This window comes from Gobio gobio (genome assembly GCF_949357685.1).
Source record: "Gobio gobio genome assembly, chromosome: 20".
Taxonomy (NCBI): Eukaryota; Metazoa; Chordata; class Actinopteri; order Cypriniformes; family Gobionidae; genus Gobio; species Gobio gobio.
In genome coordinates, this window is record NC_137113.1 from 35,862,855 (window position 1) to 36,151,212 (window position 288,358).

The following is a 288,358-nucleotide window of genomic DNA, read 5'->3' on the forward strand; positions in this document are numbered from 1 at the left end:
AAAATTATTACACTGCAGAATAGCACAACTGACCAGTCACATTTAATTGATCATGCTTGGGTACTTGTGAGGATTATTGCAGGTTGTCACGTTGGTTATGTTGTTGGAAGTTAGCCTATTTTCAGGCGCAGTGTAATATCATTGCGCTGCTGCACCCTTAGTACGGCAGCAATGTTCCTTGATTATTACACAGGAAAGAGAGTAAAGTTCCTAGCCATATCGGTCTAGAAAATCACAACTTTCCATTTTCCATCGGACTTAGTACACAATGTAACTTACAAAAAAAAGAGTCCCGCTTTAAATAGGAAAAATATCGAAACTCTTTGGTCATTTTTTGAGCAAGATGCTAATGGTCTAATCAGATTCAATGACCCATGCTAAAAGTGCTACCGCCAGACCCGGAGATCGGCTGAATGGATTAGAAAACGGTAAAACTCAACAGTTTAAAGCTACACTATGTAACTTTTCCGTCCACTAGAGGTCGCCTGTTCAAAACAAAGGCGTAGTTTGATGACGCCACGTTTGAGCGCAGAATCTCGGGACATGTGGTCTTCACCTCACAGCCGGTGGGAAACAGTGAGGATAGGACTCGGGCAGAAATCATGTTCATGGATGCGATTATTAACATTACTGTAGTCTGAAGCAGAGCAGGAGCGAGTGTTGTGGAGCTGAGCAAGGCCGCAGGAGCGATTGAAGAGCGGGACTGTTATTATGGCATAGTCGCTGGCGGGACTTTTATTATGACACGGTTGCCGGCGGCACTTCCTCTTCTCCAGTGCTGAGTATATGAGGTAACGCAGCTCTGTTTATCGTATTAGATATATCTGAGTGTGTTGAAAAGGAAGTTATGACGTTCGCTCGGCGGCTGCTATGACACTTGTTCACAATGCAGTGAGAGTAAAGTGTTTCACTGAATAAAACCGGAGACCGAGGGTGACGCAGATATGACGCAATCGACAGGCGACTCCCTCGCACGCATAGCTCACACGTCCCGGCTCCTTGGTTAAAATAGCAATTTTCTCACGATTTACAAATAGTTGAAAACATTTGGGATATTCTAAGTACTCAACTGAACAAAATATATAACACTGGCCTAGTGGTTTCTGGATATTTTGCTGCAAAAATCCTACATAGTTCACCTTTAACTCTAGGGGAGTTGGAAAATTAGCCTATTTTCAAAAAAAAGTGGAATGTTCCTTTAATGCAATACAGTGAATGACAGCCCTTTGCGGTCTCCCAGTGGCTTACATTATTGTCAGTTTAGTATTAGTTATTTACAACAAAACCAAATCTCTTTGCTCTCATGTCCAAAAATTTTTGGCCTTACATTTCATAAACTCAGTACCAACTAATTTTCCATCAGTTTATTTTCATAAATTGGAATGTGCAAAGGACTGTGGGTGATTTAAGGCCACAAATGATACATCCCATGCATCCTACAAAACAGGCCAAACGAAGGACGGCTGCCTATCAAGGATTCTTTAAATTCAGATGGCCTTCTGCAACGTTTGCTGACGGGGCAGCCGAGATGTGCAGCCTTCCGGGTTTTTTTGCAGTCGTGAAGTAATTACTTTCATTTTAAATAAGTACCTACTCAAGAGAGTGTGATTTCAGATGCACCCTTACTCTAGCAATAAAAAAAAATAAAAATGCGATGTTTATGTAGTCATTTGATTATTAGAATGGTTAATGGATTAAAGTTCAGCAGCAAAGATATTGGTTCATAAAGTGAGACTAAAGTATAATTAAAAAAATTGAGCAATATTCAAATTGCATTTCACCGTTTTTATTTATTTTGCGAAATGCTGAATTGTTTTTCTGCTGCTGAGAAGACAAACGCATGCTCACCTTTAGTCTAGAACCAACCAACATGTTCACACAGCGAGCACACACACCTCATCTCTGCACTTGCTCCCATTTCTCTCAACATGGGGATAGTCAAATAGAAAGGCAAAGTATTACTTACTTGTAAAAGGAACTGGTTTTGTAGTAAACTTAAATGTAAGGCATTACGTTAATTACTTGAAAAAAGTAATCGATTGAGTTATCCTCAACACTGGTTGCAGGAAACGGGGGAAAGAGTCAATAGCCTTCTCAAAAACCAGTCAAACAAATCTCAATTGAAACATTTATTACAAGCTTTGAAAAGAGAACATATAAAATATTTACAAGACAAGACAACATGTATAAAAAGCAACAATGAACAAGGTGAGAAACTAAGACACCAGCTCAAATACGTGTGGCTAGTTAGTCTGTCAAAAAAGAACCAATATAAATTTGGCTTTCTGCACTGAAGTTAAAACTAACTTATTTTAAGGATCATTTTCTTTTCTTTTTTAAAAAACGTTTTTCTCATTAATACAGGCTTATTTCGTAACATTTACTCATCATCAGATTCAGAATCAAGAGTGTAGGTGACCGGTTTGGTAGTGCGTGCAGCTCGGCTCCTGGGAGCTGCAGATGTCACCAACTTCTCTTCCAGATGAAAGCTGTCATCATCATCATCCCAGCTCTTCGCTTTCTGAAATGGGAAATTAAATCATGATTAAACTTGCAAGCTTACCAATAAATCCTTAGCTACCAAATCATGTATATTGGTTTTAATGCTATTACTTCATTACTAACAGTTTATTTGCATTGAACAATTTTTTGTAAAAGCACCATTTAACTCTTTGAATGCTGGATGCAATTGTTATAGCTTGTCAAATTTAAACCAGAATATTTGTTTTCACTGTGATTAAGAATTATGAGATTTGGTATGTACAACTGAAATGTAATTTAATCCTGTCAAATCTGACATGAAATCAGTTTTTTTTATTTTTTATTATTTAATAGAACAGTATATGGAACCTTTAGACAACATCTGGGGGGTGGGGGGGGTGTAGAGGGCTGCATTGGGATTGAGTCCCGCGGGACCCAGCGCAAATCTCGCGGGAGCGGGCGGTGTGAATTTTGCTGCGGGCGGGGAATGGGCGGCTAAAAAAAAACACAGCGGGAATCGGCGGGATAGGGAGGTTGCCTAACGACATGATGGAGAAGATGTCAATAGATGATGTAGAAATACAGCACAAAAGCTAAGCAAGGAAAGTCTGACATTTGGAGAAGTTTCTCAATTGTTTTGGTAGGCAAAATCATGCGGTATGTATAACGTTATATGTAGGCTATCCATATTGCGCAGCTGGCAAATACATAGCTAACTTACTTGATCATACCTCACCAAAAACGCTCAGCACTCCCTGCAGGTCAAGTTGACTGTTTGGTGTTTTTGACAAACAATACATAGAAGTTTAGTGAGTGGAAATGGATTGTTTCTAAAGGTCCGTTTGCTATTTTGTGTTCACATTACGTTCTGTTGAAGAATGTTTTCTCAGGACTGACCGACGAATTGGGATCTGTTTGTTGTTTCTCAATCTGTTTTTCTGTTTTGCAAAGCAGTCTATTTTTATGTGCAAAGTTTTTGATAAAAACGAAATTATATTTGAATGTATTTGTCTTTTTTTTTTTTTTTACATGCAGGCCAGGGAAACGAAACAACCCCATGAATCTCTTTAATAATATCAATACAAATACGTGTTTTTTTTCCCCTGCGGGACGGGAGAAGACAAAATCAATGCATCTCTATTATTGTGCGGGAATAAATTCTCAGAGTTTTGCGGGTGCGGGCGGGAGTGGACATACAAATTGCGGGAGCGGGCGGGAGTGTAACATACGTTGCGGGAGGTAATGGTCAGAAATTCGGCGGGTGCGGGCGGGAGCGGGATGAAGAAAACAGTCCCGCGCAGGGCTCTAGGGGGGTGCATTGTTTTTTGTGTCAGAAGTAGCGCAAGCATTGGGAACACATCAGAAATGGAACAGGGCATCAGTTTTTAAAAAAAATTCTAAAAAATGATGCATGGATAATCAAGTAAACTTAAGTTGCCTTAAGCCAGGTGCACACTGTGCCATTTATAAATAGTCCTTCACGATTGTTCCTTGTCAGACTGTACGAATATGATCCCCGCTGTAAGCCGTCACACTGTAAGACCTCAGCTGTCATTAATGTCAGACTGTACGTTAGTCAAGGTGCGTTAAAAACGGACACGCAAGAAAATCTCGACCCGAGTTTTATCATCAATCAATGACGCGTTCAGGTGACAGTGAGCTGCATCCACACGGGATTGAAATGGTGGCTACAAAGAAATCTCAAGCGCTCATTTTGGTCATAGTTTGTCTTGAAAAACGACGATAATTTGATGGTCTTCATAGGAGAAGTCACATTGCAGGACTGAGTCAAATCTTCTGACACTGCCAGAATTTCATCTGAGGTAAAATTTGATCGCACCGGTCATTAATCGGCTGCCGGTGAACATGTCAAACTAACGATCAAATACTTCAGATTTTAGCCTAGGATCAGAGGAATCTTTTAGGATTTGCAAAATTTGTCTCAGACGGCAAAATCGTGGCTAAAAATCGCACAAGTGTGCACTAGGGCTGCACGATTAATCGAAAAGCAATTTGGGTTGTGCGATTATGAAAGTGCAAAGGCTGCGATTTTTCTCAAATAAATAAATGCCCAGCGTGTCAGTGAAGAGCGGCTCTGTGATCAGGAGTAAAAGCTGCTCCGTCTGAAAGCACTGAGTTTGAGTCGCTTATAAAGTGCGTTTGAAAAAGCAACACGCGTCAAACATCTTCACAAACTAGCAGTGTGAAGCGTTCATAAACCTGTTGTCCAACAAAATACGTTTAATAACAGGTTTTAACTCACTTCATACCGTCAGTCGAGCTGATGTGGCTTCTTATCACAGAATGTCAATCAGCACGGCATACTTTATTATTATGAAAACACCAGAGAAGGCTTGAAGAACACCATATCTTGTCGCAGAAGTATTATCTTCATGTTTATTATTAATCAGTCAAAGCGTTTCTATCTTTGTTTTATTCAGCATACAGCCAGCTTAACTTTAGGGATTTCCCATAGGGAAGGGATTTCCTGAAAAATGAAGATTACTTCTTCTGAGGCAAATGTGGAGTTTCTGCTCGAGGGCACCCTCTGGCTTCCAGTATGAATTATACATTTATTTAGAAGTACTTCTACTTATTTTCTACCCAAAAGTTTGACAATCCATACGTTTTTCTTCAATGTACAGGAGTTTTAATCCCCACAGTGGATGCATAAGAGGCTCATATTTCATATTAAAGACAGACTTTAAGAAATCACAGATAAAAAGCAGATTTTTATAATATATATATATTTTTTACAATAAATCCTTAGACCTTTCTAATGATTTTTAGTCATAGGCTGTCTGCATACTAACAGGTAACCCATAATTTTTTGGGGTAAAATAAGTTTTCTAGTAAAATATAATTATTATACTGTTATATTTATTCTTAAATGCTATTTTGTATTTTTAATAATGCAAATGTAATTGTAATAGTAATATTTCTTATTTTTATTAAGCAATAATAATAATAATTATTATTATTAGTCATATTAATATATAAACAATGTTATATACACACTTTTAATTTGTAAAAAAAAAAAAAATCGAATTTTAAAGCCTTAGTGTGCACCCAACTTTAGTCCAGTAAGTGTTCATCTTCAAAAATTGCTAACAAAATAAAATCACAGCTGGCTTTATAGAGTTAAAATGCTAATTTTGCTCAACAGTAAAGTGCTAAACTACCTTTCCAGCAGTGCATTTGCCCTTGAGGCGAGCCATGAGATTGCCACTGTCAGAGTCCGAGCTGTCTGATTGGTCACTGCTCAGAGCGGTCTTCCTCTTCTTGGCTGGTTTCTTAACTACAACAGGGGCTGCGCCTTCAGAGTCAGTGGAAGATGGTTTGACAGCAGTAGGCTTCTTGGTGGCTTTGGGTTGTTTAGGACTTGTCTTGGAGAGCACGTCAAAGATAGAGGGCTGTTTTGTGTCTAAAAAGATGAAACAATTAGTGATGTTAGAAAATTATCTATACTGATATTCAGTATGACCAAGTACATGCCATTTTATTACTGAAACAAAGTATTTAACTTTAAAAGAACAATCGTTCCCCGAAAAATTACAACATTCTAGTACCTGTTGCTTTCTTCTTCGAAGCAGCACTTGTCTTTTTTGCAGCAGGTTTCTTGGCGGCTCCTTCAGCTGATTTTTTCACAGGTTTAGGAGCTGGCTCTTGGCTGGTCTCAGAAAGAGCTAATTTAATGAGAACAGTGAAGAAAATAAACCAACTGCCAGATGATGTTACAGACAAAGCTAAAGAAGCCATCAGTGATGGGCAGAGAATTGTGCGGTACTCACAGCTGGACTTGCTGCTGGTTTCTGGTTTCTCTGCCTTTGGTTTGCTGGCTTTCGCTGGTGCTTTTTTCCTGAAAGGATCAAGGAGAGTTTTAAGAGATGTAATGGAGAACAGACAAGATGTGTGAAGTAAAAAGCAAGTTATGACAGTCTTACACAACAGGTGAGGGAGGAGGGGAGTCTATGTCACTGTCAGGTGCGGCGCTGGGTTCAGGCATGAAGGACTCGTCATCAATGACCGCACGCTTCTGTTTACGGCTCTTCGTCCAATCATCAAACTCATCCTCACTGCTTGACAGACTGTATTTCTTTTCAGCCGCAGCTGCAAGGACACGCAAAACTTATTAGCTTTGAGTTCTCCAATTCACTTAATCGGTTTACCATTTACTTTTTCTGGAACCCACACCTTTTGACATGGATTTCAATGATTTGCATACTAGAAGCTCTATATCACTGGATAACTTATAACCTTATTTTCACTTTTCTCTTATATTTGGTTAAACATGCTTTCCCCCCCTTGTGTGCACATAGAAATTCTATATCTCCTAATCATGTCTAATACTTCGTTTTAGGATAAAAGCTGCTTTACCTTTTAGAATTATACTAAAAGGCCTTGGTTAAATACATAAAAAAATCAAGTTGATAATTTAGAGGCCTTAAAATAAAAAGGTATTATGGCAACATTAAACATGCACATTTTGATCTTATATCTATAATGTGTGTGTAAAAAGGCACTCACCCTTGCGACCTTTTTTCTCTCTTGGAGCCACTTCCTCAGGGATGCACTCTGTGTCAGACTTGGACTCTTCCTCCTCAGAAGACCAGGGGTTCTTCTTCTGGACCGGTTTAAAGGTGAGGGTGGTCTGCTTGCCTGTCTTGGAGTCTGACATGGATTAAAGATGAAACATTAGGATCAGAATTTCATGATTCTACACCAGGGCTCCAGACTGCAACCTTTTTTCTTGCCGGTGTGACAATTTTGTTAGAGGTCGCACTGGTGCCAACACCACAGTACCAAATGACAAGAGATAACATTTCTGTTGCATATGGAGGAGAGAGAGAGAGAAAAAAAAAAAAGGAAAACGAAATGAAACCATGCTTCTCATTTGAGCTGTGAAGTGCGGACCATTTATCAGCTAGGACCAATTTTAGCTGATCTTTGATCATGCAACACCAAACACTTTCTCACTGGATCTCCCAGCGTGGTGCAAATTTAGCGCACAGTTTATATACCATCAGATCAAAAAGCACTGATGTGGAGACCAGAAGAAACATTGTGCCATGGAGGTTTCAGTCTACAAATCACCAAGTCACCACGGATTTAATGTAGTAATGCTAACTGTAACAATGGTATAGAGTGGCAGAATTAGTCAAATGTTTTTACATTCATTACAGGGTTCGTACAACTTTTTGAGAGTGAAATTAGAGATGAAAACGAGAATGCAAGCATTGGCGATGATGCATAGACTGATGTGTGAAAATGTGGAGTGTTAAAACAAATGTGCCTCTTAAATATATAAATAGCCTTTACAGGTATCAATTTTTAACGCGGTGCATCGATACATCGTATCATTAGGCATTAGATTGATGTATCAATCTAAATCGAAGTAGTTGCCCCCTAGAAATAATCATGTAATATGATCAGTAACTGGCCTTAATGCAAAATACTAATATTTTAAAATTTCCTTTATGATTAAAAATCCCCCAAAGCTACCAGAACAGGAGCTGGTGCCACCTTCTGTAGAACTTACTCTCAAATGATAGTCTGGAGCCCTGCACTACGAGCAAATACCTCGTAAGTCCCTTCATGGTAAATTCATATGAATTTGTATGATCTGCTTACACTGCCATTATAGTGTCTTCTAAATAAATATGAAAAACTGGGCTTCTGCTTTATGTTTGCAGATGCTTACAATGCATGTGCTACGAAAGAAAAAGAAAACTAGAAGCAGAAGGAGTGGCAATGACCAGCCCAGCATGGACAGCCACTGTTGCGGCACACAAATGTGAGTAGAAGCTAGTGTTTCATACTGTTAGTTGAGCTAAACCAGTCGGTTGCAGGACAGATCAGAGTTCTAGAGACCTGAAAAGTACTATATGAAACTGGAGGAAGATGGCTGCATGTTCTTACTTTTGTCTTTGGCTGGCTCTTTCTTGATCTTCTTAGTGAGTCTAGCAGTCAGTCCAATCTCAGAGCCATCAGCTGCTGCGTTTGCCTCATCATCAAACTCCATCTTCATCACCACACCAGTCTCTTTCTAAAAATACACACAAGTATTCCCTCAGGATCAGCTAAACTTATAAAATGTCTGGTTATGAAAACCACTGACAATGTGGCAGTCCCACACCAGTGAGCATTAGAATGATTTTTGAAGGATCATGTGACTAGAGTAATGCTGCTGAAAATTAACCTTTGCCATCACAGGAATAAAGTGACTTTCCCCCCTTATTAAACACTAAAAAAAGATTAATTGTAATATTTCACAATAATCACAGCATTCTTGATAATGTATTTTTTAGTGAGTGACCATTCTAACAAAAACATGCAAATCGAAACGCATGCAAATCTAATTCTGTACACGTACCTTCGCAGCTTTGCCTCGTTTGGCTCCCTCCTTCTTAACGGCCTGGACCTTCATAGTGCTGGTGATGCGGGGGATGACACGGCGGCCTTGCGGGGTGGGCCTAGTCTCATTCTTTACCTTCACCACTTTTGATTTGCTTGCTTTACCTTTCACTGGAGGCATAGTCTGTGACTCTTTCTCCTTCTGTTCTACATGCTATATACATAAACACAGAGAACACCATTGATGTTTGATGTTGAGAAAACCATGTTTTCAAAATGATTGATTTAGTGATTTGTGAAGGCGTGAATTTTTTTTTTGCTTTGTGCGAAGAAAAGCCTAAATTAAGTCGTCAATTCATAAGTGTAATTTTAAATAAAGGATTCACCAAATGCAAAAATCTTAAATGGATATGATCGTCTCAATTACCTCCAGCTCCTCACTAAAAGCTGCCAGATCTTCTTTCCACAGATCAGTGGGCACCTTCATCTTGAGTGTGTTCAACTCAGTCATCTGCAGAACAAAAGCGTTAACCTTTTTAAACTCCACTGCAACACTAAATCACCAGCTCAGTTTCCATCCATCACAGACTCCTAGTCACCTTAGCATCTCTCTGTTTGCACAGCTCATCTTTCTTTTCTTTGGTCAGGTACCACATGGGCATGTTGAGAAGATAGTTATAATCAGGGCCAGACGTCTCCTCTTCTTTCTCCTCATCATCACCCCCAGCGTCCTCCTCAGCATCCTACCAAACAATGAAAATTATACTTATGCAGGTAAAGTCAAAGGAAGCAAACAAAAGCACTCCATTTGATACGAGGCTAGTGCGGTATATACCTTCTCCTGAGCGTCTTTCCATGCCTTAACAGGGTCGGAGTCATAGCCCATCTGCTGAAGCATGCGGATCAGCTCCTTCTTAGGTTTGTTTTCTAAAAAAATATTAGATGAGAAGCATTAATGGTGGAGAGGAGGAAAAAAACAACATGAAATTGCGATTCTTCTAGGGATATCACCACGACATGGTGGCGCGCCATCGTGTTGTCGGTCAGCCACGCCCCCCGTTGCGAGTCTGACACACACACACTAATCCTAGTCTCTTCTATAGTTAACCTAAAAACTTTGCAGGGATTGCTTTGTAAATTAAATTGAGAATATAACTAATAGGGATGCTCCGATCAGCATTTTTGCAGCAGATACAGAGTACCGATTTCTTGTCATGGTGATCGGCCGATACCGATTCCAATGCTTCACTGATTTGTAAGCTCAGATCACGGATAACCTTTTTTCAGATAAACACTTTCTCACTGGATCTCCCAGCGTGGTGCAAATTTAGCGCACAATTTATATACCATCAGATCAAAAAGCACTGATGTGGAGACCAGAAGAAACATTGTGCCATGGAGGTTTCAGTCTACAAATCACCAAGTCACCACGGATTTAATGTAGTAATGCTAACTGTAACAATGGTATAGAGTGGCAGAATTAGTCAAATGTTTTTACAGAGTACCGATTTCTTGTCATGGTGATCGGCCGATACCGATTCCAATGCTTCACTGATTTGTAAGCTCAGATCACGGATAACCTTTTTTCAGATAAAAAATAAAAATAAAAAATAGATGTTGCCTTTGTTATATTTTTGTAAAATCTTTATGGTAATTATGTAATGTAATGTAACGTAACTATTGTTTTAACAGGGTACTAAATAATCAAATTATTCATTATACAGAGAACATTTTAATATGCCTTTAAAATGGGGTTTCTGCATAACACTATGTATATCAGGATACTTAATAGGCCTGGGCGATATGGTCCCAAAAAAATAATCTCAGTATTTTTTGGTTGAATGGCAATACACGGTATATATCCCGGTATTTTCAACGTTATTCTATTTGGATTAAAAAAAAAATCTATTCATTTTAATAATTTTATTTCACATCCTGCCCAATGATGTCCTAAAAACAGTGTTGATATCGAAGGCTATAAACAAATACAGTGAATGGGATGTAGGCATATATTAATACGTTTGTTTTTTAATTCACTAAACTAAAAATTAAAATAAAAAAAGCATATTCGTCTATAGGCTATTTGATTACCCAATTATAATGGTCTCTTTCATAAAAATATACATACTTGTAGGTTTAAAGTTCCAAGTTTCACTTTTTGAATGGAATTAGTGAAATAAATAAACTTTTTGATGATATTCTAATTATATGACCAGCACCTGTTTAATTAACAATTAAGCTTTTGAAAACCGCAGAGTCCTTAAAGCTTCTCTTTTGTTGTCTAGTCGGTTTATAAGTGCCGGTTGTATAAAGAGTTTTACCCCGAAACATGCAGCACATTAAAGGGATAGTCCACACAAAAATGAAAATACCCCATGATTTACTCACCCTCAAGCCTTCCTGGGTATATATGACATTCTTCTTCTCATTCAAGGGTGAGTAAATTATGGGATCATTTTCATTTTTGGTGAACTATCCCTTAAAATTAAAGAGCAGCCTTATCACAATATAGTTTATTTCTATGAATCATGTAGCCCTATAAGATTGCTCAATTCTGGACATTTATCAGCCACAACATGCACAGAGTTTCTGTATTAGGCAAAATGTGTTAACTGGTGCACCCCCAATAACACCAGTAAAAAGGTTATTGGGTGTAGGCCATGAGGACTATTACACTTGATTGTCACTTAACTTAGTAGGTCAGTCTATTTTCTTGTAAATAACACAAAGCAAAATGTGCTAATGAATAGGTTTATAGTGCACTTTCAACTGAACATTTTCAGTTCAGTGTATGGAACAAAGCAAAAATAGGCTCAGCACAAAACAAATGACCAATTTCTGCATCTATGACTCGGGAACCACACAGCCTGTTAATACGTGCTGCTTTAGCATGTGGTGCGAAAGCAATGGCAAAAAAAGTCAAACAAAGCATGTCTCACCAATGACCAGTGTGCCCTGAATCTTCTCCAGAATGAATCGGGCCTGGTTGGAGAGTCTGGCACTTTCAGCTCCCAGCATTCCTAGCAGCCAGTCTTTCCTGAGGACGTAATACTTCATTCGGAGCTCAAAGAAATCCTTCAAGATGTCCTGAACAGACTCATACTTCTTCAGACTGCCCACATGATCAAATAACACCTGCATGAGGAGGAGATGGACAACAGATGAGGATTTCAGGATTAGGCGAAAAACTAACACATGTTGTGAGGTGTGAAATGTGGTGTGTGTTGTTCACCATAGAGTTACAGGTGAGCAGGTTCTGTAGCTTGAAGACTTTGTGTAGTCCAGCTGCCTCCGCCTCTCTCAGGCGCTCTTCTGTCATCTTGATGACAAAACGCACTGTGGTGTCTGTATGATACTCCTTATAGTCTGTGATCAGAGGAGGAACCTTCTCTGAGCCGTTCAGCATCACCTCCAACACATTCTCCTTATAGGTCTGAGAGATGTGTTTTTCAAAAGAAAAAGTTGTCCATTTTAGTCGCTAAACTGACTGGAATCATTTTCATGGAATCATGGAAGCTTTGTTACATTTCAGAGGTTAAACACATTTCTAATTTGTTTTATAAACAGCATGAAACATGAATTTGCAGTGGATGGAAGATTAGAATATTGAATACATTTTTAACCCTAGCAGACACAGCTAAAGGCTTAAAGGGATAGTTTATTTATTTGAGTGTTGTCATGTCGTTCCAAACCAACAAGACTCGTTCATCTTAGAAACACAAATCAATATATTTTTAATAATACCTGAAAGAGTAATGTCCCTCCACTGTATTTCGAAAATAAACTAAAGTCTTGTTTTTGGAAAGGCGCAAGGTTGAGTAAATGACAATTTAAGTTGTCCAACTTGTCCTAGTTATACATTACATGTAGTTACTGTGGTAATAACTATAAAGTATGCATAATTAGGGCTGGGCTAGCCATATCATTTCTCTTGATAAAGCGATAAAGAGTTCAATAAATGTTTGATAACGTTTATGTAGCAAAAAAGCGGAATGAATCTCATTTGAACCGCACACCACATGGGCCATTTATCCGGTCAGCTCAATTCAAACAGCGACGCAGCATGAGCTTAGAGCAGATGCGTTTACTCGCTGATCGGTCTCGGTCGTGTGACCACTAAACAGAACTGTAAGTCGAGAGAGAAGCACTCAAATTCAGTGAAGAACACAAATGTCTCAGTGATTTAAAGCAACACTAAGTAAGTTTTGGCGCTCTAGCGGTTAATAAACTGCATGCGTCTTGCAGAAGAACATTGTGGCCAGAGCTAATTCTCTCTGTTTATGTCTATGACGAGTCACGCAGGTACTGTGCTACTCCGCAGTGGTGGCAATCCGACAGGTTTAAAATAGTCTGAATATAAACACTTATAAGTGTACCACAGCGATTCAGGATAAGACAAAAACACTGTTTGGAAAATGGATTCATGTAGCACTCACTCATTAGGGATGCGCGGTATACCGGTACTGGGAAAATACCGGTATACATTTTATTTAAAATGGTACACTATCATGATTTTGCACTAATTTGTCCAGCACAAACAAACAAACAGACACGGGCTTTTAATTTTTTCAGTTTAACACATTAAAAATATTTAATGCAATTAACACAGCGTCCATTTTTATATCCATTTTTGCTAAGCGTTACATTATATGATCACACTCTTATTCATGTACATGCTTTTAAACAATCCAAGCATGACAAGACAAGACAAAAGAGAATGCGCTGTATGTCAATGCCCTATCTGTGTGGTTGCGTCTCAATCGGCTCCCTAGTTCAGTAGTCAGGGCACTGATCAGGGAGTAGTCCACATTCATGTACACAATATACTGCTTCACCCGCGCGCCAGTCTCTGTATGTGGTAGGGCTGCACGATTAACCTTTATCGCATCGATATTGAGGTTTTAACTCCCGCAATAACCTAACCTCAGGAGTCTAAGGTTTTTTCCCCCGCCTCTGACATTTGAGGGACAAACCTATTAGCCAATCAAAATGGTTGAATCTCGCGTTCCTGGCTTGCTGGCCAATTAGAAATGGCAATGTAAACAAGGTTGTATGATGCAATGCACCGGGCGCGGCGGGCAGCTTTCTGTCAGCAGCAAAGCAGCTAACACACAAAGTGTCGTGTACCTCGAATTGTGCCAATAGAAAAAGCTTGTAACTGCGCAGAAATGGCCGAAGGCTCTTCTTCGGTGACGGGAGAGGAAGCGGAGCACTTGGTTAACAAGAAGGGTGGTACTTCAGCTGTTTGGATTATTTTGGATTCGCGAAGAACGACGTGGAGCAAAAGAGTGCTAAATGTAAAATATGCAATATAACAGTTTCATGTTCAGTAAATGGCAGTGTACTACAGAATTATTTTGTTTTTCTAATTGTAAATCTAAATCTAATAAGAATTCATTTTCTATTTTTCAGTGTTTAAGATTGTTAAATTTAAAAACAAAATAAAAGACCAAGTGGTTAAGTTAATTTCCATTATGTCGTCTTATTCTTTGGTATTTAGGTTCAGGTATTTAATAATCACGAAGCATCAAACAATCTCATTACCTCAATCACTATGTATGTAGTTTATTTAACCCTCTGTGTCATAAAAGTAACAACATATTTTATTCATAATTTTAGGTTTTATGCACTTAAAAGTATCGAACGCAAAAATCGAAAATCGCACCGCAATCGCAATATTTGTCAGAAAAACCGCAATTAGGTTTTTTCTCAAAATCGTGCAGCCCTAGTATGTGGCAATGCGACACAATAACCTGGCGTATGTAAAAGTCGATCATTCTTTACAGATGATGGTGTGTTTGGAAAGAAGACGAGTTCTTTATTAAACTCGTAAAAAAACAATAAAATGCCACAATTTATCATAACACCTCATATGTGCCGCTCAAGTATAAGGTGCTTTCCTTGCCATCAGTGCTTAGATAACACGTCTCTTACCATTAAAAATAATGGCGTGCGGTGGCTGGGACATAAACCTAACAACATACGTAGCATGATTTTTGGAATGATTTATCACGAGAGGGAAAAAATTGTTTTAGTCGCATAACATCAGTTAATGGAAACGCTGTCATTTCGCAATTTTTTTTATCGACTTTTAGAAAATATTGCAAAAGTTTTGCGCAAATCTGTAATGGAAACGTGGCTAGTGATGGCCTTCATTCATAAAAAGATGCCATTACAACAAACATTTAAAATATGCTGTCTTTAAATCGTTTGTTCATTAATTTGGAGAGTAACTGGAATTACTACAATATCAAAAACTCCAATGTTTTTTTAATCGCGATTAATTACAGAAAAAAAAAAGATTAATTAGTGAAAAAAAAAGAATCGATTCACAGCACACATAATATATATTATATATACATAACGTTATATTGGTTGTCAAATTTCTGCTAGTTTGCCTACTAGTTAACCTATATTGCCCACCCCTACTTGCCACATACCAAATGAGGGTAAATACCAACATTTGAGTCCTGTGAGGAAGCATGTATAAGATTTGATACAGCTTAATGCATACAGTCATAGTCCTAAAGCAAGTAATAGAACAAACTTCACACACCTGTGTCCAGGTTTTGATTGGCAGCTCAGTGATCTCAATGGTGGTGGAGTCAATGATGGCCACCTCTCCATTGTTAACATACTGATTCTTCGCCAGTTCTTCGATGGAGCCCTTGAACCCCTTATAGCTGGGCAGCTATATGTAATAGGAGTGGGCATAAGAAGGAGTATAAAGTTAATCAATGCTGGTTTGGAACAAAAATATGCATTATGAAAAATAAATAAAACCACAGAACATTTATGGTAATAATAATACAAAAAAAAAAAAAATACCATGGGAAGTGGCTCTTCTCCATTGAGCAGGCGGTGAATATTGTTGATGATCTCTCGCAGATCATAATTGGGGATGCGGCTGGCCCATCCTGTGCCGATGCCCTCACCTCCATTAGCCAGCACCAGAGGAATGATGGGAATGTACCACTCTGGCTCCACTCGCAAATTGTCATCGTAGTTATACTTCAACAGGTTATCATCCACAGCAGGGAACAGAAGACGAGCAAGTGGACTGAGAAAAGATATTTACTTTACTAATAATGCAATTTTAATTGGTTAGCAATAGCATTACCAATATATCATATTCAATACCACATTTTACTAAATAAATTGGGCATGTTAAAAAAGGGCTCTACTAGATTCCACAAGTGTTGCGGCTCAAGATAGCAGCTACCCATTTAGTCAATTGACAGCACACTGGGTTCTGATATAGAGCCATAATCACTGGCTGTGTGTCTTTGTACCTGAGCATGGTAAAGATGTATCTGGGGCTGGCAGAGTCTTTGCCTCCGTGCAGACGTGTGCCAAACTGGCCCTGTGGCTGGAGCAGGTTCAAATTATTACTGCCCACAAAGTTCTGAGCAAGTCCCACAATGGTCATCATCAGAGAGATCTGAGGAAGAGAGAAAGGAAAATAACTTGGTTATGATAACTTAAATCACTTAATATTTTTCTAGGCAAATTAACTTCTGGTTGTGTACTGATATCATTCCTATGGACTGTTGGCTCATATGATAACATGATTACCAGGTTAATTGGCTTCACATCGACATGACATCAGTTTGATAGAACATGGTGTTGTTTCAGTAATCTAACATGATTATCTTTGAGTCAAAGCACAGTTCTTCTGAACGTGTATTTTCAGATTTATTATGGTTTAGTGTCTTGCTCAAAAACAAAAACCAACGCGAAAAGTTCATATACAGATTGCACAATGAAATCTTGTGAGCTGAACAAAACAAGTCCTCACCTCTCCATGGTGGTACGCGGACATCTCAGCCACTGATCCAGCCAACTGAGCCACTTTCACCTCTCTCTTATCATTCCTCTTAAAACAGCAGAACATCACTTTCCTCTGACCTGGTTTCAGCCCTGAAACAAACACATTACATTACTTCTCTGCATTTATTCAATAGTAACTATATTTACTCAATCCTATACAGTGTATCTGCAGCTATCAGCACTTTCAATTTAAAACTTTAATACAGTTTTAAAGACCTTTACAAAAATAGACCTGCACATCTCTTCCATCTAAAATCTAGTCCAGTAGTTTAGTAGACTGGAATTATTGAAAAAAAAAAAATATTATATATATATATATATATAAGTTTAGTTTAATGTTTGTGCTACCTTCATTTTAAGTTTAGTCAACTCAGAGTTAAGAACAATTGTTTTTGCAAAAGAAAAAAAAAGTTTATGGTATTGTGACAACTCTGTTGTAAATGCTATTCCAACGGACAACGGTGATGAATATTGAAATGACTGTAATAGTGCTACACACCATCCACCAAGCAGGGGATAGATCTCTCATTGTCAGAGTTGGAAAAGAGCACAAGCTCTTTATTAATGAAGTCGTGGTAGGAGAGGGACGTAGTTTCCTGTCCGTACAGATACTCCTGCAGAAACACAAAAGAAATAAGCTCAGGCTTCCTGGTGGCACAGACATCAACTATTAAGAGATTAAAAAGCACATCTCTATATTGATTTTCAGGTTTGTGGCACCTCAGGCAGATTGTGTTCTCTGCGTTGACGTCTGTTGATCATGAAGCTGGTCAACCACTCCTTCCTCTCATCTACCATCTTCTTACTAAAGGCCTGCAAATAGACAAAGCCACAAACATCTTCAGGAAGCTTCATTTTAAAGCCCCTTTTAAGAGGTAATTGTGGCACCGTGTTTTGACTAAATTCACAAAAAGCAGCATGTACTATAAAGGAAAAATGGTTACCAGGGTGATAGCCTCATCATCGGCTGGCCCGGAGTACTTAAAGGGGATTCGATGTCTCGTCATATCCGAAAAATACTCTTTGGCCTCCTTAGATGTGCTGGTACCCAAACCTGGAGAGAGGCAGATAGAAAACTACATGAGATATTTACAAACAACCATGTACACATGAATATTTTAGAACCACCGTGTTATAGTAAACATTAGGGGTGGCTGATACGACCAAACTTATTTCACAATAAGACATTTTTATATTGTTTCACTAACAATATAATCAAGATAGTTATTTGTTATTTTGAGTTATTAAAAGTAACAACAAAGCAAACTAAAAATACACCACAAATACAATAGAACAAAGGAACAAATTAAATTATTTCTCAGAAGATTTATCAAAAAAATAAATACTAAATTGATACAGTCAAATGTAAAACAAATAGTCTCACTGTATGAACTGAAGTTATTCAGTCAAAGCAGCATTTCATTTTCTTTGTCATTAATGTTAAATAAACAAAAGATAAAGACAGCAGCAGGTATATTTTATCTTTAAAGTGCCTCTATTATGCTTTTTCAGATATTATCTTTCATGCAGTGTGTAATATAGCTTTTTGTGAATGTAAAAGGTCTGCAAAGTTCTAAAGTGCACAACAAAAAGTTTCTCCCAAAAGAAACGAGTCGTCAGGAATTCCAGTCTTACTTCTGTAACATTCATATGTAACAAACTTGAAGAGTCAGTGGTTCAAATTATCACAACATAACTTTTTTGGTCTGGTTCTCAAGGGAGCACCTGGAGATGCTGCTTGGTACTCACTTTACTTGAAGCTCACTTCAAGTACTTCGATACCACAGAAAAAAAACTACTAGCCTAAATAATAAAGTTCAAACATTATTAAAGGGTTAGTTCCCCCAAATGTCATTCCAAACCCGTAAGACCGTTGTTCATCTTCAGAACACAAATTAAGATATTTGATGAAATTGGAGAGCTCTCCGACCCCTCTATAGACAGCAATTTAATTACCACTTTCAAGGCCCAGAAAGGTAGTACATTTTTTTTTTTATAAATAGTCCATGTGACTCCTCTCGTGGTTCAACCTTAATTTTATGAAGCGACGAGAATTTATTATTATTTTTTTAAACAAAAAGTAAAGACTTTATTCATCAATTTCTTCTTGTCTGTGTCAGTCTCCTATGCAGTTTACGTTGGCCAGCTCCCACATCAGCACCACACGCATGTGCCGTGGTGCTCACGTGAACAGCACCGGCCAATTTAAATAGCTGTCTATGGAGGGGCCAGAAAACTCAGATTTCATAAATATCTTGCTTTTTGTTCCCGTAGGCGTAGATGAACTAAAGTCTTACAGTTTTGGAACAACTTGAGGGTGAGTAATTACTTACAAATGTAATTTTTGGTTGAACTAACCGTTTAAAAGACAAGTGAACAGTCAGTAATAAAATAAGAACAAATACAAAAATTACAAGCAGAGATTAAGTCTAACAGTAGTATTCAGATCTCCAAAACAAAAATAGGAACATTTAAAGTGGCATAATAGAGGCACTTTAAGACCTAATGCACAGGTTTTCAAACTACTGTTTACATTAAATTAAGACAAAACCAACTGAGTTTTTGTGAATGATCTACACGATAGGCATTGGCATAATTGTGTTGACCATTCAAGCACAAAAAGCTGTGAGAACTGAATTTGTCAGAGGCAGCTTTCTGTGCGCATGCTTCAGGTGTGTATCACTCAGCGCGAGCAGCGCATTGTTATTGTGCTAAACATTCAGTTTCTCATTCACAATCTTCCTTTAAAATCACAGCAGTTCTTAACCCATCTGACTTATAAGGGGGTCTCAAGATAATAAATATTATTAATAAATAATTGAAAATATATTTTTTTTTAGTTTAGTTAGGGTTGGCCTTTAAATATTTTTTCTTCAACCATGGGAGGCCTTGGAGCGATAAAGGTTGAGAACCACTGCTCTAGGTGTCAATTTTAAGCAGTTCTGTGGTACACAGATATATTTGCATACAGCAATATAAACTATATATCGCAAGATCTCTAACAACAGGCACTTTATATTGTCGCCACAATATATAGTCATACCACCCAGCCCTAGTAAACACCCAGTGTGTCCTGGTGACCCAGACTGTGACCCCTTCACTTGTGCAGATAAGCACTGAGTAAAAACATTGCTTACGTTTGCCAGTGGACTACCACAGGTGTTTGAGACAAACCTTTGTAGTATTTGATCTTCCAGGATTTGATGTTACTTTGCTTCTCCTTCCATTCTGTGAACTCTGGGATACTGTAGAAAGAAAGCTCCTGCTTCTTATTGGTCGCCTAGAAAACGAAAAATCTGACAGTCAAAAAGATGTTACGACAAAAAACACTATGCAGTGAGGACAGAGGAGTTGGCATCTACCTTGATGATAGGGGTGATGAACTCTTCGAGGAAGTTGTGGCGCAGCAGTGACGGCCAGTTATGATGGATGAAGTTGATGAGAAGACCTTTAATGTGAGATCCATCTTGATCCTGCAGAAATAACCCGACATTACAGACAACAAACTACAATTGTCCCATATTCCTGCAACAGACACACTAGTCGAGTCTGACCTGATCTGTCATGATCATGAGCTTGCCGTAGCGCAGGCTTTTAAGTGATTCGGAGTCACTGTAGTTCTTCTTGTACTGCAGACCCAGGATCTTTATGATGTTGTTGATCTCCGCATTCTCCATGATCTACAAAAAAAGAAAACATGTCTCAATGAATGAAACATAGAATGTAAAACTACTGTTCCTATACTTCACCTGAATAGAAAAAATTCCAAACCCATTTGACTCTTGCGTGGAGAATTTGGGCCCCAATTAAATGATCTGAGCGCATGTACTAAGTGCACTTGTGCTGTGCGCTTCAGACCATGTCCGAATCCAATTTTGCTAGTTTAACGACAGAAAAAAAAAGTTTGGCGCGCCAGGCACATGGTCCAAAAGGGTTGTGCCAGGTCTCTTAATGAGTCATGGGTGTGTTTTGGGTATAACGCAGGGTTTTTCCTGCATCCGGCCGCCAAAAAACATTTGTCCCGCCAAAGCCTTATTTGATCAGTTATTGTGATTTATGATAGGGGAGGGCGCATGTTAACTGTGACAGAGAGAACGAGCAGAGAGCCCTCCTCCGCGCGCACACTCTGTCTTAAAAATAAGCACTGTCTTAGCGTTTTTAATATTTCACATATTACGTTAATCAAAATCAAAAGGTCGGAAGACCGAATCCATATTGCACGCGACGCATTCGGACATTTTTTTCCCCCTTGAATTACCGTTGGGTGTGAATTGCGCTAAAAAAAAACGCTGACTCTTCTCTGACCAGCTGACATAAACCATACTTTCAATAAACGGGAAACAAATTATATCCGGTTATGAAGTGTTTTCTGTGTGTTGACATCTTTCGCAATGTTCTAACAGACGGGATTCGCACACAACGCGTCTGCTAATGTCCGATTCGCGACCTAATGACTCCTTTGAACCGAGTCGTTTTAACGACTGGTTAGAACAACTGATCTGTCCAACACTGACCTCACGAATCAGTTTAATCATTTACTCAGAACATCTGAAATGAGAACGCAAGTGCTCACCCAATTTAGCAAGAGTGGATAGTAAGAATTAGTTTTAGTCTTTCAGTTTATTTATGTTGACAATGTGTAGTAAAATAAATAGCCTAAAATAATTTAGTTTAGACTGGAATGAGGTGAAACCAGTTGTTGTTAGCTAGCTGATCATTTTACTAAATTGTATATGGCAGAAAATTATTTGTTAATTTTTTTAATACTACTTTAATATTGATATGATTATATACCAAAACAATTATCTGTAAATAGTGTAAAAAATTTTGGAACAAAAAACATCAAGGTATCAAAATAAGATAAGCAAAAATTATAAACTGTTTCTTTGAATTTATTTTAAATGTATTGTCAGTATTGCGCTTGCAGATCACGTGGGTAGGGTACTTTTTACTGTACGTGTGTGTGTGTGTGTGTGGATGACCATGTCTGTCAGCCACCACCGAAGACCATTTTTGACCCAGGAAAAACCCTGTAACGTGCAATAAAGTCTCATCTCCCATTCCCTTTAAAAAGCCAGTTGCACTTACACCATGGTGGATTCACTATTAACATGGTGGAATTTGCGAGCGGAAAGACTGAACGTTTCTCCAGAAAGGAATCCTTTTATTTTAAATATTTAAAAATGTTTGTGTGCTGCTGCGCATCCCTCTGTGTAATAAGCAGAGTGTACACGCGTTGTGCATCCACCTATAGGCGCATTTAACTAAGGGGTAGGGCTGTACGATTAATCGAAAAATAATCGATACCGAAATTCAGAATCTCTCACCGACGTATTTTTCCCCATTTCGGTTATTTCGGTTTTAGTCACGTGACTCCACCCCGTCACTCACATCAAGTGCAGTTTGCAGGCACACAGAGATGTAAGAGCAGTTATCTATGTTTTTAGATGCCCAGAATCACTATAGTAACTGCATGTTTTACACAGTTTATACAGGTAAGTTAATTGCCGTTCTTATAGCCTACGCTCTACTATCACTCTCTCATTAATGCATTCAAATAAATGTATTGTAGGCCTACTGTGTTAATTTATCTGTATCTGATGTACAACAAGCAGAAATCTGGCCCATAGACAATAACTGCTAAAAGTGAACCGTTTCCTTCAAGTATTTTAAAATCACAAAGAAATGCACTTTCATTAGAAAAAAAAATTCCACATTTTAATAGTATAAAATATTTACAGTAAAACCTTATAAGGAACTTACTCAAAAACCTTATGAGGGCAAAAAAAATAAAAAATAAAAAAATCGTTCATTAATCGTAATCGAGGTAAAATGTTAAATTAATCAGGGTTTTTATTTTTGGTCAAATCTTTACAGAAAAATATGCAAAAAATACTGCCATATTGACTTTAGACCAGGTTTTTGTTGGTCAATGGCGCACTCGTTTTCAGTTGCCTCAAAATAGCAATGCACCAACAATGTGCCTAAACACACCTCGTTTTCAGACCAGCACGCCCACGGGCGAACAGATGGGCGCGAGTGCATTTGCTATTTAAACAACGTGGCTCTAGACGCATGAATGATAACTGCGTCAGCCTGAAACTAGCACAAAAAAAAAAAAACACTTGCGTTATGCCTGGCGGGGTCTGTCATTGAAGTCATCCAAGCGGTTAATAAAAGCCTTGTTTTATTTTAATTATATTTATTTATCTACCTGTTTGTGTGACGCCTCTCGCACGTTGAGGATTTTACCACGCAGAGGGAAGACACCATAACGATCACGCCCCACCACACCCAGACCTGACACGGCCAGAGTTTTGGCCGAGTCTCCTTCAGTCAGGATCAGAGTGCAGCAAGTAGAGTTCTTTCCACCTGAAACAAACAAACCATCGTGAAATTAACATTCAGGCAGAACAAAGTGTCCTAACATTTTAAAACCACAAAAAACCTTGTTACCTGCATCATTGGCGTCATCCAGCTTGGGTACTCCTTTAATCTTCGTGTGTTTGACAGCAGAGCATTTCTTATTGAGCTGAGCCTGGGCTTTAAACTTCACCCAATTCATAATGCTCTCCACAATTCCACAGCTATTAGCCTACAGATAAGACACAGAGAGGTGAATTCACTCAGGGGTTTTACAGCCAGCGTTCATACACATTTTAACCAATACATTTCCATGACTTAAAATTCTTGACCTAATGTTCCATGATTGTCTACCCAGTCTACATAGTATATCTTAAGTAAAATGACTATTAATGCGATTTGTTTGCTTGGTTTTTGTTTTAATAAGTACTAGCTACGACTGCCAGAGTTTACTCCACAAAGAAACCATAATGGTCACATGACTGAATGTTAAATGCTAAGTAGTGTAATTTTTTTAATTAAATCAGGGCCTAATTTTTTTTGTCCGCAATAGCTTAAACAGCACTAGTAAGATTGATTTAAAATTATTATTGAATTTACAAACAGGAATTTAAAATTATAAACAGTAGCACAAATAAGTACAAAATTAAGATACAAATGGAAGTTTAACAGTAGTATTCCGGTACAGAAATACTATAGAAATTAAATAAAGTAATCCAATGTAAAACACTGGATGGTCTCCATTGTAAATGAATAACTTTTTAATGATTAATCCGTTTTAAGTCAACAGCAGTGAGTGCTGTCTTTAGTTGTTTGATTAACAAATGACAGACAGCAACAGGCTTATTAGACTGCTGTCACTTTAAGGGCAAACACACATGCAACAAACTGATATTTCAGTATTCTTTCATCCACTTAAGACATAACCGACTGTTTACGAGGATACTAGCCAAGGCAGGGATTTTTACAATTTGTGTGAATTTGACCATTTAAGCTGTGAAAAATAATTGGGTCAGCGCTGGGTGAGCTGGCCAATCAGAGCACTCCAAGCTTTTCAGGAGGGGCTTTGTAGAAATCAGCAGGTTTCAGAAAAACTGGAAGAGGAGCTGCAATAATGTACAGTATGTGAAAAGTAATGTTTTTCAACATTAATTTCATTAATTTTTAAAAGCATTCCATTACACTCAATAAACAAACAAAAAAAATGCATTTTTAAAATGGCATCATGATTCCTTTCCAGGAACTCACACAAATTTGCGTGGAAATGTTTAAAAGCTGCCGCCTCTCTGCGGGGACAGAATTGAGATAGTACTCAGTACCACGGAAAAGCTGGTATGGTACATTTTTTAATTTCAGCACTGACTTTGTACCAAAGATTCGTTACTTTAGACAACGCCATTACCTGCAAACCAGTTTAACCTGGAAACGGGTTCTGGTATAGCACTATGGCATGCCATAAATTCGATAGGAAATTAATATCTCTATTGATCATTGTAGCAATAATTGTTGGAGCATTATATGCAGACTGCAAGCAATTCAATTACCTCATGATTATAATTATCATGGTACAGGCTAGGGCTGCTCGATTATGGAAAAAAATCATAATCACGATTATTTTGGTCAATATTGAAATCACGATTATGTAACACGATTATTTCACATGACTTTGGGAATGTGTTGTATTTATTAAAAATACACCTTTCAACAATTCAATTGAAATTGTAACATTTGTTGTACTTTTCGAACTATTAAAATAAACAATATAACATATTCAAATTAAAGTATAAAAGTATTCACGTAAAAATGATAACCACAAATAAATAAGATAAACAATTTGGTTCGGCTAGATATGCTTTTCAGGTACGTCTAACATTAGTTTTCAGGTACAGAAATGTATCAAATGTAAAATAACATTGCATATTTGAGTGCATAAATTAAAGATTAATCCTATTAAACTTACAAAAGCTATTCAATCAAGTGCAGTGAATGATGTCCTTGTCTGTTGTTGTTTGACATTAAAGAGACAGCAGTAAAGGCTACTGCCTCTTTAAGACCTAATGATCGGATATGCGTCGTCTTTATCGACTGTATAAAGTTCACTTAAGGCATATACAGACTATGTCTGCTAGGATACTCATCAAGTTGGACATGTTGACATACGTTTTGTGTGAGTTTGTCCATTCAAGAGCAAGACTTGAAAGAGAACTCAATATTTGCGCGCTGTGATCCGCGTGTGCCTCTCTCTCAAATCTTGCACGTAGCATGTTTCTGCTCGTCGTCTGATTCCTCGAAGCCAAACTGTTCCCAGACAACGGAGTTGGTTTTGCCTTTTTTGCTCACCAAACGCTGCTGTAACTGCCCCCCTTCTGCCATCTTTACTCGCGCCGAGTTTTTAAATTCTAGCGGATGATATGACACGAGACTCACGACCTGAGAGATTTGTGGCTTCGGGAGGGGCGGATGAGCGCGTGCGCGTTTCATTCAGAACGCAAGACAAAATAAGAGTGTTCTTGCAAAACTGAACATGGCAAAATAATCGTTTTTTCTCGATTGTACTATTTTGGTGATCATTGGGAGGCAAAAATCGAAATTCGATTAATTGCACAGCCCTAGTACAGGCTTGATTCGAAATGAAAAATTTAAGTGTCACATTTCTCACCTGTTTAATGAACTTGTCACTCAGAGAGCAGGTGGAACCGAAACTCTTCTGCTGTAAGGTCATGTTCTCTTTGGTCTGAGAGTCAAAGCTGGGGTTCTCAATCAGACAGTTCACAAACAACCACATATGATTCTTCACCTGCACACAAAGTTCAACCACAGTTCAACCAGAGAGCCATAATCTTTGAGTTTTATAAGTTTCTCTGATAATCTGGACATACCTGGAAAGGTTTGACAGCCACTCCAGCCTTGTTCTTCTTTTTCACCACTTCAATCAGTTTGGAAACAATCTGGTCTGAAACATAGTCTGCGTGTCTGCCACCCTGAAACACAATGCTGAATTGAAAGCACTTTCCTCTGTCAATTTACAGTATCAGAGACCGATTAAAGAGGCATATGTCCACGTGTTTACAGATCAAACAACGGATAACATTCTAACTTTAACTGCATTGCCGGTTTAAAATAAGTAGGATTTTAGGGCAGGGAAAAAGCACAATATCTTTCCTCTGTGCCTTTACAGTTATGCGTGTCGTGAACTCTGCTAGAGCTGCCCCCTAATAGTCGACTAAAATTTAAATCGATGAGAAGAGGCTTAGTCAACCAAATATGAATTAGTCAGTTAGACAATTTGATATATGAAAATGCTTTGAAACAATCTGTATTGTATAAAGCACTATAAATGTGACTTGACATTGTTCTCATATAGGGGTGTGCGATATTGACAAATTATCAATATTTTCTGGGATTTTATTGATAACGATAATTTGACAATATTTTGCCAATAAACCTTGGCAGGTTTAGGACTGCCGTGGTCAGCTGACTCCTAAAGTTTTTGGAATTCTTCATATTCTGTGTGGTGGTCAGTTCACAGCAGTAACAAATAATCTTTTCCAACAAGTTTAAGTTGATTTTTACCTTATGTGCATTTTATAAATGTATTTTTTAAACATAATTAAATTTGATTACATTTATGAAATTGGCTCAAAAGATAATGCATGCAAATAATTAGAAGACACAAAAGGGCTGTTATCAATGAAATTAAAGCTAGTATCAACAAAATTCATCTTTGCAATGGAGAGGAATCAGAAGCTGCATCTGAAGTGGATTTAGATCATTTACACAGACTGTCTAATGCAGCTCAGACAAATGACCCCACAGTTACAAATGCACAAATAATATTTTGATGTTTTAAACAAAACATTGAATATTGATATTTGAAATAATTTAAAACACGAAGATACTTCAAATGTGAAATTAAAACCACCAGTAGGTTGCAGCAAGTTCACCGTTAATGAGAGAGTCATTGAGATTCAACCGATTAATTCAAAAATGAGGCATTTGACTATCTTAAATCAATCTTAATCATTGATTCAACTGATTCGTTCAAAAAGCTTATTCATTCAGTAAGGAAACATCTCCGTGTGTTGTTCAGATACGCAATTACAGTGCTGTTTTTTTGTTTTGAACAATTATTTTCGTTGGCAATATGGTGTCTAAAACACAAGTCACTTATTAACTTCTTCAATATCACATTTATCATGCTGATACCTGGAGAAAAGCTGAACTCTGTGTATATTTAACTACATTAAATGGTATATAGACTAAATAATGTAGTGAAAGCTTTATACCATTGTTTGAAGCAACTGCATGTTATATTTTTATATGAAAATTCGCTGAAAACATTTGTCCTGAAAAACATATTCTACGTTAAAACTATGGGGGGAAAAAACCTTAACCCGTAGAAGAAAAAAAAAACCCAACAACTTAAGCATGCAGAATAATGTAAGTGGACTTTTTTGTAATTGCGCCCTTGAATGATTACGTAATTGTGGCATCTGTAATTGTAATCACAATTAGAAATTTGATCAATTGTGCAGCCCTAATTTAAAGCAATCATGTCTCTTCAGCAGACTTCAGATTAAACGGCTAGATTCACATGGATCACTATTACTACCATTTATGAACCTTAAGCATCAAAGCTTTATGTGAACAGACTTTTAATGGAGGGACAGAAATTAGGTTTAATTAAAAAAATGCTCAAAATCAAACAGTTTGGCAAAAAAATATTATGCTCGAACATCAATGCCATGTTGAAAACCTGAAGATGTTTACCTTAGTTGTGGCGATGCCGTTAACAAAGCTGACTTGCTGGAACCCTTTGTCACTAAGGGTAAGACACACCTCCCAGCGTTCATTCACACTCTCATGGACTATCGTCAGAGGAGAACCAGTCTCATCCACCCTATCCTTTAGATACAGGTCCACGTAGCTACGGAAACTATTCACCTGAAAAATAAAAGGAAATTAAACTTAGGCTTTAAACTCAGTGATATAAACTAACAGAAAAAAAATCATGAGGTCAAGTGCAAAACCCAATCATCTACTCACTGGCAGTTTCTTTCCGTTGAGAAAGACACGGACACCCTTAGTGGCCCCAGCGATGTCATATGCTCGTCGAGTTAGCAGCGCGACAGTGTCTTTATCCAAAACCTGCATCTTAAACTTTGCCAGGTCCGGCTGGAACGTGATGCAGGTATAGTCGTCGCCATCGAAGGGTTTGATCTTAGAATCGCCTGCTCGGCCCATGTTATCAAACCATGTCTTTGGGGAAAGGATTGAAACACTTTTACCACTTTTGTTCCAAGATAAAGCACATCACATTCTGATTGATGGTTGACACCATTAAGTCACATTTGGCTTTTTATGATGGTATGTATGGCAGTCACTGATCTACAAATATGACTGGATTGCCAGCAGGAAGTGAAGCAACTACAAGTGTTTCAAGCGGCTATATTGATATTCCCAACAACCAGAGGGTATCAACTAGGGATGCACCAATCCGATACTCAGTATCAGCTCCAATACTGCCATTAATTGCCGGATTGGTATCGATCAGACAGATCCAAATCCGATACTGTGCGTAAAATATTCTGTGTTATAATTAAGCCCCAGTGCCCCACAAAAGGCACAATAACATTAGGAGGTGCACCATATTATAAGTGTTCTGAAGCCATTCCATGGTTTAATGTGAGGTACAGATGAATATTTAAGTCATTAAATTAAAGTTCACGTAAATGGTTCCCTCCGCTGCGGCTGTCAGTCATTCTTCATTCAGCTTTCAAACCGTACGGTTACGACAGTCAACACGACGAAACTCTTTCCAAGATGATTTAATGCTACGGTTATTGTTCTTGATCTGTAGATAACGCTCTATGGTTTCGCATAAAATTACTTTATCTTGCTGGAGTTCATTGCTGTAAATCGTGTTACTTTCTACCGGGTGTCTGTTAGATCACAACACTGGACAAGAGATTGTATTATTCTTCACACACGGTAACTGAAATGTTAAACTGTAAAAAAAAACCCCCGGCTAAATAAGATATTGCATACTAAAGATGGAACACTACGCATCGATTTCTCTTCCCATTGTGTTTTGAACTTTTCAATGCGGACAGAGTGACTCCATGTTGCTTCAAGCTCATCATCCGGCGCACGGGATGCATATACGTGCTTTGTGTTGCTCTGATTGGAGCCTTTAATAAAAATTATTAATAGCCTTTCTTGTTCTGCCATATCTATTATATGTTGCTGCCTCATTAAAATGCTGCGCTATACATTTAAAATAAGTGTCTTTTAATTTCTTAGTAGGTATATAGGTCCTATTTCTATAAATATATTTCTTGTTTTTTCATGGATATATTTTACAACAATGTGTAACATTTTACCGGATTTAGTGCTACACTTATTCACTTTTATTTTATTCACTATATCATTTTATCCCCACTAAATGTTTAGATTTTATACAATTATTGTGCACTCATGATTTTTCTAGAGTAACTTTTGCTGCATTGCATTTTATATTTTAATCTGGACTAAATGACATGCCCTAGATATTGTTTGAATATGTTCTGACTGTTGTTCAATCACACACTTTACAAGGCTCCAGTATTTAACATTAGTTCCTTCATTAACAAGCTGACTAGGGCTGCAACGACGCGTCGACGTCGTCGATGACGTCGACTACGAAAATACGTCGGCGCGTCGGCGGCACATTATTTACATTCTAGAATGGAACAGAAGATCTAGAATAATGGCAGCTTCTGCTCCCGGGCATAGTGAAAATGATCATTTATCATATAAAGCCAGACCGCGACATTCAAAAGTGTAGGAGTACTTTAAACAGAAGCCGAATAAAACTGTGCTTTGTTCGCTCTGTAATGCCGGTTTCACACTGCACGTGGTGGCAGAGCAGAAGCTGTGCGCGTGGAGAGCGGGAGCTTTCACACTGCAGTCAGTGTTGCCAAGTCCGCTTTTTTCCGGCTACTTCTACACTGTTGCCGCGGGCTGTGTCTCATGTCCGCGGGTTGAAGCAAAAAAACACACATTTAACCCCCCGAACGCGATGTTTACCAGAGAACCTCCCCGAAACGCGATTGGGCTTGTTTTGGGCTAGTTTTGAGTAACGAATGGGTGGGGTTTGTTGTGTAAACCTGGCTACCCTGCTGCCAGTGTTCTCTCGCGCAGCTGAACCGTGGCGCGTGTATTGCAACAGACGGTCACATTTTCCTGGGTTCTTCTCCGACCCCAGTACGTCTCATGCTTTTATTTATTATGGGCTGCATATATCTGCTGTTAATGCGACCTGGTTCCGCTCTGTCCCAAACACATATGCATAATAACTTGTTGTATATAGGTAGTTTACATGATTAAAGTAACATTAAAGTTAAGATATGCCTCTAGCTTTAATAATTTAAATGTGTCTTTGAAGTTTGGGCAAAAACTTCTGGCAGCTTTAGTCGTTGTTTATGCACATGTATCTTCAAAATAGACGACTAGTTATACTATATTAAAACTATGCTGAAAGCTCCTGTATGTGAACCTTTTGCAGATAAATACAAGTGCATTTTCGTTTACTATTGACACAAATCAATAAGTAAATCATACTCAACTACTATAGTAAACAACTTTTCCTAATTAGGCCTACTCTGTATACATTTTATGATGAATAGTATCATTATATATTATGTTTAAAAAGCTTCTTTTGTTCATATATTTAATTATAAAATGGCATACTATGTACAGTACCCTTCCTGAAATACAATTAATATTGTCATCATTCATTGATTTCATGTTAAAATAATATACAAATTCACTACCCTCTTTTAAATACAATAATCAGTAAAAAAGAATAAGATTAATCTGGAAAAATAATCGTTAGATTAGTCGACTAATCGAAAAAATAATCGTTAGATTAGTCGACAGAAAAAATAATCGTTAGTTGCAGCTCTAAAGCTGACAATGAAAAATATTTCTAAAGCATGTATTAATCTTAGTTAAATGTACATTTCAGCATACCTATTGTTCTTTATAATTCTTTTGCACTTTAATCGGTTTTAAATATTTGTTTACTTTATACATTTTTGTGTATTGCTTTATTGTATTTAAAGGGGGGGTGAAATGCTGTTTCATGCATACTGATCTTTTTGCACTGTTAAAGACTTGGATTCCCATGCTAAACATGGACACAGTTTCAAAAGCTAAGGTGGACGTTTGATGGGAGTATTTCTTTGCCAAAATTAGTACTTCCTGTTAGTCATAAGTTTCGGAAAGTTTTTTTCGATCATGGGTCCGCTTGACGTCAACAGGGCGGAATTTCCTTGTATGGGCCGTACGGACAATTCTACCGGAAGAGCGAGAGAGAGAGAGAGAGAGAGAGAGAGAGAGAGAGAGAGAGAGAGACCGCGTGAAAGCAATAGGCTACGCCCATCAAAGCGCTGGCTCGTAGCCAAATAACCCCACGTTAAGGCAAAAGTGGATGGAATTTGCTTTTCCGGATCAGCAACTGAGTTGCGCAAATATTTATGTCTGTTCCCTGCATTTCGGTGCCGATTGTTTTATAAACAAGGCCCAGTTCAACGCCGGATTTTCAAATCTTCTAATACTGAAGGATGGAGCGGTCCCAACGATAAAGGTCCCAACGTTGGAACCGCAGGCAGTGAGTAAGACTGCTTCAAATGTCTGTTTTTGCCTATGCCCATCAAGTAGCCCAAACATGATCACGTATTGATCAATGGAGCATGCGATGTATAGTGTGTACATTTGTTTAGCTGACCACTATATGTGTATGTTTGTGTATTGTAAAAGCACTCCAAACAACAATACACAAAGAGTGGGGAAATATGTTGAACTAAATAAGCGCGCTTCTTCATTCAAATGCGCTACTATTCCATGTCTTTCTATGTAAACACTAGCCTGACGCGCAAAACCAGTCCGCTTACTACAAATCATGTCTACACAAACCACGCGTAAACACACACGATATAATTAAAGTATAAATGTGTAAATAACACAAGCTGCTAAGCATATTATATAGTTAGTGTAACTTATACCACATAGAGATGTCCTGCTCTAGTCGTTTTTGCTGCTGCTCCTGTTCAACTTCAGCCTCTGGGTCTGATTCCGGATCATAGATGTATGGCTGTATCTGATTAAAAGCCATTTTTTATGTTGAATAAAGTTTTCCCGCTTTTAGGGATGACGCAGCTTTCAGACGCACTCACAGTAACAGCGGCGCGCGCTCGACATTCTTTAGCTCCGCCCACACGATACACCCCCAGCCGCACGGCTTTTTTCGGAAAGATTTGGAACAGCGCATCTTCCTTTTATAATTATAATAAAAATAAAGACTTTTCGGAGATATGCAGGATGCAATGCTACACTATAGGTACTCAAGATTGACGTGAGACTGACTGAAACTGAGTGCCCCCCCCCCCCTTTAAATGTTTGGTTCTTTTGTTATAAGAAAGTGATTTAACCTGTTATAGTATGACAACACTTTTTTTGCAATTTATTTCAATATCGTGATAATACCGTATACCGTGATAAAAGCTACAGCAATTAATCGTAACATGAAAATTTGATACCGGCACATGCCTAAGCCTAATATACCTGCTGCCAAATTATAAGAGAATATAAAAAATATCTATATGGCAGTTTTCCCCCATGGTCTCGATGTCAAAATTGTGGCCAGTAAAAATGCTGAGTAGCTAGTAACTTAGGAAAACCACTAGCCACTGTGGCTGGTGAAGGTATCAGGCTTACCTGTTTGAAACATTGTCTTGACTCTCGGCAGGCGGTCTCTACAGTGAACTTAGTGCTGAAGATATTACATAGCTTTGCACCATATCCGTTACGGCCACCTGATGACAACACACATGATTACACATCCCCATTAAGTCTAGTGCTTTCAAATGAATCCATTCACTTCCAACATATCCTCACCTGTGACCTTCTTCTCGTCATCGTCATAGTTGCTGGAGGTCAGGAGCTGGCCGAAGATCAGGGCAGGAACGTACACCTTTTCCACTTTGTGCTCGACCACAGGAATACCCTTTCCGTTGTTCCACACACTGATGGTGTTATTTTCTCTGCACACAAACACGCACCACTTAGACAACTCTCTAAGTCCTCACTGTCTACAACACTGACCATCCAGAGTATGAGAAATACTTACGAGTCAACATTGATTTTGATGCAGTTCATAGCCTTGTCCCTCTGTTTGTTATCAGCAGCATTCACTATGAATCAGAGAATGAATATTACACTCAACAATAGTCGAAGCATCTTTTTTATATGGTCAATATTCAAACGTGCTTGCTTCCTTTTACTATATTTGATGCAATATGGATGAGCGTTGATTTTAACGTTTATATGAATAAAAGCCTTGGTTAAATCTGTTTATTATGTAAAGCAATTGTCTCTCTTCAGAAGACTTGGATTGAAACGCTTGATTTTTATGGATTAATTTTACCATGTTTTTATGATTAAAGTTTTGTTTGCAGGAACTTTCAAATGGAAGGACCATTATGTGTGTCAGGTCCAAACAAAATGTCATGTGTGTTTGTGACACAAAAGTCTTCAAATTACATGAGGGCAAGTAAATGACAATTTTCATTTTTGGGTGAACGATCCCTTTAAAAACAATAATTTAAAACTGTAATAATGCATGTTTTAGATCAAAAGGGAAGCCTATGTACTAAATAACAGCAACCACAGATACAAAAATGTATACTAAAAATGCGGTCTGAATCACAACTTGCATGTAATTGTCTTTTGTGTGATATATATATATATATATATTGTATATAATTAAAATAAAATATGTACTTGAGAGCACATTAACAAATTAAATTTTTAAAAAGATATTTATTCTTAGCATATGCCTCAGGGCTCTACATAGCTTAGACATTTGCGCCTGAAAATTACTGCGTGCGACTGTGAAAAAATATTTAGGCGCACCGGTGCGAGTGACCCGATCGATTCTCATGAATAGATGTATAATACAATCGGAATAAAAACTACAACTGCCAAAGTGCATCAACACTGACTGACTGAGCAACTGTTACGTTTCGTGCTGCAATCAACTGCTTTTCATGCCTTTTGTCAGCAGAGCATGTGCAAAAAACATGTGCGACGGACTACACTTCACAGATTGTTTACCAGGTGAAACGTGTGTGACGCAGCCATGCGCACTTACCAGACCAAAATTAACCAAAATTAACTAGAAATACAACATTTGGATTATTATAAACAAGGTCGGAAATTAACAGGGGCTTGGGGCAAAAATGCCACCAAAAATTAATTAATAAAAAATCATTTTAAAACGCCCCTGTATGAGTTCTTGATTTAATCTGTATCAGCTGCAGTCCATACAAATGACTAGATGCATATGAGTGAGTACATCATGAATCCATTTACCAAACCATGTTTTTATCTTACCCTGAATCACTACGGTACACATATAATAAGTGTTTATATTCTGACTATTCAATTCCAGTTCGGGTCGCAGCGCTGCGGAGGAGCACCGTACCTAGAGAAGTAGCTCCGGCTGCAATGTTCTTCCGCGAGACGCCTGCAGTTATGTTTATTAAGCGCCAGAGCGCATAAAGTTACAGACAGCTATTGCTCCGAGTATTGGCATGATATTGTACAAAAGTCCAATAGACAAGTTGATATTAAGTAACAACGTTTTAGGCGGTACAATACAAGCGGTTTGATTCGAATGAATCTGCGTTTGAACGATTGAATGAACGACTCGCACATAAGACTTGACGCCACCTACTGGCGGTTTTATTTTCATTTATACTTTGCATGGACTTTTTATTTAAAATATAAATCTTTTAACTAAGTTTAAGTTTAACTTGTACATAGCCTATTTCTAAATTCAAAAACTTATATTTAAAACATTCATACAACATTATTCACCCATGAGCTGCATTAAATCTATGTAAATGTGTCTAAACAGCACTTCAGATAGAGCGGCTGTTGCACTTTCTACAGTGCAAAGATTGATCTTTTGATGCTGATTTAATTAGATTGGTAACAGTCTGGTTGTGTCTTATTGCTCTAACAGAATTTATTGTTTAAATTAACATTTTAAAAACAATTTCTATTTTAATTGAAGAAATTGCCAAAAGATGATGCATACATTTAATAAGATTAGAAAACATTGCTCTTATAATGGTAAAAATGCCCCTGGACATTAATTTAAAGGGACAAAGATCATCCTGGGAAAGTTATAATTGGAATGCGTGTTATTGATCAGAAAGTGCTCCTAAATTTTTGACTGTGCTCCTAATTTTTTAAAATTAGGAGCACAAGTGCTCCTCAAGAAAAATGTTAGCGTAGAGCCCTGTGCCTAATACTAGTGTTGTAGTCAACACCACCTAAACCGAGGCCAAGTCGAGACCAAGACCAGCGTGTCCCGAGAGCAAGTTAAGACCAAGACAGGGCGAGACCGAATCAAGACCAAGACCAGACCAGCACTCCTTAAATTAGATCTAATCTAAATTCTTAGAAAAGATCTAAAAGATCTAAAAGAATTAGCAAAGACACAATATTAAGTTACATTTTAAACAAACTTGTTTATTGAACGTTTGTATAAATCAATATAATTTGCAATCACACTTATATTCATGAAAACAGCACTCTTGCTCTTGCAATATTGCTTAAGTAAATTCCAGTAGTTTCCCCTACTATTGTTTTGGGGGGCACCCCGCCCTCCCAAAACGACCTCCCGCCCCCCCTGAATGAATGACAAAAAATATTTGTCATTACGGTCGGCAATAAGAATTGCCCGATGGTTCAGTGCCAGCGTGAAAGACACTCGGGCCAATGCTGCATCTTCACGGAAACTGATCATTTGAGCATTTTTAAGCCTTGCCAATTTAAATATTCAAGCGCTCCTAGACGAGAAAGTGTGTCTCTCAGTTTGCTCGTCGCGAAGGGCAGCAACACACCACACACACACACACACACACACACGCGTCTCACAGCGCGTGAATATTCACACAAAATTATATCAAAATGACTGTCTTGTTGAGTATCATTGTAAACATAGTCGGTTAGGTCTTTTAAATGAACGTAAACATGAAATTTGCCAGTCACCGCCAGAATTTATGGTCATTTTCACAAGTTTTAATGGTCCACAGAATATCTAAACATGCAATATATCAAAAGAAAGAACAGACCCACTGTTTTATTCCAGCTTCATATATTATTTTTTTAATCAACACTTGAATGTTGCAAGTTTCATGAAAAAGCAACATTTTGAGCATTAAAGGGTTAGTTCACCCAAAAATGAAAATTCTGTCATTAATTACTCACCCTCATGTCGTTGGACACCCGTAAGACCTCCGTTCATATTCGGAACACAAATGAAGATATTTTAGTTGAAATCTGATGGCTGAGAAAGGCTTCACACAGGCCTCCATTGGCATTCAGTACATTGACACTTCCAAGATCCATGAAAGGCACTTAAAACGTCGTTACAAAGTCTCTCACCACAGTGGCTCTACAATAATCATACAATGCGACGACAATAGTTTGTGCGCAAAAAAAAATCAAAAGAACACCTTTATCCAGCTTGTTATTGCCTTCCGCGTGTGTCTCCACGACGCATGCGCGAGAATATGACGTAGCGCCGGGGCTCGGGATTCCATGAAATGCACACTCTAACCCCATTTTGAGCACTACGCCGAGACCTAAAGCACGATCAATGTAGAATCCAACAGCTTAGACACGCGCGTCTTCCTCTGCTCGTAAACAAATCGCTTCTGGGTCATCTGTCCGAACGCCGGATCTGCGTCATTCTCGCGCATGCGTCGTGGAGGCATACACGGAAGTCGAGAACAAGTTGGATAAAGGTGTTATTTTGATTTTTTTTTGCGCACAAAAACTATTGTCGTCGCATTGTATGATTATTGTAGAGCCACTGTGGTGAGATAGACTTTGTAACGACGTTTTAAGTGCCTTTCATGGATCTTGGAAGTGTCAATGTACTGAATGCCAATGGAGGCCTGTGTGAAGCCTTTCTCAGCCATCAGCTTTCAACTAAAATATCTTCATTTGTGTTCCGAATATGAACGGAGGTCTTACGGGTGTCCAACGACATGAGGGTGAGTAATTAATGACAGAATTTTCATTTTTGGGTGAACTAACCCTTTAAGCTGAAAAAATCACGTTTTTGTAAAAGACTACGTTACGTCCGAACGATGAACAAACACAGATGTTGTAGATCGAGTCCATCAACACCCCAAAGCTTCACAGTCCTCTAACTCGTCCTGGGTTGACATTTCATTCAATAACATTAGGCAGTTGTGATTTATATGCTGTTTAATGGTGATGATCGCGGTATTTTACATATGCATCTGCTTACACATGATATCGCACGTTGCTGCTTCTTCGGCAGTGTTTTGATCAGGAGATTCTGTTCTCGTGCAGGAAATGCGCTACAGCGCCCCCTACCGTATAACAGTGAAAACATGGAAAGACGGAAAATATCGTCATTGGCTATATAAATATTGAGATAACAAAAGACAAAAAAAAAAAAAATCACTCACTGCTCTTGACTGAATAACTTTTAATAAGGGTTCATCTATATTTATATGCAGTGGCATATCATTTTATGCAGACTATGCAGTTATATTTTACATTTGATTACCATTTTTGTAGGCTACCTGACAATCTAGTTTTGACCTACATGAAAAGAACTGTTTATTTCATTTGTATATGTTTGTTCTGCTTTATTTATTTGTGCTTTTGCTCATAATTTGATTATGTGTTCTTATTTTATTACTGACGGTCTTTAACAATATTATTACTCTTTAATAAAGAGTTAGGATATTAGTTTTTAGAGTCATAACCTTATTTATTAAGCTTATATGGCTCAAAAACAATACTAGGCCCATTTTATTTTATTTGTCTTTTTTTTGTGGTGGGGTCAGTGAAAATTCTGACAGGGCAAGTAAAAATTTGAACCCCTGAAAAAAATCCTTAGCATTGAGCCCTGAAATATAGTATATATATTGTTTATATTTATTTACCAAATTAATTAATTTATTGTCTATGGCAACACCACGTATCCGTAACACTCCCGCTCCGCGACACTAGTAGCCTAGTTTCGTGAGCCCCCCCCCAAAGCTGTAAACCTAGGGGAAACACTGAATTCTGTTATAAAAAAAAAACTAAATCTAAATCTAGAATTTTGTGGGCATTTATATAAATTTTGGGCATTTTTGAGACAATGCTGCATTGATTCTGAACCCGGCAGCACAGTAACAAAAGAAATCACATTACAAAGAAGTTATTGATTGCATTTTAAGCCTTAAGTTTTACATCAAATCACATTAACGATGTTAAATCAAACAATGCACTGGCAATTTAGTAATATCCTTGTAGTTGTGGTCTTGACTGGTCTTGAGATAAAATCCAGAGTCCTCCAAGTCTGAGACCAAGACAAGACCGAGGAGAAATGCAGCCAAGACAAGACCATCAAAAAATGGTCTCAAGACCAGTCTCGAGTACTACAACACTACCGAATACAATAAAAGCTAAATAGTTCAATTTAAATTATAACATTATTAGCTACAGACTGCTTGAGATTCACTGTACCACATGACAAAACTCACCCAGAATCTCGTCAAAGATCTTGTAGAGTCCTGGCACATATGTGATGTCTCTGGAGTTCATCCCCACATCCTCATCAAACACCCACATTTGCTAAACAGGAAAGAGAAATTGAAGAAATGTTGGGTTGTTCTATGTCATTGCTATGGGTCATTGGGATGGCATTTCAAAAAGTCAAAACACCTTAGCATTGCAAGATTATTGTATGATTTAACCTTTATTGTATGATGAAACCTTAAAATGAAATTTAATTAACTGTTCTACTGAAAGTCTGTTTTTAGGAAATATGAGCTAATCTTCTCCACAGATTAAGGAGATTCAGAATTGTAATTACTTGTACAAATTACTTTTACAGAACAGCTTAGCAAGATTAAGTAAAGTGAGTGACCACAATAGAAGAACAATAATTCTTTAGTATTAATGAAACGTGTAATGAGGCAGTACATGTTATTATTAATAAACAATGGGCGTGGGTGGCCCTGATAATCAATATGACTTCTCAGCACACATGGATGATCTCTACCTGAGTGACGGGCTCCACAGAGCCGATGTAGGTGTCGGGCCGGAGCAGGATATGCTCCAGCTGCGTCTTCTTCTGATAGATCCGCTCCACAGACATCCGCTTATCTTTGTTGGCCTTACTGAGAGCCTTATTCTCAAACAAACTCTAAAAGACACAACAAAAATGGTACAGCAATGCACAGTAAGATTCATAAAACAATGTTTTTTTTTTTTTAATTTATTTAATTTGAGATATAGAAGATATTGGCGCAAAGGACAATAGGTCACGGCACAGCAAGCAGGCCAGGGATGAGATTGGCACTTTTGTTCACGTGCCTGGAGCTGCTTAAGTTACAGTAAAACACGGCTGAATGTTACCAAGCACACATTGATACCTAAGAAGAGGAAGCAAGTAGACGAAGATGATGCAACGAGGCAAGATGAATGTAGCTGCTGGTCTCTTTGGTGTCTGAACACAAAGAACGTTATGGAAAACGCCACAGCAACTACAAAAATCTCAATAAGAGAGAGTTGTTATGGAGAGGAATTGCAGATCAAATAGTATTCGATGGTGAGTTTATCAAATCCTATTTGATCTGCAATCAAATCAAAAGCACCATCTACTGTCAGAGAGTGAATGTGCACGTTCACTCCACACATCAGCAGCGAAAATAGCTTGGGTATGAACACAGACGCATCGAAAAACGCTGCCGATATGAGTGTGCGATAACCGCCCCAGTGTGTACAAAGCTTTAACCTATGGCAGGGATATCCAAAGTCTGGCCCAAGGGCCAAATGCTGCCCGGGGATGAATTTCAAACGGCCCGCAGCTTATCTATTAAAATATATTATATGTGGCCCACCATGCATACTATACAAATCGTGCAGTTTCACAATGTCAACACAAGGTGACAGTTCTAAATTTTAGGTCAGAGAAAGCGCCAAAAGCAGAACGAAACAGCGCTACTTGTGCGCAGCGCAATGAGTCTGAACAAATATGTTTACTTGCTGTCTGAAGGCTGATTTATACTGCTGTGTCAGACCTACGCCACATCCTCTAGTTATGCGTCGGTTTTCATTTATACTTCTGCGTTGTTGTCCGCGACAATGTGCAATTACACATGCAGACCGCTAGTAGGCAGTGTCCACAGGCATGTTGATGGTGTAACCCACAGTATTAAGAAAAGCCGAAGAAGCAGCTTGTTGTGTACATTGTCGGAGTAGCAGCAGCGGTGATGGCGGCAAATAGATAGCGACTGTTCTTGCAGCTTGAGATGTAGTATATAATACAAATTAAGCATCTCTAATTGATTAGTAGAGTTAAATAAGAGGCGACCTGGCACTGGAATGCGTTTTTGAAATCACGCAGTGTGCTCGTGGCCACTGTTTTCAGTATCGGTGGCTCGTGCGCTAGGGCTGTAACGATTTGACCAAAAATAAAAACCTCGATTAATTGAACATCTGACCTCGATTACGATTAATGAACGATTATTTTGCCTTTTTTTGCCCTCATAAGGTTTTTGAGTAAGTTCCTGATAAGGTTTGTACTGTAAATATTTTCTACTATTAAAAGGTTGTATACTTGAAGGAAACGGTTCACTTTCAGCAGTTATTGTCTATAGGGCAGATTTCTGTTTATTGTACATCAGATACAGATAAATGAACACATAGGCCTACATTGCATTTATCTGAATGCATCAATGAGAGAGTGATGGTGTGTGAATTACTCATACCGTCTCTATTCATTATTAAGCTGTGGTGTGTACTTACTGCAAAGGTATTAAAATGTATGCCTATAACGGTTGAGTTTCTAAGCTACTTTAGTGACTTTACTTTAGTCACAGGACAGCGTTTACACTGAGTTTCTGCTGCTCCTCTGCGCGCGATCTTCACGTGACGCAGGTGAAAGATCTGCCTTCAGGGCGCGCGCGTGCGTGTTGTCAGAGACATGGCTCGGCTCTCTGTGTCACAGAAAGAAGTTGAGCACTGAACGGATACGTATTGTTGTTTTTGACTAGTGCACAATCGCTTTAAATGTTGAAACGGGCAAGCCTTAAACGCATACTTGACAAACTTTATGAGCACGAAAGTGAAAGCGGATTCGGGGCTTGCGCGCCATCTGTGTGTGTGTGTGTCGGTGGCAGCACGTATAGGCTATAAGAACAGCAATTAACTGACCTGTATAAACTGTGTAAAACATGCAGCTACTATAGTGATTCTGCGCATCTATAAACACAGATAACTGCTCCTGCATCTCTGTGTGCCTGCAAACTGCACTTGATGTGACTGACGGGGCGGAGTCACGTGAAAACCGAAATAACCGGCATGGGAAAAATACGTCGGTTAGAGGTTCTGTATGTCGGTTTCGGTTATTTTTCGATTAATCGTACAGCCCTATCGTGCGCAGACAATCGCTTCAATCGATTGCAGTTGCGGAGACTTTATTCATTCAGTTGGATTCACAAAACGAAATGCACCCAAATATGTCCCTGCTCTTGATATACAATCACTGATTAACATATTTGGCTTTAATGAGAAAATAAATAAACTATACAATGGTGAATTAGAACCCAGAACCTCTGGCACGTTTAACAAACATTCTACCACTAGACCATCAAGAGCTCACACACACACACACACACACACTCACACACTCACAGCAGATGCATGTATTCACTAACAAAGAATGTCTGGACTACAAAATGTGTTACATAGAGGATGTAAGGAAGGATGAAACCATCATCCCATTTCTGGACACACACACCTAATCGCAGATTTGTTTTATTTATTGACCTGTCCTGAGGGAGGGGTTCTGGCAGACAATCACAGCGCTTGTGGTCTGCGTAGAATTGACGCGTTGTTACATTTTTGGAGAGGTGCACGTCAGGGTACGTCGTAGGCATGACATAGCTACGGCGTACACTCGATGCAGAAGTATAAATTGGCCTTGAGTTTCTCGATCACACGACCACTAAACAGCCTGTGAGAAGTGTTCGAGTTCGCCGTAGAGGTCTCCGGTAAACTTGCGTGCAAATCAGGAGAAACATTGAGCCGATCCAGTTTCAACCAACGTTTATAATGGATTTAGTGAGGTAACACTAACTGTAACCGTGGTATTGTGTCAGAAATGTAGGTTAATATATAATTAACTAAATACCATAAAGCCACTCTAGATATAGAAATATTTTACTTTTTTCAAGATGCATTTAGTAGATAAATAAAATGACAAGATATTTTCTCTTGTTTTCTGGAAAAGACAATTAAAATGAAGTGAGTTTTTGCTTAAAACAAGCAAAATAATCTGCCAATGGGTTAAGAAAAGTGATCTTGTTTCTGTCCCAAACAGAAACAAGATTTTCTTACTCCATTGGCAGATCATTTAGCTTGTTTTAAGCAAAAACTCACTTCATTTAGATTTTTTCCCCCCAGAAATCAAGACAAAATATTGCATGTCATTTTACTTAAGCATCCCTTGATTTAAGGATTTTTTTTTAGATATTTGGACTGGAAAAACAACAAAAATACTAAGTAAGAAAAGCAGTTTTTGCAGTGCTGTTTTACCTGTGGTGACCCAAGTAGAGTATTCGTTCGTTTAAATAAGAATAGAGATCTAACTCAGTAATAATTTTTAAATTTCACCCTTTAAAACCGAGGTTGTTGAAAGTTTTACAGATATTGTTGTATTAAATTTACATCTGTGTCTTATCTCAAGCTAGTCTACTGTCAGCTCAAGCTTTTGTCAAATATGCCATGCTTTCAAGAAACAAAACAAAGGAACCCTGCCCCCAGGTGTGTCTACAACATCGAATCAGGCCCCCCTTTAAAAAAAAAAAAAAAGTTTGGACACCCCTGACCTATGGTATTCTTGAACTTGTGCTCTCATTTAGGGTCACGAAAATGCCTGCAAAATGTTGAAACTGAGCATCACAAATTTCATAATTAAAAGGTAAACACTATCTATCTAGTGTCACTATCTGGGTCAACAAAGAAAAACACAATCTTAAGATTTTTCCCCCTTTCTTTTTGCAACATGAGTGTGTCAATATGACATAATATTGAAGTCAAATTCTGAACATAATACAGGTTAAAAAGGTTAAGAGGTATTATTAGGGTGAGGGACAGTCCCATTTCAGAAAGTATTTTGGACAAAAGTTTGGATGGAATGACGACTAAAGTTTACCATGCATCTAAAATCTCCAAAAAGTTTCTGGTCAACATTTAAGAGCACACAGTTAGCTTCAAAGCGGGGAAAAGCAAATCCTGATTTTATCTGAGGTGGGGGAATCTAGTAAAACTGGGGAATGAATAAAGGAAGCTTTTAGAATCGGTGCCATTTTCTTTTTCCTCTGTGTGGTGACCAAGGCAACGTTAGCCAATACCACGTTACCAGTTTATTGTAACAACAGTATGGTAACGTTCTGGTAAGGGTCTAACGTTACTCATAACACGGCATCCATTTTATTGAACTCGTTCCTAACATAAAAAGACTCAATATAACTTACAAAGCACTGCAAAAAATTAGCATACAACAGAGAACAAGGCAATATGCCCAACGCCGTACACAACGCAAAATACTAGCGGAACGTTCGTTAGCGTCCCAAGAGAAAAATCAGCTAAACAGTAACGTACTGAAGTAAAAAACTATACACATCTCAATGCTAAAGTAACGTAGCTACTTTTATGAGTAAGTTACTTAAACAATATGAATAAAAAATTATACGCTATTCTATCACGGAAGATTTACAGCTCATGGTTAGGACACATGTAATCTTTCATCTTATGTCGTTAATAAAATACATATCAATACGAGTCTGATGCTTATGATAATGATAGTAACTTATACATTAATTTACCTTGAGTGGTCCTTCTGTTCCTGCCATTTTAACAGTTTACCTCTAGCACGAAACGATATAAATTCAAATTTAAGCTCTACGGACTTGTCTTTAACTGCTATCAAATCACTAGCCCTGATCACTAACCGATTCCACAAACTATCTGAATAAAAGCTGCGAGTCGCGACTGAGCGCCTGAACTAACCCACTAACACACGCGCGAATAACGATGAAGAGCCTCGCAAACCGCTTTCAAATTTCAAATTACACATGTATCCTCCTCCCGCCAAAGTCACTGGCCAATCACTGTGAGGTGTGAGTTGGGTTTTTGCATTCTTAACCAATGGCGTTACAGTTTTCTGAGCAGGAACCCGCCTGCTTTCGTAGGTCCAATAACAAAAGAGATAACACCCGTTTATCCAATGAGATTTTGGTTCCGGTCTCTCTCCCTTTCTCCCTCTCACAGAAACGGTGACGTTATTGTCAACCGTTAACGCATAGGAAGGAAAATATTCGCACTGTGAATGGCATACAAATACATAGAGAAAAAGTGGATTTCGAGGATGAAATATATTATCACATTTAGATGTTTAAAACGTTTAGTCTAAGATATTAAAACGATATTATAATATTTTATTCCCATCATTATAGAGATGTATATATTATCCAATGAAATATGAAACGGCTTTTAGAACAAGAAAAACATATAGGGCGGGACTTTGTACATCGGGCATTGATATTGGATCATTGGATTGTTGATGCCATGTGAGTGACAGATTGTCCCGCCTTCGCGCCAGTAAACACGTCTTCAGAGAGAGTTATTTTGATTAACTATTACATGGGCACATTAATTAATAATAATTATAATAATGATGATACGATAAATGATTAATAATTTGTAATAAACGCTGCAATATTCAATTAAAATGTTTTGTGCTTAATGCACGACGCAAATATGTTTGCACACTGTTGTTAGGTATGTATTTATTGTGAAAACACATTTTTACGTTCTTCATACTTATATTATAATAATTATATAATAATATAATATATACTTAATATGTTTTTGAGTGTGATTGCATTTTTAAAGATAATTTGATGATAATTAATCCACATACATAGGCAGTTTTACCATACATAACCTGTACATAAGTACCTTTTTTATTTAAATGTATTTTTGTAAGTTAAATGGAAGCAGAGATACACAGATATATTTCCTCTGTGATGGGTATAAAATCTGATTGGTTGTTGGAGTGGTAATAACATTGATTCATGATGCACATGTGTCTCTGCCTCCCTCCCCTCTCTCTCTCTCTCTCTCTCTCTCTCTCTCTCTCTCCCTCTCTCTCTCTCTCTCTCTCTCTCTCTCCATCTCAGCCTCCTTCATTTCATCACTGTCCTTGGGTGTGTATAGCAGTGTCTGACATTCTGTTGCTGTTGGGTGCCCTCTCTCTCTGTGTGTGTGTGTGTGTGTGTGTGTGTGTCTGAGTGTGTGTATCTGCGTACATGCAGAGTAGCCCAATGACGTTGTAAATTTGTGCTCATCCAGGAACAGAAGTCCTCCAGCAGCATCCCGTGAGCAGAGCAGAGGAGCAGTATGACAGCCCATCCCAGCAGCTGAGCTTTGCTGTGGGATACGCAACTATAACATAGAGGTGAGTCTGTTTATCCATCTTTCTCTTCCATCCTGTCCCCTTTCCATTCATGTGTCATAATGAAATATTCATGATTTACAGCCTCTGTTTGTCCTGACTGTCATCTGCAGCTCTTATAGCAGAGGTGAGCTAAATTAATGCTTTCTATAACGATTGCAAGTACTTCTTTCACACGTTTGTATCGATCAGGCTTTGTATTGCATACAAGGTTATACATCTCTACGTAGCCACTGAAATGTTGATGAGCATGTACCATTTTTTTTGTTGTTGTTTTTTTTTAGCCCTGCAGTAAAAGTAAGCTTTATTTGCTGATATGTGCACACAGGTCAGATTCGTCCCCTCCCATCTCCATATCGATTTGTTTGCTATTGCCATTCCCTGCCTGTCAGCTACTTAGCAGCCCTACCCCCCTAATTCTTATAGATGGGATAATGTGTGAGGGGGGCAGTTTTATGGCCATTAGCTTTATATCTCCATCACAGTGAGATGACTTGTGAAAGTGAGGCCCTTATACAGACAGTCAGCCTACACTGATTAACACGAACTAAAAGTTAGATGTTTGAGATCAAACTGTTGTCCCGTCTTGTTTATTTTGTATTTAGTAATTGTTTAGCCCTAGAAGAAGCCCTGGTTAATGGATCATGCATTTGAACTTAACCACAGGGGAGGTGAACCTTTCTTCATCATAAACCATCTCTACTCGCTATCCCATGATGATTCAATCTGTAAAAAATAACACAGTAAATACCTGTTACCTGTTACTTTACTCTTATACGGTTAAAAACTGTAATATATCTGAAAAATAAAACGATCTAATGGGACATTTCATATAATTTTACAGTAAAATAGGCTACTGCAGTTAAATATAGTTTTTGGAAGTGAAAAAGAACATGGCATCTTATAATTTACCATGAAAACTGTAAATTGACATTCCCAGGATTCTTAGTGTGACGGTTCGCTCTTGATGCTTATCAGTGATATAACAGTTTGTTCTCAGTTTTTTTCTTCTTATCTTTCATGTACATTAGGGTTTTATCTTACATCTTATGTTGTCTACTGAATGTTTATTGCATTATTTTAGTGCCATGTGTGTTACCATAATGGTGTTGTGTATTTGTGTGTATGACGCTGTGCACCATATTTGTATTTACTTAAACTTCTGGAAAAATCTACTTATGATGAACATAATTAATGAAGTGACCATATGCTTTTTTTTAAGTGGTTGTCAATATAAGTAAAAAAAGGTTTAAGTAATTTGGTCTACATTTCAACCTGAAATATATATATATTTATCTTTATTGTATTTTTTTTACTGTGAATTTAAGTTGCAAAAAAATAGACTATGGGCATATGGATGGACGGATGGATGGATGGATGGATGGATGGATGGAAGGATGGAATTTGTTATATTATATATTTGGTATATTAATGAATTATGTTTTTTTTTACTGTGAATTTAAGTTACAAACAAAATAGATAGACTGTGGGCATATGATAGATAGATAGATAGATAGATAGATAGATAGATAGATAGATAGATAGATAGATAGATAGATAGATAGATAGATAGATAGATAGATAGATAGATAGATAGATAGATAGATAGATAGATAGATAGATAGATAGATAGATAGATAGATAGATAGATAGATAGATAGATAGATAGATAGATAGATAGATAGATATTTGGTATATTAATGAAATATTTTTACTGTGAATTTAAGTAACAAACAAATAGATAGACTGTGGGCATATGGATGGATGGATGGACAGACAATAGATAGATAGATAGATAGATAGATAGATAGATAGATAGATAGATAGATAGATAGATAGATAGATAGATAGATAGATAGATAGATAGATAGATAGATAGATAGATAGATAGATAGATAGATAGATAGATAGATAGATAGATAGATGTAAATTGGTATTATATATTTGGTATATTAATGAAATATTTTTACTGTGAATTTAAGTTACAAACAAATAGATAGACTGTGGGCATGTGGATGGATGGATGGATGGATGGATGGATGGATGGACAGACGATAGATAGATAGATATATTGTTTATTTTATTAACAAAAGTGATTTTGCGCTTGTGCCTCCGCTATCGCCCTGTCTATCATCTCGCTCGCGGCTATGATTGCAGTTACAGTAAAATTTTAATTCACCATCATCGGTTCCCATCCTCAGCCGATCTGCATGACAGTTTTTGCAATGACTAACAATACTAGATAAATGGGCAATGAAAAGGCACGCCATGTTACAATTTAGTAGAAACTAAAGAGCGCTCTAGAATGTTTGGTTGCAACATTGTTACTAGTATTGGGCATCGAGAACCGGTTCCTACTTGGAATCGTTATAAAAATTCAGATTATTTTCTTTCTTTTCATCTCTTTATTGGAATTCGATCATAACGTTAATGTTTGTCAATTTGTGACTGTTTTTTTATTTGTTTACATTGTTAATAATAATATAATAATAATAATAATAATATATATATATATATATATATATATATATATATATATATATATATATATATATATATATATATATATATATATATATATATATATATATATATATATATATATATATATATATATATATATATATATATATATATATAATGTATGTATGAACGTACCTGTATAATATACTACATGTATAATTATGGTAGGCCTACAGTGGCTGATATACTTTAAAATAAACCTTTATTATTTACTGCCCATACATAACGATGTCCGGCTCACTTATTTATTTTGTTATTTGGGGGGCGCCAAAATTGTTGCTGCATACCCCTCTGGCACTGGGTAGTTGCGCCCATAGATAGATAGATAGATAGATAGATAGATAGATAGATAGATAGATAGATAGATAGATAGATAGATAGATAGATAGATAGATAGATAGATAGATAGATAGATAGATAGATAGATAGATAGATAGATAGATAGATAGATAGATAGATAGATAGATAGATAGATAGATAGATAGATAGATAGATAGATAGATAGATAGATAGATAGATAGATAGATAGATAGATAGATAGATAGATAGATAGATAGATAGATGTTATGAATGTTATGGCAGGGGCACTGCCCGTTCTGAAGGTGCTGGGCAGCAGATGGCACAGCGGCCTGTTGCCTGGACACTGTGTATGTGGCAGCCAAATTTAACCTGGCCAACTGGTCAGTGCTGTATGTGTGTATGTGTGTGTGCCGTACCTACTAATAGACTTTGTGCTTTTGTGAATTGAACAATTTATATAAAACATGTAGGATACACAAACAAGAATGAAACAAGGGATAGTGCACCCAAAAATCAAAAGTCGTCATTCACTCACCCACGTCGTTCCAAACCATTATGAAATTTTTTCTTCAGCTGAACATAAAATGTTTTTTAGTTTTTTCTTTTCGTTCTCTTTTGTGCATATAATGGAAGAAATCAATGGTAATCAAAATTATTTGGTTACTAACATTCTTCAAAATATATTATTTTGTGGTCCAAAGAAAGAAAGAAAAGTGAACTTAAACTGCACAGGGAAACCTGGCTTCCTTTAAAAGTCATTTAGGCATTTAGTTTAACATTCATAATATTGGTAACTGCCATATTGTATCTACATATAGTTCTGAGCCTGATCAATTATTTTCAATTAATTTCAGTTGAGAAGTAGATTTTAGAATCAACATTACAGAAGCAAAAATTGATTAATGGTATTCGTGCTTCCCCACTTAAAAGCCCTTTCCACCACCACTCTGTATGTGGTCAGGATAGAAATGTCCTCTTGTCCATGCAGTTACATTTGAAAGTTTCTCTTTTTCAGATTGAAGATGTCCTCCACTCCACTGGCCGAGGCAGAAGAGGATGTGTTTGGTGAGTGACCTCTCCTGTCTGCCCAACCCTTCCCCCCTCCATTAATGTCCAGATCTTCATTTCCACACTCCCAATACACTGAGCGCATTACAGGAGAGAGCAGCTACAGTCTTCCCTCTAAAAGCACCAGGGGCTACGGGTCTCTCTGTGGATGCGCGTTGGTTTGTTTTAGAGTTGTGAATATTTAATATTTTTTAGATGCCATCTACAGTATCATTGTTGAGGAATTAATGGTAGATGTAATGGGCACATTTTAAGAGGCTGACTTCATGGGATTTTAGTACAGGCTTTGAAGATGCAGCCTTTGCTGAGTCAGTGTCTACGTCACCTCAGGAATTAGTGCTGAGATCTGGAAACAAGTTTGGAGAATGGAATGGAGTAGAACCGTTTGGCAGGGTTGTTCCTAAAAAATATGAAATATTTATGTGCATGCCCCAACTCCCCCAGACTCAATAAGCAGCCTACAACATAGCATGCATTAGTGCTGGCCACTTTTTCAGCAGCATTGGGTCCGGAAGTATTTTTTCCGTTCATTCCCAAAGGGATTTGTTAAAGTGTGTGCGTATATCTGACAGCATAGCTAGATCAACACAAATGCACCATTTGTGGTGCTTCATGCAAACTGGTTTCTCGTGGTTTCCCGGCAAATTTTCTCGCTGGGACTCACTGATTGGTGAAATTTTCTCTACAACATCATGTCATTTTTCACCACAAATTCAGCTGCTAAACATGATTATTTTGAAATAATGCAAACAGATTTCACAAAAGTACTTGATTAACAACATCGTTACTCACAGTAGGTCTGTCATTAAAGGTTTAAGTTATCATTAAAAATCAATTTACCTTTGAAGAAAATGAATGATGAATTGAACGGTGAATTTACTTCAACACTCTATAGAAGATTCCTCACTGCAAAATGTTCCTGGTTATCCCTCTTGATGAGGCTCTTCCGTATAGTAAAAATTAATTTAGGAGCGTCTCACAAATCCTCACAAATATTTGTGGGTCTTTAGCTCAAACCCTACAAAACTTTAATGGAAGCATACACTCTAAAAAAAAAGGCTCGTAATCATAGGGGAACCTTTTTTAGTGCTATATAGCACCAATTTTGGTGCTTCAGTGGTTCTTCAGCGGTTCTTCAGAGGTGCTATATAGCACCTTAGTCAAAGAACCGGTGAAGAACCTCTGAAGAACCGCTGAAGAACCACTGAAGCACCAAAATTGGTGCTATATAGCACTGAAGAACCGCTGAAGAACCACTGAAGCACCAAAATTGGTGCTATATAGCACTAAAAAAGGTTCCCCTATGATTACGAGCCAAGAACCATTTTTGGTGCAATATAGAACCTTTTTTTTTTTAGAGTGTATATATATATATATATATATAGTGCCCCTGATGTTTTCAATTTCTGCCCAATTCCCATTTTTGGAACTCCTCCTACAACTTTTACTTGAACTTAAAACATGTGAGTTAGTCATAAACACTCTCCTGGTTAAAAGCTCAAAGCTTTAGATTAGAGCTCCATGATAATTAATGGATCATTGTAACATATAACTTTGAATAGGTTAATTTTTTTAAAGGGTGACAACAGCAATATAATGAAGTTTGTGTTGCCAAGCAAAAAAAACAACAACAACTTAAGCATTAAGTTTAAGCTTAAGGCTTCAAAATTTTGAAAAAGAAAGGTCATGATACAGTATATCATGCCAGTCTGCAATTTGCTCACATACTGGAGCAAATATATATATTTTTTGGGCTCCAGGACCCAACAGTTGCCCTCCTACGTCTTCGTCAAGGCCATCGCAATATTGAGGACTATGTGGAGGAGTTTTGTGGACTATGCCATGAGGTCAAGTTTAATGAGGTTGCCCTCAAGGGCATTTTGCAATGGGTACATTGAGGCCACGAAGGTCACGCCTCTGTGGCCCCCTGAACTGCTGTTACCGCCATGGCCCCTTGAACTGCCGTTACTGGCATGGCCGTCCACGGCTCCAGATCCGCCAGCCACGCCTGAGGGTCCAGGTCCTCCCACACCTGAGGGTCCAGGTCCTCCCACACCTGAGGGTCCAGGTCCTCCCACGCCTGAGGGTCCAGGTCCTCCCACGCCACAGGGCCCTGGTCTGCCTACGCCAAAGGGTCCAGGTCCGCCCATGCCACAGGGTCCGCCCACGCCACAGGGTCCAGGTCCGCCCACGCCACAGGGTCCAGGTCCGCCCACGCCACAGGGTCCAGGTCCACCCACGCCACAGGGTCCAGGTCCGCCTAAGCTCCCAGGCCCGTCCATGTCACGCCTGGGTCTGTGTCCGGTGCCTCTGCACGGGCCTGGCCCACCATCCCTCCCCCAAGACCGCCCCCAAGACTTTGGTTAATACTGTTGGGATTTTGGTTATGTTTGGGCGTCAGGGGCCACCCATAGAGGGGGGGATCTGTCACAGGGTGTTTTGGTGACGGTTCATGTTCATGTTTCATGTTTTCAGTTTGTCATGTTCACAGTAATGTTATGTCTTGTCATGCACTTCCTGGTTTTTGTCATGTGATTCCCTGGCCCTCATGTGATCCTGCCATGTGTTCTTGTCATGTCATTGGTTCATTGTTTAATAATTGTTCACAGGTGTCCCTTGTCCTGTCATTAGCCCATGTGTATTTATGCTGCCTTCACGTGCTATCGGAAATTTCCTAATTCCCACTTTAGAAGTCGTGATTACGAGCTTGTTGCATTCAAGTGCTTTGTTGTCGGAATGAACAGGAATCATGGTGGACACCAGGTTATTCTTGCCTATTTATTTGGAAAATCTTATTAAAACCATCATCATTTGTAGTCTCGCATGCACCAACAACCATATAAACATTCCACATAGTCCGCTTTCTGCTGATTCTGTAATTTCAGTCAAATGCAGGCTATTTTCGCCGTGTACCAAACATACATACACTTCATATGATTACTCTTACATGTAAATATGTACTACATTAATGTCAAGACAAGACGACCTAGCTGTTTTGGAAAAAAACAATAAAATCACACCTGGAGTCCAGTTCTCCCAGCCACCATGTTTAAAGTTTATGGCACGCCCATCTCGGGAATTGGGGTATCAAAATTATTTCCGAACTTCCCAGTGTAAACACGACATCAGAAGGCGTTCATGTGCAATTTTTACCTCGGAAACTCGTATTTACGATAATTCCGATAGCACGTGAAGGCAGCATTAGCCCTCATGTTTGCCATGTGTCTTCGTCTGTTATTGTATGTTGTAACCCTCTGTTGGCAAGTTTTATGTCAAGTCAGGTCCAGTTCTTGTTTTTGTATTGCATTGCCAAGTCTTTTGTTTTTGTATTGCATTGCCAAGTCTTTTGTTTTTGTATTGCATTGCCAAGTCTTTTGTTTTATGTTTTGGATTTTGGTTTATGTTAAGATTTAAGTTAATAATAAACTGCACTTGGGTTCTCAACTTGCCTCTTCAGTGGACTTTCATTACACAAAGTCTCGTCTCCCATTCCTTTTAAAAGCCAATTGCGCTTGCACCATGGCGGATTCATTATTTTCATGGCGGAATTTGCGAGCGGAAAGACTGAACGCTTCTCCAGAGAGGAATCCTTTTATTTTTAATATTTAAAGGGGTCATGAACTAGCTTTTTAAAAAACGTTATACTGTTGTCTGGGGTCAACTTATGACGTTTGCATGGTTTTTACATTCAAAAACGGCAACCAGAATGATTTGTCCACCGGGCTCACAAAATGTCTTTATCAAACAAACACAATGATTTATCTCTGATCACCCGCAATTAATTGGAATGTCATTTTTTATTACTTGGCCAACCCAATCAGTGGATATAACCGGGAACCGTGCATAACACACACACACACACATGCGCGCTTATTTCACTATTTAAGAGCCCTGGCCCATACATGTTTGAGTTTGATCACGAATCGGAGGACAATGAACCAACAACACCTCAAATAGGTGGGCCTGTTATTTATCTAACATGCCTGGCATGAATCAGTGGGCGGGGCTACAGAATTAGGCGTTCGTCTTCTTCGGTTAAGGCGGCATTTCACTGCTCTGTGACGTCATGGGGACTAACATTCGCAAAACGATCGTTTGCTGAGCCAGCTGTCAATAAAAGCTTTTCTTTGACTAACAAGAACGTTTTCAGCTCTGAAACTTACAGGATATTCTTATATTACCATTACCTTTTATTTATCAAAAGCTCAAGGAAAAGTTGATTTCTCAATTCACGACCCCTTTAAAATTGTTTGTGTGCTGCTGCATGTCCCTGTGTGTGTAATAAGCAGAGTGTACGCGTGTTGTGTACCCGTCTATAGGCTCATATTACTAACGCGCCCTTTAACCTCCTGAGCTCTGGGATCTTTTTGGGGGATTTTTCTTTTTTACAGTGTTTTCTGACATATGCTGTAAACAGCCAAAATTGTGTGCAGGGTGCTAGAGGAAACAGGGCCTGAGATATACACTTTCAAAAATGAATTCATAACCAAACAATCAAAAAGCGCCTCTTTTTTGGGGGGGTTTATTACAGCTCAGAAAACATATACTTAACTATGTATCACTTTTAGCAGTGTTTTATGTAACTTCAAAGGGTGTCCTGTAAAATGAAACCAAAGTTGTGTACTTAGACCACTGTATGTGGTAATGGGAAGCTTTTAAATTTGGATAGGGAAATGGTCCTAGAGTAATTTAGTGTAAATAAGTTACTTTGTGTAAAACAAATGCCAAAGTGATGCACATCTTAAGAAAGTAGACATTCTAAGCTTTTAAATGGTACCATATATGAGGTCAGAGCTCCTCCACAGACATTTAAAATTTAAAGTATATACTTGATGATGTCATTCTAATCAAGGTCTTCAGGATTACTAGAAAGCAGGGCCGGCCCTGACCAATTTGCTGCCCTAGGCAAGATTTTACTTGGTGCCCCTTGTAAGGTTTAGCACTACATGTTATCACTCTAAGTTGTGGAATTACTACTGTTTTATTTTTGTAATGCATTGATGTTTTTATTTTTATTTTCATTGTTGTTGTTTTATATGATGTCCAGTCCATTCTACCCCGTCATTATGTTCACGATATTATTATCATTATTTTATTTTTTAAAAGGCTGATGATAGTTAAACTATACAAAAATAGCACCTACGCCACATTACAGCTTAAACACAAATAGCAAGAGTAATAGCATCCAGCATTCATGCACAAACTATTCATTGAGAACTAGCAAAAGTGTTTGTTTTCCAGTAGATGGCAGCAATCTTCCACTAAACTATGCACATTCATGTTTTCACCATGAATTAAACTGAGAAATTTTGATATTTAATGTGAATTTTAAATAAAATGTTGCTAGTTTCAATAAACCTGTATATGAATATCATTACTAATTTTGGCAAATACATTTTAAAATTGCCATATGTCCCCTTAAAACTGCACAACTGTAGAGTAAAAACATTAGGCTATTAAAAAAAGTGATATTGCATTCGTTTTTATTTACAAAATCACACTGGCTGTGGCCTCTCGAGAACCCAGAACAGCTGTTTGCATAAAGTTTAAGGTAAAACTGGAATAAATTAGCGAACATAGTATTTTACTACGCAATTAAATAAACTGTACATTCATTCATCAATAAGCCTACATCACGCTACCTCTGTCTTTACACTGCAAAAAATGCTTTTCTTATTTAGTATTTTTTTCTTGTTTCCAGTCCAAATATCTAAAAAATCTTAAATCAAGATGTATTTACTAGTAAAATGACATTAGATATTTTTTCTTGTTTTCTGGGGGGAAAACACACTCAAATGAAGTGAGTTTTTGCTTAAAACAAGCAAAATTATCTGCCAAATGGGGTGAGAAAAATTATCTTATTTCTGTTTGGGGCGGAAACAAGAAACAAGATTCAATCAGAAACTAGATTATTTTTCTCACCCCAGATAATTTAGCTTGTTTTAAGCATAAACTCACTTAATTTTGATTTTATTTTCAAGAAAACAAGAACATATATCTTATGTCATTTTACTTATCTAGTAGGCTAAATGCATCTTAATTTAAGAAGTTTTAGATATTTAGACTAGAAACAAGACAAACATACTAAGTAAGAAGAGCATTTTTGCAGTGTATCCCTTATCTTCCCTGCATCAGAGGGCTTCTGTCTTTTTTGACACTACAATTCGGCCATCCATCATATCAGGCAACTTTCACCGTGTCTACACTTGGCGCGAGCGGCCAAGCACCGTAAAAAATGAAAGCAATCCTGTCTACATTAGATGCGGCGAGAGGCGACGCGACACAACAAATTCCCAACGTTAAACTGATCGCGCGTTATATTTCTGACGTACTTCAAGTAGCTCGGCGGTGGGAGATTGATGAGGCGGACCGGGAAGAGGTGGGGCACTTAGTTAAGTTAATATTTCGAATTAATTTTAATAAAATAGTATCAGTAATACATTTTGGCGCCCCTATGGATGAGTGGCGCCCCTAGCATTTGCCTATTCCGCCTATGCCACGGGCCGGCCCTGCTAGAAAGCTACAGTCAGGTGAGTTTGATCAAGGTTGGAGCTAAACTCTGTAGGAAAGTGGAGTATAGTGCAGAACCTTATTTACAGTAGTGCAGTATCTTATTTACCCCTAAAGGGTGCATATTAGTACCTCAAAGGCACATATTATTACCAAGTGTGCCGCACAAGTCCTGAAAAGTGAAGCCAAAGCATTTCGATCGCCCCCCTGGTGGCTGGCTGCAGTATAGGTGTTAAACCCCTCCCTCTCCATGTAATCAAATGATACGTGAGCCAAACTAAAAAATCCAATTACACTTCAAATATCTTTTTTACAAAGATGCTTTCTGTCATTTTAGGTAGTTCTTATCCCGCAGACTTATGTTCAAGTGTTCATTTTCCCAATAAGTTAGGATTTAGTTATTTAATGCTATAAATAAAAATGTGGTGTAACGTCATGATTGACAGCTGTGCTTGCGATAGAGTCTGCGGGAACGGTTGCGTGGGCTGGAGCTTGATGCCGCAGCTCCACCTCAGGATCATTACTGCGTAGACTCGGGCTCCGAACAACTTAAATGGCAACAACTGTTACTGGGATATTTTGGCTTCATTTTTCTACAGTGGATGAAAGTGGAAGCTGTCCATCTTTTTTTACAGTCTAGCATTACTGCCTAAAGTTTAAAGTACCTAAATAGTGTACATCAGCTGGCTACCTTTTGAAGGTGTATCACCCCAGTGACAGATTTTGTACACTTATGTTCTTGTGCCATTTTATTTTTTCAGAGACAAGCAAATCTGTATATCCCACTATGCAATGCTCTTTACTTGACCTTGGTTTTATGATGATAACTGGATGTAACTGGCCACTCATAATAAAAAATTAATTGTGATGAGGTCATGTCACAAACATAGTATCATATTACTGTCCAATTTCAAAATGTGTTGCACGTAATACTTAAAAAATTATATTAGGCAGTATAAAATATAAAGAATTCAAATAAATGTGCAAAATCCTTGGTAAAAAAAAAAACTGCTGAATTTAATCACATTATAGTACCAATTATTAAATCACAGCAAATTTATATTTATGAATATAATTGTGTGAAGTTGTGCAGTTTGGTGAACTAACACATTCATTTTCTAAACACAAAATACTATACAGTATTAATAATATGAAATCTGTAGCTTTGTTTGTATTTTGCACATTGCCCAGTGTCATTCTCTCACTTTCGTGTATTTGTCAGTGTGTGTTTGTGTACTTCCTGTTTTACTGACCCTCACACGCCCCTAAGGTGCGCATGAGGAATGACCACCCATCATTCATATAAGTAATCTAGGCTGTTGGCAGCTTAATAGCGCTTCAGGCCTGCTTCACGGTGTCACTGCATTTTATGGATTGTAATGAGAACACTAATATGTGCACGAGTGTGTATTGAGACCAGCTCAGCAGTCTTTTATCAAGATTTTCATCATATTTGCAATGTTAGTTTGTATGTCTTTGTCTACATGTAGTATTACATATGTCTACTGTATGTGCTTTATACCATATCAGATCTGACGGAGGTGGTTCCTGAGACAGAAAGACTTGACAGCAGCCTACAAAAAGCCAAAGCACAACTGTCAATCAAAACCAGGAGGCATCGGCCCTCCCGAACCCGCCTGAGAGACAGTGTGAGCTCAATAGATGGGGATGACAGCATTGATAGAATGGTGTGTATACACTGTTCATGCATCTGACTGAAGTAGTTCACCCAAAAATGAACAATTCTCTTATGTGTCATGTTATTTACTCACCCATGTTATTCCAAACTTGATTGCTGTTAAAAGGGCCATCATAATACAACTATTTTTTGAGATAACACCAGTCCTGATTCAATTTATGCCCCATCCACCTTATTTTGCAACTGGAAGTATAAGCTATTTTCTGTGAATGTGCGAGACCTCTGATTCATTAGCTACTATAGGTAAATAACTAGAATAATTATTTATTTGGTCGAAAATACAGTAAAAACAACAATATTGTGAAATATTATTACAATTTAAAAGAACAGCCAAATGTCAGTGTCAAATGATCCTTCAGAAATCATTCTAAAATGCTGATTTGGTGCTCAAGAAACATCTCTTTTTTAATTTTTATTATTATCAATGTTGAAAACAGCCTCTTTTTTTTTTAGGATACTTTGAGTTCAAAATCAATTTATTGTCCCCAGCTAACAGTAAATGTTCTCAGAACTTTGGCTAATGTTCTGGCAAGGTTCTCTCATAGTTATGAAGAACATTCTTCCAGTAACATTAATATACTGTTTGTTCAAAGTTATTTGTTCTCAAACCGTTAGTTCTAAAATGTTTTAGCTGGATGTTTTTTTTAAATGTTATTACTTGTTTCAGAATGTTCAGAGAACATTTGAAATTAATGTTTCCATAATGTTTGCAAAAAGATAACATTGAATATTTCCTTAACATTTGTATGACTAAGAAAAAAACATTAAAATGATTAAAAACAAAAAACTATAAAAAAAAATTATAAATACTGAACATTTTGGACGTTCAGAGAACATCCTGAAATAACGTTTTCATAACTTCATATGAATATTAGCCAAATGTTCTTAAAGTATATTTTTGTAAAAAAAAAAAAACACTACTAAATCTCCCACTTAACGTTAATCTTGCACAAAAATATATAACATATAACACTTTATTTAGGCATATACCGTCCATTTTGAGTGTCATTGCAAAGCATGCTGGGAAATAGAAATCCCAGCCCAGTTTCGGGTTAAATTTAAGTTAGTCTAAATTAAAAGAAACAAGTTCATAAAACCGAAACAATGAAACGATTCAGATTACTCAAAATGTGTCAGTTTTGAGAACTCAAAAGAAAAATAAGGTTCTAAATGTTCATAAAAGTTAATTTGTTTGAACTAATTTGTTGGCTCTACTCAAACCAATACATTATTTTGAGCGTTGGGGTTTACAGTGTGTGTGTCTTTGTGTGTTTCTGCGGTTTAGAGTTATGGCGGCTCCGTGCAGACCTCCTCTTCTCCACTCCACCCTTCCTTTCACTGCTCCTCCCCCTCCTCTGACCTGCTTCTCTCCTCCCCTTCCTCACGGAGAGACCAATCCTTCACCTTTGACCCCTACACTGTGGTTGGCGAAAAGGAGGTACAAGATGAAAGACGAAGCTACAGACACCTCCTGAACACCTCCTCTCAGGAGGATTTGCCCCTCACCCGTTCTAAATCCCCCTGCAGACCTTGTGTCCATTCAGAGACATCTTCCCCAGCCCATCTTTGCCAGACGGACCACCTAAAGTCACGGGAGAGCAGCCAACCCCTCCTACACTATGGAGAATACTCACAAAGCGAAGGTTTGAACTGCATAAGTACATCTCATCTCATATGTATACACTCACCGGCCACTTTACAAGGTACACCTGTTCAACTGCTCGTTAATGCAAATATCTAATCAGCCAATCACATGGGATCAACTCATTGCATTTAGGCATGTAGACATGGTCAAGACGATCTGCTGAAGCTCAAACTGAACATTAGGAATGGGGAAAGAAAGGTGATTTAAGTGACTTTGAATGTGACATGGTTGTTGGTGCCAGACGGGCTGGTCTGAGTATTTCTGAAACTGCTGATCTACTGGGATTTTCATGCACAACCAATCTCTAGGGTTTACAGAGAATGGTCAGAAAAAGAGAAAATATCCAGTGAGCAGTTTGTTGATGCCTTGTTGATGCCAGAGGTCTGAGGAGAATAACCAGGGCTGTGTTTCCCAAAAGCATCGTAAGCCTAAGTTGGTCGTACACTGTAAAAAATAAATCCGTAAAATAATGGAAAATGTACTGGCAGCTTATTATCTGGACATTAACCAGTCATTTTACTGACATTTCCGTTAACCCTAAAACACAACGCAATTAAAGGGTATATAACACACAGTTTCTGCCAATCGCATGTTAATCTTGAGTACCTATAGAGTAGTACTGCATCCTTCATATCTCTGAAGAGTCTTTAGTTTTATCATATTTATAAAAGACAGATACACTGTACCGATTCTTTCCGAAAATAGCTGAAATTGTGGAGGAGTGCAGTGGGCGGAGCTAAAGAGTCACAAGCCCACACACACACACACACATAACTTTTGATTCGTTCGTGCTGTTTACATTATATGCACTTATGCGCCGATTGCCAACAAAACACAGAAATTTGATGCAGTTTCAATCACCGGCTGCATTTCGACTCGTGACCAGGAACAAACAAACACACTTGCAGAACTCTGTTGCTGCTCCGGAAAAAACAAACTGCATCCACTGTTTCCTTAACGCTGGATTCTTTGGGAAGCCGAACAAGGTTATCTTTCCATCACAATCGGAAACACACTTCTTTAATGACATTGTTGATTTTGTGGTCTAAAAACAAAATGCCAGCGCTGCCGATGGCTTCCGTAACCTGAACGAAGCTCGTTGATGGACACGCTCTTGCTTTCGCTCTGGTTGATGTGTGCATGCGCTCATCCGGGAGAAGTGCCCATACAAGGAATTCCACCTTTCATACAGGGCCATACTCACCCCAAAAAAACTTTCCGAAATTTGTTAGAATCCTGATTGGCCGAATTTGCCACAGAAATACTCCGTCATACTATTATTATTCTTTTTTATTTTTTTATTTAGGCCATGTTTAACTTTTTAACAGTGTAAATAAATTAGAATGCATGAAATAGCATTAGAACCCCCCCCCCCCCCCCCCCCCCCCCCCCAATTCTAAATACAGGTAAAACACCTGTAAAAAATAAAAATGTTAAATAATGTTAAAGGGGTGGTTCCGTGTTTTTTTTCTAGGCTTGGTTGTGTTTATGGGGCACAGTATAACATGTCTTAATACTTCTTCTTTTTTTTTGACGCCGTATTTTTCTTATATTTTACCTTTATTCCACACCGCTGTCTCCACTGTCCTTTGAACGGCTCGTTTGCTTCCTGCTTCTATGAAGCCCATCCCTCCGAAAAACGCAATGGTCTTAGATTGGTTAGATGGCCAAATGTAGTTTGTAGTTCTGCAACAGCTCTCTCTCTTTAGTAATGACTGCGACGTGGCCTCGCCCACTTTGTTGCGTGTTCGCGGGGGCAGTGTTTATGTTAATAGCAAGGGTTTATGATGTCACCAACCCGGGAAGAAGCTTGTTGTAGTCCAAACCGGCCGTTTTTGTAGGCAATAAACTACCATAACTTTAAAAGACAATATCTCCGTTTGCATTGAACTTTCAGCGCTGTAACTTTGCAGATCATGTTTATGCTCAAGCAGCAACATTACACCCTAACTAAAGTTTAAAAAGTGAAATCGCATGCAACCACCCCTTTAAATTAATACCGTAAATTGGGCCCTATTTTTATGGATTTCTTTTTTAGTGTAGGACAATTGCTTAGTTACAGTGTTTTTGGGAAACGCAGCCCAGACTGGTTCAAGCTGATAGAAAGGCAACAGTAACTCAAATAAGCACTCATTACAACCGAGGTATGCAGAAGAGCGTCTCTGAACGCTCAACACGTCGACTCTTGAAGCAGATGGACTACAGCAGCAGAAGACACACTGGTGCCACTCCTGTCAGATAAGAACAGGAAACTGAGACTACAATTCACACATGCTTACCAAAATTAGACAATAGAAGGTTAGAAAAACGTCTGATGAGTCACTATTTCTGCTGCAACTCTCAGATGATAGGGTCAGAATTTGGCGTAAACAACATAAAAGCATGAATCCATCCTGCTTTGTATCAGCCGTCCAGGCTGCTGCTGGTGTAATAGTGTGGTGGATATTTTATTGGCACGTTTTGAGCCCCTTGGTACCAATTGAGCATCATTTAAACAACAAATCCTCTCTTAGTCTTTTTGCCAACCATTTCAATCTCTTTATGACTACCCATCTTCTGATGACTACTTAGTTCCAGCAGGATTATGAGCCTTGCGCCTGATTCTGTTCTGGATTCTGATACTCAATTTGATGATCTGTTTTCAGATGACAGTCATGACACAGGCCCTGATGAACCAGATAGTCCAACGGTGCTGCTGGACAAGAAAACCAGGAGACGTTTTCTCGATTTGGGGTTAGTTTTCTACAAGTCCTAATTAACTGTATTTAGGTTGATTTTTGACTTGAGTAAAACCAGTTAATGTAGATGTTAACATGCTTAGGTTACAGTTTTAATCTAACCATAGTGTTCATCGTACCAGGAGTTTGTTTGCTACATTTCTTTTGTAAAAATATTGGCAGAGGTTAAATGTTTTTTAAAATGTTAAACAATCAGACAACTATAATTAGGCAATTTGTTGCTTTACTTCCACTAACATCATACAAATGTCGTAGTATTGGCCAGAGTTGGGCTCTAAAGGTTATCTGCTTGTTTTTCTGCGGGGCAGGGTCACTTTACGTCGCACATATGGAAAGGTCAGGAAAGACAGATCCAACAGACTATCAGCAGGAAATCGGTATGTGTGTGAGTCTGTCCTGTGTTTACTCAGCTAATGTCAGTCATCTGAGACCACCAATATGTTTCCATGCGTACCTGTAAAGACGCAAGTGTGTGAGGTATTTTGTGTGTTTGTGTGCAGGGATTCAGAGAGAACAGAGAACCGGTCCTCACGTTCCTCTGGTCCACCGTTTGTGCCTTTCTCCTGGTTCAGTGAAAGATTAAGAGGCTCTGGCTCCCCCAAGAACATTCAATCCCCATCCAAACCTTTTACCCAGGTAACCTAACCTTAACTAGATTCCACATTTCCTATTATTGTTGTATTTTCAGGAACAATAAAGTGCTGCAGTAATGACATATCTTTGTAGGCCAACCCAGAAGTCAGCATTATATTATTTCCCTTGACAAAACCCCAATTGGATTTTTCCATTGGCTTTTCGATTATTGCAGAAAATAAGCTTTGTGAACAACAAATGTTTATGATTCTTAATAGGTTTTGTTTATCATAATCTTCACAAAGCTAAACGTAGACTACAAAACAAACTACACTACACCGACAACTCTTTCAGGCTTTATTGAAAAAATAATAATAATTTTCCATGAAAGTTTGAGTTCAAATATTTTGTAAAATCTAAAGCCCATTAAAAAAAAAACATTGACTTCAGGACGATTGAACGAGTGCTACAAATGCTAAATTGTTTCCAGGTTTGGCCTACAATGTCTGTTTTTTTTTTTTCAAATTATGAAGCCAATTATGGGATGGTACAGCACTATAAGCACTCATTCCTCTTTCTTCAAGGGCTCCAGTACTGATGAGGACTTTGATTCTTCAGTGGGTTTACTGGAAGACGTCAGACCCTGCAAGACTGAGTCATCACAACCATATCAGACCCTCCCCGAGCATTCAGATGGGGTGAGATAACTACAAATCACCCACTCACATGCCTAAATTTGGCCTGTCCAACTGGCTGGTTTGTGCCTTTAATAGAATAGTTCATCCAAATATACCAGTCCAAAATTTAAATTTTTTTCATGAGTTTCTTTGTTCTGCTGAACACAAAAGAAGATATTTTGTAGAATGTTTGTAACCAAACAGATAGAGCAACCATTGACTACCATAGTAGGGAAAAAAATACTATGGTAGTCAATGGTTGCTCTATCTGCTTTGTTACAAACATTCCTCAAATCTTCTTTTGTGTTCAGCAGAACAAAGAAACTCATACAGGTTTGGAACAACTTGAGGGTGAGTAAAGGGTGGGTAAAGGGTGACAGAATTTTAATTTTTTGGGTGAACTATGCCTTTAAGGCTGCAATTATTTGACCAGAAAACAGTAATATTGTAGCTTAGTAATATTGTAAAACTTTATTACAATTTAAAACAACTGTTTTATATTTGAATATATTTTAAAATGTAATTGTAAAAATGTAACAGTGCAGATGAGTCGAATGCAAGGAAGAGGTGATATGGATATAATACCAGTCATATAGCTTAACAAAAAAACAAGGTGGCAAAATGTTGAAAATGCTGCCTTTGGAGGATGCATTCCAAGGTAGGAAGGCATCAAAACACGTCCAAATCCAATGCTAGCCTCACTTCCTGTCTCGTGAGATACCTTCAGCATGGATGTATACTTTGCTGCCTTTGCCTGTGCTTTCCTTTCTGTAACAGTTAAAAAGTTGTGGTTGGTGGTCAGTTTGTGTGAAAATGCAAATTTTTGACCTACGTTTTCCACTTTTGATGTCATTTGTAGACATTACTTTTGTAGGGATTAAAGGGATAGTTCACCCAAAAATGAAAATTCTGTCATCATTTACACACCCTCAAATTGTTCCAAACCTGTATGAGTTTTTTTGTTCTGCTGAACACAAAATATGATATTTTAAAGAATGTTTGTAACAAAGCAGATAGAGTAACCATTGAATAGTATTTTTTTCCCTACTATGGTAGTCAATGGTTGCTCTATCTGCTTGGTTACAAACATTCGTCTAAATATCTTCTTTTGTGTTCAGCAGAACAAAGAAACTCATACAGGTTTGGAACAACTTGAGGGTAAGTAAATGATGACAGAATTTTCATTTTTGGGTGACTATCCCTTTAAATATTTGCTTAGTTTTCTCCAAAGCTCTCTCTGTTTTGCTGTAGATTATTAAACTGTTATGCTGCCTCAGAAGTCAAAAATCAGTTTTGGTAGGTACCTTCGTGTGTAAAACCTGCCTGCAAAGTCACTGCCTGATTAGGCAACATGTCAGCTTCCTTAGCTTTCAGACACAGCCAATGAGTAAAACTAACCTGATGGCTTAAATACACAGGAGAAAACAAACTGATCAAGAAACAGGTGCACAAAGCAATCAGTAACCATAGAAACAAATGAGGAAACGAACACAGGGGCTGCGTCGAAAATTTAGGCCCTGTCCACACGAACATGGGTATTTTCAAAACCGCATCTTTTTCTATGCGGTTTGGCCGTTCGTCCACACGCAAAATGCAGTATCCGGACACTGAAACCGAACTTTTTTGAAAACTCCTGCCAGGGTGAACATTTTTAGAAACTCCGGTTGCAGTGGTGTTGTGTGGACAGTGAAACCGGAGATTTTGGCTTATGTCAGAACGGGAATGGCAATAACCTTTTTTCCAGGCTTTACAAAATTGGCATGCCAAGTTTACCTCCTTTCCCTAGCCATGACCATGTCCATATTCTCCTTTTTCGCTTCCTCCTTTTTTTCAGTGCTCATATAAACCACATCTATTTGTTTACCACTAGCACATGCTGATGTTTTATTCTTCTAAACTATCTTGCAACATAGACCATGATTCAGGTGTCATCATTGTACAGTCTACATACATGTCATACCCAAGATTATTAGATCCATGTCGTACTGTGTGATTTGTAATGATCTTATAGGACTGCCGAAATCGCAGTCCGTAGCAGGCATTATAGGCAATGACTTTGCAGGCAGTGTGTACTCATGAAGGTATCTTTCGGACAGACTTCTGAGTCAGCGTAACGGTTTAATGATCAACAGCAAAATAGAGAGAGCTTTGGTGATAACTAAGCAAATATTTAATTACTATAATTTTAATTTCTCACTAGAAATGATATAAGAAGTAGTCTTGCATAGCCAGACCTTCAGAGTGATGGTAGATGGTCTGGACTCTATCGCAGCTTTCATTTGTTGAGGACCGCCCAAGTTTGACTGACATGTAATGCAACCAATCACAGTTAATTTTGTTCCTCGTCATGTTTATGGGCATGAAAATGAAAAGTCAATGTCCCTACAATAACAGACTGGCATGCATCTATAAATCAAGAACGATGGAGCCGTGAACATCACATACTTTTGAAAATCCAGCATTTAGTTGATCCTGGTAAGCGCTCATTGTCACAGTTGTCAACATGGCGGCTTTCTTCTTCCACGAGGGAGTTTGGCGTCACATCATTTGTTTCCAGGTGGACCGTTAAAGAACGAAACACACACGTCTCGCAGACATCCTGTAGAATTCAACAACTCAGATGACGACTTCGAAACTCCTGAAGTGTTTCCAGATAAGTGTGCCGTATGCATCAGACATTCAGCCAACAGTCCGTGGGCGTGGCATCTGAAGCTGAGACTGCATCAGAAGTGGAAAAAGTTGGTCAAAGACATACATTTACACACAAACCGACCACCAACCACAAGTTTCAGACGCCATCTTTATTTTTGTAGCTCAACTGTTATAGAATGGAAAGCACGGGAAAAAGCTGACAGAAAGTGAAGCTTACATTGGATTCGGACGTGCTTCGATGCTTTTCTACCTTGGAATGCGTCCTCCAAAGGCAGCATTTTTACGTTTTTTTTGTGCTCAGCCAGGGAACTGAAATGAACAGTTGCATCCCAATTCAGAGGCTGCATTCTTCGAAGGACGTGAAGGTTGATGGTGTAGCCTACGAAGGAATGTTCTTGTCGCCTAGCAATTCTGACAGCTGGCGTTGACGAGAGGGCAGTAACATTTGTACTGGACTTTTTATGTTCAACTGCCTAAAAACAAAACAGGATTCAAAACCTGTCTAAATATGTTCACCTTGAAGCAGCATTTATGTAGGCTACATAATACATTTATTCTAATTCTAAAATCATTCTAATATGCCTGTTTGGTGGCATTATCAGTGTTGAAAACAGTGCTGCTTAATATTTTTGTGGAAACCGTGATACACTTCTATTTAAAAATTTGAAAGGTTTAAAAAATATATTAATTATACATTTATTTATGCTGCAAAGATTAAATTAATCAAAAGTGACAGTAAAGATATTGATAATGTTACAAAATATTTCCATTTCAAATAAATGCTATTAACTCTGCTGCTGGAAATTCAGCTTTGCCATCACAGGAATAAATTACATTTAAATTGTAATATTAGTTCACAAATGTACAGTTTTTACTGTATTTTTGATCACATAAATGCAGTCTTGCTGGGCAAAGAGACTTTTCAAAAGTGTAAAAAGTGTGAAACAGATTTTTACACTTTTGAAAAGTCTCTTTGCTCAGCAGGACTGCATTTATGTGATCAAAAATACAGGAATAAATCACATAAATGCAGTCTTGCTGAGCAAAGAGACTTTTCAAAAGTGTAAAAAAAAAAAAAAGAACATCTTGATTATTCCAAACTTTTGAATGGTAGTGTATAAAAGTTATGCATGCGAGTGCAGCAATTTAATGCTAAATGCAAAAGGGACAGAAAGGTTGCAGAACTTCTTGCAGGAACATTTAAATATAAAGAGAGAACATTAATATAGATTTTTCGTTTCAGTCTTCTCTAATGCAAAGAGGAACATTTGGAGATCGATGGCGCTGGCACACTGCTATACAGCATACATCTGTCTTTCACTATGAAGGACAATCATATTATATTGAAGTGAAACAGATTCACACTAGCTTAATCATATTAAAGGTGGTTTGTGCTGCATATTCAATTTGTGCTCAATAAATAAACTGCTGTGCTGTTTGAATATGCTAGATTAAAGCATTTGGTACATTTGCCTGTTGTTTTGCTTAAAGGGATAGTTCACCCAAAAATGAAAATTCTGTCATTAATCACTCACCCTCATGTCGTTTCCCGTAAGACTTTAGTTCATCTTCGGAACACAAATGAAGATCTCTTTGATGAAATCTGAGACCTTTCTGTCCTGCCATAGATAGCTACGCAACTACCATTTTTTGACGCTTCAAAAAGTTCATAAAGAGATCGTAAAACTAATGCATATGAATTGAGCGATTTAGTCCAAATTTTCTGAAGAGATTTGATCGCTTTATATTATGAACACATTGAATTTAGGCTTTTATTCACATTTAAACATTGATCAGCGAACATAAACAAAAGCTCAACTGAACCTGCTTGGCGCGTGAGAACAAACTGCTGCGTAACACACGAGAATGAACCTCATTGGTTCTTGTGGAGGCTCAAATGTACTGCATAACACACAAGAATTAACCTCATTGGTTCTTGCGGATGCTCAAACTTGCTGCGTAACACACGAGAATGAACCTCATTGGTTCTTGCGGATGGTCAAACTTGCTGCGTAACATGAGAATGAACCTCGTTGGTTCTCGCACGTCAAGCAAACATGCTTGAGCTTCCGTTTACCACAACTGATGTGTGAGTTGATGAAGGTTGATATGTGAATAAAAGCCTAAATTCAATCTGTCAATCTTATAAAGTGATTGTGTCTCTTCAGAAAAACTAAGACTAAAGCGCTCAATTCATATGGATTCGTTTTAGGATCTCTTTATGAACTTTTTACGCGTCAAAGTGCCAATTGCTGTCTATGGAGAGACAGAAATCACTCAAATTTCATCAAAAAGATCTTCATTTGTGTTCCGAAGATGAGCGAAAGTCTTATGGGTTTGGAACGACATGAGGGTGAGTGATTAATGAAAGAATTTTCATTTTTGGATGATTAAGCCGTCATTCTTCAATCATTACACCTGTTACCAATTTTGCATAACATTAAAGGTATAGTTTGCTCCTTTTTTTCAGAATGACTGTGACAACAGTCGAAGCACAGATTTCAGTTTTAAAAAGAAGATGCTTTCTGCTGCTGGTAAAGATAGGACAGAGCGACAGAACGCCGTTAATGGAAAACGGGACAGCGGGAAAAATGGACACAGTGAAGATGGACAAAAATTACTGACCACTTGATGGCATTTCTGAAAGACTGAAAACAATTATGCTGCAGGTGCCATTATTAATGTCAAACGTTGCTTTGGCTTTCACAATGTATTACCGATTGATATAGTAATAAAGATAAGTTGCAAAATTGTTCACTTAGTTATTTTACTGAAAAAGTTATTCTGGAAAAGTGCAAGATGTCTAAAGGTGAAGTGTGACATTTTTATTAAGTTATTAAGTTCATTATTTGAACTTTGATGACACTATGGGGCACAGAAATAGTTGTTTAATGTACATTCATTGTTGTATATTTGTAACTTATTGTACAATAATTAGACATTCCCAACATATTTGTGGACTTTAAAGCATCCACAAATGACCAATTTTGACATCTCATTTAAAAAATAATAATTAAAAAAAATTAGTTCAAGAACCGCTTGAATGGCAGCCAGATTAATGACAGACTTACACTTGACAAAATAAATGATAAATATGCCACCTGCCACCATCATATCTGTCATCATTACAGAGAAATATTTGTGTTCAAGGGTGTTCTGGGATCATGTAAGCTGCGATGAAGAATAGGATGCTGTGAAACTGTTATGTAGATAAAAATCAATGTCATTAATATGATTTTGCAGCTTTTGGCAAAACCTGGATGAGCAACAGGAGCTGGCCTACCACCCAATGTGCCTCGACTTCTAAATCTACTGTCCGATACAAGGAGACCTGAAAGAACGAACGACTCTTTATGAGCCCAAAAATAATATTCGACATCCTGCAGTGATCTCATACCTCCTGGCCTGATGGAGATATCTCGCATCTGACACCGAGTTCTGCTCTAACAAGCAAGTATAGGTCTCTGCAGGATAGTAATAGGAGTTACTAGATCAGTGGGCGAGGTAGGGCATTTTTCACTGTGTTACCTGATTTGCCCACGTCATATTGTGGGTAGCGTTTAGGGGTGGGGTCGGGTGAAGGGGATCATTTTCATTGCATGGTTTATAAACACCCATCTGTTTGAAAACACCCACAAATTTAGAAGCGGACACTTTTGTTCCGCAGAGACCTCATACTCCTAACAAGACCTGATAGCAATGTGAACTAACCATTAAACCGGTTCACAAAACGCACTGAATGACGCATGCCGTTGTGAATTTGAATGAGCAATTACAGTTTTTCTCAATCAGTTTGACACATTTCTCCAAACTCACTGCTTTCAAATCAATTAACACAGTTATCTTGTCTTAAACACATTGTCTGTTTTCATTACAAATTACAGATCATATGCATAATTGTCTCAAAACATTGTGTACAAAGTTCTCAAATGGCTCAAAACAGTTAACATATCCAACCAAAATGTTAATATATCGGGGGGGGGGGGGGGTAAAATCTGTAATTTGTTATATTATCATTATATTGTTATATTCTCATTTGCACACTGGATGATTTCAGTTGGCCCCAAATTGGTATCTCCTGGGTTAATACACACGCCACAGGCCATTTTTGTAATTGCTTACACTTATCACAATTGCATGAACTATAATATTTTCATAAGTAACAAACATTGTTATACAAAAAAGGAAAAAAAATAAGAATAAGCATGAGAAGGGGAAGGGGAAAAGAAAGAGGTGTAAGAGTGGAAGGTGATGGAGAGAGTTGAGGAATGGGTCTAATGAGAGGGAGAGGAAGAGTGGAGCAGGCAGAAAGAGATAAGGGGAGATGAGGAGAGAGTTTTAAGGAATAGTTCTCCCAAAAATGAAAATTCTGTCATTATTTACATTTACCCTTTATATCTTCTTTTGTGTTCTGCAGTAGAAAGAAATTCATGGCTGAGGGGTGAGTAAATGACTGAATTTTCATTTTTGGGTGAACTATCCCTTTAATAAAAGGAGAGGGTAGAAATAAGAGTAGAAAGGAGAAAGGAAGAGGGAGAAGAGATGTGTAACGTGGAGGGTATTGGTATAGTGGAAAGAATAAGATGATAAATTGAAATGAGACATGAACAGAAAGGAGAGGACAGCAGGATGGAAGAGGAGTGAAGAGACGTACAGATTTTCAAAAGAAATGGGAGTCACCCTAATTGACAATGTAGTAAATCATGGCTTCTTCTTGAGAGAAGCAAACAGATCCAAAGTTTTACTATGAAATTCCACTTCTATATCTATTAGTATTATATGATTGCTGGTAGAGTACATTTGTAGTTTAAGTTTGAGTGGCAAGTTCTGTAAACAGTTCTGTGTCCAAACATTTTTCAGAATCAAAAGTTGAATGGAAAAAGAACATGTCACACAATACCAACCACAATGAGGCATGTGGAGATGTTGAGGCAGAAGGAATTTTTTTCCCCATAATTTATGATAAGAATATTATCATATATATATACACACACACCGATCAGGCATAACATTATGACCACTGACAGGTGAAGTGAATAACACTGATTATCTCTTCATCACAACACCTGTTAGTGAGTGGGATATATTATGCAGCAAGTTAACATTTTGTCCTCAAAGTTGATGTGTTAGAAGCAGGAAAAATGGGCAAGCGTAAAGATTTGAGCAAGTTTGACATGGGCCAAATTGTGATGGCTAGATGACAAAGCATCTCCAAAACTGCAGCTCTTGTGGGGTGTTCCCGGTCTGCAGGGGTCAGTATCTATCAAAAGTGGTCCAAGGAAGGAATAGTGGTGAACCGGTGACAGGGTCATGGGCGGCCAAGGCTCATTGATGCACCTGTGGAGTGAAGGCTGGCCCATGTGGTCTGATCAAACAGATGAGCTACTGTAGCTCAAATTGCTCAAGAAGTTGATGCTGGTTCTGATAGAAAGGTGTCAGAATACACAGTTTGTTGCGTATAGGGCTGCATAGCCGCAGACCAGTCAGGGTACCCATGCTGACCCCTGTCCACCGCCGAACGCGCCAACAGTGGGCACGTGAGCATCAGCCTGGTCTAATGAATCACTTTTTTTTTTACATCACGTGGATGGCCGGGTGCGTGTGCTTCACTTACCTGGGAAACACATGGCACCAGGATGCAGTATGCGAAGAAGGCAAGCCGGTGGAGGCAGTGTGATGTTCTACTGGGAAACCTTGGGTCCTGCCATCCATGTGGACGTAGGACGTTACTTTGACACATACCACCTACCATTGTTGCAGACCATGTACACCCTTTCATGGAAACAGTATTCCCTGGTGGCTGTGGCCTCTTTCAACAGGATAATGCGCCCTGCCACAAAGCAAAAATGGTTCAGGAATGGTTTGAGGAGCACAAGTTTGAGGAGTTGACTTGCCCTCCAAATTCCCCAGGTCTCAATCAAATCGAGCATCTGTGGGATGTGCTGAACAAACAAGTCTGATCTACAGAGTCCCCACCTTGCAACTTACAGGACTTAAAGGTTATGCTGCTAACATCTTGGTACCAGATACTACAGCACATCTCCAGGGGTCTAGTGTCCAAAATTATTAGGACACTTGGCATCTGGGAGTCATTTATTTTCCAAGAGGATAATGACCCGAAACATTTGTCTAACTATAGCCAGAAACAACGGAAGGAATCTGCTGGAACATTGAAAATGATGGACTGGCCCCCTCAAAGTCCGGACCTCAACCCCATCGAGCACATCTGGGGCAATTTTGAAAAAAAAACTGGACAGATTCAATATTGTATTGATATGGTACATTCAAAGAAAAGCCTTTGGCTTCAGTTGCAGAAGGCATAACATTAGTTTTTAAGTTATAAGAGGAAATATATTGACACTATGCCAGAGAGATGTGCTGCTGTAATTGCAGCAAAAGGTGGACATACACTGTAAAAAATTAAACTGGAAAATGTATTGGTAATTTTCTGTCAGGACATTATCCAGTAATTGTACAGAAATTTCCGTTAACCCTTAAAACAGAAAACTAATGCAATGTGTAATTCAAAATACAGGTAAAACACCTGTAAAAAAAAACAATACGCAAAATTCCTTCATATTATACAGTACATTGTACCCTATTTTTAAGGACTTTTTTTTTTTTTTTACAATGTTCCAAAATTAAAGTTAAAAGTGGATAATATTTGATGGTCAGAGCAACCATCTGCATGAATCATGTTTTGGAGGCAAAAAATTTTCAATATTTTCAGATCTGTCAGTGTTCTAATAATTTTGGTCACCACTGTATATTGTGATGAAATTCACAAATGTAAATTATAGGCGTGATCTATAAAGGTCATTGCATTATTTTTGTGTTATGTAATTTTTGGGGGTAGGGGAAAAAAGTGTAACAAAACTTCTCATTAAAGAACTTCACGAATATGTTTATTTAGTGTATTGTGTGTCTATAGCTAAATATGTTATCAATCAATAGAGAACACACCTGCAGTTTTAATATTCATTAATGATAGTTTACTAGTTACATTACAAGAAAAAAATACACCACTTCATTATGCAGTAAAGTTGAACTGTTTGGTAAAGTTAAGGGTGTGTTTAGTTGGCTGTGTTAATTGTTTTGAGAGCAGTGACCTGAGTTTGGAGAAATGTATGAAATTGACTGAGAAAAACTGTAACAAAATCAGTGAGTTGATATAGTAGAACAAGTTAATATTTCAATATTTCCATTGGAGTAAATTAAGTATTAAGTGAATTTCCATATTGATGAAGAGCGTGTTTATAATTTTAAAAAGTGATCTAGGGTTGTAATATTTTTAAAGCTATATCGTCATATTTTCAGAATAGCATTATGGTCATGGTATAGCCTATACAATGATGTAATGATGATGGTGATATCGTTTCATGTTTTAGGCTAATTAATCTGAATGACTACAATATTCACGTATCATGTATTTATTTACATCAGAAAAAAACATTACCATGGTATCATGTCAAGATATTATATCACTTAGTTTATTGTTATTGTGAAAACTCTTAAATGTATATTTTCAGCGTTTCTCCTCCTAAATCATAAGTTAAATACAATCCCCCGACCAATAAGAGGACCCGATATCACACCATCCTATCTGATTGAGCTATACTACAGCAAACAGACATTCTCGGCCAATCAGAGGACGTGATCTTAAAGGCCAAAATGGCAGCGCTGAGGTGTTGAGAATTGGACATGAACAAAACCCCGATTCATTTATTACATAAACTGGAATATTTGTGGTAAGCAGGATTTTAAAAGCAAGAAATCATAACTTTGCATTTTAGCCCATTTGTACATTTGATTTATGCAGCTTATACGAGAACAGCTTAACTTATATGCTATTTTTTGTGGTACGTTTGATAACTGACGTTCTTCTGCCATACACATATGAACTCCATATTGTTGATGAGTTAATGTTTTGATCCATAGTTTATAAAACAGACAGAATGAAGGTGGTGAATCTGAAGCAGGCTATTCTGCAGGCGTGGAAGGAGCGCTGGAGTGATTATCAATGGGCCATTAACATCAAGAAGAACTGTCCTAAAGGAGCCACATGGGATTACCTCAATCTAGCAGGTCATATCTAACTATATCACCTCATATTAAGTAGAGAAATTACTGTATGACACTATACTCAACCCAGTTTTGTGAGCAATTCATTTTGCCCACTGTTGTGCTGAGGACACATGATATAGATATCTCTTATGCTATCCAAAGCAGCCTCTATTTGATCAAAACATATAGTAAAAGAGTAGCGTTGTGTACGTATTGTAAGTATTATTACAATTTAAAATAACCTTTTTTTCCCCCCAATTTTATATTATTTTCAATTTTAGCAGCTATTACTCCAGTCTTAAGAGTTTCATACAATCCTTCAGAAATCATTCAATTATGCTGAATGATATAATACTTAGTTACATAATACTTTATAATGAATAAAACTAGACAATTTTTTATAAATGATTTTATATTATTATTTTATATATTAGGTATATCAGTAATATCCAATATTATTACATGGTAATACAAAGTTCTAAGCTAGTTCTATAGAAAAAAAACTGACAATTTTATAAATGGACATGCACAATATGGTTAGCTGCATTTTATTAATTGTTTTCCCCTTGCTGTCCACAACCTTGTCAGAGCAGACCTTGCAACCCTCTAGTTGACAGTCGCTGTGTTAGATAACACTCTGTGATGCATGTCACCTGTCGTGTAGTTGTTAAGGTGTAATTATTGTTTCTCCTGATACAGAAGCTCTTCTGGAGCAGGCTATGATTGGCCCATCACCCAACCCTCTCATCTTGTCCTACCTGAAGTATGCTATAAGTTCACAGGTAATACACACTGCTTGATTTATCATAGCCTGTTATTTGCCACTTTTCTCACAGAATTAATGAATCATGGCTAGCTGTTAATAGCGCATTTCTACAACAACAACAGGAACTGTAAATTTTACTTTTGTGTGATACTGCATCTACACCATTAGGTGTCGGTATAAGATTAAGATGACTGTCATAGGCCCAGCACAGCATAAACAGAACTATACCGAGTGCTGCTTTACATGATATTCTCTCTCCCACCTCTAGATGGTGTCATATTCTAGTGTGCTGACAGCAATTAGCAAGGTTGGTGTTATTTATTTATTTTTTTAAGCGCATTATTTTTTTAACTCCATTTAAATAACCAAATTTTCATTTCTCCATCCACAGTTTGATGATTTTTCACGGGAGCTGTGTATCAAATCATTGCTTGAGATTATGGACATGTTCTCCAACCGACTCAGGTAGCCATCCATCAGTCAGTGGCATCAGGCCATCCAACGGTCAGTGAGATGCAGTTTTCCTAGGGTAGAAGTAATGTTTTTCTCTTTTGTGTTTCTCCCATGTAGCTGCCATGGAAAGACAGAGGAGTGTATCGGGCTGTGCCGCGCAATGCTCTGTACCGTGGTTTGGCTCCTGCAGGGATGTGCGTGGTACTGTGAGAGACTGCGGGAGTCCAGCGCTCTGCCTGCAGTAGAAAACAGTCTGAGAGCCTGCCTGGAGCGCATGACCAATCTGTTACACAGCACCAAGAACAGAGCCCTGGTGCACATTGCACGCCTGGAGGAACAAGGTGTGTATTTACTAAGAATGAATTATAATCTCTTTATGATATACTTACAAAGATTATGTTGCTTTTATAAAATTAAGCAACAGTGTAAATAGTGTTAATGCACTCTATTTGGTGCTCATTTTGTAAAAATAATTATACATTTTAGACAGTAATTAGGTGTTTTCATTACAACCATATAACATAAAAAATAACATTAACAATATAAACAATGATAAAAAAAAGTCTTAACGTACAAATACAGTAATAGCTGACAAATCTATCTTTTGATTCTTTTTAAAGAATCATCCAATATAATATAACAGCATAGGCTATGGCAGGGGTTCCCAAACTTTTTTTGTCAGCCGAACCCCTTAGACATAAAATATTTACTTGATGGCAGGGGTTCCCAAACTTTTTTTGTCAGCCGAACCCCTTAGACATAAAATATTTACTTGAAGCACCCCGTGAGATTTATGTTTTTTTTATTTATAAAGATTTTTAAAAAGTAAATATTTTAATAATTTAAAGGTGCATTGTGTACATTTTAGCGGCATCTAGCAGTGAGGTTGTCAATTGCAAACGCCCACCGCTCACCCCTCCCTTTCGATGCACATAGAGAAGCTACGGTTGCCGACACAGGACAAAGATGGCGTCGTATGAGACAGCAGAGAGTAGCTAGTACTCTGTAGAGCAGTTTGACTGTTTGGGGCTACTGTAGAAACATGGTGGCGCAAAATGGTGACTTCACTGTAAGGGGACCTGCGGTGTATATAGATAGAAATGGTTCATTCTATGGTAATAAAAACATAAAGGTTCATTATGTAAGGTTTTTATACACCACTGAAAACATAGTTCTGTATATTCTATTGCATTTCTGTGAATAGGTCACATGACATGCAAGTAAATAGAAATATCTGATTTTATTTTAGTAAATGTTTATTTTGACGTTGTAACTGGACTTTAAAGTGGACACAAACTTCTTTTTTAGTTGTGATAGTAGTAATTACAGTTGTACTGTAAAAGAGAAATTAATCTGATAACAATTATAATAATAGCATTATTTTACACTAAGTTACTATACCAATATTTATCTCTTCAATTCTTCACTTTCAAATATTTAAACCCTTAAGTTTTTAACATTTTCAAATCCTCAAGTTTTTATTTTGGTGAAATGCTATAAACTTCTGCCTACAAAAATGTTGGAAATTTTGCAAACGTGTAAATAAATTAAACGTAGCACAATCTGTGTTTCCAAATGCACATGAGACTCGTAGCACATGCAGATGAGTTTGCTATATTTACTGTGAAACCAGAAGCTCTCAGAGGCTGAATACACCAGATCAGGAGCTGCTCGCATGAACACTGCACGTCAAACTATACAGTTATTTAATTAAATCACAGCCTTTGATTTGATAGTTGCACTAACCTATATCACAAATATTGTACAGTCACATTTTTTAATTTTTTAATTTTACATTTGATATAATGAATTATTACCTTGTATCAACAAACGATAGTATATATGCACAGTCATGGAACACCCAGATGCACACTGCATGCTATATACTTTATTCCTTAAAGGGTTAGTTCACCCAAAAATGAAAATTCTGTCATTAATTACTTACCCTCATGTCGTTCGACACCCGTAAGACCTCCGTTCATCTTCGGAACAGAAATGAAGATATTTTAGTTGAAATCTGATGGCTCTGAAAGGCCTCCATTGGCACAATGGCACGGTTCACTCTCAAGACCCCTAAAAGGTACTAAAGACGTCGTTACAAAGTCCATCTCACTACAGTGGTTCTACAATAACTTTATAAATCGGCGAGAATAGTTTTTGTGCGCAAAAAAACCCTAAATAACGACTTGCATAGTGATGACGATTTCAAAACAAGGCATCATGAAGCTTCGAAGCGTTATGAATCAGTGAGCCGAATCATGATTCAGATCACGTGTCAAACCGCCAAACTGCTGAAATTTGGCGATTCAAACCACTGATTCGGCTCACTGATTCATAACGCTTCGAAGCTTCATGATGCCTTGTTTTGAAATCGTCATCACTATGTAAGTCGTTATTTAGGGGTTTTTTGCGCACAAAAACTATTCTGGCCGATTTATAAAGTTATTTTAGAACCACAGTAGTGAGATGGACTTTGTAACGACGTCTTTAGTACCTTTTAAGGGTCTTGAGAGTGTAAAGTGCCATTGTGCCAATGGAGGCCTTTCAGAGCCATCAGATTTCAACTAAAATATCTTCATTTCTGTTCCGAAGATGAACGGAGGTCTGACGGGTGTCGAACGACATGAGGGTAAGGAATTAATGACAGAATTTTCATTTTTGGGTGAACTAACCCTTTAATTTATGCACTCAAGTTGACCTTCCACTTTCTAGTGTGTTAAATTAACTTCACCTAGTATCAGCCTTGGTTTATAACATTCACGGCTCGTTGCTCAACTGGAAGGTAGTTTCATATGACATTGGGTCCCACTTTTATATTAATTGAAATTATTGATTTGATACAGTGCACTTATTGTGTACATATTGGTTTTTACATATACCAAAATATACTTGTATATAATTGCATCTATAATTACTTGTTGACCCTTTCCTTACATTAGTAGCGCACCCCCTGAGGCATTTAACATCCTTCTGCGTACCCCCTCTCTAATAATAATAATAATAATAATAATAATAATATATAATAATATGGTTTAAAATAAACTATATTATGTAATATATTGTCAACATTGAATACAACTCACAAGGTGTTTCTGTTTTGAGGACGGTTTGAGTCTTAAATCAATCTCTATGCACTCTACCATTTTCCTGTTTTTAGGCATTTTGCCTGTTAGAAATACATGCTCAGTTTTAATGTTATTTTAAGGTGGGTGGGTGGGGTAGAATGTAATGAACCGGCACCTCACGTACCCCAGTTTGGGAGCCACTGCCTTACACCTTTACCCACCCACCCTTAAAGGGGTTATGATATGGATTTTTTTTAATTATTTAAATATGTTAATTGAGGTTCACTTGTGATGTTAAAGTTTTTCGCACAAAAAACAAAAACAAAAATACAGTTGTGGTCAAAAGTTTACACACAGCTTGCAAAATCTGCAAAAAGTTAATTATTTGAACAAAATTAGAGTGATCATACAAAAAAAATGTTATTTATTTGTATTTAGTACTGTCCTGAATAAGATATTTTACATAAAAGATGTTTACATGTAGTAGTCCACAAGACAAAAAATACCTGAATTTATTCAAATTACTCCATTCAAAAGTTTATGTAAACTGTAAATGTGTCATTAACTGGATGATCCATGGAACTGCAGGGCGTTTGTTAGGTTAATGAAAAGCTATTAAGTAATTAAATCATATATATTTTTTAAATTAAAACAAACAATTTTAAAATAAAAACAATAACAAACTTACTAAAAAATTACAAAATATATTTTATTTGTTTACCTGCATGTCATGTGACTATTAACCGACAGAACTGAGAACTTAATTTTATAGTTATTATTGTTGCAATGTTGAGAAAATGCTTCTCAAAAGTTAAATGATTTCTGTAAATGCAGTGATGAAATGCTATGTCTCTCAGTTTTCAGTGATAGTCACATGACTAGTGGCTAGTCTTTGTGTGAAATTTCACAAACCTGGAAGACCTTCTGAACGTATGCAAGCAGTAGGCGTTTTCAGAAAGGAAAATTTAAAAGATAAAAAAGTAGTTGGGAGAATCAGTGAATTATGAATATTTGACTGCCATTGTGAGAACATGTCATCATATAATCAATAAAAAAGCAACTGTAGTCTGAATATGAGAATTCTAAAGCATAATATAATCTAAATACAAGTACTTAATTTTTTTTTATCTGATTACGTAATCAGTAACTACCCAGCACTGCTCATACGCAGCTAATACTAAAGGTTCAGACATGCACTGATGCTCAGGAAGGAAACACGATGCATTAAGAGCCAGGGGTGTGAACTTTTGAACAGGATGAAGATGTGCACATTTTTCTTATTTTGTTCAAATATCATATTTTTTTCATTTAGATGGCTCTTTTAATCTTGTCAGTAAATGGCCACTCTTATGATTGGCTAACGTCATTGCATAGGAAACAGTATCATCATTGCCCACTCGCTTTTCCACGCGAGTAAGCGTTTTGAAAACATCCTAATAAAACCGTCATTTACAAAGAGTGATTTAAAATGTGTTTCATTTGCTTTTGAGGGGACGATCTCATAAAAGTTATAAAAGTAATCCACACCGCTCCAGGGGGTTAATAAAGGCCTTTTAAATTTAAGTTTTAAATATGGATATTTTTCTTACACAAACCCATTGATTCACTTCAGAAGGCCTTTATTAACCCCCAGGAGCCGTAAATGGATGCACTTTTTTGGGGCTTCAAATTTTGGGCTGCCATTATAATGCATGGATTAGCCAGGACATTTTTAATATACTGTAACTGATTGTATTTGTCTAAAAGAAGAATGTCATATAGACCTAGGATGGCTAGGAACAACACCTGTTCCTAACCTTACCTGTATTCCACCTCCAATAGAAGCAAAAATGTTTTGCAATACAACATGAACACAATAAGTACATTGTACCTAACAATTATTTATTTATTTTTATTTTAGTGTTATAAGTAAGTACATAGTAGTTAAAGACACGTAATATAAAGTGTGACTCAATATTGAATTGAAAGTGCAAATTAGTAGTACTAATCGCCATGGTGATAACTGGACTGCATCCAGTTGTACAGTGGTGTTCTGAATGTATTAATTTTTTTTCCATTTTTTAATGTGATATTTATTAAAACCAAGTATAAATCTTACCACGTTAAAGCATTTTTAAATTTATTGAAAAATGTAAACGGTAACACTTTACAATAAGGTTCATTAGTTAACGTGAACTAATAATGAACTGCACTTATAAAGCATTTATTTATCTTTTGTTAATGTTAATTTCAACATTTACTAATGCATTATTAAAATCTTGTTAACATTAGTTAATGCACTGTGAACTAACATGAACAAACCATGAACAGCTGTATTTTTATTAGCTAACGTTAATAAAGATTAACTAATGCTGAACAGAGGTGTTTTTCATGGTTAGTTCATGTTAACTAATGTTAACTAATACAACCTTATTGTAAAGTGTTACCATTTTAACTATAAGAAATTAACACAGCAGAAGCAATTCAATGTAAATTATATTTGTGAACTGATATTCAGCCATTTTTTTTAATAGTGACTTCCTTTTCAAATCATCAGTCATCAGTGCCTGGTAAACCACAGATGTCATTATAGTCACAGACGCGTTGGTGTACCTTTTAATTTCTGTTTATGTAAAACTTGAACTGCTGGTGTCACTGTTGGACATGAGTCATGACTTATTTATTCACTGTTAATCTCATATTTTGCTATATTTGCGCTGGTTGATTGTCTCCCATTTTTTAAGGCACTCTTGCCTACTCTGTCACAACATGATGAGGCCATGTGACACTGCAGCATACCGCTGGATATTGCATAATACCTGCAGTTTTACTTGCTATAAAAATAAATGGTGTATACTGCACAAGTAGTCATCTAGTGTTCCATTACCAATATAACCCTTGCTGTGGTGTGAATCAGCTTATTAATCAGCATGACTATGTGTGATTCATTTTTACAAATAATTTCTTTTAAATTCCCCCTTTCAGAGAACCACAATACCAATTTGTTTGCATCACCAATCAGAATTTTTTTTTTATATAAAAAAAGTGAGTTATGTGAGTTAATGTTTATTGATTTAAAGCATGATGATCATTATCTTAAATCCCATTTAATTTTCCATGTCTTCTCTTGTCTCATAAGCATCCTGGACCAATGTAGAGCAAGCTTTGCTCAGGCTGTCAGAAAATCTCAATGCTGTGACCAGCCAAACGCTGAAGGAAAATCTTGAGGAGTGTGTCACATTGGTCAAGAGGTGAGAATCCAAAAAGATCTCAGACTCACTGTTCAGAGTGCAGCAATGATAGAGCTGGACGATACACTGATTATTCATTATGCATTTGCAAATATGTTGCTGGCCATTTTAAAATTAAAGGGATAGTTCACCCAAAAACACATTTTTTATGTTTATCTGCTTACCCCCAGGGCATCCAAGATGTAGGTGTCTTTGTTTCTTCAGTAGAACACAAATTAAGATTTTTAACTCCAACCGTTGCAGTGTGATAGTCGTATAATGCATGTCAATGATGATATTTGAGTATGAGAGCAATGAGAGTAAAAACACAGACATACGATGATACGAATCCTTATTAAACTATGCGGCATGTGGCGACACATTGATGTCTTAAGACACGAAACGATCGGTTTCTTCGAGAAACCGAACAGTATTTGTTATTTTTTTACCTCTTATCAGACGAATGTCATCTAGTTTTCCCAGCACCATAACTTCCGACGAATAAGGTCAAAATACTAGCGTGATCAAAGATATATATACGTAGATGCCTCATTCGACCGATCCTCACAGGCACTAATGAGGATTCTATGTATATGTCTATGATTTTGCATGTATTTTGACCTTATTCGCCAGAAGTGATTGCGCAGGGACAGCTGATGCAGAGCCATAGAAAAAAATTAAATGCATTTTTAAATATGGATATTTTTCTTACACAAACGCATCGATTCGCTTCAGAAGGCCTTTATTAACACCCCGGAGCCACGTGTATGTATGTATTTGTATTGTATTGTACGTATTTGACGGACAGATGCATTTTTTATGGACTTTAAAAACAGAGCAACTATTACTGCTATTATAATGCTTGGATTAGTCAGAACATTTTTAATATAACTCAGATGTTATTCGTCTGAAAGAAGAATGTCATATACACCTCGGATGACTTGAGGTTGAGTAAATCTTGGGCTAATTTTCATTTTTGGGTGAACTATCCCTTTATGCAAGCTTGTGATTTATTGTATCAAAGGCCCTGTTTACACCTGGTATTAAGATGCGTTTTGGTCGATCGGGTCATAAGTGGATGAGGGAGACACATACCCGTTTACACCTGGTATTTTAATCTCTTTTGTCCACTTTCAACCACTTCTGTCCTGATTTCTTTAAGGGAGGGTCTATGGGCGGGTAAATGTATGTGTTTTTTCAGATCTTTCGATCTAATGGACAAACTAAGCTTGCACTATTTACATATGAAAGCGACCAGTAGTGTTGTAGTACTCGAGATCGGTCTCACTTTTTAAAGGTCTTGGTTTCGTCTCGGAATCGACAGCATTTTTACTCTGCCTCGGACAAAGAGGTCTCGGTATTTTATTTCAAGACCGATCAAGACCACAACTGATGGCATATCACAACATTTTTTGTTAACATCATTACTGTGATTAGACATTAAACTTAAACACACACACACACACACACACACTCCACACGTGAATGCTGGAGACAGGAGAGCAAGCTGTGCCATCACCGTGATTGACCGTGGCTGTCGGGAAGATGTCAGCCAAATCTTATGTTATACAATTTGGCTACCTAAACAAACATACAACAGTGTGTTCTGCAACGCGTTCCAGGAGTGCGTCTGCAGCAATGCTGCGATCGTTTCCGCACCAAGTCTACTTTTTGCTATTCTGCACGCGCTGAATCAAAGTGACACCACAGATGCATACAACTTAAAGTCTACTCAAAGTCAACACATGGCTTTTTGGAGAGCACTCGTCCTTTCATGAAGTTCTTTACGACCTGCAGGATTTATTGTAAAAAGATTTTAAAATGAAAGAAAAGACTAGTTTTTTTTGTCTATTGTAAATTTTAATGTAAAATGTTTTTGATTTTAACATAGGTCTATGTTTAAATGTTTTGCCACTTGCGTGAGCAATGTAATATATAGTATAAATCTAAAGTGCTAGGTTATAAATATAAAGTAATGAATTTAATAAAACGTTGTTTAAATGTTATAGTATATTTAAACGTGCCATCTATGAAAGAGTGTATTGCAATGCTGAAAAGCCATGTTCAGTAATAAAAAATAATGGATTCGTTTGTGGTAAACAAACGCGGCATTTGTGAAAGCACAAAAGCTCCTGCTGCTTCTGCATTGCATAACTACGCACCGCAATACTACGCATAAACACCACAGACGGAGTATGTGTGAAACGGGCGTGAGACGGCTGGGACCACGTCAAACTTTTATCAACATTTAGAAAGGAAGCATAAAGAAAGGTAAACTAAGTGCAAGTGATGTTAGCAAATTTTGCTGTACCAAAACTCATATTCACCCCTCCCCACAGTACTGCTGGCAATATTAACCAAACACGTACGTCAAACCACATGTGAAATATTTGTAAAAACATACTGTAGTTAATAAAAATAAAATGCAAAAACAGGATTTCCTTCCCCGTTGCACAGTAAAGCTGCACAATAACATTACCAAAATGTAAATTAGAAATATACCTATATAAAAAAAAAATTGCCTACTAAGCATACTAATCCATCGATCTGTATGATACATATTCCACTTCCTGTAACTCACATTCATTTAGACATAATAGACTGTGTCTAGATTAATACCTCATTGATTATTTTATCAAACTTCTCTCATGGTACATTTACACACCCACACAAACACGAGAGAAGTGCCAGTTATCTGCATATTCCACATTTTATCATAAGTGTGGGGTCTTGCACTATAGTCTTGGTCTTGACTCTGTCTCGGCCTGTCTTGGTCTTGACTTGGTCTCGACCTTTCAAAGTCTTGGTCTCAGTTTAGGTGGTCTTGACTACAACACTAGCGACCAGAGACGACGGAGAAACATACAGAGAACATCAGCTTTCGTTCTTGCTCTGAGAGCTGCAAGACCATGTCGAACGCGATGAGTGTGTGTTAGAAATTAGGAATGGTGAGACAAAGTCCGTCCGCGCTGCTTCCCATAATGTTTATGCGTTAAGTCTGTAGGTGGAGAGTAGGTATCTTTTGCGGCTGTTCAAACACATTCGACCACATGAGTGTTTGCATTTTCGCAAAAATGCGTTTTCGACTACCTCTGGAAGTGGTCGAACTTTTTAGACCCTGTTTACACCTGTATTTAACATTGCGTACTTGTGATCCAATCAACCAAAACGTATTTTAATACCAGGTGTAAACGCCTAAATGATTCATTGAAATGTTTGTACATAGTAGAATTTAACAGGTTAAAGACACCTAATATCCAGAAGCATTATGACTTAAAGGTGGTAATTTTAATTAATATCCATGATTCAGTCTTTTATTTTTTTAAATTATTTATTTGTGTTTTCATAGTATTCCTCAGATGTTGTGTCTTCAGTGTGATCCACCGGTCCACACCTCATTTCCTTCAGTCCATGCCTTCATCATGCTGGAGGGAACCATGAATCTCACTGGAGAGACGCAGCCCTTAGTTGAGCAGCTCATGATGATCAAGAGGATGCAGGTGGCTACAGACCGCAGTGTTTGTGCTTGAGATGAAGTGGTGTATGTGTGGGTTTTCTGATGTGTTTTTGTGATCTGTGTCTGTAGCGTATACCAGCTCCACTGTTTGTGCTGGAGATCTGGAAGGCCTGTTTCACTGGACTCATCGAGTCTCCAGAGGGGAACGAGGAACTCAAATGGACGGCCTTCACCTTCCTAAAGGTGTGGTTGAGTCACCAATCACTGGTCTCTCTTTAACTTTCAGTTTTAATATTGGCAATGTCAAAAAAGGAAATGAAAATTCTGTCATCATTTACTCACCCGCATCTGGTTGCCGGATTGAAAAAAAAAATTCTTAAGAAGAAAATTATTACTACATCTTATAAAATGTGTTACGTGCTTAGAAGATGTTAAAGGGATGATGACACAACACTTCTGCGAGATGCAACTGTTGAGGTGTGCAGGCAGTAAAAACAACCAACAAACTGAATTTATAACATTGAAATTTCCATAAAGTAAGAGGCCACCAAAACAGATAATAGATATACACTCACCTAAAGGATTATTAGGAACACCTGTTCAATTTCTCATTAATGAAATTATCTAATCAACCAATCACATGGCCGTTGCTTCAATGCATTTAGGGGTGTGGTCCTTGTCAAGACAATCTCCTGAACTCCAAACTGAATGTCAGAATGGGAAAGAAAGGTGATTTAAGCAATTTTGAGCGTGGCATGGTTGTTGGTGCCAGACGGGCCGGTCTGAGTATTTTACAATCTGCTCAGTTACTGGGATTTTCACGCACAACCATTTCTAGGGTTTACAAAGAATGGTGTGAAAAGGGAAAAACATCCAGTATGCGGCAGTCCTGTGGGCGAAAATGCCTTGTTGATGTTAGAGGTCAGAGGAGAATGGGCCGACTGATTCAAGCTGATAGAAGAGCAACTTTGACTGAAATAACCACTCGTTACAACCGAGGTATGCAGCAAAGCATTTGTGAAGCCACAACACGCACAACCTTGAGGCGGATGGGCTACAACAGCAGAAGACCCCACCGGGTACCACTCATCTCCACTACAAATAGGAAAAAGAGGCTACAATTTGCACAAGCTCACCAAAATTGGACAGTTGAAGACTGGAAAAATGTCTGGTCTGATGAGTCTTGATTTCTGTTGAGACATTCAGATGGTAGAGTCAGAATTTGGCGTTAGCAGAATGAGAACATGGATCCATCATGTCTTGTTACCACTGTGCAGGCTGGTGGTGGTGGTGTAATGGTGTGGGGGAAAATCCCAAAGATGCTCAATCCAATAGAGCATATTTGGGATGTGGTGGAACGGGAGCTTCGTGCCCTGGATGTGCATCCCACAAATCTCCATCAACTGCATGATGCTATCTTATCAATATGGGCCATCATTTCTAAAGAATGCTTTCAACACCTTGTTGAATCAATGCCACGTAGAATTAAGGCAGTTCTGAAGGCGAAAGGGGGTCAAACAAAGTATTAGTATGGTGTTCCTAATAATCCTTTAGGTGAGTGTATAAGAAAAGGTAGAAAAACTGAAAACAATAATAGCAAGAGAGTCGCCCAAATCAATAAAATAATCAAAACAAAACCCCAATCATTACTAACCCAAACCTCTAATACTAACTAACGAAAGAAAAATGTAGAAACAAAACCGAGATCTTCAGCGTATACGACGCTTGAAATAAACTACGCTGACTACAAAACAAGATTACAACTAAGGGCGATCTCCCTTTCTAACTAAATAACAATAAGAAAACTATCTACCTAAATAGAACAAAATAGACAGGCAACTAAAGCTAAAAAAGGAATCAAAACTCTACTGAATGGTTAACACGCCGCGTGTCTCATACGTGTATAACGCGTTGATCTCAAACACCTGCGAGCAATACAACTATCGCAAACACTCTCAGACGGAACTAGTGTGTCACGGACAACAGGGTACTTGACAGTCACAGATAAGACAAAGACAGAGATGAGTCAGAGTTCGCATGAATCCCCTCACTGCCCATCAGAAATGGGGCCTTTTATCATGCCGGCACGTCTGCGGATTGGTCGACGTCACTCTTTACGTCGAACGTCCCTCCTCATTGCGTAGTGATAACAGTATAGTGTTCGTCCGTGGTGATGATTCCCTAAATAACTAACAAAACAAGAAGAATGGAAGAGAAACAACGCTTTTTGTGTTTCACTGAAGAAAATAAATCATATGGGTTTGAGAAAACATGAGGGTGAGCAAATTATGAGTTTTGGTAAACAATCCCTTTATTGAAAGAACAAGACTCTTTATCGATGTTACATGACTTTGTTTCAGACATAATTATTTTCTTTTTGGAGATCACAGAGTCAAGCTGTTCAACTTTTTCACATTCCATTTCCAGATTCCTCAGGTTTTACTAAGGCTGAAGAAGTACCCACAAGGAGAGAAGACACAGGTACAATTATTTGACTGTTTATATGTTTGCCATCAAAATATGTCAGTCCAGATTACTGAAATGTTAATCTCTCCATCTGACCTGTCCACGTGTGTGTTTGTCAGGATTTTACGGAGGATGTGAACGTGGCATTTGAATATCTTCTGAATCTCACTCCGCTGCTGGATAAAGCCGACCAGAGATGCAAGTATGTCGCCACTACCAACACCTGTGTTAGTTATGTGCTGAACCACAGGAAGCTGGAATAATGATTTGTATGGACTGAAACATCATGTTGCCTTTAATCAAAATGACTGACATATTTATCAATTCCATGTTAGCTCAACTGGTAGAGGATGGCGCTTGCACAAATATATACACACTGATTTGTTTACCCTAATTATGTACAATGATGTGTATATGATTCTTCAAGAATACCATTAAATCTCCATGTGTGTTTTGGACTTTTTGTTCAGTTATAAGGCTGTTCTTCACTGTGTTGTTTGTTTGTGTGTGTGTGTGTGTGTGTGTGTGTGTGTGTGTGTAGCTGTGACTGCTTGAGTCTGTTACTGCAGGAGTGTAATAAACTGGGGTTGCTGTCGGAGTCGAACACCACCAATCTTACTGCAAAACGGTATGGTCAGAACATTTTATCTTTTTCTTTTATCATTAAAATGTAGCAACATGCACATTCTTGATCGATGTTCCTTGTTAATTTTTCTCTGTCATGTTTTTTTTCTTTTTCCCCAGGACTGAGGACAGAGAACATGCTCCCAGACTGAAGACAGCAGAGAATGCCAATATTCAGCCCAACCCAGGCCTCATCCTGAGAGCAGAACCAACAGTCACCAACATCCTTAAGGTCCTCAGCTGGTTTTATATGATTTTATGTTTGTTGTCTTGGGATGAAACTCACCAAATCTGTTAACTTGTGCAAGTTATATTTTACCCCAATATCAAAAAAGAAAGAAATTTGCCTGTATATAGTCATGATGAAACCGAAGTAATAACAGAGGTTTGTTTTTTTTCCACATTTTGATGTACAGTGTGTAGTGTGTTGGGGACTTGCTTGTGTGCACCAGTTTTTGACTGGTTTTTGAAATGTGGGCATGGCACTCAAAAGATGAGACTGATGAACACAAGATTGTAGAGGCGGAGTTTAAGCAAACATCAGGCTTGGTCGACTTCACCCAGCGATAAATGGTTTTATGCTCTCTGTGATATTTATTTGACTAGTAAAAAATAAAATCACTTCACAATAAGGTCTTAGTTAATGTAAGTTAATACAGATAATCTAACAATGAACAATACATTTGTTACAGTATTTATTAATCTTTGACTAATAAAAATACAACTGCTCCTTGTTAGTTAATATTAGCTCAGGTTAAATATTAACATACAGCTTTTTATCTTAATAATAAATTAGTAAATGTTGAAATTAACGTTAACTAAGATTAATAAATGCTTTTGAATTATTTTTTACATTGTTAGTTAATGGTAACTAATATAGTTAACTAATATTAACAAATGGAACCTTTTAGCAAAGTGTTACTGTTAGCTGACAGATATTCTCTTTCTGGTTGTCTAGACAGTGGATGCAGATCATTCTAAGTCTCCTGAGGGGCTGCTGGGAGTTTTGGGTCACATGCTCTCGGGGAAAAGTCTTGATTTGCTACTGGCTGCTGCCGCAGCAACTGGAAAACTCAAGTCTTTCGCTCGCAAATTCATCAAGTAAGAAAATATGACAGAAACGGCATACATTGCATCAGGATCATCTTATATTTACCCAAAGAAATGCATAAACAAAGTGTCTAGGAGATTGATATATATTTGTGATATTATCTTTCAGGCTGAATGAGTTTCCAAAACACATCAGTGGAGAAGGATGTAAGTCATGTGCTTTATTTTGCTACAATTAGTTATTTTTCAGATGGGCATTAGGCTAATATGTTTTTTATGCAGGATAACATTTTTATATTTGTTGTCTTCATGTATTTTTCTAAATTATAACGTAAAGTGAAGGTCACTCTTTTGCATCTGCAGTCAGTGTGTGTGACAATGTGTATTTATTTACACATTTTTAACATAACGCCTGTGGATGTTCTTTCTAGCGAAGTCTGCGTCAGTGCGAGCTCTGCTGTTTGACATTTCCTTCCTCATGCTGTGTCATGTCGTGCAGACCTATGGGTCAGAGGTCAGTCCCCACACACACATATTTACTATACAGAGCAAGTGTTTGAGGTAAAGAGCAGATGGATGTAGAGTATGTACCACATACTGCCATAACAAAACACTTCTTTTTCAGACGTCATTGACATCCTTTTCCTTGACTGTCCAGGTGATTCTTTCGGACCCTAGCCCATCGAGCGAGACGCCCTTTTTTGAGACATGGTTGCAGACTTGCATGCCCGAGGAAGGGAAGACTCTGAATCCAGACCACCCCTGCTTCAGGCCTGAGTCTGGGAAGGTGGAGAGTTTGGTGGCCCTGCTCAATTCTTCCTCTGAGATGAAGCTTGTGTAAGTGCTTCTTCAATCTACCAGTCACTTTTGTCACATTAACATATTCATAAAACATTGATTTATATAGCGTCCACTTCAGTAGCTGTTTTAGAGTTGAGTTTAATTTATTTCTGTGAATCGGTTCAAACTGTTTGTGAATTTATTTGTCATCACTCAAAAATGTTCATCTCAAAAACGTCCCTGCATTCCATTTTTGGCTATATATATTTGTGCTTATAAATGAAAATGTTAAAAAAAATCCTCACTGTATAGATAATATTCATCATATACTTGTGTATATACATCAATCAGGCATAACACTGACAGTTGAAGTGAATAACACTGATTATCTTTTCATCTCTGCACCTGTTAGTGGGTGGGATATATTAGGCAGGAAGTTAACATTTTGTCCTCAAAGTTGATGTGTTAGAAGCAGGAAAAATGGGCAAGCGTAAGGATTTGAGCACGTTTGCAAGGGCCAAATTGTGACGGCTAAACGACTGGGTAAGAGCATCTCCAAAACTGCAGCTCTTGTGGGGTGTTCCCAGTCTGCAGTGGTCATTATCTATCAAAAGTGAACAGTGGTGAACCGGCGACAGGGTCATCATGGGCGGCCAAGGCTCATTGATGCACTTGGGGAGCGAAGGCTGGCCCGTGTTGTCCGATCAAACAGACTTGCTACTGTAGCTCAAATTGCTTAAAGGGTAACTAAACCCTAAACCAACTTTTTTTAGTTAATGATCTGTAATACTGGGGCTTTATTAATGCTGTTCATTGATTCGAGTCAATGTTTTGACATTTGATTATAAAGTGTTTTAATTCTATAAAATATGGTGTAAAACCGCCAAAGTGCTGCCCTCTTAAGGTTGAACGGTGGCTACTGCAGTTGAATTTTCCTATTTGACGTTGTGGTACATCGTGACGTAGGATGGCACCTCCAACGGCTCACTATCCGCGCCCCTGGCACGAGCTCACCACGCCCTCAGAAATGTTTCCCCCAATCACACGATGAGAACGGCTTCACTCCAGTATGAACTGTCATGTTACATGAAGTAAACATTATGAATGAAACTCACTTGAGACTTGCTTTAACATTGTATTGAAGAAAATACGGTTAAATAATGCAGTTGTCAGTACACGTCAGGCTTTTCTTGCGATACTATTGCCGCCCGTCATGTGTACAGATAATTTTCATACATGAGACGCACTTTCAAACCCTGACACGCAAGTGGTTGCCGCGGACGCAGATAGATTAGGTCAGTTCTCTTGCGCGGCTGCTTCACTAGCATCGTCTGCATCGGGAGTTAACGCAGTTTGAGCAGCGGCTCGCATTGATAAGGCTCCGGGTTTGTGTCTGTTACAGACAATCCACCCTCCTCCACTTCAGGTGAAGGTAGGAGAAATGACCGCTCTGTTGCAAAGCTGGCGTCACTCCAGTCATTCTCCATCTTTGCGACTCGCGAGTCTGACAGCTGTCAATCAATCCGTCACTGCGGGTCTCAGGTGCACGCCCTCCGCTCAGCCCCGCCCTCGGTTTGTACCCTCTGTGTCCGCCGGGCTCTGCCCACTTTTCCAGCATTTTTTGAAAATTGCCAGTGGGTGGAGTTAAGCTCTGAGCAGGGGTTTAGTTACCCTTTAAGAAGTTAATGCTGGTTAGAAAAGTGTCAAACTACACAGTGCATCACTGTTTGTTGCGTATGGGGCTGCATAGCCGCAGACCAGTCAGGGTGTCCATGGTGGTCATAATGTTATGCCTGATCAGTGTATATGCAACTTTTATATAGAGTTGTGCGATTTAATATTGTTTAAATTTTTTGACAATATAGACAATCAAGCAGTTGAGATGTGCTATATACAGTGTTTGACATTTTTTGCTCACCAGCCACTGTGGTTAGTGGTTTTCCAAAGTTACCACTCAGCATTTTCACTAGCCACAATTCTGACATCGATACCATGGAGGAAAACTGCGATATAGATATTTTTATTATCTCATAATTTGGCAGCAGGTATATTACAGATCCATTATACTGTTACACATGTGTTTTCTCTCTCAACTGTTAATGTAAACTGACTGTGTTTACATGAATACTCGCCAAGAGCAGCATTTTTACATCATTTTGTGTGTATTTGACTGTTTAAGGCCAATAAGCAGTACTGAGTTTAGTACTGAGAGGCGGCTTTATGTGCATGCACTTTGGGTGTGAGCACAAAATCTGCATGAATGAGTAAAATTATGCGCAGTCCCACGCTGAAATTTAAGCCCTGTAACACCAACCATTTTCATCTGGAGCAAATGAAACGAGTGAGTGAGGGGAGGCGGGTTTGTGTCAACTTGCTGTGGGAGAGATGAGAAAGCGAGGTTGGCGGGTGTTAATGTCAAGCCCTGGCTTTATAATATATATTGTTTTACATGTGTATGCAAATAAAGTTGAATATAGTTATCTATCAAAGTTTATATAGAGAGCTGGGTCCGTATTCTAAAAGCTTCCAAGAATCCTCTTAGAAAGCTACTTATTAACCTTAAAAACTTCTACATAGGAGTCTTAGCTTAAGAGTGATTCAGGACCGATCTGAGAGCAACTCTGAGCGAGAAAAATACAAAAACTTGTATCTTCGTTAGGAGGCAGGGCTGACCCTGTTGCTTCGTATGACACAGTCTTTTGAAGACTGTGATTGGTTGGTTGTCCAACAAGGAAAAAAAGAGCGCTTTTAACTTAAGTACAGAGTCTATATAAACCTTCACTTTTAAATGACAGGCGTAATTTTTCCTGTTTTACCGAACTCTCTCTCTCTCACACATAATATATGTATACATGTATGTGCATATATATTCTTAATTTTTTATTTGCCATGCTGTTATTGTTGTACTTTATGTATTTGATAGGAAACGAACAGCGACACGCACAATAAGGTTCCGAAATTGCTATAAATTTGTGATCACTTTGCTTTATAGACGGTTGTGACAGACCCAAATCATCACTGCTGCATGGTTGCATTTTTCCAGTTGCCAAACATGTTAATGTAGTGATTACTTTTGTGATTCATTTCTGCCGCTATGACATTTCTTTGCTATGTGGGAGATGTTAGTGTGTCTCTAATAAGATCGGTCACACAAACATGATCCCTGTGCGATCTAATGTGTAGTGTCTTATTAACTCACTCATGCATTGTGTGCAACACATTTCTTCTCCCTCTTCACATTTCATCCATTTTCTCTGCTTCTAAAGAAACTCTTAAGCCTCTTAAAAGTCCTTGTCCGTACTCCTAACACTTTGGGACCTTAAGACCTCTTTTAAGGGTTAAGATGCTTTCTGAATTACTCTTTTCTTTACTAGGATTTTTTCTTTGATTTTAAGAGGAAACGCCCACCTTTCTGAGAATTTTCTTAGAAATTTGACGCTTGGAGCTACTCTTTGCATTAAGATTTTTCATGAATACGGGCCCTGGTCTATAATGTGTGGAATCCATGTGGAAAACTTGCCTTCATTATTTTAATTGGTTGTCTTTACTGTATTTTACAATTTTTTAAATATTCATTTCTACACTTTAAAATGATAGTTCCTCTGATTGGAGAGAAACAATAACAACCCTTTTAAGACATTTTAGAGCAAATGCATAAAATATGATGTATATTTACTGAATATTATCAAAAGATTAAAATGTCACATTTTTAAGCTATATCGCCCAACTCTATTGCTGTTTAAGTGCTGATATTTGACATCCAGACTCAAACTCTCTCAAAAAAAGTTCTCAGGTTTTATTTTGAGTGTGCTATTAACGTTATTCAATGTTCTTAAATGTTTTACACCTGCATCCATTTACATGAGGTAAATCATTTCAGTGTAGCATCAGATAAGGTTGACTCATAATTTTGAGTGATGCATCCTGGATAAGAAATTCAGACTCTTACAGTCACAGCAAATTTTATTAATATGGAAATGTTGATGAGTTTTTGTGTGCAGACTGCCACTGTTCCTAGAAAAGATGGTTGGGGGTTGGGTGTATTTGTAGTTCCTCAACTTCCGCTCATAAATCAAAAGCTATTGAGCAGTTTAAGCGACATCATGTTTTCCATGCCCCTTCAATGAAAGAAAATAATAATATAAGCACATCAGCAATTTTATGATGAAGACTAATGTGCATTTTATTTTTATGACTTCCTTAATATACATTTAAATGGCACATATTACTTTATTTACATTTTAAAATAATAATAATAATAATGCAAATACAGGCGCAGGGCAGGGCAGGGTCTCTGTAGACACAAACACCACCACACACTTCTTGTGGACCATAAATAATGATTGAGAGGCATTGTTTTTGTACGTGTCAATAGTATATACAGTATATAATTTTTATTTTTTATAAAATCCTACAAAGTGCTCCTTTTACAATGTTCTTTTAAAAAGCATAATTAACTAAATACCAAATAACATGGTAGTTCATTTAAAATGAAATAGTTTCCTTGAATAAAATAACACATATTTTCCGTGTATGTACTGCATTTGATTTAAGAATTGGTTTATTCATACAGTACATGGGACAGGTCAATCTTGTGAGGAATGTTTTAATAAATGAAAACAACTCCAGTAAACAATTTTTACTTCAAATTAATTGTTGGTTTAGGTTTTGTGGGCAATCATATGTTACACTTTCTAAATTCATATTTTTGCAGTTTACTTTCTATAAATGGAGGAAGTTTTTGGTTGTGGTCGTTTCGCTTCTTTTTCTTAACGATCTATTAGTAAAACATTTTCTATCTCTCTTCAGTCAGATGAAATGGCATGAAATATGTCTCAGTACTCCAGCAGCTATACTGGAGGTTCTCAATGCCTGGGAGAATGGAGTTTTGTCGGTAGAGGCTGTTCAGGTGAGGAGATTCATGGGGTCCTAACCAGGCTCAAAGTTTCTAAAAGCAATAAGAGTCATGACATTTTGAAAATATTTTTTTCTGATCTGTGCCATATTGTCAGAACACAGTACTTTCATCTTTATGGCTGTAACTGAAGAAGTCCCTTTCTCTTTCTGTGAGTGTAGAAGATCACAGATAACATCAAAGGAAAGGTGTGCAGTATGGCCATCTGTGCAGTGGCGTGGCTGGTGGCTCATGTTCGGATGCTGGGATTGGATGAGAGGGAAAAACCTCAGACTATGATTCGTCAGCTCATGACTCCTATGTCAGGAGAAAACACTTTGCAGTTCTACCATGAGCGGTAGGGATCTCTATACACACACACACACACACACACACACACCAGACTACATAACCACATGAAGTAAACTGCACACATACCAACGTCACAAAATCAGAGGGAGTCATGAATTGTGATATACTTATTAGTGATGTCCATTGTGTGAACTGATCATTCTTTTTAACCAGATTTTAACTTTTTAGCAACCTGGATTGAATCATCTGAAACAGTACGCAGCACTAGTCAGCACTGACCCACAAGTTACTCATTTACAACTAAGTTTTGAATGTGAAAGAAGTCCTTTTTAAAGATATAAAGTATCTATAGATTTTGGCTTGAATAAAGGGTAAAATGTTCTAAAGTTTCTTTATGGTTAATACTACTTTGTTTATTCACTTTATTCTACAGGTCTTGAGATGTGAAAACATTTTATACTAAGATTATATAACTTAATTGAAGTGCAAAAAAAAAAATTAAGATGAGATGGTATCGTGAGACAATTTGTGAAATTTCCTCACTACTAAATATTCCACAGTCAACTGTTAGTGGTATTATAACAGTGGAAGCAATTGGGAACAACAGCAACTCAGCAACGAAGTGGTAGGCCATGTAAAATCACAGAGCGGGGTCAGCGCATGCTGAGGCGCACAGTGCGCAGAAGTCGGCAACTTCCTGCAGAGTCAATAGCTACAGACCTCAAAACTTCATGTGGCCTTCAGATTAGCTCAAGAATAGTGCTTAGAGATCTTCATGGAATGGCTTTCCATAGTCGAGCAGCTGCATCCACGCCTTACATCACCAAGTGCAATGCAAAGCGTCGGATGCAGTGGTGTAAAGCACGCCGCCACTGGACTCTAGAGCAGTGGAGGCATGTTTTCTGGAATGACGCATCACGCTTCTCTGTCTGGCAATGAGTCTGGGTTTGGCGGTTGCCTGGAGAACGGTACTTGCCTCACTGCATTGTGCCAAGTGTAAAGTTTGGTGGAGGGGGGATTATGGTGTGGGGGTTGTTTTTCAGGGGTTGGGTTTGGCCCCTTAGTTCCTGTGAAAGGATCTATTAATGCTTCAGCATACCAAGACAATTTGGACAATTTCATGCTCCCAACTCTGTTGAGCATTTTGAGGATGGTCCCTTCCTGTTCCAACATGACTGCGCACCAGTGCACAAAGCAAGGTCCATAAAGACAAAAAGCTATTATAGCTGCAAAGGCTGGGCCAACTCTATATTAAACCCTACGGACTAAGAATGTGATGTCATTAAATTTCATGTGCATGTAAAGGCAGGCGTCCCAAAACTTGCCAATATAGTGTTAATTGTTTTTTTTTGTATTTCAATTATCTTAGTATAAACTTTTTTTATGTATGTGTGATATCTATCTAGTTGTCTAGTTTTTTTTATTGTATTCAAACGTTGCACTGAACGTTTGTGGGTAAACGTGATTATAAGCAAAACTTTAGAAATTTATGAAAATTGTGTGCCATGAACTGCAGTTTTTAGTTCCAGGTCTTCAAGATTAGGCAGGTGTTTGATTTGGGTTGGAACTAAACTCTGCTCCAGGTACAGAATTTAATAGCCCTGAAAGACTGTTATTTGTCTCCCTCTCTTTCACACCTTGTCCAGTGTGGTGATCATGAGCTCTATCTTGGAGCACATGTGTGCTGATGTATTTCAGCAGACAGGACTGTCCCTGCGGCCGGCGGTCGAGGGTCAGGAGATTATTCCCTACCGTAACCTTCTCCCAGCACGCCAGCCCATCCGCCAGGCTCTGCAAACCCAGTTCAGGGAGGTTCTGGAGAAGGGCTGGGTGGACTCCCATGCATTCCATCTCTTTGAGAACCTACTACATATGGGAGGGGTGTTCTGGTTTACTAACAACCTGGTTAAGGTAAATGTGTTTCAGATTGTACTATTAAAGATTATGGGAAATTAATTGTACCTGTAATCAGACTTTGTGCATGTGTTTGTGTTGTAGGAGCTCCTGAAGGAGACCCGTAAAGAGTGGGCATCTCGTGTGGTGGAGTTGCTATACAGTATTTTCTGCCTGGACACACAACAGATCACCCTCACCCTGCTGGGTCACATTCTGCCACGTCTCCTCACTGACCCTGCCCATTGGCACAGCCTGGTAGATCCGCCTGGAAGAGCACTTGCAAAGTATGACATGCATTTTTTTTAAATAGCATGATAGAATTCTTTCATCATTTACTCACCTTCACATTGTTCCAAACCTGTATGAATTTATTTTTTCTGTTGAACACAAAAGAAGATATTCTGAAGAATATGGGTAAACACATAGTTGATGGACCCTATTTACTTTCGTAGTATGGGAAAAAAATACTATGGAAGTCAGTGGGGCCCATCAACTGTTTGGTTACCCATATTCTTCAAAATATCATCTTTTGTGTTCAGAAAAAGAAATAAATGAATCCCTTTATTGCTCTAAAATGGTACATAATCATAAACATAATTTGCAATGTTGTTATTTTATATGTTGTGTTTGATTGTAAATATTTGTGCAGCCAGATTTGAATGTAACCAAATTGTAAGCAAAATCCTAAATTGGGTTTAATTTGGTTTTATTTTTTTGTGTACAGTTCTTATTTTTAAGATAAAGTATAATATGATTATTTTCATACTGAAAGCATAAATATAGCTGGTGGACTAATCAAAATAAGCACTTTTTGATTAATCGAAACAGAACACCCTTCCAAGGGGGCCACAGGATTCAAATGATTTAAATTAATGTATTATTATAAATACAATTTAATATATAAATATTATTATTATTAATATATTAACATTTAATTTAATTGAAATACTTAAAAAACATACAATTAAAATGTAATCTTTTTTTAAAATGTAAAAAACCTGATTATTAACTATTAAAACAATTCCAAAAGAGACACAAAATAGCTTAAAATTCAAATTTTTATAATTATAAATATTAATTACATTATACATTATCTAACTGTATTTATTTGTGCTTTTTTGAACATGAAGTTCTTGAAATGTCTGTAATCACAAAATGAATTGCAGTTAAGTAATATATCAACACTCCCATTTACTTTTAATTAAAAAAAAATAAAAAACTAACAGCATAATTACAGTAGGAATACCGGAGGACATATTTTGCTTTATATTGGTGGTCCTTTGAATATTTTGTTCAGCTTTGGTTCAGAAAGGTTGAGAACCACTGCTGTGACATCATGAGAAATGTTGAGAACCACCGCTGTGACATCATTTCCTCAGAAGTTGTAAAATTCTACTTGATTACCACCATGATGCAATGATGCTTATTTAGACCCTTATTTTGTGCCAATGTGGTCATTAGTGTCCCATTTTTCACAATATCCTCTATAAATACCATATTCTTCCATAGTTCACCCCATTATTGAGGCCAGCCAAAAAGTCCACATTATCATGTACTTGTGTTAATATGGAAAAACAGGTGGAGCCCTCACCAAATAACTCTTTACTTACTTTCATTGTTTAATACTTTTTTATTCATTCACTTGCAGGTCAGAAGTTTTTGATTGTTTCATAATAAGAATGATGAATTTATGTATGAATGAACTCTGAAGTTCTGTACTCTCCTTTCCTCTTTTTGCTTGCTGTCTTTCATCTCCTTCCTCTTTTTTCTGTCTGAGATTCAAAACGGACATCCGTTGTGATGATATGGAGTTGTCAGGCTTTTTCCTTGCTTTCTCTTTTTTAAATTTAGTTATAGTAAGTTAAAGGAACACTCCACTCTTTTTTGAAAATAGGCTCATTTTCCAACTCCCTTAGAGTTAAACTATTTTACCGTTTTCGAATCCATTCAGCCGATCCCCGGATCTGGCGGTAGCACTTTTAGCATAGCTTCGCATAGATCATTGAATCTGATTAGACAGTTAGCATCTTGCTCAAAAAGGACCAAAGAGTTTCGATATTTTTCCTATTTAAAACTTGACACTTCTGTAGTTACATTGTGTACTAAGACTGACGGAAAATTAAAAGTTTTCTATATTTTCTAGACCGATATGGCTAGGAACTATACTCTAATGCCTGCGTAATAATCAAGGATCTTTCCTGCCGTACCATGGGTGTAGCAGGCGCAATGATATTACACAGCGCCTGAAAATAGGCTAACTTCCGTCAACATAACCAACGTGACAACCTGCTTGCACAGAGAGCGTGCTGGGGACTATTTTCAGGCGCCGCGTAATATCATTGCGCCTGCTGCACCCATGGTATGGCAGCAAAGTTAGGAGTATAGTTCCTAGCCATATCGGCCTAGAAAATCGCAACTTTTCATTTTCCGTCGGTCTTAGTACACGATGTAACTTCAGAAGTGTCAAGTTTTAAATAGGAAAAATATCGAAACTCTTTGGTCCTTTTTGAGCGAGATGCTAACGGTCTAATTAGATTCAATGATCTATGCGAAGCTATGCAAAAAGTTATACTGCCAGATTCGGAGATCGGCTGAATGGATTCGAAAACGGTAAAACTCAACTGTTTAACTCTAGGGGAGTTGGAAAATGAGCCTATTTTCAAAAAAGTGGAGTGTTCCTTTAAATGAACATTTACAGTAGATGATATCAAACACCCTTATAGTGGTAAACCTTCTTTTATCTGACAGAATTTGCGTGGGGGAACACCTGCTTTAATCTAGAGGAAAGACTACATTTTAAATGTCTATTCTGTCAACCTTTCAAAGTATATTAGCATGTAGATGTTAACTTCAAAGCTAACATGAAAAAAATCATAATGTGTGTGTGTGTGTTATAGGTTGTCAGTGTGGTGTGCTCTCAGTTCTTACTCGTCTCATCATAAGGGTCAAGCATCAGCACGACAGCGCAAGAGACAACGTGAGGATATAGAGGTCGGTCACACCGTTTCTAAAACAGCCTATGTTAAAGTCTCTATTATGCTGTTTTAAAGATTCCTAATTTTGTGTTGGCGGTCTCCTACAGTAAGGTTACATGCATCCAAATCCTTAGCACTTGATACACGTGATACGAACAGTAACTATTTTAGCAAATCATTTCGAGTCCGAGTGCATGTAAAGTGTATTTGCTTTCACAGCACAAAAAACATTGTCTTCTCGACATGTTGACAACACAAACCAAACTCTTCCAGGCCTCCGATACAACTACAGTGTTTGACAACGAGGCAAAGTAGACGTTGTTCACGTGCAGCCAATGAAGACCATTGGTTGGCATTATGCAAATTTGTTACAAACCTTTGTCGGTTCATGCAGGAAGTAAGACTGGAATTACTGACGACTTGTTTCAGGTAGTTCAGAATAGTTCTTTCTTTTGGGAGACTGATAATAACTCCATTAATTTGCACTGATGTTTGAAATTTTGCATAATGAGGCACTTTAACTGAACTCAGTCATGCTGTGTATGCTTAAATCTCTTAAACTTAAATCTCACTCTTTCTTCTCTCATTGGTTGTAGGACTACACCAACCTGTTCCCTTTGGATGATACGCAGCCATCTAAACTGATGCGTCTGCTCAGCTCCAATGAGGACGAGACTGTCATGCTGTCCAGTCCAGGTCATTTCCTGCCTGCCTCACCTACCACAAGCTGCATAAAAAACGACAACTACTGCATTAAAATGACTTAAACTTTAGTTCTCCACCTGAACGTCCCTCTGGGGATTAATACACCATTTTTATCTATTAGTCAATCTAGAAACTTGCTTTTTTAGTGTGCTGTTAACCAAACCTGCCTATGCTGCAATAATTGTAAGATTTCAATTTTGCAGAAAAATCCCCACAAAAATGCAACACAGCTTGTGATAGTTTTGAACTTCCTGTGGCATTATCACTCAATATGCCCATGACACAGTGGATGAAAATAATTTTCCAAAAATAATGTACTGAAGACAGACCAGAATTTTTTTTGTTAAGTTAATTTCCTTTATGTAGATTAATATTCTTTGCTGAATTCATAAAAATCACTTAAATGCCTTTAAGCTTACTGCTACTTCACTAAAAATATTGACTTTATTGAGCTTGTACTAATCTGGCCAATAACATCAAGGATTGAAACTTTGAATTGGTAGCACTTCTCACATCATTGTCTTTTTAGGGGGTTGTATTCCTCATTTGTAAGTCACTTTGGATAAAAGCATCTGCTAAATGAATAAATGTAAATGGATAGTTGGAAAATAGAAATGGAGAAATATCGAGAGAACTGAATTGTTTTAAGTAGTTTCTGGAAGCCATGACACTTTTCTCACTTTCACTAAAAGTGAGGGAGGAAGAGCTGTTAATGAAAGTTGATTGTATTAAACCGAGATAGGGAAGTATAATGAAATCTGCTTTGATACTATGACATAGTACAAATGTTCCACTTTCTACTTTCTTATGTTACAACATTTAGGTCAATAAAATTTGACACAAAGTAAAATGCTGTTATCTTTCTAGGTGACCGTTCCATGAGCAGTTCACTGTCTGCCTCTCAGCTTCACACCGTCAATATGAGAGACCCTCTCAACAGAGTGTTAGGTTTGTGCTGCATCTCTGCTGAAAATGTAGTCCCACTAGATAGATTAAATAATGTTGTATTACCATCTCTGTTCTGTAGTACCACCACCGCACTACCTCTTACAAGCCGTGCTTACAAGCAGATTCTTGTCTTTTGTTCCCCCCTTTCTTTCTAGCAAATCTGTTCCTGTTGATTTCTTCTCTAATGGGGTCTAAGACGGCGGGCCCTCACACGCAGTTTGTTCAGAGCTTTATCGAGGAGTGTGTAGAGTGCTCAGAGCAGGGCAGCCGGGGCAGTATTCTGCAATTTATGCCTTTTACCATGGTAAGGGAATCATCTACAATACACGCACAACACATACACTGATATACAAGCAGCATTCTGGTAAAGCTGCACAATGAATCGTATTTGAATCATGATTAAACATCTGCGATATTGGCCTGCTGGTTATCATGTTTTTTTTCTTTCTCATGTTTCATTGCTTTGGTCAGCAGTTGTCAAAATTTTAAAATCCCCCAATCAGAGCATTTCTAAGGATACATTTTCTGCCCAGTGTTTACTTAATCTTCCCAACCTGGCAACCATGTGCACATGCTCTCTCTGCACTGCAAAAAAAAGTGCTGATGCTGACACTGACAAACATGTTTGTTGAAGTTTAGCGATCTCTATTGAGATATTCTGGTCAAATGAAAGCGTAATACAGCCACTCTGCGTTCCTTCATGAGGCCGCTTGTGCTATTTGCTACGACAAAATCTGCGAGCAAACATTCTCAGTGACTGACTATGATAAATCCAAACATAAACTTGATTTGTGGATGCACTTGCGTGCAACCTCTGTGCTACAATAATAAAGTTTTTAATAGAAAAACATTAACAATTTGGAATATCTGGAATTAATATTAAGAATTTTTTCTTTAGCTTTTGAAAGAAACGTCTTAATGTTTTGCCATTTTTCATAATGTTGAGAGTGTGTTAATGTAAATAACACGTATAATAATTCAGGAAACTAGATGAGATAAACCCTGCGAATGAGTTGGCATTCTCTTGATTTGTGCTTGTATGAAAGTGCAAAAATTCTGATACATATACTTATATGGTATTAACATTAAGTTGTACATATTTACATGCAATTAACCCTAAACCAAAGGCAAACTCAATATTAAGTACATGATGTTAATTAATATTACTCAGTACCGCAACAAGGACAACGTAAAATAAAGTGTAACCAAAGAAATCTTTCAAATGAGAAATTTTGATCAAGAAACAAAATCGCTTACACTTCATTTTAAGGTGTCGTTACAGTGTAATTATACATTTAAAGGGATTCCCTGGTGTTGGCTTAATATAACATAAATGATGTCTCTTACTGAAATATGTAGTAGAAAACCCATGAAAGATCTACGTTATTTAAAAAATCCATTATATTTGGACAATGAGCGGCCATTTTGTTTGCGTTCTAGGTCGATGACGTAGAATGGTTGCACTCGGCAATCAACTGCCGCTACCCATATTTTTTTTTACCATAACACAACTCAAAAAATGTTTCAGAGTTAAACAAAACCCATCAATTGCTTTGTAATTGCATTTAAAACACACTCAAACACACGTGCACACAAACTCACACACACCAATAGATCGGCACACACACACACATCCACGCTCAATCAGCTGTAATTTTACATGAGGGTTGACTTGCCTAATTTGTCACCTGGTTCCGACTCAGCAGGCCAGCACTACCTGACTGAATCCGAAATCGCCCCCTAAACCCTCATTCACTATTCCCTACTTTAGTAATACAGTTCACTTGAAAGAGAGGATGAAAACGAGTGCGTGAAGAAGTTGGACAGCCGTTGTGTGTCCGGCTGTACACTCGTTATTGCGGTGCAATGTGGGATAGAATGAATGCACTCGAACATGTCCACTATGTTTTCAGACACCACTACAAATGGCTGTCCCCTCAAATAGTGCCCTATTTAAGGGTATAGGGGACGATTTCGGATTCAGCCCCTGTCGTGGAGACTGACGAGGGCAGCCCATAACGCATCTCGATTGAGACAGAGCAGTCTGTCAGATGTGTGTGTGTGTGTGCGTGCGCGCCGATCTGTTTGTGTGCACGTGTGTTTGCAATTGAATGGTTTTGTTTAACTCTGAAACATTTTTCGAGTTGTGTTGTGGTAAAAATAGCTACGGGTAGCGGCAGTTGATTGCCGAGTGCAACCATTCTACCTCATCGACCTAGAATGCAAACAAAACGGCGCCGCCCATTGTCCAAATATATAATGGATTTTTTAAATAACGTACATCTTTCATGGATTTTCTACTACATATTTCAGTAAGAGACATCGTTTAAGTTATATTAAGCCATACAAGTCTTAACACCAGGGGATCCCTTTAAGTACTGAGTAATATTAATTAACAATATGTACTTACTATAGGGTAGGGTTTGGTTTAGGGTAAGTTGAATGTAATTAGGCATAATTAGGGGCCAAGCACCGAACGTGCGAAGGCACCTATTGTAACAGTATCCGTTCCTATTATTATTATTATTATTCATCATCTTCTTCTTCCGCCACGAAGTCTATGGCAGCCCATAGAACCGTATGGTAAAAAGAGTTTTGTTCAGAGCGCGCGCCGCTCTCACGCTGAAATCTGCTCTCAAAACAGAGATAAACGTACGATGTATGCAAGAGATTCACTCATCATACAGTGGATGACTGTCTCTGTTCTATTTCAGCAGCGAAAATGGTTTAAAAAACACAGCAGAACCACAGCGCATCTGATATGACTGGCATAACGCAGGCGAATTTAGGGACCGTCTCTAAAGTTACATACAACATTGGTAACGTTATACACGTTTCAAACTTCAATAGCATTTGAAGAGAATTACAGTCATAAAACTGACTGTAAAGTGATCATTTAGGTGTCAGGTATGATGCACATATTTTGATATTTAATAAAATAAACTGTCAAATCATATGGAAATATGGATATGCATTATTTCACTAGGATAGGCCTACTGTTTGGGCTCTTACACAAAATAGTATGCTAGCTAGATTTAAATGCAACACTGATGAGAATATTGCTTGAGAATATATTTACAGAGATAATATTAGAGATTATATTTACGACAAATTATTATTTATGCGTTATGCGTTGCTATTGACGACGGCCATTATAAGGAAGGAAATCCCACAGAATAGAATCTAGCTTAAAAAAGTGCATAGAGCTGCTTTAGTTATTTGTTGTTTGTTGATTTTCAAATATAAAACTTGTTGAAATGCTTTAAGTGTGTGCATCTGTTCTTTTGAACACTTTCATCTCATTTGAAGAAAACCGTGATAATATTGATAACCGTGATAATTTGGGTCGCTATAATCGTGATGTTAAATTTCCATACCGTTTCATCCCTAGTGGCTATATCTCTGCAATGACATATTGACACTATATTGACACCCTGCTTTAATATATTGACACCAATCTTTGTATGTGTCATTGTTTCCTTATTCTGACCACACCACATCAATTTCGTAACCGTGCCACCTATTGGTTGAAAGTGATAAATCATTATTATTGACTGAATTTATCATTTTACAGATATTTTGCCTAAAATCACCTTAATAGGTCTTTAATTGCTCATTGCTGCAGTTGAGCTGACATTGCCAGCCATTTTGGCATGTCTTGTCTTCTTCTTTGCGCTTGGCCCCGATAATGGCTGCTTGCAGCTATATTTTACTGTTATTATTGCTACAGTGAGTACAAGTGTAACAAGGACACTGTAAAATAAAGTGTTACCTCGAAATCCTTTTGGCGTAAAATATGATTATCAGTTAAAACATCGTTCAGCCCTAAATTTTAGTGTGGAAAATCTTGTTGAATTTGTCTTCACAGATTTCAGAACTGGTGAAGCTTAAGGCACTGGCAAAACCCAAAACTGTGCTGTCCATCACAGACTTGAGCCTTCCACTGGGCCGGAGAATGGCAGCTAAAGCCATCGCTGCTCTATAGAGGACATTTCACTCCATCACACCTCTAAGAACATGTGGTTTTGGTGGGCGTGCAACAGCTCCGACCTCCCTGCCCAAAAGAGCCATTTCTCATCATCTACATAGGCTACCAGTAATCACTGATGGGATGTGATGTTGCTTTCACGTCTGTCACCATGAGGACAGCTCAGTGTTAGTTATGATTTGACTCTTGTGGGAATACCTGTGAACTGAGAGAGTGAACTGCTGACTGTTCACATTTAATCCTTCAGAAGCGAAAACAGAAAATAACATTGTGGTATAAGGTTTGTTTTTATATATGTTATAAAAGTTCATGCATCATTTCCTGTTGACAACTTTTTTTGTGTTTTTTATAAACAATGCCTGTGATTTGGATTTCCTGCAAAATATGAGAACCACAAAATTGTATATTTTTACTAAAATTCCAATAAAATGATACACTAAAACTGTTAGAGATGTTGTTTCTCTTTGAAATTGTTCTTGTTTTTTTTGTCTTTATATGGTGCACCCTACGTCTGTCAACAAACATGAGCGAAAGTGTTTATTCAGCAGCGGTTACTTATTAGATTTCCACTGAACAGTCAGAATTATCTCTGGTTTCACACCAAGAAATATCTGTCAGTGGATGATATGCACCATTAGATATTATCTGCGTTCATTGGAAAAACGAACACTGTATTTTAGCATTAGTTGGTCACCTTTTCTCAATCTGCCCAAGTTAATTCTTTAATTTAAAAAAATAAGATTTTCAAAATGTATTTTTCATGGTTTAAAATGTTATTTTATATTATATAATTATATTATGGCATGCTGTTCAGGAAATTATTGTATTTATAATATGAAGTTTGAGTATATGGAATGAAACTTGAATATATGGAATGAAACTTGAATATATGGACTGAAAGTCTGAATATATAGAATGAAACTTGCAATCCTGAGTAATGATGAGCTACAGTAATGCATGTATGGGGCAAAATACTGGTAACCGTACCATTCTACTGAGGAAGAAATTAATTAATGGATGAATGGCTGAATGGTGTGAACCTCACAGGCCTGGAAGTTCCTGCTTATCGGGCAAACATTAATACAGAAAGAATCATACCTTCCACTAGCCTTGGGTCTGGAAACTCACCATTGACAGGGCTCAATCCGAGGGGCGGGATAAACGTTTGTCTTTCAAATTCCCTCTGCATGCAATTGGATAGCGCCATGACAGCCACAACCAACCAGAGCAAAGAAGAAGGTGAAGCCGAGCTAACGTTAGTTGATAGACTTTCGCCGTATCCGGTCGGCAAAACTTTGAACATATCTTCTTTTCTTAAGAATGACTTCAGTGCCGTTCTTTGTTCTTTTCTCAAATAAAAGCTTAAAGGGTTAGTTCACCCAAAAATGAAAATTCTGTCATTAATTACTTACCCTCATGTCGTTCGACACCCGTCAGACCTTCGTTCATCTTCGGAACAGAAATGAAGATATTTTAGTTGAAATCTGATGGCTCTGAAAGGCCTCCATTGGCACAATGGCACGGTTCACTCTCAAGACCCTTAAAAGGTACTAAAGACGCCGTTACAAAGTCCATCTCACTACAGTGGTTCTAAAATAACTTTATGAATCGGCGACAATAGTTTTTGTGCGCAAAAAAACCCTAAATATTGACTTACATAGTGATGACGATTTCAAAACACGGCCTCATGAAGCTTCAAAGCGTTATGAATCAATAAGCCGAATGATGATTCGGATCGTGTGTCAAACCGCCAAACTGCTGAAATTTGTCGATTCAAACTGCTGAATCGACTCGCTGATTCATAACGCTTCGAAGCTTCATGAGGCAGTGTTTTGAAATCGTCATCACTATGTAAGTCGTTATTTAGGGTTTTTTGCGCATATATATATATATATATATGAAGTTTGAATATATGGAATGAAACTTGAACATATGGAATGGAACTCTGGATGTATATTATCATATTTTCATTATTGCAACATTCTTAATGCTTATGAGTAGCCTAATCATGTTCATCAAAATATTGCTGAAAACATTATGCATCAATATCAAAGGAATATATGAATCTAGCTATAACAGCTCGTTTATGGGAATTTTTGACCATTCTTCATAGGTGTACTATGACCAGGAGGTGTAAAAGTCTTTCAGTTTTGTTTATTTACAGTCAGAATACAAAATGTTCAACTTCTTTGGGAACTTTGGGTGTTTTCACTTAGTGTTGTAAGTATTGTATATTAATATTTTTTTTTTAAATTTGAGAACAGTGATGTGTGATATAACTACTAATGGATCCTAAATAATCCATTAATTGAGAAAATGTAACTGTAGTAGGCATGATGTGCTAGTGGATAAAGTGAGTTAACTTAATTTGTTGAGTCAGCAAAAAAAATTGAGTGAAACCAAACAGGACTGGGAAATACCAGTGTTTGATCAAATGGAAAGCAATACCACTCAAAAAACCAAAGAACTGGATAAAAATAGACCTTGTTACAACATATCCTGTATGTCAATTATGCACGTCAAGGAATGCCAGCAGCATCAGAGGGTATCCTATTTTTTTCTTTCTTTCTGAGAAATGTCAAATCAGTAATTAGCCTATATTTGTTTGACTGAATTTATTATATTTATTTTTTATTTTAAAATATTTTAAATGCTTTTTTGGTAATATGAGTACTGGCAGTGGTGGAAATGGCTGAGATTCTTGGAGAAGACCCTAGTTGGGGAGCTGCTATACAAATAACTTTTAATTATTTAATATTTTCCAGATTTATTTAACTATTTTATTAAAATGTCAACATAAAATGCAAAAAATAAAACAAGCTTGAATACCTTTTCAGATTCAACTTTCTATCTGGAAAACTGGCATTTAAACTATAAAAATTTTACCAGCAAGCATCATTTGCATGGAAAATTTGTTTCCACTACAATTTTTATACACAATGCTCTGCTTTGATGAAAAATGAGTGTGCTTAATTGTATTAAATACTTCAAATCTTAAAAGTGCATTTAAAAAAAAAAGATGCTTGCAGGTACAGTAATATACACCGATCAGTCATAACATTATGACCACTGACAGGTGAAGTGATTATCTCTTCATCACAGCACCTGTTATATATCAGGCAGCAAGTGAACATTTTGTCCTCAAAGTTGACGTGTTAGAAGCAGGAAAAATGGGCAAGCGTGGGCCCAGCCACAGAAAAGGCCCGATCACCCTTCGATTTATAGCGACACCGAGGCACAGTTAAGAGCAAGTGAGTAAACGATATAAGTGCCCTAGCGGGACAATAAGGCACAAGAAGATCACTTATATACCTTGGTGCAAGACAACGCCTTATAAATAAACATAAGGATTTTAAAATCAACGCTAAATTTAATGGGAAGCCAGTGAAGAGATGCTTAAATAGGGGAGATGTGGTTCCTCTTTTTTGACCCAGTCTGCAGTCTAGCAGCCGCATTTTGAACTATGGACTATGGAGCAATGGAAGAAGGTGGCCTGGTCTGATGAATCACATTTTCTTTTACATCACGTGGATGGCCGTGCGTCGCTCGCTTGGGGAACACATGCCACCAGGATGCACTATGGGAAGATGGATTGGGTCCTGCCATCCATGTGGACGTTACTTTGACACGTACCACCTACCTAAGCATTGTTGCAGACCATGCTGTTGCCTCTTTCAGCAGGATAATGCGCCCTGCCACAAAGAAAAAATGGTTCAGGAATGGTTTAAGGACCACAACAAAGTGTGGACGTGGCCTCCAAATTCCCCAGATCTCAATCCAATCGAGCATATGTGCGATGTGCTGAACAAACAAGTCCGATCCATGGAGGCCCCACCTCGCAACTTACAGGACTTAAAGGATCTGCTGCTAACATCTTGCCAGATACCGCAGCACACATTCAGGGGTCTAGTGGAGTCCATGCCTCGACGGGTCAGGGCTGTTTTGGCATCAAGGACGGTGGTCATAATGTTATGCCTAGTCGGTGTATACTATTAATGAAGTAATAGGCCATTAAGTGTACACTTTCATACGTTTCATACGTTTTAAAAAGTCCCTTTGTAATAATATCAAATAAATGTTTACTTTAAAGACTTTTTCCGTCCTTTAAAGCAGTACACTGACTTATTTGATTATTTGATTATTTAAGTATAATTATAAATTATAGTTATAATAAATTATAACTTTAACTGTAGTGTTATTCAATATTACATTGAAAGTGAATATTTTTAAATGTATTTAATTGCAACTTCATCATTACAAATGTGTAATTACAAAGATATTTAAATACATGATATACACGTTTGAATAGAATAAAGCAAAAAGGCACAAGAAGCCATGGTTTACAGCTAAGGGGCTTTGTTAGGCACAAGAACATTGTGAACATGGGAACAAGGCGCAACTGACATTGAGTGCTGTCACTGTCAGGACACAGGAAAACCACTTGAGAGAACCGTTGGGTGAAGAGGTCAAAGCCATTTTACCATGAATAAAACACAACTACTGACCAATCAGAATTGAGGACTGGAACTAACCGTTTTATAAACGTTTTATAAATCACATTAAATTATTCTTTTAGTTTACCATAAATTCTTGTCAGTACATTCTGCAGTACACTTTAACCATATTTCAAAGATAACAGAATTATGAAATTATATATAAAGATGTACTTAAGTCCTACTTATGTGAGTCAAAAAACACTCTAAAGTTCAAGTATTGCATTTAATATAAATGTAAACTATAATACATTTTCATATAATTTGCGCTTAAGTATATTCGTTCAAAGTATACTATTTCCATAATCAGTGTAAATATTGTATATTGTATATAAATATGTATCAGTAAATAATCTTTTACTCTCTAATAAAGTAGCTAATTGTGTTACTTTGTTACTTTTTTATGGAAAGCAATGCGTTATGTTACTTTGAGCTACTTTTTCTTACCTGGGCTGGGCTTGCTTATTTGTTTTTTTAATAAAAACAATTATTTGGCAAATATAAAGGCCCTTTCACATGGGTTATTGGTTAAACTGTATCATTGAAGGTCAGAAGCAAAGAGATTGGTTAATAAAGTGAGATTAAATACATTAAGTATGTTTGTATTATTGCAGCTTTGCATCATATTCTGAGTTTGTATTTCACTGTTTTTATTAATTTTGATGAATACTGAATACTGAATACTGCATATTTACAATAACCATCATGTTTACACAGTGCACACAACACCTCTTCACTTACTCCCCAGATCTCAATATGGGGTCAAGAGAGGTGTAACATTGTGTCTAAAAGACAATAGAATCCATTATAATCAGTGATGTTGTCTACACTGGATGTGGCTCTGACAGTAAACTGATGTCTTGTTCTATTTGTGACGTATGACGTGAAGGACAAATGCTTTGCAATGGACGCTTTGTCGCGTCCAGTGTAGACAGCCTTTAGCTTTTACGGCGCGACACGTTAACGGTCGCGTCCGATGTAGACAGTGTTAGTAAATAAATGGGAAAACAAAGTAACTTGTGTTAACAGATATTTTGTTGTAAATTTAAAAGTAATGCGTTACTTTAACTGTTACTCGAAAAAAAGTTATCTGGTTACCTAACTTGCGTTACTTTAAAAAAAAAAAAAAAACATGCTAAAGTGTACTTCTTTTTCACAAGGGTGAAACTATTACCATATCACAACCTATTTTTTTTTACACAAATATCTGAATAAAATACAACCTCTGCCTGTAGATTTTGTGTGTTTTTTATAGAAGATTTTTAACAAGTTGTAAATGGTTTGATCCACTTCAAGAAAAGTAAACTACCAGAGTTAACTGTAGAGGTATTCTTTTGTTGAAGCCATCAGTCTGCATTATTTTGACATCATTTTGACATCAGTTTAACATCAGAATTCCTAGTGAAAAACGACATTCCTGACAATTAGGCTAAGAAAGAACATCAGAGAACTGCGTTGAGCAAATTGCACCAAAAGTATTCACACGCTCTTAAAGGGATAGTTCACCCAAAAATGAAAAATTACCCCATAATTTTTCTCACCCTCAAGCCATCCTAGGTGTATATGACATTCTTCTTTCAGACGAATACAGTCGGAGTTATGTTCTGGCTCTTCAGCTTTATAATGCAGTGAATAGGAGTCCAAAATGTAAATACCAAAAAAGTGCATCCATCCATTATAAAAGTGCTCCACACGGCTCTGGGGGGTTAATAAAGACCTTCTGAAGCGAATCGATGGGTTTATGTAAGAAAAATATCCATATTTAACAAGTTATAAAGTAAAATATCTAGCTTCCAGTGGACCTCCATTAAACTCACGAAGAAAGTGTAGCTCTTCTCGCAGTTCAGAACGTTTATGCTACATCCAATGCCATCGTTGCGAAAGTTCCGCTTTTTTATGCTACGTCCAACGTCATCGTCACGCCACTTACTCCTTTCCGTAAGTTGAATATGGAAGGCGGTCCGCCAGAAGCTATATATTTTACTTTATGAAGTTTTAAAAATTGATATTTTTCTTACACAAACCCATCGATTTGCTTCAGAAGGCCTTTTTTAACCCCCCAGATCCATGTTGATTACTTTTGTAATGGATGGATACACTTTTTTGGGCTTCAAATTTTGGGCTGCCATCATGGGGTAATTTATATTTTTGTGTGATCTATCCCTTTAAAATACTTCCATAGGCCTTTATATGCATATTTAGCAATAAACCAAATTTATATTGTTTATATAACCAGCAACTACAGTATTAATGGATCATGTCATTAACACTGCTTGTAGTTCTGTCCCTTACTAAAGCAGTTAAGTGCACAGTATTTGTCACATTTTCAAATATTATTGTCTTTAAATCATTCAATTATCGATTCAATTATGATTCACCTCGTAGCCGTTTGGTTTGGTTCATGGCTTATAATGCTTTATCAAAGATCGCACTGTTGCACCCTATTATTTATTTTCAGTAAATGCACAGCTGAAGTAGTCCCAGGTCTGTCGACTGCATTACAGTTTCATATCACTTCGGAAAATAATTGTACTTATTTCTTAGAGCTGCAGCAGCCACAAGAGCAACGTGTTGCGTTGCGGCCACATTATCACCTTGGTGTGCATTATTTGTCTATAACTTAATGGGTTGTTGTCATTATTTGATAATTATTGTCTTCTTGCTAAAATATGACAATTAAATCTCAATTACAGAAAAATACAGAGAGAAAATAAGAGCAAATGAGAAATAACAATAGAAATTTAACACTCATTAGCCATAAAACACCAACTTTTCAAATATATTTTTTCTTTTATTTTGTTAAAATGTTAGACATCTTCAAATATTTCAAACATCATATACAAATAATAGCAAAAAAATAAATACATATAATATTAAATATATAAATAAATAATATAACCGAATCATACATAAAATAACCTGGAATCTCATTTATGGGTAATTTTTATAAAAAAAAATTTATAGAAAAAACAACAACAACAACAACATAATATCACATGAAATGAGTAATAAAACAGTAGGTAGTTCTCACAGAGATCAGGAGATCAATCCAATGACCATGATCTCATTTAGCAACTTATGAGACATGGTCATGTGCTCAATAAATAACCTTTAAATAGACTGTATAACACTGTAAAGTATTTCACATATTGAGTTATAGATTGCTTTCTGAGCCAGACTGTGAACAAAAACAGCAGTTTAAGGGAGCTCCTAAATTGATAAATTAATACATAATAAATAAGACGTGAAGTGAAACTTAAAATAAATAATCAAATTAATAAATACACAAATAAATACACAAAATACTAAGAACACTGATGCTCTGCGGTGCCTGATGGTGCAACACGAAAGTTCCAGAGACAAACAATTCTCCTGTCTACCTTGAAAGCTAAGATGCTATATGACGCAACAAAAACACACAGCCAATTAAAAGGCATTTATACAACACCTTTTTCAACTAAAAACAGAGCTCTTTTTAAGTATTTTGGCTGTTCATTTACATGACAACGGCATTTTGGGGGCCTGAAAACGTAACCATCAAAGTACAAGTTTTTAAAAACTAAAAAAAAACAGACATTTGTGAAAACGGTGACATCCTGTGTATGTGTATTATATCTTGGGTGCGACTCAATCAGCTCCCTAGTTCAGTAGTCAGGGCACTGATCAGGGAGTCAGCCCATTGACTTATGTCCTTATCAGTGCCCTGACTACTGAACTAGGGAACTGATTGAGACGCACGCTTTCAGTCTATAATCACGTAATGTTTCTTTTACAAAGTAACATCGCCAACTACTGGCCTGGCATGCGTAATACAACATTTTAGTCATATTTACGGATCCGTGTGAATGGGAATCTTTTGACAATGTTGTTGTCTGTACGAGAAACTTTTCAAAAACGCAAAGGAAAACCTTTTCTGTTTCTAGTACATCATTGTCGTCTAAATGTACCCTAAGAACTATACCCTAAGTTTGTTTTTGCTTGTCGCTTTTTTCATTTGCATCTGTTCAGCCCAAAATATACTTCAGTTTTTACATGTACACTAGGGTAGAGTTCTGCATGTGCGCAACTATGCATAGGCTACTCTATAGAGTGCATGAGTTCATTTTCTCCATAGAGAAATAATTTTTTAACCTATAAGACTTTAAAAACAGACATACTGTGAGCTACAATATTGTTAATCAATGGTATATGCTTTTGTTGAAGCTTCTGTTCGCATTGTCAACTTATTTCTAAAATAATCTTGTTTAACAGATGAATTTGTCGAGAAAAACTACATTACCCATGATGCTCTGCAGAAAATTCCACCAATCAAAGAGCTGCTGCGAGTAAATCATGCCAAAAGAGCTTGCCAGGAATGCCTTCTTCATTGAAGGATCCATGAAATTACGAAATCGAGTCAAAATGCTTTAACTAAGATTTTTTTTTTTAAATTCCCTATAAGAAAAATGTATGAAAAAAAAAACAGTTTAAAAAGCTAACAGCACTACACGGCTACAATTTTGACCGGTCTTACTTCTGGAGAGAAAGAGTGCAGACACTGGACAAAGACTAAACCTTCCAGTTCACCTTTGTCATCACTAGGCGTTTGTGTTAAAACTGAAGTACATTTTGGGCATAATGGTCATACGGCTGCTTCATTTACGCAGAGCTGCAGTGTTAGTATTTTCTTTCATACTGAGGATATTGCGGAGGACGTCATTACTGAAGTCCTGAAGCTGTTGCAGGATGAGGTGGGCTGCCACCCGAGTCCTGTATTTACTTGTCAGATGTTTGGCCAGATCATGCTCGTGGGTCTGTGTCTGCTCGTCTGATGCCTGCGTTGACTGGTCAAATCCTGCCTGAATCTGCAACTGTGAAAATACATAAATACATGAAGCATTCAAACATGCAAATTATTATTAGACAATTCAATTGAACTGCAGTTGGAAAGAAAACCAAAAGTTGCACCTTCCCAACACACTTTGATCATGAGATAAGACTTTTATAGGTTATTTTCTTATTACAATAGGCTTCATTGTTAGGTTTATGTTTGATTTGTACTTTTTTTTTTCTGTTCTTGAGATCAAGTTGACTTTCCCTATTTAAATTACTTTGGATTAAACACTCTACTTGATTGCTATCCTAAAAGAGGCACTGCAATATGATTCCAGACATGATTTAAATTTAGCAGTGCTTGAAAGTGAGTTTCTAAATCAAGCCATGACTAACACTCATGCAATTCAGGATCTGAGACTGCAAAATAGTAGCTCAAAACAATGATATACATTTCCTCTACATGTTAACAGAAGAATAGTCTAATTCCATACCTCTCGGATTCGACCCCGAAGATCGCGAATATCAGCTATAAGTTCTTCAACCCCGTCTGTCGTGTTCAGCCCGGTTGGTTTGCTGATCTCGTTCAAGAGATTCACATGTAGCAGCAGTCCCTTCACTATGTGAGCAAGGCAAGTTTCCTGTGACAATAACAGAGAGATCTCACCATTTATTTGCTGAACTTACAATTCTGATATATTTAGTCTTTAAAGTGTGTTCCTCTGAAAATCTGCCATTATAAAGTCTACAAAGTAGCTTAATAAATATTTTTCAACCATTACAGTACAACTACATGGAAAAACATTGGCATGGAAAAAATTACACATGAAATTGTGAAGTAGAAAGACTTTCTAAGATTGCTTAGAAAAGGAATATTCCTCTACACTGTAAAAAAAATTATCAGGTCTCCAATTGAAAAATTTCTAGTGAGCGATCACATCTAAAATTTTCAGTTGGCCAAATTGAATTTCTTGAATTTTAATTGAATTAAATTGCATCAATTCACAGAAATTAAATTTGGCCAACTTAAAAATTTAGATGTGATTGCTCGCTAGAAAATTTTCAATTGGAGACCTGAATTTTTTTTACAGTGTATAGGTGTGTTCCAGAAGCTGAATACCTTATCCAGAAAGGCATAGATAATGCTTTCAAAACAAAATAATGAATTCTACAAATAAATTGGAAGAATATTCGGCAGACACTCCTCGTGTTTGCTGTATAACAGGCTGAGCCAGGATATTATACATAAACCTCTAAAATCACTATGCATTAATGAGTGCGTATGTGTGAATGTGAATACGTGTAAACTCTATAAATGAAATGAGCACAGCCAAATCGCAAATCAAATAGAGATTGCCATCTCAGTGCATCTCTTAGATGCCCCACCCCCTTCCGGTTTTTGTCTGACTACAGATTGTGATACAGATATTGGCTCAGCTGCAGACCCCTAATTCCTCTCCTTACCAATCTGCATAGTTTGCGGTGTCATTCATGTTTAAGGCACAAATAGTGTTAGTGTTAGGAATTTGTATATATTCTTAGCCTTAGCTAAGTATGATGAAGAGCAAAAGACATGCTTAGCAAATGCCATTCATTAATCTAAAAAAAATAAAAAAAATAAAAAATAAAACAAATTTTTTTGAAACTCACCAGACTGAAGTTATTAGAGATGATCTGGAGAACTGGGGCAGAGGGTATCATTAATGTCTTTAAATACTGCAGCTGCTGCCTAGTCGAGTTGTGGCCCAAAGTCATACTCTGGGAGAAAAGATAAGCAATTGGCATGTTTAAACACAGCAGGACAAAATTTCTTGTTCTTGCGTCAATTCACCATGGATTAGTACTCTAATACCTCACAGACATGCCAGAGCAAAGAAAATTTGCATACAGTGGCCCCAAAAGTATTTGGACACGTGATGGTTGTGGAACACAGTCCCTAAATGTGAACTACACTGCTAGGAAACTCCATACTTTCAATAAAAATCCTTTCAAAGTGAAGTTATTCTGAGACAGGTTTTAGAATCATTTGTTTGGTGAGATGCCACTTTGATTTATACTTTGTATCTAATGCAATAACGTTCCTAAATGTGACAAAAGTGTCCAAACGCGCCCAAAATTGGACTTGTAGAGTCTTAATCCAGGGTAAAATGGTGATATACTCAAAGGTCAACTCTAGAACACTTCTATTGCCAGCCTAGATCTTTTTTGTCCACTAAATTATCCTAACCACAAGCCAATGCACATATGACAAAAATATATAACAAGGTTAAACAGCAAGCATGTAACCAAATATTCAAGATCAAAAGAACCCAATGAAAACGGTTACGAATCCGTCAGTTAAAACTCCATATTGATTGACTACTCTTCTTAACATTGGGGATGTTATGCCCCTTAATATCAGGGTTACAGCTCTGAAACATGCTTACCTTGTTGTCTATCCAGGTTGAGTGCACTTTAGGAATATCTTGAAGAATTTTGGTGATTAAACTGAGGGCCTCTCCAATAGTAACCTTGTCCATAGTGTCCAGTTTCTGAGAGACAGGGGCAGATCCCACGATTCCCACTAAAATGATTAACAGTGCTACTGGAGGAGAGAGAGCGAGAGAGCGAGAGAGAGAGAGGCGCAATTAGAAGTGCGTAATACTGTGACGCAGATCTCACACACATGGTTCAAACACTCACATATGGCTTCAGCCATGCGGGTGGACATTGATTTGACATAAATGCACCTGATTCTTATTGACTGGTACTGTTGTTGCCTAAATTATTCATACTTATTTCCAAACACTTATTCATTTACATTTTTTAATACATTAATCTTATAAACCTATATTAAAGTGGTATAAATAGTATATGGAAAATATGATTGAAAATAGTATATTAAACAAAGTTCATTATTTCATATAATAAAAAAATTAAAAGGCTTACCCTGGAAGTTCATTATAACAACAGCAATGAAAAAGAAAATGTGCAAGTCACCAGACTCTAGCAGTAACAAAGCCCCATCATGTTCAGAATTTATATATCCTGCAGGGGAAATTCCTCTTTTTTTGACATTGACGTAGACGGCCAAAGCCCGCTTTAGGTTGCCATTCTTTGATTATTGATGATTATGCATTAATAAATCATACCAAGCATTATATAATACTTGAGAGACCAGTGGTTCATGTACATATTTATATATATGAGTATATACAAATATATAATTATAAAATAAAACTTCCAAGTCATTTTTTACTAACTAAATGAACACTAAATAAGCATGTATTTTTTTTATGTTATTAATGATAGTTATTATACAGTGTATTTTGTAGCTAAATGTTAAAGATACAGACCCTTTTCAAATTCACAGAGAACAATAAAAAAAACTGAGATTAAAGCATATTTTTAAAGATGAAAGATTTAAAGATAAACTTATTTTTAAGATTATTAAGATAGTTTGCTCAGAGTTGTTTTTTTTAACCATATGTATGTATGTAAAATATAATTTAATACTTTTTCTTTTAATTTTTGAGGGACATCTTAACAGGTTTCATGAGATTTTTAGACATTCAGATGATGATGATAATGATGCATTAGCCAATGTCTTAAGGGAAATAAATAGAAACTGCTATTGTACGTTGTAGCACAAAATGTTTAAATAGAGGCCATCTCACCCCAAGGGTCTAATTGTACCTTTTAAATTATAATTATATTAATAATAATAATAATAATAATAATAATAATAATAATAATACTAAAATTACTCCACAAATCTAAAAACATGAATGTGTCCAAATCCCTCAATAATAAATATTAAAAAAGCCTTTGATATTCAACATAATCACAAAAGAGCATAGCTACTCAATAAATGTTAACATGAGATTTTTGCGCCATCTATGGTCATAAATATTTATGTCAAAATATTATTATATTATATTATATTATATTATATTATATTATATTATATTATATTAATTATATTATGTTCTATTATATTATTATATTATATTGATGTAATACCATCTTTAACTATGATACAGCATGGAATATTACATTCATATATATATATATATATATATACCCAAAAAGTCTACAGATGTCATTTGCACTCTTTCTTTCCCATGGATTTCACAAGGCAAAGTGTATTTTTTGAGTTCACTGAAAAATTCACTGAATCTTTCACTCCCAATCTGGAGTTGAAACAGTGATGAGACATATATACACTCAAATATACCAGCATTGCTTTATAGGGTCAAGTACTGTATGTGAGGGTTAAATCAATACACCTCTGAAATTCCATGTTTCACAAACCTCAACTTCTGCTGCCAACCGGTTATGACGTAAAATGGGAATTTCAGTACTGATTGGATAAATTTGAGTACATTGCTATGGATATGAGCTAATACATTAAGCAATGTTTTCCTAGTGAACACTTTTAAAAAGTGTCTGCTAAATAATTAATTGTAAATTAATCAAAATTCAATCATTCAGTCATTCAGTTCAAATGATTATTTCAAATAAGTTTTCAAGATTAAATTAAGTAGGCTTCCTTAAAGATTGTTGCTTATCTATCTATCTATCTATCTATCTATCTATCTATCTATCTATCTATCTATCTATCTATCTATCTATCTATCTATCTATCTATCTATCTATCTATCTATCTATCTATCTATCTATCTATCTATCTATCTATCTATCTATCTATCTATCTATCTATCTATATATCTATCTATCATCTATAGATAGTTGAGTCAAAAATTACTCATTATTTCCTACTCTGTCATGATGACACTGAAACACATGGTAAAAACGCATGGCTTTACAGATTGTTGTGTAATCTAGCACAGGCAGAGTTTCCTTCAAAGGAAGTAGAGGGGAAGAGATAGTGTCGAAGAACTGAGGGGAAAGGGGAAGACAGGTTTCTATGGAAACAAGCAGTATCATTTGTAAGACATAAGCTTAATAAATGTGACTTCACCATCACATCATGTACATCCACAGTGTGAAGTCTCCAATTGTAGCAGAAAAAAAGATTTGTCTGTTTTTATTGTGAGAGTGGGAGAGAAGCTCCACAACTCCACAGACAGAAAAAGGGGAAGATTGGTGTTGCTAAATTCAGTGTGTTCTCACGGAACCCTCCATTAGCTTAAACTCGCTCCGAGTAGACAGACAGAGCACATACTCACTCTTGACTGAAATTGCTGCTACAATCACAAATGATGGCACAGCATTCAGATAATGAATCCTTGCTCTTTACAGATTAAAAAAAAAAAACCTTTTCCTAATTTTATCTCAAAACTAATTCAAAAATCCAGCCTTTAATTTGATCCTCAATCGAGTTATTTAATTTAATTTATAACAAACTCTAGAATAATCTTTACATCTGTATATCGTTTAGAGGAGGACTGGTCAAAAAGGGAACATTTATGAGTAAATCAATCTAAATATAAAGTAATCATCACTGGCGTCACTGGTGGAAATAAACTGGGTCATTTCCGTTCCATGAGCTTGATGTATTTGACCATTCACCTCTATGACAACAATCCTTCTAATGCTTCATGATCTTTCCTTTTTTTCATTTGGATGGTTTTTGTTTAAATTCTTTGTATTAGTTTCAACACACTAGACAATTGCCACAGCCATATCACCCTGTATCCCAATACAAGTTAACCAAGGTTGAACCTGGTCAGTACCTGGTTGGGAGACCTCCTGGGAAAACGTGGTTGCTGGTGGAAGATATGTTAGTAAGGCTAACCTGTGGTCTATGTGGGTCCTAATGCCCCAGTATAGAGATGAGGACACTGTAGTGCATCAAGCACCATCCTTCAGTTAAGATGTTAAACCACGGTCCTGACTCTCTGTGGTCGTTAAAAAAATCCAATGACACTTTTCGTAAAAGAGAAAAAAAATTCCCTCCATTGGCCTTTATCAATCATGGCCTCCTAATAATCTCCATCCACTGAATTGGCTCTATCAAGCTTGATGCTGCACACTGGTGGTGGTTGAGGAGAGACCGCTGAAATGATTGAAAAAGGGCTTTGGGTGAACAGTACTACATAGTACATGGCCAAGAAAGAATAACCTTTTCCTACTGTATACAGTACTATCAGTGGATTGTAGCAAAAATCAAACACTTACAATTTTTCTCAGTCGCTTTGGTACTTTTTTCGAATCATCCTCGACATTTGCAAAACAGTAAGTGCATTTCTCAAAACAATTCGTACAAATAGCAAAACACCATGGATTACCTGCAAAAGCCAGTCTCTTGCTCAAATTCCTTAGTTCATCTCTCAAAAGTAAATATCTGTGACAATGAACATTTCAGTGCCATCAGAATGACAAGTCCTTGAGTCATTGTGTACGGATAAGACAGTCAAATTGCTTAGTCATGTTGTCAATATAACAGTGTACTCTGGAGGGATGTTCTGATGTAAATATGGCTAAAATTTTGATGACAATTATTGTAAATTGTAGGTTACACCTTAGTAGGTTACACCAAGATTCACATTTACACTTTTACTGTTGTGTGTACTGTAATTTGTTGTCATTTTGCGATTTTGCACAAAGAAAAAAAAGAAAAAAACTAAAGTAGAAATGTGAACATATAATAAAATTTTATAGGAATATGCTTGACATATTATGACAACTTCTTCAACCATTTTGCATGTGAAGACTTATGCTATGAACTAATGCCTAAATGTTGTGGGGGGTGAGACTATTCAACAGAGACCCATTATAATACATTTTGATCAACATGACTTAAGCAACTGATAATGTAGGAAACAGCAGAGAATTGTACATAATCATTTGCATGGATGTACAAAAGCATTTACAACTTGTTCAAAGAATTGAGAAACTGCTTTTTTGATGTGCACAAGTGACACAATGATGTGAAGATTGAAGAGGTCGTTTTGAGAATTTCAATTCTGATCTGAGAAATGTACCAAAGCGACTAAGAAAAATGTGTGAGTTGCAAACACAGAGACAATCAAGCGTAGATATAATGGGTTTAATAAATGAAACTATGGGTGTGATACATATAACTAAACTAAGTAAAAATGATTTAATGAGTAAAGAAAGAGAGAGAGAAGAGCAAAGATTGGCAAGATTTACAATCAGTTAACCACAGCCTATGAGAACCATCAAAGAATCAGAATCCTCCTTAAAAGGGGCACAACTTAGAAATGCATCTAAAGGCTGCAAACAGTTACTTGCATTAACTTTGGTCGCTGAACAAGTCCAGATGAAGTAGAGTCCGGGGATTCTTGATGATTTTACTAGGAGTGCGCTGAAGCATTCTTCTGGATGGTCCACATTGAATCCAACAAAGTTAACTTAAAGGTAAGTAAATTCAGGAAAGAGATTGAGCCAAGATATTTCTAGATAGGGAACTCTTAAAGGCCCTATCAGTCACACCCATTTTTGGTGAGGTTACCAATCAGGGATGGCCTGGACAAAGTCTTTGTTCTTCCTTCACACCTTATTTGCATGTTTATGGTGGGATGGAGAATTTGTGTAGTTTTAGAACAAAGTATGGTAAAAAATAGAACAATCCATTTTATAGTAACATACTATACACCATTAATTAAGAAATTAAAAGAGGATTATTTTGATACTAAGCAAGATGGGGGATCTAAAGATACACTATATTGCCAAAAGTGGGGAGGGGACATAGTGTTTGTACAGTATAAAATCATAATAACTATGGGTGGGTGGGACAGAAATATTTGCAATTTGTGAAAAGAACAGAATAGAGTATAAGGGAGTGGAAATAGTCAATGACGGTGTAAAAGAAATCAGAAGAAGGGAGACAGATGGTATCAAATACAGCATTTTACATTACAGCCATGTGATACTGAAAACAGATTACCATGGTAGAGACTGTCACATGACTGTAACTCACCCTTATAAAGCTCAACTACAGTAGATTCAGTCAAATGGTACAGTGAGAACATGTATTGGCAGCAAACACTGATATAGCACAGAACCTCATGGCTGTGTCATAACTTTATCACACCAGATAACACTCTGAATATTACAAACATCATGAATTCAATTACATAAGTTAGGTAATTTAAGTGTATTTTCTAATGAGGCATATGTAGCCTGTGTTACTGTAGATACTGTAGATAATTCAGCAACAAGGGAGATTTGAAACATGTATCTTGCATTGTTTGCTGTTGAATGAACTGATTGTTTAAAGTACTAAACTGAAAGAAGATCACATTGTTGTGTTTCGGGGATTAAACCAAATGTTCTCATTACATATTACAATAATCTTGTGTTTGAAACAATGATTATGTGGACTGAAGATATGTGCAACTTAATGAAAGCATTACATCAGGTTTTGAAAGAATGACTAGCTGTGTTACAAGTGTGATCAGTTTGGATTTTTGCACTAAGAGTTTTGAAAATGTACACCTTACTTGTGAAAATAGTACAAAAGGAAAAAAAAAAAAAAAAGTATAACAAAATGGAAGCAATTGGGAACAGCAGTAACTCAGCCACGAAGTGGTAGGCCACGTAAAATCACAGAGCAGGGTCAGTGCATGCTGAGGCGCACAGTGCGCTGAAGTCACCAACTTTCTGCAGAGTCAATAGCTACAGACCTCCAAACTTTATGTGGCCTTCAGATCAAGAACAGTGTGTAGAGAGCTTCATGGAATGGGTTTCCATGGCCGAGCAGCTGCATCCAAGCCTTACATCACTAAGTGCAATGCAAAGCGTTGAATGCAGTGGTGTAAAGCATGCCACCACTGGACTCTAGACTTGTTCTCTGGAGTGACGAATCACACTTCTTCGATGGACGAGTCTGAGTTTGGCGGTTGCCAGGAGAACGCAATTGCATTGTGCCAGTTGTAAAGATATTTTGGACAATTTTATGCTCCCAACTTTGTGGGAACAGTTTGGGGGTGGCCCCTTCCTGTTTCAACATGACTGCACACCAGTGCACAAAGCAAGGTCCATAAAGATATGGATGAGCGAGTTTGGTGTGGAGGAACTTGACTGACCTGCACAGAATCCTGACCTCAACCCGATAGAACACCTTTGGGAAGAATTAGGCCTAAATTATAAACAGGCCTTCTTGTCCAACATCGGTGCCCAGGGCCGTGCAGAGAGTTCTTCAGGGGCAGGGGCTCAAATGTAAAAAAGGGGCAATATATATATATATATATATATATATATATATATATATATATATATATATATATCCTTATGCTCATCAAGCCTGCATTTATTTAATCAAAAATACAGAAAAAAAACAGTAGCCTAATATTGTGAAATTTTATTACATTATGTTCTTTTTAACTTTTTATTAATAAAAGAATCTTGAAAATAGTATCACAGTTTCCATCATTGACATTAAATCCTCATATTAGAATGATTTCTGAATGATCATGTGACACTGAAGAGTGGAGTAATGATGCTGAAAATACAGCTGTGATCACAGGAATAAATTATATTTTAAATTATTTTAAAATAGAAAACCATTATTTTAATAATATTTCACAATATTGCTGTTTTTTATCAAATAAATGCAGGCTTGATGAACATAAGAGACTTTCATAATGCTGCATAATATTCAAAAATGGTCATATAATAAAGTCCTTTCACGTAACCATTTCGCCTGCCTACACTTCACATAATAGGCCTGTATAGGTGCCGGTGGCACGTGGGGTTTGTTAACTTTGACAGTTTCATGAAATAGTAAACGGTGTATCAATATACATAAATACAAGTGAATTTAACACTTACCATTAATGCGACTTTTGCTGCTGCTGCTGCATGGTTTTGTGCAGGGATTTGTTTGTAAAAATCCATTTTGTCAGTGATGCAATTTATAAAATGAGACAAACCGCAGGAAATCGTTCCACAAACGTTAGTTCGTCTGTCCGTGTCATTTTCAACCGATTTATGAATAAGAACAGAAATGACCGCTCCGCTTCACATCGCCCAATGGAATTTGAACTTGCTTTGCCAGATCACGATTGGTTGGTGTATATACATGACAAACGGGCATTGGTAAATTGTGTAATACTTTAAAATATATAATATATAGATTTGTAATTAAATCAACACATTAGCTTTGATTATGGATGAAAAAAAAATATTGGTTTACTTTTTTCCCGTGAGGCCACACACTCTCTGAAAGGACCATATTTGGCTCGAGAGCCGCTTCCGAACAGAGGAAAATCAGCTGTCAATCAAAACGCACGCGACCCATAGCAACGCGTTACGGCAACGCCTCAACAGAAATTGTCCGACTTTTGAGCCGTTCGTTACCATTGTATACATTGTCATGTTATAATAATTACATTTATTTCGTTTTATTGACCACGATATTATCATTGATATTTGTCTGAGAGGGGCACTTTTGATTCATTTTGAAAAAGGGCAGGGGCTCGAGCACCCAAAGCCCCCCCCTCTGCACGTGCCTGTCCTGATCTCACAAATGCGTTTCTAGAAGTCAAAAATTCCCATAAACACACTCTTAAGCCTTATGGAAAGCCTTCACAAAAGAGTTGAAGCTGTTATAGCCGCAAAGGGTGGGCCAACTCCATATTAAACCGGATTAAGAATGGGATGTCATTAAAGTTCATGTGCATGTAAAGGCCGGCGTCCCAAAACGTTTGGCAATATAATGTATTAAAGCAGTGATACATACTTTCACTTTTGGAGTATTTTGGAGTACTTATGCATTTGGAGTTTTACTACCACAACTACAGAGGTATAACTAAGCTAATTTGGCATAGGGACAAACATAAAACACAGGGAAATTCTATATATAGGTAGTACAGTTTGATTGTTTGTTTGTAAAAATGGAGCCAATGCCCAGCAAGCAATAGCCGTAATTTCACCGTCACGGTTAAGTATAGACCCGATACAGTGCGGCTATGAGTAACCCTCTTCTAGCCAAAATTACCTTGAATTCAGTTACATGTCGTTTTTTACCAAAATAACTTGCGAGATGTATGATATTCCATCATGTTAGCAAAGTCAACAGTGATTACAAGGTGTTTGGTTTCATTTATTTTACATGTTCGTGTTCTAGATGACTAGTCTATTCTCAGGCTATGGTTAGACGTCTTTTCACTGACAGCCAAACTTTTTGCCAAATTTTGCCAAAGACCAAATTTTGCCTTCTTTTAGCCTAGATATCAGGGCTTTGTTTGGGCAGCTATCAGATGTCTTTTAAATGCTGTTTCACTAAACGAGGTTCGGGAGGAACATGTCAGATAATTGACACAGGTGGAGAGTACTCAGCTAATCAACAAAGAGGTATATATACGCAGCCGTCCTACCTCCATTTTGTTGACAGTTTTTCAGCATCCCTCCACCACCCCTTCTCCACATCTTGCCCTATCTTTTAGTTTTAAACCACTTACATACGGGGGGGTACTCTGGGTTCGGGCCGAAGTCCGAGCTCGAAGCCCTCCCCCCCCCCGGGACAGCACGCCAAATACGCAATTCAATTAACTCTCTACAAATTATATGTAAGTGTGAACTCGTGAAACGCAAAATTTCTTGCAGGGTATTGGAAGTTTTGTAGTAGACCAAATGGCTGGTGCTCTCCTGTGCTGTCTTTGAAGCTTGCAGAGAGCTCCAGACACTGTCTTCGCCAGGGTCATCCCGGGGAGCAGAGGTGATAACACCTTTGAAGATATGTACATTGAAATTGTATATTGACCAAACACAACACAAGACCAGTACTGCACAGTGATGAACATTTTTTATTTCTCTCCACATTGTAAAATCAGTCAATACCTCCATGCAGTTCCAAAGGTTGCCTTTGCCACAAATCAGAACATATTGTAAATAGAATACAAAAAACTAAACATTTGTGGAGACAAAAACATGAATAAAAAAAATACTAAGCATCATCAGAGGCATCACAGCCTTTTCACATAGCCGCATCTGGCCATAGAACTTCGTCCACATCACAGGCAATGTCCTCTCTTGCAAGACAGTGAGGGAAGAATCTTCTTGAATGGTGAATCCATCCTTGCCCTGCATTAATTAGGTCACAGGCCTGCTCCGTGGCTTGAATGAGGGATATCATGACAATCCTGACATAGGGCTGAGGATTGTAAAACCTTCCACGCCATGCCGGGAATTTTTTCAGTAAGGTAAGGTGTTACCACCACGTTGGCCCAGGACATTTAAAATAGCTCTGTGGCCAATGATGTTTCTCCCTCTTCTTACTTTGTCAGATTAAATCAAGCCTCCTCTATGAAGATAAATTTGTGTGGAATTGGATCAGCATCATCAATTAGCAAAACACTTAAGGGAAAAAAGACAATACTGTGTAGTTCAATATAGGTCTACTATACATTTAGGGGAGAGTGGGGCACAACCTAACTCTTTTTGACTTTCTCAGTTTGTGTAAATCCAATTGGGGTTCAGAGTATTTATTTTTTTCCCACATTCATTTCCCACATGTCTAGTACAATTATGTGGTTTTGTTTCATTAATACAGTGTATACTTTTTTCTTGATTTACCCCAAAAGAATGGAAGTGAATTGTGACAACATGCCCCATAGGTGAGGTATATTGCAACATGTGAAGGACACTTATGGCAGCTTAAAATGTTATCTGATATAATAATAAAAAAATATCCATGACAAACTAAAATATTTAGTCAATAAAATTATTATTTTTTTTACTTTAAAAAAATAATAATAATAATGGCATTTTTTAATCATTAAAAATAAAAAATAAATTTGAGTTTGACAACAAACACACCTCAAAACACAGCTATACAGCATAGTTAAAAAATAAATAAAGCATTTTTGAAGATTGACTATTCACATTTTTCTCATAGTTTCTCAATAGAATTCATAAAAGTATAGAATATAATAGCATAGTTCTAATAGGGGCACATTAACGCAGTGTGACAACATGCCCCACCTGCACAACTGGGATTTAAACCCAGCTCGTGTTTTCTGCTGGTTAGATCAGCATTTAAGAACAATCTCAACTTGTAACTAACAGATATAAGATTACAATAATATCAGATTTGTCTTATTTTAAATAAACACAAAAAACAGAGATGAAAAATTAACGCAAGTGAGAAATTTACATTTGCTATGGTTAAATAAATGTTCAATGATACCAAAGATTAGTAAAATTTTTACGCAATTTTTTTAATCTATATAGTGTTAATATGGCAACTAGTAAATACACTAAGTTCCGTCATCCTGGCATGTGTGGAAAGTTTTAAACCATGTGTGTTGCAACTAACCCCGCATTAGGTTGTGCCCCCGCCTGTAAAAAGGTTACGTGTGCAGTGCACAATACTGAAATGTACATTACCTGCACATATCCAAGCTGCAGGTCTTCTATACTCCTTCATAATTTCTTTAGACTTAGACTCAGTAGACTTGTTTCATTTGTATTTTATGTTTTTTTTAAGGATTCACCCCCAGTGTTGATAAAGAGACCTGATGGACATTATTGAAAACTGTGGTCATTGAGGATGTTTGTTTGAATTTCACTGAGACAAAAGCATATTTACAATAGCTCTCTCTTGTTCCTCTGTGAATATGAGGCCCCTTCGTCCTTTACATTATCGACCCTCAATCCCATGAAGACCAATCAAAATGCATGTAAAATGTCACAGGACAGTGCACAAGACATTGTTTCAAACATTGACTACAGTGAATGTGTACCAAAACGTACTGATGGAGGTCATATAGTAGGCTACATTGTAGCTTACTGATTGTACTGTAGGCAGTAGAGAATAAATTATTTTTATTTTAGCTCTTGTTAAAATGTCCGAATTACTGTAGCAACAGTATCTGCTGAGGTTGGGCTGAACTCTCTGTCCAGCCTGCCTCAATGTCAACCCATGGTTTACAACATGGTCATGTAAGGTTGCTTGAATCGCATCTGATAAATGTGGTCTACCACTTCCTCTTCCTACCCCTCTTACTCCACGGGTTCCCCCTCTCATCCTCACCTAAGTGTCTGCAAACCTGACGGCCATGTTTGATCAATTCATTCATAGGTATTTTGGAAAGCAGTGCCTTGAAATGTCAAAGAATTGGCATGTTAGATTTCTGTGTCTAATGTAGAGAAGTGTGTTTAGTGTTTTGCAAAAAATTTGAGGCTGAGAATGTGTTCATAGTTGTGCAGATCTGGGCTGAGGTTTCGCTCCTTAAATGACAGGTTTAACTGACTTTGTTCTTTTATTGTTGTATTTTTTGTTATTGTGTAAACCCGTATTTACCTGTAGAGGGCAATGTTGTTCATAGAATCACTGAGACAGAATGGAGCAAAACAGAGTAAATACAAAATACCCTAATAGATCATGTAAATGCTATGGTATATGAATATGGATATATGAAGAAATATTAAGAATGGTTTTATAATTTGATACCATGCATGCACTGCACTGTACATTTTTGTAAGGGTCCACATATCAGGCCTCATGGAACACAAGCAGAACAAATTCAAATCATTCATAAACATTATTATTTACACAAAAATGTGTCAATTATAAGGCAGACAATACTCCTGAGTTTGCACACACACACAGACACACTCTTTGACTCTCCGCCCAAAGTGCAAGGTGAGCTAGTCTGAAATGTAAATGAACCTGAGGCAACAGGTGTGTGTTTGGTAGAGGACTGTAATATTACCTGTTAACCCCCCCACCCCCCCCCCCTTACCCTCCCTTCCCACACACACACACACACACACACACACACACACACACACACACACACACACACACACACACACACACACACACACACACACACACACACACACACACACACACACACACACACACACACACACACACACACACACACACACACACACACACACACACACACACACACACACACACACACACACACACACCACACACACACACCTACCTGCTGGATCTCTTCATTTACTGTTCTATTGAGCTGTCTGGGACAAATGTCTCTTGGCTTCAACTAGGCTGAATTAAGGGTGTTTGGGACACTTTTTGCCATTGAGATGACTTGGAAAAGGGTCCCAGTCAACCTGAATTCACCCTATATACTGTACAAATTTGTCAATGATGCATTGTGTGTAAATATATACTGTTCTATTCCATATGTTGCCTGATTCTGTTTCCATTTTTGTCACATGTCTGAGTGAGAGTGAGATGTGAGCAAGTGAAAGCCTTTATTTCAAAAGTACTGATCCTTTATGGAGAAATTGATGGCTTCCTTAGGGAACATTTCTCCCCCAAATTAACATATTATTCTCTCATTATCATTATGTTCCTGTATGGCTTTCTTTATAGGAAGACAAGATAAAATGAGTTTAAAAATGTTCACACAGCTCTTTTCAAAACAATGGCAAATAATGGGGAATGGGGCTGATGAAAAAAAAAATCATAATTATTACCAAGTGAAGCCAGACAATAGCTTTGCACTGCAGCACTTTAATCTCATTCACTTGCACATATTAAAAAAATGCAGACATGAAGACATGTTGTGCTAGATTTGATTCACTAACACCAACCACTATTAGTTCTCGCTGAGCTGACAACACTGATCTAATCATTTCAGATGAAAAAAACATTTACCATTATACCATAATTCAAAGAATAAGACTTTATATTTGCCAGAGCAACCTTCAAATTGATGAGGTTATGAAATTCTGTTTTCATATGTTCACAATTTATGTTCACAAGTGTTTGAATGTCTGCTGATTGTTTTACTCAACAAAGGCACGGAATTGAAATCTTGATTTCTCACACCTGCTCATCATTTTTCATAATTGTGCATTTATAGTCTCATTCACTCTCTGTGCATTTTTGTCAAGTCTTGAATGTAATTGCCACTGCAGTTTTCTATAATCATAGTCATGTCTGTCATGGTTCATCTGACTCCTGTTATCTTGTATCTGGTTATCTTGTACCAGTGCTTTTAGATTGTTTGTTTAGACATTTGTTTACCCTTCATCATGCCTAAAAGCATATGTTGACCCTTTGGAAACTTTCAGCTATCAGCATTGGTCATTAAAATCTCTGCACATGGATCTGAACCCAGAAGAAGACCGTTTGAGGGCCACCACACAAGTTCATAAATGACCGACCATTGGAAATTAATGGGAAATCTGCAAAAACACAAAAATTCACCCAATATTTGTGTGTACAATCTACAAATCGGCCACAATGCTGAAAAAAGTAAACAGCAGTAAAGGGGTGACACTCTAAAACATCAAGAGTGTGATATTGACACATCAACTCACACACACACGTACACTTATACACACACACACACACACACACACACACACACAGCTTCATCAGAATGATATGAAACTTGGTGACTTTTCTAGCATTAGGTATGCAAACACAAAAAAAATTTATTATATGATTCGAGCATGCTAAGTGGTCGTAAAATCGATCAAAAATGACCACCATAGGAAATGAATGGGAAATCTGCAAAAACACAAATTCACAGAAAAAAATCTATATTTCTAACAAAACAAAAACATATCTAAAACTTTATAAAAAATAGGCTTTGAGATTTTTTAAATATATATTCAAATCCCTCAACAACAACAAAATCATTAAATGTGTTCAAAAGAGACTTAGGGAATTCTCAAGCCTCTCCATAAAGACCTCTAGTGATTACACCAATGGTTGCATGATTTCTTAAATAATTCCAAAAGAGGGCGCTAATCTGCCTTCAAAAAAAATTATTTTGAAGGCCTAGTCTCTATTTTAACCTGAAATACTATTATTGAAGAAAAATAAATTGCATTGGTTTTACTGGGCTGGAAGAAGTTACATTTTTAGGTGTCTGGTCACTTATGACCGGGAAGACAACCAATGCAACCCCTAAACGAAGAGCACCAGAGGGTTAAGGTTGTCACCCAATTGCTTTGTCTCCTCTGCACCCTAAAATCTATATAAACTACAATGTATACTGCCTTAGTAGACTTGATGGACTGCAGCTACCGACAGCACGTGTTCTCAATAAAGAATCCTGCTAAAGTGTTTAATGCTTGAATTATCGAATGGAAAAATGTAAATTAGAACCACTGTTAGTTGTTTGAAAAGTTGTAAGCATGTGTTATATTCTCTGTTAGTAAGTTTGTCTGTTTGTAAGTTTAACAGTACCATCAGAATTTAAGAGTGACATAAATAAAATGAATTCCTTTTCATGTTTTAGTTGGTTAATCTCTATATACAGTAACTAAAATGACTTGAACTAATGTAAAAATTAATAACTAAATAGTATTGTTTTTAAAATACAAAAACAAATGAAAACTACCAAATTCAATTTATTGAATATTTACTCATTTTAAAATCAATACTATAAAAAAACTTGATAGAGATTGGGTTTATCTGCACACATTTTAATGTTCTATGTTTTTTCTTATTGAATACAGAGTTTCACTTCACAATACCTCACGTGACAGAAGTTCAATTGGTTGCAGACAGCAGTTCATGTTGACCTTAAGATCTCCTCCTATCTTCAATTTAACCATCTAACAGCTCTAATTAAAGCACAAATTCTTAGGTCTCTCATTCTTCTCCCAGTATATTATATGGGACTCATGCTATTTCAGGCTCTGTAACTAGACTAGGTCATGTTTTTCTTCTCCTGTGTTCGAATTTCTGGTCCCTATGGGAATGCCTTTCAGAACATAGCTGCCAGGAAGATTCCTCAAGATTCCCTGGGCAACAGTCCAGGGCAGGGAAATCTACCCCACAGCAACTCAGGAAGGAAACCACATCTAGAAGGAGGGTCGTCACATCTGAGGCCGCTGGTCTTCACGTTTGATTGGCCAGCTTCACTCAATCACATTCACTCACATACATAAAGGCCTGTGAAAAGTTACTGAATGTTTAATTGGCACTCCTGAGTTAATTGGCACTTCTTGTTTAAAAGACACTGACCGTGTTTGCATAGGATGCACAGTTTAGATACTACATAATGCAGCAATAGTTTGAAAATTATGCTTTATCAAACACTTTGTCCAGTAGTGCTTTACGAGATATTTTGCAAGTGATTAAAGGAATATTCATGGTTCAGTAAAAGTTAAGCCCATGCAACAGTTTTAATGGCACAATGTTTATTACCACAATAATAATAATAACGAATAAATAAATAAATAAGTAATAAAATAAAAATGTGAGAAATGAAGGTTATGGAGATGCACTTTCAATGCAGAAATGTCAAGATTAAATTGGGTAACACTTTATTTTGATGGTCCCTTTTGAACATTCTGTTGACTATAAGTAACTTTGCAACTACATGTCAACTAACTCGCATTAGAGCATTAGTAGAGTTTATGCTTAATATCTGCTCTTTATTTTAATGGTCCTCCAACAGTCATTCTACTGACTATAAGTAACTTTGCAACTACATGTCAACTTTTTCCAACCCTGACTCTACCAGTCTGCTAATACTCTACTAACACTCTAAAGAGAGTTAGTAGACATGTAGGTGCAACGTTACTTACAGTCAACAGAATGTGTTAAAGGGACCATCAAAATAAAGTAAAACCTTGTTTTTTTATTAAAGCACTTACACTACTTCTGTTACAGCTGTATTATTTGAGCTGTACATTTGTTCTTGTCATTTGAACTGTTGTTTTAGGAGTTGTTCAGGCAACAAAGTTGTAAAATTCGATGTAAATCACAGAAATGGTTAGTAATTTAAAAAAAAAAACTAAAATCCTGTGTTTAGTACTACTATTAAAAAGTATTTTAACATTTATTTAATGGCCCAATTACATTTCCATTGTAAGTGTCTCACTGTAATCCAGATTTTTTTTTCCTTATAAGAAAATGGGACTAGTCAAAATAAATGTTGGTAATCAACATTAAGCCACAAGTGCTATCAATTGAGCTTAATTTGTATGGAACTTGGAATTTTCCTTGACAATTTGCTAAATAGATTGCAATATTGCAAATGTTAGTTTTCCAGTGGTGTAGACCTTCTGAGACAACTATCATATATAATCAGTGGATTATATTTTCATGGGTCATTTTGTACCAGGGCGACTTTCACAGCTTCCTGATGCAGGCCATAATATTTGTATGTGAATACATGTTTGTGAAGATAGCCAGGAATGTGTTTTGAGGAAATGCAGGCAGTGAATGCAGGCAAAGGAGAATTTAAACAATTTACATATATGCAAAAAAGTGTAGGATCAATTTGTCATTGTCTAATTTATTGTGATTGTTGTTATTTCTTGCATTGTATTTATTTATTTTATTTGTTTGTTTGTTAAAGCTGAAAGTGCACAATCCATAGTTAAAGTAAAAAATAAAGTAGTATTACAAATGAAAATAAAGCTTACCTCTAAGGCTAGGAACACACCAAACCGACGCCGACCAACTAGTGGCAACGGAAGCAGACTGCTGAGTTTGGCTCACGTCATAAGCGTCTGGGTCCAAAGTTGCCCTGACACACCAAGCGGACACTTGACATCCGACGGCCAAGTAGCACGTCCGTTCTGCGCCTGCATAAGAGTAAATAGCTTTCCATACCAGCTGGTGGCAGTAGTCTGTTTTCGTTATTCAAAGCGGGAAACCGGAAGAGCTACCCTGTATACCATATATAAACAAAGTGCACCTCATAATCTCGCTCACCACAGATGATCACTTCTGTTTGTTTTTTTCTCGTGCACTGGTTCGCTAGCAGAACAGCCAATCAGAACGATCAGATGGCCTGACTGACCGACAAGTGCCAATGCCGATTAAACATGTCGAAACGGCTGAAAAATAGCCAACGAGGACAAACGTCAGCCGACGGTGTGGAACACACCGAGAAAACTTAGTTGGCCAACGCACGAAAACTGCACGACGGCCGACCGTCGACTTGGTGTGTTCCAGGCTTCAGAGTTTACCTTAATTTTCAGCATGACATTTCTTGAATTACACTGAACAAAATTATAAACACCTTATAATTGTTTTAGCCCCCATTTTTCATGAGCTGAACTCAAAGATCTAAGACTTTTTCTATGTACACAAAAGGCCTATTTCTCTCAAATATTGTTCACAAATCTCTCTAAATCTGTGTTAGTGAGCACTTTTCCTTTGCTGAGATAATCCATCTACCTCAGGTGTGGCATATAAAGATGCTGATTAGACAGCATGATTATTGCACAGGTGTGCCTTAGGCTGGCCACAATAAAAGGCCACTCTAAAATGTTTTATCACACAGCACAGTGCCACAGATGTCGCACGTTTTGAGGGAGCGTGCAATTGGCCACCAGAGCTGTTTCCAGTGAATTGAATGTTCATTTCACTACCATAAACCGTCTCCAAAAGCGTTTCAGAGAATTTGGCAGTACATCCAATCGGCCTCACAACCGCAGACCACATGTAACCACACCAGCCCAGGACCTCCACATCCAGCATCTTCACCTCCAAGATCGTCTGAGACCAGCTGCTGCAAAAATCGGTTTGCACAACCAAAGAATTTCTGCACAAACTGTCAGAAACCGTCTCAGGGGGCTCGTCGTCCTCATCAGGGTCTCGACCTGACTGCAGTTCGTTGTCGTAACCAACTTGAGTGGACAAATGCTCACATTCGATGGCATCTGGCACTTTGGAGAGGTGTTCTCTTCATGGATGAATCCCGGTTTTCACTGTACAGGGCAGATGGCAGACAGCGTGTATGGCGTTGTGTAGGTGAGCGGTTTGCTGATGTCAATGTTGTGGATCGAGTGGCCCATGGGTGCAGTGGAGTTATTGTATGGGTAGGCGTATGTTATGGACAACGAACACAGGTGCATTTTATTGATGGCATTTTGAATGAACAAATATGTGAGGTCCTGTGACGAGGTCCTGAGGTTCATTGTTGTGCCTTTCATCCACCACTATCACCTCATGTTGCAGCATGATAATGCACAGCCCCATGTTGCAAGGATCTGTACACAATTCCTAGAAGCTGAAAACATCCCAGTTCTTGCATACCCAGCATACTCACCGGACATGTCACCCATTGAGCATGTTTGGGATGCTCTGGATTGGCGTATACAACAGCGTGTTCCAGTTCCTGCCAATATCCAGCAACTTTGCACAGCCATTGAAGAGGAGTGGACCAACATTCCACAGGTCACAATTAACAACCTGATCAACTCAAATGGTGGTCACACCAGACACTGACTGGTTTTCGGAATCTTGGTATGCCACACCTGTGAGGTGGATGGATTATCTCGGCAAAGGAGAAGTGCTCACTAACACATATTTAGACAGATTTGTGAACAATATTTGAGAGAAATAGGCCTTTTGTGTACATAGAAAAAGTCTTAGATCTTTGAGTTCAGCTCATGAAAAATGGGTGCAAAAACAAAAGTGTTGCATTTATAATTTTGTTAAGTGTATGTTAGGATCAATGGATCAATCATGAATACACCCTGCTATTACTGAGACCAAAAAACAATGCCATGTTGGCGCTACAGATAACATTTTCAAGCAAACAGGAAAATCGAATATCCTTTCTTATTCATTTTGCATCCATATAATGCATCCTTTTCTGTCGCTTGCAGTGAAATCCAACAAATGATCCAACATATAGATGACCAGCAAATAGTTTATTTCACTAACACTTTAGAATAAGGTTGTATATAGTAAGCAATTAGCTAACACAATAGTTAAAAATATGAACAAATGAACAGTGCTTGTAGAGCATTTATTAATCTTGGTGAATTTGAATTTCCACAAACACTAATAGATGTTTACCTTTACATACCAACAATGAACAATGTATATTTATAAATGAACTTGAACATAAAGATGAATAAATGCTGTAAAAAATACAGAGCACTGTTTATTCATGATATATAATGCATTAACTAATGTTAATAGAACCTTATTGTAAAATGTAACATTTATTTTTTCTTTCTTTGTTTCTAGTGCTTTAAAATAATTTACAACCACATCCAGATCTCAAATGACCACAGTTATAACCCAGTGAGCTGCCTTGTTATCTACTGTCTACATAGCCAAATGTCAGCACAATCTCAGCTTTCTTGTCTGGATTACATATGATACCTTAAAATGTCTTAGTAGGCAGCTCATTAGGTTTTGGACTTTTCTGAGGAATTTCATGACATACCCCTCGCTGCCTTTCGTAAAGGATTAACAAAATGCTATTTCTTAATTTATGGATATGACTTGTAAAGCTTTGAAGACATTAAATCACGCAGGCAGAACATTCAGGTTGATTTTAACTTATGGTTTATCTTGGCAGACATTCTGAATTATTCTTGCTGGCACTCCACATAAAAAAAACTGAACAATCACACAGTATTGGATGTGACATACCAAGGATCCACTCTAACAGTGCAAACACACTATGTGGTCGTCAACATTGTCTCATTATCTCTAAACATAAAAGTTTTGAAACATTTTAAATCATATTTTTAAAAAATAAATGCCCAGGGTGTTTTCCCTTGAAATGACTTTAACAGTGATTTATCTTACAGTGATTGATCATGAAAATAACAAGCCAACCTGTTTATTTCTTTTAAGTAACAACGTCATTAACGCTGCAGGATTCATGAAGAAAATAGCTTTTCTGTGCTTCCCTAAAAACCTAACCACTGAGCATCAAAGCAATCTACAGTGCTTTTTACGTTTGCACAGTTTGTATACTATGTTTACTGAGACACCTGAAAAATCATTGATGCATGCAAGAATGTGTTGCTCTGTAAAAATTTTATGTTGCCTGCAGGGACAACAACAGTACTTTTTGTAAATACCCAGTAGGACGAGTGCTTTATGCTCCGTGCGTTGCCTGTCAAATGGAGATCTGACTGAAAAAAAGAACCACTGAATGAAAAAAGACAACGCCTCCTTTAAAAGCGTGCAGAGTAGAAAAACCTCTTAGTCAAGATGAGCCTCAAGATCGGCCATTTCTGAATCAATTATTCATCGGAATTGGATTAGATGGCCTCTGTGATTTCCCTTCTTCTGTCTCTTACCAGCCGCGTGTCTGTGGATGGTTTCTGTCTCAGCATGATGTGTTTCACATTTCCCTATTGTGGGCATTGCACTCCACTGGTCAAGAAGCATCCTATGTCAGAATTTCTTTCTGGTTCTTTGGGAGGCTACAGGTCAATCCTGAGTGGTAACTTGTGTGGTAAATGATTCAAATGACTTGTTTTTCCAAGGGTTTGATCAATTTTAACTTTTTAGCCCATTGCACAGTGTGCCCATTGCCTTTTGGCAGCCTGAGAAGCTTCCTCCACATGTCATGAGCACTTGGCCTGGCGCTATACCACAGTGCTGATGGTGGAAGACTCCTCAGACTTGCCCTGCCTGCTGGGCAGAGACTTGAGATACTCCAGGTGGCGCCTGGCATCTTCCTGATTGTGTCTCACATAGTAGACCAGATAGGAGATGACCATGGTGAACCATCCAAACATGGTCACCAACATGGCCACGTCCGTGGTCTTTTTGAGCACCACACACAGGTCCAGGTCTTTGGCCAGCAGGAAAGGCACACCTTGGGCTCCAGAGTCTGAAGGTTCAGACGTCTGACATATAATGCCAGTTAAAGACACAGGCTCTAGGTCTAGGCGTGGAAGGGCTGTCTGCAGCCTGCAGTCACAGTGCCAAGGGTTTCCAGTAAGATTGGATCTTGCGCTAACGCCTTCAAAGGCATCAGGGTCCAGCATCGTGAGCTGGTTGGACGAGAGATCCAGAAACTGTAGAGAGGCTGCCAAGCCTCTAAAGGCTCCAGGTTCAAGCAAAGCCAGTTCGTTATGGGAAAGATCTAGTTCAGCTAGCAGTGGAAGATCATGAAAAGCATTGACAGGGATGCTGGTCAGGAGGTTGTAGTCCAGGTAGAGGCGTCGTGTGTCATTGGGAATGTCTTGAGGGATCTCAGTAAGATGCAGGTTGCTGCAGCGCATGGTCTTGCCACCATATGAGCCCTCGCTGTCTGAACAGTAGCAGTGTTTGGAGCAGGAAGTTGCAGCGTGGTGGAAACACAGTGTCATCAGCACCAAGCTGTGAAACAGCAACCACATGACCACAGAGTGCCGAAGCAGCCAACCTGAGGGTAGCAGCATTGTGGGACGGCGGGCATAATCCCTTTAGAGTATCACCTGTGCTGAGAACATCCAGGAGGCTGCACCAGATATCAAAATCCCCAACAGCTTGCAAGCCTAGAAGATTGAAGAATACCATAACCAGTTAATAGATAATTTATATATATTTCTTTAATATTTCAGACTTCGGAATATGTAAAGGTCAGAATTGGTTTGCTTGCTTCATGTGTGCAATTATTTTGAAGTATGAGAATGTTAAGACTCTGTTTACTGATTACAACATTTGGTAAAAAATTATTCCTCTAACTGAAACACATTGCCCCTAAAATGCATAAATATTGAGATATATTTCAAAAGTTATCAAAAGAATGAATAATGCAGAGATCCTATTTTTTCTATATTGCCCAGTTCTATTTAATAGCCTGCTATTTAACGCAGTCATGCTATTGTTTACATGTACATTCTAGCACTAAATCTAATTTTTCTTTTTCTTGTCATCTGTTGCAGCAATGCCTCACCAATCTCTTATGATTTAAGGATCTGTACATAGCCTACTTTGCCCCTAATTTACTCACAATGAATCACCATATTATAGCCTACCTTCTGGTGTATGTGTAGTATACACAGACACATATACACAGAACCATATATGTTAGGATCACAAACCCATACAGCCCAGATCTAATAAGCAGATTGATGCCTTAACCTTTCAATTTTAATTTACTCATGGTAAATGGTTTGCTCATTGCTCAAAGCAATGGCCGTTTTAGCTATTATTATTTACCCACCGACTTTATAGCCTTTTTGCTACACACGCTAAGCAAGGCTTACACAATTAAAAAAACCTTCAGTGAATATGCACTAATGTTGAAAGGGAAAAGTGGCACTTCCTCAAAAGTGTTGGTTGATTTAAATCCCTGCTATATGCTGGCCTAATTAACAGCTCTGCCGCAGGCATTAACGCAATCCAGGACTGACAAAAGATGACAAGGCGTGTGAACAAGATGTTTCGGGTCTAGAAACTTCAAAAAGGTAGAACAGCTACATAAAAGTTTAAATACTGCTGCCAGATGTCTGCCCTTTTCTTTCATTTTAAAAATCTTATATGAATCACAAAGCAGAGTTACCAAGAAATTTGCACATCTTGGGTTCCATCTGCTCTTAACAATATCTGCGAAATGGTGTTCACTTACACTATGGTTATTCTAATGCCCTGTGAGAAATGTTGCAATTAGTGCAATTAGTGTTTCAGTTCTCACATCTGCCGTTCATGACTGCTCCCTCACACATGGATTTCGGGGCTTCCCTTTGCTCACATAAAGAGTATGAAGTGGCCGAATGTAAATACCTTTTATGAGTTTTCTTTTGTTATAGACTAAGAAATGTTATATATTATATTAATTTAACTAGACAGAGGCCCAGCTAAATAAATAGTTTTAGAGATGCAGAAAATTGCCTTTCCCTTCTCTGGCATTGTGACAAGAAAACTTATTTAGCTTGTCTCAGAGTCTGATGGGCATATAGTGCTCGTTGAGGTGGAAAAAAAGCATTGAGCTGTGAGAGTTGTGTATCTTAAATGTTGTGAGCCAATTTTCTTCCAGAGATCCTGGAAATCTTGTTCATATACATGGCATCATGGATTTTATTAAATACCAACAGATACAAAATGAAAACCTGACTGTCCCAGCCTGGCCAAGGTTGGTTTTTCCAACAGGACAGTGATCCAAAAAACCCATCAAAAAAAAAAAAAAAATTGTCACTGAGCACAAAATTATGCTTCTGCAATGGCCATCCCAGTTCCCTGCCTGGATATAGAAAATTAGTGGGCTGAACTGAAGAGAAGAAGCACCAACATGGATCTGGGAACCTGAAGGATCTGGAGAGATCTGAAGGAATGGTCTCTGATTTCTTGTCAGGTGTTCTCCAAACTCATCAGGCACTCAGAGCTGTTATCTTGGCAAAAGGAGGTTGCAAAAAGTATTGAATAAAAGGGTATGATCAATTGTGAGCAATGTGTATTAGAGAAAAACATTTATTTCATAATGAGATTTTCCCCCATTTAACATTTTATTATCCAATGAAAGATTAGATTAAAAAAAAAAAAAAAATTAAATAAAAGATCAAAATTATTAACAACGCAGATTTATTTATTTTCTTTTGGTCATATTTACCAAGGGTATGAATAATGTATATATATTATATAGTAAGTAGTAATATTATACAGTCAGACTTTTTAAATTAGACCAATCTATGTTTTTAGGTAACTGGCTTAAAAAACGTTATGAACAGCCTTAACTAAATAAAAAATGTGATGAATAACTTAGTAAAAATAGTCTAGTAAGCTTTGCCTTGCTTAATGATGTTAGCTGTTTTACACTCAACCTTTATCCATAACCCTGCAATCCAAAGATACCACGATCAGCAAACACGATTTCGGAAAACCGAAATGTGCAAAGTGACTGACAGATGGAGAAAATGTATTTTCCAATTTATTTTTACTGCAGCGTTAAGCACATTTTACATTTATTTAGTCATTTAAAATGCAAAAGCATGTCTCTTCACTATGTGAAATCCATTGGAAAATGTATATTTGTTATGGATATCTGAATTTGGTGATACACTTAAATATTCAGTGGGGTTTTTTTCCGTTTAAGATTGGCTTTTGAACATATCAGACTTGCAAAGTGTAATATGCTTCTTTATCCTGAACCAAATTTTTATCTGTGTTTCATAAACTTCCCAAATAAATCTTAATTTGAATACTTATATTTAACTTTGTTAGTCTTACCACAAAGACTGGTTGTCCTAAATATTGCAGATGGAAAAGACAGTAGCCAAAATGTTGTACAGTACAAGAGAGAGCAGGCAAGGAATACTGCCCGCTATTCGAACTGGGGTTGCCATTTTGGATATTTAATCCCACCAGCGTTGTGGTCAGTAATCCATAATAATAGTTTCACTTAAGACGCAGCTCATTTTGTCTAAAGTGCAAGTAATGATGAACAACAACTTGCCTTGTAATTCACACTTTTTTATTTATTTTGTCCAGCCTTCTAAAAATAGCTTCCAACCATAGCTCATTAATATATCAGCAGCATATAAGAAGCGGCTATCCTCTTACAAATCTTCAGGGCAACGTGCTCTAGAAGGCAGCTGCCTTGGTTGGCTTCAATAACTTCCAACCTTAACTATTGTAAGAAAAATTATTTAAAAATCCACATAAGCCGCCAGTTTCCACCACTATCACCAAAAACAAAACAAAACAAACACAAATCACTGGTTCTCTTTTAATGTAAAACAGTACTTCTATAGCCCCCAATTATATACAGTGCAATACAATGCAAGCATGTTTTTTTTCTCTACACAAATACTTTGTGTGGGATGAACTAAACTTTAGTAAACTCAATTAAACATAAACAACTAAACTTAGACATGCCTATATAGCATTTAATAAGTATTTTTGAAATGTAGCGAGCTAAACATATGTGACCCTGGACCACAAAACCAGTCATAAGTTGCACGGGTATATTTGTGGCAATAGCCAACAATACATTGTATGGGTTAAAATTATCGATTTTTTTTTCTTTTCTTTTATGCAAAATATCATTAGGATATTAATTAGAGATCATGTTTCATTTTTTAAATGTCCTACTGTAAATATATCAAAAATGTATTATTAGTAGTAATATGCATTTCTAAGGACTTAATTTGGACAACTTTAAAGGCGATTTTCTCAATATTTATATTTTTTTGCACCCTCAGATTCCAGATTTTCAAATAGTTGTATCTCTGCCAAAGTGTCCTATTCTAACAAACTATACATCAATGGAAAGCTTATTTATTCAGCTTTCAGATGATACATCTCAATTTCAAAAAATTACCCTGATTGGTTTTGTGGTGGTGACATATTTTCTTTGCACATACATTTACTCTCCCTAGCCATGTGCAAACCATGATGGTACTTTAACACAAAAAAAATCATTAATATATTCTCAAATAAAATAAAACAATCATTCAGCTATTCTCAACATGAATGGATTAAGTAATCTGAAAGAACAATTAATTTGTTTTCTTTAAGTAAATTGAACAAGAAGCAAAATTATTATTATTATTTTGAGTGCACTTATAATTCTGAATTTTAAAATAACACAGCCAGAAAGAATAAAAGTCACTAAGTTTGTAGTTGACAAATGGTAGCGGACCATTTGTCCACTGCCACTGTCCACTTACACAGATTAAAAATGAAATCGATCTCTAAGTACCTCTTAGTATCACATAACGAGTGGGAGTCTCCTAAAGGAGGAACTGTTTGTTGAAGGGAGGGGGAAATAAGACGTTCTAGACTACAAAAGCAGCTGAAATGCCAGGCAAATACTGAAGGCTGAGACTGAGAGAGAGAGAAAGGAAGACATTAGCTCAGCTTTCATGCTTCAGTGACCAAAGTCTTCCCCTGCCGAAAAACAAACAAACCCCAAGACAGTTATTTACCCAGGTTTAAAAGAAAACTAATTTTAGCCTTGCTGTCCCACTAAGTTTTCTTTCTTAAAGTGGGGAAGTTTGACCTAAGGAAAAATGGGCAAAGTGATGGAGAGGTTAGATAAGCGTCACAAACCCCAAGCTGTACCGCTCATGAATACACAACAGGGTTCTGTCATGACATTTTCGCAAGTGATAGTGTGAGCCGGACACATTAGGAGAGACAGACAGACAGTGAAAGATGAGGACAACAAAGACCTAAAACAGAGATTTGTAGAGCAGTATAGCTGAGAGGGTCAGAAAAAAAAATCAAAATCAATGAAAGCTCAATTTCAGCTGAATGGACAGAGATGGACTGAGTAAAGATTGCAACAAGACATGAGAGGGAATCATGCAGGGGGTGAGGAGAAACCACACAGGATGTTTACATGATTCAACAGAGAGAACAAGAGAGGAAACAAGAGAATCTGAGGAGCGAGTCTTCCATTACAGAAGAGAAGAAAGAAGAGAAGGATGAAAAAATGAGGTTAAAAGGTTCAGGACAGAACATTTTGGGGGAGAAAACCGATGTGACACTGACCCTGCAATAAAAGGCCAACAAACATGTTTAGATCAGAATAGGAGTAAAATAGTGTGTTAGTGATGTAAATGGTGATATTAATTAATAGATGATAGTCACAAATTACTATTTCTGCCTCATCTCTATTGAAAATACAGTACATGTATGTGTTTTGGATGCTTGTCAGCTGCATGGGATTGTTTATCCACCACACTTCTTAACTAACTTGTCTAACATTTTCTCCCTTTGAAAAACATGGCTTTGCTGGTCCATCAGTAAGACCCCAAACCGCCACTAATCAGCACAAATCAACTCAAACCAGCATGGAAATGCATGTGGTTTGAATGGACCAGCCATGGACACAGATATTTTTGTCTTCAGCAATTCCTAAATTTTTCGATGACTTGTCCATGAATTTATTTTGTGTCCAGACTCTAAAACAAGAACATAGTATATTGTGAAGAGAATGAAAAATACAGAGTAGGGACAGGAAAGGAGGATAGAAGCTTTGGCAGAGCTGAACTGAACTGAACTGTACTGCATGACATGCCATTAGATAGAACTTGACTTAGATGATAATTGGCCTAATATTGCCATATTGTCATTTTATTAAACAGTTACTCTTGGTGCTCTATCTGAATGTAAACATTATGAAACAAGACAGCCTGGTAGATGACTGACTCTAGAGAGCTCTAACATGAATTGCAGTTAGAGTAGGTCAGATCACCTATGATGGCCATTCAAATATATCAATGTTTTCTGACTAAATAAAATTGACTATTTCCCCCTGTTTGCTGCCTTTCACATCACAGTTCAGGATAGTTGATATAGGTTCTAGGGACTTTGCACATTCTTGTGGTGCCATTAGCCAATCAGAGTTGCCATGATCAATTGTTTTTTGCAGCTTCAAGGGATAGGCTCAAATACTTCAAAATCAAGTGCCCATAAGCAAAGATGGGAGTAAGTCCTGCACCAGCTGAGCAACTATCACTGAGATGCATGCTAACATAAAGGCTATGTCACTACAGGTTATATAGATCTCTATGGCTAGACTGGACTCATGAATTGTTCAAAAGAACCACGTTTCAGGATTTAAAATCATGTCGCCTCTCCAGGGACCGTAAATTTACTCTTCAACACTGTAAATCCATTTTTCAGTAACCTGAAAATGTGCTAATAAATGTGGTAATATTCAAATTATGTCTAACTTTATTTAACATGACTGAATTACATAATTTTACATTAAAACATAAAGTAATTTTCAGGGTCAGATCAAGTAGAAATATCTTTAGGGCATTGTGTATTTTCAGTTTTAGACAAAACACTCTGTAAAGGTAAAATGAGTGTGGGTGTTGAGAGAACAGTGAATGGTGGTACACAAACAAACAAAAAACAACTATATTATAATAGCTGTTTGATGCACAAACCGTATGTTGAATGTGATGTATGCGGCAGCTCATCGTTTAGTTTAGTTTGTCTTATGACACCAAGAAAAGCTTTAACCATGAGTAACAGTTCTTAGTCTACAAAATATTGTGCTACCTCAACTCTAGTCTTCTTTAATAATTAATTTCAAACAATGTCTGTGTCCTCCTGAATGCTGGAGTGTGTGATAGTTTACGCGGAGCCCCGGGCGCCACCTGAACTGTTCAATTATCTGAGTTAAAAAAAAAAAAAAAAAAATCTACATATATCTGACCTATCAATAAAGCACACAGCATTGCCTATTATCTTGAAGGTCTAAAGGTGAACTGACAAGTGAAGGGATATAAACGAAGTGCAGATTTTATGAGTAGGCTATTGTGTCTCCACATATCAGAACAGTTAAAAACATTTTTAAAAAATGTTATTGTCCCCACTAATTATTAAGACAATTGCACTGCAATAGTTGTTATGCTTCATGTTGTAAGATCTAAATGACTTTGTAATACGTTTTATTCAAGTCAAAATATTATTTAAAATGACTGAATCAACCTGACCACATTAATTTTTAAGCATAACATTGGGTACAAATGTCTCCTCATCAAGTAGCAACTGCACTTTACAATTTTACTTTTTATAGTGTATAGCCTACGTAGGCCTATTAATTAGAATATTTAAGAAAATATTAAAAACGTATCTAAAGGTAACAATTTAATATGCAAATAAATATTTTAGGTAAGTAAAAACAGTTATGTTTTGTAAGTTTTGCAAGAGTTACAAGTGTTTTAGTTAGTTATACATTCATTCACTTGCGTGTGACTCCTGAAGGAAAAAATAGCATTACAAATAAAACCAATAGTTTACGCTATTATTATGAACCTCAATCAAGACTATCTAAACCCTACTGTACAGCTGTCGTGTGTCTTATTTCCTCGTTTAAACGCGTTGGCATGTAATGACCCTAATAGCGAGCGTTAAGTGCGCTTCTCATTCAAACACAAGACTGACTTACATTTCTCCTCTCTGTCTTTTGAAATCTCCTCTGCTCTTCTCGGCATTTGTCATTTGTGCAAATATTCCGTCTAGTGTTGTGTTGAAGATCCGCACGCAGCACGAGCCGTGGACGCGTCTGGACTGAGAGAGAGAGAGAGAGAGAGAGAGAGAGAGAGAGAGAGAGAGAGAGAGAGAGAGAGAGAGAGAGAGAGAGAGAGAGAGAGAGAGAGAGAGAGAGAGAGAGAGAGAGAGAGAGAGAGAGAGAGAGAGAGAGAGAGAGAGAGAGAGAGAGAGCGAGAGCGCACTGATCAGTTTCCATGCAACCAGCCGCACACATCAGCACAGCATCAGCTACAAGAAATTTATTCTGATGCTTGACTCGGTATATTAACTTTCATGAACCACAGTGTTCATTTAGATGTCACGACACCTGATTCAGATATTTTCCATTTATTTTATCTATAAGTTTATTATAGATAAAATTATTATACGAAATAATTTGTTTGCTTATGTCATATTCTTGACAATAGATTCGTTATAGATTCTGAAGTGTAAGTAGCCTATACAATATAGCTAGATGATAGAGAGTGATATGCTTGTAGGCCTACTATTATAACACCTTGCGTTGATTTTTCTCGAGTGATAGAATGTTAAGCCTGTGGTGCCTGTCTAGTCCCATTTAAAGGTTAATCTGTGAAAAGATCACCGATGCCTCCCTCCATGCTGAAACACGACTTGTTTCATATTTACTTTAGCTTTGACCACATGGTGGCTTGACAGAACGTTTAAAAGTAACAAATTAATTGAGCTTCGCTTCTAAAGCCAAAGGCTATTTTTCTACTTCAGTTCCTGTAATTTTGTTTAGACAGCAGGAAAAAAAACCCTTTGGACTGATGAAACTATTCTTTCACATATTTCACCCGACTGTGTTCTCTCTTTTTCTCTGTCTCACACACTTAAACTAAATCAGACAGCTACTTAAAATGATGACCTGAGTGTGGGTGGGCTGCTGTTAATTCTGATTGATCTGTGACCTGCTGGGGCACTTATGGACTTAATGTAACAAGATGTTTGTGCGGATGTGTGTGTGTGTGTGTGTGTGTGTTTGTGGCACTCCAAAATGATTGTCTGTTATACTTTCCCATTACCATGTGATTTGATAACGACAGGGAAATAAGAAGTATGGTGAAGCTGCACGCCTGCACCATATTACTATATTAAAAATCAAAGCAAGAGGGTTGCAGTGCATAATTCATCTTTTGAAATTCTCAGCCACACCATTATTTCACCCTTGAAATGTGAGTCAATCATCCTGAAGCTGCTTAATCTATAGGTGATTGTATTGTGCTCACTGCATGACCTTGCATTCTCTGTGGCTCTTTAATAAGCCCGAACCTTCAGGACAGAACTTGCACACTATAGAAATCATTAGATTTGTGAAAAATAGACTATTGCAGGTTGTGTGTATACATCAGCAAAACTGAAATAATATACTTTAAAAGAATATACTTAAATGCAAACTTAATGTAATGTTTTCAGACACTTAATTGCATGTTTTTTATTCGGTTGTTTTTAGCAGGGTCACTGGCTGCATATTAATAAACTTTTCAGTAAATGCACCAGAGTTAGCCGAAGGTTATTTTTCATCTTTAGTGCCTGCTACATGTTAACATTTATTAACATTTATATATATTATAGTAGGTTACATAGTTTAAATTTATATTAAATGTGTTTAGCTGACCTGAAGTATAGAACGTAAGTACATCTTTATATGTAGGCTAATCAGTTACTTCTATTGTTTTTGAAATATGGTTAAGCATTTTTAGTAAACTAAAATATACTTTAAGGTCATTTCTATTAAAACTTGAAGATTATGTTATGTATTACAATATATGAGTAATTACACATTTATAATGAAGAAGTTGCAATTTAGTATATTTAAAATATATATTAACTTTAATTGAATAACACGCTACAGTAAAATTATAAAAGTACTTATGTGTTTAAGTAATCAACACATCAACATAAGTGTACTACTTTAAAGCATGACAAAATATTATTAAAACAATGATTTGAAATGTATTTTTAAAGTAAAAAAAGTTATTAAAAGTTTACTTAAGTGCGTTAAGAAAATGTTCTCTCTTTAAAGGGTTAGTTCACCAAAAAAATGAAAATTCGGTCATTAATTACTTTCTTTCATGTCGTTCCAAACCCGTAAGACCTTTGTTCATCTTCGGCATACAAATGAAGATCTTTTTGATGAAATCGGAGGGCTCTCTGACCCCTCCATAACAGAAAGATAGTAAAGACATCGTTAAAATAGTCCATGTTATTACCGTGGTTAAACCTTAATCTTATGAAACGACATAAATAATTTTTGATTTTTTTTGTGTGCAAAAAACAAACAAAAAAAACTACTTTATTCAACAATTTCTTCTCGTCTGGATACTGACAGACTAGACGAAATTGTTGAATAAAGTTGTTATTTTTGTTAGTTTTTTTGCTCATAAAAAGTATTTAAGGTTTGAAGTACACTGCAAAAGCACGTTCAATACAATTAAGATCACTTCCTTTTCACAAGGGTAGCAAGAACATCAGATAGTGTAACAACAGAAAATCACCAACTCTGCATAGGTAATAGATATTCCATCAGTATAGATAAGGAGAGAAGAATACCATTATACAAAAGTCTATTGGCAATCAGTCAAGCAGCTCTACCAGATTTTGTCAATCACACTGAACTTCATTGTATCACATGGTCAAGTTTTCTGCATTAATGGTCTAAGCATTACCAGTCATTAGTGATTTGAACAAACCTCTAGCCTTAAGTATTAAGCTTTGGCTCGTAACTCGTTTGTGGGCACTGGACAAGTGATTGGACTATTGGACAATTCTTGTCTTCTATAAAGGCAGACAATAAAATTACCAAAAATATCCATAAACGTATAATAATTGAAGGAAGAACCTGAGTCTGATCTTTTCATCCAACAAAAACACATTTAAGCAGGCTGAAAGCAGACCAAAGCACTTCAGACTGACGTGGAAGTGGATTAATGTACAGAGAATCTTTCTCATCATTCAAATTCAATCATCTCATACAAAAAGGAAACACAATCCACCCCTTAACTTAGACTAATTCTGTGATAGTCTTGACACAAAGAAAAAGGCAAGTGGTTACACAAAATTAATTCATTTAAATTTTCAACACATATTTTTACTTAATGTCTTTTAGATACAACAACTCAATTATGTTGAGTATATTCCAGTATATGTGTTACAGTAAATAGAAATACCTGTTAATGATCAGTTATGCTGTATATTTAAAACATTTCTGTAGATATAGCAAAACATTTTTTTTTTACATAGCTATGCAATAAAGAAGTAAAAAGTTACTTGCACTAGGATTAGTGACAGTTCCATCATTGTTGTCACGTACATCCTAACTGCAAACTGTACTTTTCACACCAATGGTAACCACAAAAAAACTTTGACATGACACATGACAAGAATGTCTCTTAAATGTAATAATTAAACATAATTGAACATAGTGTTACAAGCACGCCAGGCTCCACCCTCTCAGACTCAACGTTCACAGTCACCTGAGTATTAATAACACACACCTGCACGTCATCAACACTACAATCACCTCCAGCACTTAAGCCCCACTCTCACAATCAGTCTTTGTCCGGTATCGTTTGTACACGCACTTGCTTATGCCAACAACGGACTCACCTGTGTTACCTACCTGTTCTCCTTGTCTCCTGAGTGTCTCCTCGTCTTGTCTCCTGGCTCCGTGTCTCCATCGCTCCATTCCTCCGTCGACCTGCTCTCCGTGCATCCTGCAAACCCAGACGTATAGTATCACCATTGACATTCACCTGGCGTCACCCTGCCGTCACCCATATCATCTGCTCATTACCTGGTCCTGTCAATAAACTCTGTTAACCCCTGTCATCAGTTCTCCGTGTCACCTCTGTTTGTAACAGAATACCAGACCAACACCGCACAGCACCAGGATGAGCACCCTGGATCCCTTCAAGGAGCTCGTCAACGCCGTTCGGCAAGCTCTTCCCTCCAGCCCACCTGCACCTTCACCATCGAGCACTTCCGGAATCAACACCACCGCTTCTTCGCCCCTGGAATGCACCAGTCCAATGGCCAGACCGGCGCTCTTCTCTGGTTCGGCGGAGGATTGCAACGGATTCCTTCTACAATGTTCGCTGGTCCTGGAGATGCAGCCGCACCTGTACCCACACGATCGCACCAAGGTAGCGTTTATCACCTCGCAGCTAGCTAGGAAAGGAAAACTCTGTTAACCCCTGTCATCAGTTCTCCGTGTCACCTCTGTTTGTAACAACAATCAGGTCTTTCCCTTTACTCAAAACACATAAAATAAACACTTTATTTCAATATTTCCTCACCTGATCCATCCCTATGCATCATCCCTGTGCCGGGAACTAAAAATCTACTGCAGTTACTGCAACAAAAAAGACAAATTTAGGTAGTCCCAAAACAAATGGATTAAGTAAACTTCAATTTTAACATTTAAGTGGATTGATCGCAATGATAATAAGTTGTGTTCAGTAATTGTGTCGCTTTAGCACATTTTAATTCAGGTTTTTTTTTTCATCTCCCGACTATAAACCAATTGATCAAACACAGCCATCAGGTGTGTGGAAACTTAGGTGCTTAATTGTGAACTCAACAATCAGGGGTAAGCACTATAAAAAGGCAACCGGTGAGTTTACCTCAACAAAAATGGAAGGCAACGTCACAGTAAGAGGAAGAATGAGGATTAGAGGGGGAGCCCATGGAGGAAGAGGGGAAGAGAGGGGAAGATGCGATTCGCGCAACCTTGGTTGACCATGAGTACCGAGTACCCATAGGTTGACATTGAGAGAGGCTGGACAGAGAGTTCAGAGAGGGAAACCTCTGTTATTAATTCTGTTTCATCATGACTATATACAGGCTAATTTCTTTCTTTTTTGATATTGGGGTAAAATATAACTTGCACAAGTTAACAGATTTGGTGAGTTTCATCCCAAGACAACTAACATAAAATCATACAAAACCAGCTGAGGACCTTAAGGATGTTGGTGACTGTTGGTTCTGCTCTCAGGATGAGGCCTGGGTTGGGCTGAATATTGGCATTCTCTGCTGTCTTCAGTCTGGGAGCATGTTCTCTGTCCTCAGTCCTGGGGAAAAAGAAAAAAAAAATGACACAGAGAGAAAAATTAACAAGGAACACCGATCAAGAATGTGCATGTTGATACATTTTAATGATAAAAGAAAAAGATAAAATGTTCTGACCATACCGTTTTTCAGTAAGATTGGTGGTGTTCGACTCCGACAGCAACCCCAGTTTATTACACTCCTGCAGTAACAGACTCAAGCAGTCACAGCTACACACACACACACACACACACACACACACAAACAAACAACACAGTGAAGAACAGCCTTATAACTGAACAAAAAGTCCAAAACACACATGGAGATTTAATGGTATTCTTGAAGAATCATATACACATCATTGTACATAATTATATATTTGTGCAAGCGCCATCCTCTACCAGTTGAGCTAACACGGAATTGATAAATATGTCAGTCATTTTGAATAAAAGCAACATGATGTTTCAGTCCATACAAATCATTATTCCAGCTTCCTGTGGTTCAGCACATAACTAACACAGGTGTTGGTAGTGGCGACATACTTGCATCTCTGGTCGGCTTTATCCAGCAGCGGAGTGAGATTCAGAAGATATTCAAATGCCACGTTCACAGAAACGTAAAATCCTCCGTAAAATCCTGACAAACACACACGTGGACAGGTCAGATGGTGAGATTAACATTTCAGTAATCTGGACTGACATATTTTGATGGCAGACATATAAACAGTCAAATAATTGTACCTGTGTCTTCTCTCCTTGTGGGTACTTCTTCAGCCTTAGTAAAACCTGAGGAATCTGGAAATGGAATGTGAAAAAGTTGAATTTTACTCCATAAACAACAGCTTGACTCTGTGAACTCCAAAAAGAAAATAATTATGTCTGAAACAAAGTCATGTAACATCGATAAAGAGTCTTGTTCTTTCAATTAAGGGATTGTTTACCAAAACTCATAATTTGCTCACCCTCATGTTTTCTCAAACCCATATGATTTATTTTCTTCAGTGAAACAAAAAGCTGCTTTTCCCCATACAACAAATATGGACAAATATGAGCAGATGCCGTCAAGCTACAAAGAGGATAACATTTTCAAATATTAAGGTTACATTTTTAAATGGGACTTTTTTATAGTACTTCAAAGTTGTTTTCACGTTGTTTTTTGAGTTTTACAGCTTCAGTCCCCATTGACTGCCATTGTATGTCGGTAACACTTTATTTTACAGTGTCCTTGTTACACGTTACATGTGGTTATTGTAGTAATAACTATAAATTGCATAATTACATGCAACTAACACTAAACCAAAACCTAATATGGCCAAAAATATTATCACAATATTTTTTCCCATACAATACAATATTGATATTTATCACAATATTAATTTATCATTAATGGAGAAGGAAATGCTTTCCACATATTTTTTAGACCTTGAGAATGAACGCAAACTAGTTTGTTCACAATTAAACGATCGGTCGGTCATTTTCAAAAAAATTTTTTTTTTTAAATGTATATACTTTTTGACCACAATTGTTTGTCTTGTGCTGGTCTGCAACACGCCAGGCATTACGCAATCATGTTGGAAAGTTCACGCTAGACCTAAGTGGAAGTACCGCCCCCATAGTCTTCGCACCATAGATACATATACATATCTATGCTTCGCACGTTTGCTTTGTAAACAATGGAGGGTACTTCGGCCTGCGTCCAGCATGACCTTTCCAGCATGATTACGTAATGCCTGCCGCGTCACAGACCAGCCCAAGACAAACAATTGTGGTTAAAAATTTTTTACTTTAATATACAGTTACATTGTAAAACAATTTAAAATAAAGTGTAACCGATTTGTCTTTAGAACAATCTTAAGAAAAAAGATAAGAACATTCTTAAATGTTTTTGGGAATACATTTATTTTTAAAATATAAAATATAAGAATAAGAAAATAGCCATTTGTTACATTCCATGTGTTTTCTTATATGGTTATAGAATCTTCCATTCTTCTTGTTTTGTTAGTTATTTAGGGAATCATCACCACGGACGAACACTATACTGTTGTCACTACGCAATGAGGAGAGACGTTCGACGTAATGAGTGACGTCGACCAATCCGCAGACGTGCCGGCATGATAAAAGGCCCCATTTCTTGTGAATGGGCAGTGAGGGGATTCATGCGAACTCTGACTCATCTCTGTCTTTGTCTTATCTGTGACTGTCAAGTACCCTGTTGTACGTGACACACTAGTTCCGTCTGAGAGTGTTTGCGATAGTTGTATTGCTCGCAGGTGTTTGAGATCAACGCGTTATACGCGTATGAGACACGCGGCGTGTTAACCATTCGGTAGAGTTTTGATTCCCTTGTTTAGCTTTAGTTGCCTGTTTATTTGGTTCTATTTAGGTAGATAGTTTTCTTATTGTTATTTAGTTAGAAAGGGAGATCGCCCTTAGTTGTAATCTTGTTTTGTAGTCAGCGTAGTTTATTTCGAGCGTCGTATACGCTGAAGATTTCGGTTTTGTTTCTACATTTTTCTTTCGTTAGTTAGTATTAGAGGTTTGGGTTAGTAATGATTGGGGTTTTGTTTTGATTATTTTATTGATTTGGGCGACTCTCTTGCTATTATTGTTTTCAGTTTTTCTACCTTTTCTTATACACTCACCTAAAGGATTATCAGGAACACCATACTAATACTTTGTTTGACCCCCTTTCGCCTTCAGAACTGCCTTAATTCTAAGTGGCATTGATTCAACAAGGTGTTGAAAGCATTCTTTAGAAATGATGGCCCATATTGATAGGATAGCATCATGCATTTGAATGAGATTTGTGGGATGCACATCCAGGGCACGAAGCTCCCGTTCCACCACATCACAAAGATGCTCTATTGGATTGAGATATGGTGATTGTGGGGGCCATTTTAGTACAGTGAACTCATTGTCATGTTCAAGAAACCAATTTGAAATGATTCGAGCTTTGTGACATGGTGCATTATCCTGCTGGAAGTAGCCATCAGAGGATGGGTACATGGTGGTCATAAATGGATGGACATGGTCAGAAACAATGCTCAGGTAGGCCGTGGCATTTAAATGATGCCCAATTGGCACTAAGGGGACTAAAGTGTGCCAAGAAAAACATCCCCCACACCATTACACCACCACCACCAGCCTGCACAGTGGTAACAAGGCATGATGGATCCATGTTCTCATTCTGTTAACGCCAAATTCTGACTCTACCATCTGAATGTCTCAACAGAAATCGAGACTCATCAGACCAGGCAACATTTTTCCAGTCTTCAACTGTCCAATTTTGGTGAGCTCGTGCAAATTGTAGCCTCTTTTTCCTATTTGTAGTGGAGATGAGTGGTACCTGGTGGGGTCGTCTGCTGTTGTAGCCCATCTGCCTCAAGGTTGTGCGTGTTGTGGCTTCACAAATGCTATGCTGCATACCTCGGTTGTAACGAGTGATTATTTCAGTCAAAGTTGCTCTTCTATCAGCTTGAATCAGTCGGGCCATTCTCCTCTGACCTCTAGCATCAACAAGGCATTTTCACCCACAGGACTGCTGCATACTGGATGTTTTTCCCTTTTCACACCATTATTTGTAAACCCTAGAAATGGTTGTGCCTGAAAATCCCAGTAACTGAGCAGATTGTGAAATACTCAGACAGGCCCGTCTGGCACCAACAACCATGCCACGCTCAAAATTGCTTAAATCACCTTTCTTTCCCATTCTGACATTCAGTTTGGAGTTCAGGAGATTGTCTTGACCAGGACCACACCCCTAAATGCATTGAAGCAACTGCCATGTGATTGGTTGATTAGATAATTTCATTAATGAGAAATTGAACAGGTGTTCCTAATAATCCTTTAGGTGAGCATATATATAAAGCACTGCACATCTCACAACTCAAAGAGAAGGCACAGGCATGGGGTCTCATCCATCACTCGCTGATGTAAAATTAGATGGAAAGCAGCTGTGAAGTGCAAATCACTCAATGCAGTTACAAGTCCTCCATGAAAAGTTTCAATCATCATACGATTCCATACAATTCGCAGGGACGTCCATTATTCCATAATCCGACTAGAATTCGACACCTATCTCACCCCAGGTGCTGGGGAGATAGAGACATAGCTGATTGCTCTTTCGAATTGAGCGGGTTCTCTGAACATACATATGCAGAGTATGGACCAGACATAAACTATGTAACCTCTCCTCCTCTGGGGATTGAAAAGGTGGTTGATGAAAAGCTAGCAGGTCCACCGATTGGACTGCACCAGCGTGATCAAACCCTATGGGTACAAATGCAGGGTTAGTTCTAAAAGTGACTTTTTGACCACCCATAGCGAACATCCTGGAGGTCCACTAAGGGGAACCAATCCTCTTGATGAATACTTTGAAACAAAGTTCTGAGCGAAGGCATTCTGAATTTGTATTTTCTGAGGTGTTTGTTGAGGACCCGTAAATCTAAAATGGGACGAAGACCTCCCCCTCGTTTGGGAATCACAAAATAACGGGAGTAGAAGCCCATCTGGCTTTCTTCCATTGGAATCACTCTTATCACTCCTTTTCTCATTAGAGAGAATATTTCTTCCTCTAAAACCTGAGCTGCGTCCCCTTGGGCTACTGAAATTACCACTCCATTGAACACAGGAGGTTTTACAGCGAATTGAAGTCTGTATCCTCTGTCTATCATGGTTAAAACCCAGGGATGAACTGCGCATGCGTGCCAGTTCTCCACCTGAGCAGCGAGTGAGCCCTTCCTGGCTTCGCTCTCTAGCGGTACTATGGAACCCTCTAGGCAAAGGGGGGGGGGGGGGGATAACACTCAGGTGAAGGAGTTGTATACATTTTTTGTGATATTCTTTTATTTTTATCCCACTCTGCGCCCTCAGCCCCTGGCCTGGATGCGACAGAGAAAATTTTATTTGTACTGGGATGCTTGTGTACTTTTGTCTTTCCTCCCTCAGGACAAACCTCGTAGGTGGAGGGAGAGACCATTCTTTGGGGGGTGCCCGAGCAACATGGGCCATTTTCCGGCGAACACTGGACTTTGAACTGTCCACACAAACGCATTGCACGTTTACATTCCTTCTCTGTTTCCCCGCGGGAGGGAGAAAGGAATCGTTTTGAAGGGTTGGGACAGAGAAACCCTGAATGCTGTCTCCAAACCCCTCTTGTTGCCAAACAAATGTCTCAGGTCGACCGTCTCTTCTTCTTCCCCTGAGGGGGGGCCGACCGGTGTTTCACTGCTGCGGCTGAGGCTTTGACTGAGGCCCCGCGTTTCCCGGCTGTTGTGGTGGAGCAGGACTGGAAGGTTGATATTCAGAGTGACCTCCTCTACCTGAAGGCCTGAAATTCGGATGGCTTGGGTGATAAGGGCGAGCTGCTGGCTTTTTGGGGAGACAGACCTCGAATGCTTCTCCCTCTTTTTTAGTAGGTCACATTGTTGACAAAAAACAGAGTTTTCCCTGGCAGCGAGGCTCCGGCTGACGGGGGCGCTGCCCTGCGACTTGGGTGCAAATGATACGCCACCGATGATGACGCCACCCTTTACATCCAGCCTCGAGAAGCCCTTGACAGGTACTCAGTGGGTAAAAGGCTTATCCCAAAACCTCTTCATTTCAGCCACACAAGCCGGGACGGCTGGGATAAGCTGCTTCGCTGGAGGGAGACGTGACGCAAGTCTCTTTCCATCATACAATTCTCTTACAGCTCCCTGACCTGCTGGTTGGGATGGCCAGTCGATTGACTGTCCGTCTGCACAGGGGAGAATGAGCTCTCATCCTGTGTGCTCGGCGGATGCGACTGCATCGGGGGAATAGCATCTTCATCGTCGTCATCCTCGTCCTCGAGGATGGTTGACAGAACTTCGTCATCGTCATCTTCCTCTCCCACTAACGGATCTCTGAACAGCGGGGGAAGGACGGGTGACACCTTCTCCATCATCTCACCCCACGAGCTGGAGGCCTGTGATGTACAATCCATCAGTTCCTCTCTGGGTTGAGTAGAGAGGCATGGATCCGATTTCCCATGAGTGTGTTTAGCTCTCAAACAAGAGATGCAGAAACCATGTGAATCCTTTGCAGAAATCCACATCCCGCAAGCACACGGATGAGGAGGACGGCCTTTTCCTCCAGGGCTCTCCGGTTCTTTTGCAGTGACCATGAAGACTGCACTCTCTTCGTATGGTAAGCCCACCACGACATGAAACTAACTTTAGTACGGAGCTGTGCTGCGATATAGAGCTATTTTCCTTCTTTTTGGTGCGCGGTGAGGTTCCAGAAACTTTGAAAATTAAATAAATAGAAACTTAAAGCTGAAAACTCGCCTTGACGCGTTAGTTATCTTGCTCTAAGTAGCAAGTCACTCGACAAACGTTAAGAATGTATTGCATTTGGGACGTTACCTTGTGGCTCCATCTGTAAACCGTTGAGCAATAATTCCCAAAGTCTGCTGAGAACAGCTTCCGAAATCTTCACGGGGAAGAGAGCGAGAATGACGAAATGGCAGGTTGCAACGGTTTGTATACAGGAAGACGGGACTCCTTGATCGCTGCTGCGATTGGTCTGCCATGGTTGGCAGACGTGGTGTTATTGGTGCTTCCGCGATCGGTCACGCCCTGAGGGGTTCCCACAGTGAGATACGAACAAATGCTTGAAAGAGAATCTTTTTTACTTAATGTCTCTTTTTTTCAGAGAGTATTGCTAATTGATACTGATCCAATCCCTCATGAATTTATCTTCATAGATGAGGCTGGGTTTAACCTGACTAAAGTAAGAAGAAGAGGGAGAAACATCATTGGCCACAAAGCTATTTTGGATGTCCCGGGACAACGTGGAGGCAACATCACAATGTGTGCTACAATCACGCAGAATGGGGTCCTCCATCGCCATGCCAACTTAGGTCCTTACAACATGATCCGCATTCTCACATTTTTAGTCAGACTTCACATTGTCTCAGCAGAAGAACAAATGGAGGCAGAGCAGATGAGATACATTGTCATCTGGGACAATGTATCTTTCCTCCGACCTGCTCTGTTCCAAAACTGGTTTCATGAGCATCCACAATTTTCACTCCAATACCTTGGTCTGTGCAAGGATGGATTCGCCATACAAGAAGATTCTTCGCCTGTGATGTGGAGGAAGTGCTATGGCCAGATCCAGCTAGACGAAGATATGATGCTTAGGTGTTTTTACCATTTAAAAAAGAAAGAAAAGTAAAATCATGCTTTTGTTTTGTCTCCACAAAAGTTTTTGTTCATGTACTATATTGTATTTAGATTTAGAAAATGCAACCTTTGAAAATTCATGAATGAATCAAATGATTTTACGAAATAAATATTTTCATCAATATGCAGTCTTGTGTGTACTGTTTGGTCAATATATACTTTACTCTAACAATATCTCTGAAAAAAATCTAACCCAGACTATATGATTAGAAAAGTAGAAATTTTACAAGTGTTTAAGTTTGAGAACAGTAGTGTGTAAATTAATCAAACAGAATCAGATTGTATGAACCTTGTGTGTTCCATACGGTGTGAAAATTTGGATTTGTTAAATTATTGTAAAATTTTGAAAGAAGTGTTTCATTTTGCAAAAGAACTGAGGTGTTCTGCTACTTGTGTGTGTGTATGTGTGAATTGTGTGTAGTGTTTTAACAAAATTTTAAAAATTGTGCTTAACCCTTAATCGTCCCTTGGGGTCCAGCTGACCCCACTGGAATTTTCCTCAATTTTTAAAAAGTGTTCCCTTCATCTCAGGGCCATGAGATTCTGTGACTTTTCCTAAATAATCTATCTAAACATGCACAAAAAATCTGGGCTTGATTTGGTTGTTCTAAAGGTGTGTAAATAAAAATACTGTTTAAGTCCCTCTGGGTCAGATTGACCCCACATTGAAAATGAATGGGAAAGTGTAAAAAATAAATTTCTTTCACTTTTTTTGTCAAAAAAAAAAATTACTAAATCCAGTATAAATCTGAAAATTTCCACATTTATATCAAGGTCTGGTCCTAGAGCATAAACACAAAGTAGAACGAACTTTCTATCTCATACAGACACACGTACACACGTACACACGTACACACACACACACACACACACACACACACACACACACACACACACACACACACACACACACACACACACACACACACACACACACACACACACACACACACACACACACACACACACACACACACACACGTGTGTGACTGCAACAGAGAGCATTTTTATAGAAACTGGCAAATAAAATAAACAAAACTGGCATAAATCTGAAAAAATTCCATACATAAATCAAGGACAAATACTAGAGCACAAATGCAACATGGAACAATCATGAGAAAGAGAGGGAAAAGGGCAAATAATAGAAAGATGAAAGGCAGCTTACAGTTTTTTCTGAATGCTTAAGCGCTAATCGTGATTCTTGTAGCACAATTTCTAAAACTATTAATACGTATAGCAAAACCACTCACTGAGTTTGCAAAACTAAAAGCACAAACACTGCTTTGCACTCAGTTTGCAATTTTGTAACACACACTTTGCAAAACTGTAGGCACAATTCACTGCACAACACTCTTTTTGCAGAACTTTAAACACAACTCACTGCTTACACTCAATTACCAAATTTCCAACACACTCCTAGCAAAATTATACACATGTATGGCTATCATTAACACTATTTTGCCAACTGTCTGGCACACTTTCACATGTGAAAACTGTTTTAGATAATTAGTTCACTTTGCAATCAGCCCATCAACAGGTAGCCCTTTTACAGGCAATGGAGGAGGCATGTGGAGATATTGACCAGGCATCATGTCAGGCCTGGATACAGCATTCAAGGAAATATTTTCACCGGTGCCTTGGACTGGAGGATATCGCATGCGATGTGGACGAAATTTTGTGGCCGGACCCAGAAAGACGACATGATGTAGGCTGATTGTTTTTTTGTTGTTGTTTTTTTTTTGTGAAATTACTATTTTGTGTTCTGACTTTGTCTTGGTTTTGATGAGTGTGAATAAACTGCAATACTTGAAGTTTGGATCCTTGTATGTTTACATGACACTATGACAAAAGTATGTCCTCAAATTGACATCTGTACACAGAGAAAGCAAAAGCCAGATGTGTTTTGTATTCATACCATCAGTGTGTAGTTGGCACATTGTGTGCTTAGTAGATGATGGCTTGTGTTTACTGTTTGATACGAAAACACCATTTTTACGAAGGTGTGAAGAGTTAATCTAGCTGTGTTTGCTTTTGCAAGAGAACTACAATGTTTTGATAATTGGGTGAAAGGTTTTCTTATTTGTGTGTAGAGTTTTGCAAAAATAGCCAATAGTTACAAAAAATTTGCTTAAGCATTCAGAAAAAACTGTAACTTTTGCATAACTTCCCTATGGACCTCTATTGGAGAATGTGGTCCTTGCACTCCTAAAGTTTTTCCACAAACCTACAGATGGCGGTATTCTATCCCTAACACATAGAGCAATGTCCAAAAACTATTTATATTTATTTAAGATCATCATTCAAGTGATTTTTTCATAAAAAAATAATTTTTAATGAGCCAATTTATGACATAGTTAAGTATTTTTGCAGTAAATAGGTAAAAACTACCAAATACCCACAAAAACACAGCATAAATGTATAGTTGAGAAGTAAATAAAAAAAATGACAAATAGTTTTCTATGTAAAAAAAATATATTTCCTTATGCAATCGCTCTGTAAAAGTTTGGGGTCTATCTGACCCAAAGGGACTCAAACGTAAACCCTACTTGAGGGACGATTAAGGGTTAAGAAATCGTAAAAAACTGTAAGATTATTGACAGAATGCTGTCGTTGTTTTTTTTCATGTATAAAAGTAAAAACAAACACAAACTGCATTCATCAAATGCCAGGACTCAAGGTTTCCCAGCAGAACATTACCCAGAGCATAACACTGCCTCCGCCGGCCTGCCTTCTTCCCATAGTGCATCCTGCTTCCATCTCTTCCCCAGAAGCTTTCACTCTCAAAAATAAAAGTACAAAATTGTGGCTGTCACTGCGGTGGTACCTTTAAGTCAGGGCAGGGGTAGGCAAGTTCAGTAGAGAGCCACCACAGTATAAAACTCATGGCTCCCAGCATGCATTGCAGAATTAAGTATCACCATTGTTGAGATTCATATGCTGATTCTTGATATCTGTGTGTGAATGTATTTAAAAATCTAAATTCAGAATGTCTGATCCGTGGCAAGAAAGTATTGTTGAATATTTTTTATTAATATTTTTAGTCAGTGATGAGTTTAGTCAAACATTTTTCTTCATGACATTTTTGTTTATGGCTTCTTTTAATTTGAACAGATTATGTGTTTTGTTAACATTGTAACAAAAAACACAAACTCACATAAAAAGCCACGAGTCAAATTGCCCAACTAAGAGAAACATTTTCAATAAAAAAAATCAAACAACTAAACCTCTGGTAATTATCAATAAGAGCTTCTATAGACTTGTTTTAGGGTTGGAGCCAAACTCTGCAGGACAGCGACTCACTAGGACCGAACTTCTGCTCTAAGTAGAAGAAAACAATGGTTTAATTGTACCCTAAGGACCAATTGTGTACCTTTAAAGGTACAGTTATACGTTTTGTTCCCCAAGGAATAAAATTGTACCTCCACTGTACCTTTTTTCTGAGAGTGTTCCATAAAGGGCGTCATGTTATTTACTATTTTATACTGTTTGTCATGCTGTGTATGTAATATGTATGTTGTACAGTATGTGTATATGCATGTGCTGTGAGCATGTGTTCTCTTTTTCTCCAAGTCTTTCTTTACAATTGCAAACAATCAATCAAGGGGTCATTTTACAGCTCAATGTCTACAGTATACAACATAAATAGAGGGATGCAGCAAAGGAAAGCACAGAATTCAAATGCCAAACAATACAATAAAGAATGCTGTCAGTTTCAGTACAGTAAAAAAAATAAAAAATCTGCATCCTCAGCCAAATTGCATTACAGTATTGGTGACCATATTTGCCATACTTAAGCAGTTTCTTAGTCTTCTGACAAAATACTTTATCTCCCTCCCCTATAGCCAGTTGTCTCTGAAAAATACCAAATGTAAGAAGTAGGCTTTGCTACAAATAAATTTGACAACTATGAGTTTGAGGGTGTACAACATGTGCTATAGTATTATATGTAAATAGAATAGTGAAACTTTTCTCATCTAAAGAACTGCTACTATGTACTGTAATTATACTGTATGTGTAAGTAATATAAAAACCCTGTAGAAAGGCCAACTTCCTTCATGGTCATTCCATGTAAAAGGACATGGTCAACTATAATGCTTTGTATATCATCAGGAACAAATGTCCTTTGACCCTGACCCCTTCACTTTTCTTTTCCCATCCTTTTCCATTTTTTGTCTCGCAATACTAGGATTCATTTTCCAAAGCACATAACGGCCCTAATTATATTACCCTGAGATTCTGATTGGTGTATCATCAGTTTTGCTACTTACAGTTTTTAAAATTGCTTACACACTAAAAGTCGTATGTGAGGCCCACTTAGGGAACCATTCACTCATGTACCTAATCTTCATACCAAGTCAGCAAAACTGCAAGCACATTATATGTTTTACACTCAGTTCACATTTGTAAAACAAACTTTTAGAAAAATGCTAAACACAGTTTTCTACATTAGAAAACACTGCCATTTACGTTTTTTCCAAAAATGCCTACACACAGTTTTTTAAACTATGGCTCACTTTCTCGGTAACACTTTATAATAACTGCATGCTATGAAGCATTAGTTAAGTATTAGTAAATAGTTAATTCATCATTTATAAAGTTATATACATTAATAGGCAGTTTATAAATACAGCTACAAATGCTTTATTCTTGATTTATAAACATATCTATAATGTGTTTAATAATTGTATTTTCATACTTTATAAAACATCAATGTATCATTTCTAAATTAAGTATTACATAATATATATATAAAAAACATTTATTTAAGAGTTGTCAATGGTTCATCAGATCATTTAGAAAGTGTAAGTAAAGGATTAATAAACTATTTAAATATACATTTATATATCTTATTATTTAGACATATAGTAATAGTTACTCAGTGTGTTAATAAATGCTTTATTAACATGTATTTCCACTGTAAATCATGATTAATCCAGGTAGTTATAAAACATCTAGTAGTTGTCATTTAACTATTTTTGTGAGCTCATCTAAAGTGGGGACTATTTATGCCTCGTAAAGCTTTTACAAAGGAGATTTAAAGGCTCAGTTCTCTTCTGAACAGAAAAAGGAAACAAATACAATACAGGAGGGATATAGCACATATAAATATTTATTTCAAAATGCAAAAATGGAGACTACACAACTAGTCACGTAATATAAAATTAAAATTAAACCTCTTTAATGTCATAGAATATATTATTCCTGTAGATCACCAGAAACCATAACTACAGTCGAATGAAACTAAGCTTCTCCAATCTGATATACAAATACATTTCTATAAAGTAAGTGTAAACTTTGCTGAATAAAAATGTACCAGTGGATTACACTGGATTACAGGAGTGCCAATCTACAACAAATAACATTTTGATAAAACAATAATAATATAATAAAATATTTTGCAGTGTCAAAGCAGTACTAACTTTAAAACATTAGAGAACAGCAGAGCAAAAGAGAACTGAGCCTTTAAATCTCCTTTGTAAAAGCTTTACGAGGCATAAATAGTCCCCACTTTAGATGAGCTCACAAAATAGTTAACTGACAACTAGTATATAACTGTTTTATAACTACCTGAATTAATCATGAATTACAGTAGGAATACATGTTAATAAAGCATTTATTAACACGCTGAGTAACGATTACTATGTCTAAATAATAAGATGTATAAATGTACATTTAAATAGTTTATTAATCCTTTACTTACACTTTCTAAAGGATCTGATGAACCACTGACAACTTCTAAATAACTGGTTTGTAAATAATGTTATTGTTAATTTAGAAATTATAAATTGATAATTTATAAAGTATGAAAATACAATTATTAAACACATTATAGATATGTTTATAAATCAAGAATAAAGCATGTATAGCTGTATTTATAAACTGCCTATTAATGTCTATTAATGCTTTATAAATGATGAATTAACTATTTACTAATGCTTAACTAATGCTTCATACCGTGTAGTTATTATAAAGTGTTACCTAAATATCTGCTAAGATAGTAATACACACAACACAGGAAATGCACATTTCCTAATTGTTAACCCAGCTATCTGTCACGGAACAGAAGGGCACAGACAAGCAGGTAAGTATAAGTGTTCTTTATTAAGTGTAGAGTGGGGTTGTAGCGAGAACCAGGCAATGGAAGTAGATTGTGACTTGTAGAAGGGTAATGGTGACTTAGCTGGTGTAGACTCAAGAGTGTGGTATCTTGCAGTTGATGGAGAACTCAATGAGTGAATATCAGTAATCAGACTGATGGATAAGATAGGTGACAAGACGGGATGATCATGGGTAAGTAGAGATGTAAGGGGTCTGTAGAATCAGCGTGTACTGAGACGAGACCAGACAAAGAGTGAATGGTGAATGAGTGCATATATAGTGAGAGTCTCTGATGAGGTGCAGCAAATCAGTATTCTGGTAAATGTGAACGAGTGGGTGGGTCATGGTTATTAGGTGATGTTTGGGGCTGTAACGGTGTGACAGTACCCCCTCCTCCCAGGCAGCAGGTCAATAGCACAGTCCCGTGGTTCTCAATGGAGGTGGAGTTCAACGGCAGATAGGAGGAACTGGCAAGATTATGGCAGTTCTTTCGAACCGGAGGTTTGGAAACAGGGTACAGACAGTTCTGTAAGCAGGCATCACTCCATTATAGAATCTCTCCAGAGTTCCAATTGATGGTGGGTTCGTGTTGAGTCATCCAGGGGCGTCCCAGGATGATGTCGGTGGTTGAACCTTCCAGCACCATGAACAAGATTTTCTCCTCATGCAGGCAGCCAGCCAACTTCGGAGCATGACGGTGTGGGATAAGTGACAAACACAACCACGACCCAGCGGCTTGCCAAGAATGGTGTGGATGGTTAACTCTTGTGGATAGCTTTTCCTCTGGAGATTGAGTCTTTGGAGAAGTTGATGCGAGATGAAATTTCCGGCGGAGCCAGAGTCGAGTAAGAGGTGCAACTTGAGGTAGATATTTAAGAGTACTCACTGATGGGTTTGGTGGTCGTATCAGGCTGTTCATGATCATATGCCCTTCTCCTCCACAATAGAGACAAAGGCAGTTGAGTAGTCTTCTTTGTCGCTCCGTGTGGGACAGATGATGGGAATCTACCTGCATGGGTTCTGTGCTGGAAGAGCGACAGATGGATCGGTGGGCGGAGGATGCTATGCAGGTGGATCCAGATCTCAGGCGGATAGACGTTGTGAGATGCGTACAGCTGTATGAATGAAGGTCTCCAGGCTTCGTCGTAGGTGACCATCTTGTGACGTACTTCGAGATTTAGTCCTTGGCGGAAAGTGGTGAGTAGAGCCGTTTCATTCCAGCCACTTGATGTGGCCAGCATGCGGAACTGTAGAGAATAGGTGTGGATAGATAAATTACCTTGACGAAGGTTGAATAACTTATCATGAACGGACAAGCTGGAAGCAGTTTGGCTGAAAACTTCCTTCAAGTGGCTGGTGAAGGTTGTTATTGAGCTTGTAACCGGGCCACCGGACTGCCAGATGGATTGTGCCCAATGAAGAGCTGGCCCCAATAACAGGGAAATCATGAAAGCAATACGTGCCCATTTGGTGGGGAAAAGCTGTGGTTGCATCTCAAAGTATAGCGAACACTGCAGAAAAAAATCCACCTCAATGGTGAATGCCGTTGGTCGGGCCATGGGACAGGCAGAGGCAGGTGGAGAAGAAGCGATAGGTGCTGGGTTGATGAGTTCCATAATGGGAGCGGGATGATGTTCCTCGCTGGGTTCAAGCGGACTCTGCATTGGTGGTCTGGTCTTCTGTCACAGAACAGAAGGGCACACACAAACATGTAAGTATAAGTGCTCTTTATTAAGTGTAGAGTGGGGTTGAAGTTGTTCAAGTTGTATTTTAACTGTTCAAGAGGGAAATGGCCTGTAGGAAGAAACTGTTCCTGTGCCTAGATGTTCTAGTGGTCTCGAGTCGCCGTCCTGATGGTAACAGTTCAAACAGGAGGTGTCCAGGGTGGAGAGTGGAGTCTGTGATGATTTTACCTGCTCTCTTCCTCTCTCTGGGGAGGAATCCTTTCTGCAGTCCGGATTGTGCGTTGTAGTCTCCTGATGTCAGATTTGGTAGCTGAACCAAACCAGTCAGTGATGGAAGTGCATAAAACAGACTCAATGACAGCCGAGTAGAACTGAATCAGCAGCTCCTGTGGGAGATTGAACTTCCTCAGCTGACGAAGGAAGTACAGTCTCTGCTGGGCCTTTTTCACAATGGAGTCAATGTGATTGTCCCACTTCAGGTCCTGAGAGATGGTAGTGCCCAGGAACCTGAATGACTCCACTGCTTCCACAGTCGTGTTCATGATAGAGAGTGGGGGGAGAGCTGGGCTGTTCCTCCTGAAGTCCACTATCATCTCCACCGTTTTGAGCGAGTTGAGCTCAAGGTTGTTATAACTGCACCAGACAGCCAGCTGTTCAACCTCCAGTCTGTAAGCAGACTCATCACCGTTTTGGATGAGGCCGATGACAGTGGTGTCGTCTGCAAATTTCAGGAGCTTGACAGAGGGGTCTTTAGAAGTGCAGTCATTGGTGTACAGGGAGAAGAGCAGTGGGGAGAGAACACACCCCTGGGGGGCGCCAGTGCTGGTAGTGAGAGTCCTGGATGTGAGTTTCCCCAGTCTCACGAGCTGTTGTCGGTCTGTCAGGAAGCTGGAGATCCACTGACAGATTGAGGATGGCATGTGAGCTGGGTCAGTTTAGCTGAGAGAAGATCAGGCATGATGGTATTGAAGGCCGAACTGAAGTCCACAAATAAGATCCTTGCATAAGTCCCAGGTCTGTTGAGATGTTGCAGGATATAATGCAGTCCCATGTTGACTGAATCATCCACAGACCTGTTTGCTCTGTAGGCAAATTGAAGAGGATCCAGCAAGGGTCCAGTGATGTCCTTCAGGTGGGCCAGAACCAGTCTTTCAATCGACTTCATGACCACAGACGTGAGAGCGACAGGTCTGTAGTCATTAAGTCCAGTGATTTTGGGTTTTTTGAGGACGGGAATGATAGTGGAGCGTTTGAAGCAACAGGGAACAGGTGCAGTACATACAGTATACAACTAATTGACCTTACAACTGTAAGTTGTGATTACTATACTTTTTTACATAATTGCAAAATTTGTTTACTTTGTTACAATATACTTTTTCGGTAACTGCATGCTTTGGATTCTGTGATCATAAGCTGGCTGTCATTACTTGGTGGCCCATTCTAATTGGAGATCCTGGAGAGAGTAGAAAGCCCCATACTGTACCTTTTAAGTCCGTTTTGTACTTAAAGGGTCACTTCAGTGGTTTAGCATTAGGCTTTGTATCAGTAGAAACCCGGTAGTATATTCAAATTATGGTACTTTGCCCCCTCATATCCCCCTGAGATGAGAGAATTATGCATTTTATTTCTGGAAAAATTTCTCCGATGACGCAAATATTGTCATTTTGCGTCATCGGAGGATTTTTTGGCCAGAGGCAAAAACTACAGCCACTAGATGGAGCTGTTCCGCATGTTATCAACCCACCCATAGGGGAGAGATCTCATGCACAGAATGTAAGACACAGGCGGCCACACGGACAATAACGGAGCGCGGTGCAGAGTAAAGTGAGTGTTTCAACTTTTCAATGAATTCCTGTGATAGTTTAGCTTCCATATGCGATCTAAAAACGTGCCAGACTGGCGCTTACCTCAGCTCTCCTCAGCTCTGCTCAGCTCGAATGAAATCTGACACTGCTGTGTCTGTGACGTGACTTTCGTTCGGCTCACTCACACTTTATTGAAAAGACACGTTCAGTTTTTAATTGTAGTGTTTATTCTCTAACTGAACGAAATGATTGTATTACTATGAAGATCAAAACGACGGTGTATGGAGTGGGCTCGTAGGGCAGCGAAGCAAGTGCATTCTGGGAGTTGTTGTCTTTCATCCACATGAGACAAAAATACATTTTCTGTCTTTTCTCAGTCTAGAAGGCACCAAATTCAAAAATAATTTCACATTTCTACTGCATAAATGACCCAGTTTAAATACAAAGCTTAATGCTAAATCACTGAAGTTACCCTTTAAATATTTTCTTTTAGTTGTAACCCTAGGTAGATTGATGCTAGTTTTTTTGTACTTTCTAATTTGGAGATAGCAGGGATGTGGGTTCCAGTTTCTTTTTTCTTACCATTTTCTCATGTTTTTTAGGGAGATTTTTGTTGTTTATTTTAACCTTTTGAATCTAATCTTTTTAGATATCTCACTGTAAATATCTCATTTTTTTTGAGTGAGCGTCTTCTGGGTACAGAGGTCAAGTCTTTGCAATTTTTTAATCATTTATTTATTAATTTTTTTACTTTGTTATTTCTCCCCAAACCCTAGGTGAGGATGTAACAGTACAATATGAGGTTGTTTGGATCATAATTAAAAATGCTAGGAAATGTACATTTCCAAAAGTGTCCCACTCTGCTTTTCAAGATGCACATGGAAATATGTATTTTCCTTGAGCCATCAAAACCAGAAAGAACAATTATATGAAATTATACTGATAATATGAAATTCAGTAAATATAAGAATATAAATAAAAATATAAGTAATGTCATGCAATGTCAAGCAACATACGTATACTAATGATAAAGCATGCACATTGCAGAACTTATAATAATGCATAGAATGTTTTGTGCTGCGTCTAAAATCAAATACTTATGTATACCTTAGTATGAAAAAACAGTACGCCAACAGAGTAGTATGTCAAAACAGTAAGCGAAAAGTCCCCGGATGATCTACTACTGCTGGCAAGATTCTGAAGTACGCATTCGATGGACACTTTACTATCCCATGAGGCCACAGGTGAGGATTTATGAAAGGAGGTGAAGCAACTGACGCTGGTAGGACACGTGATAATGACAACATGGCGGATGTAGTACGTCCGGATTACATTCATTCTACACACATTCATACTATATAGAACATACTTTTTTAACGGTCACAAAGTAAGTTCAAATTCAAATGTAGTACCTACTCAGAGAGTACGTGATTTCCGCCGCGCCATTTGGTTACATTTTTGTAAAGCTCAAATGTTGTTCCTGGTGTTCAGAAATACACTAAATCTTTGTTTTTGTTTTTAAACTAGTAAACATTACGATTAAAAGACACATTGAGGAAACATTTTTTTTGCTTTTAATTAATTTTTTTAAAGTATTATTTCTACCGAAAACCTCTCATATCTTTCATATCTAATGTATCCCTTCTACAACCATTCTTCCATTGTACAAACAATCTGCTGGAGTGTAAAAAGGAAGTAAAGACTATTTGATCCTGCTGCCCTTTCAGCATAAGGGGAACACTTTCCCATGATGGTTTCAGAAAGGCAAACAAAGAAATGGCAGGGTGGAGCTCACGTTCCTAAAGGTTACTGAGATGCCTCATGCATGTTGTAAAATGCTTAGGTGATTAGCCTTACCCTAACCTAACCCTATAGGAACGAGAAAAAATGCATTCAATATTTTAGATAAACATGTTAACATGCAATAAGGAGTATGCTGTAATGGAATTGACTGCATGGAATGAGCATGGAAATCCTGTAAAAGTTCCTTTGCATAGATATTTTCTGTGTTTATGTATTTAAAAAATACAGTGAGTTACACACTGAATGTTTGAATCTTTATTGCAAGGTTTTCTTCTATTTTTAGATTATTCTCCACATCTGGTAAAAGAAATACAGTTCACTTTAAATGTTGCCTTCAGAATGCTAACACTCCATGAGTCTTCACAGAACACTGTATTCATCTACTTGTTTAGAAAAACATGCAACACAGACTCATAGATGGATCTTGACATGTCCCTGCTGCGGTCAGGAACCTCCTGTTATTTTAGCTGTCAGTCTGGATAAAACTCATGTTTCTACTCACAACCGCCATGACAAGAACTGACCACTCCCTTTTTTTCAATATATGTTTTATTATTTATTTGTTACATTTTCCTGTTCTAATAGCAACACCCACTTCGAAGAGCCTTTGTTTTAGTGAAGTAGTGAAGTCAGTCACATTCTCCAGGCTGCACATAAGAATAATTCCACATACATAAAAGAAAGCTTGGGGCTCCCTCTCTTGGTCATAAGGAAAACTTACATCTTATTAAAAAACAGTCATTAATCTTTAAGTCATTTAAAGTGTAATAGTAATTACTGTTAATACCTTCTCTTAGAATCTATGCTCAAACTACTTTTGATTTTAAGTAATTTTAAAAAGGTACCTGCTGAATTACAATATACTCACATTATAGCAATGCCTTCCCATTTTTATATTCTAACTGTGCTTATTTCAATCTGTATAAGTAGAAGTAGAAGGGACACTAAAATGCTACTTTTATACCATTGTCCTGCTTTCTCTCAGTTATTCAGCAATCTTACATCATGAACTTTAGGGAAACCATTCTACAGAAACCAGTATGCATATTGTATTTAACAAGTTGCACAATAACATATAGGAACAATAGATATTTTCTAATTTTCCAAAAATGTAATTATATATTTGTCAAAGCACATTTAGTCTTTTCATTGAAATTGTTTTTCCTTATTTTAGTTTACCAAGCCAAAATTTAGTGGGTCCCACATTGCTGCAGCAAAGCCCAACCTAAGTATGGCTAGGAAACCATCTCAGGTTGTTGACAAGCCCAGCGCAGCAGTGTCCAGTGGTCCCATTACAAGCACCACTGTCTCTGTAAGTGCATAAGGAAAACTTACATCTTATTAAAAAACAGTCATTAATCTGTGTAAATTCAATAATATACTTAATAAGCAAATATAATTAAGACATGTTAAGTCATTTTTATTTGTATAGCGCTTTTTCAAAGAACTCTGCAGAAAATTGTGCCTTGGGGCCAAATTTACTAACAGCTAAGACCCCTCGGCCACGCTACCCCACTGTGTCTCCTTTTGGGGGCCTTTTTCTGCCCATTTTATCAGAAAAAGAGAAAACTTTGGGTGCGGACCTTCATTGAGAGGCTCTGAACTCTGTGAAGTTTAGATTAGATTAGATTCAACTTTACTGTCATTACACAAGTACAGGTGGGATTTTCGTCAGTATGTGGCACTGTAGATTGCCGTGAAACTTCAGGTTTACGACTGTGCACGGCAATTTGCAGGCAACACCGAAAACTACCGTAAATTGACGGAAATTGACGTGGGTGTCTGAAAGCCTATTTGTTCAGCGCTGAGGTTTTCTAAGTGCGTTTGAACGCTCCATCACGTGAACTGCGCCTGGACAGGAAATACAGCGCGCTGCTCAGACGGTTTGTGTTCAGGGATGATGAGAGAAGATTCAGAGACCCTTTTCTTTAATTAGTGTGCGTTCTATGAAAAGCAAGTAAGTTCCTACTACTGTTGCATGTTTGTACTGCGTTGGGATGAATATTGTGAAATGTATGTATGTTCACGCGAACTAGTTTTATTTGTTGAACTGCGTGACTAATTAGTGTAGTCATGATGTCAGATCGTGTTGTTGATCGCGCAACATGTTTGCTGTATGCAATAATTAGCCCTCTATATGTCGATTTAGACCTTATTCATGTTAGTTATTTAGAAATATGCTTCTGTGTTCGAGTACAGTGCATTTACTGTTTATTTTGTGCTACCTGCATCGAGTGTTATAGTGATACAGTGTCAGTCTGCATAGCCACTTAAAGGTGCAGCAGTACAGATATTAAAGGGCATATAGTGACATATTTTGTTGCACTGTATTAACGTAAATTATTAATTTATGTACTGTACTGTTGTGAGTGATGACAATGAGCATAGTATAGTATTCCTTTATTTGTTTATTAATCAGTTATTATTACCATTGCATTATTTCTTTTTCTTTCTCCCTGTTTAGACCACATACACTTGAACTTGTATATTGGCATCCTGATCTTGAAATAAAGCTGATAAAGAATTCTCTGGCCGGAATCTTTCTGTAGTGCTCGCATCCTAAAACTCTTCTGCCCTCTCAACAGCCTGTGGCCCAAGCCTCCTCTATTCCTGTAGGACAACCAGACCAGGCTCAGTTAACCAGAGCTAGGAGTTTGACAAGTTACCGGTCAGCTGCATATTCACAGCGGTCTTCTCAGTCATCTTACGGACTCCATCTGTTCCGAAGTACGTCTGATATGCAAGCAGCTGCATTAGAGGAGGAGATCAAAGGATTGGAGCTAGCTGACCTACAGCAGGAAATAGAAGAGGAAAGGAAAGCTGACTTAGAAGGTGCAGTATTAGATGCACAAGCCAGAGAAGGACAGCGGCTACAAGAGGAAGCACATCTGGCTAAAGAGAGAATGGCTAGAGAGATGGGAAGACGCAGGCGCTTGAAGAAGCTCGAGAAGGAGGTACAAATTGCCAGTCTTGTAAAGACCTACCTGACAGGGACGAACGACGATTCCTTGTCTACGTCGTCAGCTCCCGCTACGTTTTCCAAGCTACCTCTGATGTCACAATTGGCTCAACAGCCACCTCTGGTGCCATCGGTTCCTGTGCAGCATCCACTTGTGCAACAGCCAAATCCAGCGCCAGTTCAGGCAGCACCTTTCTCCACTGTTCCTACTCAGATATTAGCACCACCTGCTAATCCCGTCACGAGTGCCCAGATCAGTGTTCCTGTCAGCGCTGCACCGATTGCAGTACCAGTCTCTGTACTTCCATGTGTACCTGTCTCATTCGTTCCCGTCCTGTCCACGGTACAGGCAGGTGGAGCGTCACCAATGGCAAGGTCTTCTGTCACAACAAGTCTACCATCTCAGTACCTAGGGGCTCCAGCTACCAGTACAAGCTTCACAATGCCACCACGAGCAGTTACAGTGGCACCGACACCTCCCGCAGTGCAGTATGCTCACTGCAGTATTCCAGCTGCAACATCAGTTCAGACGGCACCACCCTGGACCTACCCGGGTATGGAGACCCTGATTGCTACGTCTTATGGTATTCCTAAACCGAAACTTCCCTTCTTCGAGAGTGGCAAAGAAAGTGATTTCGCACTTTTGAAGATGGCGCTCGACAACTTGATGAATAGTCACCCTCATCTCAGCGAGCATTATAAATATCAAGTGCTCCTGAGTCAGCTCAAGCTTCAGAGTGCTCTGCAGTTGGCCAAATCATATATGTATGACACCGCACCGTATACAGCTGCATTGGGAGCTCTGCAAGACAAATATGGCCAGCCAAGGCAACTGGTTCAAAGTGAACTAGCATCTTCTCTACAACTCTACAGGGCCTACCCTTCCAAAGAGAGATCTACGTAGTTCAAAGCCCAAAGATAAGACAGCATCAGTCTTCCTCTGCTCTGGGGAGACAGCCAACAAGGAGACCATTCAGTCGAAGTTCCAAGCTTTTAAACTCAGTCCTTATTGCCCATTCTGCAACAATAAGGAGCACTACCTTAACACTTGCCACGATTTCAAGACACTGTCTACTGCTGAGATTAAGAAGTGGATCCAGGAAGGCGACAGATGTTGGAAATGCGGCCGCGGCCACAAAGCTACAGCCTGCACGCTTAAGCGCCCATGTAAGATTTGCAAAGAGAAACACCTTACAGTCCTGCATGACGCCATCCAAGAGTCATCCCAGCAAGTGCTGATGGTCACTAATCCGAAGCCCATTGTCTACATTGAGCAGCCCAGAAGCCCTCAGAGAGTGTTGCTGAAGGTTGTCAAAGTGCTTCTGCATTATGGAGATCGCATTCTTGAGACATTTGCAGTGCTTGATGATGGTTCGGAGAGAACGATTATCCTCCCACAAGCTGTAGAGCAACTACAACTCTCTCAGCATCCAGAGACACTTCATCTGAGGACAGTCCAGCAAGAGGTGAAGGAACTGAAAGGTTCCTCAGTTAGTTTTCATGTATCCCCCATCTTCAAGCCAAACAAGAAGTTTTGGATTCAACATGCGTTCCCTGCAAGTAGTCTGAGTTTATCTGAGCACACGTACCCAGTAGCAGCTCTCCAGAAGCGCTATGAGCATCTCAAAGGACTTCCTTTAATGCCTATCCACAGAGCCCAACCTCTGCTCCTCATCGGCTCTGATATGCCTCAGCTTCTCACTCCTACACAGCCAGTCAGAGCAGTTCCATCTGGCGGTCCTATAGCCATCTGCACAAGGCTAGGCTGGTCTTTGCAAGGTCCTTCTGACATTATGCCAGTTTCATTGCACCAGTCTTCTTGTCTGCACATCGCCACTGAGTCTTCATATACTGAACTCCTCAGGAATGTGGAACGCCTTTGGCACATTGACACAGTCCCCTATGTCAGTGAGAAGACTGCAACGCATTCCAAGCAAGACCAGCAGGCACTCATCCTCTTACAGACAGCCTCCGAACGTGTATCTGTCGACGGTACCCAGCGTTACGCTACTCCACTGTTGCGTCGTCAGCCAGTCATCCAACTCTGTGCTCAGCAAGATGCCGCGATGCCTAACCTACGCAGCACTGAGCGCCGGTTGGCCAAGGACACCGTTCGAGCAGCCTCATATTGCAAGGAGATGGATAAACTTGTTCAGTCTGGTTATGTTGCGGAAATCTCTACAGAAGAGGCAGCAAAGTCCACAGAGTCATGGTATGTACCTCATCATATGGTGCACCACAATGGAAAGGATAGAGTAGTCTTTAACTGTTCCTTCTCTTTTAACGGCCTGTCCCTGAATGACCAACTCCTGCCGGGACCAACGCTCGGTCCGACTATGATTGGAGTCCTGATGCGGTTTCGATGTCATGCTGTGGCCATCAGCGGAGATATTAAATCAATGTTCCACCAGATCCGCTTGTTGCCCAGTGATAAACCACTCCTACGATTCCTGTGGCGTGACATGCAGAGGACATCTGAACCACGCATATTCCAATGGGAGGTGTTACCATTAGGAACAACGTGCAGCCCCTGTTGTGCGGTCTTTGCCCTGCAACAGCATGTCAGAGACCACGAACCACCAGACTCTCCTCTCATGCATGTGATCGAGCACTCATTCTATGTCGACAATTGCCTCCACAGTGTGAGTAAAGCTGAGTATGCCAAGGTTCTAGTCGATGATCTGCGAGCACTTCTGAATAAGGGAGGTTTCGAGATCCGGCAATGGGCTAGTAACATGCCTGAAGTTGTAGCACATCTACCTCCTGAAGCTCAGTCGGCTAGCAGTGAGCTATGGCTATCCAAGGCCAGTGACAACCTCCAAGAGCCCACGCTTGGACTCTGCTGGGATTGTTTGAACGACACCCTGAATTACAAACGTCGCCATACTGAATCTTCAGATGCTACTCTTCGTAACGTCTACAGTGTCCTTGCCAAGCTTTACGACCCATTGGACTACATTGTGCCATTCACGACAAGATGTAAAGTGCTGGTTCAGGACATGTGGAAGGCCAACATTGGCTGGGACGACAAGATCCAACCCGCTGAACTTCTGGAGAAATGGTCGAGTTGGGTGCAAGAAATTCCCACTTTGCAACATCTCAAGCTGCCTCGTCCCTATGCACCAGCCACTGCCGATACTGCCAACGCAACCCGTCACATCCACATTTTCTGTGATGCATCGGAGCGCGCCTATGGAGCAGTAGCCTACATGCAGACGACAGATGACAGTCAACAAGTCTATGTCTCCTTTGTGTTTGCCAGATCGAGAGTCGCGCCCCGTAAGCAGCTGTCTATTCCGCGTCTCGAGCTTAGTGCCGCGCTTACAGGCGCACAGCTGGCTAGAGTGATCGAGACAGAGCTTGTAGTACCACCTGAGCACATCACTCTTTGGTCAGACTCCACAACTGTGCTGCACTGGATCAAATCAGAATCATGCCGTTATAAAGTGTTCGTGGGAACACGCGTTGCAGAAATCCAGAACCTGACCAACCCTGTTCAATGGCGGTGTGTTGACACTCTAAGCAATCCAGCTGATGATATAACCCGCGGACTCAGTACAGGATCATCGCTGGAACAAAGGTCCACCTTTCCTTTATTTGTCTGAGAGGGAGTGGCCCAACATGCCCTCATCTGAGGCAGAACCAGACACCACAGAGTTAAGGAAGTCTGCCTTCGTGGGAACTGTGTCCAGCAGCTTGCCCACACAACTTCCGAACCCCAATAAGTTCTCCAACTGGAAAGAGCTTCTTAAGGAAACTGCTAGCTCCTTTCACGGGGCGGCTGATGCTAATACTACAGTGCACTTTCCCGCTGCCGATTTTCTGCAAGCAGAGAAGCTGATGTTACAAAAGGCTCAAGAGGACGGCTTTGCTGAAGAATTGAGAGCTCTCAAAGCTGGACGTACTCTTCCTTCAGACAGACGTCTCGCATCTCTGTCACCAGAATATGAAAGATCCACAGAGCTACTCAAAGTCGGTGGCAGGTTAAGGCATGCTGAAGGACTAGACCTGGATACTATCCACCCAGTTATCCTGGATCCAAGCCATCCCGTGACGAAGCTTATCATCAAGGATTTCGATGAGTCACTACTGCACCTTGGGCCAGAACGAGTTCTTGCCGAGATCAGACGCAGGTTCTGGATTATCCGTGGTAGAGAGGCCATTCGAAAGCATCAGCATTCATGTCTGGAGTGCCGACGATGGAGAGCAAAACCCGACGTACCGAAGATGGCAGATTACCCACCAGCTCGGCTACGACTCCATAAGCCACCGTTCTATTCAACCGGAGTTGACTGCTTTGGACCTTTCCAAGTGAGGATCGGTCGCCGCACCGAAAAAAGGTGGGGTATTGTCTACAAATGCATGACTACTCGCTCGGTGCATCTGGATCTATTAGAAAGCCTTGATACAGATGCTTTCCTGCTGTCACTGAGAAGATTCATCTCTCGACGTGGTAGACCGTTCGAACTCCTCATGGACAATGGTACCAACTTTGTCGGTGGAGAGAGAGAGTTGCGTGAAGCCGTTGCTGCCATGGCACCTCAGTGGAGAGAGCAACTTGCTGAACAGCAGATATCCTTCCGATTCAATCCTCCAAGTGCGCCGCACTTTGGTGGCACATGGGAGAGGGAAGTGAAGTCTATCAAGACTGCACTTCGCGTTGTCCTTAAAGACCAGACTGTTCCTGAACCTGTCCTGATGACAATTTTAGTGGAGGTCGAGGGCATAATGAATGCGAAACCTTTAGGCTACTTGTCATCAGATGCCTCTGATCCAGATCCGGTCACGCCTAACCTCCTCCTCATGGGCCGTCACGACTCGTCGCTTCCTCAAGCAGTTTACGACCCCAGTGACCTCGGGAGAAGACGTTGGAGGCATAGCCAAGCCATCGCCGATCGTTTCTGGTCATCCTTCATCAGTCACTACCTACCAGGGTTGCAAGAGCGCAGTAAGTGGAGGAAAGACGGTAAGGCACTCTCCATAGGCAACGTTGTTTTAATCGTGGATCCCCAACTTCCCCGAGCGCCATGGCCCGTAGGACGGATTACCCAGACTCATCCAGGAGCAGATGGACGCGTACGGACTATCAGTGTTCAAGTGAAGGACCGCACCTACATTCGTCCAGTAGCCCGACTCATTCTGCTCCCAGCTCTTGAGGACAAAGAAGAAGAAGAGACCACCAAATAGACTTTCTCCTACTCTTTCAACTGCCATTCGGACAGTTGGGGGCGGCCTTGTCTGAAAGCCTATTTGTTCAGCGCTGAGGTTTTCTAAGTGCGTTTGAACGCTCCATCACGTGAACTGCGCCTGGATAGGAAATACAGCGCGCTGCTCAGACGGTTTGTGTTCAGGGATGATGAGAGAAGATTCAGAGACCCTTTTCTTTAATTAGTGTGCGTTCTATGAAAAGCAAGTAAGTTCCTACTACTGTTGCATGTTTGTACTGCGTTGGGATGAATATTGTGAAATGTATGTATGTTCACGCGAACTAGTTTTATTTGTTGAACTGCGTGACTAATTAGTGTAGTCATAATGTCAGATCGTGTTGTTGATCGCGCAACATGTTTGCTGTATGCAATAATTAGCCCTCTATATGTCGATTTAGACCTTATTCATGTTAGTTATTTAGAAATATGCTTCTGTGTTCGAGTACAGTGCATTTACTGTTTATTTTGTGCTACCTGCATCGAGTGTTATAGTGATACAGTGTCAGTCTGCATAGCCACTTAAAGGTGCAGCAGTACAGATATTAAAGGGCATATAGTGACATATTTTGTTGCACTGTATTAACGTAAATTATTAATTTATGTACTGTACTGTTGTGAGTGATGACAATGAGCATAGTATAGTATTCCTTTATTTGTTTATTAATCAGTTATTATTACCATTGCATTATTTCTTTTTCTTTCTCCCTGTTTAGACCACATACACTTGAACTTGTAAATTGGCATCCTGATCTTGAAATAAAGCTGATAAAGGATTCTCTGGCCGGAATCTTTCTGTAGTGCTCCCATCCTAAAACGAACCCCTATTCCATACTTTACTGTGGGCCTTGCTTGGCAGTTGTCCCCCCATGACCCCCCCTCCCCTTAATTCTAGGGGAGGCTTTATCATGTAAATGAACATGCTGTGAGCTACACAAATGCAAATCAGAGTAGCATCAGGGGGAGTTTTATCTATAGGTTCTGAATTTTTTTAACTAAAACATTTTAAGTTAAATGTACTCGTTTTAGTTCACATTACTACATTTTTAGGGCAACCAGTTTGCTCCAATTTTTTAAGTAGATTCAACTTGTCCGGGCTAACAGAGTAGATTAATTACTCTGTATGTCATTAGCAATAACCAATGTTATGAAAAAAAAAATACACACAAAATAAAAAGTTACGGTGTTATGCCTATATGTAATTGAAGCACTTTTGCCACACCCATTAACTTAAATAAAGTGAAAATAAATATAATAGGTTTTTCTGGAGCTCCTTGGTGGTCTGAAACCTCAATGAGGTTGAGGAATATAGGGATAAATTAAGCCTCTCTGTGGACTGATTTCCTGACTCTTGTGATTCTCTATCTATCTCTCTCTCTCTCTCTCTCTCTCTCTCTCTCTCTCTCTCTCTCTCTCTCTCTCTCTCTCTCTCTCTCTCTCTCTCTCTCTCTCTCTCTCTCTCTCTCTCTCTCTCTCTCTCTCTCTCTCACACACACACACACACACACACTCACACACAAACACACACACACACACACACACACACACACACACACATCTGTGCAGGCAAACACACACACACACACACACACGCACACACAGCCAAAATAAATCAATTTTTTTTATTTTATTCCCCTCTTAACATTCTTTGTTTCAGTTTTCTTGTTAATTTAATACATTTCTTGACGATACTTGACAATACTTCACGTGCGAGGTCATGGCCATGACGCGTAGGCCTACAAAACTTGAAGACGAGCTTTAAACAGACGTGTTTTGGGCCATGTCCACACGAAGCCAGAACTTTAACCAATCCGATCTTTTTTTTTCCTCGTTTCAAGAAATATCAGCATACACACGAGAGCATGAAAACGGCTCAAAACGATGTAGTACACATGTCAGGCCAGTGTGTGGCGCTGTAATTCTGCCACAGAAATACACTAAAAACGGAGAAGAAGAGTTGTGGCTAGAAGGGGTATGGCAACAGTCGGAGGTGAGGTAAAATCTCACAATAAAATAACAATAAATAAATTTGCTACTTACCAGATGTGTTTTATTAACACATACACCTATACCAACCCTAAACATACCCTTATAATAATGCAAATAAGGTAAATAAACAACGCAGTATTGATGTGCGCATGCCCAGTGCCCGTAGTTGTATTCCTTCAAGTCTTCTCTGCGCAGGACGTGGTGTGATGACATCATCGTTTCACAAAATATATGGATTGGCTGTATACACGAAACCGCAAGGGTGTCGTTTTCAGATTTATCCACTTTAGGACCCGGTTTCAGTCTCCCAAAACGCCGGATCCGTGTGGACGAAACGCCAATACGATAAAAAATGTTTACGTATACAGTGATACGCGTCTCCGTGTGGACGGACCCTTGGACTCATGGATGCGGCTAACTTTTGTGACTAATTTTCAGCTGTCTTCGTCTTCACAACTCTGAGGCAAACTGCAGGCGCTATGAACCAGAGCATGGGTAATGTAACGTTACGATTTAAGGAATATGCTTTTATTCAGCTGAATAAGGAAATGGATGCGTTAATAGATCCGAGCTTAAAACTGCACATTTTGTTTACACAGACTATCCTCGCCTCATAACGAAGTGTAGTAGGTTGGCAAATATATGCATGCTTGTTCAAAGAAAAAAGAAAAGTTAAAATAAAAGAGAGGAAAAAAGGACACCCCCTTTAAAATTCTTCAATATTCATTTGGTATGAGTTAAGAAAATGTTGTTATTATTGTCTCCTGTAGAGGGCGTTTAACACTGTTTGAACTAAGGTATTGCTCCGGGTGCTTGACATAGTTGCCAAGTCCGCGTATAACACGCGACTTTGGGCTTCTTTTTTTGGCAAGTCGCGTTAAAAAATCACGAGTCGCGGGTTGCGGTTTTTTGGGCTTATTTTAAAAAATGTGGTTGCTTGTTAGGAAAATATAATAAGCAACTTCGTTTCTTTACATTTATGGTCGCTGTTTTGTCCCATTGACTGACACTGTCTTCTCACAACAGGCATTCAGTGCAACGATACAAGTGCTGTAGTAATCTGTCCTTTTATATCCCGCCTCCTTCTCCCCTTCATTGAAGAAAAATCGCGTTCAACGTGCAGGCATGTGACGTTATAAATGCACGTAATGAAAGTTAGTAGACTTAAATAGACGTATACATTTTTACAAACAATAGCACAAGCAGAGATGGAGAGGAAAGAGGGAGGAGAGGCACCTAATTTAATTAAAAAATATATTTTTGTAATGTATTTAAAATTACAGGCTATTATAAAAAAACAAGTCTACTAATAATAACAGTATGTATGGTTTGAATTAATTTTATTTTAAATATGTGGCTATATTGCAGCGCTGTAGTGCTTGTGTCCCAATGTGCACACTATCCATCCTAAATAGTGTGACATTAGTCATTTTCAGTACTATTTAGGGCAGATAGTGTGCACAATGAGATGCAGGGCTTGTCTTTTTCACGGTTTGCAGTGTGCGTGTTCACTACTTACTGCCCCTAATATGTGTGCACTAACTCCGACTATGGGTTACCATAATTGGCCTCCATGTCACTCTTTACTCTTCAAACCTCTTCTGTTCACAGCTGATCGGAGGATATTGTGTGTCCTTTATTGCAATTTGATGATTTTTGTAAAATCACATCTGTTTTTGCTTTTCAAACTCTGAGAGGTTTCAGTTTAATATGTTGCAGGCTCATTTATTGATAAAAAAAAAATATTTATTATAAATAATATTGATGATAATAAATAATATAATAATATTGGGCTTGTTTTGGGCTTGTTTTTGAAGCTGCGGTTGCTTATTTGTCTCGCGAGAGTTGGCAACACTGGTGCTTGAGAGTTAATTAAACTTTGCCGGAGCTTGCAGCCAGTACACCTGTCTCACAGCGTTTCTTTTATTGTTCTACAGGTGAGCAAAAACGATTTTAAAACTGTTTGAAACTGATGTTAAACACTGTTTAGCAAAGATGTATATGGTTATTGTTCACGGGTTGCAGAAAAAGACTGTTAGTTGATCAGAACGCATTCTGTAGTAATGATATCAGATGAGTGACAAATATGTGAACGTGAAGTGAACTGAGGGAAAATACTCATGTGAAAAGAGTTGGTGAATGTTTCCAAAGCGTTTTATATGTGGATTGTAATTGGATGATAAAGTTTAAACGAGTTAAATGTACATTTGATACTGGAGATATCTCGAGCCAAAATGGCGGCGCATGTATGTGTGAACAAGAGCCAAAATGGCGACTTGCATGTAAAACATGAGGTTCGATATGAAGCCAAAAGCTACATTCATTTCTGTGGCAATGTGAAAATGGAATTAATGTTTATGACGATGTGAAAATGTGAAGACATGGTAGCAGGTGAATGTATTGTTTGATTCTAATGTGTTACAGAACTTAAGACAAAAATAACTTCTGAAAAGTCATTTATTGAAATGTAATTGGCATTATTGGAATGTGCTGTGTCACAGAGAAACCAGTAATTGTTGTTCTGAAAAAATAATGTTGTGAATACATTGAAAGCTAAGAAAAAAAGGAGAGTTAATAGGCCTTTATCACACTTCCTATTTCCGGTAAGTGAAGCAGTGCACCTCTACTTCCGGTCCCATCGCGACTCAATCAAAACGCGGGTGTAACTGCAGCGATCCCGTGCTCTAATACTAAATAATGACATCCTTACCCCAGATTTGACCATTTCCTGACACTAAAAGAATAGAGGAGAGCATGATGGGTGAGACTGATATGGTGGGATTAAGTTGTATGTTTGTGTGTTGTATGCATTTCCAAACTGCGGATGTTTACGTGTCTCATATCGTCAGCCTGCTGAAATGTTCCCATCCAAATGTGCATTCTGAATAATAAATACATTTCTAACCTGCCGCAGTCCAGTGATTGTCTTCTCATTAACAGTGTTTCTGTTACTAATCATATTTCATACCTGTTGTTACATTTTTAAATTAATTTGACTGATAAACACCCTTACGAAAGTTAACCATGGTTTTATTATAGTAAGAATGTAGTAACCATGTTTGTTTTTTTCGTGGATTGACTACTATTTGTATTAGTTTTACTACAAATACCATGATAAACTACAATAACCATGTTTTATTTTATTTGTAATAAAAACCATGGTTCATTTTCATGTAATAAATAGATGAATGAATGCGCGGTAACTGCCTTAAAGAAAGTAAACGATGTAAGCATTTAATTAATCTTAAACAGTAATACGTTAACAGCGTGACTGAATTTTGGCATAAATGTGTGAATTACATATACTGTAGGCTACAGTGAAATGATTGTCACTGAAAAGTGACAGAACAATGACTAAAATATTAATACAAATCAATATGTTCATTCAGATCTTATCCGTCTGGTCTCACACACACTTAATCGCGGACACTATTTAGACGTGCACTGACACCGTGTGGTGAAATAATCACGTATGTTTACGACCCTCGGCTTATGTCGGATTAAAAAACTACAAGTTCAACAGAGTTTGGAAAATCCTATACACCGTAATGATCAGTTTATCTCTTCTCCTGTCTCGGAAAATGTCCGGATTTTTAAATCATCCTCCAGAAGCTTATTTTAATTGTCGTTTGTTCAGCTAGGTGTTCACAGCACATTGAAAACATGCATAACCGGAAGAATCAGCACACTGCTTCGAGGCGCACTTCCGGTATTCAATTCCTCTGTGATAAAGGCCTATTACAGTTTTTTCTAAATGCTTAAGCAATTTTTTTGTAACTATTGGCTATTTTTGCAAAACTCTACACACAAATAAGAAAACCTTTCACCCAATTATCAAAACATTGTAGTTCTCTTGCAAAAGCAAACACAGCTAGATTAACTCTTCACACCTTCGTAAAAATGGTGTTTTCGTATCAAACAGTAAACACAAGCCATCATCTACTAAGCACACAATGTGCCAACTACACACTGATGGTATGAATACAAAACACATCTGGCTTTTGCTTTCTCTGTGTACAGATGTCAATTTGAGGACATACTTTTGTCATAGTGTCATGTAAACATACAAGGATCCAAACTTCAAGTATTGCAGTTTATTCACAATCATCAAAACCAAGACAAAGTCAGAACACAAAATAGTAATTTCACAAAAAAAAAACAACAACAAAAAAACAATCAGCCTACATCATGTCGTCTTTCTGGGTCCGGCCACAAAATTTCGTCCACATCGCATGCGATATCCTCCAATCCAAGGCACCGGTGAAAATATTTCCTGACATGATGCCTGGTCAATATCTCCACATGCCTCCTCCATTGCCTGTAAAAGGGCTACCTGTTGATGGGCTGATTGCAAAGTGAACTAATTATCTAAAACAGTTTTCACATGTGAAAGTGTGCCAGACAGTTGGCAAAATAGTGTTAATGATAGCCATACATGTGTATAATTTTGCTAGGAGTGAGTTGGAAATTTGGTAATTGAGTGTAAGCAGTGAGTTGTGTTTAAAGTTCTGCAAAAAGAGTGTTGTGCAGTGAATTGTGCCTACAGTTTTGCAAAGTGTGTGTTACAAAATTGCAAACTGAGTGCAAAGCAGTGTTTGTGCTTTTAGTTTTGCAAACTCAGTGAGTGGTTTTGCTATACGTATTAATAGTTTTAGAAATTGTGCTACAAGAATCACGATTAGCGCTTAAAGGGTTAGTTCACCCAAAAATGAAAATTCTGTCATTAATTACTCACCCTCATGTCGTTGGACACCCGTAAGACCTCCGTTCATATTCGGAACACAAATGAAGATATTTTAGTTGAAAGCTGATGGCTGAGAAAGGCTTCACACAGGCCTCCATTGGCATTCAGTACATTGACACTTCCAAGATCCATGAAAGGCACTTAAAACGTCGTTACAAAGTCTATCTCACCACAGTGGCTCTACAATAATCATACAATGCGACGACAATAGTTTTTGTGCGCAAAAAAAAATCAAAATAACACCTTTATCCAACTTGTTCTCGACTTCCGTGTGCGCCTCCACGACGCATGCGTGAGAATATGACGCAGATCCGGCGTTCGGACATATGACCCAGAAGCGATTTGTTTACGAGCAGAGGAAGACGCGCGTATCTAAGCTGTTGGATTCTACATTGATCGTGCTTTAGGTCTCGGCGTAGTGCTCAAAATGGGGCTTAAGTGTGTATTTCATCGATTCCCGAACACCGGCGCTACGTCATATTCTCGCGCATGCGTCGTGGAGGCGCACACGGAAGACAAGAACAAGTTGGATAAAGGTGTTATTTTGATTTTTTTTTGCGCACAAAAACTATTGTCGTCGCATTGTATGATTATTGTAGAGCCACTGTGGTGAGATAGACTTTGTAACGACGTTTTAAGTGCCTTTCATGGATCTTGGAAGTGTCAATGTACTGAATGCCAATGGAGGCCTGTGTGAAGCCTTTCTCAGCATCAGCTTTCAACTAAAATATCTTCATTTGTGTTCCGAATATGAACGGAGGTCTTACGGGTGTCCAACGACATGAGGGTGAGTAATTAATGACAGAATTTTCATTTTTGGGTGAACTAACCCTTTAAGCATTCAGAAAAAACTGTAAACTTTGCCGGAGCTTGCAGCCAGTACACCTGTCTCACAGCGTTTCTTTTATTGTTCTACAGTGCCGGCAACAGTGGTTCATTCAACTGCCCCATTCAGGCTTCCAAGCCCTGATGCGGGTAACAGAAGCAATGAGCTCTTATCTGCTTGGAGCGATTTCCGCGAGTCCAGATTTAACCGCTGAACATGACGACATTGTGTGTAAGTATAACGTCTAATGTTTTTCTCATTCCTTGTTTAATTTTACTGTGACTGTTTTTATTAATACCGGTCTCATGTAATTGTTTTCCAGCTGCCTGTAAGACGTATTATGAATCGACACGCCGGAGCTTCAGATACAAACAACCTGAACTTAAATCGCAGGCGGATCAAGAAGAAAAGGGGTAAGATTTATTATATTAGATCCGTTTTTTGTCAATGTGAGTATTTTTCAGGTTGCTTATTGTCTTTATGGATTGTATTACAGTTGCTGGAAGCGAGAGTGTGCTGGCTATGGATGAGGTGGACATTTGGAAGTCCGCGACCATTGAACTCATGTCTGACGAGGAAGACGGCATTGTTGACGGTGTGTCTGGATGGATTGTGCGGCCACCGCCCTCACGCAGCCTGGAGCTCACTGAACTCTGTAACACTTTGCAATCCAGATTAGAGGCCACACCGAAGTACAGGGCGACTCACCATATACGCCTGTGTTCCCCTAATGTGTTGGGCGCTTCTTTTTGACGTTTTTGGAGGACAACATAAGATACTGCTGCACTGTACTAGTTGTATTTGACAATAAAGCTCTTTCTTTGAATGAACAGCTGTGTGTTTATAAATGAAGCTCTTTCTTTGAATAAACAGCATGGTCCGTATAATTGTCCCATATATTCCTTGATGGTATGAATAGTGTACTTCATAGCACTAACATTAATATAAAACATAAATTATTACAACATAAACTTTATATTTATTATTATTATTATTGGGGTTTACATTTATAATGAGCCAGGGGGGCCAATAATGATTGGTTTGCAGTGATCTGCCAACCAATCACGAGGGTTTTTTGTGGGTTTATTGTGGCCTCAGCCAATACATGGATTTCTTGACGACGTCATCACTGCTTGCGCACGCACCCGAGAGGCAGAAAGAAGAAACCTCTCGTGTTGTAGGTTAGTAGCGGCGTGTCTGTAAGTCAAAATGCCAAGGAGTTGCTGCGTGGTTAATTGTACCAACAGAGCCAGTGCAGGGTGCCAGCTGCCGAAGGATCGTCCAACATTTTGGGGCAGATGTTGAACAATGTTGAACTCCACAGCCAATCACGTCGAAGCACTATAACATTTGCAACCAATCAGAAAGCCCCATTCTTAACATTATCTCGACATTTTCGACATTTGACCAATCAGAGTTCAATGAATTCTTGACATTTTCGACATTTGACCAATCAGAGTTCAGGAACTGTCACGAGCACGTTTACGCCTTTCACCGCTAAGGCTCCAGTCTCTTCGGGGGCGTGGGTTCGAATCCCACCGCTGCCAAGACAGCCTTTTAGAAGGCTCTAGTGGATGCTATGCCTGTGCAAAAAGACTGGTGAAGTGACACTGCATGCTCCGGGTCTCTTCCAAAACCAGCCACTTTTGCTTTCCTTGGCCGCACTCGACAGGCTTCAGAGCCTCTCGATGAAGGTCCGCACCCAAAGTTTTCTCTTTTTCTGGAAAAATGGGCAGAAAAAAGGCCCCCGAACAGAGATACATTGGGGTAGCGTGGCCGAGGGGTCTAAGGCGCTGGATTTAGGCTCCAGTCTCTTCGGGGGCGTGGGTTTGAATCCCACCGCTGCCAGCAGTGATTTTAAAGAGGTCAAGACACCTTAAGTGTCCTGCGAAAAGGGCTGGAAATATGCACCCTGTTGAATCAGCGACAACAAAATATTACAATAATAGTAATTTCAGTTTAAAAATGAATTGGGATATAATAATAGCGTATAATGTATAATAATAGAAGCAGCCAATTTGACTCATTGAGAGTTTTTGGAAAATTGACAACTACCTCATGATTTTGAGTTTAACTTCAACACAGCTAGCTGCCATTTTGGACTAAGGCCAAAAGGCTTTGATTAGCTGATTCAGGTGTGTTTGATTAGAGATGGAATTGCAAAATGCAGGGAGGGGGGCGACTGTATACCCTTGTATTTAGGAGGCCTTTCCACCTGTTGAGGAGCTCCTCCAAGGCACGTAGAATTTCAACAGACTTACTTTTAGGGAAGTGCGATATTTAAAAAAAGTAGGCGAAAACTGCCCAGGGAAAGCAATGTTGCAAGGTAGCGTGGCCGAGCGGTCTAAGGCGCTGGATTAAGGCTCCAGTCTCTTCGGGGGCGTGGGTTCGAATCCCACCGCTGCAAAGACAGCCTTTTAGAAGGCTCTAGTGGATGCTATGCCTGTGCTAAAAGACTGGTGAAGTGACACCGCATGCTCCGGGTCTCTTCCAAAACCAGCCACTTTTGCTTTCCTTGGCCGCACTCGACAGGCTTCAGAGCCTCTCGATGAAGGTCCGCACCCAAAGTTTTCTCTTTTTCTGGAAAAATGGGCCGAAAAAAGGCCCCCGAAAAGAGATACATTGGGGTAGCGTGGCCGAGGGGTCTAAGGCGCTGGACTAAGGCTCCAGTCTCTTCGGGGGCGTGGGTTCGAATCCCACCGCTGCCAGCAGTGATTTTAAAGAGGTCAAGACACCTTAAGTGTGCTGCGAAAAGGGCTGAAAATCTGCACCCTGTTGAATCAGGGACAACAAAAAATTACAATTATAGTAATTTCAGTTTAAAAATGAATTGGGACATAATAATAGCGTATAATCTATAATAATAGAAGCAGCTAATTTGACTCATTGAGAGTTTTTGGAAAATTGACAACTACCTCATGATTTTGAGTTTAACTTCAACACAGCTAGCTGCCATTTTGGACTAAGGCCAAAAGGCTTTGATTAGCTGATTCAGGTGTGTTTGATTAGAGATGGAATTGCAAAATGCAGGGAGGGGGGCGACTGTATACCCTTGTATTTAGGAGGCCTTTCCACCTGTTGAGGAGCTCCTCCAAGGCACGTAGATTTTCAACAGACTTACTTTTAGGGAAGTGCGATATTTAAAAAAAGTAGACGAAAACTGCCCAGGGAAAGCAATGTTGCAAGGTAGCGTGGCCGAGCGGTCTAAGGCGCTGGATTAAGGCTCCAGTCTCTTCGGGGGCGTGGGTTCGAATCCCACCGCTGCCAAGACAGCCTTTTAGAAGGCTCTAGTGGATGCTATGCCTGTGCAAAAAGACTGGTGAAGTGACACTGCATGCTCCGGGTCTCTTCCAAAACCAGCCACTTTTGCTTTCCTTGGCCGCACTCGACAGGCTTCAGAGCCTCTCGATGAAGGTCCGCACCCAAAGTTTTCTCTTTTTCTGGAAAAATGGGCAGAAAAAAGGCCCCCGAAAAGAGATACATTGGGGTAGCGTGGTCGAGGGGTCTAAGGCGCTGGATTTAGGCTCCAGTCTCTTCGGGGGCGTGGGTTCGAATCCCACCGCTGCCAGCAGTGATTTTAAAGAGGTCAAGACACCTTAAGTGTGCTGCGAAAAGGGCTGAAAATCTGCACCCTGTTGAATCAGGGACAACAAAAAATTACAATTATAGTAATTTCAGTTTAAAAATGAATTGGGATATAATAATAGCGTATAATGTATAATAATAGAAGCAGCCAATTTGACTCATTGAGAGTTTTTGGAAAATTGACAACTACCTCATGATTTTGAGTTTAACTTCAACACAGCTAGCTGCCATTTTGGACTAAGGCCAAAAGGCTTTGATTAGCTGATTCAGGTGTGTTTGATTAGAGATGGAATTGCAATCTAAAGGGAGGGGGGCGACTGTGTACCCTTGTATTTAGGAGGCCTTTCCACCTGTTGAGGAGCTCCTCCAAGGCACGTAGAATTTCAACAGACTTACTTTTAGGGAAGTGCGATATTTAAAAAAAGTAGGGGAAAACTGCCCAGGGAAAACAATGTTGCAAGGTAGCGTGGCCGAGCGGTCTAAGGCGCTGGATTAAGGCTCCAGTCTCTTCGGGGGCGTGGGTTCGAATCCCACCGCTGCAAAGACAGCCTTTTAGAAGGCTCTAGTGGATGCTATGCCTGTGCTAAAAGACTGGTGAAGTGACACCGCATGCTCCGGGTCTCTTCCAAAACCAGCCACTTTTGCTTTCCTTGGCCGCACTCGACAGGCTTCAGAGCCTCTCGATGAAGGTCCGCACCCAAAGTTTTCTCTTTTTCTGGAAAAATGGGCCGAAAAAAGGCCCCCGAAAAGAGATACATTGGGGTAGCGTGGCCGAGGGGTCTAAGGCGCTGGACTAAGGCTCCAGTCTCTTCGGGGGCGTGGGTTCGAATCCCACCGCTGCCAGCAGTGATTTTAAAGAGGTCAAGACACCTTAAGTGTTCTGCGAAAAGGGCTGAAAATCTGCACCCTGTTGAATCAGGGACAACAAAAAATTACAATTATAGTAATTTCAGTTTAAAAATGAATTGGGACATAATAATAGCGCATAATCTATAATAATAGAAGCAGCTAATTTGACTCATTGAGAGTTTTTGGAAAATTGACAACTACCTCATGATTTTGAGTTTAACTTCAACACAGCTAGCTGCCATTTTGGACTAAGGCCAAAAGGCTTTGATTAGCTGATTCAGGTGTGTTTGATTAGAGATGGAATTGCAAAATGCAGGGAGGGGGGCGACTGTATACCCTTGTATTTAGGAGGCCTTTCCACCTGTTGAGGAGCTCCTCCAAGGCACGTAGATTTTCAACAGACTTACTTTTAGGGAAGTGCGATATTTAAAAAAAGTAGACGAAAACTGCCCAGGGAAAGCAATGTTGCAAGGTAGCGTGGCCGAGCGGTCTAAGGCGCTGGATTAAGGCTCCAGTCTCTTCGGGGGCGTGGGTTCGAATCCCACCGCTGCCAAGACAGCCTTTTAGAAGGCTCTAGTGGATGCTATGCCTGTGCAAAAAGACTGGTGAAGTGACACTGCATGCTCCGGGTCTCTTCCAAAACCAGCCACTTTTGCTTTCCTTGGCCGCACTCGACAGGCTTCAGAGCCTCTCGATGAAGGTCCGCACCCAAAGTTTTCTCTTTTTCTGGAAAAATGGGCAGAAAAAAGGCCCCCGAAAAGAGATACATTGGGGTAGCGTGGTCGAGGGGTCTAAGGCGCTGGATTTAGGCTCCAGTCTCTTCGGGGGCGTGGGTTCGAATCCCACCGCTGCCAGCAGTGATTTTAAAGAGGTCAAGACACCTTAAGTGTGCTGCGAAAAGGGCTGAAAATCTGCACCCTGTTGAATCAGGGACAACAAAAAATTACAATTATAGTAATTTCAGTTTAAAAATGAATTGGGATATAATAATAGCGTATAATGTATAATAATAGAAGCAGCCAATTTGACTCATTGAGAGTTTTTGGAAAATTGACAACTACCTCATGATTTTGAGTTTAACTTCAACACAGCTAGCTGCCATTTTGGACTAAGGCCAAAAGGCTTTGATTAGCTGATTCAGGTGTGTTTGATTAGAGATGGAATTGCAATCTAAAGGGAGGGGGGCGACTGTGTACCCTTGTATTTAGGAGGCCTTTCCACCTGTTGAGGAGCTCCTCCAAGGCACGTAGAATTTCAACAGACTTACTTTTAGGGAAGTGCGATATTTAAAAAAAGTAGGGGAAAACTGCCCAGGGAAAACAATGTTGCAAGGTAGCGTGGCCGAGCGGTCTAAGGCGCTGGATTAAGGCTCCAGTCTCTTCGGGGGCGTGGGTTCGAATCCCACCGCTGCCAAGACAGCCTTTTAGAAGGCTCTAGTGGATGCTATGCCTGTGCAAAAAGACTGGTGAAGTGACACTGCATGCTCCGGGTCTCTTCCAAAACCAGCCACTTTTGCTTTCCTTGGCCGCACTCGACAGGCTTCAGAGCCTCTCGATGAAGGTCCGCACCCAAAGTTTTCTCTTTTTCTGGAAAAATGGGCCTAAAAAAGGCCCCCGAAAAGAGATACATTGGGGTAGCGTGGCCGAGGGGTCTAAGGCGCTGGATTTAGGCTTCAGTCTCTTCGGGGGCGTGGGTTCGAATCCCACCGCTGCCAGCAGTGATTTTAAAGAGGTCAAGACACCTTAAGTGTCCTGCGAAAAGGGCTGGAATTATGCACCCTGTTGAATCAGCGACAACAAAATATTACAATAATAGTAATTTCAGTTTAAAAATGAATTGGGATATAATAATAGCGTATAATGATTAATAATAGAAGCAGCCAATTTGACTCATTGAGAGTTTCTGGAAAATTGACAACTACCTCATGATTTTGAGTTTAACTTTAACACAGCTAGCTGCCATTTTGGACTAAGGCCAAAAGGCTTTGATTAGCTGATTCAGGTGTGTTTGATTAGAGATGGAATTGCAAAATGCAGGGAGGGGGGCGACTGTATACCCTTGTATTTAGGAGGCCTTTCCACCTGTTGAGGAGCTCCTCCAAGGCACGTAGAATTTCAACAGACTTACTTTTAGGGAAGTGCGATATTTAAAAAAAGTAGGCGAAAACTGCCCAGGGAAAGCAATGTTGCAAGGTAGCGTGGCCGAGCGGTCTAAGGCGCTGGATTAAGGCTCCAGTCTCTTCGGGGGCGTGGGTTCGAATCCCACCGCTGCCAAGACAGCCTTTTAGAAGGCTCTAGTGGATGCTATGCCTGTGCAAAAAGACTGGTGAAGTGACACTTTATGCTCCGGGTCTCTTCCAAAACCATCCACTTTTGCTTTCCTTGGCCGCACTCGACAGGCTTCAGAGCCTCTCGATGAAGGTCCGCACCCAAAGTTTTCTCTTTTTCTGGAAAAATGGGCAGAAAAAAGGCCCCCGAAAAGAGATACATTGGGGTAGCGTGGCTGAAGGGTCTAAGGCGCTGGATTTAGGCTCCAGTCTCTTCGGGGACGTGGGTTCGAATCCCACCGCTGCCAGCAGTGATTTTAAAGAGGTTAAGACACCTTAAGTGTCCTGCGAAAAGGGATGGAATTATGCACCCTGTTGAATCAGCGACAACAAAATATTACAATAATAGTAATTTCAGTTTAAAAATGAATTGGGATATAATAATAGCGTATAATGTATAATAATAGAAGCAGCCAATTTGACTCATTGAGAGTTTTTGGAAAATTGACAACTACCTCATGATTTTGAGTTTAACTTCAACACAGCTAGCTGCCATTTTGGACTAAGGCCAAAAGGCTTTGATTAGCTGATTCAGGTGTGTTTGATTAGAGATGGAATTGCAAAATGCAGGGAGGGGGGCGACTGTATACCCTTGTATTTAGGAGGCCTTTCCACCTGTTGAGGAGCTCCTCCAAGGCACGTAGATTTTCAACAGACTTACTTTTAGGGAAGTGCGATATTTAAAAAAAGTAGGCGAAAACTGCCCAGGGAAAGCAATGTTGCAAGGTAGCGTGGCCGAGCGGTCTAAGGCGCTGGATTAAGGCTCCAGTCTCTTCGGGGGCGTGGGTTCGAATCCCACCGCTGCCAAGACAGCTTTTTAGAAGGCTCTAGTGGATGCTATGCCTGTGCAAAAAGACTGGTGAAGTGACACTGCATGCTCCGGGTCTCTTCCAAAACCAGCCACTTTTGCTTTCCTTGGCCGCACTCGTCAGGCTTCAGAGCCTCTCGATGAAGGTCCGCATCCAAAGTTTTCTCTTTTTCTGGAAAAATGGGCAGAAAAAAGGCCCCCGAAAAAAGATACATTGGGGTAGCGTGGTCGAGGGGTCTAAGGCGCTGGATTTAGGCTCCAGTCTCTTCGGGGCAGATGGGAGTTTTACTTACTCAAACATGTTCTGAGGGCAGAAAGGAAAATGATTGGTTTACAGATTCAACCAATGAAATTGAAGCAGAGGCGGGATCAAGAGGTTTGTACGTGTGGAGGGAATCCCCCAGACTGAGCCGTTATTGCTGATCTGGAGAGAATGCATTCATAACAAGGTAAGTGTATTTACTTTCAATTTTGTTAAAATTCAACATCCTCCAACGTTTACTAAGATAATTAGCGAACATTAGAAATGCACAGAGCTAATAATCATCGTCTAAATGTCCTATCACATGCATTTTAATTTGACTGCTTCATCGCTCGACCACATCAAAGCTGCTTATGGTGTCACTGGTAACACTTAATAAGGTATAAATTAGTTAACTAAGTATGTCAACATGTCCATCTTGATGAGTATTCTAGCAGACATAGTCTGTATGCCTTAAGTAAACTTTATACAGTCGAGAAAGACGACGCATATCCGAGCTTTAGCTCTTAAAGGGGCAGTCTTAAAGGGGCAGTAGCCTTTACTGCTGTCTGTTTAATGTCAAACAACAAAAGACAAGGACATCACTCACTGCTCTTGATTGAATAGCTTTTGTAAGTTTAATAGGGTTAATCTTTCATTTATACAGTCAAATATGCTATGTTATTTTACATTTAATCAATTTCTGTACCTGAAAACTAATGTTAGATGTAGGCCTACCTGAAAAACCTGGAAAGCATAGTTTATTTTATTAGTATCTTTGCTCAATAGTATTTATTTGTGCTGCTGCTTGTATTTAAATTATTTGTTCTTATTATTTTCTTTATTTTTATTTGACAGTAGTTATTTTTTTCCCTGAACATAGGAAATACTGAACCATACCGAAACCGTGAACCTAAAACCGTGATACAAACCGAACCGTGAGCAATCTGTACTGTTACACCCCTAGCGTAACGTATGCGAGGGGGGGCCACAAAATGGAGAACATTTTCAAAGGGTGCCATGTCTGAAAAAAGGTTGGGAAACACTGGTCTAAATGTCCTATCACATGCATTTTATTTGACTGCTTCATCGCTCGACCACATCAAAGCTGCTTATGGTGTCACTGGTAACACTTAATAAGGTATACATTAGTTAACTACATTTGTTAACATGAACTAATAATGAACTGCACTTATAAAGCATTTATTTATCTTTGTTAATTTTAATTTCAACATTTACTAATGCATTATTAAAATCTTACTAACATTAATGCACTGTGAACTAACATGAACAAACCATGAACAGCTGGATATTATGAACTAACGTTAACAAAGATGAACTAATGCTGAACAGAGATGTTGTTCACGGTTAGTTCATGTTAACTAATGCAAAGTGTTACCGTGTCACTGCAGTAAAAAATGCTTTTCCAAAACTGCTCGCTGTCTGTGGAGCTGATATATGCAAAAATTCAGATGATATCAAGGCAGAAGTACTCAATAGGTTTGTATCACTGTGTTATTAATAGTGTTTAACGCGCTGCCCTCAATAGGTTCGTACGCTTTGTTATTATTAGTGTTTAACGCGCTGCCCTCAATAGGTTCGTATCGCTTTGTTATTATTAGTGTTTAACGCACTGCCCTCAATAGGTTCGTATCGCTTTGTTATTATTAGTGTTTAACGCGCTGCCCTCAATAGGTTCGTATCACTGTGTTATTATTAGTGTTTAACGTGCTGCCCTCAGGGCAGAAGCACTCAATAGGTTCCTATCACTGTGTTATTATTAGTGTTTAACGCACTGCCCTCAATAGGTTCGTATCGCTTTGTTATTATTAGTGTTTAACGCGCTGCCCTCAATAGGTTCGTATCACTGTGTTATTATTAGTGTTTAACGCACTGCCCTCAATAGGTTCGTATCGCTTTGTTATTATTAGTGTTTAACGCGCTGCCCTCAATAGGTTCCTATCACTGTGTTATTATTAGTGTTTAACGCGCTGCCCTCAGGGCAGAAGCACTCAATAGGTTCGTATCACTGTGTTATTATTAGTGTTTAACGCGCTGCCCTCAGGGCAGAAGCACTCAATAGGTTCGTATCACTGTGTTATTATTAGTGTTTAACGTGCTGCCCTCAGGGCAGAAGCACTCAATAGGTTCGTATCACTGTGTTATTATTAGTGTTTAACGTGCTGCCCTCAGGGCAGAAGTACTCAATAGGTTCGTATCACTGTGTTATTATTAGTGTTTAACGCGCTGCCCTCAGGGCAGAAGCACTCAATAGGTTCGTATCACTGTGTTATTATTAGTGTTTAACGTGCTGCCCTCAGGGCAGAAGTACTCAATAGGTTCGTATAACGATTGCAGCAGCTGTATGGCCGAAGCCGCGTGCAGTGTGAAAGCTCTATCCCTTAACATGGGTACGGAAAAAATACGCACCGCATACGCACTGCAAACAGGGTATGTGTGAAACGAGCGTCAGCAGGTCCCATGCTCGATGTATGCGCCACTTTCATACAGCTTTCTTGTGCCACAGTGCCAACATACTGTTAGAGTTTTGTCCACCACCCTTCTTCCGTCATCAGTATATTTTACGGGGAAGCCAAAATGCTCCCATACACGTGATTTGAATGATGCGGGGGGCTTTTCAAGTTCTTCTACTTCTCCGCTAGCCACTGTTGACTGATTAACATGTCCTGTTCACGTGAACACATGTGTTTCTCTGAAACTCAGCATCGAGTTTAAAGGAACAAGATTACTTAAAAAGCAATATCGGCAATATCGGCGATTGCTAAACAATTCAGATTAATCCACAAGTTTTAAAAAAAGAGCGCAATAAATCCGCGGGTCACGTGTGTGCAGAACCGTGGGTCGTGATCCGTACCAACTGCGATCCGTTACACCTCTATTCATTGTTGTATGATTGTTTTAGGGTTAAAAAAAACCTAAAAACTCACTTGGCCGGCATGTTCCTGCCCTGCTTCACACAGAATATTAGGTCCGGCCCTTTAAGAGCTGCATGGACCAAATTCATTGTAACACCCGATTTCTCATTTAACTCTGTATATGTTCATTAAAGACATATCCGACTGCATTTACCTGAATACTCGACAGGACATGCATACATATTTTTTACCATTCAAACCAAATTAACTGGTGTCGCGATCTGTCTGAGTGAAAGGCACACGCGACTGCGCACGCTTCAGGTCAGAGTCCGGCAGCGCGAGCACGTCACGGTCACGCTGCACTTTTCTGTTTCTGTCTCCCACACACATGTCCTCACTCCTGTTGTCACACATCGACGCACATTTAGAAATACTGCTCTTATTAGAGTGCTGTCATTTTTAAAGTATCGGTACTAATACAATTATTACAATTATCCAACTTACCAAGTCGACGACAAATATTGACGTCGACTGATTAACAGCGTCGACGCAGTCGATTGTATCGACCAATCACGACAGGCCTAGTAAATAATGACATTATTTTAGAGGTGAACTGTCCCTTTAAAGAGTAACTAAACCCCAGTTCAGTGCTTAACTCCACCCACTGGCAATTTTTGGAAAATGCTGGAAAAGTGGGCGGAGCCCAACGGAGACAGAGGGGATGAACCGAGGGCGGGGCTGAGCGGGGGGCGTGCACCTGAGACCCACAGTGACTGATTGATTGACAGCTGTCTGACTCGCGAGTCGCAAAGATGGAGAATGACTGGAATGACGCCAGTAGCTTTGCAACAGAGTGGTCTTTCTCCCCCACCTTCACCTGAAGTGGAGGAGGCTGGATTGTCTGTAGACACAGACCCAGAGCCTTTTCAATGCAAGCCGCTGGCTCAAACTGTGTTAACTCCCGATGCCGACGATGCTAGCGAAGCAGCAGCGCAAGAGAGAATGAGACCACTGACCTAATCTATGTACAGTCAAATCCTTACACTGAATGCCACTAAAAATAGATCAGATATCTGATATACATACGATGTATTTTCATTCAAATGAACTGAAGCAATAAGCAGCGCAGGACCAATAAGTTCAGACCTAATAGCCTTTTATAAACAGATTTCCTCAAATAAAACTCTATATATGCCAGCACGTTACGGTATTGTTGCACTTTACCATGGCAATCACTTGCGTGTCAGGGTTTGAAAGCGCGTCTCATGTATGAAACTTATCTGTACACATGACGGGCGGCAATAATATTGCAAGAAAAGCCTGAAGTGTACTGACAACTGCATTATTTAACCGCATTTTCTTCATTACAATGTTAAAGGTCCCATGGCATGGCATTTTTCTATTATTTTATAATGTTTCCTGAGGTGTACTTATATTGTTAGTATGATTTTTACATCATAAAATGTCATAATTTAGAAATAAAAGGAATTTTTTCAATACTGATATTTGCCCTGTGGCTGACTGCCCTGCTTCAAGAGGCGTGTCTGCTGTGAGACTTCAGTAAAAACGCCCACTGTTGTGATTGGCTGACATCTTTGCATTTTAAATGAGCGGAGGGGGCGTGGTTTAACGAGGTCTACCAGGCACGAGCTGCTGCCAGAGAGACGGATGGAGTTCACTTCACATCAGTTCTCAGCATGTCTCAGTTCAGTGAACTGTTTTAGTTACAGCATATACTTCAGGTTATTAGTTTATTTCTAGTCGGAGGGACTGTCACTCATGTCAGAAAGTTAGTAACTTTAGTAAATTATGAATCAGCGCTGACTCAAGACGCAAACCGTTTAGAACGATTCAGTCCGATTTGGTGAACTGATTTGGTTCACTAAAAAGAACCGGTTCAAAAGAAAGATCGTTTGCGAACCGGACATCACTAATGGACCAGAGACTGAGCTCAGCGATTGCTAACAAAGTTATTTATAGTAACTACTGAGTTATGAGAGCGCTGTCTGTCAGCGCGAGGTTATGGTGTTTGTATTTGAGAGTTCTGAATAAACACGAGTCCCAGTCACACCGAGTCCGTCTTCATCATTATTACCAACTTTGTAACACATGCAAAGTATCATTACAGCTGTCGAGATGAACGAGTTACGAGTAAGTGTTGATTATAGCATTATTTTTAGATATTTTCCTATCATATGAAAAGTGTCAGTGACGCGCGTTGAGTACACAGTGCAAACAAAGACACAACAGCAGTAATCGAGTGTAATCCAGTTTATTGTGGGAAAAGCTGGCTAGCCTAGCCGGATACCCTCACGCTTACCCCCCTTCTGCTTAATCTCTCGCCGTGTTTGGTGCCTCCGCTGTGGGCCAGATGCAGTACTGGGGGTCGGGGATGCTGAAGGCCGACCGATCAGTGCAGCCCGAGCTTCGGCGTGCGTGAGGTTTATCTCTAAAGAGATGTGAGTCTGCTGATGTTGAGCAGTAACGACTGTATGCACATTGTAGAACAGATAGACGCGACGAGGACGTACAAAAACACTGACTCACAAGATAGAAGCCGCAGTGTGTGCACGAATAATAAATAATTAGCTACACAAAAGAAATCACAGATCAGAAGGAACTGAAAAAAGACTTCTGTTTTCATTTGTACATCCAAACTGCCAGCGTTCACTCGTTCACAAGCAATGATCTCTCGAGCGTTTGCATCGGTGTGCCAGATTCTCTGGTTGGAGGAAAGGGAGGTAACCGTTCCTGCTTGGACGTAGGGCTGGGCAATTTTATCGATTCTGCTATATAAATCGATATTTTTTCTCCCAAGAAAGTATCGATTTTTAAGCCGCGAGTATCGATACATAAGTCCCATTCAAATCCCTGTGTTTAGCCCCATTTGCGTTGCAGGAAGAGCGATTTGGTCAGCCAGCCGCTAGTATCGCTGTAGAGCAAGTTACCCTTACTACTAACTTTACACAGACGCTGACGTCTACCTCTTCTTGTTTACGGAGTCAGAGCGAGGAGATTCAAAAAAATGGCGGCGAATATAAATCCAGCGCCTTCATGCTTAAAAGCAGATGTGTGGGAGAACTTTGGGTTTAAAAAGAAGAAGGAAAGCGACGACTTAGACTCAGGGGTCAACAACACGAGTCGCCCGCAAGGACCACACGAGTTTTCCGCGGGTCTGTTCTAAAAATAGCTCACCATAGCAGCTGCGTTCAGTCGCTTCCGTGTTCATTTAAGCGCAGGGCTCCAGACTGAAGCCGAATATATACTAGTGTCTGTAAATAATAAGCTGCAATATTACTCCTGCATGTTTTGCGTATGTGTGGATGAAGGGCGCCGCGCAATCGCTCTTGTAGTCTCTGCCGACACGAACGCATAAACCGTCACTTCATGAGAATTTACCGTTTCATTTGAGAAAACTGGGTGTGTCTCATTCAGCTCCTGGTTCAGTAGTCAGGGCACTGATCAGGACACAAGTCAATGGGCTGATCCCTGACTGAACTAGGGAGCTGAATGACTGAGACGCACACCCACTGTCATATCATGAACACAGACACTGGCAATCATGGCAACCCGTCAAAATAAAAGTTCGGTTTAACGTGAAGAAATTGACTACAGATTGTAGCCTACAGTAAATTTAGCTACGTCTCTATGTAATAATAATACGTCTCTACTAATAATAATAATTATGAAATAAATAATACTAATTATATAATTATTAATGGTTGCTTATTTTTCACTTGATCTTTCATTTATAAACAATGTTTACTTTTAAACAGCATACAGCCTTTACATGTTTATGTATTATTTACTTATGATTATCATCATATATAATAAAACATTTATTTAAAAAAAAATAGTGGTATTGTACCGACTACTGGAACTACTACTACACTCTTTCAGGTGTAAAACAGTTTGGATAGTTGTTAATATGAGAATTATGATGCATTATTTAACATGAGTAGCTCTCTTTGACTTTCTTTTTTAAAAGCTCTCAAATGAAAAAAGGTTGGAGACCCTTGACTTAGACAAAGCATCGCGGTTGGTTTGCAAGCTGTGTGACACAAACGTGAAATACTCTGGAAATACTACCAAATGTCAGTGTCAAGCTAAAAAAGCTGTCAAAGAAACTGTTCAGAACAGGCCACTTGCTGCAATTTTTAAAGCTCCATTGTTAATTGCAATACTGCACTTTTATTTACTTTTCAAAGGCTTGTAAGCTACAGTTTGCACTGTTTCAATAAATGGAACTAATTTTCTCAACACATCTTTGATTCAGTTTGTCCAGCATTTGCAAGCTGTAGACTCTCTGTCCAGTCAGAGACATATATTGTGTAATTGATGAGTTTAGTTTTCAGTTCAGTTAATTCAATCCAAGTAAATGAAACACTCACAAGATGTCACCAAAATCACTCTGTCCCCTTTAAATCTTTCAGAAAATGATGTAAGTGTATCGAATCGTATCGTTGGCTGAATATCGTGATATATATTGTATCGTGAGCTGAATATCGTGTATCATATCGTGAGATTAGTGTATCGCTACAGCCCTACTTGGACGTCAAACCAGGAGACTTCAGGATTGGCTAGTCTGGCCTGTCATTTTCTCAAAGGCAGAGAAAGACAGCCAGAACTCGGCTTTACACTGATCAACATTTCTATCCACTTGGGGACAATATTCAGGCTAGGGCAATATTCCTCTTTGACTAATGTACTTTCAAGATGGAGGGGCAACATGGCGACCGGCATTCGAACCCATTACCGTATGTATTTTCAATGGCATATTATAAACTTACGAGAATACTTTATTACTTGAAAGAAGTAAATAAACATCAATGAGCACATATATTTATCATATATATAAGTGTTTTTAGCTAAGAATAAACTAAAAAAGTTTATACACAGTGTTGCTTTAAAGCAAGTGTCAAGTCAGTTTCATTCATAATGTTTCTACTTCATGTAATATGACAGTTCATACTGGAGTGAAGCCGTTCTCATCATGTGATTGGGGGAAACATTTCTGAGGGCGTGGTGAGCTCGTGCAGGGGCGCGGATAGTGAGCCGTTGGAGGTACCATCCTACATCACGATGTACCACAACGTCCAATAGGAAAATTCAACTGCAGTAGCCACCGTTCAACCTTAAGAGGGCAGCACTTTGGCGGCTTTACACCATATTTTATAGAATTAAAACACTTTATACCCAAATGTCAAAAATGTACTTGAATCAATGAACAGCATTAATAAAGCCCCAGTATTACAGATCATTAACTAAAAAAAGTTGGTTTAGAGTTAAGTTACCCTTTAAGGACGAGCGGCAGCGTGTTCACTAGGCTGCGCTGCTGTCAATGTAAGACCTCTACACATCTCGTTGGCCTCTGTAATGTTGGTCGCAATTCATCAACTAACTGCAAAATTGTGTCGTGGGAGTCTGTTTTTATTTATAATTATTTTATCATCAAAGCACAGCACGGTCTCCAAAGGTCTCTCCACCATCAAACGTCGCTGCTCTTCATCTTATATCATTAATAAATGTAACGCTCTCTCGAAAAAGGATTTTTTACTGTGATTTTTACCGTTGGATTTCAAAAAGGTTTGAAGTTAGGACACCAGTGGTGTTGTCCTAAAGTTGAGACAGCTTTTAGGATTTTTTGTCGAGTTAGGATGCTTCTGTAAAACCCATTTCCTATCCATAGTTAAGATAAGATTATGCACTTAAGAAATGTCATTCTGTAATAACGTTTGTCCTAAATGCGGTCCTAACTGAAATTGCCATGGTTACCAAACAGATAAGATAGGATTCTAAAGTTAAGATGTTTCTGTAATACGCCCCCTGGTGACGATGTCTGTGTGTTGGTGGGCGTTGGCTGTGACAGTAAGCTTCTGCACGAATATAGAGCTTACCGCTGTTGGCGCATATTACCTATTATCCTGCCATTACTTATATTCTTTTGTTTTAAAAATACTTAATATTGATCTATTTCAGTTCGTGATTAGGAGATGATGATGAGCACACATGACGATGAGTCCTGCTTATATTTATCAAGCAGTAAAAATGCCTCTTCCCATGCCTGAAATTTCAATCAGTTTGGGAATTTTTTTCAGACTGAGGTGTTTACATGGAGCGTTTTCATTCAGATTAGAATTTTAAACTGACTGTAATCGGAATACAATGCTCCGGATTAATGCACCAAATGAAGACCAATGGGTTCCCGCAAACATCTTCTGCAACTACATCAATGTAGTACAATGCTCCGGATAACATCACCGTAGTTGTAGTTCTGTTCTAATTTGATATTACATCTGGTCTCTACCTATCTGGTCTCTGAATTGCAGAGGAGATGCTCACCTCCTGAGTGTTAATACAACAATATTGTGGTTGCTTATTTATGAAAAGAAAAGGCACAGAAAACAAAAATACAAGAAAAGTATACTTAAACTGTATTTTTGTTTTCTGTGCCTTTTCTTTTAACACAATGTAGCAACATAACTGACCTTAGTGCTATTTTGTTGACCTTAGTGCTATGTTGACAAGTTTTACTTGTCAATAGGAAATTGTCAATTTTTAGGGAGTTATGAGTCTGTCTTTGTTGCTTAGATCTTATGATTTTTCTAGTAATTCTATTTGTTTACATTTCAGATGCAGTGAGGTGAGCTGGTCAGTGATGTAATGTTCCTGGCAGCCAAGTTTACTCCATCAAAAGAAAGTGATCCAGGAAATGTGTGAAAATGAGGATGTCCAGGATTCATGTTATCTAAAACTAAAATTCAAAAGCACTTGACAACCTCTAAGAATGATGAAATAAACTAGTTAAAAGTAGTTTAATTATAAAAATTATCTTTGCTCTACCTATTTGTTGTGATATATTGCTGTATTTTATATTTTTGTTTCACTGGATTTGTTTTGTAATTGCATAAATGAAATGTCATAACTATATTTTATTGTAATATTTGGACCAAAAGGCTGTACAATAAAAATATAATTAGTGAACTTATTATTTACAATCAAGATTTGTTCTTTCATTTTGCACAATCATCAAACAGCAAAGTACAGACTGAATTAAAATGGTAGTTTTATATTTATTTATTGCAGGTTTGAGTGGCACACATTAATTTTAATGCAGTTCAAAAGAAACTTGCTTATTGTAAAGACAGTTTTGCATAGTGATACTAGATCATACATCTCCATTTTTGCATCCAGTAATCATAGACTAGCCAGCTTCAGAGAACTCTTCACTCCTTTAAGTCATCCAGTTGCTGCCAGCTCACCCAGGTAACTGAAGAATAAAAGAACAAGTCAATAATACAGCAATTGATCAAGAATGAAATATTTATATTTTTTTAAATGTGATTTGATATTGTAATTTGTAATATGACATTATTATCATCTTTTTTTCTGGATTGGAATGGAGTACTGTAATTTTATGTAGCATCCTGCCATGGGACTACAGATGTAAATGAGCTATTAAGCTAACTCTGGCACAACAACTGTGATGTGCATGGTCACTGTTAAATAAACTAAACATGTATACAGTTACTAGACTATAAAACTAGTTAAAAAAAATTAACTGAAGAAAAAAAAAATGGATAAAAATACGTATACTATATAGAACAAATGGAGCAGAGCGTAAAACACTAATAATAACACAGCAATACGAACCTATTGAGGGCAGCGCGTTAAACACTAAAATTAACACAGCGATACGAACCTATTGAGTGCTTCTGCCCTGAGGGCAGCGCGATGAACTAATAATAACACAGCGATACAAACCTATTGAGTGCTTCTGCCCTGAGGGCAGCGCGTTAAACACTAAAAATAACACAGTGATACGAACCTATTGAGTGCTTCTGCCCTGACGGCAGCGCGATGAACACTAATAATAACACAGTGACACAAACCTATTGAGTGCTTCTGCCCTGACGGCAGCGCGTTAAACACTAATAATAACACAGTGATACAAACCTATTGAGTGCTTCTGCCCTGACGGCAGCGCGATGAACACTAATAATAACACAGTGATACAAACCTATTGAGTGCTTCTGCCCTGACGGCAGCGCGTTAAACACTAATAATAACACAGTGATACGAACCTATTGAGTGCTTCTGCCCTGACGGCAGCGCGATGAACACTAATAATAACACAGTGATACAAACCTATTGAGTGCTTCTGCCCTGAGGGCAGCGCGATGAACACTAATAATAACACAGTGATACAAACATATTGAGTGCTTCTGCCTTGAGGGCAGCGCGTTAAACACTAATAATAACACAGCGATACGAACCTATTGAGTGCTTCTTTCCTGAGGGCAGCGCGTTAAACACTAATAATAACAGCGATACAAACCTATTGAGTGCTTCTGACCTGAGGGCAGCGCGATGAAAACAAATAATAACACAGTGATACGAACCTATTGAGTGTTTCTGCCCTGAGGGTAGCGCGTTAAACACTAATAATAACACAGCGATACGAACCTATTGAGTGCTTCTTTCCTGAGGGCAGCGCGTTAAACACTAATAATAACAGCGATACAAACCTATTGAGTGCTTCTGACCTGAGGGCAGCGCGATGAAAACAAATAATAACACAGTGATACGAACCTATTGAGTGCTTCTTTCCTGAGGGCAGCGCGTTAAACACTAATAATAACAGCGATACAAACCTATTGAGTACTTCTGACCTGAGGGCAGCGCGATGAACACTAATAATAACACAGTGATACAAACCTATTGAGTGCTTCTGCCCTGAGGGCAGCGCGATGAACACTAATAATAACACAGCGATACAAACCTATTGAGTGCTTCTGCCCTGACGGCAGCGCGTTAAACACTAATAATAACACAGTGATACAAACCTTTTGAGTATTTCTGCCCTGAGGGCAGCGCGTTAAACACTAATAACACAGCGATACGAACCTATTGAGTGCTTCTTTCCTGAGGGCAGCGCGTTAAACACTAATAATAACAGCGATACAAACTTAATGAGTGCTTCTGCCCTGAGGGCAGCGCGTTAAACACTAATAATAACACAGTGATACGAACCTATTGAGTGTTTCTACCCTGAGGGCAGCGCGATGAACACTAATAATAACACAGTGATGCAAACCTATTGAGTACTTCTGCCCTGAGGGCAGCGCGTTAAACACTAATAACACAGCGATACGAACCTATTGAGTGCTTCTTTCCTGAGGGCAGCGCGTTAAACACTAATAATAACAGCGATACAAACTTAATGAGTGCTTCTGCCCTGAGGGCAGCGCGTTAAACACTAATAATAACACAGTGATAGGAACCTATTGAGTGCTTCTGCCCTGAGGGCAGCGCGATGAACACTAATAATAACACAGCGATACAAACCTATTGAGTGCTTCTGCCCTGACGGCAGTGCGTTAAACACTAATAATAACAGCGATACGGACCTATTGCGTACTTCTCCCCTGAGGGCATTGCGTTAAACACTAAAAATAACACAGTGATACAAACCTATTGAGTGCTTCTGCCCTGAGGGCATTGCGTTAAACACTAAAAATAACACAGTGATACAAACCTATTGAGTGCTTCTGCCCTGAGGGCAGCGCGTTAAACACTAATAATAACAACACAGTGATACAAACCTATTGAGTGCTTCTGCCCTGAGGGCAGCACGTTAAACACTAATAATAACACAGTGATACGAACCTATTGAGTGCTTCTGCTTTGAGGGCAGCGCGTTAAACACTAATAATAACACAGTGATATGAACCTATTGAGTGCTTCTGCCCTGAGGGCAGCGCGTTAAACACTAATGATAACACAGTGATAGGAACCTATTGAGTGCTTCTGCCCTGAGGGCAGCACGTTAAACACTAATAATAACACAGTGATACGAACCTATTGAGTGCTTCTGCCCTGAGGGCAGCGCGTTAAACACTAATAATAACACAGTGATAGGAACCTATTGAGTGCTTCTGCCCTGAGGGCAGCACGTTAAACACTAATAATAACACAGTGATACGAACCTATTGAGGGCAGCGCGTTAAACACTAATAATAACAAAGCGATACGAACCTATTGAGGGCAGTGCGTTAAACACTAATAATAACACAGTGATAGGAACCTATTGAGTGCTTCTGCCCTGAGGGCAGCACGTTAAACACTAATAATAACACAGTGATACGAACCTATTGAGGGCAGCGCGTTAAACACTAATAATAACAAAGCGATACGAACCTATTGAGGGCAGTGCGTTAAACACTAATAATAACAAAGCGATACGAACCTATTGAGGGCAGCGCGTTAAACACTAATAATAACAAAGCGTACGAACCTATTGAGGGCAGCGCGTTAAACACTAATAATAACAAAGCGTACGAACCTATTGAGGGCAGCTCGTTAAACACTATTAATAACACAGTGATACAAACCTATTGAGTACTTCTGCCTTGATATCATCTGAATTTTTGCATATATCAGCTCCACAGACAGCGAGCAGTTTTGGAAAAGCATTTTTTACTGCAGTGACACGGTAACACTTTGCATTAGTTAACATGAACTAACCGTGAACAACATCTCTGTTCAGCATTAGTTCATCTTTGTTAACGTTAGTTCATAATATCCAGCTGTTCATGGTTTGTTCATGTTAGTTCACAGTGCATTAATGTTAGTAAGATTTTAATAATGCATTAGTAAATGTTGAAATTAAAATTAACAAAGATAAATAAATGCTTTATAAGTGCAGTTCATTATTAGTTCATGTTAACAAATGTAGTTAACTAATGTATACCTTATTAAGTGTTACCAGTGACACCATAAGCAGCTTTGATGTGGTCGAGCGATGAAGCAGTCAAATAAAATGCATGTGATAGGACATTTAGACCAGTGTTTCCCAACCTTTTTTCAGACATGGCACCCTTTGAAAATGTTCTCCATTTTGTGGCCCCCCCTCGCATACGTTACGCTAGGGGTGTAACAGTACAGATTGCTCACGGTTCGGTTTGTATCACGGTTTTAGGTTCACGGTTTCGGTATGGTTCAGTATTTCCTATGTTCAGGGAAAAAAATAACTACTGTCAAATAAAAATAAAGAAAATAATAAGAACAAATAATTTAAATACAAGCAGCAGCACAAATAAATACTATTGAGCAAAGATACTAATAAAATAAACTATGCTTTCCAGGTTTTTCAGGTAGGCCTACATCTAACATTAGTTTTCAGGTACAGAAATTGATTAAATGTAAAATAACATAGCATATTTGACTGTATAAATGAAAGATTAACCCTATTAAACTTACAAAAGCTATTCAATCAAGAGCAGTGAGTGATGTCCTTGTCTTTTGTTGTTTGACATTAAACAGACAGCAGTAAAGGCTACTGCCCCTTTAAGACTGCCCCTTTAAGAGCTAAAGCTCGGATATGCGTCGTCTTTCTCGACTGTATAAAGTTTACTTAAGGCATACAGACTATGTCTGCTAGAATACTCATCAAGATGGACATGTTGACATACTTAGTTAACTAATTTATACCTTATTAAGTGTTACCAGTGACACCATAAGCAGCTTTGATGTGGTCGAGCGATGAAGCAGTCAAATTAAAATGCATGTGATAGGACATTTAGACGATGATTATTAGCTCTGTGCATTTCTAATGTTCGCTAATTATCTTAGTAAACGTTGGAGGATGTTGAATTTTAACAAAATTGAAAGTAAATACACTTACCTTGTTATGAATGCATTCTCTCCAGATCAGCGATAACGGCTCAGTCTGGGGGATTCCCTCCACACGTACAAACCTCTTGATCCCGCCTCTGCTTCAATTTCATTGGTTGAATCTGTAAACCAATCATTTTCCTTTCTGCCCTCAGAACATGTTTGAGTAAGTAAAACTCCCATCTGCCTCTTCGGGGGCGTGGGTTCGAATCCCACCGCTGCCAGCAGTGATTTTAAAGAGGTCAAGACACCTTAAGTGTGCTGCGAAAAGGGCTGAAAATCTGCACCCTGTTGAATCAGGGACAACAAAAAATTACAATTATAGTAATTTCAGTTTAAAAATGAATTGGGATATAATAATAGCGTATAATGTATAATAATAGAAGCAGCCAATTTGACTCATTGAGAGTTTTTGGAAAATTGACAACTACCTCATGATTTTGAGTTTAACTTCAACACAGCTAGCTGCCATTTTGGACTAAGGCCAAAAGGCTTTGATTAGCTGATTCAGGTGTGTTTGATTAGAGATGGAATTGCAATCTAAAGGGAGGGGGGCGACTGTGTACCCTTGTATTTAGGAGGCCTTTCCACCTGTTGAGGAGCTCCTCCAAGGCACGTAGAATTTCAACAGACTTACTTTTAGGGTAGTGCGATATTTAAAAAAAGTAGGCGAAAACTGCCCAGGGAAAACAATGTTGCAAGGTAGCATGGCCGAGCGGTCTAAGGCGCTGGATTAAGGCTCCAGTCTCTTCGGGGGCGTGGGTTCGAATCCCACCGCTGCCAAGACAGCCTTTTAGAAGGCTCTAGTGGATGCTATGCCTGTGCAAAAAGACTGGTGAAGTGACACTGCATGCTCCGGGTCTCTTCCAAAACCAGCCACTTTTGCTTTCCTTGGCCGCACTCGACAGGCTTCAGAGCCTCTCGATGAAGGTCCGCACCCAAAGTTTTCTCTTTTTCTGGAAAAATGGGCAGAAAAAAGGCCCCCGAACAGAGATACATTGGGGTAGCGTGGCCGAGGGGTCTAAGGCGCTGGATTTAGGCTCCAGTCTCTTCGGGGGCGTGGGTTTGAATCCCACCGCTGCCAGCAGTGATTTTAAAGAGGTCAAGACACCTTAAGTGTCCTGCGAAAAGGGCTGGAAATATGCACCCTGTTGAATCAGCGACAACAAAATATTACAATAATAGTAATTTCAGTTTAAAAATGAATTGGGATATAATAATAGCGTATAATGTATAATAATAGAAGCAGCCAATTTGACTCATTGAGAGTTTTTGGAAAATTGACAACTACCTCATGATTTTGAGTTTAACTTCAACACAGCTAGCTGCCATTTTGGACTAAGGCCAAAAGGCTTTGATTAGCTGATTCAGGTGTGTTTGATTAGAGATGGAATTGCAAAATGCAGGGAGGGGGGCGACTGTATACCCTTGTATTTAGGAGGCCTTTCCACCTGTTGAGGAGCTCCTCCAAGGCACGTAGAATTTCAACAGACTTACTTTTAGGGAAGTGCGATATTTAAAAAAAGTAGGCGAAAACTGCCCAGGGAAAGCAATGTTGCAAGGTAGGGTGGCCGAGCGGTCTAAGGCGCTGGATTAAGGCTCCAGTCTCTTCGGGGGCGTGGGTTCGAATCCCACCGCTGCAAAGACAGCCTTTTAGAAGGCTCTAGTGGATGCTATGCCTGTGCTTAAAGACTGGTGAAGTGACACCGCATGCTCCGGGTCTCTTCCAAAACCAGCCACTTTTGCTTTCCTTGGCCGCACTCGACAGGCTTCAGAGCCTCTCGATGAAGGTCCGCACCCAAAGTTTTCTCTTTTTCTGGAAAAATGGGCCGAAAAAAGGCCCCCGAAAAGAGATACATTGGGGTAGCGTGGCCGAGGGGTCTAAGGCGCTGGACTAAGGCTCCAGTCTCTTCGGGGGCGTGGGTTCGAATCCCACCGCTGCCAGCAGTGATTTTAAAGAGGTCAAGACACCTTAAGTGTGCTGCGAAAAGGGCTGAAAATCTGCACCCTGTTGAATCAGGGACAACAAAAAATTACAATTATAGTAATTTCAGTTTAAAAATGAATTGGGACATAATAATAGCGTATAATGTATAATAATAGAAGCAGCTAATTTGACTCATTGAGAGTTTTTGGAAAATTGACAACTACCTCATGATTTTGAGTTTAACTTCAACACAGCTAGCTGCCATTTTGGACTAAGGCCAAAAGGCTTTGATTAGCTGATTCAGGTGTGTTTGATTAGAGATGGAATTGCAAAATGCAGGGAGGGGGGCGACTGTATACCCTTGTATTTAGGAGGCCTTTCCACCTGTTGAGGAGCTCCTCCAAGGCACGTAGATTTTCAACAGACTTACTTTTAGGGAAGTGCGATATTTAAAAAAAGTAGACGAAAACTGCCCAGGGAAAGCAATGTTGCAAGGTAGCGTGGCCGAGCGGTCTAAGGCGCTGGATTAAGGCTCCAGTCTCTTCGGGGGCGTGGGTTCGAATCCCACCGCTGCCAAGACAGCCTTTTAGAAGGCTCTAGTGGATGCTATGCCTGTGCAAAAAGACTGGTGAAGTGACACTGCATGCTCCGGGTCTCTTCCAAAACCAGCCACTTTTGCTTTCCTTGGCCGCACTCGACAGGCTTCAGAGCCTCTCGATGAAGGTCCGCACCCAAAGTTTTCTCTTTTTCTGGAAAAATGGGCAGAAAAAAGGCCCCCGAAAAGAGATACATTGGGGTAGCGTGGTCGAGGGGTCTAAGGCGCTGGATTTAGGCTCCAGTCTCTTCGGGGGCGTGGGTTCGAATCCCACCGCTGCCAGCAGTGATTTTAAAGAGGTCAAGACACCTTAAGTGTGCTGCGAAAAGGGCTGAAAATCTGCACCCTGTTGAATCAGGGACAACAAAAAATTACAATTATAGTAATTTCAGTTTAAAAATGAATTGGGATATAATAATAGCGTATAATGTATAATAATAGAAGCAGCCAATTTGACTCATTGAGAGTTTTTGGAAAATTGACAACTACCTCATGATTTTGAGTTTAACTTCAACACAGCTAGCTGCCATTTTGGACTAAGGCCAAAAGGCTTTGATTAGCTGATTCAGGTGTGTTTGATTAGAGATGGAATTGCAATCTAAAGGGAGGGGGGCGACTGTGTACCCTTGTATTTAGGAGGCCTTTCCACCTGTTGAGGAGCTCCTCCAAGGCACGTAGAATTTCAACAGACTTACTTTTAGGGAAGTGCGATATTTAAAAAAAGTAGGGGAAAACTGCCCAGGGAAAACAATGTTGCAAGGTAGCGTGGCCGTGCGGTCTAAGGCGCTGGATTAAGGCTCCAGTCTCTTCGGGGGCGTGGGTTCGAATCCCACCGCTGCCAAGACAGCCTTTTAGAAGGCTCTAGTGGATGCTATGCCTGTGCAAAAAGACTGGTGAAGTGACACTGCATGCTCCGGGTCTCTTCCAAAACCAGCCACTTTTGCTTTCCTTGGCCGCACTCGACAGGCTTCAGAGCCTCTCGATGAAGGTCCGCACCCAAAGTTTTCTCTTTTTCTGGAAAAATGGGCCTAAAAAAGGCCCCCGAAAAGAGATACATTGGGGTAGCGTGGCCGAGGGGTCTAAGGCGCTGGATTTAGGCTTCAGTCTCTTCGGGGGCGTGGGTTCGAATCCCACCGCTGCCAGCAGTGATTTTAAAGAGGTCAAGACACCTTAAGTGTCCTGCGAAAAGGGCTGGAATTATGCACCCTGTTGAATCAGCGACAACAAAATATTACAATAATAGTAATTTCAGTTTAAAAATGAATTGGGATATAATAATAGCGTATAATGATTAATAATAGAAGCAGCCAATTTGACTCATTGAGAGTTTCTGGAAAATTGACAACTACCTCATGATTTTGAGTTTAACTTCAACACAGCTAGCTGCCATTTTGGACTAAGGCCAAAAGGCTTTGATTAGCTGATTCAGGTGTGTTTGATTAGAGATGGAATTGCAAAATGCAGGGAGGGGGGCGACTGTATACCCTTGTATTTAGGAGGCCTTTCCACCTGTTGAGGAGCTCCTCCAAGGCACGTAGAATTTCAACAGACTTACTTTTAGGGAAGTGCGATATTTAAAAAAAGTAGGCGAAAACTGCCCAGGGAAAGCAATGTTGCAAGGTAGCGTGGCCGAGCGGTCTAAGGCGCTGGATTAAGGCTCCAGTCTCTTCGGGGGCGTGGGTTCGAATCCCACCGCTGCCAAGACAGCCTTTTAGAAGGCTCTAGTGGATGCTATGCCTGTGCAAAAAGACTGGTGAAGTGACACCGCATGCTCCGGGTCTCTTCCAAAACCAGCCACTTTTGCTTTCCTTGGCCGCACTCGACAGGCTTCAGAGCCTCTCGATGAAGGTCCGCACCCAAAGTTTTCTCTTTTTCTGGAAAAATGGGCAGAAAAAAGGCCCCCGAAAAGAGATACATTGGGGTAGCATGGCCGAGGGTTCTAAGGCGCTGGATTTAGGCTCCAGTCTCTTCGGGGGCGTGGGTTCGAATCCCACCGCTGCCAGCAGTGATTTTAAAGAGGTCAAGACACCTTAAGTGCGCTGCGAAAAGGGCTGAAAATCTGCACCCTGTTGAATCAGGGACAACAAAAAATTACAATTATAGTAATTTCAGTTTAAAAATGAATTGGGACATAATAATAGCGTATAATCTATAATAATAGAAGCAGCTAATTTGACTCATTGAGAGTTTTTGGAAAATTGACAACTACCTCATGATTTTGAGTTTAACTTCAACACAGCTAGCTGCCATTTTGGACTAAGGCCAAAAGGCTTTGATTAGCTGATTCAGGTGTGTTTGATTAGAGATGGAATTGCAAAATGCAGGGAGGGGGGCGACTGTATACCCTTGTATTTAGGAGGCCTTTCCACCTGTTGAGGAGCTCCTCCAAGGCACGTAGAATTTCAACAGACTTACTTTTAGGGAAGTGCGATATTTAAAAAAAGTAGGCGAAAACTGCCCAGGGAAAGCAATGTTGCAAGGTAGCGTGGCCGAGCGGTCTAAGGCGCTGGATTAAGGCTCCAGTCTCTTCGGGGGCGTGGGTTCGAATCCCACCGCTGCCAAGACAGCCTTTTAGAAGGCTCTAGTGGATGCTATGCCTGTGCAAAAAGACTGGTGAAGTGACACTGCATGCTCCGGGTCTCTTCCAAAACCAGCCACTTTTGCTTTCCTTGGCCGCACTCGACAGGCTTCAGAGCCTCTCGATGAAGGTCCGCACCCAAAGTTTTCTCTTTTTCTTGAAAAATGGGCAGAAAAAAGGCCCCCGAACAGAGATACATTGGGGTAGCGTGGCCGAGGGGTCTAAGGCGCTGGATTTAGGCTCCAGTCTCTTCGGGGGCGTGGGTTTGAATCCCACCGCTGCCAGCAGTGATTTTAAAGAGGTCAAGACACCTTAAGTGTCCTGCGAAAAGGGCTGGAAATATGCACCCTGTTGAATCAGCGACAACAAAATATTACAATAATAATAATTTCAGTTTAAAAATGAATTGGGATATAATAATAGCGTATAATGTATAATAATAGAAGCAGCCAATTTGACTCATTGAGAGTTTTTGGAAAATTGACAACTACCTCATGATTTTGAGTTTAACTTCAACACAGCTAGCTGCCATTTTGGACTAAGGCCAAAAGGCTTTGATTAGCTGATTCAGGTGTGTTTGATTAGAGATGGAATTGCAAAATGCAGGGAGGGGGGCGACTGTATACCCTTGTATTTAGGAGGCCTTTCCACCTGTTGAGGAGCTCCTCCAAGGCACGTAGAATTTCAACAGACTTACTTTTAGGGAAGTGCGATATTTAAAAAAAGTAGGCGATAACTGCCCAGGGAAAACAATGTTGCAAGGTAGCGTGGCCGTGCGGTCTAAGGCGCTGGATTAAGGCTCCAGTCTCTTCGGGAGCGTGGGTTCGAATCCCACTGCTGCCAACAGTGATTTTAAAGAGGTCAAGACACCTTAAGTGTGCTGCGAAAAGGGCTGAAAATCTGCACCCTGTTGAATCAGGGACAACAAAAAATTACAATTATAGTAATTTCAGTTTAAAAATGAATTGGGACATAATAATAGCGTATAATCTATAATAATAGAAGCAGCTAATTTGACTCATTGAGAGTTTTTGGAAAATTGACAACTACCTCATGATTTTGAGTTCAACTTCAACACAGCTAGCTGCCATTGTGGACTAAGGCCAAAAGGCTTTGATTAGCTGATTCAGGTGTGTTTGATTAGAGATGGAATTGCAAAATGCAGGGAGGGGGGCGACTGTATACCCTTGTATTTAGGAGGCCTTTCCACCTGTTGAGGAGCTCCTCCAAGGCACGTAGAATTTCAACAGACTTACTTTTAGGGAAGTGCGATATTTAAAAAAAGTAGGCGATAACTGCCCAGGGAAAACAATGTTGCAAGGTAGCGTGGCCGTGCGGTCTAAGGCGCTGGATTAAGGCTCCAGTCTCTTCGGGAGCGTGGGTTCGAATCCCACTGCTGCCAGCAGTGATTTTAAAGAGGTCAAGACACCTTAAGTGTGCTGCGAAAAGGGCTGAAAATCTGCACCCTGTTGAATCAGGGACAACAAAAAATTACAATTATAGTAATTTCAGTTTAAAAATGAATTGGGACATAATAATAGCGTATAATCTATAATAATAGAAGCAGCTAATTTGACTCATTGAGAGTTTTTGGAAAATTGACAACTACCTCATGATTTTGAGTTTAACTTCAACACAGCTAGCTGCCATTGTGGACTAAGGCCAAAAGGCTTTGATTAGCTGATTCAGGTGTGTTTGATTAGAGATGGAATTGCAAAATGCAGGGAGGGGGGCGACTGTATACCCTTGTATTTAGGAGGCCTTTCCACCTGTTGAGGAGCTCCTCCAAGGCACGTAGATTTTCAACAGACTTACTTTTAGGGAAGTGCGATATTTAAAAAAAGTAGACGAAAACTGCCCAGGGAAAGCAATATCACAAGGTAGCGTGGCCGAGCGGTCTAAGGTGCTGGATTAAGGCTCCAGTCTCTTCGGGGGCGTGGGTTCGAATCCCACCGCTGCCAAGACAGCCTTTTAGAAGGCTCTAGTGGATGCTATGCCTGTGCAAAAAGACTGGTGAAGTGACACTTTATGCTCCGGGTCTCTTCCAAAACCATCCACTTTTGCTTTCCTTGGCCGCACTCGACAGGCTTCAGAGCCTCTCGATGAAGGTCCGCACCCAAAGTTTTCTCTTTTTCTGGAAAAATGGGCAGAAAAAAGGCCCCCGAAAAGAGATACATTGGGGTAGCGTGGCTGAAGGGTCTAAGGCGCTGGATTTAGGCTCCAGTCTCTTCGGGGACGTGGGTTCGAATCCCACCGCTGCCAGCAGTGATTTTAAAGAGGTTAAGACACCTTAAGTGTCCTGCGAAAAGGGCTGGAATTATGCACCCTGTTGAATCAGCGACAACAAAATATTACAATAATAGTAATTTCAGTTTAAAAATGAATTGGGATATAATAATAGCGTATAATGTATAATAATAGAAGCAGCCAATTTGACTCATTGAGAGTTTTTGGAAAATTGACAACTACCTCATGATTTTGAGTTTAACTTCAACACAGCTAGCTGTCATTTTGGACTAAGGCCAAAAGGCTTTGATTAGCTGATTCAGGTGTGTTTGATTAGAGATGGAATTGCAAAATGCAGGGAGGGGGGCGACTGTATACCCTTGTATTTAGGAGGCCTTTCCATCTGTTGAGGAGCTCCTCCAAGGCACGTAGAATTTCAACAGACTTACTTTTAGGGAAGTGCGATATTTAAAAAAAAGTAGGCGAAAACTGCCCAGGGAAAGCAATGTTGCAAGGTAGCGTGGCCGAGCGGTCTAAGGCGCTGGATTAAGGCTCCAGTCTCTTCGGGGGCGTGGGTTCGAATCCCACCGCTGCCAAGATAGCCTTTTAGAAGGCTCTAGTGGATGCTATGCCTGTGCAAAAAGACTGGTGAAGTGGCACTGCATGCTCCGGGTCTCTTCCAAAACCAGCCACTTTTGCTTTCCTTGGCCGCACTCGACAGGCTTCAGAGCCTCTCGATGAAGGTCCGCACCCAAAGTTTTCTCTTTTTCTGGAAAAATGGGCAGAAAAAAGGCCCCCAAAAAGAGATACATTGGGGTAGCGTGGCCGAGGGGTCTAAGGTGCTGGATTTAGGCTCCAGTCTCTTCGGGGGCGTGGGTTCGAATCCCACCTCTGCCAGCAGTGATTTTAAAGAGGTCAAGACACCTTAAGTGTCCTGCGAAAAGGGCTGGAAATCTGCACCCTGTTGAATCAGCGACAACAAAATATTACAATAATAGTAATTTCAGTTTAAAAATGAATTGGGATATAATAATAGCGTATAATGTATAATAATAGAAGCAGCCAATTTGACTCATTGAGAGTTTTTGGAAAATTGACAACTACCTCATGATTTTGAGTTTAACTTCAACACAGCTAGCTGCCATTTTGGACTAAGGCCAAAAGGCTTTGATTAGCTGATTCAGGTGTGTTTGATTAGAGATGGAATTGCAAAATGCAGGGAGGGGGGCGACTGTATACCCTTGTATTTAGGAGGCCTTTCCACCTGTTGAGGAGCTCCTCCAAGGCACGTAGAATTTCAACAGACTTACTTTTAGGGAAGTGCGATATTTAAAAAAAGTAGGCGAAAACTGCCCAGGGAAAGCAATATCACAAGGTAGCGTGGCCGAGCGGTCTAAGGCACTGGATTAAGGCTCCAGTCTCTTCGGGGGCGTGGGTTCGAATCCCACCGCTGCCAAGATAGCCTTTTAGAAGGCTCTAGTGGATGCTCTGCCTGTGCAAAAAGACTGGTGAAGTGACACTTTATGCTCCGGGTCTCTTCCAAAACCATCCACTTTTGCTTTCCTTGGCCGCACTCGACAGGCTTCAGAGCCTCTCGATGAAGGTCCGCACCCAAAGTTTTCTCTTTTTCTGGAAAAATGGGCAGAAAAAAGGCCCCCGAAAAGAGATACATTGGGGTAGCGTGGCTGAAGGGTCTAAGGCGCTGGATTTAGGCTCCAGTCTCTTCGGGGGCGTGGGTTCGAATCCCACCGCTGCCAGCAGTGATTTTAAAGAGGTTAAGACACCTTAAGTGTCCTGCGAAAAGGGCTGGAATTATGCACCCTGTTGAATCAGCGACAACAAAATATTACAATAATAGTAATTTCAGTTTAAAAATGAATTGGGATATAATAATAGCGTATAATGTATAATAATAGAAGCAGCCAATTTGACTCATTGAGAGTTTTTGGAAAATTGACAACTACCTCATGATTTTGAGTTTAACTTCAACACAGCTAGCTGTCATTTTGGACTAAGGCCAAAAGGCTTTGATTAGCTGATTCAGGTGTGTTTGATTAGAGATGGAATTGCAAAATGCAGGGAGGGGGGCGACTGTATACCCTTGTATTTAGGAGGCCTTTCCATCTGTTGAGGAGCTCCTCCAAGGCACGTAGAATTTCAACAGACTTACTTTTAGGGAAGTGCGATATTTAAAAAAAGTAGGCGAAAACTGCCCAGGGAAAGCAATGTTGCAAGGTAGCGTGGCCGAGCGGTCTAAGGCGCTGGATTAAGGCTCCAGTCTCTTCGGGGGCGTGGGTTCGAATCCCACCGCTGCCAAGACAGCCTTTTAGAAGGCTCTAGTGGATGCTATGCCTGTGCAAAAAGACTGGTGAAGTGACACTGCATGCTCCTGGTCTCTTCCAAAACCAGTCACTTTTGCTTTCCTTGGCCGCACTCGACAGGCTTCAGAGCCTCTCGATGAAGGTCCGCACCCAAAGTTTTCTCTTTTTCTGGAAAAATGGGCAGAAAAAAGGCCCCCGAAAAGAGATACATTGGGGTAGCGTGGCTGAAGGGTCTAAGGCGCTGGATTTAGGCTCCAGTCTCTTCGGGGGCGTGGGTTCGAATCCCACCGCTGCCAGCAGTGATTTTAAAGAGGTTAAGACACCTTAAGTGTCCTGCGAAAAGGGCTGGAATTATGCACCCTGTTGAATCAGCGACAACAAAATATTACAATAATAGTAATTTCAGTTTAAAAATGAATTGGGATATAATAATAGCGTATAATGTATAATAATAGAAGCAGCCAATTTGACTCATTGAGAGTTTTTGGAAAATTGACAACTACCTCATGATTTTGAGTTTAACTTCAACACAGCTAGCTGTCATTTTGGACTAAGGCCAAAAGGCTTTGATTAGCTGATTCAGGTGTGTTTGATTAGAGATGGAATTGCAAAATGCAGGGAGGGGGGCGACTGTATACCCTTGTATTTAGGAGGCCTTTCCATCTGTTGAGGAGCTCCTCCAAGGCACGTAGAATTTCAACAGACTTACTTTTAGGGAAGTGCGATATTTAAAAAAAGTAGGCGAAAACTGCCCAGGGAAAGCAATGTTGCAAGGTAGCGTGGCCGAGCGGTCTAAGGCGCTGGATTAAGGCTCCAGTCTCTTCGGGGGCGTGGGTTCGAATCCCACCGCTGCCAAGACAGCCTTTTAGAAGGCTCTAGTGGATGCTATGCCTGTGCAAAAAGACTGGTGAAGTGACACTGCATGCTCCTGGTCTCTTCCAAAACCAGTCACTTTTGCTTTCCTTGGCCGCACTCGACAGGCTTCAGAGCCTCTCGATGAAGGTCCGCACCCAAAGTTTTCTCTTTTTCTGGAAAAATGGGCCTAAAAAAGGCCCCCGAAAAGAGATACATTGGGGTAGCGTGGCCGAGCGGTCTAAGGCGCTGGATTTAGGCTCCAGTCTCTTCGGGGGCGTGGGTTCGAATCCCACTGCTGCCATTAGTGATTTTAAAGAGGTCAAGTCACCTTAAGTGTGCTGCGAAAAGGGCTGAAAATCTGCACCCTGTTGAATCAGGGACAACAAAAAATTACAATTATAGTAATTTCAGTTTAAAAATGAATTGGGATATAATAATAGCGTATAATCTATAATAATAGAAGCAGCCAATTTGACTCATTGAGAGTTTTTGGAAAATTGACAACTACCTCATGATTTTGAGTTTAACTTCAACACAGCTAGCTGCCATTTTGGACTAAGGCCAAAAGGCTTTGATTAGCTGATTCAGGTGTGTTTGATTAGAGATGGAATTGCAAAATGCAGGGAGGGGGGCGACTGTATACCCTTGTATTTAGGAGGCCTTTCCACCTGCTGAGGAGCTCCTCAAAGGCACGTAGAATTTCAACAGACTTACTTTTAGGGAAGTGCGATATTTAAAAAAAGTAGGCGAAAACTGACCAGGGAAAGCAATGTTACAAGGTAGCGTGGCCGAGCGGTCTAAGGCGCTGGATTAAGGCTCCAGTCTCTTCGGGGGCGTGGGTTCGAATCCCACCGCTGCCAAGACAGCCTTTTAGAAGGCTCTAGTGGATGCTATGCCTGTGCAAAAAGACTGGTGAAGTGACACTGCATGCTCCGGGTCTCTTCCAAAACCAGCCACTTTTGCTTTCCTTGGCCACACTCGACAGGCTTCAGAGTCTCTCGATGAAGGTCCGCACCCAAAGTTTTCTCTTTTTCTGGAAAAATGGGCAGAAAAAAGGCCCCCGAAAAGAGATACATTGGGGTAGCGTGGCCGAGGGGTCTAAGGCGCTGGATTTAGGCTCCAGTCTCTTCGGGGGCGTGGGTTCGAATCCCACCGCTGCCAGCAGTGATTTTAAAGAGGTCAAGACACCTTAAGTGTCCTGCGAAAAGGGCTGGAAATATGCACCCTGTTGAATCAGCGACAACAAAATATTACAATAATAGTAATTTCAGTTTAAAAATGAATTGGGATATAATAATAGCGTATAATGTATAATAATAGAAGCAGCCAATTTGACTCATTGAGAGTTTTTGGAAAATTGACAACTACCTCATGATTTTGAGTTTAACTTCAACACAGCTAGCTGCCATTTTGGACTAAGGCCAAAAGGCTTTGATTAGCTGATTCAGGTGTGTTTGATTAGAGATGGAATTGCAAAATGCAGGGAGGGGGGCGACTGTAGCTGTGTCCCAATTCAAGGGCTGCATCCTTTGAAGGCCGTGTCCTTTGAAGTGCGCGGCCGACGCAGCCTTCAAAGGACGCTCCGAGACTCGTTTACAGTGGAAGGTATAGCGGATTGCGTCACCGCGGCGCGACGAAGGCTGTCCCAATTCGTAGGTCCTTCGAAGGCTCCTTCAAAATACGGCCTGCAAATCCGTCCTTCTTTTCCCATGAAATTAAGGATACTCGGATGGATGCTTCGCAGCCTTGCCTATCCCAGAATTCCCTGCGCGCCGCGACGTCAGATATTTGAAGAGAAATTGCCAGATTACACTTTTAAATGCAAGTATTGGGTTTCAATTTACTCCAGTAATCTAATGTATCTACTGATAAAAATAAAATGTTGACTAATATGTTACCAACATACGATTTTATATAGTTTATTCTTTATTATGCACATAAATGGGCCGAGGTAAACATCTTTAGTTGTTTTGTTTTTAGGCAGTTGAATATAGGCTAACTTTAAAGTCCAGTATAAATGTTCATTTCAGTTCTCTTCAATGGCAGCTGTCAACAGTTGCTAAATAGTACAAATAATGTAACAAAATACATTTACTCTGTATTTGAGTATAATTGTGAAGTACCTCAGATTTTTATTCAACTTCATCTCAGAGGCAAATATTGTGGTTTTGTGAAAAACTGACTTTTAACTCATGGATATTACATTTTGATATTAGTTATCGTTTAAAAAAAGAATCTAAAAATAAAATACACTAGAAATACGTCTTATAGATCAGGGATAGGCACCGTTGGTCTTGGAGGACCGCTGTCCTGCAGAGTTTAGCTCATAGAACAGTTATGCATGTTAAAATATTTTGTTGTTTGCTTTGAGGATGTGAGTTAATTTAATTTATTCTTCCCTCTTTCTGAAAACATATTAGTGACATGGCAGCTGTCGAATAAATCAGCACTGCAAACCTGTTGGTAGACAGTGGAAATATGCACTGATCCCAGATGATGTCCCGCTGACCCAGAAAGGCTTCACCAGGGTCAATAAAGCCCAGCTCAATAAAAGTCTACATAAAAACATTTTCTTCCATCTGTTTTATGTACTGTTAATTTTAAAATTTCTTTCGTTTTTCTAATCTTAAACGTAACTTATGTAAATAGTTGTAAAAAGTACTGTAAATAAAAATGTATAGAACAATTTATTTTTTCATTTACAAATTAATTGACATGACAAAAATAAATGTACAGAATTATTTATTTTATTTACAAATTATAACTTGCATTACAAAAATAATGTTTAGAACGGTTATATTTCATTTACACATTTTAATTTACAAAACCAAAATTTTAGTTCTCAACAATCTCTCAAGAAGAGAAAACAATCAGTCCATTCTCTCCCTGCTCTCCTCTGTGTCCCGCTGAAACTTCCTGTCCTCCCTCAGTATCTCCATCAGCTCATCCTCTCGTCTCGTCTCCTCTTGGCTGGAGTTGCTCCTCCTCATCTTGGTCATCCACTCCTGAACTTGGCCCTGGTGTGTCCTCAGGGATGATGGAGGCAATGAGGACAGTGGGATTGTCCCAACACCTCATTCATGAAGACAAACCATGGCCAAGTTCCCCACTCCCTCACCTGTCCCAGGACAATTTCAATCCTAAGGCAGAGAAAATAAACATGTCTGTCAACAACAAACACAACAGCACAATACATTTCAGTAAAGATGTGTCTATTAACTTGCATACTTTTTATTTATTTTTTAAGTTGTAATAAGTTTTTTTTTTTTTTTACCTGCAAGGCAGGGGTGCAATCTTAAGAAAATTAAAAAATATGATGCATCAGTAACTTAGCCTACAAACATACAAAATACTCCAGAAATCATATTTATAGATGCTCAAATTCTATATTCTCGATTTTTCCGGCCTGGTAAATAAATACTCATTTGCTGCCCTCATTTTAATAAAGATGCTAAAAGTAACTTGATCCATAAAACAAAACGAAATATTACATCAGATCACCTAACGAATAAAGCTGTGCCGTGGTAACACAGAAATAAAGACCACCGGCTTTTAAAACGTTTCGTTGGTTATTTCAGTAAATTAAAACACAACAGGCTACTTACATGTATAAGTGTTCCTCGGCCGCGGGATGGGCAGAGGAATACACTGCGAAGGATCCACTTGTTCTGGTTGGTTCTATCCTTCGCGGACGGGGAGAAGGACGGTGGGTAGGGTTGCCAGGTCTCTGCAACAAAAGTAGTCCAAAACTCCCAACGCGATTTTCTCCATCGAGCGGCCGAATTCTCCACTGCAGTTGTACGTTTGGGGGTGTTGGAGCGGCGAAATCGTACTTATGGGGTAGAAACAAACCCGCGGAAATAATTTTTCACCCGCGGCAACAACTTAAAAGTAGCCTAATTCGGCTGAAAAAAACGGAGACTTGGCAACACGGACGGCAGGCTGCATTTGAAGGCTCCTTCGAATTGAGACAGTCTTCGTCGCGCTGCGGTGACGCAATCGGCCTTCAAATGCGGCCTTTGAAGGATGCAGCCCCTGAATTGGGACACAGCTTGTGTACCCTTGTATTTAGGAGGCCTTTCCACCTGTCGAGGAGCTCTTCCAAGGCACGTAGAATTTCAACAGACTTACTTTCAGGGAAGTGCGATATAAAAAAAGAAAGTAGGCGAAAACTGCCAAGGGAAGGCAATTTTGCAAGGTAGTGTGGCCGAGCGGTCTAAGGCGCTGGATTAAGGCACCAGTCTCTTTGGGGGCGTGGGTTCGAATCCCACCGCTGCCAAGACAGCCTTTTAGAAGGCTCTAGTGGATGCTATGCCTGTGCAAAAAGACTGGTGAAGTGACACCGCATGCTCCGGGTCTCTTCCAAAACCAGCCAATTTTGCTTTCCTTGGCCGTACTCGACAGGCTTCAGATCCTTTCTATGAAGGTCCACACCCAATGTTTTTTCTTTTTCTGGAAAAATGGGCAGAAAAAGGCCCCCGAAAAGAGACACAGTGGGGTAGAGTGGCCGAGGGGTCTGCAATCTGCAGGGAGGGGGGCGACTGTGTACCCTTGTATTTAGGAGGCCTTTCCACCTGTTCAGGAGCTCCTCCAAGGCCCGTAGATTTTAACAGACTTACTTTTGTTGTCCCTGATTCAACAGGGTGCAGATTTTCAGCCCTTTTCGCAGCACACTTAAGGTGTCTTGACCTCTTTAAAATCACTGCTGGCAGCGGTGGGATTCGAACCCACGCCCCCGAAGAGACTGGAGCCTAAATCCAGCGCCTTAGACCCCTCGGCCACACTACCCCAATGCATCTCTTTTCGGGGGCCTTTTTTCTGCCCATTTTTCCAGAAAAAGAGAAAACTTTGGGTGCGGACCTTCATCGAGAGACTCTGAAGCCTGTCGAGTGCGGCCAAGGAAAGCAAAAGTGGCTGGTTTTGGCAGAGACCTGGAGCATGCAGTGTCACTTGACCAGTCTTTTTGCACAGGCATAGCATCCACTAGAAACTTCTAAAAGGCTGTCTTGGCAGCGGTGGGATTCGAACCCACACCCCCGAAGGGACTGGAGCCTTAATCCAGCGCCTTAGACCGCTCGGCCACGCTACCTTGCAAAATTGCCTTCCCTGGGCAGTTTTCACCTACTTTTTTTTTAAATATCCCACTTCCCTAAAAGTAAGTCTGTTGAAATTCTACGTGCCTTGGAGGAGCTCCTCAACAGGTGGAAAGGCCTCCTAAATACAAGGGTATACAGTCGCCCCCCTCCCTGCATTTTGCAATTCCATCTCTAATCAAACACACCTGAATCAGCTAATCAAAGCCTTTTGGCCTTAGTCCAAAATGGCAGCTAGCTGTGTTGAAGTTAAACTCAAAATCATGAGGTAGTTGTCAATTTTCCAAAAACTCTCAATGAGTCAAATTGGCTGCTTCTATTATTATAGATTATGCGCTATTATTATATCCCAATTCATTTTTAAACTGAAATTACTATTATTGTAATTTTTTGTTGTCCCTGATTCAACAGGGTGCAGATTTTCAGCCCTTTTCGCAGCACACTTAAGGTGTCTTGACCTCTTTAAAATCACTGCTGGCAGCGGTGGGATTCGAATCCACGCCCCTGAAGAGACTGGAGCCTAAATCCAGCGCCTTAGACCCCTCGGCCACGCTACCCCAATGTATCTCTTTTCGGGGGCCTTTTTTCTCCCCATTTTTCCAGAAAAAGAGAAAACTTTGGGTGCGGACCTTCATCGAGAGGCTCTGAAGCCTGTCGAGTGCGGCCAAGGAAAGCAAAAGTGGCTGGTTTTGGAAGAGACCCGGAGCATGCAGTGTCACTTCACCAGTCTTTTTGCACAGGCATAGCATCCACTAGAGCCATCTAAAAGGCTGTCTTGGCAGCGGTGGGATTCGAACCCACGCCCCCGAAGAAATCATTTTATTAAGGGTAGTTTTGTCCAAAACAGTTTAATCCTGGGCAAAAAAAATGTCTGGAAAAAAATCCCTTAAAGGCATGTCGGACTCTGAATGGATAGCACGTCTAAAAAAGTTTGCCAGCACAGGAGTTTGGCCATCATCTGAGGGTAACAGACCAGCACCACGACTGAAAAAGTGGCATGACGTGTATCAAAGGGTGAGTGTGTGCTTTTTTGACCTTTTCATGAAATAAACAACTTAAGTGTTTGTTGACTTGCATAATTGAACATTAGAATTGTTTGTTAAATGTATTTGCATTACAGAAGAACATATTAGTGGTCAGTACAAACATGTACCTGATCTCATTCATTAGAACAATGGTTTGTTACTTATGGTTTACACCAATGTAAACCAGGTATCATTATTATTTATAGATGTTTATGAATATCTATATGCTGCATATAAATGATGTTGCAGGTATTTGAGATTTATGTCATACTATAAAAAAACTACTGTGTGAACTGTACTTTAAAAAAACTACTAGACTTGTTTGTTCTGGGGGGGGGGGGGGTTGAGAGAGAGGGGGCAGGGATGTTGGGGGATGGTTTGAAGGTGTGATATGTTCCTCTCTTGTTCTTTTAGTGGGGGAAACAAACTCACTCATTCACTCTTTCTCTAATTTTACATTTTCCCCATCAAAGAACATTAATACAAAACTAGATAAAAAAGTTCTCTAGTATGATTTGCCCCAGTTTACCCCGCTCTAGTATGATTTGCCCCAGTTTACCCCGTTCTAGTATGATTTACCCCAGTTTACCCCGCTCTAGTATGATTTACCCCAGTTTACCCCGCTCTAGTATGATTTACCCCAGTTTACTCGCTCTAGTATGATTTACCCCAGTTTACCCCGCGCTAGTATGATTTACCCCAGTTTACCCCGCTCTAGTATGATTTACCCCAGTTTACCCCGCGCTAGTATGATTTACCCCGTTCTAGTATGATTTACCCCAGTTTGCCCTGTGCTAGTATGATTTACCCCAGTTTACCCCGCTCTAGTATGATTTACCCCGTTCTAGTATGATTTACCCCAGTTTACCCCGCTCTAGTATGATTTACCCCGTTCTAGTATGATTTACCCCAGTTTACCCCGCTCTAGTATGATTTACCCCAGTTTACCCCGTGCTAGTATGATTTACCCCAGTTTACCCCGCTCTAGTATGATTTACCCCGTTCTAGAATGATTTACCCCAGTTTACCCCGCTCTAGTATGATTTACCCCAGTTTACCCCGTGCTAGTATGATTTACCCCAGTTTACCCCGCTCTAGTATGATTTACCCCGTTCTAGTATGATTTACCCCAGTTTACCCCGCTCTAGTATGATTTACCCCAGTTTACCCTGTGCTAGTATGATTTACCCCAGTTTACCCCGCTCTAGTATGATTTACCCCGTTCTAGAATGATTTACCCCAGTTTACCCCGCTCTAGTATGATTTACCCCAGTTTACCCCGTGCTAGTATGATTTACCCCAGTTTACCCCGTGCTAGTATGATTTACCCCAGTTTACCCCGCTCTGGTATGATTTACCCCAGTTTACCCCGCGCTAGTATGATTTGCACCAATGTAAACCAGGTATCATTATTATTTATAGATGTTTATGAATATCTATATGCTGCATATAAATGATGTTGCAGGTATTTGAGATTTATGTCATACTATAAAAAAACTACAGTGTGAACTGTACTTTAAAAAAACTACTAGACTTGTTTGTTCTGGGGGGGGGGGGGTGAGAGAGAGGGGGCAGGGATGTTGGGGGATGGTTTGAAGGTGTGATATCTTCCTCTCTTGTTCTTTTAGTGGGGGAAACAAACTCACTCATTCACTCTTTCTCTAATTTTACATTTTCCCCATCAAAAACATTAATACAAAATAAATATGACACGCATCCTGGAAAATGACAGTGAATAAATGTGCCATACCTGTTTAGTTAGAAATGCATGTATTGTGTATTACATGTTATAATGTTTACAGATTGAAAAATGTCTGATGCAGTCTCGCGGCCAGACAACCTTACTTGGAGCAGTCCCAAAGTGTATGCGTGGTTTTCACACTCAAAAGGTAACAATGTGAAGATGTTGCAAGTATTTATTTTTATATATATATTTTACTAAACAATTTTTTTTCTCATTCAAAAATGATTAGCCGCGTTTCCACCGAAATTACCCGGAACTATTTGTACCAGGAACTTTTTTCCCAGGAACTTTTTCTCCCCCAGACCTGCTACTATCTGCGTTTCCACCGCGGTCTAAAGTACCGGGGAGATTAGGCAAATTAGTCCGGTGACGTGGGAATGCGCGCGACTGCTTCTCCCAGTCACCGACGGACAGTTATCACTTTTGCGCGATACTGTCTGCAACAATAACAAGTGTAGGGGATGCAAGCAGCGCTGCTTTTGCTGATTATGTACACACATTACCAACACTGCTTATTTAAACGTGCACTTTCACCTGGTTTGACCATTTTAATGCAAAATGGGATGATGGGCAATCCAAAATCTGAATGTGTTGTAATAGCTCAATTCCAAAACAAAACATTTTCTATAAAAGGATAATGAGGTTTCAGTCATGACAGATGTGTGAAAAGTTAATTGAATGAAAACAATAGACTGAATTAAGCGGTTGAAAGATTAGGTACTAGACTGCAAGTATTTTATTTTTTATCACAATAACATCTCTTAACATTCACAAAAAAAAAAAAAAAATCACATGACTAGTATTACAATATGCTTCATTAAATGCATAATATTAGACTTCTTCTTCAAATTTGAAATGAAGCAGGACCACACTTATGGCTTCACTTAAGTTGTGGTTATAAGTTATTATACTACATTCACATAGTTATACATTTAAAAATATAATATTTGGGTTTTCTAGATATGTTTATGTGCATATTCAGAAAGACTTGCGAGCAGCAGCCCTTTTATTTGCTTCCTACACTATATGAATACAATTAGAATGTGGTTATATAGTTAGAATGTGGAAATTAAAGACACAGTGACATTTTACACATTTTACTTTATTTTAGACAGATTAGTTCTTACAAAATTAAAATAAAAGTGTGCAAAGACAAATAAATTACTAGAACAATAAAATGAAAATATAAAATGTGAAAACAACAATATAAAAAAAGTATATTTTTCAGTAACCTGTCCAAGAGCTGTGCCAACACGTACAATATATAAAGTACAAATGTGGTAGTGCAAATGTTTCATTCAAGCGGCTGGTCATTGTGGCTACTTCTTGAACAACTGGACAAACTGTCCAAGAACAGACAGAAACCCGGTCTGAAAGTCCCTCTGCTGCCGTCTGCTTTCTTCCGCTTCTGACTGGTGGAATGCCAGCTCTTGCCTCCTCATCTCTCCTCGGCCTGGCTCTCCAGTAACAGCTGAATATATTGGTCAGTTCTTGTCCATGCTGCAGGGTTAGCATCCTCCATGTCCCTCAGTGCATCAAGAAAGTCACAGTCCCTTTTCCTTTTCTCTAAGTAGAAAAATTGCACAGAAACAGGCACGTGCAGAGGGGGGGGCTTTGGGTGCTCGAGCCCCTGCCCTTTTTCAAAATGAATCAAAAGTGCCCCTCTCAGACAAATATCAATGATAATATCGTGGTCAATAAAACTAAATAAATGTGATTATTATAACATGAAAATGCATACAATAGTAAAGGACGGCTCAAAAGTCGGACAATTTCTGTTGAGGCGTTGCCGTAACGCGTTGCTATGGGTCGCGTGCGTTTTGATTAACAGCTGATTTTCCACTGTTCGGAAGCGGCTCTCGAGCCAAATATGGTCCTTTCAGAGAGTGTGTGGCCTCGCGGGAAAAAAGTAAACCAATATTTTTTTTTCATCCATAATCAGAGCTAATGTGTTGATTTAATTACAAAGCTATATATTAGCTATATATTTTAAAGTATTACACAATTCACCAATGCCCGTTTGTCATGTATATACACCAACCAATCGTGATCTGGCAAAGCAAGTTCAAATTCCATTGGGCGATGTGAAACGGTAATTTTTTGTTCTTATTCATAAATCGGTTGAAAATTACATGGACAGACAAACTAACGTTTGTGGAACTATTTCCTGCGGTTTGGCTCATTTTATAAATTGCATCACTGACAAAATGGATTTTAACAGACAACAAACAAATTCCTGCACAAAACCACAGCATCAAAAGTCGCATTAATGGTAAGTAGTGTTAATTTCACTTGTATTTATGTAGCCTATATTGATACATAATTTACTATTTCATGAAACTATCAAAGTTAACAAAACCTATTAGGCTATGTGAAGTGTAGACTGGCAAAATGGTTACGTGAAAGGACTTTATTATACTATTTTTGAATATTATGCAGCATTATGAAATAAGTCTCTTATGTTCATCAAGCCTGCATTTATTTGATAAAAAACTGCAATATTGCGAAATATATTAAAATAATGGTTTTCTATTTTAAAATAATTTAAAATATAATTTATTCCTGTGATCACAGCGGGATTTTCAGCATCATTACTCCACTCTTCAGTGTCACATGATCATTCAGAAATCATTCTAATATGAGGATTTAATGTCAATGATGGAAACTGTGGTACTCTTTTCAAGATTCTTTGATTAATAAAAAGTTAAAAAGGACACAATGTAATAATATTTCACAATATTAGGCTACTGTTTTTTTTCTGTATTTTTGATTAAATAAATGTAGGCTTGATGAGCATAAGGATATATAAACATATATATATATGTTATGTATAAATATTATTATATATTATATATATATAAATATTTACATATTTATATATATATATTTACATATATATATATATTTACATATTGCCCCTTTTTTACATTTGAGCCCCTGCCCCTGACGAACTCTCTGCACGGCCCTGCACAGAAACACATGGAAATTAATACACAAGGCAACCATGAAACAATAGAAACCATCAATTAATTATTTAAAGTGTTTTCACTACAAATAATGAACAATTGTTTGCCCAGCTTGAACAATGCCCAGTGTGCAATTTTTATCATGGGAAATTTAAGTTTACAATTAAAAACAACAAAACCATTAAGGATTACACATCAGTTTTTAAATATATACACATTTTTGTCAGCTTTATAACGTACTGGTGACCGCGGGGGAAAACACGCTGGTCTCCGTTGCCTGCGATTCATCAGGGCCACTCGTTACACCTGGAAAAGCACGTTGAAAAAAGTTACTGCAACGTGTTTAAACACTGCAACGAGTTTAATAGATGATACCAAGATGATATATTTAACTTACCTTCAACCCACTCGGATTCCTGGATGGTTTCCAACAACGCACTAGCCGAGTCTTTCGTTACCGCTGCGCCAGAAAAGGACGGTCTGTGTCCCAGCAACGCGTCCAGGCGGTCATACCACTTGTTGATACGCCGGTCGGAACCGCTCCGGTTGTTATGATCCTTTAATTTCTTGTAATCTTGTCTAATTTCTTCAACTTCTCTCTGCACTGTTTTCCAGTGTGACTGGAACCGAGTCGATATCTTCAGTTATACCTTTTCATTGCGGGTCGCCGTTTCCAGTTCCTGCTGGATGTCCTCCTCCGCATATATGCTCGTCGTCGGTCCATCGGTCGAATTTTTTGTTGAACTCCATTGTTGCAAAAAAAATATTTACTGAACGCAAAACCCACGGAACCCACCTCACAAAAGACTTGTAAATATGGCGGTGGAAAAAAAAATAGCTGCGAGAGCTCAACCAATCAGCATGTTCAGCGCCCAAGTCCCACCCCCGAAAGTTCGGGAGCTTTTGAAAAGTCCCACCTCGCAAGCAGGGCCGTTTGGAGGGGGAAATATTTACCCGGAACTTCATTTAGACCCTGGTTCCTGCGGTCGAAACACACCGAGTTCCCCCCCAAAGTTCCTGGTTCCGGGGTAAAGTTCCTGCGGTGGAAACGCGGCTATTGTATGTATTTTTGTGGTTGTCTTAAACAGGCCACTGCCGCTACTGGACCAGCACAGGAGGTCATGGAGCAGAGTCAGCCTCAGCCTCAGCCTCAGCTCCAGCCCCAGACCACTCCATCTGTGACATCTAGGATAATTCCAAGTTTGTCAAGGGTAATACAATTTAAAGGAATTTCAAGTTGAAATGTAATGAAGTGTAGAAAGTAAAAGGCTGTGTTGTTGGCTGGTATGTTTTTCACACCTACCTGCCAATTGTCACACCTTGTACAGGGGTTAGTTTGAATGTCATGTCACATGGTCAATGATATGTGCTCTCTTTCTTCTCTTCTCAAGTCCTTCATGGCATCTCTCTTGATCTTTTTCTTGATCTCTTTCTTTCTGTATTGCTCAGGTAACATTCCACTTATGCACAATGAATTATACACACATTATTAATTCAGTCATCATGCATCTACTTGTGGCCATTTAAAGTGTAATCGTAATTACTGTTAATAAATACCTTCTCTTAGAAACTATGCTCAAACTACTTTTGATTTTAAGTAATTTTAAAAAGGTACCTATATTACAATATACTCACATTATAGCAATGCCTTCCCACATATTTGTATATTCTAACTGTGCTTATTTCAATCTGTATAAGTAGAAGAGGGACACTAAAATGCTACTTTTATACCATTGTCCTGCTACCAGTATGCATATTGTATTTAACTAGTTGCACAATAACATATAGGAACAATAGATATTTTCTAATTTTCCAAAAATGTAATTATATATTTGTTACAGCACATTTAGTCTTTTCATTGAAATTGTTTTTCCTTATTTTAGTTTACCAAGCCAAGATTTAGTGGGTCCCACATCGCTGCAGCAAAGCCCAACCTAAGTATGGCTATAGGGAAACCATCTCAGGTTGTTGACAAGCCCAGTGCAGCAGTGTCCAGTGGTCCCATTACAAGCACCACTGTCTCTGTAAGTACTGGTATAATCCACATTGCATTGTATGAAGACACACTCCACTCCTGTGCACTTTTTAGTGACATATTTAACTCTAACAGTACAGAAGAACAGTACTATATAATGTTTGAATTAAATAGATTTTATATACACTGCAGTTCAAAAGTAGGTTTTTTTTTTTAAAGAAATGTTATACCTTTATTCAGCAATTGATGCACTAAATAATTTGAAAATAGATTATATTAAGCAGCGAATGATATTAAAATGCAATTATATTTCCTGGTATTACTGTTTTTGTCTGTATATTAATCTTCAATCTTCTTTCAAAAAACAAAGACTATAGTATCCAGTTTTGTAACTGCATCTAGGATCAGTTAAAATTATTAGACAGTTATGTTTGACTGTTTCTCCTGTTATAAAACATCTATTATATTTCACTGCGTGATTGTACAGACACAATTGTCTCCAGAACCACTGCAGATGTGCCCAGTCCTGCAGAGTCTTGCAGTATTGTCTCGGTAAGTCATTTCAAATTCTGTTGGTCTATAAAGGTAACTAAACTGGCATATTAACCCTAACTTAACACAAAATAGTGCTGGCTGCTGACACAGTTCTGAAAACTTTTGGAACAAATTTACCATCAGTTTTATTCTATTAATGTAAAGTAAGTACTTGACATCCAATATTTTATAGGATGGGGCTTACATACCCTGACATTTTGAATGTGATAACCAGTAGCTTCCTTAAACACTTTCAAGCTTAATAAACACTAACCAAGCAAAGTCATAATGTTTGTGCTTGGCTCCTCAGAGAATCAACTTGATAATAAATGTAAAGAAATATTTATGGTTGTCAACATAATCAGATATTTAAAATAAAGAGATGATGTTTGCAAAATTAGTTAGAAAATAAGCTTACCTGCTGTTGATATTTTATATATTAAACTGGCTTTAAGAATATTCATTACTTTTTGGATGACAGTAGTGACTAATACAAAGTTACCAGTTTTATTGTAGCAATAATCACTGTTTTATGTGAGGGTAGTCTTGGAAAAATAAAGCGCTTATTGATCAAATGATCTTGCTAGACTTAATGTTTTTTCTTTTTCTTTCACAGACTGCTCCTTCTGGGGCAATATTGCCAGCTCCATCTGCAGTTCGACTGCATCGTTTGTGGTCGGAGACCTTGCCACAGGAAGACCACAGGTGGATTGCCAACAGACTTTTTAAAACAGGGCCCAAGGGGAAACCAGAGCTTCGTGAAAACTTACAGCTCTGGTATTACCCACCACAGCCAGCACTTACCTACAATCAGGCTCCAGCTCCAGACAGATTTTTTTGTCATGCTCTGTTGCTGTGGATGCCGTACAAGCTGTGGAGGGCAAAGGTTCTCTGTCCCAATCCTGCCTGTAGACAGCATCAGCTGACAGGTGGAGGTCTGCACAAAAGGGCACGGCAGGTTCTGGACATCGATAGGATGTACAACATGGTCCAAGAAACCCTAATCTGTGCCAAGTGTAAAGCCACGCATGTGTTTTGGAGTCAGACTGTCCTGCAACAGCTGGATCTGGGCCATCGATCGGAGTTTCGGGTCATCCTCACGCGGAAGTAAGTACACTTTCATTCCACATCCACTTGATAGCCCTTCATCACATTTATTTTCAAATACTTTACAAAACAAATATGTAAATTGGATTTTGCTTTTCCTAAGGTATGCCTGTGATATGAGGGTCATTCGGTTCCTGCGCGAACGTGGCCTAGGCAACAGTCCCACGCGGATCATTAAACAGCTGCGTGAGAACCACAGTGAGGAGTGGCTCCAGCGTCTGGCCCGGTACACCACGCAGTGTTTGGACTTCCTCAATGCACCTGGGGTGTTGCCGGTAAAATTTCAGGAACCCCCAGAGCCTACAGTGGTGCCAAGCTGCAAGTGGCTGCTCACAGTGTACAGTCAAGACATCCTGACAAGGCTGGATGAAATCCATGCCAAGATAACATCCACCTATGGCTCTGTCTTGAAGATGGATTCCACTAAAAAGGTTAGTGGTGGATTTTTGTTCATTTATGATGCTGTTTATTATATCACAGCATGGCACTCTGTGGTGTGCAGTTTCATTACATTCACAGCATGCTTCATATCATGTCTATAACAGATCACCAAGAAGCTGGCTGGGACAGCGAGGGGAACGGGACTCCGGCTTACCTCTGTTGGCAACGAGTTTGGTCAGGTGCTCATAAGTGTGCTTACAGCCCAGGAAGGAGCAGGACTGGACATAATGGTAGATGGTCTGGTGAAACGGTACCAGAAGGCTGGTGTGGACCCACCTGCTGTGTTGTACGTGGACTGTGGCTGCTGCACTGAGGTGGGCGAGACCAAGCTGAAAACAAGATTCAGAGGTTGGCCAGATCTCATGGTCCGCTTGGACATCTGGCATTTTATGCGAAGGATTGCCTTGGGGTGTACAACTGATGCCCATCAGCTGTATCCCATCTTTATGTCACGGCTGTCAGCATGCATTTTTGAGTGGGATGCGGCTGATGTTTCTGAGCTTCGCAAAGCAAAGAGAGAGCAGTTGGTATCTCAGGGTTGGCCTGCGCTGACAGATGAAGATGTCAACAAGCATCTTACCAGGATGGAGCTGGCTCTCCATTGCCGGAGGAGGACCCGTGGAGTGGAGACTACCATCCTTCTCCATGAGCAGCTGCTTACAGAGCTCCTGAGCAGCAAGGGCAATGACTCCCTGGGTGTTCCTCTCCTGGACAGAGAAAGGATGGAGCACATCTGGAATGTCCAGAAGAAGCATGTCAAATGCATTCAAGATCCCCCTGGTCTTGTGCTTTACACAGAGACGGGGAGCTTAACCAAGGGTGGCATGCTTCTGAAGACTTACAGATGTGCAAGAGGCTCCACTTCTCTCGAGTCCTTTCATTTACATCTAAACCGTTTCATCCCAGGTAAGTCTTTGTCACACAACTTGTGCATCTGTAAAGAAAGAGCATTATGTGTCTTTGTATGTTTCTTTAACACCTTCATCATTAACACGCGGTTGTGTCTATTTACAGGGACCAGTGCAAACAGTCTGAATTTTCAGATTTATCTGCTGGAGGGTCTACACCGGTGGAACCAGGACCGGGAGGCTGCTTCCCTGTCATCGGAGCCATCAGCTTTGCGCAGCTACACAGGAGAACTAGTTCACTGTGTAAACGGCAATTATGAAAAGCTGTTTGGCAGGAAAGTGGTCCCCACATTTTGTGCCCCTGCATGTTACACCGGTGAGTGAATTTGTTATTGTTTATAAATTTGCCATTTCTGTGTAATCTCAGTCTATATATTAGATTTTACCCTACAGTCTACTGTATCATATTTGATATGCAAATTTCTAAAGGCCTCTAAATTTGAAACATGATCAAAACTTTTCTGGAAACATGCCCTCTGTCATCTGATTGATATTCCATATTTTTTTTAGCAAGTAAAAGGCCTTTTATTATAATTGTACAAACAACCTCCTTCAGCTCGTGCTTCACGTGTCTTTCTGCTGTGAAATCTGCACTGATTTTTAGAAAGTAATTCTAAAGAATAACTTTTATATTGTTAGTAATATTTGATTAACATTTACTGGACTGAAGCAACACAGGTTTAATTGATTAGAAAAATAATGAGCTCAAAATGAGCCTTGTTTTTAAAATTGTGCTTAAGCAATCGTAAAAAAAAAACTGTAAAGGTTTTGGGCCTCTGAATAAAAATAAAAAAATTCTTCATTTTTTCCCTTCTCCTCAACTATGAGCTCCATATTCTCACAACATTACACTATATGAGCTACTACAAAAGCCTACTTTATCAAATATCATACACAACATTGTATTTAATTTCTGCTTGTTTATTGTGTTTGTTTCAGGTGAGCTCATTGGAGTGCAGTATCTGTTCCAGCAGACTGGTCAGTCACTGCAGGACATGAATCCAGACTCTGAGCAGACCGCAGAGCTCATTGAGGACCTCAGTGTGGAGAAGCGAGATGAAGATGAGGGCTTCTGTGACATCAGCGAGGATCACACCATTACAGATCCTGAAGCTGTTCTTTCACCATCCTCCTCCACACAGACACTGGGTGCTGCCACCCTGGTCACCTGCAGTGCTGAATCTGTACTGGGCTCCACATCCCCTTCACTGGTCCCTGACCCCACACATGGCCTCACACAGTCTCCTTCATCAGCGGGACACCGGTAGAGAGAGTGAGCAGCTTCAAATACCTGGGTGTGAACATCTCCGAGGATCTGACCTGGACTACACACATCCAGACACAGGTGAAAAAAGCCAGGCAAAGACTGTACCACCTGCGCCAGCTGAGGAAATTCAGGGTTTCACCAGCCATCCTGAAAACTTTCTATCGAGGGGCGATAGAAAGTGTCCTGACTCAGTGCATCACAGCGTGGTACGGGAACAGCACCAGTCACGACTGCAAAGCCCTGCAAAGAGTGGTGCGCTTATCCGAGCGCATCTCAGGCTCAGCTCTCCCGTCTCTGCAGGACATCTTCACCAAACGCTGCAGAGGTAGAGCTACTAAAATCATCAGAGACATTAATCACCCTGCAAACTCTCACTTCACCCTGCTGCCATCTGGTAAGCGCTTCCGTAGCCTGATGGCAAAGACTGAAAGACTCAGGAGGAGTTTCTTCCCCCAGGCCATCAGACTCCTGAACTCAGTCACGTGACTCACTTCACCCCCGCACACGCATAAACATACGGTCTTTCAACATTAACATCCACATACTGCAATTGCACTGCACTTTACTTTACGTCCCTATTGTTACTGCGTAACAACCTGTAATAAACCTTGCACATTATACTTCTTTATATATACATATTATATATTTTATGTTAACCACTTATTTTTAAGTCTACAGTTTATCTCACTTATCATCCACATATTTTTTATATTTTTTTATATTTTTATTTTTATCTTATTTCCTATTTTTATCCTTTACTTGATTTATTTATAATTCTACTTATGTTAATACTTTTTATTCTAACTTTATTCTATTTCTATTTAATTTCTTGTAACTGTTATTTGCACTGTCCATGGAGCGGACCTGTTTACATTTCACTGCCAGTTGTATATTGTGTATATAACTGTGTATGTGACAAATAAAACTCTTGAATCTTGAAATCTTGAATCATCAGCTGAAGCTGGACCCTCAGGGACTGCTGTCTCTCCTCTCCCCTCAGAGCCAGAGGATGCTGGGCAGGATGATGATGATGATGATGATGATGATGATGATGATGATGATGATGATGATGATGATGATGATGGAGAGATGGTAAATACCACTCCTTTGTATTTCTTTCAAATCAAGTAGAATAATTCAAACAGTGATGAATTAACATCCAGTGCTTTGAATCCAGACTTTCCACATATTCTAAATTTACAAATACAGCCTAAAGTCATAAACAGCAAATATGCATTAAGTCAGCTTTATTTCTATAGTGCTTTGTACTAAACAGATTGTGTCAAAAGAGCTTTATGATGTAAAACAGGAAAATAACAGAATTATGCTTTAAACAGATGTGATGTAGTAATTTCATTGTTTGTTTTTATTTTTTAATAGGCTGTTGACTACCAAAATGTCCCGGGTTACCAACATGTGGACAGGCTGGCAGAATATCTGGTGGAGCTCCGGGGTCACAAAGCCCTCAGTCTGACCAACCAGGAAGCCAACACCATAATTGCTCTTTGGCAGAACCTTGATGACTGGGACAAGGAAGGGGTGGTGACAGCAGCTCGACACAAAAAAAGACTGCTGAGTGGACGCTTCAGGGTACCGCAGAGGCCCACTCAAACCCCTGGACTAGAAAGCACCACCAGATGTGTGCTGGGTGCAAGCGGCATAGCTGCTCAGTGGCCTGACTGTTGCCGTCTGGTGGAGACCATCTTCATAAGACTTTGCACTGCTCACCCTAGCCCCAAAAGAAAAGGCAAGGGAGCCCTGTCAAGATGGTCTCTGATCCTGCAAGACTATCGCAGGATAAGGCAGCTTGTACTGGGCAACGGCTTGGTGATGGGAGGGACGTCAATACAGCTGATGGAGGTTAACCAGAACACCCTGATTCAGTGGCACAACAACAGACAGAAAAAGCAGGAACTGTCTGTGCTGCTCCAGGGCATTCAGTTGCCTCAGCCCCTCCCTGAAGCTCAGGAGCCTCTCCAGGTTGCCAAGCGCCTACGCACGGAGTCAGAACAACCAGGGGAGCTGCACCAGTACAAGCTACCAGAGAGCACAGCAGGTCAGGCAAAGCAGAGGCAGACTGCTGTTGGGCGACCCCCTCTCAGACCCAAGGCACCAGCACAGAGTCAGATGTTGGTTACACCATCAGCACCTGGATCATCACTGCAGATGCTGCCGAATATTATTATACCGGCAGCACCAGGTTTCCAGGGTGTGCCAATGTTTCAGGCTGTGCCAATGTTCCAGGGAGTGCAAATGGTCCAGGGCATGCCAATGGTCCAAGGAGTCCAGATGGTCCAGGGCATGCCATTGATGCAGCCACTGTTACAGCCTGCAGTGGTGCAGGGCACCAGCTCACAGCCTGCTACACCAGCTGCCATCCCCAAGAGACCCTACAGGAGAACTGTAGAGGCGAACACGTGCAAAAAATGTGGGCAATTTAAAACAATTGCAACTGGACACAGCCAGTACAGGGGCAGGGTGTATTGCCCACAGACTGAGACCATTTCAAAAGAGGAGTGGTTAGAAGAAATGAGGAGAACCACTTCAAAATAATGTATATATATATTTTTTTTGTATATAGTATTTTTTTTTTTTTTGTATATAGTATTGTGTATATAGAGTGCAGTAATATTTAACATTTTAATTTTGTTTTTAAACATTATTTAACATTTTAAAATTGTTATTTAAAATTTAAATTGAATTGACCTTTTATTTTTGAAAACTTATTTAACATTTTATTTAATATTCATTACTGTTCTGTTTACATAATTGTAAAAATAAAAACAATTTGACATGACAAGTGATTGCATTTTGACTTTTTTACTTTCACATAACACTAAAAAAAATAAAAAAAAAATAAAAACTTTGTATATTAAACAACAATTTTCTTATTCTTGTGACAGACATTTTTCAGCAAAATGGTTACTGTTTAATGGGTTGCATCTTTGTTCATTACAAATAACAGATTTGCAAATGTCTTGTTTGAATATAACCTAAAAATGCTTATTCAGATCAAAAATAATACAACTACTAAATAATAATAACACTGTTCCATTGGTAACTAATTACATATGTATATTTTATTAACACTGGAACATTATGCATTCAAAAAAGTGTTTATTTAATTAAAATATAAATATTACAAAAAGTTGTCTTTAGCTGGATTCGAACCCCGGTCTTGGTGAGCACCTGCAATAGAAAACAGTGTAATGTAAACGCGTGATTTTCCCACACAAAGAAACTGGGAAAGTTATCACAAGACATATGCTAAGGAAGGAATATCTCCAAAAGTCACATTTCACCCTTTCCTTTTATTCATTTTTTCTTTTCCTTCTTCCCCTTCTCTCTTTCTTTCTTCCCCCTTGTCTTCCCTTCTTCCCCGCCTTTGTTGGACTATTGTTCCCCAGCTTAATCCAGCGCCTTAGACCGCTCGGCCACGCTACCTTGCAACATTGCTTTCCCTGGGCAGTTTTCGCCTACTTTTTTTAAATATCGCACTTCCCTAAAAGTAAGTCTGTTGAAATTCTACGTGCCTTGGAGGAGCTCCTCAACAGGTGGAAAGGCCTCCTAAATACAAGGGTATACAGTCGCCCCCCTCCCTGCATTTTGCAATTCCATCTCTAATCAAACACCCCTGAATCAGCTAATCAAAGCCTTTTGGCCTTAGTCCAAAATGGCAGCTAGCTGTGTTGAAGTTAAACTCAAAATCATGAGGTAGTTGTCAATTTTCCAAAAACTCTCAATGAGTCAAATTGGCTGCTTCTATTATTATACATTATACGCTATTATTATATCCCAATTCATTTTTAAACTGAAATTACTATTATTGTAATATTTTGTTGTCGCTGATTCAACAGGGTGCATATTTCCAGCCCTTTTCGCAGGACACTTAAGGTGTCTTGACCTCTTTAAAATCACTGCTGGCAGCGGTGGGATTCAAACCCACGCCCCCGAAGAGACTGGAGCCTAAATCCAGCGCCTTAGACCCCTCGGCCACGCTACCCCAATGTATCTCTGTTCGGGGGCCTTTTTTCTGCCCATTTTTCCAGAAAAAGAGAAAACTTTGGGTGCGGACCTTCATCGAGAGGCTCTGAAGCTTGTCGAGTGCGGCCAAGGAAAGCAAAAGTGGCTGGTTTTGGAAGAGACCCGGAGCATGCAGTGTCACTTCACCAGTCTTTTTGCACAGGCATAGCATCCACTAGAGCCTTCTAAAAGGCTGTCTTGGCAGCGGTGGGATTCGAAGCCACGCCCCCGAAGAGACTGGAGCCTTAATCCAGCGCCTTAGACCGCTCGGCCATGCTACCTTGCAACATTGTTTTCCCTGGGCAGTTTTCGCCTACTTTTTTTAAATATCGCACTACCCTAAAAGTAAGTCTGTTGAAATTCTACGTGCCTTGGAGGAGCTCCTCAACAGGTGGAAAGGCCTCCTAAATACAAGGGTACACAGTCGCCCCCCTCCCTGCAGATTGCAATTCCATCTCTAATCAAACACACCTGAATCAGCTAATCAAAGCCTTTTGGCCTTAGTCCAAAATGGCAGCTAGCTGTGTTGAAGTTAAACTCAAAATCATGAGGTAGTTGTCAATTTTCCAAAAACTCTCAATGAGTCAAATTGGCTGCTTCTATTATTATACATTATACGCTATTATTATATCCCAATTCATTTTTAAACTGAAATTACTATAATTGTAATTTTTTGTTGTCCCTGATTCAACAGGGTGCAGATTTTCAGCCCTTTTCGCAGCACACTTAAGGTGTCTTGACCTCTTTAAAATCACTGCTGGCAGCGGTGGGATTCGAACCCACGCCCCCGAAGAGACTGGAGCCTAAATCCAGCGCCTTAGACCCCTCGACCACGCTACCCCAATGTATCTTTTTTCGGGGGCCTTTTTTCTGCCCATTTTTCCAGAAAAAGAGAAAACTTTGGGTGCGGACCTTCATCGAGAGGCTCTGAAGCCTGTCGAGTGCGGCCAAGGAAAGCAAAAGTGGCTGGTTTTGGAAGAGACCCGGAGCATGCAGTGTCACTTCACCAGTCTTTTTGCACAGGCATAACATCCACTAGAGCCTTCTAAAAAGCTGTCTTGGCAGCGGTGGGATTCGAACCCACGCCCCCGAAGAGACTGGAGCCTTAATCCAGCGCCTTAGGCCGCTCGGCCACGCTACCTTGCAACATTGCTTTCCCTGGGCAGTTTTCGCCTACTTTTTTTAAATATCGCACTTCCCTAAAAGTAAGTCTGTTGAAAATCTACGTGCCTTGGAGGAGCTCCTCAACAGGTGGAAAGGCCTCCTAAATACAAGGGTATACAGTCGCCCCCCTCCCTGCATTTTGCAATTCCATCTCTAATCAAACACACCTGAATCAGCTAATCAAAGCCTTTTGGCCTTAGTCCAAAATGGCAGCTAGCTGTGTTGAAGTTAAACTCAAAATCATGAGGTAGTTGTCAATTTTCCAAAAACTCTCAATGAGTCAAATTAGCTGCTTCTATTATTATAGATTATACGCTATTATTATGTCCCAATTCATTTTTAAACTGAAATTACTATAATTGTAATTTTTTGTTGTCCCTGATTCAACAGGGTGCAGATTTTCAGCCCTTTTCGCAGCACACTTAAGGTGTCTTGACCTCTTTAAAATCACTGCTGGCAGCGGTGGGATTCGAACCCACGCCCCCGAAGAGACTGGAGCCTAAATCCAGCGCCTTAGACCCCTCGGCCACGCTACCCCAATGTATCTCTTTTCGGGGGCCTTTTTTCTGCCCATTTTTCCAGAAAAAGAGAAAACTTTGGGTGCGGACCTTCATCGAGAGGCTCTGAAGCCTGTCGAGTGCGGCCAAGGAAAGCAAAAGTGGCTGGTTTTGGAAGAGACCCGGAGCATGCGGTGTCACTTCACCAGTCTTTTTGCACAGGCATAGCATCCACTAGAGCCTTCTAAAAGGCTGTCTTGGCAGCGGTGGGATTCGAACCCACGCCCCCGAAGAGACTGGAGCCTTAATCCAGCGCCTTAGACCGCTCGGCCACGCTACCTTGCAACATTGCTTTCCCTGGGCAGTTTTCGCCTACTTTTTTTAAATATCGCACTTCCCTAAAAGTAAGTCTGTTGAAATTCTACGTGCCTTGGAGGAGCTCCTCAACAGGTGGAAAGGCCTCCTAAATACAAGGGTATACAGTCGCCCCCCTCCCTGCATTTTGCAATTCCATCTCTAATCAAACACACCTGAATCAGCTAATCAAAGCCTTTTGGCCTTAGTCCAAAATGGCAGCTAGCTGTGTTGAAGTTAAACTCAAAATCATGAGGTAGTTGTCAATTTTCCAAAAACTCTCAATGAGTCAAATTGGCTGCTTCTATTATTATACATTATACGCTATTATTATATCCCAATTCATTTTTAAACTGAAATTACTATTATTGTAATATTTTGTTGTCGCTGATTCAACAGGGTGCATAATTCCAGCCCTTTTCGCAGGACACTTAAGGTGTCTTGACCTCTTTAAAATCACTGCTGGCAGCAGTGGGATTCGAACCCACGCCCCCGAAGAGACTGAAGCCTAAATACAGCGCCTTAGACCCCTCGGCCACGCTACCCCAAAGTATCTCTTTTCGGGGGCCTTTTTTAGGCCCATTTTTCCAGAAAAAGAGAAAACTTTGGGTGCGGACCTTCATCGAGAGGCTCTGAAGCCTGTCGAGTGCGGCCAAGGAAAGCAAAAGTGGCTGGTTTTGGAAGAGACCCGGAGCATGCAGTGTCACTTCACCAGTCTTTTTGCACAGGCATAGCATCCACTAGAGCCTTCTAAAAGGCTGTCTTGGCAGCGGTGGGATTCGAACCCACGCCCCCGAAGAGACTGGAGCCTTAATCCAGCGCCTTAGACCGCTCGGCCACGCTACCTTGCAACATTGCTTTCCCTGGGCAGTTTTCGCCTACTTTTTTTAAATATCGCACTTCCCTGAAAGTAAGTCTGTTGAAAATCTACGTGCCTTGGAGGAGCTCCTCAACAGGTGGAAAGGCCTCCTAAATACAAGGGTATACAGTCGCCCCCCTCCCTGCATTTTGCAATTCCATCTCTAATCAAGCACACCTGAATCAGCTAATCAAAGCCTTTTGGCCTTAGTCCAAAATGGCAGCTAGCTGTGTTGAAGTTAAACTCAAAATCATGAGGTAGTTGTCAATTTTCCAAAAACTCTCAATGAGTCAAATTAGCTGCTTCTATTATTATAGATTATACGCTATTATTATGTCCCAATTCATTTTTAAACTGAAATTACTATAATTGTAATTTTTTGTTGTCCCTGATTCAACAGGGTGCAGATTTTCAGCCCTTTTCGCAGCACACTTAAGGTGTCTTGACCTCTTTAAAATCACTGCTGGCAGCGGTGGGATTCGAACCCACGCTCCCGAAGAGACTGGAGCCTAAATCCAGCGCCTTAGACCCCTCGGCCACGCTACCCCAATGTATCTCTTTTCGGGGGCCTTTTTTCTGCCCATTTTTCCAGAAAAAGAGAAAACTTTGGGTGCGGACCTTCATCGAGAGGCTCTGAAGCCTGTCGAGTGCGGCCAAGGAAAGCAAAAGTGGCTGGTTTTGGAAGAGACCCGGAGCATGCGGTGTCACTTCACCAGTCTTTTTGCACAGGCATAGCATCCACTAGAGCCTTCTAAAAGGCTGTCTTGGCAGCGGTGGGATTCGAACCCACGCCCCCGAAGAGACTGGAGCCTTAATCCAGCGCCTTAGACCGCACGGCCACGCTACCTTGCAACATTGTTTTCCCTGGGCAGTTTTCGCCTACTTTTTTTAAATATCGCACTTCCCTAAAAGTAAGTCTGTTGAAATTCTACGTGCCTTGGAGGAGCTCCTCAACAGGTGGAAAGGCCTCCTAAATACAAGGGTATACAGTCGCCCCCCTCCCTGCATTTTGCAATTCCATCTCTAATCAAACACACCTGAATCAGCTAATCAAAGCCTTTTGGCCTTAGTCCAAAATGGCAGCTAGCTGTGTTGAAGTTAAACTCAAAATCATGAGGTAGTTGTCAATTTTCCAAAAACTCTCAATGAGTCAAATTGGCTGCTTCTATTATTATACATTATACGCTATTATTATATCCCAATTCATTTTTAAACTGAAATTACTATTATTGTAATATTTTGTTGTCGCTGATTCAACAGGGTGCATATTTCCAGCCCTTTTCGCAGGACACTTAAGGTGTCTTGACCTCTTTAAAATCACTGCTGGCAGCGGTGGGATTCGAACCCACGCCCCCGAAGAGACTGGAGCCTAAATCCAGCGCCTTAGACCCCTCGGCCATGCTACCCCAATGTATCTCTTTTCGGGGGCCTTTTTTCTGCCCATTTTTCCAGAAAAAGAGAAAACTTTGGGTGCGGACCTTCATCGAGAGGCTCTGAAGCCTGTCGAGTGCGGCCAAGGAAAGCAAAAGTGGCTGGTTTTGGAAGAGACCCGGAGCATGCGGTGTCACTTCACCAGTCTTTTTGCACAGGCATAGCATCCACTAGAGCCTTCTAAAAGGCTGCGGTGGGATTCGAACCCACGCCCCCGAAGAGACTGGAGCCTTAATCCAGCGCCTTAGACCGCTCGGCCACGCTACCTTGCAACATTGCTTTCCCTGGGCAGTTTTCGCCTACTTTTTTTAAATATCGCACTTCCCTAAAAGTAAGTCTGTTGAAATTCTACGTGCCTTGGAGGAGCTCCTCAACAGGTGGAAAGGCCTCCTAAATACAAGGGTATACAGTCGCCCCCCTCCCTGCATTTTGCAATTCCATCTCTAATCAAACACACCTGAATCAGCTAATCAAAGCCTTTTGGCCTTAGTCCAAAATGGCAGCTAGCTGTGTTGAAGTTAAACTCAAAATCATGAGGTAGTTGTCAATTTTCCAAAAACTCTCAATGAGTCAAATTGGCTGCTTCTATTATTATACATTACACGCTATTATTATATCCCAATTCATTTTTAAACTGAAATTACTATTATTGTAATATTTTGTTGTCGCTGATTCAACAGGGTGCATATTTCCAGCCCTTTTCGCAGGACACTTAAGGTGTCTTGACCTCTTTAAAATCACTGCTGGCAGCGGTGGGATTCGAACCCACGCCCCCGAAGAGACTGAAGCCTAAATACAGCGCCTTAGACCCCTCGGCCACGCTACCCCAAAGTATCTCTTTTCGGGGGCCTTTTTTAGGCCCATTTTTCCAGAAAAAGAGAAAACTTTGGGTGCGGACCTTCATCGAGAGGCTCTGAAGCCTGTCGAGTGCGGCCAAGGAAAGCAAAAGTGGCTGGTTTTGGAAGAGACCCGGAGCATGCAGTGTCACTTCACCAGTCTTTTTGCACAGGCATAGCATCCACTAGAGCCTTCTAAAAGGCTGTCTTGGCAGCGGTGGGATTCGAACCCACGCCCCCGAAGAGACTGGAGCCTTAATCCAGCGCCTTAGACCGCTCGGCCACGCTACCTTGCAACATTGCTTTCCCTGGGCAGTTTTCGCCTACTTTTTTTAAATATCGCACTTCCCTGAAAGTAAGTCTGTTGAAAATCTACGTGCCTTGGAGGAGCTCCTCAACAGGTGGAAAGGCCTGCTAAATACAAGGGTATACAGTCGCCCCCCTCCCTGCATTTTGCAATTCCATCTCTAATCAAGCACACCTGAATCAGCTAATCAAAGCCTTTTGGCCTTAGTCCAAAATGGCAGCTAGCTGTGTTGAAGTTAAACTCAAAATCATGAGGTAGTTGTCAATTTTCCAAAAACTCTCAATGAGTCAAATTAGCTGCTTCTATTATTATAGATTATACGCTATTATTATGTCCCAATTCATTTTTAAACTGAAATTACTATAATTGTAATTTTTTGTTGTCCCTGATTCAACAGGGTGCAGATTTTCAGCCCTTTTCGCAGCACACTTAAGGTGTCTTGACCTCTTTAAAATCACTGCTGGCAGCGGTGGGATTCGAACCCACGCTCCCGAAGAGACTGGAGCCTAAATCCAGCGCCTTAGACCCCTCGGCCACGCTACCCCAATGTATCTCTTTTCGGGGGCCTTTTTTCTGCCCATTTTTCCAGAAAAAGAGAAAACTTTGGGTGCGGACCTTCATCGAGAGGCTCTGAAGCCTGTCGAGTGCGGCCAAGGAAAGCAAAAGTGGCTGGTTTTGGAAGAGACCCGGAGCATGCGGTGTCACTTCACCAGTCTTTTTGCACAGGCATAGCATCCACTAGAGCCTTCTAAAAGGCTGTCTTGGCAGCGGTGGGATTCGAACCCACGCCCCCGAAGAGACTGGAGCCTTAATCCAGCGCCTTAGACCGCACGGCCACGCTACCTTGCAACATTGTTTTCCCTGGGCAGTTTTCGCCTACTTTTTTTAAATATCGCACTTCCCTAAAAGTAAGTCTGTTGAAATTCTACGTGCCTTGGAGGAGCTCCTCAACAGGTGGAAAGGCCTCCTAAATACAAGGGTATACAGTCGCCCCCCTCCCTGCATTTTGCAATTCCATCTCTAATCAAACACACCTGAATCAGCTAATCAAAGCCTTTTGGCCTTAGTCCAAAATGGCAGCTAGCTGTGTTGAAGTTAAACTCAAAATCATGAGGTAGTTGTCAATTTTCCAAAAACTCTCAATGAGTCAAATTGGCTGCTTCTATTATTATACATTATACGCTATTATTATATCCCAATTCATTTTTAAACTGAAATTACTATTATTGTAATATTTTGTTGTCGCTGATTCAACAGGGTGCATATTTCCAGCCCTTTTCGCAGGACACTTAAGGTGTCTTGACCTCTTTAAAATCACTGCTGGCAGCGGTGGGATTCGAACACACGCCCCCGAAGAGACTGGAGCCTAAATCCAGCGCCTTAGACCCCTCGGCCATGCTACCCCAATGTATCTCTTTTCGGGGGCCTTTTTTCTGCCCATTTTTCCAGAAAAAGAGAAAACTTTGGGTGCGGACCTTCATCGAGAGGCTCTGAAGCCTGTCGAGTGCGGCCAAGGAAAGCAAAAGTGGCTGGTTTTGGAAGAGACCCGGAGCATGCGGTGTCACTTCACCAGTCTTTTTGCACAGGCATAGCATCCACTAGAGCCTTCTAAAAGGCTGCGGTGGGATTCGAACCCACGCCCCCGAAGAGACTGGAGCCTTAATCCAGCGCCTTAGACCGCTCGGCCACGCTACCTTGCAACATTGCTTTCCCTGGGCAGTTTTCGCCTACTTTTTTTAAATATCGCACTTCCCTAAAAGTAAGTCTGTTGAAATTCTACGTGCCTTGGAGGAGCTCCTCAACAGGTGGAAAGGCCTCCTAAATACAAGGGTATACAGTCGCCCCCCTCCCTGCATTTTGCAATTCCATCTCTAATCAAACACACCTGAATCAGCTAATCAAAGCCTTTTGGCCTTAGTCCAAAATGGCAGCTAGCTGTGTTGAAGTTAAACTCAAAATCATGAGGTAGTTGTCAATTTTCCAAAAACTCTCAATGAGTCAAATTGGCTGCTTCTATTATTATACATTATACGCTATTATTATATCCCAATTCATTTTTAAACTGAAATTACTATTATTGTAATATTTTGTTGTCGCTGATTCAACAGGGTGCATATTTCCAGCCCTTTTCGCAGGACACTTAAGGTGTCTTGACCTCTTTAAAATCACTGCTGGCAGCGGTGGGATTCAAACCCACGCCCCCGAAGAGACTGGACCCTAAATCCAGCGCCTTAGACCCCTCGGCCACGCTACCCCAATTTATCTCTGTTCGGGGGCCTTTTTTCTGCCCATTTTTCCAGAAAAAGAGAAAAATTTGGGTGCGGACCTTCATCGAGAGGCTCTGAAGCCTGTCGAGTGCGGCCAAGGAAAGCAAAAGTGGCTGGTTTTGGAAGAGACCCGGAGCATGCAGTGTCACTTCACCAGTCTTTTTGCACAGGCATAGCATCCACTAGAGCCTTCTTAAAGGCTGTCTTGGCAGCGGTGGGATTCGAACCCACGCCCCCGAAGAGACTGGAGCCTTAATCCAGCGCCTTAGACCGCTCGGCCACGCTACCTTGCAACATTGTTTTCCCTGGGCAGTTTTCGCCTACTTTTTTTAAATATCGCACTTCCCTAAAAGTAAGTCTGTTGAAATTCTACGTGCCTTGGAGGAGCTCCTCAACAGGTGGAAAGGCCTCCTAAATACAAGGGTACACAGTCGCCCCCCTCCCTGCAGATTGCAATTCCATCTCTAATCAAACACACCTGAATCAGCTAATCAAAGCCTTTTGGCCTTAGTCCAAAATGGCAGCTAGCTGTGTTGAAGTTAAACTCAAAATCATGAGGTAGTTGTCAATTTTCCAAAAACTCTCAATGAGTCAAATTGACTGCTTCTATTATTATACATTATACGCTATTATTATATCCCAATTCATTTTTAAACTGAAATTACTATTATTGTAATATTTTGTTGTCGCTGATTCAACAGGGTGCATAATTCCAGCCCTTTTCGCAGGACACTTAAGGTGTCTTGACCTCTTTAAAATCACTACTGGCAGCGGTGGGATTCGAACCCACGCCCCCGAAGAGACTGGAGCCTAAATCCAGCGCCTTAGACCCCTCGGCCACGCTACCCCAATGTATCTCTTTTCGGGGGCCTTTTTTAGGCCCATTTTTCCAGAAAAAGAGAAAACTTTGGGTGCGGACCTTCATCGAGAGGCTCTGAAGCCTGTCGAGTGCGGCCAAGGAAAGCAAAAGTGGCTGGTTTTGGAAGAGACCCGGAGCATGCAGTGTCACTTCACCAGTCTTTTTGCACAGGCATAGCATCCACTAGAGCCTTCTAAAAGGCTGTCTTGGCAGCGGTGGGATTCGAACCCACGCCCCCGAAGAGACTGGAGCCTTAATCCAGCGCCTTAGACCGCTCGGCCACGCTACCTTGCAACATTGCTTTCCCTGGGCAGTTTTCGCCTACTTTTTTTAAATATCGCACTTCCCTAAAAGTAAGTGTTGAAATTCTATGTGCCTTGGAGGAGCTCCTCAACAGGTGGAAAGGCCTCCTAAATACAAGGGTACACAGTCGCCCCCCTCCCTGCAGATTGCAATTCCATCTCTAATCAAACACACCTGAATCAGCTAATCAAAGCCTTTTGGCCTTAGTCCAAAATGGCAGCTAGCTGTGTTGAAGTTAAACTCAAAATCATGAGGTAGTTGTCAATTTTCCAAAAACTCTCAATGAGTCAAATTGGCTGCTTCTATTATTATACATTATACGCTATTATTATATCCCAATTCATTTTTAAACTGAAATTACTATTATTGTAATATTTTGTTGTCGCTGATTCAACAGGGTGCATAATTCCAGCCCTTTTCGCAGGACACTTAAGGTGTCTTGACCTCTTTAAAATCACTGCTGGCAGCAGTAGGATTCGAACCCACGCCCCCGAAGAGACTGGAGCCTAAATCCAGCGCCTTAGACCCCTCGGCCACGCTACCCCAATGTATCTCTTTTCGGGGGCCTTTTTTAGGCCCATTTTTCCAGAAAAAGAGAAAACTTTGGGTGCGGACCTTCATCGAGAGGCTCTGAAGCCTGTCGAGTGCGGCCAAGGAAAGCAAAAGTGGCTGGTTTTGGAAGAGACCCGGAGCATGCAGTGTCACTTCACCAGTCTTTTTGCACAGGCATAGCATCCACTAGAGCCTTCTAAAAGGCTGTCTTGGCAGCGGTGGGATTCGAACCCACGCCCCCGAAGAGACTGGAGCCTTAATACAGCGCCTTAGACCGCTCGGCCACGCTACCTTGCAACATTGCTTTCCCTGGGCAGTTTTCGCCTACTTTTTTTAAATATCGCACTTCCCTAAAAGTAAGTCTGTTGAAAATCTACGTGCCTTGGAGGAGCTCCTCAACAGGTGGAAAGGCCTCCTAAATACAACGGTATACAGTCGCCCCCCTCCCTGCATTTTGCAATTCCATCTCTAATCAAACACACCTGAATCAGCTAATCAAAGCCTTTTGGCCTTAGTCCAAAATGGCAGCTAGCTGTGTTGAAGTTAAACTCAAAATCATGAGGTAGTTGTCAATTTTCCAAAAACTCTCAATGAGTCAAATTAGCTGCTTCTATTATTATAGATTATACGCTATTATTATGTCCCAATTCATTTTTAAACTGAAATTACTATAATTGTAATTTTTTGTTGTCCCTGATTCAACAGGGTTCAGATTTTCAGCCCTTTTCGCAGCACACTTAAGGTGTCTTGACCTCTTTAAAATCACTGCTGGCAGCGGTGGGATTCGAACCCACACCCCCGAAGAGACTGGAGCCTAAATCCAGCGCCTTAGACCCCTCGGCCACGCTACCCCAATGTATCTCTTTTCGGGGGCCTTTTTTCTGCCCATTTTTCCAGAAAAAGAGAAAACTTTGGGTGCGGACCTTCATCGAGAGGCTCTGAAGCCTGTCGAGTGCGGCCAAGGAAAGCAAAAGTGGCTGGTTTTGGAAGAGACCCGGAGCATGCGGTGTCACTTCACCAGTCTTTTTGCACAGGCATAGCATCCACTAGAGCCTTCTAAAAGGCTGTCTTGGCAGCGGTGGGATTCGAACCCACGCCCCCGAAGAGACTGGAGCCTTAATCCAGCGCCTTAGACCGCTCGGCCACGCTACCTTGCAACATTGCTTTCCCTGGGCAGTTTTCGCCTACTTTTTTTAAATATCGCACTTCCCTAAAAGTAAGTCTGTTGAAATTCCACGTGCCTTGGAGGAGCTCCTCAACAGGTGGAAAGGCCTCCTAAATACAAGGGTATACAGTCGCCCCCCTCCCTGCATTTTGCAATTCCATCTCTAATCAAACACACCTGAATCAGCTAATCAAAGCCTTTTGGCCTTAGTCCAAAATGGCAGCTAGCTGTGTTGAAGTTAAACTCAAAATCATGAGGTAGTTGTCAATTTTCCAAAAACTCTCAATGAGTCAAATTGGCTGCTTCTATTATTATACATTATACGCTATTATTATATCCCAATTCATTTTTAAACTGAAATTACTATTATTGTAATATTTTGTTGTCGCTGATTCAACAGGGTGCATATTTCCAGCCCTTTTCGCAGGACACTTAAGGTGTCTAGACCTCTTTAAAATCACTGCTGGCAGCGGTGGGATTCAAACCCACGCCCCCGAAGAGACTGGAACCTAAATCCAGCGCCTTAGACCCCTCGGCCACGCTACCCCAATGTATCTCTGTTCGGAGGCCTTTTTTCTGCCCATTTTTCCAGAAAAAGAGAAAACTTTGGGTGCGGACCTTCATCGAGAGGCTCTGAAGCCTGTCGAGTGCGGCCAAGGAAAGCAAAAGTGGCTGGTTTTGGAAGAGACCCGGAGCATGCAGTGTCACTTCACCAGTCTTTTTGCACAGGCATAGCATCCACTAGAGCCTTCTAAAAGGCTGTCTTGGTAGCGGTGGGATTCGAACCCACGCCCCCGAAGAGACTGGAGCCTTAATCCAGCGCCTTAGACCGCTCCGCCACGCTACCTTGCAACATTGTTTTCCCTGGGCAGTTTTCGCCTACTTTTTTTAAATATCGCACTTCCCTAAAAGTAAGTCTGTTGAAATTCTACGTGCCTTGGAGGAGCTCCTCAACAGGTGGAAAGGCCTCCTAAATACAAGGGTACACAGTCGCCCCCCTCCCTGCAGATTGCAATTCCATCTCTAATCAAACACACCTGAATCAGCTAATCAAAGCCTTTTGGCCTTAGTCCAAAATGGCAGCTAGCTGTGTTGAAGTTAAACTCAAAATCATGAGGTAGTTGTCAATTTTCCAAAAACTCTCAATGAGTCAAATTGGCTGCTTCTATTATTATACATTATACGCTATTATTATATCCCAATTCATTTTTAAACTGAAATTACTATTATTGTAATATTTTGTTGTCGCTGATTCAACAGGGTGCATAATTCCAGCCCTTTTCGCAGGACACTTAAGGTGTCTTGACCTCTTTAAAATCACTACTGGCAGCGGTGGGATTCGAACCCACGCCCCCGAAGTGACTGGAGCCTAAATCCAGCGCCTTAGACCCCTCGGCCACGCTACCCCAATGTATCTTTTTTCGGGGGCCTTTTTTAGGCCCATTTTTCCAGAAAAAGAGAAAACTTTGGGTGCGGACCTTCATCGAGAGGCTCTGAAGCCTGTCGAGTGCGGCCAAGGAAAGCAAAAGTGGCTGGTTTTGGAAGAGACCCGGAGCATGCAGTGTCACTTCACCAGTCTTTTTGCACAGGCATAGCATCCACTAGAGCCTTCTAAAAGGCTGTCTTGGCAGCGGTGGGATTCGAACCCACGCCCCCGAAGAGACTGGAGCCTTAATCCAGCGCCTTAGACCGCTCGGCCACGCTACCTTGCAACATTGCTTTCCCTGGGCAGTTTTCGCCTACTTTTTTTAAATATCGCACTTCCCTAAAAGTAAGTCTGTTGAAAATCTACGTGCCTTGGAGGAGCTCCTCAACAGGTGGAAAGGCCTCCTAAATACAAGGGTACACAGTCGCCCCCCTCCCTGCAGATTGCAATTCCATCTCTAATCAAACACACCTGAATCAGCTAATCAAAGCCTTTTGGCCTTAGTCCAAAATGGCAGCTAGCTGTGTTGAAGTTAAACTCAAAATCATGAGGTAGTTGTCAATTTTCCAAAAACTCTCAATGAGTCAAATTGGCTGCTTCTATTATTATACATTATACGCTATTATTATATCCCAATTCATTTTTAAACTGAAATTACTATTATTGTAATATTTTGTTGTCGCTGATTCAACAGGGTGCATAATTCCAGCCCTTTTCGCAGGACACTTAAGGTGTCTTGACCTCTTTAAAATCACTACTGGCAGCGGTGGGATTCGAACCCACGCCCCCGAAGAGACTGGAGCCTAAATCCAGCACCTTAGACCCCTCGGCCACGCTACCCCAATGTATCTCTTTTCGGGGGCCTTTTTTAGGCCCATTTTTCCAGAAAAAGAGAAAACTTTGGGTGCGGACCTTCATCGAGAGGCTCTGAAGCCTGTCGAGTGCGGCCAATGAAAGCAAAAGTGGCTGGTTTTGGAAGAGACCCGGAGCATGCAGTGTCACTTCACCAGTCTTTTTGCACAGGCATAGCATCCACTAGAGCCTTCTAAAAGGCTGTCTTGGCAGCGGTGGGATTCGAACCCACGCCCCCGAAGAGACTGGAGCCTTAATCCAGCGCCTTAGACCGCTCGGCCACGCTACCTTGCAACATTGCTTTCCCTGTGCAGTTTTCGCCTACTTTTTTAAAATATCGCACTTCCCTAAAAGTAAGTCTGTTGAAAATCTACGTGCCTTGGAGGAGCTCCTCAACAGGTGGAAAGGCCTCCTGAATACAAGGGTATACAGTCGCCCCCCTCCCTGCATTTTGCAATTCCATCTCTAATCAAACACACCTGAATCAGCTAATCAAAGCCTTTTGGCCTTAGTCCAAAATGGCAGCTAGCTGTGTTGAAGTTAAACTCAAAATCATGAGGTAGTTGTCAATTTTCCAAAAACTCTCAATGAGTCAAATTAGCTGCTTCTATTATTATAGATTATACGCTATTATTATGTCCCAATTCATTTTTAAACTGAAATTACTATAATTGTAATTTTTTGTTGTCCCTGATTCAACAGGGTGCAGATTTTCAGCCCTTTTCGCAGCAAACTTAAGGTGTCTTGACCTCTTTGAAATCACTGCTGGCAGCGGTGGGATTCGAACCCACGCCCCCGAAGAGACTGGAGCCTAAATCCAGCGCCTTAGACCCCTCGGCCACGCTACCCCAATGTATCTCTTTTCGGGGGCCTTTTTTCTGCCCATTTTTCCAGAAAAAGAGAAAACTTTGGGTGCGGACCTTCATCGAGAGGCTCTGAAGCCTGTCGAGTGCGGCCAAGGAAAGCAAAAGTGGCTGGTTTTGGAAGAGACCCGGAGCATGCGGTGTCACTTCACCAGTCTTTTTGCACAGGCATAGCATCCACTAGAGCCTTCTAAAAGGCTGTCTTGGCAGCGGTGGGATTCGAACCCACGCCCCCGAAGAGACTGGAGCCTTAATCCAGCGCCTTAGACCGCTCGGCCACGCTACCTTGCAACATTGCTTTCCCTGGGCAGTTTCGCCTACTTTTTTTAAATATCGCACTTCCCTAAAAGTAAGTCTGTTGAAATTCTACGTGCCTTGGAGGAGCTCCTCAACAGGTGGAAAGGCCTCCTAAATACAAGGGTATACAGTCGCCCCCCTCCCTGCATTTTGCAATTCCATCTCTAATCAAACACACCTGAATCAGCTAATCAAAGCCTTTTGGCCTTAGTCCAAAATGGCAGCTAGCTGTGTTGAAGTTAAACTCAAAATCATGAGGTAGTTGTCAATTTTCCAAAAACTCTCAATGAGTCAAATTGGCTGCTTCTATTATTATACATTATACGCTATTATTATATCCCAATTCATTTTTAAACTGAAATTACTATTATTGTAATATTTTGTTGTCGCTGATTCAACAGGGTGCATAATTCCAGCCCTTTTCGCAGGACACTTAAGGTGTCTTGACCTCTTTAAAATCACTACTGGCAGCGGTGGGATTCGAACCCACGCCCCCGAAGAGACTGGAGCCTAAATCCAGCGCCTTAGACCCCTCGGCCACGCTACCCCAATGTATCTCTTTTCGGGGGCCTTTTTTAGGCCCATTTTTCCAGAAAAAGAGAAAACTTTGGGTGCGGACCTTCATCGAGAGGCTCTGAAGCCTGTCGAGTGCGGCCAAGGAAAGCAAAAGTGGCTGGTTTTGGAAGAGACCCGGAGCATGCAGTGTCACTTCACCAGTCTTTTTGCACAGGCATAGCATCCACTAGAGCCTTCTAAAAGGCTGTCTTGGCAGCGGTGGGATTCGAACCCACGCCCCCGAAGAGACTGGAGCCTTAATCCAGCGCCTTAGACCGCTCGGCCACGCTACCTTGCAACATTGCTTTCCCTGGGCAGTTTTCGCCTACTTTTTTTAAATATCGCACTTCCCTAAAAGTAAGTCTGTTGAAAATCTACGTGCCTTGGAGGAGCTCCTCAACAGGTGGAAAGGCCTCCTAAATACAAGGGTATACAGTCGCCCCCCTCCCTGCATTTTGCAATTCCATCTCTAATCAAACACACCTGAATCAGCTAATCAAAGCCTTTTGGCCTTAGTCCAAAATGGCAGCTAGCTGTGTTGAAGTTAAACTCAAAATCATGAGGTAGTTGTCAATTTTCCAAAAACTTTCAATGAGTCAAATTGGCTGCTTCTATTATTATACATTATACGCTATTATTATATCCCAATTCATTTTTAAACTGAAATTACTATTATTGTAATATTTTGTTGTCGCTGATTCAACAGGGTGCATATTTCCAGCCCTTTTCGCAGGACACTTAAGGTGTCTTGACCTCTTTAAAATCACTGCTGGCAGCGGTGGGATTCAAACCCACGCCCCCGAAGAGACTGGAGCCTAAATCCAGCGCCTTAGACCCCTCGGCCACGCTACCCCAATGTATCTCTGTTCGGGGGCCTTTTTTCTGCCCATTTTTCCAGAAAAAGAGAAAACTTTGGGTGCGGACCTTCATCGAGAGGCTCTGAAGCCTGTCGAGTGCGGCCAAGGAAAGCAAAAGTGGCTGGTTTTGGAAGAGACCCGGAGCATGCAGTGTCACTTCACCAGTCTTTTTGCACAGGCATAGCATCCACTAGAGCCTTCTAAAAGGCTGTCTTGGCAGCGGTGGGATTCGAACCCACGCCCCCGAAGAGACTGGAGCCTTAATCCAGCGCCTTAGACCGCTCGGCCACGCTACCTTGCAACATTGTTTTCCCTGGGCAGTTTTCGCCTACTTTTTTTAAATATCGCACTTCCCTAAAAGTAAGTCTGTTGAAATTCTACGTGCCTTGGAGGAGCTCCTCAACAGGTGGAAAGGCCTCCTAAATACAAGGGTACACAGTCGCCCCCCTCCCTGCAGATTGCAATTCCATCTCTAATCAAACACACCTGAATCAGCTAATCAAAGCCTTTTGGCCTTAGTCCAAAATGGCAGCTAGCTGTGTTGAAGTTAAACTCAAAATCATGAGGTAGTTGTCAATTTTCCAAAAACTCTCAATGAGTCAAATTGGCTGCTTCTATTATTATACATTATACGCTATTATTATATCCCAATTCAATTTTAAACTGAAATTACTATTATTGTAATATTTTGTTGTCGCTGATTCAACAGGGTGCATAATTCCAGCCCTTTTCGCAGGACACTTAAGGTGTCTTGACCTCTTTAAAATCACTGTTGGCAGCGGTGGGATTCGAACCCACGCCCCCGAAGAGACTGGAGCCTAAATCCAGCGCCTTAGACCCCTCGGCCACGCTACCCCAATGTATCTCTTTTCGGGGGCCTTTTTTAGGCCCATTTTTCCAGAAAAAGAGAAAACTTTGGGTGCGGACCTTCATCAAAGGCTCTGAAGCCTGTCGAGTGCGGCCAAGGAAAGCAAAAGTGGCTGGTTTTGGAAGAGACCCGGAGCATGCAGTGTCACTTCACCAGTCTTTTTGCACAGGCATAGCATCCACTAGAGCCTTCTAAAAGGCTGTCTTGGCAGCGGTGGGATTCAAACCCACGCCCCCGAAGAGACTGGAGCCTTAATCCAGCGCCTTAGACCGCTCGGCCACGCTACCTTGCAACATTGCTTTCCCTGGGCAGTTTTCGCCTACTTTTTTTAAATATCGCACTTCCCTAAAAGTAAGTCTGTTGAAAATCTACGTGCCTTGGAGGAGCTCCTCAACAGGTGGAAAGGCCTCCTAAATACAAGGGTATACAGTCGCCCCCCTCCCTGCATTTTGCAATTCCATCTCTAATCAAACACACCTGAATCAGCTAATCAAAGCCTTTTGGCCTTAGTCCAAAATGGCAGCTAGCTGTGTTGAAGTTAAACTCAAAATCATGAGGTAGTTGTCAATTTTCCAAAAACTCTCAATGAGTCAAATTGGCTGCTTCTATTATTATACATTATACGCTATTATTATATCCCAATTCATTTTTAAACTGAAATTACTATTATTGTAATATTTTGTTATCGCTGATTCAACAGGGTGCATATTTCCAGCCCTTTTCGCAGGACACTTAAGGTGTCTTGACCTCTTTAAAATCACTGCTGGCAGCGGTGGGATTCGAACCCACACCCCCGAAGAGACTGGAGCCTAAATCCAGTGCCTTAGACCCCTCGGCCACGCTACCCCAATGTATCTCTTTTCGGGGGCCTTTTTTCTGCCCATTTTTCCAGAAAAAGAAAAAACTTTGGGTGCGGACCTTCATCGAGAGGCTCTGAAGCCTGTCGAGTGCGGCCAAGGAAAGCAAAAGTGGCTGGTTTTGGAAGAGACCCGGAGCATGCGGTGTCACTTCACCAGTCTTTTTGCACAGGCATAGCATCCACTAGAGCCTTCTAAAAGGCTGTCTTGGCAGCGGTGGGATTCAAACCCACACCCCCGAAGAGACTGGAGCCTTAATCCAGCGCCTTAGACCGCTCGGCCACGCTACCTTGCAACATTGCTTTCCCTGGGCAGTTTTCGCCTACTTTTTTTAAATATCGCACTTCCCTAAAAGTAAGTCTGTTGAAATTCCACGTGCCTTGGAGGAGCTCCTCAACAGGTGGAAAGGCCTCCTAAATACAAGGGTATACAGTCGCCCCCCTCCCTGCATTTTGCAATTCCATCTCTAATCAAACACACCTGAATCAGCTAATCAAAGCCTTTTGGCCTTAGTCCAAAATGGCAGCTAGCTGTGTTGAAGTTAAACTCAAAATCATGAGGTAGTTGTCAATTTTCCAAAAACTCTCAATGAGTCAAATTGGCTGCTTCTATTATTATACATTATACGCTATTATTATATCCCAATTCATTTTTAAACTGAAATTACTATTATTGTAATATTTTGTTGTCGCTGATTCAACAGGGTGCATATTTCCAGCCCTTTTCGCAGGACACTTAAGGTGTCTAGACCTCTTTAAAATCACTGCTGGCAGCGGTGGGATTCAAACCCACGCCCCCGAAGAGACTGGAACCTAAATCCAGCGCCTTAGACCCCTCGGCCACGCTACCCCAATGTATCTCTGTTCGGAGGCCTTTTTTCTGCCCATTTTTCCAGAAAAAGAGAAAACTTTGGGTGCGGACCTTCATCGAGAGGCTCTGAAGCCTGTCGAGTGCGGCCAAGGAAAGCAAAAGTGGCTGGTTTTGGAAGAGACCCGGAGCATGCAGTGTCACTTCACCAGTCTTTTTGCACAGGCATAGCATCCACTAGAGCCTTCTAAAAGGCTGTCTTGGCAGCGGTGGGATTCGAACCCACGCCCCCGAAGAGAGTGGAGCCTTAATCCAGCGCCTTAGACCGCTCGGCCACGCTGCCTTGCAACATTGTTTTCCCTGGGCAGTTTTCGCCTACTTTTTTTAAATATCGCACTTCCCTAAAAGTAAGTCTGTTGAAATTCTACGTGCCTTGGAGGAGCTCCTCAACAGGTGGAAAGGCCTCCTAAATACAAGGGTACACAGTCGCCCCCCTCCCTGCAGATTGCAATTCCATCTCTAATCAAACACACCTGAATCAGCTAATCAAAGCCTTTTGGCCTTAGTCCAAAATGGCAGCTAGCTGTGTTGAAGTTAAACTCAAAATCATGAGGTAGTTGTCAATTTTCCAAAAACTCTCAATGAGTCAAATTGGCTGCTTCTATTATTATACATTATACGCTATTATTATATCCCAATTCATTTTTAAACTGAAATTACTATTATTGTAATATTTTGTTGTCGCTGATTCAATAGGGTGCATAATTCCAGCCCTTTTCGCAGGACACTTAAGGTGTCTTGACCTCTTTAAAATCACTGCTGGCAGCGGTGGGATTCGAACCCACGCCCCCGAAGAGACTGGAGCCTAAATCCAGCGCCTTAGACCCCTCGGCCACGCTACCCCAATGTATCTCTTTTCGGGGGCCTTTTTTAGGCCCATTTTTCCAGAAAAAGAGAAAACTTTGGGTGCGGACCTTCATCGAGAGGCTCTGAAGCCTGTCGAGTGCGGCCAAGGAAAGCAAAAGTGGCTGGTTTTGGAAGAGACCCGGAGCATGCAGTGTCACTTCACCAGTCTTTTTGCACAGGCATAGCATCCACTAGAGCCTTCTAAAAGGCTGTCTTGGCAGCGGTGGGATTCGAACCCACGCCCCCGAGGAGACTGGAGCCTTAATACAGCGCCTTAGACCGCTCGGCCACGCTACCTTGCAACATTGCTTTCCCTGGGCAGTTTTCGCCTACTTTTTTTAAATATCGCACTTCCCTAAAAGTAAGTCTGTTGAAAATCTACGTGCCTTGGAGGAGCTCCTCAACAGGTGGAAAGGCCTCCTAAATACAAGGGTATACAGTCGCCCCCCTCCCTGCATTTTGCAATTCCATCTCTAATCAAACACACCTGAATCAGCTAATCAAAGCCTTTTGGCCTTAGTCCAAAATGGCAGCTAGCTGTGTTGAAGTTAAACTCAAAATCATGAGGTAGTTGTCAATTTTCCAAAAACTCTCAATGAGTCAAATTAGCTGCTTCTATTATTATAGATTATACGCTATTATTATGTCCCAATTCATTTTTAAACTGAAATTACTATAATTGTAATTTTTTGTTGTCCCTGATTCAACAGGGTGCAGATTTTCAGCCCTTTTCGCAGCACACTTAAGGTGTCTTGACCTCTTTAAAATCACTGCTGGCAGCGGTGGGATTCGAACCCACACCCCCGAAGAGACTGGAGCCTAAATCCAGCGCCTTAGACCCCTCGGCCACGCTACCCCAATGTATCTCTTTTCGGGGGCCTTTTTTCTGCCCATTTTTCCAGAAAAAGAGAAAACTTTGGGTGCGGACCTTCATCGAGAGGCTCTGAAGCCTGTCGAGTGCGGCCAAGGAAAGCAAAAGTGGCTGGTTTTGGAAGAGACCCGGAGCATGCGGTGTCACTTCACCAGTCTTTTTGCACAGGCATAGCATCCACTAGAGCCTTCTAAAAGGCTGTCTTGGCAGCGGTGGGATTCGAACCCACGCCCCCGAAGAGACTGGAGCCTTAATCCAGCGCCTTAGACCGCTCGGCCACGCTACCTTGCGACATTGCTTTCCCTGGGCAGTTTTCGCCTACTTTTTTTAAATATCGCACTTCCCTAAAAGTAAGTCTGTTGAAATTCTACGTGCCTTGGAGGAGCTACTCAACAGGTGGAAAGGCCTCCTAAATACAAGGGTATACAGTCGCCCCCCTCCCTGCATTTTGCAATTCCATCTCTAATCAAACACACCTGAATCAGCTAATCAAAGCCTTTTGGCCTTAGTCCAAAATGGCAGCTAGCTGTGTTGAAGTTAAACTCAAAATCATGAGGTAGTTGTCAATTTTCCAAAAACTCTCAATGAGTCAAATTGGCTGCTTCTATTATTATACATTATACGCTATTATTATATCCCAATTCATTTTTAAACTGAAATTACTATTATTGTAATATTTTGTTGTCGCTGATTCAACAGGGTGCATAATTCCAGCCCTTTTCGCAGGACACTTAAGGTGTCTTGACCTCTTTAAAATCACTGCTGGCAGCGGTGGGATTCGAACCCACGCCCCCGAAGAGACTGAAGCCTAAATACAGCGCCTTAGACCCCTCGGCCACGCTACCCCAAAGTATCTCTTTTCGGGGGCCTTTTTTAGGCCCATTTTTCCAGAAAAAGAGAAAACTTTGGGTGCGGACCTTCATCGAGAGGCTCTGAAGCCTGTCGAGTGCGGCCAAGGAAAGCAAAAGTGGCTGGTTTTGGAAGAGACCCGGAGCATGCAGTGTCACTTCACCAGTCTTTTTGCACAGGCATAGCATCCACTAGAGCCTTCTAAAAGGCTGTCTTGGCAGCGGTGGGATTCGAACCCACGCCCCCGAGGAGACTGGAGCCTTAATACAGCGCCTTAGACCGCTCGGCCACGCTACCTTGCAACATTGCTTTCCCTGGGCAGTTTTCGCCTACTTTTTTTAAATATCGCACTTCCCTAAAAGTAATTCTGTTGAAAATCTACGTGCCTTGGAGGAGCTCCTCAACAGGTGGAAAGGCCTCCTAAATACAAGGGTATACAGTCGCCCCCCTCCCTGCATTTTGCAATTCCATCTCTAATCAAACACACCTGAATCAGCTAATCAAAGCCTTTTGGCCTTAGTCCAAAATGGCAGCTAGCTGTGTTGAAGTTAAACTCAAAATCATGAGGTAGTTGTCAATTTTCCAAAAACTCTCAATGAGTCAAATTGGCTGCTTCTATTATTATACATTATACGCTATTATTATATCCCAATTCATTTTTAAACTGAAATTACTATTATTGTAATATTTTGTTGTCGCTGATTCAACAGGGTGCATAATTCCAGCCCTTTTCGCAGGACACTTAAGGTGTCTTGACCTCTTTAAAATCACTGCTGGCAGCGGTGGGATTCGAACCCACGCCCCCGAAGAGACTGGAGCCTAAATCCAGCGCCTTAGACCCCTCGGCCACGCTACCCCAATGTATCTCTTTTCGGGGGCCTTTTTTAGGCCCATTTTTCCAGAAAAAGAGAAAACTTTGGGTGCGGACCTTCATCGAGAGGCTCTGAAGCCTGTCGAGTGCGGCCAAGGAAAGCAAAAGTGGCTGGTTTTGGAAGAGACCCGGAGCATGCAGTGTCACTTCACCAGTCTTTTTGCACAGGCATAGCATCCACTAGAGCCTTCTAAAAGGCTGTCTTGGCAGCGGTGGGATTCGAACCCACGCCCCCGAAGAGACTGGAGCCTTAATCCAGCGCCTTAGACCGCTCGGCCACGCTACCTTGCAACATTGCTTTCCCTGGGCAGTTTTCGCCTACTTTTTTTAAATATCGCACTTCCCTAAAAGTAAGTCTGTTGAACATCTACGTGCCTTGGAGGAGCTCCTCAACAGGTGGAAAGGCCTCCTAAATACAAGGGTATACAGTCGCCCCCCTCCCTGCATTTTGCAATTCCATCTCTAATCAAACACACCTGAATCAGCTAATCAAAGCCTTTTGGCCTTAGTCCAAAATGGCAGCTAGCTGTGTTGAAGTTAAACTCAAAATCATGAGGTAGTTGTCAATTTTCCAAAAACTCTCAATGAGTCATATTGGCTGCTTCTATTATTATACATTATACGCTCTTATTATATCCCAATTCATTTTTAAACTGAAATTACTATTATTGTAATATTTTGTTGTCGCTGATTCAACAGGGTGCATATTTCCAGCCCTTTTCGCAGGACACTTAAGGTGTCTTGACCTCTTTAAAATCACTGCTGGCAGCGGTGGGATTCAAACCCACGCCCCCGAAGAGACTGGAACCTAAATCCAGCGCCTTAGACCCCTCGGCCACGCTACCCCAATGTATCTCTGTTCGGAGGCCTTTTTTCTGCCCATTTTTCCAGAAAAAGAGAAAACTGGGTGCGGACCTTCATCGAGAGGCTCTGAAGCCTGTCGAGTGCGGCCAAGGAAAGCAAAAGTGGCTGGTTTTGGAAGAGACCCGGAGCATGCAGTGTCACTTCACCAGTCTTTTTGCACAGGCATAGCATCCACTAGAGCCTTCTAAAAGGCTGTCTTGGCAGCGGTGGGACTCGAACCCACGCCCCCGAAGAGACTGGAGCCTTAATCCAGCGCCTTAGACCGCTCGGCCACGCTACCTTGCAACATTGTTTTCCCTGGGCAGTTTTCGCCTACTTTTTTTAAATATCGCACTTCCCTAAAAGTAAGTCTGTTGAAATTCTACGTGCCTTGGAGGAGCTCCTCAACAGGTGGAAAGGCCTCCTAAATACAAGGGTACACAGTCGCCCCCCTCCCTGCAGATTGCAATTCCATCTCTAATCAAACACACCTGAATCAGCTAATCAAAGCCTTTTGGCCTTAGTCCAAAATGGCAGCTAGCTGTGTTGAAGTTAAACTCAAAATCATGAGGTAGTTGTCAATTTTCCAAAAACTCTCAATGAGTCAAATTAGCTGCTTCTATTATTATAGATTATACGCTATTATTATGTCCCAATTCATTTTTAAACTGAAATTACTATAATTGTAATTTTTTGTTGTCCCTGATTCAACAGGGTGCAGATTTTCAGCCCTTTTCGCAGCACACTTAAGGTGTCTTGACCTCTTTGAAATCACTGCTGGCAGCGGTGGGATTCGAACCCACGCCCCCGAAGAGACTGGAGCCTAAATCCAGCGCCTTAGACCCCTCGGCCACGCTACCCCAATGTATCTCTTTTCGGGGGCCTTTTTTCTGCCCATTTTTCCAGAAAAAGAGAAAACTTTGGGTGCGGACCTTCATCGAGAGGCTCTGAAGCCTGTCGAGTGCGGCCAAGGAAAGCAAAAGTGGCTGGTTTTGGAAGAGACCCGGAGCATGCGGTGTCACTTCACCAGTCTTTTTGCACAGGCATAGCATCCACTAGAGCCTTCTAAAAGGCTGTCTTGGCAGCGGTGGGATTCGAACCCATGCCCCCGAAGAGACTGGAGCCTTAATCCAGCGCCTTAGACCGCTCGGCCACGCTACCTTGCAACATTGCTTTCCCTGGGCAGTTTTCGCCTACTTTTTTAAAATATCGCACTTCCCTAAAAGTAAGTCTGTTGAAATTCTACGTGCCTTGGAGGAGCTCCTCAACAGGTGGAAAGGCCTCCTAAATACAAGGGTATACAGTCGCCCCCCTCCCTGCATTTTGCAATTCCATCTCTAATCAAACACACCTGAATCAGCTAATCAAAGCCTTTTGGCCTTAGTCCAAAATGGCAGCTAGCTGTGTTGAAGTTAAACTCAAAATCATGAGGTAGTTGTCAATTTTCCAAAAACTCTCAATGAGTCAAATTGGCTGCTTCTATTATTATACATTATACGCTATTATTATATCCCAATTCATTTTTAAACTGAAATTACTATTATTGTAATATTTTGTTGTCGCTGATTCAACAGGGTGCATAATTCCAGCCCTTTTCGCAGGACACTTAAGGTGTCTTGACCTCTTTAAAATCACTGCTGGCAGCGGTGGGATTCGAACCCACGCCCCCGAAGAGACTGGAGCCTAAATCCAGCGCCTTAGACCCCTCGGCCACGCTACCCCAATGTATCTCTTTTCGGGGGCCTTTTTTAGGCCCATTTTTCCAGAAAAAGAGAAAACTTTGGGTGCGGACCTTCATCGAGAGGCTCTGAAGCCTGTCGAGTGCGGCCAAGGAAAGCAAAAGTGGCTGGTTTTGGAAGAGACCCGGAGCATGCAGTGTCACTTCACCAGTCTTTTTGCACAGGCATAGCATCCACTAGAGCCTTCTAAAAGGCTGTCTTGGCAGCGGTGGGATTCGAACCCACGCCCCCGAGGAGACTGGAGCCTTAATACAGCGCCTTAGACCGCTCGGCCACGCTACCTTGCAACATTGCTTTCCCTGGGCAGTTTTCGCCTACTTTTTTTAAATATCGCACTTCCCTAAAAGTAAGTCTGTTGAAATTCTATGTGCCTTGGAGGAGCTCCTCAACAGGTGGAAAGGCCTCCTAAATACAAGGTTACACAGTCGCCCCCCTCCCTGCAGATTGCAATTCCATCTCTAATCAAACACACCTGAATCAGCTAATCAAAGCCTTTTGGCCTTAGTCCAAAATGGCAGCTAGCTGTGTTGAAGTTAAACTCAAAATCATGAGGTAGTTGTCAATTTTCCAAAAACTCTCAATGAGTCAAATTGGCTGCTTCTATTATTATACATTATACGCTATTATTATATCCCAATTCATTTTTAAACTGAAATTACTATTATTGTAATATTTTGTTGTCGCTGATTCAACAGGGTGCATAATTCCAGCCCTTTTCGCAGGACACTTAAGGTGTCTTGACCTCTTTAAAATCACTGCTGGCAGCGGTGGGATTCGAACCCACGCATCCGAAGAGACTGGAGCCTAAATCCAGCGCCTTAGACCCCTCGGCCACGCTACCCCAATGTATCTCTTTTCGGGGGCCTTTTTTAGGCCCATTTTTCCAGAAAAAGAGAAAACTTTGGGTGCGGACCTTCATCGAGAGGCTCTGAAGCCTGTCGAGTGCGGCCAAGGAAAGCAAAAGTGGCTGGTTTTGGAAGAGACCCGGAGCATGCAGTGTCACTTCACCAGTCTTTTTGCACAGGCATAGCATCCACTAGAGCCTTCTAAAAGGCTGTCTTGGCAGCGGTGGGATTCGAACCCACGCCCCCGAGGAGACTGGAGCCTTAATACAGCGCCTTAGACCGCTCGGCCACGCTACCTTGCAACATTGTTTTCCCTGGGCAGTTTTCGCCTACTTTTTTTAAATATCGCACTTCCCTAAAAGTAAGTCTGTTGAAATTCTACGTGCCTTGGAGGAGCTCCTCAACAGGTGGAAAGGCCTCCTAAATACAAGGGTACACAGTCGCCCCCCTCGCTGCATTTTGCAATTCCATCTCTAATCAAACACACCTGAATCAGCTAATCAAAGCCTTTTGGCCTTAGTCCAAAATGGCAGCTAGCTGTGTTGAAGTTAAACTCAAAATCATGAGGTAGTTGTCAATTTTCCAAAAACTCTCAATGAGTCAAATTAGCTGCTTCTATTATTATAGATTATACGCTATTATTATATCCCAATTCATTTTTAAACTGAAATTACTATTATTGTAATATTTTGTTGTCGCTGATTCAACAGGGTGCATAATTCCAGCCCTTTTCGCAGGACACTTAAGGTGTCTTGACCTCTTTAAAATCACTGCTGGCAGCGGTGGGATTCGAACCCACGCCCCCGAAGAGACTGGAGCCTAAATCCAGCGCCTTAGACCCCTCGGCCACGCTACCCCAATGTATCTCTTTTCGGGGGCCTTTTTTAGGCCCATTTTTCCAGAAAAAGAGAAAACTTTGGGTGCGGACCTTCATCGAGAGGCTCTGAAGCCTGTCGAGTGCGGCCAAGGAAAGCAAAAGTGGCTGGTTTTGGAAGAGACCCGGAGCATGCATTGTCACTTCACCAGTCTTTTTGCACAGGCATAGCATCCACTAGAGCCTTCTAAAAGGCTGTCTTGGCAGCGGTGGGATTCGAACCCACGCCCCCGAAGAGACTGGAGCCTTAATCCAGCGCCTTAGACCGCTCAGCCACGCTACCTTGCAACATTGCTTTCCCTGGGCAGTTTTCGCCTACTTTTTTTAAATATCGCACTTCCCTAAAAGTAAGTCTGTTGAAATTCTATGTGCCTTGGAGGAGCTCCTCAACAGGTGGAAAGGCCTCCTAAATACAAGGTTACACAGTCGCCCCCCTCCCTGCACATTGCAATTCCATCTCTAATCAAACACACCTGAATCAGCTAATCAAAGCCTTTTGGCCTTAGTCCAAAATGGCAGCTAGCTGTGTTGAAGTTAAACTCAAAATCATGAGGTAGTTGTCAATTTTCCAAAAACTCTCAATGAGTCAAATTGGCTGCTTCTATTATTATACATTATACGCTATTATTATATCCCAATTCATTTTTAAACTGAAATTACTATTATTGTAATATTTTGTTGTCGCTGATTCAACAGGGTGCATAATTCCAACCCTTTTTGCAGGACACTTAAGGTGTCTTGACCTCTTTAAAATCACTGCAGGCAGCGGTGGGATTCGAACCCACGCCCCCGAAGAGACTGGAGCCTAAATCCAGCGCCTTAGACCCCTCGGCCACGCTACCCCAATGTATCTCTTTTCGGGGGCCTTTTTTAGGCCCATTTTTCCAGAAAAAGAGAAAACTTTGGGTGCGGACCTTCATCGAGAGGCTCTGAAGCCTGTCGAGTGCGGCCAAGGAAAGCAAAAGTGGCTGGTTTTGGAAGAGACCCGGAGCATGCAGTGTCACTTCACCAGTCTTTTTGCACAGGCATAGCATCCACTAGAGCCTTCTAAAAGGCTGTCTTGGCAGCTGTGGGATTCGAACCCACGCCCCCGAAGAGACTGGAGCCTTAATCCAGCACCTTAGACCGCTCGGCCACGCTACCTTGCAACATTGCTTTCCCTGGGCAGTTTTCGCCTACTTTTTTTAAATATCGCACTTCCCTAAAAGTAAGTCTGTTGAAATTCTATGTGCCTTGGAGGAGCTCCTCAACAGGTGGAAAGGCCTCCTAAATACAAGGTTACACAGTCGCCCCCCTCCCTGCACATTGCAATTCCATCTCTAATCAAACACACCTGAATCAGCTAATCAAAGCCTTTTGGCCTTAGTCCAAAATGGCAGCTAGCTGTGTTGAAGTTAAACTCAAAATCATGAGGTAGTTGTCAATTTTCCAAAAACTCTCAATGAGTCAAATTGGCTGCTTCTATTATTATACATTATACGCTATTATTATATCCCAATTCATTTTTAAACTGAAATTACTATTATTGTAATATTTTGTTGTCGCTGATTCAACAGGGTGCATAATTCCAGCCCTTTTTGCAGGACACTTAAGGTGTCTTGACCTCTTTAAAATCACTGCAGGCAGCGGTGGGATTCGAACCCACGCCCCCGAAGAGACTGGAGCCTAAATCCAGCGCCTTAGACCCCTCGGCCACGCTACCCCAATGTATCTCTTTTCGGGGGCCTTTTTTAGGCCCATTTTTCCAGAAAAAGAGAAAACTTTGGGTGCGGACCTTCATCGAGAGGCTCTGAAGCCTGTCGAGTGCGGCCAAGGAAAGCAAAAGTGGCTGGTTTTGGAAGAGACCCGGAGCATGCAGTGTCACTTCACCAGTCTTTTTGCACAGGCATAGCATCCACTAGAGCCTTCTAAAAGGCTGTCTTGGCAGCTGTGGGATTCGAACCCACGCCCCCGAAGAGACTGGAGCCTTAATCCAGCGCCTTAGACCGCTCGGCCACGCTACCTTGCAACATTGCTTTCCCTGGGCAGTTTTCGCCTACTTTTTTTAAATATCGCACTTCCCTAAAAGTAAGTCTGTTGAAATTCTATGTGCCTTGGAGGAGCTCCTCAACAGGTGGAAAGGCCTCCTAAATACAAGGTTACACAGTCGCCCCCCTCCCTGCAGATTGCAATTCCATCTCTAATCAAACACACCTGAATCAGCTAATCAAAGCCTTTTGGCCTTAGTCCAAAATGGCAGCTAGCTGTGTTGAAGTTAAACTCAAAATCATGAGGTAGTTGTCAATTTTCCAAAAACTCTCAATGAGTCAAATTGGCTGCTTCTATTATTATACATTATACGCTATTATTATATCCCAATTCATTTTTAAACTGAAATTACTATTATTGTAATATTTTGTTGTCGCTGATTCAACAGGGTGCATAATTCCAGCCCTTTTCGCAGGACACTTAAGGTGTCTTGACCTCTTTAAAATCACTGCTGGCAGCGGTGGGATTCGAACCCACGCCCCCGAAGAGACTGGAGCCTAAATCCAGCGCCTTAGACCCCTCGGCCACGCTACCCCAATGTATCTCTTTTCGGGGGCCTTTTTTAGGCCCATTTTTCCAGAAAAGAGAAAACTTTGGGTGCGGACCTTCATCGAGAGGCTCTGAAGCCTGTCGAGTGCGGCCAAGGAAAGCAAAAGTGGCTGGTTTTGGAAGAGACCCGGAGCATGCAGTGTCACTTCACCAGTCTTTTTGCACAGGCATAGCATCCACTAGAGCCTTCTAAAAGGCTGTCTTGGCAGCGGTGGGATTCGAACCCACGCCCCCGAGGAGACTGGAGCCTTAATACAGCGCCTTAGACCGCTCGGCCACGCTACCTTGCAACATTGCTTTCCTTGGGCAGTTTTCGCCTACTTTTTTTAAATATCGCACTTCCCTAAAAGTAAGTCTGTTGAAAATCTACGTGCCTTGGAGGAGCTCCTCAACAGGTGGAAAGGCCTCCTAAATACAAGGTTACACAGTCGCCCCCCTCCCTGCATTTTGCAATTCCATCTCTAATCAAACACACCTGAATCAGCTAATCAAAGCCTTTTGGCCTTAGTCCAAAATGGCAGCTAGCTGTGTTGAAGTTAAACTCAAAATCATGAGGTAGTTGTCAATTTTCCAAAAACTCTCAATGAGTCAAATTAGCTGCTTCTATTATTATAGATTATACGCTATTATTATGTCCCAATTGATTTTTAAACTGAAATTACTATAATTGTAATTTTTTGTTGTCCCTGATTCAACAGGGTGCAGATTTTCAGCCCTTTTCGCAGCACACTTAAGGTGTCTTGACCTCTTTAAAATCACTGCTGGCAGCGGTGGGATTCGAACCCACACCCCCGAAGAGACTGGAGCCTAAATCCAGCGCCTTAGACCCCTCAGCCACGCTACCCCAATGTATCTCTTTTCGGGGGCCTTTTTTCTGCCCATTTTTCCAGAAAAAGAGAAAACTTTGGGTGCGGACCTTCATCGAGAGGCTCTGAAGCCTGTCGAGTGCGGCCAAGGAAAGCAAAAGTGGCTGGTTTTGGAAGAGACCCGGAGCATGCAGTGTCACTTCACCAGTCTTTTTGCACAGGCATAGCATCCACTAGAGCCTTCTAAAAGGCTGTCTTGGCAGCGGTGGGATTCAAACCCACGCCCCCGAGGAGACTGGAGCCTTAATACAGCGCCTTAGACCGCTCGGCCACGCTACCTTGCAACATTGCTTTCCTTGGGCAGTTTTCGCCTACTTTTTTTAAATATCGCACTTCCCTAAAAGTAAGTCTGTTGAAAATCTACGTGCCTTGGAGGAGCTCCTCAACAGGTGGAAAGGCCTCCTAAATACAAGGGTATACAGTCGCCCCCCTCCCTGCATTTTGCAATTCCATCTCTAATCAAACACACCTGAATCAGCTAATCAAAGCCTTTTGGCCTTAGTCCAAAATGGCAGCTAGCTGTGTTGAAGTTAAACTCAAAATCATGAGGTAGTTGTCAATTTTCCAAAAACTCTCAATGAGTCAAATTGGCTGCTTCTATTATTATACATTATACGCTATTATTATATCCCAATTCATTTTTAAACTGAAATTACTATTATTGTAATATTTTGTTGTCGCTGATTCAACAGGGTGCATAATTCCAGCCCTTTTCGCAGGACACTTAAGGTGTCTTGACCTCTTTAAAATCACTGCTGGCAGCGGTGGGATTCGAACCCACGCCCCCGAAGAGACTGAAGCCTAAATACAGCGCCTTAGACCCCTCGGCCACGCTACCCCAAAGTATCTCTTTTCGGGGGCCTTTTTTAGGCCCATTTTTCCAGAAAAAGAGAAAACTTTGGGTGCGGACCTTCATCGAGAGGCTCTGAAGCCTGTCGAGTGCGGCCAAGGAAAGCAAAAGTGGCTGGTTTTGGAAGAGACCCGGAGCATGCAGTGTCACTTCACCAGTCTTTTTGCACAGGCATAGCATCCACTAGAGCCTTCTAAAAGGCTGTCTTGGCAGCGGTGGGATTCGAACCCACGCCCCCGAGGAGACTGGAGCCTTAATACAGCGCCTTAGACCGCTCGGCCACGCTACCTTGCAACATTGCTTTCCCTGGGCAGTTTTCGCCTACTTTTTTTAAATATCGCACTTCCCTAAAAGTAATTCTGTTGAAAATCTACGTGCCTTGGAGGAGCTCCTCAACAGGTGGAAAGGCCTCCTAAATACAAGGGTATACAGTCGCCCCCCTCCCTGCATTTTGCAATTCCATCTCTAATCAAACACACCTGAATCAGCTAATCAAAGCCTTTTGGCCTTAGTCCAAAATGGCAGCTAGCTGTGTTGAAGTTAAACTCAAAATCATGAGGTAGTTGTCAATTTTCCAAAAACTCTCAATGAGTCAAATTGGCTGCTTCTATTATTATACATTATACGCTATTATTATATCCCAATTCATTTTTAAACTGAAATTACTATTATTGTAATATTTTGTTGTCGCTGATTCAACAGGGTGCATAATTCCAGCCCTTTTCGCAGGACACTTAAGGTGTCTTGACCTCTTTAAAATCACTGCTGGCAGCGGTGGGATTCGAACCCACGCCCCCGAAGAGACTGGAGCCTAAATCCAGCGCCTTAGACCCCTCGGCCACGCTACCCCAATGTATCTCTTTTCGGGGGCCTTTTTTAGGCCCATTTTTCCAGAAAAAGAGAAAACTTTGGGTGCGGACCTTCATCGAGAGGCTCTGAAGCCTGTCGAGTGCGGCCAAGGAAAGCAAAAGTGGCTGGTTTTGGAAGAGACCCGGAGCATGCAGTGTCACTTCACCAGTCTTTTTGCACAGGCATAGCATCCACTAGAGCCTTCTAAAAGGCTGTCTTGGCAGCGGTGGGATTCGAACCCACGCCCCCGAAGAGACTGGAGCCTTAATCCAGCGCCTTAGACCGCTCGGCCACGCTACCTTGCAACATTGCTTTCCCTGGGCAGTTTTCGCCTACTTTTTTTAAATATCGCACTTCCCTAAAAGTAAGTCTGTTGAACATCTACGTGCCTTGGAGGAGCTCCTCAACAGGTGGAAAGGCCTCCTAAATACAAGGGTATACAGTCGCCCCCCTCCCTGCATTTTGCAATTCCATCTCTAATCAAACACACCTGAATCAGCTAATCAAAGCCTTTTGGCCTTAGTCCAAAATGGCAGCTAGCTGTGTTGAAGTTAAACTCAAAATCATGAGGTAGTTGTCAATTTTCCAAAAACTCTCAATGAGTCAAATTGGCTGCTTCTATTATTATACATTATACGCTCTTATTATATCCCAATTCATTTTTAAACTGAAATTACTATTATTGTAATATTTTGTTGTCGCTGATTCAACAGGGTGCATATTTCCAGCCCTTTTCGCAGGACACTTAAGGTGTCTTGACCTCTTTAAAATCACTGCTGGCAGCGGTGGGATTCAAACCCACGCCCCCGAAGAGACTGGAACCTAAATCCAGCGCCTTAGACCCCTCGGCCACGCTACCCCAATGTATCTCTGTTCGGAGGCCTTTTTTCTGCCCATTTTTCCAGAAAAAGAGAAAACTGGGTGCGGACCTTCATCGAGAGGCTCTGAAGCCTGTCGAGTGCGGCCAAGGAAAGCAAAAGTGGCTGGTTTTGGAAGAGACCCGGAGCATGCAGTGTCACTTCACCAGTCTTTTTGCACAGGCATAGCATCCACTAGAGCCTTCTAAAAGGCTGTCTTGGCAGCGGTGGGACTCGAACCCACGCCCCCGAAGAGACTGGAGCCTTAATCCAGCGCCTTAGACCGCTCGGCCACGCTACCTTGCAACATTGTTTTCCCTGGGCAGTTTTCGCCTACTTTTTTTAAATATCGCACTTCCCTAAAAGTAAGTCTGTTGAAATTCTACGTGCCTTGGAGGAGCTCCTCAACAGGTGGAAAGGCCTCCTAAATACAAGGGTACACAGTCGCCCCCCTCCCTGCAGATTGCAATTCCATCTCTAATCAAACACACCTGAATCAGCTAATCAAAGCCTTTTGGCCTTAGTCCAAAATGGCAGCTAGCTGTGTTGAAGTTAAACTCAAAATCATGAGGTAGTTGTCAATTTTCCAAAAACTCTCAATGAGTCAAATTAGCTGCTTCTATTATTATAGATTATACGCTATTATTATGTCCCAATTCATTTTTAAACTGAAATTACTATAATTGTAATTTTTTGTTGTCCCTGATTCAACAGGGTGCAGATTTTCAGCCCTTTTCGCAGCACACTTAAGGTGTCTTGACCTCTTTGAAATCACTGCTGGCAGCGGTGGGATTCGAACCCACGCCCCCGAAGAGACTGGAGCCTAAATCCAGCGCCTTAGACCCCTCGGCCACGCTACCCCAATGTATCTCTTTTCGGGGGCCTTTTTTCTGCCCATTTTTCCAGAAAAAGAGAAAACTTTGGGTGCGGACCTTCATCGAGAGGCTCTGAAGCCTGTCGAGTGCGGCCAAGGAAAGCAAAAGTGGCTGGTTTTGGAAGAGACCCGGAGCATGCGGTGTCACTTCACCAGTCTTTTTGCACAGGCATAGCATCCACTAGAGCCTTCTAAAAGGCTGTCTTGGCAGCGGTGGGATTCGAACCCATGCCCCCGAAGAGACTGGAGCCTTAATCCAGCGCCTTAGACCGCTCGGCCACGCTACCTTGCAACATTGCTTTCCCTGGGCAGTTTTCGCCTACTTTTTTTAAATATCGCACTTCCCTAAAAGTAAGTCTGTTGAAATTCTACGTGCCTTGGAGGAGCTCCTCAACAGGTGGAAAGGCCTCCTAAATACAAGGGTATACAGTCGCCCCCCTCCCTGCATTTTGCAATTCCATCTCTAATCAAACACACCTGAATCAGCTAATCAAAGCCTTTTGGCCTTAGTCCAAAATGGCAGCTAGCTGTGTTGAAGTTAAACTCAAAATCATGAGGTAGTTGTCAATTTTCCAAAAACTCTCAATGAGTCAAATTGGCTGCTTCTATTATTATACATTATACGCTATTATTATATCCCAATTCATTTTTAAACTGAAATTACTATTATTGTAATATTTTGTTGTCGCTGATTCAACAGGGTGCATAATTCCAGCCCTTTTCGCAGGACACTTAAGGTGTCTTGACCTCTTTAAAATCACTGCTGGCAGCGGTGGGATTCGAACCCACGCCCCCGAAGAGACTGGAGCCTAAATCCAGCGCCTTAGACCCCTCGGCCACGCTACCCCAATGTATCTCTTTTCGGGGGCCTTTTTTAGGCCCATTTTTCCAGAAAAAGAGAAAACTTTGGGTGCGGACCTTCATCGAGAGGCTCTGAAGCCTGTCGAGTGCGGCCAAGGAAAGCAAAAGTGGCTGGTTTTGGAAGAGACCCGGAGCATGCAGTGTCACTTCACCAGTCTTTTTGCACAGGCATAGCATCCACTAGAGCCTTCTAAAAGGCTGTCTTGGCAGCGGTGGGATTCGAACCCACGCCCCCGAGGAGACTGGAGCCTTAATACAGCGCCTTAGACCGCTCGGCCACGCTACCTTGCAACATTGCTTTCCCTGGGCAGTTTTCGCCTACTTTTTTTAAATATCGCACTTCCCTAAAAGTAAGTCTGTTGAAATTCTATGTGCCTTGGAGGAGCTCCTCAACAGGTGGAAAGGCCTCCTAAATACAAGGTTACACAGTCGCCCCCCTCCCTGCAGATTGCAATTCCATCTCTAATCAAACACACCTGAATCAGCTAATCAAAGCCTTTTGGCCTTAGTCCAAAATGGCAGCTAGCTGTGTTGAAGTTAAACTCAAAATCATGAGGTAGTTGTCAATTTTCCAAAAACTCTCAATGAGTCAAATTGGCTGCTTCTATTATTATACATTATACGCTATTATTATATCCCAATTCATTTTTAAACTGAAATTACTATTATTGTAATATTTTGTTGTCGCTGATTCAACAGGGTGCATAATTCCAGCCCTTTTCGCAGGACACTTAAGGTGTCTTGACCTCTTTAAAATCACTGCTGGCAGCGGTGGGATTCGAACCCACGCATCCGAAGAGACTGGAGCCTAAATCCAGCGCCTTAGACCCCTCGGCCACGCTACCCCAATGTATCTCTTTTCGGGGGCCTTTTTTAGGCCCATTTTTCCAGAAAAAGAGAAAACTTTGGGTGCGGACCTTCATCGAGAGGCTCTGAAGCCTGTCGAGTGCGGCCAAGGAAAGCAAAAGTGGCTGGTTTTGGAAGAGACCCGGAGCATGCAGTGTCACTTCACCAGTCTTTTTGCACAGGCATAGCATCCACTAGAGCCTTCTAAAAGGCTGTCTTGGCAGCGGTGGGATTCGAACCCACGCCCCCGAGGAGACTGGAGCCTTAATACAGCACCTTAGACCGCTCGGCCACGCTACCTTGCAACATTGTTTTCCCTGGGCAGTTTTCGCCTACTTTTTTTAAATATCGCACTTCCCTAAAAGTAAGTCTGTTGAAATTCTACGTGCCTTGGAGGAGCTCCTCAACAGGTGGAAAGGCCTCCTAAATACAAGGGTACACAGTCGCCCCCCTCGCTGCATTTTGCAATTCCATCTCTAATCAAACACACCTGAATCAGCTAATCAAAGCCTTTTGGCCTTAGTCCAAAATGGCAGCTAGCTGTGTTGAAGTTAAACTCAAAATCATGAGGTAGTTGTCAATTTTCCAAAAACTCTCAATGAGTCAAATTAGCTGCTTCTATTATTATAGATTATACGCTATTATTATATCCCAATTCATTTTTAAACTGAAATTACTATTATTGTAATATTTTGTTGTCGCTGATTCAACAGGGTGCATAATTCCAGCCCTTTTCGCAGGACACTTAAGGTGTCTTGACCTCTTTAAAATCACTGCTGGCAGCGGTGGGATTCGAACCCACGCCCCCGAAGAGACTGGAGCCTAAATCCAGCGCCTTAGACCCCTCGGCCACGCTACCCCAATGTATCTCTTTTCGGGGGCCTTTTTTAGGCCCATTTTTCCAGAAAAAGAGAAAACTTTGGGTGCGGACCTTCATCGAGAGGCTCTGAAGCCTGTCGAGTGCGGCCAAGGAAAGCAAAAGTGGCTGGTTTTGGAAGAGACCCGGAGCATGCAGTGTCACTTCACCAGTCTTTTTGCACAGGCATAGCATCCACTAGAGCCTTCTAAAAGGCTGTCTTGGCAGCGGTGGGATTCGAACCCACGCCCCCGAGGAGACTGGAGCCTTAATACAGCGCCTTAGACCGCTCGGCCACGCTACCTTGCAACATTGCTTTCCCTGGGCAGTTTTCGCCTACTTTTTTTAAATATCGCACTTCCCTAAAAGTAAGTCTGTTGAAATTCTATGTGCCTTGGAGGAGCTCCTCAACAGGTGGAAAGGCCTCCTAAATACAAGGTTACACAGTCGCCCCCCTCCCTGCAGATTGCAATTCCATCTCTAATCAAACACACCTGAATCAGCTAATCAAAGCCTTTTGGCCTTAGTCCAAAATGGCAGCTAGCTGTGTTGAAGTTAAACTCAAAATCATGAGGTAGTTGTCAATTTTCCAAAAACTCTCAATGAGTCAAATTGGCTGCTTCTATTATTATACATTATACGCTATTATTATATCCCAATTCATTTTTAAACTGAAATTACTATTATTGTAATATTTTGTTGTCGCTGATTCAACAGGGTGCATAATTCCAGCCCTTTTCGCAGGACACTTAAGGTGTCTTGACCTCTTTAAAATCACTGCTGGCAGCGGTGGGATTCGAACCCACGCATCCGAAGAGACTGGAGCCTAAATCCAGCGCCTTAGACCCCTCGGCCACGCTACCCCAATGTATCTCTTTTCGGGGGCCTTTTTTAGGCCCATTTTTCCAGAAAAAGAGAAAACTTTGGGTGCGGACCTTCATCGAGAGGCTCTGAAGCCTGTCGAGTGCGGCCAAGGAAAGCAAAAGTGGCTGGTTTTGGAAGAGACCCGGAGCATGCAGTGTCACTTCACCAGTCTTTTTGCACAGGCATAGCATCCACTAGAGCCTTCTAAAAGGCTGTCTTGGCAGCGGTGGGATTCGAACCCACGCCCCCGAGGAGACTGGAGCCTTAATACAGCGCCTTAGACCGCTCGGCCACGCTACCTTGCAACATTGTTTTCCCTGGGCAGTTTTCGCCTACTTTTTTTAAATATCGCACTTCCCTAAAAGTAAGTCTGTTGAAATTCTACGTGCCTTGGAGGAGCTCCTCAACAGGTGGAAAGGCCTCCTAAATACAAGGGTACACAGTCGCCCCCCTCGCTGCATTTTGCAATTCCATCTCTAATCAAACACACCTGAATCAGCTAATCAAAGCCTTTTGGCCTTAGTCCAAAATGGCAGCTAGCTGTGTTGAAGTTAAACTCAAAATCATGAGGTAGTTGTCAATTTTCCAAAAACTCTCAATGAGTCAAATTAGCTGCTTCTATTATTATAGATTATACGCTATTATTATATCCCAATTCATTTTTAAACTGAAATTACTATTATTGTAATATTTTGTTGTCGCTGATTCAACAGGGTGCATAATTCCAGCCCTTTTCGCAGGACACTTAAGGTGTCTTGACCTCTTTAAAATCACTGCTGGCAGCGGTGGGATTCGAACCCACGCCCCCGAAGAGACTGGAGCCTAAATCCAGCGCCTTAGACCCCTCGGCCACGCTACCCCAATGTATCTCTTTTCGGGGGCCTTTTTTAGGCCCATTTTTCCAGAAAAAGAGAAAACTTTGGGTGCGGACCTTCATCGAGAGGCTCTGAAGCCTGTCGAGTGCGGCCAAGGAAAGCAAAAGTGGCTGGTTTTGGAAGAGACCCGGAGCATGCATTGTCACTTCACCAGTCTTTTTGCACAGGCATAGCATCCACTAGAGCCTTCTAAAAGGCTGTCTTGGCAGCGGTGGGATTCGAACCCACGCCCCCGAAGAGACTGGAGCCTTAATCCAGCGCCTTAGACCGCTCAGCCACGCTACCTTGCAACATTGCTTTCCCTGGGCAGTTTTCGCCTACTTTTTTTAAATATCGCACTTCCCTAAAAGTAAGTCTGTTGAAATTCTATGTGCCTTGGAGGAGCTCCTCAACAGGTGGAAAGGCCTCCTAAATACAAGGTTACACAGTCGCCCCCCTCCCTGCACATTGCAATTCCATCTCTAATCAAACACACCTGAATCAGCTAATCAAAGCCTTTTGGCCTTAGTCCAAAATGGCAGCTAGCTGTGTTGAAGTTAAACTCAAAATCATGAGGTAGTTGTCAATTTTCCAAAAACTCTCAATGAGTCAAATTGGCTGCTTCTATTATTATACATTATACGCTATTATTATATCCCAATTCATTTTTAAACTGAAATTACTATTATTGTAATATTTTGTTGTCGCTGATTCAACAGGGTGCATAATTCCAACCCTTTTTGCAGGACACTTAAGGTGTCTTGACCTCTTTAAAATCACTGCAGGCAGCGGTGGGATTCGAACCCACGCCCCCGAAGAGACTGGAGCCTAAATCCAGCGCCTTAGACCCCTCGGCCACGCTACCCCAATGTATCTCTTTTCGGGGGCCTTTTTTAGGCCCATTTTTCCAGAAAAAGAGAAAACTTTGGGTGCGGACCTTCATCGAGAGGCTCTGAAGCCTGTCGAGTGCGGCCAAGGAAAGCAAAAGTGGCTGGTTTTGGAAGAGACCCGGAGCATGCAGTGTCACTTCACCAGTCTTTTTGCACAGGCATAGCATCCACTAGAGCCTTCTAAAAGGCTGTCTTGGCAGCTGTGGGATTCGAACCCACGCCCCCGAAGAGACTGGAGCCTTAATCCAGCACCTTAGACCGCTCGGCCACGCTACCTTGCAACATTGCTTTCCCTGGGCAGTTTTCGCCTACTTTTTTTAAATATCGCACTTCCCTAAAAGTAAGTCTGTTGAAATTCTATGTGCCTTGGAGGAGCTCCTCAACAGGTGGAAAGGCCTCCTAAATACAAGGTTACACAGTCGCCCCCCTCCCTGCACATTGCAATTCCATCTCTAATCAAACACACCTGAATCAGCTAATCAAAGCCTTTTGGCCTTAGTCCAAAATGGCAGCTAGCTGTGTTGAAGTTAAACTCAAAATCATGAGGTAGTTGTCAATTTTCCAAAAACTCTCAATGAGTCAAATTGGCTGCTTCTATTATTATACATTATACGCTATTATTATATCCCAATTCATTTTTAAACTGAAATTACTATTATTGTAATATTTTGTTGTCGCTGATTCAACAGGGTGCATAATTCCAGCCCTTTTTGCAGGACACTTAAGGTGTCTTGACCTCTTTAAAATCACTGCAGGCAGCGGTGGGATTCGAACCCACGCCCCCGAAGAGACTGGAGCCTAAATCCAGCGCCTTAGACCCCTCGGCCACGCTACCCCAATGTATCTCTTTTCGGGGGCCTTTTTTAGGCCCATTTTTCCAGAAAAAGAGAAAACTTTGGGTGCGGACCTTCATCGAGAGGCTCTGAAGCCTGTCGAGTGCGGCCAAGGAAAGCAAAAGTGGCTGGTTTTGGAAGAGACCCGGAGCATGCAGTGTCACTTCACCAGTCTTTTTGCACAGGCATAGCATCCACTAGAGCCTTCTAAAAGGCTGTCTTGGCAGCTGTGGGATTCGAACCCACGCCCCCGAAGAGACTGGAGCCTTAATCCAGCGCCTTAGACCGCTCGGCCACGCTACCTTGCAACATTGCTTTCCCTGGGCAGTTTTCGCCTACTTTTTTTAAATATCGCACTTCCCTAAAAGTAAGTCTGTTGAAATTCTATGTGCCTTGGAGGAGCTCCTCAACAGGTGGAAAGGCCTCCTAAATACAAGGTTACACAGTCGCCCCCCTCCCTGCAGATTGCAATTCCATCTCTAATCAAACACACCTGAATCAGCTAATCAAAGCCTTTTGGCCTTAGTCCAAAATGGCAGCTAGCTGTGTTGAAGTTAAACTCAAAATCATGAGGTAGTTGTCAATTTTCCAAAAACTCTCAATGAGTCAAATTGGCTGCTTCTATTATTATACATTATACGCTATTATTATATCCCAATTCATTTTTAAACTGAAATTACTATTATTGTAATATTTTGTTGTCGCTGATTCAACAGGGTGCATAATTCCAGCCCTTTTCGCAGGACACTTAAGGTGTCTTGACCTCTTTAAAATCACTGCTGGCAGCGGTGGGATTCGAACCCACGCCCCCGAAGAGACTGGAGCCTAAATCCAGCGCCTTAGACCCCTCGGCCACGCTACCCCAATGTATCTCTTTTCGGGGGCCTTTTTTAGGCCCATTTTTCCAGAAAAGAGAAAACTTTGGGTGCGGACCTTCATCGAGAGGCTCTGAAGCCTGTCGAGTGCGGCCAAGGAAAGCAAAAGTGGCTGGTTTTGGAAGAGACCCGGAGCATGCAGTGTCACTTCACCAGTCTTTTTGCACAGGCATAGCATCCACTAGAGCCTTCTAAAAGGCTGTCTTGGCAGCGGTGGGATTCGAACCCACGCCCCCGAGGAGACTGGAGCCTTAATACAGCGCCTTAGACCGCTCGGCCACGCTACCTTGCAAAATTGCTTTCCTTGGGCAGTTTTCGCCTACTTTTTTTAAATATCGCACTTCCCTAAAAGTAAGTCTGTTGAAAATCTACGTGCCTTGGAGGAGCTCCTCAACAGGTGGAAAGGCCTCCTAAATACAAGGTTACACAGTCGCCCCCCTCCCTGCATTTTGCAATTCCATCTCTAATCAAACACACCTGAATCAGCTAATCAAAGCCTTTTGGCCTTAGTCCAAAATGGCAGCTAGCTGTGTTGAAGTTAAACTCAAAATCATGAGGTAGTTGTCAATTTTCCAAAAACTCTCAATGAGTCAAATTAGCTGCTTCTATTATTATAGATTATACGCTATTATTATGTCCCAATTGATTTTTAAACTGAAATTACTATAATTGTAATTTTTTGTTGTCCCTGATTCAACAGGGTGCAGATTTTCAGCCCTTTTCGCAGCACACTTAAGGTGTCTTGACCTCTTTAAAATCACTGCTGGCAGCGGTGGGATTCGAACCCACACCCCCGAAGAGACTGGAGCCTAAATCCAGCGCCTTAGACCCCTCAGCCACGCTACCCCAATGTATCTCTTTTCGGGGGCCTTTTTTCTGCCCATTTTTCCAGAAAAAGAGAAAACTTTGGGTGCGGACCTTCATCGAGAGGCTCTGAAGCCTGTCGAGTGCGGCCAAGGAAAGCAAAAGTGGCTGGTTTTGGAAGAGACCCGGAGCATGCAGTGTCACTTCACCAGTCTTTTTGCACAGGCATAGCATCCACTAGAGCCTTCTAAAAGGCTGTCTTGGCAGCGGTGGGATTCAAACCCACGCCCCCGAGGAGACTGGAGCCTTAATACAGCGCCTTAGACCGCTCGGCCACGCTACCTTGCAACATTGCTTTCCTTGGGCAGTTTTCGCCTACTTTTTTTAAATATCGCACTTCCCTAAAAGTAAGTCTGTTGAAAATCTACGTGCCTTGGAGGAGCTCCTCAACAGGTGGAAAGGCCTCCTAAATACAAGGGTATACAGTCGCCCCCCTCCCTGCATTTTGCAATTCCATCTCTAATCAAACACACCTGAATCAGCTAATCAAAGCCTTTTGGCCTTAGTCCAAAATGGCAGCTAGCTGTGTTGAAGTTAAACTCAAAATCATGAGGTAGTTGTCAATTTTCCAAAAACTCTCAATGAGTCAAATTGGCTGCTTCTATTATTATACATTATACGCTATTATTATATCCCAATTCATTTTTAAACTGAAATTACTATTATTGTAATATTTTGTTGTCGCTGATTCAACAGGGTGCATAATTCCAGCCCTTTTCGCAGGACACTTAAGGTGTCTTGACCTCTTTAAAATCACTGCTGGCAGCGGTGGGATTCGAACCCACGCCCCCGAAGAGACTGAAGCCTAAATACAGCGCCTTAGACCCCTCGGCCACGCTACCCCAAAGTATCTCTTTTCGGGGGCCTTTTTTAGGCCCATTTTTCCAGAAAAAGAGAAAACTTTGGGTGCGGACCTTCATCGAGAGGCTCTGAAGCCTGTCGAGTGCGGCCAAGGAAAGCAAAAGTGGCTGGTTTTGGAAGAGACCCGGAGCATGCAGTGTCACTTCACCAGTCTTTTTGCACAGGCATAGCATCCACTAGAGCCTTCTAAAAGGCTGTCTTGGCAGCGGTGGGATTCGAACCCACGCCCCCGAGGAGACTGGAGCCTTAATACAGCGCCTTAGACCGCTCGGCCACGCTACCTTGCAACATTGCTTTCCCTGGGCAGTTTTCGCCTACTTTTTTTAAATATCGCACTTCCCTAAAAGTAATTCTGTTGAAAATCTACGTGCCTTGGAGGAGCTCCTCAACAGGTGGAAAGGCCTCCTAAATACAAGGGTATACAGTCGCCCCCCTCCCTGCATTTTGCAATTCCATCTCTAATCAAACACACCTGAATCAGCTAATCAAAGCCTTTTGGCCTTAGTCCAAAATGGCAGCTAGCTGTGTTGAAGTTAAACTCAAAATCATGAGGTAGTTGTCAATTTTCCAAAAACTCTCAATGAGTCAAATTGGCTGCTTCTATTATTATACATTATACGCTATTATTATATCCCAATTCATTTTTAAACTGAAATTACTATTATTGTAATATTTTGTTGTCGCTGATTCAACAGGGTGCATAATTCCAGCCCTTTTCGCAGGACACTTAAGGTGTCTTGACCTCTTTAAAATCACTGCTGGCAGCGGTGGGATTCGAACCCACGCCCCCGAAGAGACTGGAGCCTAAATCCAGCGCCTTAGACCCCTCGGCCACGCTACCCCAATGTATCTCTTTTCGGGGGCCTTTTTTAGGCCCATTTTTCCAGAAAAAGAGAAAACTTTGGGTGCGGACCTTCATCGAGAGGCTCTGAAGCCTGTCGAGTGCGGCCAAGGAAAGCAAAAGTGGCTGGTTTTGGAAGAGACCCGGAGCATGCAGTGTCACTTCACCAGTCTTTTTGCACAGGCATAGCATCCACTAGAGCCTTCTAAAAGGCTGTCTTGGCAGCGGTGGGATTCGAACCCACGCCCCCGAAGAGACTGGAGCCTTAATCCAGCGCCTTAGACCGCTCGGCCACGCTACCTTGCAACATTGCTTTCCCTGGGCAGTTTTCGCCTACTTTTTTTAAATATCGCACTTCCCTAAAAGTAAGTCTGTTGAACATCTACGTGCCTTGGAGGAGCTCCTCAACAGGTGGAAAGGCCTCCTAAATACAAGGGTATACAGTCGCCCCCCTCCCTGCATTTTGCAATTCCATCTCTAATCAAACACACCTGAATCAGCTAATCAAAGCCTTTTGGCCTTAGTCCAAAATGGCAGCTAGCTGTGTTGAAGTTAAACTCAAAATCATGAGGTAGTTGTCAATTTTCCAAAAACTCTCAATGAGTCAAATTGGCTGCTTCTATTATTATACATTATACGCTCTTATTATATCCCAATTCATTTTTAAACTGAAATTACTATTATTGTAATATTTTGTTGTCGCTGATTCAACAGGGTGCATATTTCCAGCCCTTTTCGCAGGACACTTAAGGTGTCTTGACCTCTTTAAAATCACTGCTGGCAGCGGTGGGATTCAAACCCACGCCCCCGAAGAGACTGGAACCTAAATCCAGCGCCTTAGACCCCTCGGCCACGCTACCCCAATGTATCTCTGTTCGGAGGCCTTTTTTCTGCCCATTTTTCCAGAAAAAGAGAAAACTGGGTGCGGACCTTCATCGAGAGGCTCTGAAGCCTGTCGAGTGCGGCCAAGGAAAGCAAAAGTGGCTGGTTTTGGAAGAGACCCGGAGCATGCAGTGTCACTTCACCAGTCTTTTTGCACAGGCATAGCATCCACTAGAGCCTTCTAAAAGGCTGTCTTGGCAGCGGTGGGACTCGAACCCACGCCCCCGAAGAGACTGGAGCCTTAATCCAGCGCCTTAGACCGCTCGGCCACGCTACCTTGCAACATTGTTTTCCCTGGGCAGTTTTCGCCTACTTTTTTTAAATATCGCACTTCCCTAAAAGTAAGTCTGTTGAAATTCTACGTGCCTTGGAGGAGCTCCTCAACAGGTGGAAAGGCCTCCTAAATACAAGGGTACACAGTCGCCCCCCTCCCTGCAGATTGCAATTCCATCTCTAATCAAACACACCTGAATCAGCTAATCAAAGCCTTTTGGCCTTAGTCCAAAATGGCAGCTAGCTGTGTTGAAGTTAAACTCAAAATCATGAGGTAGTTGTCAATTTTCCAAAAACTCTCAATGAGTCAAATTAGCTGCTTCTATTATTATAGATTATACGCTATTATTATGTCCCAATTCATTTTTAAACTGAAATTACTATAATTGTAATTTTTTGTTGTCCCTGATTCAACAGGGTGCAGATTTTCAGCCCTTTTCGCAGCACACTTAAGGTGTCTTGACCTCTTTGAAATCACTGCTGGCAGCGGTGGGATTCGAACCCACGCCCCCGAAGAGACTGGAGCCTAAATCCAGCGCCTTAGACCCCTCGGCCACGCTACCCCAATGTATCTCTTTTCGGGGGCCTTTTTTCTGCCCATTTTTCCAGAAAAAGAGAAAACTTTGGGTGCGGACCTTCATCGAGAGGCTCTGAAGCCTGTCGAGTGCGGCCAAGGAAAGCAAAAGTGGCTGGTTTTGGAAGAGACCCGGAGCATGCGGTGTCACTTCACCAGTCTTTTTGCACAGGCATAGCATCCACTAGAGCCTTCTAAAAGGCTGTCTTGGCAGCGGTGGGATTCGAACCCATGCCCCCGAAGAGACTGGAGCCTTAATCCAGCGCCTTAGACCGCTCGGCCACGCTACCTTGCAACATTGCTTTCCCTGGGCAGTTTTCGCCTACTTTTTTTAAATATCGCACTTCCCTAAAAGTAAGTCTGTTGAAATTCTACGTGCCTTGGAGGAGCTCCTCAACAGGTGGAAAGGCCTCCTAAATACAAGGGTATACAGTCGCCCCCCTCCCTGCATTTTGCAATTCCATCTCTAATCAAACACACCTGAATCAGCTAATCAAAGCCTTTTGGCCTTAGTCCAAAATGGCAGCTAGCTGTGTTGAAGTTAAACTCAAAATCATGAGGTAGTTGTCAATTTTCCAAAAACTCTCAATGAGTCAAATTGGCTGCTTCTATTATTATACATTATACGCTATTATTATATCCCAATTCATTTTTAAACTGAAATTACTATTATTGTAATATTTTGTTGTCGCTGATTCAACAGGGTGCATAATTCCAGCCCTTTTCGCAGGACACTTAAGGTGTCTTGACCTCTTTAAAATCACTGCTGGCAGCGGTGGGATTCGAACCCACGCCCCCGAAGAGACTGGAGCCTAAATCCAGCGCCTTAGACCCCTCGGCCACGCTACCCCAATGTATCTCTTTTCGGGGGCCTTTTTTAGGCCCATTTTTCCAGAAAAAGAGAAAACTTTGGGTGCGGACCTTCATCGAGAGGCTCTGAAGCCTGTCGAGTGCGGCCAAGGAAAGCAAAAGTGGCTGGTTTTGGAAGAGACCCGGAGCATGCAGTGTCACTTCACCAGTCTTTTTGCACAGGCATAGCATCCACTAGAGCCTTCTAAAAGGCTGTCTTGGCAGCGGTGGGATTCGAACCCACGCCCCCGAGGAGACTGGAGCCTTAATACAGCGCCTTAGACCGCTCGGCCACGCTACCTTGCAACATTGCTTTCCCTGGGCAGTTTTCGCCTACTTTTTTTAAATATCGCACTTCCCTAAAAGTAAGTCTGTTGAAATTCTATGTGCCTTGGAGGAGCTCCTCAACAGGTGGAAAGGCCTCCTAAATACAAGGTTACACAGTCGCCCCCCTCCCTGCAGATTGCAATTCCATCTCTAATCAAACACACCTGAATCAGCTAATCAAAGCCTTTTGGCCTTAGTCCAAAATGGCAGCTAGCTGTGTTGAAGTTAAACTCAAAATCATGAGGTAGTTGTCAATTTTCCAAAAACTCTCAATGAGTCAAATTGGCTGCTTCTATTATTATACATTATACGCTATTATTATATCCCAATTCATTTTTAAACTGAAATTACTATTATTGTAATATTTTGTTGTCGCTGATTCAACAGGGTGCATAATTCCAGCCCTTTTCGCAGGACACTTAAGGTGTCTTGACCTCTTTAAAATCACTGCTGGCAGCGGTGGGATTCGAACCCACGCATCCGAAGAGACTGGAGCCTAAATCCAGCGCCTTAGACCCCTCGGCCACGCTACCCCAATGTATCTCTTTTCGGGGGCCTTTTTTAGGCCCATTTTTCCAGAAAAAGAGAAAACTTTGGGTGCGGACCTTCATCGAGAGGCTCTGAAGCCTGTCGAGTGCGGCCAAGGAAAGCAAAAGTGGCTGGTTTTGGAAGAGACCCGGAGCATGCAGTGTCACTTCACCAGTCTTTTTGCACAGGCATAGCATCCACTAGAGCCTTCTAAAAGGCTGTCTTGGCAGCGGTGGGATTCGAACCCACGCCCCCGAGGAGACTGGAGCCTTAATACAGCACCTTAGACCGCTCGGCCACGCTACCTTGCAACATTGTTTTCCCTGGGCAGTTTTCGCCTACTTTTTTTAAATATCGCACTTCCCTAAAAGTAAGTCTGTTGAAATTCTACGTGCCTTGGAGGAGCTCCTCAACAGGTGGAAAGGCCTCCTAAATACAAGGGTACACAGTCGCCCCCCTCGCTGCATTTTGCAATTCCATCTCTAATCAAACACACCTGAATCAGCTAATCAAAGCCTTTTGGCCTTAGTCCAAAATGGCAGCTAGCTGTGTTGAAGTTAAACTCAAAATCATGAGGTAGTTGTCAATTTTCCAAAAACTCTCAATGAGTCAAATTAGCTGCTTCTATTATTATAGATTATACGCTATTATTATATCCCAATTCATTTTTAAACTGAAATTACTATTATTGTAATATTTTGTTGTCGCTGATTCAACAGGGTGCATAATTCCAGCCCTTTTCGCAGGACACTTAAGGTGTCTTGACCTCTTTAAAATCACTGCTGGCAGCGGTGGGATTCGAACCCACGCCCCCGAAGAGACTGGAGCCTAAATCCAGCGCCTTAGACCCCTCGGCCACGCTACCCCAATGTATCTCTTTTCGGGGGCCTTTTTTAGGCCCATTTTTCCAGAAAAAGAGAAAACTTTGGGTGCGGACCTTCATCGAGAGGCTCTGAAGCCTGTCGAGTGCGGCCAAGGAAAGCAAAAGTGGCTGGTTTTGGAAGAGACCCGGAGCATGCATTGTCACTTCACCAGTCTTTTTGCACAGGCATAGCATCCACTAGAGCCTTCTAAAAGGCTGTCTTGGCAGCGGTGGGATTCGAACCCACGCCCCCGAAGAGACTGGAGCCTTAATCCAGCGCCTTAGACCGCTCAGCCACGCTACCTTGCAACATTGCTTTCCCTGGGCAGTTTTCGCCTACTTTTTTTAAATATCGCACTTCCCTAAAAGTAAGTCTGTTGAAATTCTATGTGCCTTGGAGGAGCTCCTCAACAGGTGGAAAGGCCTCCTAAATACAAGGTTACACAGTCGCCCCCCTCCCTGCACATTGCAATTCCATCTCTAATCAAACACACCTGAATCAGCTAATCAAAGCCTTTTGGCCTTAGTCCAAAATGGCAGCTAGCTGTGTTGAAGTTAAACTCAAAATCATGAGGTAGTTGTCAATTTTCCAAAAACTCTCAATGAGTCAAATTGGCTGCTTCTATTATTATACATTATACGCTATTATTATATCCCAATTCATTTTTAAACTGAAATTACTATTATTGTAATATTTTGTTGTCGCTGATTCAACAGGGTGCATAATTCCAGCCCTTTTTGCAGGACACTTAAGGTGTCTTGACCTCTTTAAAATCACTGCAGGCAGCGGTGGGATTCGAACCCACGCCCCCGAAGAGACTGGAGCCTAAATCCAGCGCCTTAGACCCCTCGGCCACGCTACCCCAATGTATCTCTTTTCGGGGGCCTTTTTTAGGCCCATTTTTCCAGAAAAAGAGAAAACTTTGGGTGCGGACCTTCATCGAGAGGCTCTGAAGCCTGTCGAGTGCGGCCAAGGAAAGCAAAAGTGGCTGGTTTTGGAAGAGACCCGGAGCATGCAGTGTCACTTCACCAGTCTTTTTGCACAGGCATAGCATCCACTAGAGCCTTCTAAAAGGCTGTCTTGGCAGCTGTGGGATTCGAACCCACGTCCCCGAAGAGACTGGAGCCTTAATCCAGCGCCTTAGACCGCTCGGCCACGCTACCTTGCAACATTGCTTTCCCTGGGCAGTTTTCGCCTACTTTTTTTAAATATCGCACTTCCCTAAAAGTAAGTCTGTTGAAATTCTATGTGCCTTGGAGGAGCTCCTCAACAGGTGGAAAGGCCTCCTAATTACAAGGTTACACAGTCGCCCCCCTCCCTGCAGATTGCAATTCCATCTCTAATCAAACACACCTGAATCAGCTAATCAAAGCCTTTTGGCCTTAGTCCAAAATGGCAGCTAGCTGTGTTGAAGTTAAACTCAAAATCATGAGGTAGTTGTCAATTTTCCAAAAACTCTCAATGAGTCAAATTGGCTGCTTCTATTATTATACATTATACGCTATTATTATATCCCAATTCATTTTTAAACTGAAATTACTATTATTGTAATATTTTGTTGTCGCTGATTCAACAGGGTGCATAATTCCAGCCCTTTTCGCAGGACACTTAAGGTGTCTTGACCTCTTTAAAATCACTGCTGGCAGCGGTGGGATTCGAACCCACGCCCCCGAAGAGACTGGAGCCTAAATCCAGCGCCTTAGACCCCTCGGCCACGCTACCCCAATGTATCTCTTTTCGGGGGCCTTTTTTAGGCCCATTTTTCCAGAAAAGAGAAAACTTTGGGTGCGGACCTTCATCGAGAGGCTCTGAAGCCTGTCGAGTGCGGCCAAGGAAAGCAAAAGTGGCTGGTTTTGGAAGAGACCCGGAGCATGCAGTGTCACTTCACCAGTCTTTTTGCACAGGCATAGCATCCACTAGAGCCTTCTAAAAGGCTGTCTTGGCAGCGGTGGGATTCGAACCCACGCCCCCGAGGAGACTGGAGCCTTAATACAGCGCCTTAGACCGCTCGGCCACGCTACCTTGCAACATTGCTTTCCTTGGGCAGTTTTCGCCTACTTTTTTTAAATATCGCACTTCCCTAAAAGTAAGTCTGTTGAAAATCT

At 40.2% G+C, this 288,358-nt stretch overlaps 4 protein-coding genes across 5 annotated transcripts; 2 read left to right on the forward strand and 2 right to left on the reverse strand.

Moving 5' to 3' along the window:
• Positions 1-2,115: 2,115 nt before the first annotated feature.
• top2a (DNA topoisomerase II alpha) lies at positions 2,116-44,210 on the reverse strand. The gene is made up of 35 exons (XM_079801130.1): positions 44,007-44,210; positions 39,176-39,319; positions 38,655-38,745; positions 33,200-33,263; positions 32,968-33,113; positions 32,788-32,885; positions 28,075-28,287; positions 27,799-27,972; positions 25,908-26,009; positions 25,688-25,825; positions 23,122-23,260; positions 22,880-23,037; positions 20,220-20,345; positions 20,028-20,138; positions 19,840-19,945; positions 17,610-17,719; positions 17,386-17,478; positions 17,165-17,279; positions 16,634-16,755; positions 16,128-16,276; positions 15,664-15,895; positions 15,392-15,526; positions 12,068-12,268; positions 11,775-11,970; positions 9,671-9,762; positions 9,435-9,578; positions 9,263-9,346; positions 8,855-9,049; positions 8,401-8,527; positions 7,009-7,152; positions 6,426-6,591; positions 6,273-6,340; positions 6,051-6,167; positions 5,664-5,905; positions 2,116-2,521 (listed from the first exon to the last, which is right to left on the reverse strand). Exons 1-35 carry the CDS (start codon positions 44,031-44,033, stop codon positions 2,381-2,383), a joined length of 4,710 nt encoding a protein of 1,569 aa, XP_079657256.1. The 5' UTR covers positions 44,034-44,210; the 3' UTR covers positions 2,116-2,380.
• Positions 44,211-45,387: 1,177 nt separating this feature from the next.
• Positions 45,388-68,775, forward strand: samd14 (sterile alpha motif domain containing 14). 2 transcript variants are annotated; one of them, XM_079801132.1, is made up of 10 exons: positions 45,388-45,640; positions 45,722-45,764; positions 49,476-49,525; positions 57,569-57,726; positions 59,023-59,380; positions 62,028-62,115; positions 62,429-62,497; positions 62,621-62,756; positions 63,278-63,391; positions 68,493-68,775. In XM_079801132.1, the coding sequence occupies exons 3-10, from the start codon at positions 49,483-49,485 to the stop codon at positions 68,652-68,654; spliced, it is 1,128 nt and encodes a 375-aa protein (XP_079657258.1). In that variant the 5' UTR covers positions 45,388-45,640; positions 45,722-45,764; positions 49,476-49,482; the 3' UTR covers positions 68,655-68,775. The 2 variants fall into 2 exon arrangements, with proteins under 2 accessions (XP_079657258.1, XP_079657257.1); XM_079801131.1 differs by lacking the exon at positions 45,722-45,764 and having other exon boundaries at positions 45,396-45,640.
• A 4,893-nt stretch (positions 68,776-73,668) lies between these two features.
• med24 (mediator complex subunit 24) lies at positions 73,669-106,140 on the forward strand. The gene is made up of 26 exons (XM_079845902.1): positions 73,669-73,770; positions 73,961-74,107; positions 74,786-74,868; positions 75,121-75,159; positions 75,244-75,317; positions 75,423-75,646; positions 81,489-81,600; positions 84,929-85,079; positions 85,166-85,279; positions 87,464-87,517; positions 87,622-87,704; positions 88,044-88,130; positions 88,247-88,358; positions 89,085-89,227; positions 89,346-89,383; positions 89,608-89,690; positions 89,835-90,013; positions 94,766-94,865; positions 95,033-95,208; positions 96,809-97,073; positions 97,161-97,342; positions 99,956-100,049; positions 100,630-100,729; positions 101,606-101,686; positions 101,842-101,990; positions 105,555-106,140. Exons 2-26 carry the CDS (start codon positions 73,978-73,980, stop codon positions 105,669-105,671), a joined length of 2,970 nt encoding a protein of 989 aa, XP_079702028.1. The 5' UTR covers positions 73,669-73,770; positions 73,961-73,977; the 3' UTR covers positions 105,672-106,140.
• Positions 106,141-137,150: 31,010 nt separating this feature from the next.
• lrrc3ca (leucine rich repeat containing 3Ca) lies at positions 137,151-146,569 on the reverse strand. Its single transcript, XM_079845898.1, has 2 exons — positions 146,446-146,569; positions 137,151-139,093 (listed from the first exon to the last, which is right to left on the reverse strand). The coding sequence occupies exon 2, from the start codon at positions 138,995-138,997 to the stop codon at positions 138,197-138,199; it is 801 nt and encodes a 266-aa protein (XP_079702024.1). The 5' UTR covers positions 138,998-139,093; positions 146,446-146,569; the 3' UTR covers positions 137,151-138,196.
• Between the last annotated feature and the right edge of the window lie 141,789 nt (positions 146,570-288,358).

What these genes read in the sequence shown, in the direction of transcription:
- top2a (XM_079801130.1), bottom strand. Translation starts at nt 44,033, where the DNA reads ATGGCAGGAACAGAAGGACCACTCAAG. An exon ending in GATCTTTGACGAGATTCTGG is followed by an intron (nt 33,264 to 38,654) that starts GTGAGTTTTGTC and finishes TCTGATTCATAG; the next exon opens with TGAATGCTGCTGATAACAAA. An exon ending in CAATCAAAACCTGGACACAG is followed by an intron (nt 12,269 to 15,391) that starts GTGTGTGAAGTT and finishes CACATCTCTCAG; the next exon opens with ACCTATAAGGAGAATGTGTT.
- samd14 (XM_079801132.1), top strand. Translation starts at nt 49,483, where the DNA reads ATGTCCTCCACTCCACTGGCCGAGGCAGAAGAGGATGTGTTTG. An exon ending in GGCAGAAGAGGATGTGTTTG is followed by an intron (nt 49,526 to 57,568) that starts GTGAGTGACCTC and finishes ATACCATATCAG; the next exon opens with ATCTGACGGAGGTGGTTCCT. An exon ending in AGACGTTTTCTCGATTTGGG is followed by an intron (nt 62,116 to 62,428) that starts GTTAGTTTTCTA and finishes TCTGCGGGGCAG; the next exon opens with GGTCACTTTACGTCGCACAT.
- med24 (XM_079845902.1), top strand. Translation starts at nt 73,978, where the DNA reads ATGAAGGTGGTGAATCTGAAGCAGGCTATTCTGCAGGCGTGGAAGGAG. An exon ending in TTGCAGTTCTACCATGAGCG is followed by an intron (nt 95,209 to 96,808) that starts GTAGGGATCTCT and finishes CACCTTGTCCAG; the next exon opens with TGTGGTGATCATGAGCTCTA. An exon ending in GACAACGTGAGGATATAGAG is followed by an intron (nt 100,050 to 100,629) that starts GTCGGTCACACC and finishes CATTGGTTGTAG; the next exon opens with GACTACACCAACCTGTTCCC.
- lrrc3ca (XM_079845898.1), bottom strand. Translation starts at nt 138,997, where the DNA reads ATGCTGCTACCCTCAGGTTGGCTGCTTCGGCACTCTGTGGTCATGTGG.